This window comes from Schistocerca gregaria, chromosome 1 (assembly GCF_023897955.1).
Source record: "Schistocerca gregaria isolate iqSchGreg1 chromosome 1, iqSchGreg1.2, whole genome shotgun sequence".
Lineage (NCBI taxonomy): Eukaryota > Metazoa > Arthropoda > Insecta > Orthoptera > Acrididae > Schistocerca > Schistocerca gregaria.
Window position 1 is genome coordinate 350,064,093 of NC_064920.1, and position 257,867 is coordinate 350,321,959.

At 39.5% G+C, this 257,867-nt stretch overlaps 2 protein-coding genes and 2 non-coding genes across 5 annotated transcripts; 2 read left to right on the top strand and 2 right to left on the bottom strand.

Moving 5' to 3' along the window:
* Nucleotides 1–33,964: 33,964 nt before the first annotated feature.
* LOC126345236 (uncharacterized) lies at nucleotides 33,965–35,072 on the bottom strand. The gene has a single exon (XM_050002085.1). It carries the CDS (start codon nucleotides 34,920–34,922, stop codon nucleotides 34,020–34,022), a length of 903 nt encoding a protein of 300 aa, XP_049858042.1. The 5' UTR covers nucleotides 34,923–35,072; the 3' UTR covers nucleotides 33,965–34,019.
* A 57,999-nt stretch (nucleotides 35,073–93,071) lies between these two features.
* Nucleotides 93,072–227,093, top strand: LOC126345210 (FGGY carbohydrate kinase domain-containing protein). Of its 2 annotated transcripts, none has more exons than XM_050002083.1 (10): nucleotides 93,072–93,481; nucleotides 93,575–93,771; nucleotides 124,595–124,706; nucleotides 133,885–134,125; nucleotides 146,131–146,441; nucleotides 164,947–165,154; nucleotides 171,053–171,203; nucleotides 193,325–193,399; nucleotides 203,340–203,620; nucleotides 226,720–227,093. In XM_050002083.1, the coding sequence occupies exons 1-10, from the start codon at nucleotides 93,454–93,456 to the stop codon at nucleotides 226,808–226,810; spliced, it is 1,695 nt and encodes a 564-aa protein (XP_049858040.1). In that variant the 5' UTR covers nucleotides 93,072–93,453; the 3' UTR covers nucleotides 226,811–227,093. The 2 variants fall into 2 exon arrangements, with proteins under 2 accessions (XP_049858040.1, XP_049858041.1); XM_050002084.1 differs by having other exon boundaries at nucleotides 93,467–93,485.
* Nucleotides 183,019–183,091, bottom strand: Trnaa-ugc (transfer RNA alanine (anticodon UGC)). The gene has a single exon. It is a non-coding gene; the product is annotated as a tRNA-Ala (tRNA).
* Nucleotides 227,094–234,652: 7,559 nt separating the features above from the next.
* On the top strand, nucleotides 234,653–234,725 carry Trnal-caa (transfer RNA leucine (anticodon CAA)). The gene has a single exon. It is a non-coding gene; the product is annotated as a tRNA-Leu (tRNA).
* The last annotated feature ends 23,142 nt before the right edge of the window (nucleotides 234,726–257,867 follow it).

Below are 257,867 nucleotides of genomic sequence, written 5' to 3' on the forward strand. Positions count from 1 at the left end.
AGGAAATTAAAGACGTCGGCCGTGTGATGTGGCCGGGCACCATCTTGCATAAACCACGAGGTGTTCGCAGTGTCGTCTAAGGCAGTTTGTACCGCCACAAATTCACGAAGAATGTCCAGATAGCGTGATGCAGTAATCGTTTTGGATCTGAAAAATGGGCTAATGATTCCTTTGGAAGAAATGGCGGCCCAGACCAGTACTTTTTGAGGATGCAGGGACGATGGGACTGCAACATGGGGCTTTTCAGTTCCCCATATGCGCCAGTTCTGTTTATTGACGAAGCCGTCCAGGTAAAAATAAGCTTCGTCAGTAAACCAAATGCTGCCCACATGCATATCGCCGTCATCAATCCTGTGCACTATATTGTTAGCGAATGTCTCTCGTGCAGCAATGGTAGCGGCGCTGAGGAGTTACCGCGTTTGAATTTTGTATGGATAGAAGTGTAAACTCTGGCGCATGAGACGATGCGTGGATGTTGGCGTCATTTGGATCACAGCTGCAACACGGTGAATGGAAACCCGAGGCCGCTGTTGGATCACCTGCTGCACTAGCTGCGCGTTGCCCTCTGTGGTTGCCGTACGCGGTCGCCCTACCTTTCCAGCACGTTCATCCGTCACGTTCCCAGTCCGTTGAAATTTTTCAAACAGATCCTTTATTGTATCGCTTTTCGGTCCTTTGGTTACATTAAACCTCCGTTGAAAACTTCGTCTTGTTGCAACAACACTGTGTTCTAGGCGGTGGAATTCCAACACCAGAAAAATCCTCTGTTCTAAGGAATAAACCATGTTGTCCACAGCGCACTTGCACATTGTGAACAGCACACGCTTACAGCAGAAAGAAGACGTACAGAATGGCGCACCCACAGACTGTGTTGTCTTCTATATCTTTCACATCACTTGCAGCGTCATCTGTTGTTGAAAATTGTAACTATTGTAATTTCGAAAGTTTGTCCGCCTGAAAATGTACTGTTGTCCCAAGCATATTGCAACAAACGGTGTATTTCTATTGCTGCTCGTTTAGTTTTTATTGCCGTTTCAAATATACCAGTCGTTTTTGAAACACCCTGTACCTGTGGAGTTCCAAGAAACTGTTCCCACTGCAAGTCTTGCCCTATGCATCCTTCTACCGCCACCTATACCAGCTCTGCAATTGGCAAAACATATACCATCAAAGGGAGAGCCACATGTGAAACGACACATCATATAGCAACTGTTATGTAAACACTGTTCGGCCTTTTATGTAGGCAAGACTACCACCCAGTTATCAGTCAGGATGTATGGGCATAGACAGAGGATCTATACCGGCAACACACAGTACCCTATTGCAGACATGCTCTACAACATGACAGCCATGACCTCGGTGCCTGTCTCACCACACATGCCACATGTGTTCTTCCCCTATATAGAAACAAGATACATTAATGAACGTAGCCTTGGAATTTTCATAACATGTTGCATAGTGTTGAATGGGACAGAGACCCAAACAAAACTGTAGACTCTAAATATGAGTCATTTTTCTCTGATTATAAATACTGTTTTGATGTCACTTTCCCCCTCAAAAAAGTAAAAATCTCTCTCAAATCTAATTCATGGTTAACTGTAGGAATTAAGAAATCTGCAGGAACTCTTAGAAATCTGGGTTGGCATTCAAAGCGTAATGCAGCTTTAAAACCATATCTTAGATGCTACAGAAAAGTTATTCATGCAGCAAAAAAACTGAACAATAATTTAATTATCAGAAAAGGCAGCAATAAAACCAAATCAGTTTGGAAGGTCATAAACCATAACATTGGTAAATCCAAAGTGACAAACGATAATCTTATTACAAAAAAGGGAGGAAAAGTAGATGAAGACCCTTGATGTGTTGCCAATATGTTCAATTACTACTGCATTAACAGTGCTCAAAATCTTATCAAGAACCTGGGGAACTCAAAAGGTAGTACATTAAAAGTTCCAGCAAATGAAAAGACAATGTTTTTGTACCCAGTTACGCAGTCAGAAGTAAGAAATGCAATTAATAAGATGAAAAATAAAATGTCCTGTGGATGTGATGGTATTCCTGATAAGGTCATAAAATATAGTGCAAAGAAAATAATAATTGAATTAGTTGATATTATTAATAAATCATTAAAACTGGTGAATTCCCTTCTGCACTTAAAAAATCAATAGTAAAGCCACTTTATAAAAAAAGACTGTCCATATACCATACAAAATTATAGACCATTGTCACAACTTTCAGGTTTTGCTAAAGTAATTGAGAGGACTATGTATGAGAGACTGTTGAGTTTCCTAAAAAAATGCAAAATTCTAACCAATGCACAGAACGGATTCAGGAAAAAGAAGTCTACAGAAACGGCTGTATATCACTTCTTGGAAAAGGTTTTAACTGCAGTAGATAATGAGGACTTAAACTGTGGAATATTTTTAGATCTATCCAGGACATTTGACCTCATCAGCCATGATATTTTGCTAGAGGAACTGTAATGCTATGGAGTACATGGAAAAGCAGACGGCAGTTTCAATCATATCTGTGCAACAGATATCAAAGTGTTGAAATAATACATAATGATACAAAATATTACTCAATGTATGTGAAAGTCAACTGTGGTGTACCCCAGGCCCTCTGCTCTTCTCAGTTAATGATTTTCCTAACCATCTAACAAGAGCAGAATCAGTACTTTTCACAGATGATACAAGCCTTTTTATTAAGGGAGTTAGTGAAGCTGGCCTACAAGAAAAGGTAGCTTCAACAATGAATGATGCAGCTGAATGGTTCAAGGACAATTACTTAATTATAAATGACAAAAACACTTGGATGAACTTTAGGCACATAAGGGACAAAGTAAAAAATAACAGAAGAGTAGAGATTGGGAAATGTCTGATAGAACAAACTTCTTTTACAAAAATTTTAGGTGTATGGCTGGACAATAACTTGAGATGGGAAAAACATGTTGAACTATTGAATAAAAAACTTAGTAAATACTGTTATATATTAAGAAAACTTAAAGAAAACTGCAATTTTGAGACAGTACTACGTGCCTACTACTCTTACATTCATAGTAATCTAAGATATGGTATTATATTTTGGGGGAATACAGGTTTCGCAAAACTTGTTTTAAGCTCCAAAAGAGAGCTATTCGTATTCTGAAGGGTGTTGCCTACAGAGACCCATGTAGAGGACTCTTTAACAAGTTGAAAATTTTGACCTTCCCTAGTTCATTCATCTATGAATCAGTATGTTTCCTAAATTCAAATCAAGAATTCTCTTCTCTAAACAGTGAAGTACAAGACTATCAGACCAGAAACAGGTACGATTTCCATAGAAACATACATTCAAAATCCCTGTACCAAAATAGTGTGATGTATCTACCCAAAATAATGTTCAATGCCTTACCAAAAGAAATAAAAAGCATACAAAACTTACGTATATTTACAAAAGAATTAAAGAGATCTACTATTAGGTCAGAGTTTCTATAACGTTGATGAATTTCTTTGCTATCTAAACAGATAGTGCTCATCTTTTGATTATTCTGCATAATTCTTCATCTTTTTCCAACTTTCATGTAAACAGAAGACAAAATATGTGAAGTTTAATCAAGAAAAATATTAAAGTGTAATTAAGAAAATTTTATTCCCCTTAATAGATTTTTCTTTGTATAAACATTGTAATTTTTTTCTCATTTTTCATGTAAAAAGACGACAAAATATGTAAAGTGTAACTAACAAAATGTTATTTCCCTTAATTGTTAAAAATATAAATCATGCTCTCTCTCTCTCTCTCTTTCTTTCTTTCTTTCTATATGACAATTCCTGTATCATGTATCAGATAAAATGAATGAGAATAAATTAAATTGAATTGAGTTCCTCAGAACTCTGCAGGTCGGAACTAATGCTACAGCATATCTTTGGTTCTCGCCACCTAACTGGACTTAATTTATGTTAATTCCTTCCGTTTCAGCATTTCTTCACAGTAAATAAAAACTCCTTGCTTCATTCCATTTTAGTTTTCTACATCTTTCATTGTCTGACCTGTCTATTTTTTCTTTTTTTTCTGACCCTCTCCCACCACTGTTACATACCATTTCATCAAGTCGTAAATTCAAGGCACCACTATCTACTTTTGTAAGTAATAGAATATTCTTCAATGAGGAATATTATTTGCCCCATGGATGAGATGAAGCCCTAGCTCAATAGGATAAGAATGAGCAGAGAGCTTCATCATAACTAAATGTTGTCTTGTTTGAATTAGATGCCCCTCTCAGGCCCTCATTCATAATAAACCATTTATTGTGCTTTCCTAAGCACTTACTTTTAGTGTAACTTCTTTTTTCTTTATAGCTTTCTGTGGTGTCTTTCAAATGAGGTGAATATGTGAGTGATCAGAAACCTCATGGCAAATAAATATTTTGTCACCTTTTCAGGGCAAAAAGGATAATACATTTTCTGGCCTTCAATTACTATCTTGTTTTGTGTTTTCATTCAGTGACAAAGTTTGAGAGACTGAACTCTGAGTCAGAAACAAGAAGATTATTCACAAGATTTTAAAATACCTGTTGGAGAAGAAACCCAAAATTTCAAACATTAGACAAGAAATGCTTAAGTGACAGATAACTTCTTTACTTTTTGTAAGTGTTTTGTAGGTAAATCATATGCTGAAATAAAAGTACAGGGTGTTCATAAATGAATATCGGGGTTTTAACACTTTATAATAGTTATTACATTAAACTTACAGTTATAAATGATATGTCAAATGAAAGAGCAACTCAAACAGTTTTACCAAGAATCTTATAAATGTTCAATGTGAGCACCATTTGTCACAAGGCACACATCTAGTCTATAACTGAGTTCTTTCCAAACATTGATAAGTGTGTCTTCAGTGATTGTAACAACAGCTGCTTCAATCAAGCTTCTTAATTCAGGGAGGTCTGCTGGTAGCAGAGGCATGTACACACAACCCTTGATGAAGCCCCAAAGGACAAAATCGCATTGCGTTAGGTTGGGTGAATGTGGAGGCTATGCAAAGCAACAAGGCCTGTCATTGGGTCCCTTGCAGCCTATCCAGTGCTTGGGATATAGACTTGATGTGTGCCATGTGACAAATGGTTCTAACATTGAACATTTATAACGTTCTTGGTAAAACTGTTTGAGTTGCTCTTTCATTTGGCATATCATTTATAACTGTAAGTTTAATGTAATAAATATTATAAAGCTTTAAAACCCTGATATTCATTTATAAACACCCTTTATTATGCTTCTGTTATCAATAAAGTTAGAGAAAAAGTATTAGATTTTTGTAGTAAGATGCTAATGTAAGCACAAGAACAGACAAGTTGAACATTTCAGATTGGCATTTCATATGATGGAGAAGCACTATTCCAGGCAAGTTGTGCTGCTTCTTTTGTGTTGATCTCTTCATGGTAAACCATTCTCATATGCTAATTCAGGAATGCTAGGCCACTAACATCTATTACAGCATGAAATACTTGGTCAACAAACGTCATGCAATGATATCAGCTTGTATTTTGGAAGCAGCATTTTTTCTGAGAGTATAAAAAGTTCAATTTATTTCTTAACAAAGTTAAATTCTTCACTGACTGTATGAAAATTATCTAACAAGTCCTTCATATCTTATGAGAATAAATACATACTTGAAACGATCAAAGCCCATCTGGGAATAAAACTCTACATCTCATGCAAACATAAAACTGATTTTGTGGTACACACAGCATCAACAAATAAATTCAGAGTAAAATACACTGAGGCGGAATCTGGCAGTGCTATTAATCAATTAAACCTATTTCTCTGGAAATGTGCCACATTCTTCCTTGACAACTAATATGTGAGAGCCCAGGACTTTCCTCTGATTTTACAGCAGAGAGAGAGAGAGAGACAGAGAGAGAGAGAGAGAGAGAGAGAGAGAGGACGGTAATAATTATATGAGAAAGAGTGGTAATACTTGAAGATAGGCAAACAGAGAATGTATTGGCTGTATGATTGTGTTACAAGCAAAAGCTGAATTATCTCATACCTCATACCACCAGTCTGATGTGACAAATAATGATAATAATAATAGTGGCAGTAGTAGTAGTAGTAGTAGTAAATCAATTCAACATTCAGGGTCAGAGATCTGTGCTATGTTGGCCATCTGCCATGTCACCCTCTGCCATATGGCGCCAATCAGATGCGATATGGGGGGGGGGGGGGGGGCACGGTGTCCACGGCACACAGCTCTCCTGGCCTCTTGTCAGCTTTCCAGACCTTGAAGCCACCACTTCTCATTTCTCATTCAAGTAGCTCCTCAATTGGAATCCTGAGACTGAGTGTAGGCCACTCCAGCCCATCTGCCCATACTGGGCAGTGAGATATGCTGACTGCTCAACTGTGGAGGCAGACAAATTCAACTGAAAGCATACGGAAAAGTGTCAGATGTACAATAAGCTTTTTGTTTCCTGTAATCATGAAAAATGTACTCTGTCAAAAATTGAGGTATGGCAACTTGTGGGAATGTACATTTGTCTCTGCTTGTCAGATCATAACTAACTCAGCCTCTCCCAAGACCCCCCACACCCCCTCACTTGCCACTTGGAAGAAGATGAAGAAATAAAGTAATTAATTAACAAACATATAATAAATGTTATCTTTTATTCATCTTTCTTCATTCCCAACAAAAATTTAAATTTAAACGTTACATACACTGAAGTGATAAAAGTAATGGGATAGGAATATGCACATATACAGATGACGGTAGCACTGCATGCACAAGATATAAAAGGGCAGGGCATTGGCGGAACTGTCATTTATTCTCAGGTGACTCACGTGAAAAAGTTTCTGAAGTGATTATGATCACATGATGGGAATTAACAAGCTTTGAAAGTAGAATGGTAGTTGGAGCTAGATGCATGGGGCACACTATTTTGGAAATCTTTAGGAAATTCCATCGTGTCAAGAGTGTGACACAAATACCAAATTTCAGGCATTACCTCTCACCATGGACAATGCACGGGCTGACAACCTTCACTTACCAATCAAGATCAGCATGGTTTTTGTAGATTTGTCTGTGCTAACAGACAAGCAACACTGCATAAAATAACCACATAAATCAATGAGAGACATATGACAAACATATTCATCAGGATGGTACAGCAAAATTTGGCATTAATGGACATGGCAGCAGATGAACAATGCTAGTGTCTTTGCTAAGGCCTGCAGCATTGACTGCAGCACCTCTCCTGGGCTCATGACCATATTGGTTGGACAAAAGACGACTGGAAAACTGTGACCTGGTCAGCTGAGTCTCCAATTTCAGTTGGTAAAGAGCTGCTGGTGGGATTCAGGTATGGCACAGACTCCATGAAGCCATGGACCCAAGTTGTCAACAACACACTGTGCTACCTGGTGGAGGCTCAACAACGGTGTGGGCTACATTTACATGGAATGGATAGGGTCCTCTGGTCCAGCTGAACTGATCATTGACTGGGAATGGTTATTTACAGCTACTTGGAGACCATTTGCAGTCATTCATGGACTTTATGTTCCCAAACAATGATAGAATTTTTATGGATGACAATGAACCATGCCACAATTGTTAATGATTGGTTTAGAAAACATGCTGAACAATTCTAATGAATGATTTGTCCACCCAGTTCACCCACACATGTCTCAATATTTCAGCATGAGACTTTCAGTGACTTGTTGCATCTACGTCACATCAGGCTGGTGCACTCCGCTGGGCAAAAGGTAGACCAATCTAATATTAGGAAGTACCCCATGACTATTGCCACCTCAGCATATGCATTACATAAAATATGAAATATAAAGGAAGTTCAGATGAACAAAATGAAGAACATGATACGATATTATGAAATGGAGAGAGTACTGAGAAAGGAATGCATAATAAATCCAAAACTAGAAATGGACCATCATTTGAGATAAACTAAATCCAACAACGTGTGCACTCACACTACATGGAACATTTTAGCACAATACTCCCCATACAAAATGTATATCACAACAAAGTTAGGCCTCCCAAATCATTTTTTATTCGACATCACATGGATTTAGCTATGGCTGTACCTCCACATTTCCACTTCACAATGACATCACCAACAGTCACCTATGGCAGCATTAGATGCGTTGAAATGTCCTCTATGGATTTATTACTCAGATGACATCCAATGACTACACCATGTTCGAAGTCACTGAGCTCTCCTGACTGACTCATTCTACTGACAACACAATACAATACTCCTTACCTGTTTTTACACAGGGGAGTCTGCCTCTCGTGGTATCTAGCGGTCATTTCCACAATACATAGCGGATTCCAGATAATTTTGATCAGAAGTGTATATGAGGAAGTATTGTTTCAGTTTCAAAGCACTTACATTTTAAACTGCAAAGTAAAAGGCCCAAAAAACTAAAATTAAACTCTAACCAAAAAGTATTGGTTAATTGATTCAGTCATATAATAAGGGTCCATAAATCCCACAATGAAGGAAAGCCTTCAGGGATGTAGAATGGGTCATGTTATAGGTTGCCTGTTTTACTGCAGACTTTGTGCCAACAGAAACCCAGCTCAGTGTGGGGTAACTGCCTCACTAAATTATCATTACTGCTGCTATAAAAAATCAACCACTGCTGCATTAAATAATCACTGTTTATTGACATTAACCAAAGTTTACAATAATGATAGGTGTCACATTTCATACATTATTTTGCATGTTGCACAGTTAAAGACATGGAACAACATAGTCCCACATCACTTTGGTCACAACATATTGATTCCTCCCACTTGACCGCCCTGCCATGAAAAACAAATTTTCTCACAGGGCTAATGAGCTATAATCGACCCCCATGAACCTTGGACCTTGCTGTTGGTAGGGAGGCTTGTGTGCCTCAGTGATATAGAGATAGCCGTACTGTAGGTTCAACACAATGAAGGGGTATCTGTTAAGAGACCCGACAAACCTGTGGTTCCTGATGAAGAACAGCAGCTTTTCAGTAGTTGCAGCAGCAACAGTCTGGATGATTGACTGATCTGGCCTAGAAACATTACCCAAAATGGCCTAACTGTGCTAGTGCAGTGAACAGCTGAAAGCGAGAGGAAACAGCTGTAATTTTTCCCAGTGGCAGGAGAAACAAGACTTCTGGTAGGGTGAATACAGGCCTATAAATAAAAAAAATCAAACAGTGGTAATGCAGTAGTAGGTTTAATAATGATTAAAAAATAGTAGTGTTGGTAGGCTACTACGACTGTATGGTTAAATGATGATGGCGTCCTCTTGGGTAAAATATTCACCCATTTAGATCTCCGGGCGGGTACTACTCAGGAGGACGTCGTTATCAGGAGAAACAAAACTGACGTTCTATGGATCAGAGCATTGAATGTCAGAGCCCTCAATCGCGCAGTAGGTTAGAAAATTTGAAAAGGGAAATGGCTAGGTTAAAGGTAGACATAGTGGGAATTAGTGAAGTTCGGTGGCAGGAGAAACAAGACTTCTGATAGGGGGAATACAGGCCTATAAATAAAAAAATCAAACAGGGGTAATGCAGGAGTAGGTTTGATAATGATTAAAAAATAGCAGTGCTGGTAAGCTACTACAAACAGCATAGTGAACACATTATTGTAGCCAAGACAGACACGAAGCCCACACCTACCACAGTACTACAAGTTTATATGCCAACTAGCTCTGCAGATGACTAAGAGATTGAAGAAATGTATGATCAGATAAAAGAAATTATTCAGATAGTGAAGGGAGATGAAAATGTAGTAGTCATGGGGGACTGGAGTTTGATAGTAGGAAAAGGAAGAGAAGGAAAAGTACTACGTGAATATGGAATGGGGGTAAGGAATAAAAGGGGAAGCTTCCTGGTAGAATTTTGCGCAGAGCGTCACTTCATAGCTAACACTTGGTTGAAGAATCATGAAAGAAGGTTGTATATGTGGAAAAGATCCAGAAACACTGGAAGATTTCAGATACATTACATAAGGTGTACAACTTTGCTCCCGCCATTTTTTCCCCAACATTTGAGGCTTTAATGAAACCATATGTATCATTCAAAGTATTTTCCATCACTGGCCACTACTTTCTCCCACCTTTCGGGCAGTGTACGAATCCCATGTCGAAAATATTGTTCGTCTTTTGAAGCAGTCTACAAACTGATCCAATTTGTGACTTCTTCATGACATCAAAAGTGTTGGTCAGCCAGGCCATGCGTCATTGACCTAAACAGATGATAGTCAGAGGAAGCAATGTCTGGAGAATACGGCGGGTGGGGTAGGACTTCCCATTTTAATGTTTCCAAGTACGTTTTGACCTCTTTTGCAACATACAAATACAGGGACCAAAAGGTTATTTACAATTTGTACATAAACTAGATGGCAGTTATAAGTTTTGAAGGGCATGAAATGGAAGCAGTGGTTGGGAAGGGAAAGAGACAGGGTTGTAGCCTATCCTCAAGGCTACTCAATCTATATGTTGAGCAAGCAGTAAAGGAAACAAAAGAAAAATTTGGAGTAGAAATTAAAATCCATGGAGAAGAAATAAAAACTCTGAGGTTTGCCGATGACATTGTAATTCTGTCAGAGACAGCAAAGGACCTGGAAGACCAGTTGAACAGAATCAACAGTGTCCTGAAAGGAGGATATAAGATGAACATCAACAAAAGCAAAACGGGGATAATGGAATGCTGTCTAATTAAATCAGGTGATGCTGAGGGAATTAGATTAGGAAATGGGACACTTAAAGTAGTTGATAACTTTTTTCTATTTAGGGAACAAAATAACTGAAGATGGTCGAAGTAGAGAGGATATAAAATATAGACTGGCAATGGCAAGAAAAGTGTTTCTGAAGAAGAGAAATTTATTAACATCAAGTATTGATCTAAGTGTCAGGAAGTATTTTCTAAAAGTATTTTTATGGAGTGCAGCCACATATGGATGTGAAACATGGATGATAAATAGTTTAGACAAGAAGAGAATAGAAACTTTCGAAATGTGGTGCTGCAGAAAAATGCTGGAGATTAGATGGGTAGATCATGTAACTAATGAGGAGGTACTGAATAGAATTGGGGAGAAGAGGAAGTGGTGGCATGACTTGATTAGAAGAAGGGATCGGTTGGTAGGACATGTTCTGAGGCATCAAGCGATCAGCAAGTTAGTATTGAAGGGCATTGTGGAGGGTAAAGCTCATAGATGGAGACCAAGAGATGAATACACTATGCAGATTCAGAAGGATGTACAGTGGGGTAGTTACTTGGAGATGAAGAAACTTGCACAGGATAGAGCAGCATGGAGAGCTGCATAAAACCAGTCTCTGGACTGAAGACCACCACATCATCAACAACAATAACAATCAAAAGAGGTTTTACTCTTCAAATCAGCAGCCTCCTAATTTTATTCATTCTTTAAATGCTTCTCTAAAACTTTAGCTATACAAATAACTTGTAATTTAGTCGACAGGTGTCTAGTGCATGCAATTTTTTTTTAATTTCATTGAATGGTTTTTGAACACGTCCAGTTGCAGTTAGTATTTCACACTTGTGCACTGCTCTGACTGTAATACAATAACCTTTTGCAGTGAAGAGCATGTGTTATCTTCTCAAATAAGATTTGGCAAATGTTTTTATAGTGCCCAATTTTCCTGTATAACTTTCACTACTTACGTATCACTCGTTGTGCCAGTATCAACAACAAAATCCAGTGCAAATTGGGTTTATAGTCACACGAAAAAAGATTTATAATAAAATGACTTCTTTTCAACAGCATGAGATTTTTGTTAATACACTTTGTGAAATGAGGTACAAACAGATACGAACTTTCCCCCCAAGCAACAGACCTCATCTTAACAGCCTGTGACTTTGAGAAGAAATATTGTTGCAAAAAGACTGTAGTCGTTGTTGATATACCATTACTGTATGTTTTCAGGATCAAATAGTGGCCTTCAGAGTTCCAGAAGAGATGCTGTAGTATGAAAGCAAAGTTTGTGAAAATACATAAAATGTAAAATGTTGTCTACAATGTTCTCAAGTGCTACTAAAAACAGACAACACCATTTCAATGCTGTTTGGATTTTTTGATGAAACTGGAGCCGATGTCAGCCACACCCCCACACCAAAAAATGGGGGGAGGGGGGAAGATATGGATTTAGAGTCTCACTTACAATGATTTCATTAGAGATAGGTGGAGCTCAGGGGGGACAGGGTTGGGGTAGGAAATTGACCATGCTGTTTCCAGAGAAATCATTCTAGTATTCATATCAACTATTAACCCTGGAGAAACAAACTCAGAGAGTGATCCAAATCCTATTTGTCTTCCATGCAAGACCTTTGGTCTAACCAAAGTGACAACTCACTCAGTGATATATATTGAAACTAATACGCTGCAAGCATTTTTGCTGCTTACACTTTTGTATTTCTTTTTGAGATAGAAAATGATATGACTATCAAAGTTTCATTATAGTACATGTTTTAAGTTGTAGCAAATTCACAATTTAGTTTCACTCTGAAGCAGAACATAGTATAGTGCTGCCCACATCTCCAGGAACACATATCATGTGGTAAGCGTATACTCTGGATTTTATTGGTCCACTGTCTTCTCAAAATATGAAGGTTGCACAGTTTTCATTATAAGAACTTGAGTTACACTACTGTGACCATTTCAGAACTAAGAAACACTTGGAATTTAATTACTATGGGTTTATGTGATTATATGCTAGCAGCAACATTGCAGCTGTTCATCATAGAAGCACTGACACTTTTGATGTGCATCATTTTTGTTTCGTGTGTTACACCTGTAGATAAGCTAGAGTTAAAATAGTTAACTGTACAAAAAAAAAAACAAGCAGGACTTGTTAAAGACCTTCTCTTCTTCTCCTGGTCCTTACAGTGGAAACACCAAAACAACTCTACCAATCAGACTCAACCACAGACCAATTTTGAACCCTGCGTGACTCAATTCAAAATTCCCCAAATCCCTCAACATGAAAACTAACTTTACATCCTTGGAGAAAACAGCAATCCACCACCTAAAAACTGGCCCCAACCTTATAATCCTATCTGCTGACAACGGCTGTATTACTGCTGTTTTGAACAATAAGGATTAGCTGGCAGAAGGACTCCACCAGCTGTCAGATTCATCCACCTACAGGCTCTGCCACAGTTATCCCATTCCAGATATCCAGCAAGTCCATCCCAGAACCTCTTCCCGGAGTCCATCTCTCTCCTCACCTCTGTCACTGCCTGCACACCTAGGTTCTACATGCTTTCTTAAGTCCATAAATCCAACCATCCAGGACACCCATTGTGGCTGGTTACTGAACCCCCCCAAGAGAATCTCTGCTCTCATAGACCAACGCCTTCAGCCTGTTACATGCTACCTACCCTCCTATATAGAAGACACACTAACATCCCTAATGTCCATGACCTTATTACTATTGAACATTACCTTTCCCAGTGCTAGACAGATTATAAACCTACAACCTTCTCCCTAATCATCATGACCAACTGCAGCCTCACTCACAATTACTTCTCCTTTGAACATATTACATATAAAAAGACCAGGGCATGGCTATGGGCACTCACATGGCGCCATCCTGTGTCAACCTATTCATGGGCCATCTAGAGAAACCCTTCCTAAACACCCATAATCCCAAACCCCTCATCTGGTTCAGATTCACTGATGACATCTACATGATCTAGATCGAGGGTGAGGGCGCCCTATCCACATTCCTCCAAAACCTCAACACCTTCTCCCCCATTCGCTTCACCTGGTCATACTCAACCCAACAAGCCATCTTCCTCAATGCTGACCTACACCTTAAAGATGGCTACATCAATACCTCTGTCCATATAAAACCTACCAACCACCCACCAGCAATAATACCTCCACTTCAACAGTCGTCGCCAGTTCCATACCAAGAAGTCCCTTTCATACAGACTAGCCAACGAGGCCACCGCATCTATAGTAACGTGCAGTCTCTCTCAAAATACAGTGAAGGTCTCACTGAGGCCTTCAGAGACCGTTATTACCCTCCCAACCTTGTACAAAAATTCCGAGGAACAGTACCACCCAGGACTGGAGCAACTGAATTACATTCTCTGCCAAGGTTTCTACTTTGTCTCATCATGCCCTGAAATGAGGAATATCCCACCCACTATCCTTCCCACAGTGGTATTCTGCCACCCACTGAACATACACAATATTCTCGACCACTCCTACACAACCCCTGCTCCCAACCAATTGCCTCATCGCTCATATTCCTGTAATAGACATAGATGTGAGACCTGTCCCATACATCCCCCTAACACCACCTACTCCAGTCCTGTCACTAACATCACCTATCCCATCAAAGGCAGGACTACATGTGAAACCAGACATGCAATCTACAAATTAAGCTGCAAACACTGTGCTGCATTCTACATGTGCATGACAACTAACAAGCTGTCTGTCCACATGAATGGCCACCGACAAACTTTGGCCAAGAAATAGCTGGACCATCCCTTTGCTAAGCATGTCGCCAACATAATGTTCATTTCAATGACTACTTCACAGCCTGTGCCATCTGGATCCTTCCCACCAACACCAGCTTTTCTGAATTGTGCTGGTGGAAACTCTCCCTGCAATACACCCTACGTACCTATAACCCTCCTGCGCTCAACCTTTGTTAGTCTTTGTCCTTACCCTGTAGCCCCTCCCCTGTTCCCATTCCAGCACTGCAACGTCCTCTATGTCACCAACACACCCTCAGTCTTCTTACCTGACTCCTTCTCACCAGTCTCCCCCACTGCCCTTCGGCTAACCTCCAGACTGCATCAAGCTGGCCTACCCTCTCTCCAACTTGTCCCTATATTCTCCCACTAGCAGCACTTTATCATCCCCCATCCCTACCCTGGTATGACTGCCCGTCCTCACTCCAGTCTCCTCCTAACCCCCCCCCAAAAAAAAAAAAAAAAAAAAAAAAAAAAAAAAAAAAAAAAAAAAAAAAAAAAAAAAAACCAATGGTGTCTCCCAACACATGCAGCTGCTATGCACTGTGGGTTCAACAGCAAGGGACTACAGTCGTGTGTGTGTGTGTGTGCTGTACAACAAATTTTAAATTCATTCACTAAAAATCTAAAACTTTATAACCATAACAGTAATTGTATGTAATTCTTTCCACAAAAGCTTCCTGTTAAGGTCCTCCATCATTTAAGGACTAAACTAACATCATGACCAAGTGTAGCACTACCTATTAACTGTGGGGCAGGCTATGCTGCATTTACCACTGGTGTGTCAGTGAATGGCCACTCGAAATTCAACTAAATTAAACACTTATTATCAAACTTGTTTCTGCATCTGGGATATGATTAGTACTGGCAAAGTTAAAAACTCAGAGTTAGATTTTTAGCATAATCCAGAAATAAGATAAATTCCTGAACCAGTGTCAGGAGAGATACAGAACATGGCAAGACTTCAGCATAGAACACTTTGATCACTTGTCCACAATGTGCAATTATAAAAGTTCTAAGATCAGGACCCCCCCCCCCCCCCAATTTTTTTAAAGGGGGAGACAATTGGACCCATTTGTACCAGGCACACAGTCATGTACCAGGAGTTCTTCCTCAAATAATAGGTTAGAAAAAAATGCCAACTATGTCCCACAGTTTCCTCTGACAGTGTTTCCTTGATACCCATACAGACAATGAAAACTAGTACATAGTTAATCTTTATTAGATCCCCATCTCCTCCCATTTTTATAGGGGATGTAACAAATTTCAAACACTGCCACAATTTCTGTAATTATAAATTATTTTTGTGGCTGAGTCAGACATGATCTGTTTCAATAATTCACAAGTTTATTTAAATAACAGGCTCATCAAATTGGCTTTATTTAATATAGGTGGCAGGTCACTAACAGCTACTGATTTCCTATCAAATTTGTTAGTCACAGACAATACTCGGAACATGTGTTATTTTTTGCAACTGCACAGCCCTGATAAAACAGCAGTAATCTCTTTGTTTGTTCAGCTAACAAATGATGATTTAAAACATACTTCACATCTATTGTACAAGACTGCACTGCATAAATTCAAGCAATTGACTTTATCTTTCTCAGCCTCGAGCATGGATGTGTGTGATGTTGAGTCATAACATGACGTCCTGTGGCTGCACAAAAAGCATTATTCAACATGGTGGCATTGCTGTCAAGGTACCTCTGAGCCACAATCCATAGGTAGCGGTCATTCACTGCAGTAGCAGCCCTTGGGCTGCCTGAGTGAGGCATGTCATCGACATTTCCTGTCTCTCTGTATCTCCTCCATGTCAGAACAACATCAATTTGGTTCACTCCGAGACACCTCGACACTTCCCTTGTTGAGAGACCTTCCTGGCACAAAGTAACAATGCAGATGCAATCAAACCACGGTATGACATCTGGGCATGATTAAACCGTGTACCTCCTTCCTGGTGGAATGACTGGAACTGATCGGCTATCGGACGCCCTCCATCTAACAGGCACTGCTCATAAAAGGTTGTTTACATCTTTGGGCAGGTTTAGAGACTTATCTGAACAGTCAAAGGGACTGTGTCTGTGATACAATATCCACAGTCAACATCTATCTTCAGGAGTTCTGGGAACTGGGGTGATGCAAAACCTTTTTTGGTGTTAGTATAATGTAGTAATTGGCCTAATATATGGAGTTTATCATTGATCACAAATCTGTCATTGATGACAATGTGACATTTGGATTTGACAGCCAACATGTGGTGAATGTTAAGTACGTGGTGGTGGTGGTGGTGGTGGTTTTTTTTTTTTTTTTTTTTTTTCCAAGACGGCATTCTTTTCAGTTGCACAAGTTTTTCTTCAATTTGGTTACAGTGGTCTGTTGTCCGGATATTGTACATGTCCGTGTTGGAAAGTAATTTTGGGGTACCCACTTCGCTGTGTTATAACTTACCTCATGATAATACTGCCCGATGTGCTGCTATATTCATTGGTGACAAGGTACGTTTTGAATTATGTTTGAATACTAGATTTTGGATTAGGCTTAGAATTTGCTTCCTAACTTTTTCTTTCTTCTTTATGCTATTAATGGCACACACATCTCATACAAGATTAATGCCTCCTTTTGCAAACAGTAGTGTCAGAACACCGAATTTTATCTTAAACAATTTGCCACCCCATAATAGCCAGTAAAAGGCTCATTGGACATTGTTGGCCAGTGAGTCTGGAATATGCACTATTCAGTCCATGTACCAAAAGTTTGTTATTGTTGCATCTATCGTCTTCACTTTTAAAGAGTAACTCCCTCTCAAAGTGAATTTTCAAAACACCTATTGTTTGGCATTCATCCCCAATTGTAGGTTATCATTCCACCTGGAATTGCATTTAGGCAGAGACTAGGTGATTTAGGCAGTTTGATACTTTTGCACCAGTTCATACTGTCAGTAACATCTTAGCCATATCCAAAGTTTAACAGTGGTTTTCTTTGTCTTAAGCTTGGCACATGTTGCTGTTGTGAAGCCCCTAAGAATGTATGTTGACTTTGTGAGGTCTTCAAGTGACAAGACAGTTACGCAGATGCCATTTATGTACTTTATGCAACACATTTTCATGTTATGGGGCATTAGACCTTGTATCTTTGATGCCATGTTGGATAAACAGGAATATTCAATACATATCAGCTTTGTGAAGTGATGCCAGAAACAGGTAACAACCAACCTGAACAACACGACAACTATAAACTGATGTTAGTGGTGAATTTTTCAAACGGGCAAAAATACAGCTTGGGCTGTCAAAACAGCAAGGTTATTTTTTTTGTTTTATATTCACTGGCTTCACCTACTAACAACAAAACTGAATATATACTAAAAACTATGACATCACAGCAGCCATTTACATTCCATTGCTGGTCAAAGCCAATGACCCTTACTGAAAATTCCTCTTGATCCTCTATGTCAACCAATAATGATACAGTGGCAATAGCACACATTTGCATTGACAGCAGACATCCTTGCCTCAGATTGACCAACAGAAGCAACTTTGCTGAAGTGTCCATTGAGTAAGATCTTGCAGCTAGCACTTCTGACAAGTCTCTGTATGAAGGTGGTCAGGCGATCTCCGTAACCCACTTTATGGAGTGTCTTTAAGGGCTCTTGGTTGATGCGACCTACATCATTTTTAAAATTGCTGAATAGTAAGTGACTTTGAATTTATTTTCTGCATCACTGCAGATGATATCTCTAATCATACATACTGGAGTTATACAGTGAGGTAACTAAAATCAAACAATACCCCCAAACATTGTGTCTGACCTTTTGCCCACCATAGTGCAGCACCTGAATGCAGGATGGAGTCATCACGTTGTTGGAAGTCCCCTGCAGAAATACTGTGCCATGCTGCCTCTATAACCATCCATAATTCCAAAATTGTTGCTGGTGGAGGATTTCATGCAGAGCTGACTGCTCAATTAATCCTGATGGGATTCTTGTTGGACAATCTGGGTGGCCAAACCATTCGCTCAAGCTTCCCAGTGTTCTTCAAACCATTTGCAAACAATTGCCGTTGCATAACCATAATCACATTGGAAAAATTTTCCATGTTAATCACTCGAGTACAAATCACCACTCAACCAATACGGCTGGCTAGAAGCTCAGTTATTGCCACCCTAATACAGCCATGATCTGTCTTCCCTCATTTAAACAGGGACTTCTCATCCTGCCCTCCTTCCTAACTTTCTACATTTTCCTCTTACCTATCCCAGAAGATAACAGTTGCAAAAGCTAGGACGACATTTGCTTGTACTTTTAAGCATACCTATAAAAATTACTAAGAACTTACATCCCATCTAATATTTTTACTGTTTTCTCAGGTAAATATTTCTTTTGATATCTTTTAACACGCTGACTGCCACAAGGCCATGTTTGGACACAGCTAAGCATTACATCTGATGCCTGCTATGGCAGAGCCTCAAGGCTGACACTGGCACATGCAAGGAGACTTCAGTATGAACTTTACTTTTTACCCAACAGATCATAAGATATGCTACAGTTTTATTAAGAATGTCACTTCCATTTAGGTCGTCCTGCATCAAACAAATTTAGAAAGCACTGCCATTGCATGGATCACTGATGTGTTTGTAAATTAGTATGAGGACAGGCATAGCTAGAGTGTAGTCTCTTCCTACATGTCATGCTCTATCTCACTTTCTGTAATTTTCAATTTAGAAAAGTAATCAACACACTTTTTATAGAAGCCATGCCAACATTTTACTTTTAACTGTATCATTCCATTAGGGGGTAAACATCTTAAAGGGGGTTAAATAGTAAACACCTCTCATACAAGCACCTAAAATTTTTATCATATTTACAGACATCTATTTCAAACTTTTTCCATAATTTTGTTATTTGTGTGTAAGCCTAATCCTTGATAATGTACATGTGTTTAATTTTATGCTGACATGTGACTTACCATTACTTAAACAGTGCTCAATGTTTGTCAGTCTGTACACAACAAATAGAGCTTGAAAAATCTTTGGACCATGGACATTCAGTCACCAACATATAAGTAAATCGAGAATTGCCTGATACCCACTATTCAAATCATGCATAAATTGCATGAAATTGCAGGATGGAGGGAATATCATGTGCCACCAAGGCACTCAATACAGGGTAGTTAACGATAACTCATTTGGCCTTGGGAGGAGGGAGGGTGGGGGGAGGGGGATGTGGATAGATGGATATGGGCTTTCAATGGATATCATCATTACAAAGTGGACGTGACGAATTTACCTTTCATTAACACACAGACAGCCACAAGGCCATCACTCGCCACGGAAGTGTGCCTGCTGGGACCACACTAGTTTAGTGGAGGATATCTTGGAATGAGCTACTGCTCTGTCAGTGGCCTCACAGCAGTCGATGCGTCAATCGCAATGTCAAGTTTAGAAACTGTGTGCTTGTTCTGTACCAATTTAGGTCTAATTTTAATTTTCTTAGTTATATTCTTGACTTTATGTGCAAGTCACATGGCTAACCAAGCAGTACATTTTGGATGTGTTATTTTTGTAGTATGAGACTGGCTATTTAGTACTCATCTGATCACGAAATCAATACTCTGAATAAAAGAATAAAATTGATACCAACAACATATTCAATGTTATTGCTATTAACAGACCTGTTAGGCAGCTGTAACAAATTTAATGCATTTCAGCAAACACCATCTTCAGTTACTGTTTTCTAGTTACTATGGCCAACAAGAGAAATATATATCTATGTATTTCCACTTGCTGAGTTCATAAATAACCATAATAATGACCGATTAGCTCTTGGTTCGATTTTTTGTTTGAGGAAAAGTTTTGCTTTTGAGATTAGCACACTTGTCAATTTCCATAAAAAATGTTCCTCAGCTGTTTGTAAGTAATGAACATATATACTGTTGCTACAAGTGAAAGATTGTTTGTTTTAATTCTTGCAGAATTTTTGAAATTGAGTCTTGAAGTGTGAACTTTAAGAAACTGCCACAAGACTGTAAATTCAGCAAATGAATAACATTTTCATCACAGAAACAACCTGACACCTTGTGAAGGCTGCCTACTGGCATTATTTAGGCATGTAGATAATGGACCCATATAAATCATGGGCTTCGCACATGTTGCAACTCTTTTACTGTTATAATTCAAAAATTGTAGAAAAATAAAATTATCTATGGCTTTAGACTCATGGTTTGGCAAGAGCTTACAGTACATATAGATGACATACTTCTGCTTGACTCCACCTGTCAAGGCAAGACTGTCAATGAGAAAGAAAAATTCAATATCCAGATCTTCCATCTGCAATTCGACCTGTTCCACATTCACATACTTTACGACTTGGTGGTCCACCCTGAAACTCATGAAAACTGAAGATGAATGTTCAACCCAAGGGAGCTTTACATATCATATGACCAATTTTCCCCCCATGAACCATGGACCTTGCCGTTGGTGGGGAGGCTTGCGTGCCTCAGCGATACAGATGGCCGTACCGTAGGTGCAACCACAACGGAGGGGTATCTGTTGAGAGGCCAGACAAACGTGTGGTTCCTGAAGAGGGGCAGCAGCCTTTTCAGTAGTTGCAGGGGCAACAGTCTGGATGAATGACTGATCTGGCCTTGCAACATTAACCAAAACGGCCTTGCTGTGCTGGTACTGCGAATGGCTGAAAGCAAGGGGAAACTACAGCCGTAATTTTTCCCGAGGACATGCAGCTTTACTGTATGATTAAATGATGATGGCATCCTCTTGGGTAAAATATTCCGGAGGTAAAATAGTCCCCCATTCGGATCTCCGGGCGGGGAATACTCAGGAGGATGTCGTTATCAGGAGAAAGAAAACTGGCGTTCTACGGATCGGAGCATGGAATGTCAGATCCCTTAATCGGGCAGGTAGGTTAGAAAATTTAAAAAGGGAAATGGATAGGTTAAAGTTAGATATAGTGGGAATTAGTGAGGTTCGGTGGCAGGAGGAACAAGACTTCTGGTCAGGTGACTACAGGGTTATAAACACAAAATCAAATAGGGGTAATGCAGGAGTAGGTTTAATAATGAATTGGAAAATAGGAATGCGGGTAAGCTACTACAAACAGCATAGTGAACGCATTATTGTGGCCAAGATAGATACGAAACCCACACCTACTACAGTAGTGCAAGTTTATATGCCAACTAGCTCTGCAGATGACGAAGAAATTGAAGAAATGTATGATGAGATAAAAGAAATTATTCAGGTAGTGAAGGGAGACGAAAATTTAATAGTAATGGGTGACTGGAATTCGAGTGTAGGAAAAGGGAGAGAAGGAAACATAGTAGGTGAATATGGATTGGGGCTAAGAAAATAAAGAGGAAGCCGCCTAGTAGAATTTTGCACAGAGCACAACTTAATCATAGCTAACACTTGGTTTAAGAATCATGAAAGAAGGTTGTATACGTGGAAGAACCTTCGAGATACTAAAAGGTATCAGATAGATTATATAATGATAAGACAGAGATTTCGGAACCAGGTTTTAAGTTGTAAGACATTTCGAGGGGCAGATGTGGACTGACCACAATCTACTGGTTATGACCTGTAGATTAAAACTGAAGGAACTGCAAAAAGGTGGGAATTTAAGGAGATGGGGCCTAGATAAACTAAAAGAACCAGAGGTTGTACAGAGTTTCAGAGAGAGCATAAGGGAACAATTGACAGGAATAGGGGAAAGAAATACAGTAGAAGAAGAATGGGTAGCTCTGAGGGATGAAGTAGTGAAGGCAGCAGAGGATTAAGTAGGTAAAAAGACGAGGGCTGATAGAAATCCTTGGGTAACAGAAGAAATATTGAATTTAATTGATGAAAGGAGAAAATATAAAAATGCAGTAAATGAAGCAGGCAAAAAGGAATACAAACGTCTAAAAAATAAGATCGACAGGAAGTGCAAAATGGCTAAACAGGGATGGCTAGAGCACAAATGTAAGAATGTAGAGGCTTATCTCACTAGGGGTAAGATAGATACTGCCTACAGGAAAACTAAAGAGACCTTTGGAGAGAAGAGAACCACATGTATGAATATCAAGAGCTCAGGTGGCAACCCAGTTCTAAGCAAAGAAGGGAAGGCAGAAAGGTGGAAGGAGTATATAGAAGGTTTATACAAGGGTGATGTACTTGAGGACAATATTATGGAAATTGAAGAGGATGTAGATGAAGACAAAATGGAAGGTAAGATACTGCGTGAAGAGTTTGACAGAGCACTGAAAGACCTGAGTCGAAACAAGGCCCCCGGAGTAGACAACATTCCATTAGAACTACTGATGGCCTTGGGAGAGCCAGTCATGACAAAACTCTACCAGCTGGTGAGCAAGATGTATGAGACAGGCGAAATACCCTCAGACTTCAAGAAGAATATAATAATTCCAATCCCAAAGAAAGCAGGTGTTGACAGATGTGAAAATTACCGAACTATCAGTTTAATAAGTCACAGCTACAAAATACTAACGCGAATTCTTTACAGACGAATGGAAAAACTGGTAGATGCGGACCTCGGGAAGGATCAGTTTGGATTCCGCCGAAATGTTGGAACACGTGAGGCAATACTGACCTTGCTACTTATCTTAGAAGAAAGATTAAGAAAAGGCAAACCTACGTTTCTAGCATTTGTAGACTTAGAGAAAGCTTTTGACAATGTTAACTGGAAAAGTCTCTTTCAAATTCTGAAGGTGGCAGAGGTAAAATATAGGGAGCTATTTACAATTTGTATAGAAACCAGATGGCAGTAATAAGAGTCGAGGGGCATGAAAGGGAAGCAGTGTTTGGGAAAGGAGTGAGACAGGGTTGTAGCCTCTCCCCGATGTTATTCAATCTTTATATTCAGCAAGCAATAAAGGAAACGAAAGAAAAATTTGGAGTAGGTATTAAAATTCATGGAGACGCAGTAAAAACTTTGAGGTTTGCCGATGACATTGTAATTCTGTCAGAGACAGCAAAGGACCTGGAAGAGCAGTTGAACGGAATGGACAGTGTCTTGAAAGGAGGATATAAGATGAACATCAACAAAAGCAAAACGAGGATAATGGAATGTAGTCAAATTAAATCGGGTGATGCTGAGGGAATTAGATTAGGAAATGAGACACTTAAAGCAGTAAAGGAGTTTTGCTATTTAGGAAGTAAAATAACTGATGATGGTCGAAGTAGAGAGGATATAAAATGTACACTGGCAATGACAAGGAAAGCGTTTCTGAAGAAGAGAAATTTGCTAACATCGAGTAAAGTGTCAGGAAGCCGTTTCTGAAAGTATTTGTATGGAGTGTAGCCATGTATGGAAGTGAAACATGGATGATAAATAGTTTAGACAAGGAGGGAATAGAATCTTTCGAAATGTGGTGCTACAGAAGAATGCTGAAGATTAGATGGGTAGATCACATAATTAATAAGGAGGTATTGAATAAAATTAGGGAGAAGAAGAGTTTGTGGCACAACTTGACTAGAAGAAGGGATCGGTTGGTAGGACATGTTCTGAGGCATCAAGGGATCACCAATTTAGCTTTGGAGGGCAGCGTGGAGGGTGAAAATTGTAGAGGGAGACCGAGAGATGAGTACACTAAGCAGGTTCAGAAGGATGTAGGTTGCAGCAGGTACTGGGAGATGAAGCAACTTGCACAGGATAGAGTAGCATGGAGAGCTGCATCAAACCAGTCTCAGGACAAAAGAAGACGACAACAACAAATGACCAATTTTGAGCAAAAAGATAATGAAGCACACTGTCAAAATTATGCGATTTCATCTTATTCGAGACTTATTCGTCAAAGGAAAAGGCAGAACTTTTAGGGTCTAGATCACAGCAATGTAATTTTCTCATGCCAGGGTCTCATTACTGGTATTTGAGGAATCTGCTCCTTTATTTTAAGAAGAAAAACGATCTCACTGCAATATTAATGGTTTGATGAAATCTTTGAATCTGAACCACAATCCTGTGGAATGGCAACTATTCACAGACTCCTCAAGGCTAGACTGAAACCTGGGTTACTTTACAACAGCAACAGTTTTCCTTTTACTCGTGTTGGTTATGCAGTTCATATGAAGGAGACCTATGCAAACATTAGAGCCCTCTTTGGTTCAATCAAATACTGTGAACACACATGGAAAGTAAGTGATAGTCTAAGTCCTTGTTCTCATAGGAATGTTACTAGGCTACACTAAGTACTCCTGGCTTTTTGTGTGGGACAGTAGGTACAGAAAAACATATTTAAGCACACTTGCCTGAAAGAAATCTTAATCCTAGCGAGGCTAAGTTTCTCATGGCCTCAAAGGATATTCTTCCATTCCCACATACAAAGCTGGAGTGTTGAAAAATCTTGTCACAGCAATGAAACAAGGACAGGCCTTTAAAAACTTAAGGGGCATATTTCCTGCATTGCCTAATGCAAAGTTTAAGGAAGGTATTTCGTTGGGCCACAAATTTGTAAACTTGTGAAGGTTCCTTTGTTTGACAGTTTTGAAGAGGAAAGGAAAGCAAGCTTGGGAAGCCTTCAAGGAAGTTATTCATGGATTTTTAGGTGACAAAATATACCATAACTATCCTCAAGTGGTGGCAGAACTCCTGCAGAAATATTGTTAACTCTTATGCAACATGTCCCTTAAAGAGGATCTGATGAAGCCACTACACAATTCTGTTGAAACCCAAATACCCATCAGGCGGGTTCTTCCATCATTTCAGGACTCTTTGAATGTAACGTTCACTTAAAAAATTCAACTAATTTTCTGTTTAGTTGACATTTGATTAAAATTGATCTTCTCTTAATCTGATAAAATATCTCCACTCTTTGTGAATCACAGGAACTACATAAGATAGTCAAATGTAATTGTGAAGTGGAAAAAAATGACAAAGTGAAGTAAACGATATTTTATTTGGCCAGAGTTACTAATGTTCGACATTTCTGAGGCTCAGATCCATTTCCAGTAACTACTGCCTGTCCACACTATTACTGCACTTTATCCCCGTTGTATCGAAAACATGCAGTGGCTTTACAGGGTGGTGACTACGGAAAACACAGCACGAGTGATTTCATGACAGTTGTGCACATAGCATCAATTGGTTCGGTGCGTACTTTTAAGATATCAAAATGGGTAAGCCAACCAAAGTGGTCTCACTCCCAGGTGAGATAGTGTAAGGGCCCCATACATGAGTAATGGACCACATGTGATGTGTATCCTGCAATCTGTCATTTGATTGAACACCCGAGTGATCTGTCAAGCAATTCCAATCTGTATTACTAATGCCACTGTGTTGAGAAGTTTTGCTATGGAAAATGAACTGCCACCTTTAGCAAAAATTTCTGAATCCCACAAATATTTGAAAAAAAGTATACATAAAGTACAACTTTTGTAACATTTGTTGGAATTGCATTATTTTACAGAATACACTGATGCCAAGTGGGTTTGCAACTTTCAGCTTGCAAAGACAAGTCCCTTTCATTAATTAGTCATAGTCCAACTGCAAGTTTTTACACTGCGTGTATAGATGTCAATAGCAGAACTACTGATTATCATAAGTCTATAAATTTTATGAGGGGGGGTAGAGATTATGTGAAATGACAAGGGATTTGAGTATAGCTGTGTAACACACCCACCCTTAACATTTCAATTTAAATGCACAACCATGCTTAATAACTAGACACAGGTCACTGCCATACACTGCTGCTTACCAGCCAGGCAGCCATACTGAAAGTGCGAATTGCATGCAGCCCACCTAATAGCTTGGGATTTCCGAGGACTCGACTGTTTGCTGCAATTTGCCCTCACATGACCTAACCGATCAGTTGCCACCCATGAGAAGGATAACTGCAATCCACTGTTTTAAATGTTAATCCCTTTTAAAATCTGAGTGATTATTCATGTCTACCTCTGTGGCTTTTGATAATGTGGAGTTCTGTGCCAGTACATTGAAAGTTAGATTGCAAGCTTATTCAGAAATGATGGGAGGTTGTTTGCTGGCACTGTATGTCTGGCCATTTCAGATTTGTGGCAAACATTCAACTATTGATATACCATGTGTTTATGGTAGTATATGTCAAAATCTACAGTCCTATTTCAAATTTGGGACTAAATATCTTGTAAGTAATCGGCAGTTAGCATTTAGCTCTGTATTTCACTACTATGAGCTAAGACTTGTTTTATTTAGTGAAATTCATGTTTGTGTAATGTCAAACTAGCAGCCATTTGGAGGCTGTTCCAATCAAGGGAATACTAAATGTTAATGGTTCCCTCCCACTACTGCACCTCCCATACAGTCCATATAGAAGCGATACAAAATGGTACAAGGTACAAAATAATCTAAGATCAATTTAATCTTAATGGAAAGAATAGTTATGAACAATTAATATCTGTCATTCGCAATTAACTGAATACTAGCTCTTTACCTAGCATCGAGCCTCACAGGCCAGCCTGTGGTCTTAAATATCTTCCCTATTAGTAACTATTACATTTTATTTTAATGAAATTTTATGACTGCTAATTTGTCAAGTTAGTCAACTTAGGACATCAATAAGAATTTACCTATGGCTGGCCAAGTGTTTGTGGACATTCCCTCCTATACAGGCCTCACAGGCTGGTGTAGTAAAGGAGCTTTTTTCAACAAGACTTCTGTCTATGCTGCATCTTACATCATTTGCCAACATTGACTCACTGTCATTCTTTCAGTGTTCAACAATCCTTGTGATAAGCACATTTATTTTGGTGCAGTTTTCCTACAATCTGAAAACATTGCAGAGAAGATAGGAGATAAGGGAACTGCCAGAGCAGTCTTCTGATTCTCAAAATGACCAGTGATTAACCCCAGTGATGATCAGGTAGATGTTACTGAAAAATCTGAACTACACAAAGGTTATGATCATAAGAACCTCATCACAATTTAGAGTAGATTCTGTTTAGCGTGACATTCTCACAATCAAATGAAATGTGGGGCTACAGCTCCTCAAGCTCAAATTTCTGGTAATCTGAAGGGGGGGGGGTGGGAGGAAGTATTGAAAGAAGACCAGAGATCTACAAGTTATCCAATTAGAACAGTGATAATGTAAAAATCTTGTTTTATGCTGTTCTTTCATGTACCCTCATTTAAGGTGTGTGTGTGTGTGTGTGTGTGTGTGTGTGTGTGTGTGTGTGTGTGTGTGTGTGTGTGTGTCCTCGCACGCCTGCCAGCAAGGAAGATCAAATAATTTACGAGGACTAGGTGGATGTAGGCATGCAAGAAACGAAGTTTCTTCATGTTCTGACCCTGACTAGTTTACAAGTGAAAAAATAATGTCCTTAAGCATCTGAGTTGATAACTCCGACCCCAGTTCTACGAAATTGTCTTGCAATCTCTTCCATGTTATTCAGAGGGTGTTGCGCTTTGAAAGTGTGTAGCAGCCCAATGTGAACATAGGTCAACTGACATTAAAACCAGTCAGATTTTAGTGGGAAATTACCTTCAGGGATGCTTACAGTCCAAGTTGGTGAACAAATTAACAGTTTGTCATATTTCAAGGTTGCTTTCCACTTCGACAATACATGGTATATACAGAATAAAGTTCTGGGCAATTTGTGACAATGCAACAAGCTACTGCCAGAAGATGAAACTATATTTGGGGAACGAGGAAGAAACCAGAGTGGTGCAACTTTGTGACAAGGTAGTGAAAATACGGTGACTCAACCTGGAAAGTCTGGACGGGACATCAGTAATTTTTCTTACATCTCTTGCTAATCAGTACTATACGAAAAAAAAGGTGAACTGCCTGCCAATTTCATTATACTTAAAGGGCATTCTCTAGATTACTTTGCTTTCAACAAAGCATGATGACAGCCTCTTATGTTCGTAAGAAATACAAAGCTGTTGCCATCTTTAGCTCTCTTCGTGACCAACCAACAGTATCATTAGAAGTGAATAAGACTGAATTTAGGACATACAATGACACTAAGGGTGGCATTGGCACCACTGATCAGATCTTAGAGAAACACGATTGACTTAAGTGTAATGAATGCCTACTTAATTTGGGAAAGCAACTAACAGGGGTAAAGAAGTCAATTACTTCATTAGTAGCACTGAATCCAGGAAGAGCAGTAAAACCACTAGCTTATAAAAATGAGAAGATGTGCATCGTGATTAGGAAATAATGACCAAAGTCAAATTTCAAGTTATAAGTGCACCAAACCTGTACACACTGAACAATCTGCTATTATCTGTACATCCCGCATAAATTTGCAAGAATAAAAGCCACCAATAACAGTATAAAAATTGTTTTTCTTAAAATCTAAACTTTAGATAAATAAAATTATTTTACAATGGAAAATCCAGGATGGAATGTAACAGAATGAGAAGGAAAGTTGCTATTCACCAATAGCAGGCACCCGGAACCACACTGTTTCAGTTGCCCGAGACTGTACACGGTGTTTAAGGTCTTATTGCTGTAGCTATATTTGTGAGTTTTTGTTGTGCCTATCTGCAACTCAGTGTGTCTGCTATATGGTGATCAGCAGCTTTCCTTCTCATAATATTGTAAAATTATTTATACCTCAAAAGTAATTCACATTGCAAGTAGTCAAAATAGTGTCAATTTATGCAACATGGACCTGAGAATCCTAACTGGGGAGCAACACTATACACATTTTCTGGTAAGCAGAGGGTTAAGACATTAGGTAAGCATCCAATCCCACCTGGCAGCTTCAACTAATGACAATATGGCAGAAACTTACTTCCAGTGGGTACAAAACTCACACACACACACACACACACACACACACACACACACACACACACACACACACACACAGAGTCAAAGAAAGAAAGACACAAGAGCATCTCACTAACAATCAGGACAACTGGGGAATTCAGGGTTTAGGGTGCGAACCACCTACATATAAAAATACGAAACACCTCACCATTCTAAGACAAATATTTAAAAATCTCAACTTATGTCACCACTACAGCCCCAAAACCAACAGGAATCTCAAATTTCCCTTGTCCTATACAGCTAAAATGACACCCATGAATTAAAAACAGCTCTCCATACCTTCTGGCAAACCACAACCACAGACTTCTCACACCTGCGTGACTCACAAACCACCACGAAACTAAAAGTAAAAAACCACATTCTCTAGATCACAATTGAAATACCATAAATCTAAAAGCTTCATGGTCACTACAGAATAAAAAAATAAAAATTACATACCAACAAAAGCCTGACAAATTAATGTAGGTTGGCACATGCACACTAAAGAAAATACCAAACAAGAGGAACCACAAAAAACCATTTCCAACAGTGCATATTACCCAGACTCAAATCCAAGTTACCACAGTGATAACCAAAGCTCAAATGAACACAATACCACACAAACTCAACACGTTCACATCCACCACCAGCTGGCACTCAACAATAACAAACCAAAACCACACCATAGTGACATACCACACCACCATTATGCATTAAATCAGACAAGTGGAATCTGATGCACCCAATGGCCCACCAGGGTTAACAAAAGAAAGTTTAGAATTACACCTTGGTAGGAACAAAATTTATCATTCCTTTCATCTGTCAAACTAAGGCATGGCACAAAAATGGAAACGGCAACAGACTGGATTATGTGTGCAACCAAATATCAACATCATCTGTAGATACTGTCCCCACTTCTGGACGAGTTATGTCATTTGGCATATCATGGCAGTTGTGAAGTTACATTTACACAATAAAACTGCAACAAATGTAATGACAGCAAATAACTATAGAAAAATCAGCTATTACCAGAGACATGCTCTCCATCACAACTGTGCCATGACAAAGGTTATTCTGAAATGGCTTGCATATGTATTAGGGCTAGTACACGGTACACACACATTTCTTGTCATGCCACTTCACAAATAGCACAGCTGAGCCTCACCTCTATTTTGGACTTTATGAAAGCCATTGGAATCGTCAAATTGCAGTTCCTACATTAATATTTTAGCTTGGTATGAGTACATTTGCCCTGCTGGATTATTTGTGCATGGCAACCTCTGAACACTGAAATACAATGAACTAGTCTATATGCAGAGGCCTTTGACAAGCTATTGTGAATGCAGGTTGCTGTAAGTCTCACAAAGTGAAATTCCACAATTTTACAGCCAAGTTTTAGCATTTTTCCCTGACAAATTTTGACATCAAGAGTAAGTTAAGACTAAGTTGACAATCTATTTGGAGCTACAGGAGGAAACATCTAAAAAAATTGCAAGCCGATGGCATTTCCTGGTGTGAGCGAAAATCCTGTGTACTAACATCTTTAGTAATTAACTGTTTTTAGATTGATGAACACCACTAATTTTATTTCAATAAAATCAAACATTTGATAAAAACACTCTTCCTTGGAGTTGCAAGACAGATTTAAAATACCTTCACTGATTTCAGAAATAACCTCAGGCCCTGTAAAAGAAGTGTGTAAGGTGGTGAATTGTGTAAACCAACACTGTAGGTAACCTACAAAATGTTTGTTCTATGTCACCTGTTTTACCCACTGTGTTATATCTTATTTTACAGGTATTGTGCGATTTCTTTTGATAACTATATGAATAGAGTAAAAATCACGAGTGATTGAATTTTCTCTCACTTTCCATTGTACTTTTTAACTACTTTTCAACTGCCAAAGAACAAATAAAATGTCTAACACCACACTCTACAACAGCTATCATGAGACAGTTTGCAACTGCTGAGGAGCACCACATCCCTGCATCATGGATAAAACAATCTGCAGCATTGTGACACACACACACAATATAAAGTAAACAATATGGAAATTTGAAAAGCAGTATTACATGCCACTGTACCATAGTGATCAATTACGGATATTAGATTAAGTTAATTCTCTCTAACTGTGTTTGAATCAAAAAGGACAGTGCCAGCCAACTAGTCTTTTAGACAAAGGGAGATTATGTAAAACAAAAACATGTATTTTGGGTGCAAACATACAAAACAGTAACTTCGCCGTACTGCTACAATACATGTTCTTACTGTTGCTACTGTGTACACACCACATCCAAGCCATATCCTTTAAGCCCTTTTAATTACTTTTATTACAATAATTACATCCCCTTACTAAGCTAGTTTTGTCTGGAATTTTTCAGATTTCAAGTACAGTTTGATTTTCTGCTACAATGGGATCAGCTTTCAAAATAACAATTGTAAAGCAGTTTGAATTCTAGACAGTGAGCAGCAGACAATTGGAACAGCTAACATCTTCCACCACATCTCATGATTAACACCCAACCTTGAAACAGGTATTTTTAAAGATAACCAGTCAAATGTACAAGAATGTAGTGTTTTAGCAGTTCTACATACTTTCATTAGGACATACAGCTTCCATACCAAACAAAACACCTAAAACCACACGAAAACATCAGAAGTATTAAAGCAGATGCACAGATCAGAAACACTACTAGCTTTCTTTCATTCATACACTGTGCCAGCATTTTATTTGATAATAGTTTTCATCACTATTTTACATTCAGGCAGAACTTTCATTACCATATTTAACTTCAGCATACGATAAGGGCAGTTTTGTACATTAAGTACTGCATGAACTTTACATAAATTGTGAAAATTTAACAGCAACTATACCAAAGTTTGACACATGAACACAAAATACAAGAAAATTCAAACACTGAATTATTTGTATTCCTTACTGTGCAATATACAGCACTACAGAACAAAAATTGTGTTATTAACTTCAAGTACCACGGTGTCCAGTATGAATTTTAAATCACGAATGTGTAAGGAATGTTACTGCAAGTTTGGTGAGATTGTCAAATATATTTACTGTGTAAACGGTGTCAAACTGGCTCTGGCATGTCAGTAATACATGGAACAAAAATAAAATTTGTAACTTAATACAGTAACAAAGCATACTGGTTAATGTTATCTTAGTTATCTGACTCACCATTTACTGCAATATTTCCAACTGTGTTATCAGTGTTTTCAGACAAAATTTATTATTTGTGTGTTTTGTTATGGAATACTGTTTCACACTTGCAGGTTTAGGTGTTGCAGAAATAGCATGCCAAGAAACATTTTGTATCCCAGATAACATTCCATTACAAATCTGTGCAAAACCTACTTGCACAAAGAAATTTACGAATATTCTTCAGTATCCCACATACTGCTGCTGCCAAGGCAAACTAATGCTAAAAACCTTAACACCTAAGTAAAATTATAAAATGAAAAATCAATGTACTATCAAGCAAGTTTATGCAATTTGAAGAGAACAGGCCTCTGTATCTTCAGAAATATTAACTGTGCAATGCAAGAATACTTAGTTGCACATTCCTTGCAAATACAAACAAGCAGCATACTAAATCTGCATTATGTCTTACAAGCCATTGCACTCAAGGAAATAAGTAATACACCATCAACTGAACTTTGAACTAATCCATGCAAGTGAATTGTTATCTTAGGTCATTTTATATTCATTTGTGATAATGTAGGTCATACTATCAGCACTTTTGCAGCACAAAATATGAATAAGTATTCCATTCTTGAATTTCTGAAGTTCATGGAATGTTTAACTGCTTATGTCAGCATCCAAACCAAACAGCTTATCAAGTAAAACGACAATGAGCTTTTTCCCCATAATCTTCACAACAACAATCACAATATTTCTGTAACCTTACCAGTTGTCTCTCCAAATTCCAAATAATTTCTAAACTGCAATACAGAAGTGACATGTCAACAGAAAATAATTTTAAGAGTGAGAAGCCACCTAAAAACATTCTTACGAAGCTGAATTCTTACCTAAATCCAATGTGATGTCCTGTGTGGTTCACTCAATAGTGGAAACTAATTTTAATTCTAGTTAATAACATGCAAAAAAAGCTTTGTACCAGCATTCACTGGTGAATTATATATACACTATCTACCATTAAAGCCTTTAACAAAAGTAAATGTGATGAAAATGAGCACAAAGACACTCCATAGACACTTAAAGATGCAAACCATATAGTAATACCAAAGGAAATTGACAGTAACGAACTGAAACAAATGCCAACCAGACCTGCATAATGCTTACAATGTCACCACAAAGGCAAACTTACACAGCACACTTGCATATCAGCACACCAGAATGCCAAATGTTCTAAAATGACCATACAAAGTCTTTTTGTAGCTATGTACCACAGTCTGCACATTTAAATTATAGCAATAAGTTTATAATGGTCTCACCTTTTCAGTGGCTCTGGGTAGGTCTGAAGACTGATGCAATTAAGGATCAGGAACCATATGATTAGCCTGTAACTTTCAGAATTCATACAGGAAAAATAATGGGAAGAGCAGTGGTTGGAAGGAATGAAGGCGAGCTTTCACATTAACCATGCTGAAAAACGATAAAAACAACGAATATCATAAAATATATATTGATACTTAACAACTGACATGTGAGATCAGGTATTATTCACAAGGCTAATGACAAAACTCGCCCAATAAATATACAAAACATACGGTTTTACAATTTATTTCCTTGCCTGATCTCAAATTTTACAATACAAAAGACTTATTCTGCAACTTCACCCGCCTCCAGCTTCTTCTTGAAAGACTCCTTCTTCTGAGCGATCCTGTTCTTCCTCTCAGCAAGGGACAGCTTGGCACGGCCCCACCTCTTCTTGGTAATAGCTGCAGCATCTTTTTCTTTCTTCTTTCGATCTGGGTTGGCACGGATATTTGCATGCGCCGTTTTATATATTCCCTCAATACTATCTGGATCAATGCCCAGCTTGATATATTGGGAAAACTGTCTCTTGTACGCCTCATCATCTTCTTCCGCCAGCTGTCGCATGTAATCTGCCACATGCAGGCCAAAGATGTGTTTTCGATGGATCTCAGCATCAAATTCCTTATCCTCGGGGCTGTAACCTGGGAATCTTTTGGTGCTGTGAGGTATATTCAAACCACCGTCCACAGCTCCCTTCATAGCACCAAACACGCGAGCTCCAGTAGTTGTGCGGATTAGCCCCACATCTAAGTAACATCGAAATGCGCCCGGCCCATCTTCCACCGCTTCAACGTTGTATTCCTCTCCAGTAACTTCTGTGCAGCCGACATAAAGTTGATCCAAACCAAGTTTCTTTAGCAATCTTCTAGCTAGAAGTAGGCCGGTGCAGTAAGCAGCTGCATAGTTGGTCAGCCCAACTTTAACTCCATACTCTGGCAATTCGTGGCTGTATGCAGAACAAAGAATCATATCACCTTCAATTCTTGAATACGCCACTTGACAGGTAATATCTCTGTTGGAAAAACGAACGATCAGGCGATATTTCGGCGTGTTGTACTTGTTCTTCACCTGAGTTGTAAGGCGAAGCCTAGCGCGGTAATCAGTCTTTCCCTCGCGACGCCTTTTAAACTTCACTTGATAACGCTTAAAGTACTGCTTATTCTTCACTACTTTCACAAATCCCATGATGAAATGATATAATGAACTGTACCTCCTTAAATTGCAGCCACGTGGAGCCAAACAGCAACAGAAATATGGAGATCCTTCCACACGCTAGGCTCCTACATCAGAAAGGAAATCTGGCGTTGCCAACTTTACGGTGTTTCAAAGATGACACTAATAGTAAAGATGAAACATCCACCAAAGATGTTTTACATGTAACATCAAGACCCATGATATGAATTTTTAGTAAACTATGAGAAATAACTTGTAAACGAAAACTTCATGGTTGATTTACTAGGTAGCATGAAATACTAATATGAAAACACTCTAGAAAGGACGCTCACAGAAATCAAACACTACATCACAGCTGTAAATTATAGTAACTTAAAAACTCTTTGGAAGTTACTTCATAAAATTACATCGCTGCTACTTGTAATTTATTTATCATTAATAACAGTTTACAATGTAGTCTTTGATTATAAAAACGGCCCCACAGCATGGCTACAGAGAAAACTGACGAGATCATTTCGAAACGACTACATAAAAAATAGATACCCAAATTTCAGAAACTCAGTGAAACTTTTGAAATTCGTTAAACACAGCTTCCGCATTTCCATTAAGGTCGATTTACTTAAGAGCAGCCGGCTATGGTCTCAGGTTCGATACCTACCTCGAGCAGTGTGAGATGTCCTTAGGTTGGTTAGGTTTAAGTAGTTCTAAGTTCCAGGGCCATTTTTCAACTTAAGTACACGGTACACACGCTAGCGTCATACCGCAGTTACATTAGTGTACTCCCAGTTTTAAATGGCACAACTTAAGAGATGTAACTTTTGGCATGCCATAAAACTTTCAATTCCATTATACTTTGTTACACCACTTTTCTTCCACCACTGGTCTCTGGTGGTTGTATTTCAAAACACGAGCATTCTGTTGCAGTCCTCGTGGAGTAATTGCCAGTGTGTTCCATTCGATTTCAGTGTGTTTCCATTTGATTACCGAAAAAGTAAAAAACAGTGGTCCGCAGGTACACTTACGCAACTTCTGGAGCTAGATTAGATTGGATTAGATTAATACTTGTTCCATAGATCATGAATACGACACTTCATAATGATGTGGAACGTGTCAGATTAATATAAGATGTCTGTACAAGATATTACATTAGAACAAAATATTGATTACACTAATGTTTAAGTTAGTTTTTCTTTTCCTTAATTTATATCTAAAAATTCAGCCATTGAGTAGAAGGAGTTGTCATCTAGAAATTCTTTTAATTTATTTTTAAATGTTGGTTGTCTATCTCTCAGGCTTTTGACGCTGTTTGGTAGGTGACCAAAGGCTTTTGTGGCAGCATAATTTATCCCCTTCTGCGCCAAAGTCAGATTTAACCCTGCATAGTGAAGATCATCCTTTCTCCTGGTATTATAGCTATGCACACTGCTATTACTTTTAAACAGGGTTGGATTATTAACAACAAATTTCATAAGTGAATATATATATACTGTGAGGTTACTGTGAGGATCTCTAGATCCTTAAATAGATGTCTGCAGTATGACTGTGGGTGGGCTCCAGCAATTATTCTGATTACATGTTTTTGAGCAATGAATACTTTTCTACAAAACGATGAATTACCCCAGAATATGATGCCATACGAAAGCAGTGAATGAAAGTAGGCATAGTAAGCTAATTTACTGAAATTCTTATCACCAAAATGTGCAATAACCCTAATAGCATACGTAGCTGAACCCAGACGTTTCAGCAGACCATCAATGTGTTGCTTCCAGTTTAACCTCTCATCAATGGACACACCTAAAATTTTTGAAAATTCTACCTTAGCTACAGACTTCTGTTCAATGTCTATATTTATTACTGGAGTTGTGCCATTTACTGTACGTAACTGTGTATACTGTGTTTTATCAAAATTTAAAAAGAGTCCGTTTGCTGAGAACCACTTAATAATGTTATGAAATATATCATTTACAATTACATCACTTAGTTCTTGGTTTTTGGATGTTATTACTATACTTGTATCATCAGCAAAAAGAACTCACTTTGCATCTTCATCAATGTGGAATGGTAAGCCATTAATGTATATCAAAAACAGTAAAGGACCTAAGACCGAACCCTGTGGGACCCCGTACTTGATTAGACCGCAGTTTGAGGAATCATCTGCTGTTTTAACATTACATAAACCACTTATTTCAACTTTCTGCAATTTTCCAGGTAAGTATGAATTAAACCATTTGTGCACTGCCCCCCACAAACCATAATGAATTAGCTTATCTAAAAGAATTCCATGATTTACACAATCAAAGGCCTTTGAGAGATCACAAAAAATACCAATGGGTGATGTCCAGTTATTCAGAGCATTTAATATTTGATCAGTGAAAGCATATATAGCATTTACTGTTGAAAAGCCTATTTGAAAACCAAACTGACATTTTGTTAGTACTTTATTTTTACAAATATGGGAGGCTACTCTTGAATACATTACTTTCTCAAAAATTTTTGATGGAGCTGCGAAAACCAATGCATAATTTCTGAAGCAGTGTGTGTGTGTGTGTGTGTGTGTGTGTGTGTGTGTGTGTGTGTGTGCGTGCGTGCGTGCGTGCGTGAAAGTCGTCTCTGCAGATGATATATACATGCCAGCTATTGGTTACTTCGCAACAGCTGACAGCGTTTTCGTCTTTGTGTGTTATTTCATTTGTAAATGTGTTTGTGGCCCCTGATTTATCCCTGCATGAATATATACACTCCTGGAAATGGAAAAAAGAACACATTGACACCGGTGTGTCAGACCCACCATACTTGCTCCGGACACTGCGAGAGGGCTGTACAAGCAATGATCACACGCACGGCACAGTGGACACACCAGGAACCGCGGTGTTGGCCGTCAAATGGCGCTAGCTGCACAGCATTTGTGCACCGCTGCCGTCAGTGTCAGCCAGTTTGCCGTGTCATACGGAGCTCCATCGCAGTCTTTAACACTGGTAGCATGCCGCGACAGCATGGACGTGAACCGTATGTGCAGTTGACGGACTTTGAGCGAGGGCGGATAGTGGGCATGCGGGAGGCCGGGTAGACGTACCGCCGAATTGCTCAACACGAGGGGCGTGAGGTCTCCACAGTACATCGATGTTGTCGCCAGTGGTCGGCGGAAGGTGCACGTGCCCGTCGACCTGGGACCGGACCGCAGCGACGCACGGATGCACGCCAAGACCGTAGGGGACCGCACCGCCACTTCCCAGCAAATTAGGGACACTGTTGCTCCTGGGGTATCGGCGAGGACCATTCGCAACCGTCTCCATGGAGCTGGGCTACGGTCCCGCACACCGTTAGGCCATCTTCCGCTCACGCCCCAACATCGTGCAGCCCGCCTCCAGTGGTGTCGTGACAGGCGTGAATGGAGGGACGAATGGAGACGTGTCGTCTTCAGCGATGAGAGTCGCTTCTGCCTTGGTGCCAATGATGGTCGTATGCGTGTTTGGCGCCGTGCAGGTGAGCGCCACAATCAGGACTGCATACGACCAAGGCACACAGGGCCAACACCCGGCATCATGGTGTGGGGAGCGATCTCCTACACTGGCCGTACACCTCTGGTGATCGTCGAGGGGACACTGAATAGTGCACGGTACATCCAAACCGTCATCGAACACATCGTTCTACCATTCCTAGACCGGCAAGGGAACTTGCTGTTCCAACAGGACAATGCACGTCCGCATGTATCCCGTGCCACCCAAGGTGCTCTAGAAGGTGTAAGTCAGCTACCCTGGCCAGCAAGACCTCCGGATCTGTCCCCCATTGAGCATGTTTGGGACTGGATGAAGCGTCGTCTCACGCGGTCTGCACGTCCAGCACGAACGCTGGTCCAACTGAGGCGCCAGGTGGAAATGGCATGGCAAGCCGTTCCACAGGACTACATCCAGCATCTCTACGATCATCTCCATGGGAGAATAGCAGCCTGCATTGCTGCGAAAGGTGGATATACACTGTACTAGTGCCGACATTGTGCATGCTCTGTTGCCTGTGTCTATGTGCCTGTGGTTCTGTCAGTGTGATCATGTGATGTATCTGACCCCAGGAATGTGTCAATAAAGTTTCCCCTTCCAGGGACAATGAATTCACGGTGTTCTTATTTCTATTTCCAGGAGTGTATTTTCGAGTAAAACGTTTAGGTTCAACTTTCAAGCGTTTAACTTTTGACACAGCTCAGCTCTAATACCATAACGTCACTGTAACATTAATGCCTACCCATATGTTTTCAGTTGACGCCTCACTGAAAGCCCTGCACCTACGTAGAATTTGTGATGTCCTGTTGAACGGCAGACTCACAGTGCCGCTACAGAAGGCCACAAGCTGTGGCGTCAAATTAGTAGACTGCGTGAACACGGCTTTAAATTTAACGAATCAGACCAGAAGTGAAGGCAACATCAACGTCAAATAGTGTAAAGTTCACATCAGAGGAATCATCAACACAGCGTTACTTCACTTAGCCTTAAGAGCCTATGGCCCTCCAGCTGAATCCAGATGTCTCATTGTAAAAGCTAAATAATTTTTCGCTTTCAGATGTTTGGACTCTGTTGGAAAAGCATTAAGTGAAGAAACTATCCAAATCATCAAGGAACATTAGCACTTTGTCACAAAAATGAACCAAAATAATACAATCTAACAAGAATCAAAACAACTAAATCCAGTACTATGACATGAGTGAACATGGCGAAAATAGATTAACTTCCGATCTTAAAGGACGACGATATGATTCCCACCCCACCAACGTCCTGTCAAAAGTTTCTTCCAGCAACTTAACATACTGTTCCATCTTGTCTCGTTTTCTGTGGATGGCCTGTGTAAATATTGTTATTTGAAATGCGCTGTAGAACGTATTGACAACTTGTTCTTACTCTTCCATTCGATCGGATGTGAATCGACCTTTAAGAAACTAGCAACAGTATACAATAGTTTATGAATGTATATAAAAAAATTCATAATAACTGTTATTGACAAAGTTCATATGGTAAATTGCTCCTAAATGTAACAATAGTAGGTATGTCGTCCAGACTATTCAAAACATCAACAGTTACTTGCTAGACAAAATGTTTGCATACAAATGCATCAAACAATATTTAGAGAGCAATGCACTGAGAATTGTTACCTTGTCTATTGTGTTTTTTTTTTCCTTTCAAAGTACCATACAAACTTAAAAAACTGTATTTTTCTGTTCCAAAAATTTGACTTTTCCGTAGTTAAAAAGATTATTTAATGAAAATTCTTCAAAGATTTATATTCTTATTTATCCACAGTGTAACAGTCTTCTCTATCCAGGTATTCTAAAGCCTAAATCACTTTTTGTTCTGAAACTACAGAAACAGTTTACATCTCATCCATTGCCACAAAATAGCTAATACTCTCCAAATTTAAGAAATTCACGACAAATATACTTAAGTTACAAAGAAAGCAGAAAAACTCAGTTATGTACCATATACAGAATATAATTCTCTCGTTTCACCATTTTAAGCCAGATTTTTCACTTTCAACAAAAGTGAGGTCACTCATAGCCGAAATTCTATTTGATAACACCCACAATCCGTTGGTCTAACTTTTCCATGTCACTAAAAATAATAATTTGGTTAGTTTTGTGACACCAATAGCGTTGACAAACTATCGATTAACACTATTCGACTGCCTCCAGTACGTTGTATTGGCAGTATTTCATGGATCTCATCGAGAGGAGCATTAATATTATAAGAAGAATAATCAAAAGCACAGGTATTAAGAGTTTCGATGAAGATATTCTTCAAAACAGCAGAAAGAGTTGTCCAGAAGAAAGTTTTTAATTCAGCCTTATGATATAATTCACACGATGTTTAATATGATCTGATAGGTCATTAATTATATATATATTCACACTTCTGAATAATTTATGTATTACTCTTAAGCGTTTCAAATCTTTGTGGGCTACGGCCTTGCTGCAGTGGATACATCAGTTCCCATCAGATCACCAAAGGTAAGTGCTGTCGGGCATGGCTGGCACTGTGATGGGTGACCATGCGCTGTTGCTGTTTCTCAGCGTGCACTCAGCCTCAAATGAGGAGCTACTCGACCGAATGGTAGCGGCTCCGGTCAAAGAAAACCATCATAACGACCGGGAGAAATGTGTGCTGACCACACGCCCCTCCTGTCCACACTCTCAGCTGAGGATAACATGGCGATTGGATGGTCCTGATGGGCCACTTGTGGCCTAAAGACAGAGTGAGAGAGAGTGAGTGAGCCTTCAAACCTTTGTAGAAGTGCTATACTGAAAACGGCAAAAGACATTAATGTACATATGCTTATCATTTCCAAACTTCTCTACAGAATACTTGTGCATCCATAACAGTGAAACAATTCGTATGTGCGAAGTGTAAGTTGCTAGTCAGACTTTCAGCTACTACCATGTGTTTTCAGTGTTACAATAATCTGTGTTTTGGGTGAGATTTTCCGATTTGAAATGGAGGGAAAAATGACCATGCAGTGACCAGTGGCGTTACATCACAACTGTAAGTTTGTGGGGAGCCTATGTACAGAAGCTCACAATGTTCTAGTTTATATGGATATTGTAGTGGATCGAAACACAGTGTCCCTATGGGTTTCCCATTTTCACCAATGCTGTACAAGTATTTAACACAACACAAGGAGTGAGTATCTTGTAACAGCAACAGACTATACATCTGCCTTCATTATTGACAGCATTTTGCTAAAAGGTATACACAAAACATGTGAAGTAATTACAGCTCAAGTCAACAAATCTGCCTCCTGGGTGCTCAGAATCATAATCGAGAAGCTACAGAACTTAAAGCTCACTTCTATATGGGTTTCTTATAATTTGAGTTAAGAGAAAACAGCAAATTTCAAGAGAATCACACAATAACTATTTCATCACTATGAGACAGAAGAAGATCAGTTTTTAAACAAGACTGGTGCTATAGATGAAGCATGGATTCGAGATTTTTAGCTGGAATAGAAGTGTAGTCCAACCAGTGGAAACACCCTGACTCTCATTGAGAAAAAACTTAAATCATAAACCTTCCACATCAAGCTGATAACGATTACAGTTCATGAGAAGAACTGAGTGATAGCAAAAGATAGTGTTTCCCAGAAAACCACTGTCACAGGTTGATACTACACAGATTTTCCATGAGATATCTTGTGACCAAAGATTCACCAAACAAGATCCAACAGCTTTGCAGCTGGAATGTTCATCCTGCATGACAATGCATGACCACATATTGTCTAATCAGTACAGAGAGGTTTGGAGAGTTATTGGTGGTAAATCCTTTCAAATTCACCCTAGAATTCTGACATGATGGGCAGACATAAATCTCAAGCAATACATGCAGCCATATGATGTGCAAGGTTGAAAGGGGCACCAAAGGCACAACAATGGAAAACTTGTACATAGTGTGAATCATAATTATTAGTAAAAACAACTCCTTTCCTTGTTCTAAATACTGAGATCTATTTTTAAAGTACATACCAAGAGCCCAAGGAATCACAACTAATATGAGTGAGGGAAGGAAAGCAGACACATCAAATTATATGTCGCTTTTGAGGAAACATGAAGGGAGGGGGGCAGGAGTGACAAATGATGTGTCGTTTATGAGCAGTGATGTTCTCGAACCAGCCCTGCTGCCATGTGTCCAACAAATTTTGACTTGTTTCCCAACTCAAGAAACCACTTGGAAGGAAACACTTCCAAATAATTGAGAAGGTTTCTGATACAGTAACCCAAGTAATCAAACGATCAACAAAGATGGCGTCCTAAATGAAGACAAAATTGTTGAAATGCTGGTTCACTGTGATTGAGAAGAGTGGAGAATACGTTGAGGGCTTGTAAAGTCATTTCTTGAAATTTAAAAAAAAATGAACCATGATTTATTGTATGGAGAATTTATGAAATGTCGCTCTTGTATAAACACAACTCTGCAAAACTTATGGACAACACAGATAAAATAATGCAACACATTAACTACTCACTTGAACTGAATGAAAGCATAGGAGCACACTAGATTGGTCTTCCAGTCACGCACAGAAAATTGACTGGAGGACAGCGTGACTATAGAGATAAATTAGGTTAGTCCCACAACATGAGGCAGTTGAAGAAATGACAAAAGACAGTGTGTATCAATCAGCTACCAATTATGGTGCACTAAGGTTGTGTTCTTCATTGCAACATGGTGCATAGAAAACATCTAGATGATTTCACATGGGTAAGAATCAACTGAAAAGTGGAAGAAGGACAAAGTACGATGGGTGTAGCCCATGAGCATAGTACTGTTCAGAGCATTGTTTCACTTGTATGGGCATTGTAGTAAACCACAGACACTGCTGCCAAGAGAATAGAAGGTGGTCAATCACAGTCAATTAAAGCAAGAGATGACTGCTACATTGTGTAACAATCAATAAGGGCTCCACATCAAACATTGGCTACAATTGCAACCATTTTAATAGAGCTGCAAGGTATGTAATGCCACATTCCACAGTTGAATGGTAACAGGATGGTAGTGGTCTCTTAGCCCAATGACCAGTTCATTGTGTCCTGTTGACACCCACACATCGGTGTTACCATTTGTGATGGTGTCAGGAGTGTAGGGTCTAGACCAACAAAGAGCTAGGTTGCATCCTAGGACGAGAGCACCTTCAATCGGAGTGGTGATTCTAGATCTACCCTCATATAACAAGAGGTGGGAACATGTATTGCATCTACAAACATTTTGAACATAATCGTTTTGGCAGTCCAGGTGCTATGGTGAAGGAGACATAATGTTGCATGGGGATACTGACCTCCAAATCCTTTAATATGGTACACACAGATGAACATTACTGTGACACTGTACATGCATCTTTTTGAAGGTGCATCCAGCACTGACTTCATAGTATGTTATGAATGACAATGCTCTACTACATCGAACAGAGCAGGTGGAGGAGCTCTTGGAATGAGAAGATATTTGGCGAATGGACAGGCCTGCCCATTCCCCAGACTTAAATTGCACTGAGCAAATGTGCTCTGCAATGTGGAAATGTGCTGAAGCATATCAACATGCATCAACAACCATCCATAGGTCACTAAGCTACAGGTGAAGGAATGAATTTCCCTATCACAATAACTCCTCACCAAGATTGTGGCATGAGAGCATGTTGCAGAGCCTGCACTGCCATCTGTGGTGATCACATACCTTATTAAGAAGCATGTCCCATGTTGTGTGAAGTTCATGGGTCCATTATGAATCACAGTGATTCCAGTGTAATTATTGCTTTTGAATGAAAGTCTCATTTCTTTTCATCTCAATACTGGCATATTTCTTTCATTCAGCTTTACTGCACTGTAGCAGTTCTATCCATATGTGTTTATTCAAGCTCTGTTGTTTGGCAGTCATCATCATGCAAAAGTTACTTTCATCCTTATGTTTTGGAGACCATTGTGAATGTGTGTACACATGCACACATACTTTTTATTGACACTTCTATACATTAATAAGTTGTGGATATAGTTTTTATGGCTTCTCAACGTAGAGGATACAGAGGCAAGCATTAAAATTTATATCTGATATTAAGTTTAGAGCTATCTGCAAATACATCTTAAAATATTTCAGAACACACAGATAAACACATTAAAATGTTATATTATCCACAAGGTGGACATTAATAAAACCGTCAAACTCAAGTGATGGATTCCTGGCTAGAAATGGAGGAAGAAAGTTCCTATGAGCATGAGTCCAGAAATGGGCAGTTTGTCCCCAATGACAATATACCGGCCCTGAACATAGTACAGACCTTCATCACATCCACATCACAATGGATGTTCAAAGTGGCCTCCATGGGATGCAATGCACACATTCACACATCACATCACAGATTGCCACATTGATAGTTGTACTTGGGCAGGTCACATGCTCGTAACTCATACTAAGATTCGTCTCAGTACCCTGGAGAACTCGGTGTTTCAAATCTGGCGTATGCACATTCAGCCACAACCCTACACCTTCGTCTGTTTGAAAGGGTCATGAACACACCAAAGCTCAAAAATGGCTTGAAATGTTGTATCTGTGAGGATAGTTGTTTTGGTATAGCCATGCTGCCTCTCAACTGTACAGAGGCACCATCTTGTCATGTTCCTGACGTGAACAGTGGACCATTTTGCTGCTTGTAGTACGCTGTGTCACTCATCATTACATGCTGAAACGCTGTAAGATTGGACAATGTTTTACCTCCTATTCATGAAGTAGCTTCATGATCACCATCCTAATCTCTGATTACTATATTCAGTTTTTACGAGCAGCATACAAGTTTCTCCTGTTTGTATAGGTCATTAATCCATTGCCCATTACCACTCATTAGCATGAGGAATCTAAAGAGATTCTCCTTAGTCACCTGCGACAGTACAGTTTTATACACAATTGTCTTACCCAAAAGAGACAAACCAACTGCAACTCAGCTTGTGCAAGTGTACAATTCAATTTTAAATAGTTGTCTGCTGTTGCCATTGCATCAAGCTGAACAATGGCTTCTGGACAGAAGCTAAACTTGTTCTACAATATTTCTATCATATGAAATCCTACTGTCTATAATTATTTAAGTTCACCAAGTTTTGTGAATTAATTATAATAAAAGTTGGATGGTTAATAAATGAAAGAAATATGATAAATGATTCCTTTCAGGTAAATTGTGGTAGACTATACCAAACGTTTTTATTTTTACCAACTATTAGTTTTTCTTCTGATCAGTCGCATAACAAAACGATTGGCCATTGACGCTGATGATATATGAAGCAGTGTACCAGCACATTCCCTAAAATTGAATTATCTGTAGTGCATGAGATACAAAGTACTATGCCACTTAACTGTTCATAAATCAGTCACTGATTTACGAATATTAAAAGTTGGGTAGTGTGATTAACATGTCTAAATTACAGCACACAATTGTATATTCAATTAGCGGCAGTCAAATGAAAATGAGGCAGGTAGGAAAAAAGAAAGTAAACAGTTTATGATTTCAAAAGTAATACTATAACTGTCAATACATTCATCCCATTGTGAGACAAGGCATGTGATGAATTCAAGGAAAAACGTTATCGGTTGTTTATGGAATCATGGTGGTACCCATGTGTGCACTTCCTTATCTGAAGCAAATCTAAGACCACAATGTCTCTCTTTTCGGCTCCAAAATTATCGAAATTGCATGAGACTGTGTAAAGGATGAGCAAGGCTTCCAAGCAAAACTTCTACTTATGTTTCCAAGGTTAAACATACCAAGTGGTTGTCAAATGGTTCAAATGGCTCTGAGCACTATGGAACTCAACGTCTTAGGTTATTAGTCCCCTAGAACTTAGAACTAGTTAAACCTAACTAACCTAGGGATATCACACACATCCATGCCCGAGGCAGGATTCGAACCTGCGTCTGGAGCGGTCTCGCGGTTCCAAAGTGCAGCGCCCAGAACCGCGCGGCTACTTCGGCTGGCCCAAGTGGTTGTCGAAGTCTGTTGCTTTTCTCTACAAAATTCGTAAGTACCCGTTGCAAGGTTACTTTTCGACTGTTACTGGGTACCAAAGGCATGAATGAATTTGATCAAGATGTGCACAACTCAAAAGAGCATTCATATTCTAGTAATAACGTGATTTAAAAAAAACATAATGTAAGAAATAAATGTGTATCGTGGATGCCATAGCTGTCAAATATCAACTTACATGATCTGCACATGTGCTGGTAAGGAGGTATGTGCAAACTCTCTTGTGATCAAATACACTTATTTAGCAATATATTATGCAGATTTAGATGTTATAGATATGTAGGTTATGCATCTTAGTTGATGGTGTATTTGGTACACAGTGAAGTACTTGTATACAGTAGACAGTGAAACTGTGTAGACTTATTGATGCTGAGAAATCAAGCCTATGACAATGTACCAGGTAGCAGAATATATTGGTAAAAGTTTTTTGAGACAGTGGCACCAAAAAATGTAACTTCTGGGTTTATAAAATGTTGAATTTATCCACGTAATGTCAATATCTCTGATTAGTTGGATTTCCTTATGACAGCAGTTTCAGACCAGACTGCAAATTCTGATGGTGTGCCTCATTCAGTAGAACTCCTCCAAACGCTTTGGAAAATAATCTGTAAAATGATGAGGCCGCCAGCTGAAGTTTATGCTCCGATAACAGTTCCTAAATGAATCATGTATCTCACCAAAACAGCTTTATGGTTTCCCAAAAGCTCCTTCTAGAAAAACAACTGGACACCCAAAAGGATTCACTGAAACGCCTGAGAAAGTGGCTATTGAAAAGAAAGCTTTACGATAAGGAATAAAGCAATAAGAAAAGAGAAAAATAAGTGAGAAGAGAACCAACAACAAGAAAACTGAGTAACATCAAAGTAAAAGAGCTTTAAGCGAAAGTGATAAGCAAAGTAATAAAGATGACATGTCATCTGATGAGCCAGAGGAGAGTTCATCACTAGACATTCGTAATTTTAGCTGGAAGTGTATGATTGGTGGCTATAGCTGGATAAAATTTTCAGATTATATATTTTTAGTAGCTAAAGTGTTTAAACCAGTAGATGGTGATAATGAATGTGAGGATTCATTCTCTTAGAAAAAATGTTGTGTGTTTCCAAAAGCAGCAGATGTAGCTTGTTTAACATATAAGTTCACTGCAATGATTTTGCCTCCTGTGTTGTCTATGGCTACTAGGTGAGTGTAAAAACATGTTATATGTGCAATCAATGCTTGTAGGCTTGATATTGAGTATAACTTATTGTATCTTAATGTTTGTAATAGTATTTAACATACGTATTAATGTGCAAATGAAGCTATTCAAACATTAACTATGTAAAAAAAAGCATACCTGTTTCACTGTGTACTTTACCTGGTACACAGTGAAACATTTGCACCATGTTTTTCAAACTGTATGTTCACATATTAATTAGTGGCCAAATTATATTTTAGAATTATATTTTTCCACGCAGGATTAGTTGAGCGGTCTCAGGCACTGCAGTCATGTACTGTGCAGCTGGTCCCAGTGGAGGTTCGAGTCCTCATTCGGGTATGGGTGTGCGTGTTTGTCCTTAGGATAATTTAGGTTAAGTAGTTTGTAAGCTTAGGGACTGATGACCTTAGCAGTTACGTCCCATACGATCTCACACACATTTGAACATTTGAGAATTATATTTTATTATATTAATAAGAGTTTTGTGACTATCTTGTATACCAAAGTCAAAGAAATGGTGGAACTGTAGGCTTATTATCTTCCCTACATGCTCCCTTTTGAATTACAATTGCTCCAACTGTCTGATATTATTCTTATACACAAACATTTTCTGAGTATCTGTGAAATTTTTGATTTCACTACCTGCCTCCTGATTTTATTATTTTTGTTGTTAGTACATCATTTTAAGACCCTGGAATGCTATCTTTTCATAGGCTATTATTTCAGTGTTTGTTTTCTTAGGATAAATTTTTACATTACTGAAGAAATCTACAAACGTCTACAGTAAAATTTCCTGGTTTTCGTAAAAAGACTGCCAGACGTCTTGACTGATATGAGGTGACCTTGCCATAGCATTAGTCCTGTTTGTTTGCTCTGGAAATTTGTTTTGTGGTCTATGCTAATGTAACAATAGCCTCAGTTTCAAGTATGATATTTGCTAAGAGTATAATTTCTCATATTTAAATCTGCAATTACTTCGGTCTCCAGAGCCTTAGATCTGTTTGTTTTTTAACTGTCATTCCATCTGGGGGGATTCATACAAAATGCATGTCATTCTTTCTTTCTTAGCTTCAAGTTTTATTTTTCATCTTACTAGCCTGCAGTCAAAATGCCTGACGTGTTAAACAGATGTCTACAAGATGATCATGGTGAGAATGACATATTATTCTTACAGTATATTTTTGATTACAGAAAACAGCCTTCCTTAAATATGAGATAACCCCGAACATTATTCCATATACCACTACTGAATGAAAATACGCAAAATACTGTAGCTAACTGATTTGTCTCTACTCAAAATTTGCGTTGATTCGAAGTGGAAATGTCACAGTCCTGAGTTTCTTAGGAGTTCAACTCTAAATTCTCTTTGATAGAGATGGAAAAAACGTATTGAAGTTACCAATCTAATATTATTTCCTCACCATATATTCAGATATCATTGCCATGATACTTCTAGATGTACAGAATGGAAGATGTAGTATCTTCTTAAAATTGAGAGTGAGATCTCTGTAAAAATAAGCTGTATAATATTTTCAAAAGATTATTTACAATATTTTCTGTTCCTGTATGTAGCTTTGGAATGATTACAATACTAATGTAAATTGAAAAAAAGTAGGAATTCTGATTGTTGTATATTAGATGAAAGGTCGTTTTCATATGCAAGACATGATGCTGGATCTATGACAGGGGCTTTGAAACTCCATAGATGATTTCTTTCCAGTCAGAAGAATTTCCCTGTTTATGTTTGGATATGACATTGTACATTGGTTTGTTATACTGTCAGTCACATGAAACTTTATTTAAGAAGATTGTGATCTGCATTGTAAAATGCCTGAATTAAGTCATACCAAATACTAACCAATTACATTCTGTTATTGGAGGCTGGTAACATTTTTTAAGAAAATGTATAAATCACTTTCTCAGTCGAGCAACTCTTCTGAAGTTCAAACTGTGCCTTATTAAGGACATTATTGTTACTCAAATGGAACACTACTCCAGAGTACCTCATTTTTTATAGAAATTTGGAAAATTATAGAAGTAGTAACAGTAGTTATTAACATCCTTCCAATCACCTTCCTTATAAATTAATTTAACAACAGTATATTTCGATCTGTCTGGGAACAAGTGCTGAGTTAGTGAAGCATTCCATATTTGAGGAAAGAGAGTACTTATTATATGGGCACAACTTATCAATACTCTGTGTGAAGCACCATGAAATGTGTATGAGTTCTTATTTATGATAGAACATACAATTTTCTCAGTTCTAATTGAAGAAGAAATGTGAGACAGCCATATGACTGTATTTTATGAGATTCCCTTTTCAACATATTTCTTTGATTTTTCTTTTCATCAACTTGTTCTGATACTTGCTGCTACATGTAAGAAATTATTGTTGAACATAGCTGTTACCTATAAATGATTATTGCTGCTACATGTAGCTGATCGTTTGCCGGCCTTACATTTTAATTAGTAATAATTTTATCCTGTTCTTTGACCTGATACCCTCTCTCTCATATCACAACATTCCATAAATATTTAAGCATGTCGACAGAATTACTGATTTCTGGCAGAATTTGTATGTCCTTAGAATTTTTAATAACTTATTTTTGTATTGTGCCACTATTGCAAGATCTGTACTTGTCCTTTTCAACAGATCCACTTCCATTTTCCTCTCACATGATACTTTGATCCACCTAGTGAGCAATGATGCTTTACACAGCTGTTTAATATCATTTCTAGTTAGTTAAATTACATGGGGTTGTCAGTGTTCTGGCAATCAGTTAGATTAAAAGTTTGTTTGCAAGCGATTTCAACCACAACAGAAAGCTGGAAAACGTTTCTTCAGAAAATCGGAAGTTGTCTCATAGGTCACAGATTTTTTTTTCAGTTTGAATCATTTTAAATTTTTGCAAGGTATAAATAACATATGACTGTATTTAATGATTGTGATTTGGATGAACCACTGAACTGGAACCATAACCAATCCTATACTGTCAGAGCTGCAGTCTGTCTAGAGCAGTCTGTTGTGTTTTCATGGACGTTATGATGGAACTGAGTCTCATGTGGAAATTTGCTTGTTGGACAACGTAAAGCAAAGGAGGCTGTATGAAGTTTCGAATGCTTAAAATTAATTTTTAATTCCTTTTGAGCTATGTATCTGTTTCGATGAGAAGACAGACATAATATGTGAAATGCCAGACTAACCCACTCCAAGTGTTGTGTTAAAAGTAATAATTAGATAGTTGGAAGCAGGAGACACTCAGCGCCACAATCCTACAAGCACAGTTTCAGAAGCTTTTAGAAAAATTCTGGTTGGAATTTACAGTAAACTTAAAGACTCACACGTGAAATTAATGTTTTTGTACTAATTTTGCTTTGTTTTTATTTGGAAACTTCATCAGGATTCTGAGAAGCGTAAATATAAAGTTTGTGTACTGCCACTGTGAAGAACTGAGTCATTATTCTCAATTGTGCCAATAACAACATCACTGATTTTATATGAAATATTATTAGTTCAAGAGTCACTTCAAATCTCCAAAGGCGCAAATAATGTTTCTATTTGTATTTCATTGTAGTACTCAAAAATACTAAAAACGTTATTAAAAACCAAAGAACATATACATTCTGACAGAAATTTGTTATTCCTAAAACAGACTTAAGTCTGTATGGAATGTTGTGAAAGAAAGAAACAAAGCAGCAGGTCACAGAACAGGATAATATCATTACTGATTTAAATTTAAGGGCTATAAATGTTACATGTAGCTGCTATGTTAGTGATCATTTACAGGTAGTAGCTATGTTTCATTGTCTGACTTCAGCAAAAGTTGATTATCACTTTACTGGGGGACAGCTCTGCAATATTATGAATATCAGCAAGGCCATACTCTACTACTTCTGTAGTACATTATGTTACTGAAAATGATGCTAAAATTTGATATAATAAATGATTAAAATAATTTGTGAAGGGTAGAATGAGGTAACTAGCACAAAGTATAACAACATTTCGTTACGAAAATTTACTCATTATAAAAAGCTTAATTTACATAACAGAATGCAAAGTGCATTTTTTAGCTATCTACTATTTACACATACAAACAATTAAAGATCTGCACATTCAAATGAATGAAAACACACCAAGAACAGTTCCTCACAGTGCCAGAAGCTGATGTTGGCAGTGGTGGAGGAAACGAAACGAGACCAGTAAGTCAACTTTCATGACTGTCATGCCAGTAGGATGTTTCCATCTGGGAATTGACTGGCAGTAACGACAGTGGGAGTAACTTTGAAATGACTGTGCAAATAGAACTAAATGTGTATTGGTTGTTCATTGTGGTACCTAGATAGATGCCCCCACCACAGTCTAATAAATTCAGTCACAACATCCCCTGGTGCTGAACAGTGGCGAAGGGGGGGGGGATATATAACATTAATACATACATTGTCACGTCGAAGAAGGTATAATTAGATGAATGACGAACAGTAACTTCATGTAACGAAGGTTTATTCAGCACTTGCACATACAAGAGCACAGAGCGAACTGCCTCCAGCCAGAACACATATGGTATATGGTATAGATACAACTACAGAACATTCCAGTACAATGATTCTTGACATTTGTGGATACTTCTAGAATGTACTCGAACCAAATATAGAAATTAAAATTTTACAGTTGAAGTGCGTTTTGAACTCACAACCCTCCATGGAACCAGTACACCATGATGTCTGTGCTACTCAGCTGCTACTGCGACAGTACTCACTCTGTAAGAGAACAGCACCTCGGTGTTACGTCCTCCTATTCTGGGAACGAGTCATCGGTCCTGCATACTCCAACTCCAGATAATTGATGTTCGCCCTGGCGGTGATCTTCTTAGAACTTCGTTTGCCGCTATGCTCTCCGTCACCTTTCCGCTTGTTACCTGTGACTGGAGCTTCGAATTTACCCTGGGTTGCAGGATCCTTGTAGGGCTTCATTCGAAGGATGTGGACGATATCTCTGATCTTTCGTCGTCTTGTGTTGGGGTCGAAATCTTCAGCTTCGGAAGTAACATCAGCCAACGGTTTTATAACATTATAAGGTTCAAAGTAGCCCCTGAGGAGCTTCTCAGAGAGACCAACCTTCCGAACAGGAGTGAAGATCCAGACGAGTTCAACATGCTGGCTGACAACAGAGCAGTGGTTCGTGTCATACCTTCGAAGATAGTTTTCTTGAGCCTGCAGCGTGCGGAGTTGAGCTAACTGCGAAGTTTCGTCAGGTCTAGTTAACACCTGGCCGATGTATTCGTCGTCCACGTCATCAGGATGTAACGGAAACACAGTGTCCATCGTCGCAGTCGTCTCACGTCCATGCACCAGGAAAAATGGCGGAAATCCTGTGGTGTCTTGATTGGCGGTGTTGTTGGCAAACGTCACGAAAGGTAGCACCTCATCCCAGTTGCTCTTCTTAACACTGACGAAGATCGATAGCATGTCGGCCAAGGTCTTATTAAGGTGTTCAGTAAACCCGTTAGTATGCAGATGGTAGGCAGTCTCCATGTGATGAGTAATGTTGCACTGACCGTTTATCTCTGTCACAAGAATTGAGTGAACAATTTTCCCTCGATACGTAATTTACGACCTCGGGGCACTATGTTTTAATACAATGTTTTCCACGATGAATTTGGCTACCTAGAATGCTTCGGTTGTTGTCACGGCTTTTGTAAAGGCATAGCGTGTCAGATAATCAGTGCAAACAATAATCCATCTATTGCCACTAGCAGACTTTGGAAATCGTCCGAGGAGTTCAATCCCAACACACTGAGAAGACATATCGGCTGGTGGAATTGGTATGAGTCAGTCAAGTGGTTTCTGAGGAACTGCTGTCTTCCTCCTCTGGCACTCTCGACAGTACGACACGTAGTGATGGACACTCCTAAATATACCTGGCCAGAAAAATCTCTTGCTGATCCTGTCGTATGTCTTAATAAACCGTAAATGTGCGTTTTCAGGTGTGTCATGGAATTTCTGTAGAACATCTAAGCGCACTGCATCACAGCTGAGATTGGTAATAATGTTAAAATGTAACTCCACTTTATTTCTTTGTCTTTAATTGATAAATACGTTTTCTATTTATTATCTGAATATAGCGAGCTAACATCCCAAAGACATTCCAGCTCACATGCGGTTCCTCTTCGTCGAAATGTCTTGGCTCATACTCGTCTAGGGGTTGAATCGCCCTCAATAAGACACTTGTGACCCTTTGGTTAAATTGTCTGGCTGATGACAAGTTTGGGAAATACAAAGTTAATATAGCAAATAATAACAGTAATAATACTATCGAGAACTAAATTAACGATTCATAAAGGATGTAGGCCATACACTTGCGATTTGGTTAGAGTAACGTTTATTCAGAAAGCAAACTAATAGCGAAATGGGTCGTATTTAGAGTTACTGTTACACTCGAGCGCATATCCATTTGAGACAGTTCGATCATTCACAATCTCACTGCGAAATACAAGTGATCTACGTGGAAAGTTAGAGTTCACATCAGGCGCACGGCTGCTCACCACTCAGAGACTTAGTCGCATGATACCACACAACGAGAAATTTTCTAAGTCGTTTCTCTTCCTAGCTGCCTAAAGACCGACAGTCCGCTTTCGCGTCTCATTCCGAATTGTACCCATTCGCGTCTGCACCAGCACTGTCTCTCTGCCCATCCCCGGCCGCATTTCCCACACGCCAAATATCCTCGATCAACTGATTAGGGCAGTTCCATTTCCTGAAGCAATGCATGTGAGTGACTACAGCTTATCAAAGCTTGACCACTTTCACATTCTAAATAAAGTAACAATAATATCCATTGTTAAATTTTTTACATAAAACCAATACAATTTCCTTCTTAACTTTGAATGTCATGGCCAGTAGCCTTGCACCAATGTGCTTTCTGATAAATAAATAAAGAACAAAAGTAACTACTATGTACTAAGCTTTACAACAAATATTCTGTTACCTAATGATTCAATAAGGTGTCATGCTATCATCTTTCAATGTGTTTTGTGTGGAGGAAATGATGACCTGATGCTTAACTGAAAACACTGATACTTCAAATTTACTACAGCTTTTAAACAAATAGAGTTACAGAGTTGATTTTTACAATGTTTGTCATTTTAATGATGTGCTTCTATATGACCAAAGCGTTCAGGTTTTAGCATTCAGGTCCTTGTTACTAAACTTGTTAATTTCACTTTAACACTAAATCCTAAACTGTTATAGAAATGATCAATATTCATGTTTTATTGGGATCACCAGGAACACTTATGGAGAATGGCAGATTAAAATTACTGTGGCTTCATTCCCTGCATTACTACATAATTAAATAGTTTCCATAAATGTTTCCCTTTATGGCCAATCTTAGATCCGCCATATTTAATACTGCTACGCCTCCTTGGCCACAAAAGGTTTCTATTGTGTTTCCCTATGACGTAGACCTTGTCTGTCTCACTCACACACGACAGCACTTAGGCTGCAATAGAGAACAGACGTCTGTGAGTTTTCCCATTCTGCAGTGAATCTGCACTTTTTGTGGCACCCAGCCCTGGACTACAGGGTTCGTTTCACAATTCTTTCGCCCATATACTAAAATGAGAGCGAAAAGCTCGTTAACTCACAATATGGAAAGATTTAAAATTCTTTTGTTTATTTTATCTGCATTTGTTATATAAACTGTGATGTGAATGACAGATAGGTAAATCGTAGGCAGGATAGGACAGAGAATGATATCAAGAACAATTGTTGAGCAGCGATATACATCGAGGGAGTGTTAAGGTGGATTCATACTTGACTGGGCGTCACCATCATGTCCGTCACATTAAAAGATACTCCTCTGTAGTTCAAATGGTGGCACTCTCACACATCATCAATGAAACGTATTCGACACGTCATGTCAAGATAGCATCATGTCATTGTTTATTGAGAAGAATGATTTGATGGGCCATGGTCTAGCCTACTTCGCCAGCACTGTTACATTAAGTAGACAGTTTGAACTAATATGAAAAAAATCCCCACTGACTAATATTGCGAAAAGATCTTAATATGCACAGGAAGACAATACTAAGTTGAATTATTTTTTTAATACACTGCATGAATACATTTAAAAAATATACGATATATATCTTGTTCAATGTGCTTCACTCATGATTTTTCCAGCGGCAAAGCGGGTACAAAAACCGGGAGTAAAATTAATGCGGCAAGGAGAAGTTCAAAATAATATTCATAATAAATTAACGACAAACAGCAGGTAGCAGAAGTATAAGTAAACATAATTCAAGTACACTAAAATGGCCCATCTAGACATACCATAGGCAAAACATCAGTTTCTGTCGAGGTGATATTGGACACCTTCTGTGTCTTTTGGAGGGAAGTTATACAAATGCGAACGCAGTGTTATCTTCAAAGTGAGTTGGCATACCTTAATATGTGATACAGTCGCGCACATAAACCGCTCTGCCCACCATAGAATTAAAGCTACTTGTTCATTATTGCTCTAAGCTTCACAGCGAAGATAAACTTAATGTAAGAGCTGTCAAATTATGTGGTTATGTTTACATTGTACTTAGAGTCATGTTACCAGACTTTCACAAGGAATAACTTGGTTTTGGACGATTACAGGGGTAAGTGAACTAATGTACAGTCTATTTCTACAGTTTTTACAGGAATAGTAAAAACTGTGCATGACTTACAAAATATAGTGACTAGGTTGAATCACATTCACCGCATCCACACAATTTAAGAGTAAAACAAAGTCTTCTGGGGTGAAATACTTGGGCATCAACTCCAGTAGGTTATTAGTAACAAAATCTTAAATAAACAAACAGTCCATAATCTCATGAAGTACACACCTGAGAACCGTTTTCTCCACAACATGCACCTCTGCTGTATGGTTAAATGATGATAGCATCCTTTTGGGTAAAATATTCTGGAAATAAAATAATCCCCCATTTGGATCTCCAGATGGCGACTGCTCAGGAGGATATCATCTTCAGGAAAACGAAACAGATAATGTACAGCTCAGAGCATGGAATGTTATTTCCCTAATTCGTTCAGGTTGGTTGGAAAATTTAAAAACGCTAACAGATAGATTAAAATTAGATATAGTGGGGATTAGTCAAATTCGATGGCAGGGTTACAACTATAAAATAAAAAAGGGGTAAACCAGGCATAAGTCTAATAATAAATAAGAAAATGGGAATGCAGGTAAGCTAATATGTATCCATTATTGTAGAAAAATACTCTCCACATTACTGCCATTGAATATGCCAACTAGCGTAAATGATGAGATTAAGAACTGTATGATGAAATAAAAGAAATGTAAACTTTCACATCCAGAAATGTCACAATTAATGAAATATTTCGCGCCATTATCCTGTTGTCGAATGGATTTCAGATTTAAACCCAACGTTTCCTCTCAAATGTTTTGGCAAATAATTGCTCTTGAGCATTCAAACCATGTGGTATCACGCCGCAACGCGTGAATACGCATAAACGGAGTTTTATTGCGGTCAGAGGCGAGCCAGCACGTGAATTGGATTCCCCCTTGGAAATGTCCCCCACAAACGAGGACGAAACGCTAAGTTTAAATGTGAATTCCTTTAGACCACAGCATAATAGTTCAGATTATCTTATTAAATATGATATAAAATAAATTATTCAGGTAGTTCAGGGAGTGAAAAACATAATTGTGAATTGAGACAGAAACTCGTTAGTTGGAAAAGGAAGAGAATAAAAAATAGTTTTTGATTATGCACCTGGTAGAATTTTGTACTGAATATAGTTTAATCATGGATAATGCTACATTTAACAATAATGAAAGAAGGCTGTAGATGTGAAAGACACATGGAGACACCAGAAGGTTTCAGACTGATTATATAATAATAAGAAAGAGATTTTGGAACCAGACCTTAAACTGTAAGACATTTCCAGGGGCAGATGTGGTAGTTGGACAAAGGGGTTTCTGGAGTGTTTTGTTAGTGTGGGTTGCATACACACATATATTCAGGAGCAAAATTCTGGGACGTTTTGTTAGTGTAGATTGCATATAATGAGAGGCATACATACATTCAGGCGCAAACTTGATTGATTTATGACCAATAGGGGATTAATTATGTCCCCCTTCCATTCTTCTGAGAAACTCTTTGATCCTGCTGACAGTCTTCCTCGGTGGACCACAAAAAGACCGCCCAATCCATCCTCTCCCCTTGTTTTATGACCCCCTTCTATCCTTCTGAGAAATTCTCTTAGCAGCCTTCCTCTCTGCAGCATTCACAGTTCAATTGCGCTACCATCCTATACCCTCCCCTTGATTTATGAAATCCATCCTTCTGAGAAATCCTCACCATTTTTCTCCCATCCCTGGCCTCCATCCCTTCCTGCATTACTTGCAGTTTAACTGCGCCATCCAGAAATCCTCTCGACAGCTCCCTTTAACCTACTGCACAGCTTTTGCAGTTTTCCTCCCTGCACCACTTAAGCTCAGTTGTGATATTGAAATCAAGACAGTTTTTCCAGTCATTACCCACCCACTTCGAGACACATATTTAAACAAGTTGATCGCTTCTTCACACAATCACACATGCTGTCCGCTGGACTACAACACTGTTGGTGTCCACTGCAGTGCTCCAAGCTAGCTGAGAGGCACGCTCTATCTGTCTGCTGGAAGCCACAGTATGCTCGGATTTGTGACACCACACCACACCATGAGGAACCACCAGAAACCTGTTGTTAAGTGCTGATCTCCTGGTATTAGTATGTTGACGGGGCAGAGACTGTCAATTAATATTGAAATTATACGATCCTTACTGAGCCCCCAGAGAGCTCCACTGCCTTTGACAGCGAATGCAATCTACATTTCTTGTGACTGTTTGGAAGCCAGGTCACCCCACAGCCATAGTCCTCTTTGTTCGTGGCAGCATCCTTTGTTGGGGAATTCCCACCTGAAGTGATTAGTTCCTGCTTGTGCATAAACCAACATCTCCAAACACGTGATAGAGGTTGTCATCCCTCATCAGACCACTGTGTTGCTATTGGCTAATGTAGGGGACAAAGGGAATGCTAGCGGAGTTGCGATATAAAACAGTCCAGTAGAACAACGCTATCAAATTAATTGTTTAGCAGATTACAGGAATCAGACTGCTTAAAACATTCACCCACACCATACGATGAGACTTTTTGATAATAAAATATATTTTCAGCGTCTGAGAATCACATGCAAACATTATACATATGAAGCAATCAATTTACACCACAAATAGAGCGTAGCACAAAATATATCCAAGGTATTTTACTCATTAGAGAACAGAGGTACCTTCCTCCACTACAACGTCTCTGGTAGACCAGTGGTTCCCAACCTGGCGGTAAGTACCCCCTAAGGGGTAAAATGTCGTTTCCTAGGGGTAAAAAAATTAATGAGAGTAAACTATTTTTAAAAGATCATTACTTCCGTCACTATTTTGTATGACTGTAATACTGATAACATATAACCAATAATAGCATTTTTTTCAAGTACAGGAGAGTTTCGACATTTCAATTCTTAGTATTATGAGTGTTCCATGCATCCAATCCTTGTAAACAAAAATAAAATTAAAAAACTGCTGTACAGCATATCGAACCTCCATCTGCTTCCACTGCCGCTGATGTCAGAACACCTGTTCAATGACCCCATACATACACTTCTACCAATTTTTAGTTGCTTACATAAGCACACATATTGTTGAAAGTGGTGTTTTATATTTGTCATTATCGGTAAAGTACAGTGTTGTGTTTAATTTTCTTTGTTGACTATTTTGCTCGTACACCTAAAAATGATTGTTGCAACAATGGAAAGCAAATTTGTGCCTTTGAATGTCAAGTTTGAGGCATTGAAACGATTTGACAAATGAGAAACAATAAAAAAAATTGCTCGTGAAAATGGTGTCGACGAAGTTACTGTTGGTGATTGGCCAAAGAACCGACTTAAATTGGAACAGTTTTCTTTAAAGAAGTGCTCTGAAGGCTCTCTCTACCTAAAAATTAGAAATAAATCCGAGTTTGAAAAAAATGAAAAAGAACGGAAACAAATGAGGTGTTGTTCATATGGTTTATTGTTATAACAAATGTTTTATTTCTTTTCCAGCATAAATTTCGATAGCTGATTTTAAATAGTTCAAAGTGGCCCTCGTTCCATTTACCTCGAAATATCGAGACTCTACTGTGCTAACGTTAATGCATGACGTTGTGGTGCAGGTTACAGCTTGTGAAACTAATGTACGAACAACATCTTCCACACGTAGATGACCCACTATACACATACTTTGTGCCATCCATCCATGAGAGAGGTGCATTGCATCACATGTTCTTAAATATCTCACAAAAATGGCTTCTTTGTGTTTTAAGTAAAAGGGGCAATCAAATGAAAACGAGACAGGTGGCGAAAACATAAGTAAACTGTTTGTCACTTCAAATATTATCTCTATGTGAGACAAGGTGGTCAATGCTTTCATACAAAAATGTTTGTGGTTTCCTATGGAAGCAAATTGCATCCAGATGTGACCTTCTTCATTTGAAGCAAATCATTGTCCATGAATGTCTTCTTTTTAGGGCTTCAAGAAAGCGGAAAACGCATAGAGAGAGATCGGGACTGTGTGAAGGATACGCAAGGGCTTTCCAGTGTATTCGAAATAACCTTAGCAACATATGGGCGGGCATTAAACTGCAACAGAATTATGCTGCCCGTCAATTAATGCACACTTACCAGTGTGCAATAATTGTGGTACCTTGTTCCAGTTAGTCAATGAGCAGTGGGTGGCCCTTGCAGTCAAAGATAAAGGTTATTATGACTTTCCCAGAGCTGGGGTGCCTGTTGTTTCGACTACACTGCTGAAGCTTGGCTGGAAAGCTCTTATACATTCTCCAGGATCCCTGTTCTCTGTCCATTCGATGTCCTTATTTTTGGTGCCCTGACGAAAGATATCCATGACCATCGATTTACTTCAAGAAAAAGAAGTACACACCTGGGTGCAATCGTTGTTCTGAAGAAACTGCAAACATTTTTCCATGAAGACAGTGACCATCCTGTCTCACAGTGGGAGAAAATCCTATTTGGGCAAACTAAGTTGACACTCGACGTGGTGGCTGGTAGGTGCGACCATAAAAGCATTTACCATTGACACTTGCCCCCTTCAGCCAATGTGCCGAGTGTCAACTCAGTTTGCGCATTTAATATTAACAGTGGGATACGTGTATTCTTGTGATTTCTTTAGAAACAATAAACAGTTTATTTATTTTTTCCATCTGGAAAGTTTTCATTTGACTACCACTTACAGTTCCTACAATACACCATAAATTACTTTCTTATTCACTTCACAACAATGAACGAACGAAGTGGCAGCACCATGCAATATTAACTATGTAGCAGCTACTACCTTTCTGGAGGGCAGTGTTCCGAAACTGGAAATGATTACTACCTTATGCATGAAGCATAATTATCTGAGAGGCAAAAACACATTTAATTGTATTTAAGCCACAAAACTAAATGACTTTTAAATGAGGATTACTGTTTTTCATATTTCGTGACTGTCATACTAATTACACAAATTAACAATAATTACATTTTTTTCAGCTCTTAGCAATAATGCATGATACAGAGTGGTGAGGCTACCGTTAGTGAAAGGAATGAATCAACGTCACCCTCACATAGTCCACCAACTACACACATTCTTAGTACTTTATACCATGAATCTATTGGGACATATACATCACGTATGTTGAAATATGTCACAAAAATACATTCTCTGAGTTGTACATAGTTCCAGCAGTAGATCAGTAACTGCTCCACTTTCACTTGGGAATAGTAACTGAACGAATTGACAGCACAGCAGAAAAGAAACTATATAATGGTTACTGTGCTATTGTAGTGTCTACTCAGATTATTATTATTATTATTATTATTATTATTATTATTATTATTATTATTATTAATAATATAGCTATTTATTATTATTATTATTATTACTATTATTATTATTATTATTATTATTATTAGTAGTAGTAGTAGTAGTAGTGGTGGTGTTGGTGGTGGTGGTGGCAGTAATAGTGGTTGCTGTTGTTTTTGTTCTAGTTGTACTTGCAGGGATCAGACACAAATCATTGACAGCCTGAAGTCTTCCAGTTTGTGAAAGTTCAGAGGCAAAGAGTCTAGCAATCAAGTGATTTACAAATAGGCATAAGTATAGTGCACACATTTTAACCTGGTTGATTTCAAATGAAGGTGTAGGATGCAGTTGAAGCAACTGTTGCTATGGAGAGGAATGGTGGAGCAGAAGTGTGTTTTGTAACAAGTAACTGTCAGTGTGGGTATTTAGCTTTCTTTTCTGAGAAGCAATTGCAGGTACCACTAGCGATGGGCTGAGACCTACTTCATCATTCTGTAAAAAAAGGTTGTTAGAAATGACTAGTACCAAGTCTTCCACTGATTCATCAGTTTGTAGTTTACTGAAACACCCACAATAATTAAATCTGATTTACCTTCTGTCTTTCAAAGTAAACAAAAATTATTTTTCATTCTAAAGTTTAGTTAACCATTAATTTTGGTCATGGTGGGGGGAGGGTGGGATTCTAACTAATATCTGATTTCATTCAGGGGTAATGCTCTCAGGAAGGTTGGAAACCACCGCACTAGACATGCTCTGATAGCACACATTGCATTAACGAAGCCACACGCCATCCCTCGTCTGCCAAAGACCTGCGGACGTACCAGACAGGACATCGCATTTTCGCACACCGGTCGGGAGTGGCCAGCACACGCATCAGCCAAGCTGGCACTTGCATGCACATAATGTCCATACCAGATGCTCAGAGGCCAAAGAAAGCGTTACCAAGGCCACCGAGCAGTCAACTGGTCCATTTACATGGGGGGAGGGGGGGGGGCAATAACCGACAAGAGCAAGGAGTCGCCATATTGAATTTTCTCAAATTTCTACATCAAAATCCGAGAATACACAGAACGCCCCTGACCATGAAGGCTGGCCAACACATACTGTGTATGCTGTATGGAGCTATGTCATATAATGTACCTAGCTGTGCATAATGATCAGACAGACCATTCTTAACAGGTAGAGTTTTTATTTGATTATATTTATCTTCTACTATAACAACATTATCTATCAGTGCACTGCTTTCCTGTACCACCTATCGGACTCTTTCAGAAAATCTAAATTGAAATCCCCACAAACAATAATTTGCTTCCCTCTGTCTGAAACATGGCCAACAAACAATCCAAGTTGTTCAAAAATAGCTGAAAATGTCCCAATTCGGGCCAATACACAGCTACAGTTATAAAAGTACCATTATTTAGTTTAAACTCAAACACACATCCCTATATGTTGCTCAACACAAAATTCTTTAGTTTCTAAATTTTTCACACTGTGGTAAATTTTAACATATAAGGCAACTCTTCTCTCTCCATAGTGTGTCTAATTATATGTGCTGAAAGCTTATATCCATCGACATTTAGCCTTTCGATATCTGTGACCATGTGATGTTCAGACAGCCATAGTACATCTATTCCACCCTCATTTTCTAAATCTTCTAAACAAACAAGAGTTCATCTTCCTTGTTTTTAGTCCTCTGATATTCTGATGCAATATAGTAGCATTAATTTTCACAAAGGTTTTATGAGAATCTTGTGACATACGAACATTATTTTTCACTGTACTTTTATGAGAATCTTGTGATATTTTCACATGTCTAGTACCTGCCTGTCTGAACTTCTCATTAAGCTTGTTTTCATTAAAACTTAAATCATTGGACACTGATCTTAACCTAAAAAAGAGGTACTCCCACGAATTTCAGTGCTCTCCCTCCCCCTTAAAGTTTCTGCTATTATTCCAGCCAATTAACCCTTCCCTTTCCTACTGAGATGCAGGTCATGCCTTGTGAAGTCCCACCTCCCAATAGCATCAACAGGAACTAAAACATATGCCCGACAAAGCAGCTGCCCGAAGCAGCTGATCTAGCTCGTATATCGATCCTCCTGGCAGAGCTGTTCAATGGGGGCCAATCACACTGCATGAAATCAGGAACCAAGCCAACATTTGCATGGTTCACGCAGATGCTATTTTTACTGGGTCATACTCAATATTGTAATCCTGATCCCTATCAATCCATCCACTATCACAACATGATCCTGCTTTGTAAATCCCTTCCACAATGATCCTACATCCGCTATCACTTGGCTTAGGCATGCACTGGGCTTGAAAGAGTTTGTGACCTGGTGCGGGTCTCCTAATTTTTCCTTCAAGTTCTGGCCCACAGCTTTTCCATGGCTACTACTTAACAACAGAACTTTCCTACTTTCTATTTTTTTTTAAACAATGGTTTCCTGGTGAAAGTTTGTTGAATATTAACATCACTTACATCTAGCTTAGTCTGTTCCTTAGTTAACTGAGGTAACAAGGCAAATTTATTGTTTGTGCCAACGATGAAACTGTCAGATATTGTTCTCTTTGTGTGGCCCTGTTCTTTGCTACTACTTCCCACCAGTCGTCGTCGTCGTCGTCGTAACCTCATCAGTTACAACCTTATAATTATCCAGTTCAACCTTAAGAGCGCTAATCTACCCTTCCTGTTCAGCTATTTTCACATACCTTGAACATACTCTGCAATACCATGGAAGAGACTGATTTACTTCCTCAATTCCCATGCCACTACATTCCCCCAATTTAACCATCTGTCACAACAGATGCATTGAACCCCAGAACTGACTTTTCTATGGAAGCTCAAACACATCTTGCTCATGGTATTTTACAATATTTTTACGAAATTTATCTAGATAATGACAGTAATACACATCACAAGAGTAAATTAAGTTATGTGGAGCACTAATATAAGTGTATACTGTTAATATAGTAACATGATACACTTAAAATAATGTTAAAGCTCAACGTTTTATAACCGAAAAATTAGGCCTATAATCATGTATGCACAGTATGGACATTATGTGGTCTGAAAAGAAGTAAAAAATAGAGGTTAAAAAGCTTTAATTTCCAGCATAGATACAGCACTACTAACTATATGTGTAAGGAAAACAACCTAAATTCTTAATTTAATACTTATGTAAACATCTTAAATTTGTATGTAAACCTATGTCTAAAGTGCATGGAAACTGGTCTTAGGTTATTGCTTTTTTTTTATTCAAGAAACACTTTGAAATGTAACGAGTGAAACTTTCAAGAGACAAAATGAAATAGGCTCTAATTAACGTCCTTACAGTGTAGTATTAACTTAATTGATTGTTACTATAGAATTATTTGCCTATCTTCAGGAGCTCAATTTTCAAGTGTGTGCAGTCTTCGCCATGGCTGACAACAGTCCTCCAAAATTGTGCTTTCAGTTAACGATTTAACAATTGCAAATTTTAGGAAAACTTGGAACAGTTAGACTGGGATGATGTGTGCAGGGAACCTGATGCTAACATAAAATTTAACCTATTTCATGATATCTTTGTGAGTATATTTGAAAACAGTTTCCCTTAGAAAACAGTATGATCCAAAAAGCCATGGCTTACTAAAGGGATGAAAGTATCATGTGAACAGAAAAAGGAACTGTATCGTATAGCGAGAAGGAGTAATGATCCTGAAACAGCCAAACACTATAAAAAGTACTGCACTATATTCACAAATGTTCTTAAAAAGTGCAGAAGCAGGTGCAGTATGTCTGACGTTAGCACCTCTGATAATAAAATTAAAACAGTTTGGAATATTGTTAAAAAGGGAAACATAGCAATGAATAGCACAGGAAGACTGTATTTCTATCATACTCAGCAAACAGTTTATTAACAAAAATTCATAAGTAGAAAATATTTTATTAGTTTTTTTTAGAGTTGTAGAGAAAATTGGATCTAGCTACTCATTAAAAAATGCACGGGTGTATATAAAAGAGCCAATATCTGCATAATTTCATGAAACTAAAATTCAAACCACCTCTTCTGCTGAAATTACGAAAATAATAAATTCACTTCAAAGTGAGAGGTCACATGGAACTGATGTCATTTCCAACAGAGTTCTAAAAGTTTGTTCTCATATGATAAGCAGGATTATCAGCTACATATGTAGTAGCTCACTTAAACTGGGAATTTTTCCAGACAGGCTGAAACATGCTACAGTAATCACCAAATTTTGGTAGTAAATATGACAGTAAATTAGCATACTATGCCTATTTTCATTCACTGCTTTTATATGGCACCATATTTTCGGATAATTCATCATTAAGGGAAAAGGATGAATTGCTCAAAAGTGTGTAATCAGAATAATTTCTGGAGCCCACCCAAGATCACCTTGTAGACATTTATTAAGGAACTCGTGATGTTCACAGTACCTTCGATATGAATAAAAAAGGGGATGGATATGACACTAACAACTATCACCCAATCTCACTTCTAATAGCTTTATCCAAAATTCTGCAAAAAGTAATGTATGCAAGAGTAGCTTCACATCCTTCTAAAAATGAAGTACTGGCAGAATGTCATTTGGCTTTCAGAAATGCTATAAATGCTTTCACTGATCAAATATTAAATGCTCTGAATAACTGAACATTACCCATAGGGATATTTTGTGATCTTTCAAAGGCTTTTGACTTTGTGAATCATGAAATTCTTCTAGATAAGCTTAAGTGTTGTGGTATGAGGGGATTGTGCACAAATGATTTAATTCATATTTAAATGGAATAATGTAGAATGTTGAAATTAACAGTACAAATAATCTTCAAAAAGCAGCAGAGTCCTCTAACTGGGGAAGTATCAAGAATGGTGGCCCACAGGGTTCAGTCTTTGGCCCCTTATTGTTGTTAATATATATTAATGAATCGTCATATTCACGAATATGCAAAGTCAGTTCTTTTTGCTGACGATACAAGTATAGTAATCACACCCAACAAACAAGTATTAGCTGAGGAAATTGTAACCAATGTCTTTCAGAAAATTATTATGTGGTACTCTGAAAAAGAACTCTCACAAAATTTTGTGAAAACACAGCAAATACAAATATGTACAGAAAATGGCATCACACCACTGAGAAATATAGTCTGTTGTTAAGGCAGAAAATATCAAAATTTGTGGTTTTGTGCATTGATAATAAATTAAATTAGAAAAGATGTATTGAGGATCTGTAGACATGGTTAGGCTCAGCTACTTATGATAATAGGGTTAGGTGTTCATTGCTTAAGACCGTGTAATCGGAATAATTGCTAGAACCCACAAAAGTTCACCCTGCAGGAACTTGGGATAGTCACTGCACCTTCAAATTGTCAAAAAGAGACAGATATTTATTTAAGGATTTTCACAGTTTCTTCGCAATACATATATTCACTTATGAAATTTGTTATTAATAACCAAATCCATTAAAAAAATAATAGCAAAGTGCATAGCTACAACATCGGGAGAAAGGACAATCTTCACTATTCTGGGTTAAATCTGACTCTGGCACAGAAATGGGTGAATTATGCTGCCAAAAAAATCTTTGGTAATTTCTCAAATAGCATGAAAAGTCTGAATGCTAGCCAACCAACATTTAAAAACAAATTAAAAGCATTTCCGAATGACAACTCTCTCTACTCAATAAGCGAATTTTTAGATATGAAGCAGTAACTGTAATTTAAAAAATATATGTTGTGTAATGAAGAAACTTATGTTAAACTGATACATTGTACATCATTACAAAATGTCGTATTGATGATATACAGAACAAGTATTGATGAAATGTAATATTAGTTCGCTATTCACCCATGCAGAGGGAGATACAGGTTAACTACACTCTTGTATTCTACATGCACTTTTTTGGAGGCCCTGCAGCAGCTCACACCTTAGCTGGAAGTGTATACTCGTTCTGACCACTGGCTACGTGCCCCAGCACCAAGCAGAGTCATCCTTGAATACCAGCCACATATTTATCATTACAATTATATTTAAAAATTATGATTGCAGTGCCAGTCTGGTGACATTTGACAATAGGCGAAGTATCGGAAATACCTCCTCATGCCGACTGTCGCTCTGGAAATATCAATTTCCCATGTAAACCTGTATTCTCGTGATATATGGACATTATTTTCCATATAAAATCTTTCATGGTCCTTACTGTTTGAGCCCATTGAAATCGGAATTTTCCCCTTTGAACTACATCAGAGTGAAGTGGGTATGTTACTATGTCGTGCACTCTATGTCAAACATTATCTCTCTATCTAGATTATCTTAATCTGCAACTCCATATTGGTAGTGTTATTATTGAGCAGATTACAGGAATGACACTTGTTGTGCATTTATTTGACATACATACATCCAGTATTATAAAAACTACTGCTTTAATGGAAATTCTTTTATTTACAAAGACTCTCAACAAGCCTATTCTCAACAGAATACCACTACAATTAATGCAAGGTCGTACCTTCACACCATGATGATTCAACATAATTCAGTTTAATTAACCCAGCAAAATGTTAAAGGATTGTCAGTTTATTCATTAATACCTTTTGTATGTAATTATTTCTAAAGTCTTGTTATTTAGCATAAACATATACCTTTTGTTTTATTGACTCAAAGATATGATAAACTTTCTCACTCAGATACCACTATTACGTAAGTAGCATATCTGATTTAGAAGTCTTATTACTGAAATATTTTCTTTTAATTTTTTATCTCCACTTAGGAGTTGCTTTCTGTTAAATGTGACCTCTTTTAATAACTTTCAAGTTTTTACCTTTTAAATTAACATGAATTCACATGACATAACACAAAGAATAACAAATACCTTTGGTTCAAAATCCTGTTAGACGTCAGACGCACTAACAAGCAATTTTTCGTATCCAAACCTACACGCTCACACTACGAAATTAGAAGACGAATTTTTAAATCTTGTTTTCTTTAGCCAGTCTTGGCTGACTTCTTTTGTCAATCATTGGTAAAATCCAGTTCCCAACAAACTTTCTGAACCCATGTGTGATCGAGTGACAAGAAAACTATGTTCTCTCGAACAGAATTAAGAAAAAAGCCTACTTCTCACTGTCATTTTAAATACTACTATTGAATGGTAATTAAAAGCTCAATCACTTCTGGCATTGACAGTAAGCAGTCATGCTACTTCAAACAAATCTTGGAAGTCACTTGTCGTGACTCTCATCAGTAGCTTTAAAATAATTACACATTGCCTCATAATGTGGTTCCAGGTCTTCTGACCTTCAATTTCTTTTTTACACTTTAAGGTAGTGTCACAAGTCTCACATAACATGCTGCATAGCAAAATATGACACAGTTCCAAGTCTATGAATCGTTAGCGGCTGCCAAACAAAACATGAATTACATCGAGAACTCCCCTCGGAAACGAATATAATCCTAAAACCAAAAAAAAACTAAAAAAGCACTAACTCTATCACCTCAAAGTCGGCCAGCAGATTCATTAACTCACTTTCGCAGAACTATAGGACCCCATAAAGACCAAATAAACTAACTTCCAAAGGAATTATCCAGTCTCAGAAATACGCAGCATACTGCACCAACTCCTACCTCAAATGGGCGACCTCCCTAATCCAAGTAGCTGCTTTTGCAGGTTAATTAATCAAATTATAACATACTATAAGCTGGGTTTTGAGTTCAAATAATCAGTAATTTCAACATGATTTCTATCAATGTATATATTTTCCTTATCACTAATACATTGATAGTTAAAATTTAACAATTGTATTTTGCATGCCATGTGCTAATGCACTTTGCAAACTAAATTGCTGTACATATTTTGCCATGATCATTTATCTTCAGCAAACGTGTTTATTAATTACGAGCTGCTTGTGCAGTTGGAATTCATTTATTTAGCAACACAATTACTCTTACTGTCTTTGCATGACACTTCAGGAATTCAAAAGTGAGTTATGTCAAGATCATCACAGAAGCTGGTAATATTCCAAGATCCATTCCATCTTTATTATATTTTTTAATAATTTCAAGCTTTATGTGGAAAAGCGTTAAGACCACAATCTGAGACAGGTACGCCGGCTGCACATGCTTTGGCATGCATGTGCAGCTTTGCTGAGGCATTTAAACATTTTGTAAGTCAGGTAATGAACTTGCATTTAGGAAATTGATTCTTTAAAGTCCATTTAAATGTTCTTTTATGTTAATAGATCAACCTGCTTATTAATGAGTTCTTAAAATATAATCAGGATTTTAAAAAAAATCGTGGGTCAATAAGATGCATGTTACTAGAGCATATTAATCAGGGCAATATCTAATAACACAGTGAGACCTTACAAGCTTCAGTGCTTTATATTAGAGTTTGGACCTTTGGTTGTTTCCCAACAAAGCTATGATAATAAGGAACTATAATACTGTTGGCTTCTGGATCTACCATCATCATGTATTTCACCTGTGACTGAAGACCTGTTTGTAATTTCATGAGGTCCTGTAACCTACAAAACCACCTAGTCCACTCCACACTGCCCCCACTACCAAAGCAGCTGCTTCCTATGTGTAATAGACATCTGACCTATCAAGTGCAACCCAAAATTTCACAACCCTATGAAGCGAGTCGAGGAAATTTCCGACTACATGGTCGCATAACCATCTGAGCCTCTGAATCAGACCTCCATCCTCCCTTCCACCCTGTACCAAAAGTCCGCAATCGGTCGTATCGATGATGGAACAGGTAATGGGCTTTGCCTTCATTTCACAAGCAAGACTAGCTGTATTTCCATGTAGCTACTAAAAGCCAGAGGCATTCTCTTCTGAACCAAAGCAACACGTATCATTAGTACTGATATGAGTACCTCCTACAATTGGCTGCCCCCAGTGCTCTTCATGGCATCTGAAAGGAACTGCTCTATATCTGGTTTGACTCCCCTCAAAATAGACACATAGAGCACACTGCACTTTTTCCGTTCCCTGTCAGCCACATCTTTGAGAAGCTCCATCATGTGCCTAACAATTTAGCTCCAAGCTACCAATAACTCCACCCTCTTTGGATGCCCTGATCTTGCAAACTGAGAAGCGTCCAGTGAAACAGGGTAAATGACTGCATCAGCGACATTAGCGTGTGAAACTTATTTGTCAGACAAAAAGGGAGACCTTTCAATCTGTCCCCTGGAATATCTTTCTCTGCCCACCACACCTTGAAACGATTTTCTACTTGATCAGATGCAAAAAGTCAGTCTAAGCACAGGCAGTAACTAGGCTGACCATAGTAGTGCACTAACTCGTGAGTTGTGCTGGACATCCTTTGTATCTCCTCTCTGGCCCCTCATAGAGATGCATATTGACTGCATAGCCAAACAATGCACTGCCTGGACCTTTGGGTGAAGGTTCACCAACTCAGCTCGCATCTGAGCACTGCATTCACAGCCTCTAACAATACTAAAGATGGTGGAAAACTCAGTACACAAACACATGATAAAGTTACGATTAAGTAACAAAAGTACCAGACAAATTTAAACTAGTTATACATTTCAACGAAGAAGCTTGTAAAATGAACATGTAAATGATTTACTTTTCTGGAGCTACTTATATATAAGTCAGCATCTGACTGAGCTCTCTACAATGGCTGATGGCTGTTCAAATCAAAACAACCGGCAGTGACGATACAGACAGCGTAAGTCTGTACTACACAGATACTAAGCACAAGATTGTGCCTTGCAAGTACACAAAAACACAAGAAATTGGACACATGATAATAACTGTGACTGACATTGGAATAATAACCAGCCCACTGTCAAGCATTTGAGATGTTAGGATATAAAGTTGTCACCCTTGTCAACCAAACAGTTTCATCAAATCCTTTGAGGAAGATTTAGTCCTCAATGAAAATTCAGAGTGCAGGGGTGTAACTATATTGTACAACAAGCAATCTGCAGTGAATGGGCAGCAGTGTGGGAGAAAATTGTGCACCTCTGGGGCACAGCATTACTGATAGCCATGTCAGTGTGGCGGATCCTACTGATGACGATGCATGCTTGATGATACAGAATGCGACAAAGTGGAATGTCAAAAAAATCCATAATGCATTTACAATAATGGGATTCACACAAGACTTCAACACAACACAATCGAGTAAGATGAAATGAGACGTCAAGGTCAAGGTTGCTCAGGGAAAAAATTTTGGCTTTGAGATTGGTGTGATGCGATCTTCTAACATCGGTTAACATATTTCCGCCCTTTTTATTTCAGATACAGCAGTGGATTTTGTGCTTTTGTGTCTGATTACTCTTAATTTCATTATTTTGCTTTGATTTCGGGACAAATTGGAGACGTTCCACGATGAAATGGATTTTTTTCATTGACCTTCTTTCGCAAGAAAGTGAAAACGATGTAGGTTTCACAGCAACTAAACAGAGTTGATGCTTATACTGTGAATCACTAACAATGTTAAGTAATGAAGCAGTTGCCATTAAACAACCTTTTTTAAGTGACAATGTAAGCCATATTGAACAAGAAAAACACTTTAGTTTCTGACATTATTTGCTGGGCAAGAAAAAAAATTGATAAACAAAGATTGTTGTACCATCTGTCAGTTATGATCCATGATGTTATTAAGGTGACTGACACCTGTATTTAAAGCTTCTACAGTGTGTCGACCATGACATAACTAAATGTATGGTAGTCCTAAAATAAAAAAATACCAAAATAAATACGAACACAAAAACCAAACAGATGAAATTCTCACAATTTACAAAACCAAAAATAAGCTAACCATATAAAAAATCTGGTATTGGAATTTCTACTTGACTTACAGAAGATCAAAAGAGGAAGTCCACAATACCACAAAAATTCCAAAATCTGCTATCCAAAATTTCACTTGACCTATATACACTCCTGGAAAAGGAAAAAAGAACACATTGACACCGGTGTGTCAGACCCACCATACTTGCTCCAGACACTGCGAGAGGGCTGTACAAGCAATGATCACCCATGGCACAGCAGACACACCAGGAACCGCGGTGTTGGCCGTCGAATGGCGCTAGCTGCACAGCATTTGTGCACCGCCGCCGTCAGTGTCAGCCAGTTTTCCGTGGCATACGGAGCTCCATCGCAGTCTTTAACACTGGTAGCATGCCGCGACAGTGTGGACGTGAACCGTATGTGCAGTTGACGGACTTTGAGCGAGGGCGTATAGTGGGCATGCGGGAGGCCGGGTGGACGTACCGCCGAATTGCTCAACATGTGGGGCGTGAGGTCTCCACAGTACATCGATGTTGTCGCCAGTGGTCGGCGGAAGGTGCACGTGCCCGTCGACCTGGGACCGGACCGCAGCGATGCACGGATGCACGCCAAGACCGTAGGATCCTATGCAGTGCCGTAGGGGACCGCACCGCCACTTCCCAGCAAATTAGGGACACTGTTGCTCCTGGGGTATCGGCGAGGACCATTCGCAACCGTCTCCATGAAGCTGGGCTACGGTCCCGCACACCGTTAGGCCGTCTTCCGCTCACGCCCCAACATCGTGCAGCCCGCCTCCAGTGGTGTCGCGACAGGCGTGAATGGAGGGACGAATGGAGACGTGTCGTCTTCAGCGATGAGAGTCGCTTCTGCCTTGGTGCCAATGATGGTCGTATGCGTGTTTGGCGCCGTGCAGGTGAGCGCCACAATCAGGACTGCATACGACCAAGGCACAGAGGGCCAACACCCGACATCATGGTGTGGGGAACGATCTCCTACACTGGCCGTACACCTCTGGTGATCGTCGAGGGGACACTGAATAGTGCACGGTACATCCAAACCGTCATCGAACCCATTGTTCTACCATTCGTAGACCGGCAAGGGAATTTGCTGTTCCAACAGGACAATGCACGTCCGCATGTTTCCCGTGCCACCCAACGTGCTCTAGAAGGTGTAAGTCAACTGCCCTGGCCAGCAAGATCTCCGGATCTGTCCCCCATTGAGCATGTTTGGGACTGGATGAAGCGTCGTCTCACGCGGTCTGCACGTCCAGCACGAACGCTGGTCCAACTGAGGCGCCAGGTGGAAATGGCATGGCAAGCCGTTCCACAGGACTACATCCAGCATCTCTACAATCGTCTTCATGGGAGAATAGCAGCCTGCATTGCTGCGAAAGGTGGATATACACTGTACTAGTGGCGACATTGTGCTTGCTCTGTTGGCTGTGTCTATGTGCCTGTGGCTCTGTCAGTGTGATCATGTGATGTATCTGACCCCAGGAATGTGTCAATAAAGTTTCCCCTTCCTGGGACAATGAATTCACGGTGTTCTTATTTCAATTTCCAGGAGTGTAGCTCAAAGGAAGTCAACATCACAAACCCACACACAGCTGCAAAACATGGTACCAGAAATTTCAGTTGACCTGCACAGCTCAAAAATCTCAGCTATACTACAGTGCCACATGCAACTCAACAAATCTGTTATCTAACACTTCACTTGATCTCTGTCGCTAAAACAAACTTGGCACTACCAAAAAACAAACACTTGTTCATATAACTAATATCAAAAACATAATGTGAACGACATGGAAAAAACAGTTACCATGATTCATACAAATCACAGTCCAGCACAATTACCAAAAATTAATAAGAACGTACATAATAGCCAATTACAATATACAAGAAGTGCACAATATACACATGAACATACATATTGTAATAAAATAAATAAAAACATCGAACACAAATACACACAGTCAAAAAAATTCATAAATATCATCCATACCTACCAGTCCCAAACTCCCAAACCACCACCCACCCATCAGTCAATACCCACAGCAATCATAATATCCAAACGTAAATGTAACTTATAAAACTAATTACTTAAACAAATTACATTACAGTTTTTAAATGGAATAAAGTGAATAAAATAATTTCTCCCAGCCCAATTCAGATTACAAGCCCAGTAAAGACAGTACAGAAAAGTCGTTTTCATGAATTTTAATAGCTGTGAGAATACTTCTAAAAACTAGAATGGAAGATGTGGGGTGCATGCAATAGCTAATTGATACAGGAATAGCTCGCCTCCCTCACTACAACTTTAATGCCCTTCAAATAAAATGAACTGTTACATGATTTTCCTCAGTGACAGCTTCTCTCTACACTCAAGAATGTTATGTAGCGCTTGCATCCCACATTTTGCATTTTAAGCTTTGCAAGTGCTGTCATAGTTATTAAAAACTCTGTAGCACAAATATTCAGCACTGTCTGTAAGGGTGTACGAATCTGGAGAGGGCTAGAAGAAATTATTTGATACTTTTTAGTCTTTTTACAAAACATGGCATAATTAAAAAATTTTTCTTTTTAAATAATTATTTTCTGCTTTTAAATCTTGTGTGTTTGAAATTTGGCACACATTTTGATGAGAGTACAACAGAAATGTCATAAATTTCAAGTTTATTTCAGTTTCTTTTCATCTGCCTCAACCAGTATATTGTTTCCTGTTGCATATATCACACGAAAAATCTGTTTCAGTAAAAATTAAAGACAATCTAGGTCTCATTGAGGCTTACCAGCGATCATTGTTACCACGAAACATTTGGGACTGGAAAATGAGAATGGGCAGATTACAGTGGTACAGAAAATACTTTACGACACAAACGAGACAATTCAATTCTGAGCTATGCTAAAAGTACCAGGTCTGTTACTGCCTGTGAAATTGATTTAAAATCATCTAAAAAATTGTTACGAACCAGGCAGACAGATAGAAAGGCAAGGTAGTCTCTCCCACACACCAGAGATGGAAGCGAGTTAATGTTACATTGTCTTCCAGTTCTGAGCTGTGTAGAAAGTTTCAGGTCTGTAGCTCATCAGGAAATTAATTTATAATCAATCGCAAAATTTGTACTGAGCAGATAGATAGACAGACAGGCAGGAAAGCACAGTACACTAAGCCACACACCAGATAATAATGTGAGATAATACTGCATTGTGCTCCAGTTCAGAGTTTCTTTGAAAGTTTCAAGTCTATACCCCATCTGGGAGTTGATGTTAAATCAATTACAAAATTCGTATTGAACAGTCATACAAGAATGCGACATAATGAAAACGCGTTACAAAAGACAACAATCGAAACAATAAAAAAAGTAATATTAGACATTCCAAAACTCCCAACCCAAAACCTGCTGCATGTTCCAGAAAAGTCGCTCCCTCTTCCCTTCCCCCCGCCTCCCCCAGGACGTATGCATTTAACAACATTAGGGCTATACATTTTCCCCAATAACCTCCAACAAACTTTGAAATGGACACTCTCTAAATCAGACTGCAAGGTGGAAGATCGCCTCTTCTGCCTCCCTAACACAGATTTAATGACCACCAATACTCCTATATTGTATTTGACAGAAAGTTTGTTAAAAATCAACAATTGGAGTTTAATACACCACAGCCCAAACAAAAGTCTGTGTAATGTGCAAGGTCATATCACTCGTTCATCAAAAAGTCTTGCCATTTGGGAAATCTGTCTGAATTTCAACCAAATTGAGTGCTTTTATATGCTTCACAATTTCCTTGTAGAAATTAATCTTTCTTCTGACTAAAATATCAAGAATAAAATTTAGGATAATTTGAAGGGATTTAGAAAAAATTCAAACACTATTTCCCTGCTCTATCAAATAACAGCAACTGGATTCGAAATCGCATGGAAAAGACAATAATTTTGGACTCTACATGAAGTGTAAACTGAAACGAGTAGCTACTCGAAACTTTCAGTGACTAAGTCACAGAAAATAAATCTTTGTCACTGATAAGTTCTGGTTAAGCTTAAAGACAGAGTTTCCAATGCTATCAGATAAAGCAGTAACAAGTTTATTACCTGTCTCCTCCACATAAATGTACAAAACGGCCTTTCCTTCTTACATGTGTAAAGAAAAGTAAATCCAGAAACAAACTTCACAGTGAAAGTAATTTGAAACTGTCTTTACCTTTTGTAGTTCCTGACTTCATAGTTATGTCACTTGCAAAGCAGGTAAATCGTCCTCAACGAATTCCAAGAAATGGTTGACCCAGTCAGTTCTGTAATGAAAACATTTAGATTAACAGAATAGTGTAAAATACTTTAATATTGCATACTAGAACTACCCATTGTGCGAAAGCATCACTGGCGTTTTTGATATGGTATAGGTGAAATGTAAAAAATTAAAAAAGGACGAGGTTTATTAAACCATTGACTTTGAATTCAGTTGCTTCCACGTCACAGTAAGTACTTTTGGTGTTACATCATTTTACATTACGTGATATTTCCCTTTGTAAATGATCATGAAATCCATGTTCCTGAAACATCAAATCTTCACGATTATCAAAGGAATGCAAATGATTGAGAAAGTAATTCCACTTTACACATGATTGTAGTATCTTCCAAGCGCTGCCTGTTTCCTGGTTACACTGAGCCTTGTTGACACCCGAGCTCAGATGGGTACACGCCGAGCCATGGGGCTTGACGCTGCATAGTGGCCCACGCACTCCATTGCCAGTACAGTTGGGCTCTACTACCCATGGTGTGGGCAACAGGATGGAGCACTCGGCCGCAGCTGGGCTCTGGAAGCTAAAGGTGGCGTAATGCACGACTCTAATTGTATATCCACATATGACATAGCTTTCAAGTTTTTCAATTAATGTTTTGTGGATAATTGTGTCAAATGCTTTAGACAAACCCAGAAATAAAGCAGGTATCAATTATCTTTTGTCTAATCTGTGAAATCTGAAGTAGTGGTGTCTGTAGATTTACCTTTTTGGAAACCATGTCGTATTGTAATCACAATTTTATGTTTCTCTAAGAATGTAATCAAGCTACAATATATAAGCGTCTATAGTCTTTTTGAGAAACTAGAGTTTAAAGATACTGACCTGTGTCTAGAGCCTGGGCTGCAAGTGCAGTACCAGAACTGATATCTCACGGAAAGAGCTGAAAAAGCATTAGGTAGCAGTGTTCAGTCAGTAGCTGCTGACTTCTAGTAGTCTACAACTCCATGTGATCTGTTGAACATCTATCAAGTTTGTAGTTTTTGTCGTCTTCATGTGTAAGTTTTGAGCTATTGTCTAAGTATGAAGATTTTCTCCTTCTTCAACTAGTAGAGTAACACCGGAAATATGATAATTCAGGAAATGAAATACACATGTTCAGAGTGTGGAAGAAGCTATGACTATAACAGGAATCAAAGGTCTGAGGAAGCACATATCACAGGCACATCTGGGCAAGTTAGTGATGTCCTCCAAAATTAAAAGCACAAAAGTGTTTCAAAATATTTGTGTAGTTTATGTAGCAAACAGTTCAACCATGAGCACAATTTAAAGTGAACACAAAAGAAACGAAAATTCATCGTAAAATAGTTCTATAATACTGAAATGTCCGTTTTGAATATTTCAATCCTTTCATAGAAATGCTATTATGACCACATGTCAATGAAACATGCTTTGTCAATCGCATCAGCAGATATCAACATTGGGAACTGTCAAGGAATTCATCTACTGGTAGGAGCAGACTGAGAGAAACATGTTGCCACTGTGGATCGAAAAGTATGGGCCATATCATGCTTTGGACAATGTCACACAAAATTTCTTTGTATGTCATCATACAGGGAAATATGTATGTAAAAGTCAGGGCATATGCCACATGAAAATGGAAGGAAGTAACACGATAGGAGGTTCTGTCCTTTTGGAATTGAAGTAATCGAAGCTGGAGATGGCGACTGCAAAGTAAAATACATGGTTGCTATTGTGGGACACCAAATTGTTATTAGATATTTAGGTTTGACAGAAGAAACACGTAAGCTGTTGACATCGCAAACAGAATTCCATTCCATGCAGTACTCAACAGTGTAATGGTTTACATTCTGAGGTCACAAGACATACAGAGGACGTCACCAGTATACAAATGTAGGTAAATGAATCTATGCTAGCGATAACCCATGAGTATTGCTCTACAATCTTATTATTTATTATTATTTTTATCACAAGATACAAGCAATAAACATCACCCACTTCTGAGAAGACTTTGTACTCATCATTATGAACAATCACCCTGTTTCTTGGGGTTCCCAAAACCAGATTTTGTAAATCAATATCCCAATACTGTTTCTAGGTGTCCATCACCCCATGTACATGGAGCTCCCAAAACCGGATTTCCTAAACCGATTTCACTACACCGCTTCTTGATGGTCACATAAACACTTCAAAATCGATTCTGGAAATCCGCTTTTAGTTGCTGTTTTTTCCCATTCAGCAATCGATTTTCGCTGCCATGTAAACACAAGCAGTTTTGAAACGTACAGGCCTTGTCAGGTTTCGCCTTGTTTTTAAAATTTTCCACTGATATATACATAGTGAGTTTTTTTACAGAGAAGGATAAATTGAAATAATAGACTGCAGCCGTTTACACCTTGTCTAATTGAAGAGAAATAGAGGTTGTGCTGACTAAATCAGAAACTGTATCAGCTGTTTTCCAGGCGCCATATTTAACTGTGCTAGCAGATCCTTATCAGACCTTAACATGCACACCACATTTACATGTGAAATATCTTAAGCGAATTTTCAGCCCAGTTAAATATGCCTCTGGAAAACAGCTGATCCAGTTATTGCATGAGTCAACGTACTCAATGTTTCTCTTCACTTAATATTACAGTTAGACAGCTTCATGCTCATCTAGTATTTCTGCTTCTCCTTCACTGCACAGTAACCGTATATTCTGAAAACAAGACATTACTTGACATCCGAAGTACTATTCAAAACCGGTTGCATTTACGTGGAGTGAAAAATCGATAAAGGAAATGAAAAACCGACAACTAGAAACGGATTTCCAGAATAGATTTTGAAGCGTTTACATGACCACCCAGAAGCGGTATTGGGAAATTGGTTCACAAAATTCGGTTTTGGGAGCACCATGTAAACGAGCTGGTAAAAAGGTTTCTGAAATTCGGTTTTCGTCTTTCGGAAGATGTGTCGCATGTAAACGTGATGAACATAAAGTCTATAAGTATGGCAGCAACTGTATTTGCATCGATTGAAATTGTGGAATTCATGGTTATAGTTTTGAGTTAATTACAGTAGTTGTGCTTGACAACATGGGACAAGGTTATCCTTGTGCTTTTCTTATTTCAAACAGGTCTGATCAAGAGGTGCTATCATTATTTTTGTTAAGAAACGAAGACTAAACTAGGAATAATACGTCATCAGGTATTTTGTCAGATTTAGCTGAGTCGTTTTATTTTGCTTGGCTTTCACAGGTGGAAGAAGCTGTGAGAAGACTATATTGCTCAAGGCACAGTGACTGGGCATGCAAGAAACATAATGAGGTGCTAAAACCAAATCAAAGACAAGCTGAAACTTATGAGATAATGAGGAGTCCGATGCAAGAAGGAGTCACTGTAACATTTGTGTACAAGTTTCTTTCATCACTGGAGCGACTGATTTGACATTCTGTTACTGCTGTATCTCCAAGAAAATTAATGTAAAACACCAGGTGCTGTGCATACTGTTATAGAACCAACAGTGTCATCAACACAAACACGCATATTGAAAGAATGAAACGACCAATAAAATACACATACTTGTGTGGTAAAAATGTGAAAGTCTAGACAGATCCATTCATGGATTAATGGGTTTTAGACGAATTACATGCCAGGCTCCTTATTCTGGCCATGGGAAAACTTACAGGCAATCTCCAGGATATTCACACATAGCACAGCTTAAGTGCAGAGGTGGTTCATGGTCACATAATTGAAGAAAGGAAAGGCTAGCTTGTACCGCTTGCCTCTGAGGTGGACGTCTCTTTCTTAATTCACAAACCTTTGCGTTATTGCAAGTGAAAATTCACTTGCATTGAATGTTATGCCTGCACACAAAAATATACATGTTCATGTGTAGATTCCAGTATTAGACGCAACATGTGCAAACATTTTCATTCTGTCTATACAAAACAAGACAGCAATTCAGTTCAGAAAATGTCAGTAACTTTAATGATGTTAATGATGATGTCCCTGAGAGTAAATTACATATTTATGAGGAAGCGGAATCAATAAGTGAGAAAGAGAGCATACTGGTTGAACTTATCAGAGAAATTACTGAGCCTTCAGATTTAAATCAGCAGAAGGAGAAAATGAAGAGAAAATTTGATGCTACAATATCTTTTGCAGGGCAACTGTAACTTCCAAAATGCCAGATGTCAAGTCTGAGAACTACATTAGCTGCTGTTGCCTCCAACACAGATCATAAAATAATTGGTCCCTCAGTGCTTCATCAAAAAGGAAACAAAGTATATAGCCTCATAGAAGGCTCTTTCTGCAAAGAAGAGAAGAAAATAGTGCACCATGTGCACTTCAAGAGACCATGTATGGCTGAAACACAAGTTTCTCTATTACAAGACTGACAACAGATATTGACTTTTATTCAATGCAAATTTAGCTTAGGTAATTTTGTTGTTGTTAACATTTCTTAGTGTTTTGCACTTCATATCATAATTATGCTGCTACTAATCTTCAGTTAGTGATATAAAAATGAATATTGTCCCTTAGTAAACTTGAAGAATATGAATTAATGCACTGCTGTTTCTTCCTTTCTTTCTTAAAAGTATTATTTTCGGCTATATTCTGGATTAAAAAAGTAAAAAGTGGCCTTACGCAGTTCTACAGCAATTTTGGGTTAGTTTCTGTTATCATCAAAAAAGACTATGGAGTACAGTAAAACTGTGTTTATATGTATTTCCAATCACATTACAGTGTGGTTCTAGGTTGTAGAGATCTGGCCTCTTTACTATCACTGATATTTATATGTCCTCCTGAAAATCAGCTCACTTCATAGAAGTTTTGCTCTCTTCCTAAGCATGCAGCTGCAGTTCAACCTCAGGCTCCAGACACATATAGCTCTGCCCCAATGAGGTATTATTCTACCCTCCTTCCTCTGTGTGCTGATCAAAAAGTTTGCTAAGGGAGTCAATAGTGTTGCCATCAACACATAGTATGGTCACCACAAACTCTTCTGACTACATTCAACATTGTTGAATATGTCTTAAGCTGTTTTATAATTATAATTTGAGGTAGTCATGGCTCAGTTTATTGTATTGGCCACTGATTATCTTATAAATTGCCTATATTTCTTCTAACACTGTTTACATGTTTTCATATTTCCTGTTTGAGTTCCTTTATTCTAGTCCTGAGCGCAGTTATTTCTTTGGCAATCGATTGCCTAAAGTGGTCCTGCTTTTACTGACAGGTTATTTTGGGGAAAATTGCTTTAAAATGATGCTTTAGTGTGTTAAGAAATCCACTGTACTTCTCATTTGTGCTTCGTGCTTCCATTGTTTTAGCCCAATCTTCTTTTCTCAGTTTTATATATATGTGAAGCCTGTTCTTTTTGACATGTACAGTTATTAGTAGATTTAGTGATTAGTACATCTGCATAATAAGCAGGAAGACTAGGTTTGAATCCTGGTCTGGCACAAATTTTCAGCCTGTGCCATGGATATAAATCAATGCCGATTGGCAGTTATCTTTAATTCCTTTGTGTCTTTCATCAGTTTTAATTTTAATATGTTCTTGTTTTGTAGACTGATGATCCTGAATTCTCTCTTACTTTGTCTTTTTTTATGTCTTTGTATGTATATATTTTCACTAACAAATAAATGTAGATGTTTTGAAATCTTTCACTGTTCAGAAACTTACCATACAAAATTGGCTAATAACATCCTGTATGGAGTTTGATTTGGCTCTTAATCTAATGCTGCTACTGACATGCTCTTTGCATTCCATACCTTGGCGACTTTTGTTATGGCTGCACTGCTAGCCAAATGCTGGTGCCTGTGCTGAGAAATGGCATTCTGACGATATGGAATACTTACCCGATTTTATGGAAACTACTAGGTGAAAAATTTTATTTTTGCACATCTCACAGTCTGATATCCTCACTCAATAAATAACTTATTTTTGTCGATATATGCTGTGCTGCATCAACATAAGGAAAACACTCCGTGAAATTTTAATGATTTTGCAGAGGTAAAAATGCATTCATGAACTTTGAAAATGTTTTATTTTAGTTCATATATTGTAAGTAATGAAATGTAGATCATACATCGAAATTATATTTAAAATTGAGAGCAGAAGAATATTTCACTATCTTGGCGAGTTATTCTGTTTTTATATATGAAGGAAGTTTCATTACAGTGCACACTTCACTGCAGAGTGAAAATTTCATTCTGTTCCATAGCACTGCAGGAAAATCCAAGCAGCATGTGTATACATGACCACAACACCCAGGGAAAGGCATAGCGGGGTGAACAGTCTTGATTGTAGCTAGATCACAGCAGGATAACCAACCTTCATCGTTGCTACTTCCTTAATTATGATACTATATTCTGACTTTTTGTACCATGCTTGGTACCTCATTATCTCATTTGCAACATTTGGTATTGCTGTAAACAAATTTACATCATGTCTAGTGCGAACACTTCAGTATTTTATTGTGACATCAGCTAATATTCCATTCCATTCCATTCCACTGATGTCTAATGTCAATGGGCCCTCATCATCTCATTTGCAACATTTGGTACTGCTGTAAACAAATTTACATCATGTCTAGTGCGAACACTTCAGTATTTTATTGTGACATCAGCTAATATTCCATTCCATTCCATTCCACTCCACTGATGTCTAATGTCAATGGGCCCCTAGATGCGAAGTGTCACAAAATTCAGATGTGATTTTAAGTGTTGTTGCAGTCACGGCGTGGTTTCTGCCACATCAGATGTGAAAAACCCCTACAACTCCTTTGTACAGTGAAAAATAGTCTACACTGCAGTCAGCTGTGGTGCAAATAATAGGGGATTTGCCTCGACGACATGAATGTTAAACAATCAGCAAATGTACATTCAATCTCGAGAGAGACTTTTTGTTAAACTGGCAACAGCTGTAAATGATTATCTGTAACGTTACTCAAAATATGCAAGAACAAAAACGACATAGGTTCTATCAGTATCCAGACCATCGCGTCTGAGCTCTAAAGAAACAACCAAAGAAACATGAGGACTGAGATCGAAATATTCCATGTTTCACCCACATGCCTTTATATTCGTTTTCTTACAAAAGTTGTTTTGGGGTATTGAAGATTTATCACAAACATGTCACCCTCAGTAGTATTCCATATAATTAAATATCAGTTAATGACAAATTAGCGGTAAAAGTCTTCAGGAGATCTTAAGATGATGATAACATTGTTTTACAACTCTAGCGTTAGGTATGGCTATGTCTTTAACGGTGGAATGTTACTGTGTTGAAGAAATTTTGACCATTTTTTCGACTATGTTTTGTATATTTATGTGACTAAAGCATGTGTTAATTTGTAACAGGATACTTTTTTAACCAAACTTCTCAATCAAACGGTTTAATCATTACCATTAAACTTTGACCTTACTGTTCAAGAACACATATCTGTTGAAGGGCTTACCTGCCAACATATATCTGAAATAGCGAAAAAGTAGGCCAATATAAAAGCTTCTTCTGTAGACAAATCTTTATCATCTATGTAAGAGTTACAAAGTTGTATTTGAAAATGTTATTAAAACTGCATAAAGAATGTTAGATGACAAGTTTATTTTAGGACATAAGAGTAACTCTATGGGATTATGGTGCCTTATTAAATACGAATTAGATAAAGGAGTTAACCAACAGGAAATTTCAAAAATGATACAGAATGACAACACTGTTCTGAACCCTGTTCAAATATATCGCTAAAACTAAACTAAACTCTACCTGAACTGGCCATGAAGGCCCAACAGTACTGACTGGCTGCCATTTCATCTTCAGCCTGCAAGCATCAGTGGATGTGGATATGGAGGGGCATGTGGATAGCGCACCACTCTCCCAGCCATATGTCAGTTTACAAGACTGCAAATATATCAAAGCTTTAATAAAGTTCTCATAAATGCAGCAAAATCATCTGTTGATATGATTGCTTTTAAAAGCAGTGTACATTTCTTTGGCCTGGAGAAGGATAGTCACGCCTTGTAGCATTTAGTAAACTCTCACTCAAAGACGTAAAAAATGTTATTTCGTCCTTATAAAACAAAAACGCTGCAGAGTGGGATCAAATATCAACTAAAGTAACTAAATATCCATATGATAAAATATCACACACTCTATCTTTGATAATCAGTCGTATGAGCAAGCCAACCTCTATCATGTACTTACCATATTTTACAGACTTTAAGATACACTTCGTTTTTCGAAAAATTGCCTCCAGAATTCATTTGCGTCTTTATCTCGAGATTAACATGAAAATGTCCAATATTTGATTTAAAATTCTCGCCAGTTTAAAAATGGCCATATATTTGATGCCATGAGAAACATTGGACTCGTGAGACCTTAACTTTTCCTGGGGAATCGAATGTTCAAATAACTTACGGGTTTGCTGCTGGGTGACGTCGTCGGACACCGCCGATATTTCGACATATCGGCGGTGTCCGACGACGTCACCCGGCAGCAAACCCATAAGTTATTTGAACATTGGACTCAATTGGCAATAGTAGTGCACCAATGCGTCATAAGTTGTGGAGATTCAGACGTTTGCTAACACTGTTTCCTTCATGTTCCACCATCACAAACCCAGAACGCTGTCTAGTCTATGATATGTCATTACAGTCTATGGTGCCAATGAACTTGAACTGAAAGTCATTTGTGTTATTAGTAATAGCACAATATTTTTGTTAGCAGCTAATTTGGTGTAGGGAAAAATGAAAGGTATTCATATGATGCGCACTATAAACAAAAAGCAATAGCATATGCAGAATAAAACGGAAACAGAGCAGCTGGACAGTATTTTGGCCCTCCACCAACAGAAAAAAACCATTAGTGATGGTGGGCTAGTAGAGAAGAACTAAAAGAAATGAGGAAGACTAAATGTGCAAATAGAGAACTGAATGAAAAAAGGCCAAAGCTAGAAGATGATGTATGAAATGACTTCACAGACACTGCCAAAAGGGCATTCGAAGTAATACAAAAATGATTCAAATACACACATGTAAGCTAGTGCTACAGCGAAACTTAACAGACATTAAGTGAGGTGTTGGTTGGTGCTACAGGTTTATGAAGCACCATGGACTTAGTATGTGAACCAAAATCAAAATATCTCAGAAAACGCCACAAGAGTATGAAGAGAAAATAACATTTTCCATCTCTTTATTATTCATTGTCGAAAGAAAATCAGTGTGGAACAAACCAAAATTATGTATGTGGACGAAACTCATCTGAAATTTGATGTACCAAGTAGCAGAACTGTTGCAATGAAAGATGCTAAAACTGTAACTATAAAAATAAGTCGACACGAAAAGTGCACTACAATGTTGTCCTTTCATGTTGTACTGACGTTAGTAAACTTATTCCAGTAACCTTTTTCAAGCGCAAAACAATGCCAATGCCACATATCCCAAGGGTTAGATGGATAAAGATGGTGTGAAATTATTGATTAACAGAGTGTGGGAGAGAAGGACAAACATACTACCATTTGACCATCAGACAAACTCCCATATGGATGGTACAGTAATAAGCATCCCTGGTGCAGTAATAAAGTATTAGGAAAAATCATGGTGGGGCGACTCAGTACATATGTAGAATAGTATCTAGGCGCCCAGCAGTGTGGTTTCAGAACTATTACATCCACAACAGATCATATTTTCACTATCAGACAGATTATTGAAAAGTGTTATGAATATAATATCTATGTCCACCAGTTGTTCATTGATTTCAAACAAGCTTATGATAGTATCAAAAGGGATCAACTCTGGAAGGCAATGCAAGACGCAAGAGTACCCAACAAACTAATAAGACTGTTCCAAATGACTCTGAGAACAGTATGTAAAGTAAAGGTTGAGGGGACTTTATCAAAGGCATTTGAAGTTAACCAAGGATTAGGACAGGATGATCTGCTCCACTATTCTGTTTAATGTCACCGTGTAGAGGATGTTGCGAAAGACACAAAAGAGCAACCCTGGTGGAACACTGTTTAATAGAGTGACATGGGATCTTGCATGTGCAGATGATATTGCTTTGTTATCCAGGAGGAAACAGGATCTGAAGAAAAGCTTGAAAAATTAGAAAGATATGGACTGGAGATAGGGCTGACAATTAATCAATCAAGGACAAAGTATATGTTAACTGCTAGGAAAAGAAATAGTGAAAGAAAAAGAAGCACGACTTTGAATGGGAAAAATTTTGAAATTTTTAAATATTTTGAGTCACTGGTAACTGAGAAAAATGATATCAGAAAAGAAATGCATGCAAGGATTACGACTGGTAACAGGACCTATTTCGCACAAATTAAATATTTAAAGCAAGACGTTTTAGTAGGAATCTGAAGCTGACAGTGTACTGTACAGTACTGAGACCTGTCGTGATGTATGGTTCGGGTACTTGCCACACAGAATGGGCGTGCAGTTTGAGGATCCATGTCAGGGTCTGTGCAGCCTCCCCTAGCAGAGGTTTGAGTCGTCCCTCGGGCATGTGTGTGTGTGTGTGTGTGTGTGTGTGTGTGTGTGTGTGTGTGTGTGTGTGTGTGTGTGTGTGTGTGTGTGTGTTGTACTTAGCCTAAGTTTAAGTAGTTTGTAAGTCTAGGGACCGATGACCTTAGCAGTTTGTTCCCTTAGGAATTCCATGCATTTGAACATTTCGGATACTTGGATAATGATGCAAAATGATGAGGAGCTGTTACAGAGATGAGAAAGAAAGATACTTAGGAAAATCTTTGGGTCAGTGAATGATAGGGGGTTTTGGAGAGTCAGAAATAATAAGGAGACCATATAATTGTACAACAAACCAGGTATCGTGACAGAAATAAAGAGTAATAGACTACGTTGGTTGGGACATGTAGAAAGAATGGTGGAGAGCAGGAAACCAAGAAAGTTTCCAAAGGAAAACTATGTGGGCGCTGTATAAGGGGCAAGCCAAGGACCAGATGGCTAGACAATGTGGGGGAGGAGTTAAGAAGAATGGGAGTTAGAAGATGGGGAGCCAAGGCAATACCAGAGAAGAGTGGGTGGAAATTGTCCAGGAGACCAAGGTCCCATATGAGCTGTAGCGCCAAGGGGTAAGTAAGTATCCCTGGCATAAAGAAACTATTGAAAGATTTGAAATTCAATAAAACACCAGGTCTGGATGGAATCCCAGTTAAATTTCACAAAGAGTGCTCTACAGCATTGGCCCCTTACCTAGCTTGCATTTATCGTGATTCTCTCGTCGAGCACAAAATTCCAAGCAACTGGGAAAAGGTGCTGGTGATTCTGCTATATAGAAAGGGTAAAAGAACGAATCTATAAAATTGCAGACCAATACCCCTCCTCTCTGTTTGGTGCAGTATCCTTGAACATATTCTCAGTTCGAATATAATAAACTGAGTAGCTTATGGCAGGGTTTCACGTTCATGAGAAACTGAGCTTGCCCTTTTCTCGCGTGATATACTGGAAGGGAAACAGGCAGATTCCATATTTCTAGATTTCTGGAAAGCATTTGCTGTTGTGCTCCATTGCAGGCTGATAACGAAGGTAAGGGCATATGAAAATAAGTTCACATATTTGTGTGGAACTCGAAGACTTCTTAAATAATAGAACCCAGTATGTTGTCCTTGAAGGCGAGTGTTCATCAGAAACAAGGGTATCGCCAGGAGTGCCCAAAGCAAGTGTGATAGGACCACTGTTGTTCTCTATCTACATAAATGATTTGGCGGACAGAGTGAGCAGCAATCTGCAGTTTGCTGATGATGCCGTTGTGTACTATAAGGTGTCAAAGCTGAGTGACTGTAAGAAGATACAAAACGATTTAGATAAAATTTCCAATTGGTGTGATGAATGGCAGCGTGCTCTAAATGTAGAAAAATGTAAGTTAATGCAGATGAATAGAAAGCTCAAAGCTGTAATGTTTTGATACAGTGTTCATATCTGGGTACAAAGTTGTAAAGTGATATGAAATGGAATGAGCATATGAGAACTGTGGTAGGGAAGGCGAATGGTCGACTTTGGTTTATTGGGAGAATTTTAGGAAAGGGACCAGATTAAGGAGGCCACATATAAGATGCCGGTGTGACCTATTCCTGAGTAATGCTTGAGTGGTCGTGATCCTTTCCAGGTCAGGTTGATGGAAGACATCGAAGCAGTTCAGAGGTGGGCTGCTATATTTATTACTGGTAGGTTCAAACAACATGGAAATGTTGCACAGATGGTTCGGGAAGACAAATGGGGATCCCTGGAGGGAAGGCAACGTTCTTTTCGAGAAACACTATTGAGAAAAATTAGTGAACTAGCATTTAAAGCCGACTGCCGAACGATTCTTCTGCCGCTAACATATGTTGCACGTAAGGACCAGGACTCATACAAAGGCATATAGACTGTCGAATTTCCTCGGCTCTGTTTGTGAGTGGAATAGGGAAGGACGTGACTAGTAGTGGTACATAGTACCCTCCGCCACGCACCATAAGGTGGCTTGCGGAACATCGATGTAGATATAGAAGGAAAGTTGCTTCATTGAAGAAGAGTTTTCTTCTTGTGCTGGGTCAGTTCAGTAGTCATTTTAAACATTCTCTGAAAGAGAAAACGAGACAGGGAAATATACAGGATGGTTCACGAAGATGTGCAACTATTTTAATGTGTTATTCTACAAGTAAAACGAAAGAAAAAAGTTCAAATAAACATAGGTCCGCAATATTCAGTTAGGGCTAATGGTGAAATGTGGAGGTCCACTGTCTTGTTCAAAATACATTAGCAGTCGCGTAGCAAGTGAAACATCTTCGAAAAGTCGGGTATTTCTTCTTGAAGGAATTGTAAGTACGTTTCTCCAATTAGACGTCCTGGGAAAATAAATGGTCCAATAAATTGTGTGTTGATTATACCACACCACACGTTTATGCTAAATCGCTGCTGTAAATCACTTTGCATTGTTGCATGTGGGTTTACTTCAGACCATATGTGCTCATTATGTAAACTGTTTATACCATCCTGAGTAAACTGTGGCTCATCAGTAAATAAAATGTATTTGTGTAGCTGCCGATTACTGTTTAGCCAGTTGCACAACTCCAAGTGAAGGGCAGGATCTCCTGGATGTAAATGATGCACTTTTTTGTGGTAAGGATACAGATAATTGTACATCAGTGTACCCCCATAGCTTAGATTGCGAAATGCCTAATCTTTGAGAGATACGTCGTGTACGTACCCGGGCTATGTTGAACAGCAGCCATAATATCTTCGTCATCGTCTTTAGGTATGGAGCGTTCGTACTGACTATGAATGCTGGTAGAGAACCTGTATTCCATAACACTCGAAATACTCTGCTAATGGTTCGTGCATTCAGAATCCTCCGAGTTGGATAACGTACGCGATATTCGTTAACTGCAACTGTAGCATTACCATCACATTTGCCATAAATAAACAACGTATCGGCGTATCCCTATGTCGTAAATTTGAAAGGCATCGATATTTTATAAATAATCTACAAACTATAACAGTTACTAAGGGGTTTCACTTAAATACACTGTTGTTATTATGTTCTTTGACTGAACAGTCCAAAAGCTAACTCGTTTCAAAGTTAGGAAACGACTGAGACAACTCACTAACAGTTGCCAAAAATGACAAACGTTTCTACATGGAAAGTAAACAAATTTACTTGTATAATAATCTTTGCTATTCTGGATGTTCTGGAAAACTACTGCAGATACACGTCTGGGACAAGTTTTATCAGATTAACCAGATCGATAGCAACAAAATAAATGGAAATTGTGCTTTACTTTAACCTCATACAGTTTTGCGATGATTCTGTATTAGCGAAGTTGCTAAAATTCAGGCAAAATCTTTTATTAGCCATGACTCCATAATGAAACATTTGTGGACCTATGTTTAAATGAACTGTTTTCTTTATTTTTACTTGTAGTATAACACATTAAAATATTTGCATATCTTCGTGAATCACCCTGAGGAGCTTGCTGTTATTCCAGAGGGACTTACTTCACAATTGGTATCTCTTGATATCTCGTGAAATAAACCATTTAATGAGTATATGAGAGAGTAATGAAAAAAATGTATGGTGGATGAAACCCAACATGAATTCACGCAGAAGAGAGCTTTAATCTAACTACAATCAAACAAGTGTGCCAGTGGATAAAACAGTCATGGTCTAGAGTGAGAGAAGCCATTATTGTTAAATCTTTCGAGAAGTGTGGCATAAGTAACACTATCTATGCTAGTGAAGACTATCTTACATGTGAGCTGCACAATGATGAAGATGAAGAGGAAGAAGAAGAAGAAAGTTCAGATGACGATTTTCAGAGATTTTAAAGAATAGTTTCATTTTCTATATTAAGAACTATTTTTAGTCTGGCAATCTAATAATAAAAGTGGTAAAAATTGTATTTAAAAAAATTGCTCAAAAATGAAGGTGTGTGTTATTGTCTGTAGTGTCTTATAGTTCGTAAAATACATTAAGTATCAAGAGGTATAACCACCACACAAAAAAGGATCAATGGAGTATACAGGAAATTAGCGTCCTATCAGTATCCTCCCAGTGTTATCCAAAATATTTGGAATTAGCTGCAGTCTATACAACAAATTTTATCATGGAATATGATATTATTTTCCAAAACCAGCTTGGGTTCCAAAAGGGGAAAAGTACAATGAATGCAATTAATGAATTCATTGAAAAAGTCATCTCGTCATGGGGCAAAGGCAATAAAGAGACAGGTATCTTCTGTGACCTTGCCAAGGCATTATGATCAGTGAATCACTTAATGCTGCTTCATAAACTAGAGAGGTATAGTATCAAACAAAATCCTTATCTGACAAACAGGAAACAAAGGATAATCATAACATCTAATACCATAAATTGTGCATCTCAGCGGGATACAATTTTGTAAGGAGTTCCTCAAGGCCCAATCTTGTTTCTCTCTTACATAAATGGTTTACATCTCAATACCAGTGCCCACCAGTCACATTTACTGATGATACTTCTCTATTTATTGAAAAATAAAACGTGAGAGAAATTATGGATGCTGTAATAAACACACTAACCAACAGGGATGCATGGTTACGTAATATTTCGAAGACCATGATTACTCAATTTAGAGCCAAACAATCCAAAATCAGTGACATCAGTACCATACATAAAAATCAAGTTACAGAAGAATCTCAGTCCATCAAACTCTTCACAATAAAGTTGGACAAAAATCTAAACTGGCAATCATATATAAGTCATTTAGTTACTAGATTAAACAGAATCTGGCTGCTTAAAAAAAGGTCAGAATAACGTGTGCTGCCCCCCCCTCCCCCTAGAATATTCTGTCGCCGTTTATTCAAGAACCTAAAATATTATCTATCCCTGCATTGCACATCTTCGAGATTATACTAATCTTTTTACACAGTAACTCTGACCTAACTGAAGAAAGGCACTTCAAACATATGTACAACCTTAGACACAAAGAAAATTTCATACTTCCAATGCGTCACTTAAAACTGTACTAACAGACATCTAAGTACATGAGAATAGAAGTCTACAATAAACTCAAGGGTAGAAATGTACTGAGCATGGAGATGGTTCATTGAAGTGATAACTATGTGATTTATGGGAAAATGATACTACTCAGCTGAGGAATTTATGAATGATCATTTAAACAGTGTGATTACTTAATACCGTAGTATTGTGTATAATATTGTACATACAAAATAATGTCTGGAAAATTTAGGCATTAAGTACTGGTAGATCATGAGAGAAACAATTTAATAATATTATTGTGTTGAACATAAATCTTTGGTGGTAAAATTAGTGTTAGAAAATTATGTAACTATGTACATTGTAAAGCAAAAATTGACATGCCTCCTACACAATACGATCTGCAAAACATACGTTATGAAGGGAATAATATGCAAATTCTGAGGGCAAGCTGGTAAGTAAAAAGTGGAGCCGGTAGTTTTTGCACCTCGCTAGTGAGTGGTAGAAGCCGAAACTACTATTTACACTTGGTTCTGCTACGATTTAAGACAACACCAAGCCAAAGGTGTCCGGGATCTGCTTTGATAGAGGGAGTGGTGGCAGCGGTAGGATTCCAGTTTAGGGTACTTACCTCCCTTGTCATAAATATTTGCTGTTTGCTTCTGAACATTTTACAATTTCAGAGAGTTTGGTTAGGCAGGAATTTTAGAGTAGTGCTTAAATGACGTTTATATTCTTCGTTTTTACAAATATTTAGCTGCTTTTCCTGCGAGTATGTTGCGATTTCCGATATCATCCACTCGCTCAAGTTTTTCATTCTTTTTTCCGTCCACTATGTTATCACTGAAACTAACCATCCTGAATTTGCTGTGTGCTTCAAACATGCAAAGCGAGAATACAAAGCTCATGTAACTCAGTTTAAAATACAAATCTGCAGCTGGTGAAACATAGCGCATTTTGATTGGTCTTTCAGTCCTAACTTTTCATTGGTCGCTTGGTTAGAGCGCAGAGTACGCGATGCGCATATTGCTAGGTTCTGTCCTAGTTCCTCGAGCGCTGCGTGCAGCGTGGTAATACGAAGTGTTGACGAATGGCTTTCTGTAAGACAGAATACCACATGTACAGGAAATCCATGACTTTAGGTTCCCTCAAAAAATGCCGTAGAATATTATATCTCGTGTTGACAAGTATAAGAGGCGCTAATTTAGTGTGAAGTTGAGTGGACGAGGAGCGCTCTATACATGGAAAGTTCCATCGTGATATTCGTTTGCTTGAATTAGTGCACGTGTTTCGCAATAGATCTCGTGACCATTGACTTCGGCGATTATTTCAAGGTTAAGAAGGCCGAAAGACTCGGTTTTGAGAGCCGCTGTTATAAGCACGATTATGCAATACGTTTACGACTGACATGGTGAAGGAGGGATACAGTAACGGAAGTAGGTCTGACGCGACATCGTAGATTTTTCAGTAGTTGATCTTTAAGTTTCGTCTAGTAACGATAAACTTGGGCTTTCGCCTCTTTTTTGCAGTCGGTACAGTGATGGGTCATGAAAATCTGTTTGTGGGCGTTGACGTGGGAACGGGAAGCGTTAGAGCTGCCCTAGTCAGCGAGCAAGGAAAACTTCTTAATGTTAGCACGAAACCTATTAAAACGTGGACACCAAAGAAAGATTTCTTTGAGCAGTCATCGGATGACATATGGTCGGTGTGTTGCCATGTTGTAAAGGTACGTCGTTATATATATCTCGACGAAAGCGATATTTGGCTCTGTAGTTTCCTAGTCCGTCGTTCGTCTTTATTTTGTGTAGCTTCACCGAATATATTACTTAAGTGGCGTGTAGGTGTTTAATTATGAAGTGTAACCGTAGGGGGTTCGTTCGAAACTGATAGGCCAAAGGAAGGCCGTCTTAGAAAAATTATCTACACTTTATTTCAGACAGTCATTTGGCAGTACCCTGTTCATTTGGCTGTGACGGTCCAAGCCGATTGCGCTTGCAGCACTTACACAATGCATCTTGCTGAGCGTAGGGGACCAGAAGTGCTTTTCATTCTTTAACTCTAGTACTGTTGTTTTCCGTATTGCATTTTCAGTATTTTCAACAGTCTCGATAAAAGCTTCCTTGTCCATCACTCCGATTTATGTTTTGCTTTAATCATCCCTTAAATTTTGTTACAAACCAGACGATCCTCAGTCGCTTGCTTTAGGTGGGTTACTGTACTCACTTTTTTCTTTCCAGAATGTGTAAATTACGATTACAACAAGCTATTTTTCAGTTTCTGAGAATTATGTTAATATTACAACTCTTTCAGATTATAGTTTGATGAATTCATTGAACCTCTGACGCAGGATTAATGTTGACAATCTCACTGTAAATAAAGCAGGTTCTTATCAATGAACAGACATATCACTGTCTTGAGACAGGTGTTTATCAATTACATCTTACGGTAATCGTACAGTAACTTTTGTTGACATATTCCTTTGAGGAAATGATAAGAGGAAGTTGGTGTTCATTGATAAATAGATAAGCATATTATCAGGTTTAGTTCCACAACATATTACATACTGGTTAAGGTAGTATTCCCCCCTCCCCCCCCCCCCCCTCCCAAGTGAACAGCAGTAAGAATATGCTTAAAAGTGGTTCTATATTATACGTTAAACATTTGGGGAGCCTCCTCTGTGTATGGGTTTTTGTTATTGTATTAGATGTATAACTAACTGGTATTGGTGAGTTGGACTAGACCATAGTGATCTCTTGGCCTGCTAATAAAATTTGTGGATAAATACATATGAAGAGTGGTCCATTGGAAGTGTGGTGCTGCAGTCCAGCATATACAAATCAAAATCACAACCTGATCCAGCAGTTCTGTTTCATGAGTATTTTTTCCTTCCTCTTGTAACACTTAATGAAGAGGTTTGAATTCAGACCAGGTGTACCCAGGGCTCTCAAACAGGGACAGATCGTCACTATTTTCCTGTAACAGCAATTCCTAGACAAACACCAGCAACCTCTGTTTGATACAGTGATAGGATATTATTCCTTTGAAATGGGGATACTGGCTTATCTTGCAGATATTTACTGTTAAACAGGGAAAGAGCCAGAGTGATAAGAACAGATGCTCTTTTGTATGGTGGTGGAAGTGGAAAGTGTGGGAGGGGAGATTCAGTCCATGTTGTCAGTCCTTACAAGATGTGCATACGGAAAGCATAGAACCAAGTCTAGGAGAGCAGTCATCACTGTCCATTATTACTCGTGACAAGGTGTGCAATAGAAGGCTAAATCTAAGCTGCCAACAGATAGTTGGTTGTGCACTATAGCTCAGAATGGGACCATGCTATGAGGTGGTGCGCACTATTAAATTCTTTAAGGATGTTATGGGGGAGGACGTAATCTGAGAAGCTGACCACGTTCATAGTCTTTCTGTTCTCTGTTATTGCCCAAGCATAAACAACAGGGTTTATTTGTCCTAAGGTGAACGAGTGACTGAAGTGGTGAGGTGTTTAAGGTACATTTGGGGGAAGTGGGATTCCTGTCAATGTGATGATGGAGATGTTTTTTCATTGTTTTGTTTAGTAAGGGCCATGGAATCGTTCTTTCAAAAAGCATACAGCTGATTTTCTTTACTACCCTTTCCATCTTCCAGCTTGGGCTCATTCTAATAGTTGTCAATGAAATTAAATCCTAATCTTCCATCCTTTATATTTTTGAGGTGAGGTTATACATCATTAGTATGTTCCATTTTTACTGATAGCACTAAGAGCACACCAATATTACCTGCAACATGTGAGAAATGACCAAAGCAGCTCATAAATCACTGATTTTGTGTTATGGGTATTAGACCTTGATCCAAGATGTAATTCTCTGCATTTTCGAACACTGGAGTCATGATCAGCAGCTATAATGATTCAGAAAGCAGTGAAAATATCAAAAAAGCTCTGCAGTCTGATCTGTTTATACTTATCCTGTGCACTTGCAGTCTACTGTACATAGAAATTGCAAAAAGAAGTAATAATAACCCTTAACGGATAAAAGGGCAATTGTCATCTCTTGTAACTCGCATAAATCTACATTAGCACATCATGCCCTGGGACCGAGGAACCACCAAATTAGTTCCTCTGATACTATGGTTTTATCAAGATCTAATCCCTTACGCTAGGGTGTACGGATAGGCCATAGAAATTCAAAAGCACAAAAACAACTGTAACATAAGAGGATGGATTGAAATTAGACAAGCTGTGTGACTCAGTCCTAAATAAAATATGACAAACCCTTTCCCACTACAAGCTCCATAACATATATCGGCACAACTCCACAATCTTAGACAGCATTCTGATGACCTTACATTCTGACTGTTGCGTGGATATGTATAAAAAGTTCAGCTTGCTGAGCTTGTTTGCGATTGTAAATGCTTTGTAAGTTGTTACAGCCTCTGATGTCTCCAGCATCACAAGACGAAATGTTAGACAGAGAATTGTGCCTTTGACAAAGGATTAATATCCATAAAACAAGTGTCAGCAATAATGCAAGTACATGCCATGAAAGCCTGCATTCAATGACCAAGCACAATAGTTGAAAATAGCTTTTCTGCTGTGGGGACTATAAGGGGTAATATTCTATATACAGTCTTGACTGTCCAGCTTTCTTAGAAGAAAACAGAATCAAAGAGATTGAAGTTATCAGACAAATATTTTGTGAAGTTGAAAATTTGTGCTTCATCAACTACTCACATTCCAATTTGACCATTTGTATGTGTGCTGAAATCAACTTGTCAGAAAAAAATTACATCTGTTGGCTCCAACAGTTGCAGCCAGTAAAAAAGTTAGCACTTGCAAAATGCACACGCAGCAGTGTAGGTACAGTTAAATCACTGATCTCCATACCACCAACAAAGATTGCAAGCAGTGGAATAAGACAGACAAGAAATTCATCTCTCTAAGCAGACGAAAAACAAAATCCCGGTTTCCACTGAAAAAGTTCAAGCCCTCAGGCCATACTGCCGTCTGTGTTAAGTGCCGAGTCAGTTCCTCAATGAAGCACAGTGACATGTATCAGTCTGCTCGAGGCAAGCACCTAAAACTTTTCAAGTATTCTTATTTTGGCAGAAATATATTATAAAACCTTTCCAATATGACATATCCTATTTTACAGAGGAACATCAAAATGTTCAGGCTACATTTGAAGGAACCTGGACATCTGTGATAAGGTAGAATTTTGAGCTTGTGACTGAAAGAAACACATTTTATATTACCTGACACTTTTGTGCTAAGGGTTTATAACATACACATGATGGACAACCTTTGTGTGGGTAGTACTAAATTAATAACTTTATCTCTGGATGAAGCACACAATACACCACTTTTCTTCCATATACAAACAGCAATGGCTATTACAGTGCACCAAGAGATAACTGTGTATTCTGCCTATGTTAGAGAGGTTTAAGTTATTGTAATTCTGTGCCCACAGCATGTGTGGGGAAATACTTTTGAGTGGATGAAAGCTGTACTATCCCTGTGTGAGCTGTGGAGCTGTACATTGATAGGAGGAAGAATGGTAAAACAGAGACAGTAAGTTGTACCAAGTACAACAATCTTCCTTGTGTTTCATTCATCTCCGTGATCATGCAAATGAATCAAAGTAACACTAAAATGACTTCATAGAGGGCATTGTTCTCTGACCAATTGATTCTCTTTAGGCAAGGTGATCCAACTGTTCAGAGCTCACAGGATGTGTGTACTACTTGCACAATATGACTGGGTACTTTCCTGGGAATGGAGTAATGGCAGATGTTGCATGACTTCAGGTTGATACAGATTGTTTCCACATCCTGTCAGCATATGATAGGACACTATACAGCATGCTATTGCAATACAGTATTGTAGTAGGTATTGTGACTGAAATTTTGATTACAGTTGCCAAAAGTAGCAAGTAATGTTGTACATATACAAGGGCTATCCAGTAGATAACAGAAATTTGGAAATAAAAAATTAACTATAGTGAAGAACCAGATTTTATCATAAACATTTTAAAGGTACAGTTTTAAGCTATTTTTCTACAATAATTGCCAAACTGAGACACTTATCATTTGGTGGCAAAAGATTTTCAATACAGTCTCTGTAGAAATCTGCTGTCTGTGATTGCAGTCACTGTTCATACTGGCACACAGTTCGGCATTGGTATTGAAGCACTGTGAAGCGAGCAATGACTTCAGTGCTGGGAAGAGTTAGTAGTTGCTCAACACCAAATGTGGGTTGTATGGTGGATGATCAAACACCTCCCATCTAGAACCCTCTAGGAGATCTCTGGCATAATTGAATGTGTGTGGACGCACATTGTCATAAAAAAACACCATTTTCTCTGACTTTTCCCCACCGTTTGTTTTGTATCACTCACCTTAACTTTGTCAGTGTTTGACACTATCTCTCTGAGTTACAGTTGTGCCACATTCAAGGAAATCATCAAAAATCATTCTGCTAGAGTCCCAAAACACACTAGCCGTGATCTCTCTTGCTAACAGTGCTTGCAAACACTCTCCCGTTTCCTGGGAGACTTTGTGTGTCCCCATTACATTGACTGCTTTTTTGTTTCACAATTGATATACTTCACCCAAGTCTCATTCACAGTTGTGATACAATCAACAGCTCTGTTACAGAATGAGATTGTCACTCTGCAGCGGAGTGTGCGCTGATATGAAACTTCCTGGCAGATTAAAACTGTGTGCCCGACCGAGACTCGAACTCGGGACCTTTGCCTTTAGCGGGCAAGTGCTCTACCATCTGAGCTACCGAAGCACGACTCACGCCCGGTACTCACAGCTTTACTTCTGCCAGTATCCGTCTCCTACCTTCCAAACTTTACAGAAGCTCTCCTGCGAAACTTGCAGAACTAGCACTCCTGAAAGAAAGGATATTGCAGAGACATGGCTTAGCCACAGCCTGGGGGATGTTTCCAGAATGAGATTTTCACTCTGCAGCGGAGTGTGCGCTGATATGAAACTTCCTGGCAGATTAAAACTGTGTGCCCGACCGAGACTCGAACTCGGGACCTTTGCCTTTCGTGGGCAAGTGCTCTACCATCTGAGCTACCGAAGCACGACACACGCCCGGTTCTCACAGCTTTACTTCTGCCAGTATCCGTCTCCTACCTTCCAAACTTTACAGAAGCTCTCCTGCGAAACTTGCAGAACTAGTACTCCTGAAAGAAAGGATATTGTGGAGACATGGCTTAGCCACAGCCTGGGGGATGTTTCCAGAATGAGATTTTCACTCTGCAGCGGAGTGTGCGCTGATATGAAACTTCCTGGCAGATTAAAACTGTGTGCCCGACCGAGACTCGAACTCGGGACCTTTGCCTTTCGCGGGCAAGTGCTCTACCATCTGAGCTACCGAAGCACGACTCACGCCCGGTACTCACAGCTTTACTTCTGCCAGTATCCGTCTCCTACCTTCCAAACTTTACAGAAGCTCTCCTGCGAAACTTGCGGAACTAGCACTCCTGAAAGAAAGGATATTGCGGAGACATGGCTTAGCCACAGCCTGGGGGATGTTTCCAGAATGAGATTTTCACTCTGCAGCGGAGTGTGCGCTGATATGAAACTTCCTGGCAGATTAAAACTGTGTGCCCGACCGAGACTCGAACTCTGTAAAGTTTGGAAGATAGGAGACGGATACTGGCAGAAGTAAAGCTCTGAGTACCGGGCATGAGTCGTGCTTCGGTAGCTCAGATGGTAGAGCACTTGCCCGCGAAAGGCAAAGGTCCCGAGTTCGAGTCTCGGTCGGGCACACAGTTTTAATCTGCCAGGAAGTTTCATGTTTCCCATGATTTGAACACACAAAAGGAGTCTTATTGTCACAACTAGATCAAAATGTACATCTGGCACATTTGCAGCTTTTCTTGGAGCTGCTATAGCTTGACATCAAGTCTGAGATAGAATGGTCCCCTGTTTGTATTTTACTCACAAAAGCAATGGATGTTGCATTTCATGGCAGCTGTTTCCTCATTTCAATGTATGGAGTAATGAGAAGCCTTCTTAGTCCCTGGAGGGATATTCTTTTGTAACAAAGATCTCCCCCCCTCCCCCCCCCCCCTCCCCAGTACAGATGTATTGTATACATTAGTGTCAAGCATATAAAATACTATTACAGGTCAATGTTTTTTTTCCCACTTGAATGTGTATGTGCAGCATATCAGCTGCATGTTTCGTGGCATTGTAGTCTAACATAATTTTGATTTTTTATCTTCTCTGTTGCTTATTTATCACTATGCATTGTTCTCAGCAGTAAACCGATCCTGGTTTTCTTTGGATTGTGGGATACTATTGTGATATCTTTCATGAAATGGAATTCTGAACTGTGAATGTCTTTGTGTGATGACTTAGGCAATCTTGTTTTTTTCTAACCTTACCCAACATCATAACCTTTATTTTGAGAAGTGCTTGTCCCAAATTATAGGATATAAAAATTTATTACATATAACATTCTGTCCTCTTAGATCATATGTCAGATCCACGACAAGGCGGAAACCTTGGTTCTTCTCATATGTTACGCCAGGTGGTTTTCCTGTGTAGATTTGTGTTTTCAGAGCATATGAACTAGCATCAGTCATACAGTATCCATGTCTTTGTCCCATACTTGACAGGTTTGCTTGGAATATACTGTTCGAATGGATAGTTGCCTCTGAAACCACCAGTTGCTTATCAACTTTTATAGTTGATCCAAAATTACGCAATTTTTTGAGTATTTCCACATATTGTTCCCATAAGTTTGTCATTTGCTCTTTGCACCTGTCGATCAGGCTCATCATCAAAGCATAACACTCAACAGATGTGGAAGAACATCTTTAGTGACATTGTACCAGAAAACATTGCTCTACCTGATTTTGGATACCATAAGCTGCTTGTTGATTCACCATACAATTTATGAACACCAGCAAACGATAATACACCGATACATGCATTTCATCTAGATCTTCCCATTTGTCATAGTATGCTCTTCAGCCCTCAACATTAGTATCTTGCAACACAATAAGGCAGAGACTTTTGTTCATAATTACTTAGAAACCAGATTTTATGTCGCTTATGCTGTACGTAGCATTTGTGATTGAACCAGGTGTTTTTTTCATTATGTCTGCACTGTATGCTCTTCAGTGAGTGCAACAAGAATGGTGCACTGTCAGAAGAGAGTGAATGTTACGGGTTTCCTGCAAAAACATTTTTGGTGCAGTACAGATAACTGGTGCATCACAGCGTGTGCTTGAAATGGCATGGCAATCAGCAATGTGCTCCATGTTTAAGTACACGGAACAGTGCGATTCTTGTGGGCAAAACATCTAAATTGCACACAGACTCACCATGAACTTCTGGCAGTATGTGGACCAAATGGTATGTTGCATCAAACAGTATAAAAATGGTGCCAACAATTTGACCAGGAAGTCCATGTCTTGCACCATGCAATTTTTATGTTTTGTGTTTTTGGCAAGCTGAAAGAACATGAATGAGGGGGGGGGGGGGCAGATTTTCCAATGATTAGGACATTCACACAGCAGTTCTCTAATGGCTCCATGACTAAGGGGATTTCTATCACCAAAGAATTAAATGGTAGATAGACTATTCTGATCATTGTTGACAGAGATTTGGTGACTAGCTAGTTGAAAAATAGTGTCATACGTCTGTGTTGCTTTGAAGTGTATTGCAGCATTCGATAAAAGTTAGTTGATCTGCCATAATAATGTACAATGTACTTTCTGAACTCCCCTTATATTAATCAGAGGCACTAACAATGGATGTGAACTACAAGAACAATATTACAGATCACATACGGTATATAATGTCTGCCATAACATAATGGTGGGACAACTGTCCATGTCACAAAGCCACAATCATGCTATAGTGGTTGGAGGAGCATCATGTCTTGGCTACCAAATCTGCCTGATCTGAACATGACTGAACACATCCGGGATGCTATCAAGTGCCAGCTCTGCTCCCATAAAGCACCAGTCCATAATTTATGGGAATTGTGTGACTTGTGGGTAGACATCTGATGCCACAAACCTCCAGAAACCTGTTAAGAACTTGTGAAATCTATGCCACACAGGGCTGCTGCTGTATGGCATCCCAAAGACCAATCAAACTACTATAAAGATGATAGTCCTAATGTTTTGGATAATCAGTCTACATTAATGGTCATATGTTAAATTAAATACTGTGTATGCATAACTATCTGGGGGCCAGTTGGACAACAAACATGAAGTGCACAAACAGGTAAAATCAAGAACCTCTCCTCAGCAAGGCTAGTTTTGTGCTTAGAAGTTATTCCCACTGGGTTAATTTGAAGAAAAGGGTTTTAGTTTATTTTTCACAGTTAACCCTACAGTTGTCCTTGTGTCAATATGACCCAACAATAAAATTCTTTTTCTGTTATTAACTTAAATGTAATTTATGATGCATGTAAATTTTATAATTGTTTCTTTCCATGTCTACTTTTTTACAGTTGAAATTGTTACAGTTATGTTCCTTGGGTCATAATGCCACAATTGCTTTTAATAGTCATTCTTGCATTACTTTCGTTGAGTTTCATGTTCCACTACATCAAAATTCATGTGCATATCAGTGTACACAACAACAGAGGTTATTGCTTGTTTTTGCAATAATAGATAGTATATTGTTGAAGATGTAAATACTGGAGAGTAAGAAATCGTTTCCACCCGACTGATTGAGGGAAGATGTTATTTATATTTTCAGTTCTTGCAGTAGATAGTGGTGTACTATTGTCATGGTGAAATACTGTATAACTGAAAGTGAACTAGAAGCAATAGGCAATGCATCTGATGATTGGGAGGATATTTCAGAAGGAAAAAACCATACTAGTGAAGACAGCATTCACCCTTTGTCAGAATCAGAAGATTGTGCTTCTGACAATGGGATTACTAGTGACAATTTGAAAAATTTAGTAGTAGTTCAGTAGAAAAATAAGAACATCAGTTGGGGTTTGATAGCATAACATTTACTTTGATGTATGTAATACTGCCACCAACAACCTATGCCTGTGGCACTTTGCACGTTTTGGGCAGCTGTTCACCTGAATAACTGCAATCCAGACTATTGACCTGTAGTAGCAAGAGATGTGATTCATCCAATCAGGAGACATTTTCCAGTGATCCGTGGTTCCCTTTTGATGCTCCTGTGTCCACTGAAATTGCAATTGACGTTGTAGGGTGAATATGTGAACAAGTAGGGACATCTGCTGCAAAGGCCCATGTTCAAAAATGTGTGCTGAACAGTATGCTCTGGAACACTTGTGCCCAACACTGTAAGTGTATACTGTTGTCAGGTCTACCACAGACCGTCTTCTTTCCTGCTGTACAGAGTGGGCAAGCCTTTGACATCCATATTCTGTTGCGATGTGTGGACGTCCAACACCTTGTTGCCTACTTGGGGTTTCATTGCCCTTAATAGGTGCTCATAAGAGTAGCACAGATGGCCGGCTTTGCAGTTTCAAAGATGCTGGTTCCCAGATGCTGGGCCATAAAAAATCTTTCTTCTTTCAAATTCACTTATGTCAGCAGGTTTCTACATTTGCAGGCTGTATTATCCGTAGAATGATACCCATGTTTGTTTGTCTGCTCTGCTTATATACTTTCCTTACCTCACCACACGGCAACAGTGTCCCCAGGTGACCAATCTCACAGTTGTCTATGATCATAATGTTTTGTCTCATCAGTGTATGTACCAACAGATTGTTTTTGCTTGTCAGAAAGTGCACGTATGTGTCTTTGTGAGAGTAAGACATAATCTGTTTGTAGCGAGGAAATACTGCCTGTACTTGAGAAAGGTTCATTTGATATCTCTCGGTACATCTCATTGTCTTTTCAGTGTTCATGAAAATAATATCTGCAGTAAAATTACATCTAAAATAAAGCTTTGTGCAGATGATTTTCTTCTGTCAGTATTATGAAAAGGGTAGGTTGCTACTTACCATATAGCAGAGATGCTGAGCCACAGACGGGCACACAAGAGAAACTTCTAAACACATAAGCTGTAAGTGCAGCTCACACAAACATGACCACTGTCTCTGGCTGCCGAGACAGACTGCTAGCATCTGCACATGATGGAAGAACCGGTCTGTGGGTGGTGGGGGTAAGGAGGAGGCTGGGGCAGGAAGGGCGAGGGACAGTATGGTACAAGTGGGGGAGGGTAATGTGCTGTTTGTGTGAACATACAGGGGAAAGGTGGAGGGAGGGTAGGACCGCTAGGTGTAGTCAGGAGAGTAGATGGAGGGTGGGATGGGGGCTGAAAATGAGAGAAGCAAAAAGACTGTGGGTGTGCTTTTGGAATAGAAGGCTGTGGAGTGGGGATAGCGAAGGGATAGGTGGGTGAAGGACAATGACTAACAAAGATTGAGGCCAGGAGGGTTACAGGAATGTAGGATAAATTGCAGGGAGAATTCCAAAGTGCACAGTTCAGAAAAACTGGTGTTGCTTGTTAGGAGTCAGATGGCACAGGTAGTGAAGCAGTCATTAAAATGAAGAATGATGTGATGGACAGCATTCTCAGCAACTGGGTGGTCCAGTTGGTTTTTGGCCACAGTTTGTCAGTGGAAATTCAAGCAGACAGACAGCTTGTTGGTAGTCACGCCCCGCGTGCAACCTATACGCCAACTACAGCCCCTGTGCTTCATTCTACGTGGGTATTACTGACTCTAATAAGTTGTCTGACCACATGAATGGCACCTATGTCAGAAGAAGGCCTTCGGGCCGAAAGCTTATGTGTTTAGCAGTATTTTTGTTGTGCCTCTAATGTGTGATGAGTAGCAATCTATCCTTTTCGATGATGTAAATAAAATAGAAAGAAACTTCCACATGGGAAAAATATATTGAAAACAAAGATTCCAAGACTTACCAAGCGGGAAAGCGCCGGTAGATAGTCACAATGAATAAAACACACACACACAGAATTTCGAGCTTTCACAACCGGCGGCTGCTTCGTCAGGAAAGCTCTTTCCTTCATCAAACAATTGTTAACCTCATTCTCATAACCTGCCAGTACACAACCAGCCCTTTGAATACATTTACACCCATATTATTCGAGATTTTATTCGAAAATTTTTTTCGAAATTTTATTTTTTCGGGAAATTTTTTTCGAAACTTTTTTCGAAAAATTTTTTCTTTCGAAACTTTTTTCGAGAATTTTTTTTCGAAATTTTCCTGAATTTCCCCACTCTTTAACGTGTTTTGGAGACAACACAACTACCTAACCTTTGCACCCATTATTGTTCACCAACCTAAGTTCAGCACAGGATCAACATAGCTCATCTCAAACCAACACTTTTTTGACTTTTTTCACACCTTTATCTCTCCCTATATAAATTTCTATTTATTTTCACTTTAACCTCATATTACCCTTTCCACCTTCTAATACCATGTCAACCTCACAACATCCCTACAACGACCCCATTAAATTTTATTTACATTCCCTCCGCAAACATGCCTTCACCCTAGCCAGATTACGCTCCCATATTTTATTTATTCAGGCTTGTCTGACATTTGGCATTACCCCCAAAGGCCTTACACTTAAAGTTCCCATCTCTGGCTGCAATCCTTCTTTCCATCAGTCCTTATACCAGTTCCAGTTCCAAACAGCACAATCCATAGCCCTCACCCGCCTAATCCTTCACCTATACATCGACTCGGCCAATGAACACACCCGTCAACTCCTATCCCAAATCAAAGTCCTCAATCTTTCCTCTCCCACATCCACACCGGCTGTTCATAGCATCCTCCTACAGGCTAACCGCAAATTAGAACAGCATGCCACCCTCCACCTCAAAAAACTATCCAATCTCCTGGTTTCCCACCTCCGGAAAGGCAATTCACTCACCCTCCACAACCTTTCCAACAAACCTCAACCTCCTCTCATTGCACACAGACCCAGTCTCTCCCATCTACTCAATCTCCCACTTCCAGCTCAACTCCCCCCAACACCTCAAAATTCTAGTCAACACAATCTGGAACCACAACACCCCAATTCAGTAGTTAACTTTTTCTCCAAACCTCTCTCCCAATCCGAAACCTCTGTCCTATCCAAAGGTCTCACCTTCAGCCCCACTCCCAGGTTCAACCAAACTGCCCTTGTCAAAGATTTACTGTCCTACACTCGTAGTCCCTGCTGGAAATATCACTTTGCCACGAAGAAAAATAATCCTGATCCCACTCCTAATGATCCAACTCCCCAAGACACTATCCAAATTGAACCCTGCCTGGAACAGTTCCGTCCTCCATCACAGCGGGACCCACCTCCTCTTCCTCAAAATCACCCTCTCCAAACATTTCAGAAATTTCTCACTTCCAGCCTTGCCTCTCAATCTTTCTTGAAAAACTTTAATTCTACTCCCAACATCACCACAGCCGAAGCCCAGGCTATCCGTGATCTGAAATCTACCCACATCCTTTCATCTTTCCTTTTCCTTCCCTCTTTCCTGACGAAGCAGCCGCCGGTTGCGAAAGCTTGAAATTCTGTGTGTGTGTTTGTGTGTTTTATTCATTGTGCCTATCTACCGGCACTTTCCCGCTTGGTAAGTCTTGGAATCTTTGTTTTTAATCTATCCTTTTCATAATATTGTTAGTTTTCCTCCTGGAGTTTCCTTTGTTTGATTTTATTATGTGCGCACAGCTACAAGAAACTGGAGGACTTTAGATGGTATCAAATATAATTTTGTAAACACAGCTGAGAAATAGTTCATAATATTTTTATAGTCAACGTGAAAAATTGAGAAGTCATACTTATTTAAAACTTATATTTATTGGAAAAATTAATAAATTCCTCATTAATACAGAAAAATCAGAAAACGGAAGCTATTAACGAGATATATAAACAACAGAATTATATTGGAAAATGCAAGCAAATTATTTGGAAGGGTGATACATGACTTTAATAATTTACAACTTGAGAATGGTATTCCACCATGTAATCTACAATATAAATTATCTGGTTTTATTCCATTGGACCTGGTGCCTGTGGCACATGTTTATGGAACATGTCATTAAATACCATACTCCTTTTTATTTTTACTAATAGAAATATCAGTGTATTGTATTATAAAATGTGAATACCAAAATAGTAATGTCAATCACAAGAAGATTTGTAAATATTCAATTAAGAAGTTTGACCACTTCTACATATGGGTGTTCAATAGTAAATTTTGTTACTAATTGAAATTTAGAGTGCTCAGAAATTTTTGTTCACTAGTCTATTGAAATTCTTCTCTGAATAATATAATATTATACTCTGCACACCACTGTGAAGTTCACAGGAGAGGGTACTTTTCATTATGCCGCTTATTAGAGCTGCTTCCAATTCCATTTGTGTATCAAGATTGGGAAGCCTGTCTGTGCATTACAATAGACCTAATCTCGTCTTTGTAATCCTTATGGGAGTGTTATGTTGGGGGTTGTAGTATATTCCTAGGTTCTTCGCATAAAACTGCTTCTTGAAACTTTGTGAGTAAGCTTTCATGGCATAATTAGTGTCTACCTTCAAGCAACAGTCTGTTCAGTTTTTCCAGCACCTCCCCAGCACTCTCCCAGGAATCAAACAAACCTGTGACCTTTCCTACTGCCTTTGTTTGTATGTGTTCAATATCCCATATCAGTGAGATCTGGTATGGGTACCACACATTTGAGAATATTCTAGGATGTGTGGTGTGAATGTTTTCTAAGCAATCTCTTTAGTAGACTAATTGCACTGTATGAGCTTATGTGGTTTACCTGCAAATTGTTGCACCCAGCTGTTTGCATAAACTGACTGAATCCCTTTGTGACTAATTGATACTGAAGTCAAAGGATATCATTTCTTCATTTTGCGGCATGCATAATTTCACATTTCTGAACATTTATAGCAAGATGCCAATCTTGGCACCACTTTGCAATGTTATCAATATGACTGAATATTTGTCCAACTACTTTCAGAATGTACTTCATTATAGGTAACTGCATTGTATTTAAAAAGGCTGAGCTTATTATTAATATCATCTGCAAAGATATTAATACAGAACATGAATGTCGAAGACACCAACAAGTTTCCTTGATGCACATTTTAAGTTGCTTCTATACCTATTGCTGACTCTCCATCCAAGCTAACATGATATATCCTTCCTTCTCATATTTTGCTTGATACTCTATTGTCACACTTCTGATGAGATTTAGTACTGAATCATGCTTCTGATAGGTATGATACTGAATCAGATGTTTTCTGAAAGTCAAGAAATACAGTGTGTACCTAAGTACCTTGTTCCATAGCTTTCAGTATGTCATGTGAGAAAAGTGCAAGTTGGATATTGCATGAATGACATTTTCGGAATCCATTCTGATTGGCATGGGGATAGCCATTCTGTTTGAGATACTTCATTATGCTTTAGGTCAGAATATTTTTGAACATTTTGCAATAAATTTATTGTAAGGATATTCTATGGTTTTTCATGGTTCTCTTTTGCTATCCTTTGCTTTTTTCCAAATACTGTGTGCACTTTTTTGTTTGGTGGATTTACAGCATGAGATTAGATTGGATGTACTTTTCATTCCAATTGATCTATAGTGAGGAGATCCTCTGGGGTGTGGAATGTGTCAGAAAAAAGAATGCACAATAAATATTTACAAAATAAGAACAGGTATGCTGATGTATCTTCCACAGATACCATAAGAAATTGCCCTTGTGGTTGCGGAATCGGTAAAAGAAAAGGGGGGTCTTGTATTAAGCATAACTAAGATTTAAAGGATAAAAAATTTGTCACTAAATATTGAGTATTCAGTACACTTAGGTGGACATAATAATTCTTAGACTATTGTGGCCACAAATCATCAAATGAAATAAAAACGAAATTAAAAAAAAATAATTACAGCACTTGTTATTTACAGCACTTGTTATTTCCAGTGATCACATTACTGCACAAAATTTGCAAAGAAATCAGATTGTATGGAATACTTAAATTATATGTTATTACTAATGATACATGCACATCAGTTGGTCTTGCTAAGAAATTCGCCAATGGAATAGAAGGAGTTGGCCTCCAATAAATCATTTAGACTCTTCTCAAACTTAACTTTATTGTTAGTTAAACTTATTATGGGTACTAGCATGTTATTGGAAATGTTTATTGCTGAATAGTGGACACCTTTTTGAACCAAAGTAAGTGACTTTAAATCTTTGTGAAAGTTATTCTTACTTCTAGTACTGATTCCCTGAACTGAGCTGTTGGTTTGAAAAAAAGATGTATATTAATGACAAATTTCACTAAGGAACAAATATACCGTGATGCAGTAGTTAGTATCCCTATTTATTTAAACAGCCTTCTGCAAGATATTCTTGAGCGCACACCACAAATAATTTGTAATGCATGTTTTTGGGGTTCAGAAAACTTTAGCTGGCTTCATGAATTACCTAAAAAAATAATCTCATATGAGATTACAGAATGAAAGTTAGCATAATATGGTAGCTTTTTTATGTCACCCACGTCTGACAATATTTTCTTAGCAAATAAAGATTTGTTAAGGCTCTTCAGCAGCCCTATGGTACGCTTCTCCCAGGTATTAATCTTCAAATTGTAGTCTCAAGAATTTAACATTGTCAACTTCTTCTGTCTGCTTGTTGTTGTATTTTAGGCATATACTGACAAGTATAGCCTAAGATAAAAACTTGGGAGACACCACATGTTATTGGTTCCTGATAGCTTAATACAGGTCTTTTTCATAGTGAGACACTTCGTTTTCTGTCAGAGATATAGGATATGAACCATTTTGCAACATTTCCTGTTGCACCATAATATTCTAATTTACTTAAAAGGTTGATTTTCACAGTTGAAAGCCTTTTTGAGATCACAAAATGTGATGGTAGGCTATAATTTATTGTCTAATGCATTAAGTAAATTCTCACTGTATGTGTAGGTAGCCTTCTCAATATTGGAGCCCTGTAGAAATCAGATTTGTGAATTGGTTAATATTTTATTTGTGGTCTGATGATTAAGAAGACAGCTTTACATTACCTTTTCTAAAATTTTTGACAATGTGGGCAAAAGTGAAATTGGATGGAAGTTTGACGGTGTTTCTTTATCTCTTTCCTTATACAAAGGTTAACTTCAGCATATTTCAACTATTCAGGATATGTTCCACTGATAAAGTAGTGGTTACACAATGTCATTAAAGTCAGAGGCATGCTTACCCCCAGAGGGCTCATGGTTCTTTTGTGAGTTTGTGTATGGCTCACATGGGGACCCGAGCTATTGCAGCGGTGTTCTGAATTATATAAACCTGGCTATCCACATGGTTTCGTGTATTGCTTGCAATTTTGTGCCTTCTGCCTGTTCTTTCATCCTTTTTGGTTTTTATGTCTTTGCCTGAGGTTTGACCTCCATATCAAAATTTCCTCTTTTTAGTGTGAGCCATTTGGGGAAGAACTCCCTCCCTAGCATCTACAGCGTGGATTCCTCTCCCCCCTTCCTTCCCCTCTCCCTTCCCCACTGTAACCCTCTTCCACCGTGCTAAGTCACCAGCACATGTAGCCAGTCATTGTGGTGGGGCTGTTATATACCTATATGGCAGAGTCCCCTGACAACACAGGGACCACACTACTGGTACCTTAGCTTTTCCCTCCCCATGTATGCCAAGGAGTAGTTACTTATCTTCTTGGAGTATTGGAACTCCCAGCAGTGGCTGCCATGGCAGACGGTCCCTTGCTGTAACAGGAGGAGGCTGTGGGGAGAGCCCCTGGTCAGAGTGGGTGGTATAAGGGCAGACTCTTGGCACGTGAAGTGTATCAAGGTGCAAAAATCTGGCCGTTCTCAAACAGCTGTCACTTTGAATGGTGAACGATCATTGAATGCTGCTTCACATGACCCGGCAACCGTCCGTTTGCTGGCTACACAATGGGAGGAGGGCCAGGCTCGCTGTCTTGGGATGAAAACTTTCCCCATTACCTCATCTGTACTAGGATGGATGGGGACACATTCCCTGCCACAAAGCCATTGTTTTTTTGTGAAAAATATTGAGGACACGTTTGGTGAAGTGGAGTCTTTTACTGAGATGTGATTGGGCTCCCTGTCGATGAAAGCTTCTCCTGCCACCCAGTCTGCAGCTCTTTGTACCTGTGATCATCTTGGCAATGTCCCAGTGTTTATTACTCCTTGCCAACCTCTGAATATATTCCAGGGAGCGATTTTTCATAGGGACCATATCCTGCAGACTGACGAGGAACTCCAGGCTAATCTGGAGTGTCGTGGCGTTCATTTTGTTCAATGTGTGCCAATGGGTCGCAAAGACAACCGCACTGATACTGGGGCCTTCATTCTGTCTTTCATGGGGGTACCCTCCCAAAGAAGATCAAACGTTATGTGCTACAGATGTGACATGAAGCTGTACGTCCCTCCACCTATGTGGTGCTTTCGTTGTTTGCGTTTTGGTCATATGTGTCCCTGCTGTACGGCAGACCCCCTGTGTGGTGACTGTGAATACACACTGCATGAGGGAAGCCCCTGTGTTCCTCCACCTGTCTGTGTCAATTGCACTGACTGCCACTCCCTTGCTCACCGGATTGCCCAGCTTACAAGAGAGAAAAGAAGATCCAAGAATACAAGGCCCTGCATCACCTGTCTTATGCTGAGGCTCGCCAAACTTATGAGAGATTCCATCCGTATCACTATCTTTAACTTTTGCCTTTGTTACTTCACCACTTCCTCCTCCTACCTATTCCTTACCCCTCCCCTACATTTCCCATGACGTCCTGTCTGTTAGGTACTCCCCCCTCCCCCCCCCCCCCCAGCTGAAGTAGTGCCCCCCTTCTTCGACACCTGACAATGATCTCTTTTGGTTCCAGATCTAGCAGACAACTGCACTGCCTCTGTGCCCTGCCCTCCTCCACCTCTGAGAGAGAAGAAACATAAATCCCAAGACAAGGCCTCCCCTGTGCCTCCGGAACAGCTATCTCCCCACTCGCAACCAGAGTCTGACATCTTATTTATGGATGTTACCTCATCCTTGTTGGTGACGACTGCTGACCAAGTGACGTGATCTGTTACTGGCTTCTTTGTGTCTAATCTGGACTCTCGTCACACAAACATCCATTGGAATTGCAACGGATACTATCGTTACCTACCGGAAATGCTATATTTTATCTCCTCCTGTTCTGCGTTCTGTTTTGTTCTTCAAGAAATGCATTTCCGTGATGACTACTCTCCAACATTTTGTCATTATCAGGCATTCTGTCATTATTTTGCCAGCCCTGGGGTAGCATCTGGTGAGGTCTGCACCTTGGTTTGTTCCGATGTCATTAGTGACTGGATCCCCCTATGTACCAATCTGGAAACAATAGTGGTTCAAGTGCAAATGACTCCGGCAGTCACCACTTGCAATGTCTACGTCCCTCCAGGTATGTCACTTCCTTACATTGCTCTGTCTACCTTAATCCAGCAACACCCACTCTCTTTTCTCTCCCTTGGGAACACCAGTGTTCACCATCCACTGTTGGAGAGTATCACTTCAATGGGTAGGGGTCTCCTGATTGACCAACTTATTACGGGCCTCGATTTGTTCTCCTCTATGGTGGTTCCCGTACCCACTTCAGTGCCGCTTTTGGCACCTTTACTGCTATTGATCTCATGATCTCCTCTCCTGCCCTTGTGGCTTCCTTACATTGGTCATCCCTTGATGATGACCTTTGTGAAAGTAACCACTTTCCAGTGATTCTATCATTCCCCTGCTGCCACCAGGCAGACGGGTCCCCACGTTGGGCATTCCGCAGGGCCAATTGGCCTTTATATATGACTGCTGCGCACTTCAACACCTGCCTCTCAAAATCCATTGATTCAGTCATGCAAGGCATCTCTACCAGTATTCTTCATACTGCTGGCTCTGTTGTCCTCCTATCCACAGGTCCCCCTTGTTATAGATCGGTCCTGTAGTGAACCAAGAATGTCGCTGTTACTGTCCAGGACTGCTGATGGGTGTTGCAGCGATTTAAGTGATGCCCTTCACAGACCAACCTGCTTGCTTTTAAGCATCGCCTTGCTAAGGCTCGTTACCTTATTACGCAAAGTAAAAAGGAATATTGGGAGTGCTATGTTTCCTCCCTGGGGACATATGCCTCTTCATTGCAGTTTTGGTACAAGCTTTCTGGGCCACCAGCGGCAGTCAGCTGTCCAGGGTGTTACCTCCAAGTTGCTCTGTGCATTGATCCAATGGTCCTTGCAGAAAACCTTGCGACACACTTTGTGAAATCGACATCCTTTTCCTATCCTGCTACCTTTCTCTGGCAGAAACACAGAGTTGAACGGACCTACCTCTGTTTCATCCCACACCATGCTGAGCCCTATAATGAACCCATCACTCAATGGGAATTCTTGCAGACTTTTACCTCTTCATGAGACACGTCCCCAGGTCCAGATTCCATCCATAACCAGGTGATCCAACACTTGGATGTTCCCCAGACGCAACATCTCCTCAGGGTCTTCAACCACATTTGGCTCACTGGTGCTTTTCCATCACAATGGTGAGACTGTATAGTTATCCGCTTACTTAATCCCAGGAAGAACCCACTGTCTCTCGACAACTACTGCCCAATTAGCCTGACAAATGTACTTTGTAAACTGCTGGAGAGGATGGTTAGCTTCAGATTATGTTGGGTACTCAAATCTCGGGGCCTTTTGTCCCTGTGTCAGTGTGGCTTCTGGGCAGTACAATCTCCAGATGACAATTTGCTTATATTGGAAACAGCCACCTGATAGGCTTTTACTCATCATCACTTTGATGTGGTCTTCTTTGACCTACAAGAGGTATACGACATGGCTTGGCGCCATCACATTTTAGTTACCCTCTATGAACGGGGCTTTCATGATCCCCTTCTGAGTCTTTATCTCACTGGCTATTCTGGGTTCGAGTTGGCACTTCACTCGGCATACCTCGCATTCAGGAGAACGGTATCCAACAGGGTTCTGTGCTAAGTGTCACACACTTCCTCATTGCCATCAATCGGCTTGTTACCTGTGTTGGGCCGGTGGTTACCCCGGCTTTGTACGTTGACAATTTTTGCATCTGGTGCAGCTTCCACTCAGTAGCATCTGCTGAGCGCCGGCGCCAAGGTGCCATCTGATGGGTCTCTACATGTGCTAACTCCCATGGCTTCCAGTTTTCCCCCTCCAAAATGCATTTCTATTGTCAACCCACAGTACACCCCTATCCAGAACTTTATTTAGGCAACCAGCTCCTCGATGTTGTAGCACAGTCCCATTTCTTGGACCTGATTTTTGATAACAAGCTGACCTGGCTGCCCCACATTCACCACCTAAAGACTACATGTGTGCAGAAGCTTAATGAGCTCTGTCTCCTGGCCCACACATTTGGCGTGTAGACCATACCAGTCTTCTCATGTTCACCATGTTGTGGTCTTGTCCAGACTAGAGTATGATAGCTCCTTCCACTTTGAAACTACTTGACCCTGTTCACCATTGTTGGGTGCTTCTGGCTATTAGTGTCTTTCACACTAGTCCCATTGATAGTCTTGTCACAGAAGAGGGGATTCCCCCTCTACACATATGACAGAGCCAACTCCTGGTTTCTTACGCAATCGCCATTCACCAATTCCCTGACCATCCTGTGTACCCTGCGCTCTTTGCCAATGGGGCATCTCCCTCCTGACACCAGCCGAGACCTAGGATTGCCAGTTGGCATAAGTCTCACTTCCCTCTGTAGGGATCTCTATCTCCACTCACTGGAATGCACCCCATGTCTTTCCTCCCATACCCATTCCCCCCCTAGATGGTGCGTAGTTCACAGATTAGGACTGATCTATTCCAGAGTCCTAAGATCTCTGTCACCTCTATGGTTTTCCAGTGTCTTGTATGTGCCATCCTTTCAGGATTAAAAGGTGCTACCATCTTTACACTGATGTTTCTAAGACAATTGATAAGGTGGGATATGCTTTCACGTCTCCTACTGACTTACAACACCATTTATTGCTGGGATCATGTAGTGTGTTCACAGCAGAACTTCTAGCCATTCACAGAACCATCCTTTTTGTTTCTCAGACCTCCCTCCACAATGGTTTAATTGGTTCAGACTCAATGAACAGCTTGCTAGCTATAAACCAACACTACTCTCGCCACCCATTGGTCTCTGCTATTCATGATATTCTCTCTGCCCTTGGCAGTGCCACCTGTTCAGTTGTCTTTCTCTGGGTTCCAAGTCACATGGGCATCATGGAGACCAATTTGGCTAGAGAAGCAGATACTTACCGCCCATTCCCTTTCACGATTCCAGGTGCAGATATGTGGATCTATGTCAAATCTCTCTTTGCCCAAAAATGGAATGGCATTTGGTGCACTGCTCCGCATAGTAAAAAACTCCGCACAATTAAGGGGTCTTTTACAGTTTGGCGCTCTCTAGGTATAGTTATTTGTGAAATGACCAAAATTGGTAAATTTGTAAACATGGACCCAGTATAAGAAACTACTGACAAAGATGTTGTTTTATGCCATCTATGCACTGGTCATGGCTCACTAATTGTTTCCTCCTACATAATGCGGTTGTGGAGCCAGACTGGCGGTATCCCACATATTGCTGGAATATCCCCTCCTTTTGGCTCTTCATGCTAAGTAAAGTCCCCTCGATTCCTTAACATTAAAATTAGCAGACGATTCACAGATGGTTGAATGGGTCCTCAATTTCCTCCTTGAAAGTGGTTTTTATTTCAGATATAAGGTTCTACATTAGTCTTGGAGCAGGGACAGGGTGGTTGTGGTTGGGACCTCTTTTCTGGTCTTCTCGGTCTGGGACCCCATGACCACTCCCCCACAGAAACACTGCCCCCTTCTTTCAGTTTTTAGATATAGTTCATCTTTTATGCCTTTTACTGTGTGTGTTTATTCTTCCTTATTTTATAATTTGACTCCCCTCAATGGTTCTGTTCACTTTTAGCGGACCGTATTTCTTCTGTGTAATTAACTTCAGAATTGCGGGACTGATGACCTCACTGTTTGGTCCCATAACCTATCACAATCAATCAATCAATCAGAGGCACATTTATAATAAACTTTGTTGATATACTATCATAGCCACTAGAACTTTTTTATTTTAACGACTTTATGGTGAACATTACTTCCGCTGGTGTTATGAGTGTCATTCCTCCTATTATTGTAGTTATTTGTCAGTATGGTTAAAAGAGGGGATAAATCGCCCACAAATTCAGTGCAGAAACTGGTAGATATTCCACTGAATTCTGAAGCTTTGTTCAGTTGTAGCAATCCTACTGTTTGTCAACACCACTGCAACTAATATCTTTGCCACCCATCTTACCAGTGGTGGAGGAATTAAACTAGGGTAATAATCCTGGATTTTCCATTGCAAGCAAACTTTTAAAAATGGAGTTCAGCATTCTGCTTTTACTTTACTTCCCTCAATTTCAGTTCTCTGTCATCTTAATTGTTCTTACAAAAAGAACTTTGGTGGCGTTAACAGCCTTTACGAAAAATAAATGCTTGTAGTTAGTATTCCAGTTCTTATCTGTATTTAATATGTGAATAATTCATCCTTTTTTCAACACAGTGCAGTGCTTTCCTAATTACTAATCACAAACTTCTCTTTTCTAAGCTGTACTTCATTTTACAAAACTTAGTGTTGAAGGCAATGTTGGTTACAGCCCAACGGTAAGAATGATTAATTTATATGTGGAATGATGGTGGAAATTAATGAAAAATTAATTTCATCTACGATGAAAGAAGGGGAAAAAAGAAAAGAAATGATGGCAAGTCAGGTGGCAATCTTTGATCAATTTTCATTTGAAAGATCTGACACACTAATGTTTAACAATTTCCTGAGAGGTATAAAGTCAATTTGCCTCTAACTCTGATGTTTTGGACTGAAACTAGAAGTGAAAGGCAGAAAAAAATCGTGGTTCAATTCTTTCATATATACCTAAACTTGCTTCGTATTTACACAAGTTGAAATATTAATATCGTTGTATTATGTAACAGCATTAACCCACCAGGTTAGCCGAGGGTGCAAGTGTGCTGCTTCCTGGACTTGGGCAGGTGCACCGGCCCTGGATCGAATCTGCCTGGCGAATTGATGATGAGGGCTGATGTGCCGGCCAGCCTGGATGTGGTTTTTAGGCGGTTTTCCACATCCCACTAGGTGAATACTGAGATGGTCCCCACATCTCGCCTCAGTTACACGACTCGCAGACATTTGAAAACTTTCGCACTATCTCATGGCTTACACTAGACACAAACAGCTGGAGTACACTAATTCCATCCCGCGCGGGGGGGGGATGGAGTTACGGGGTGGTGACAGAAAGAGCATCCGGCCACCCTCTGACACTAACATCACCAAATCCATAGTAACAAGACCAACCCCGCATTGAAATGGGGCAAAGACCCAAAGAAAATTATGAAAATGATGGTTATGTAACAGCATTAGGCTAGGCTATAGAATTTACAAAAATTGATGGAAATGTTCCACAACAAAACTTTCAGTTTTCATGCTGCTGGATTGATTTGGCTCATAAATTGCTACCTAAACAATTTTTATTTTTAGTAATGAGAACAAGTATGTTTTCTGTTGACACTGAGCGTTGAATGCCTTTGGTTAGGCAATTGATACAAAATCAAGATTGAAAGCATGTTCTGGAAAACCACTGAAAAGACACCTGTTTAATTTTTGTAAGGTACAACTTTTACATTACTTTAAGTGCTAATGAATAAGCCGCATCATCATGATGCGTAAAGTCCGGATTACACGTGGCAGATGCATTTTGCTTGCACACAAACCAAATACTAACTTTTCAATTCTGCACCAATTGTTCCTGGAACCATTCAATTTAGAATGGAGAATCTTCAATCTTTGTTAAGGAATAGAACATTCAAAAAATTGAGGGTAGGCTTGTATATTGTGCCATGAAGGGAACACACATTTAAGACCAAATGCTGCACTCAAAAATGAAGCTGATTTCTGTCAGAGTTGATGTTGGTATCATGTGACAATATTTAGAAACAGCTCTGTTTGCATATACAGCTGCAAAAGTATAGGGCCTACTGTAAATAAACATAAAAGCAACTTCGTATCAGAATGAGTAATGGCAACAGATAGTGGTTGATGTTATTAAAATTTGTGCTATTTCCCAACTAATAGATGAACATAACAAAAGAAGTGCACCCATTATGCAGCTTCACTGTCCTCTGCTTCTGATCAGTTAGCAATATCAACAGTGCATGTGCCTTCAGTTACCTCACTCTACGTGGTATCTCCTGATGTCTGGACTATGATACTGCTTATTGCATCATCTCACGTATCATTTATTGCTACTCTGAGGGGCTGAGCTACCGTTTGTCATCAGGAGAAAATTACCTTCTGGACATTGGACAGAGCATGCACTTCAACCCTACTGTACAATCATTCTCATCTCTCATTCTCTGTTCTCGTAGACAGTGCTCAGTTAGAAATGGTATACGACTTGCTCTCTCGTGACTACATAATGTCGTGGGTATATTTGTCAGACTGAGCAGTGTCTGTTAGGAAAGCAGTAGAAATTGATGTGTGGCTAGGGGCTCCCATTGGATAGACCATTCGCCTGGTGAAGTCTTTCGAGTTGACGCCACTTTATCAACTTGGGTGTTGATGGGGATGAAATGATGAGTATAAGGACAACTCAGCACCAAGTCCCTGAGTGGAGAAAATCTATGACCCAGCCGGGAGTGGAACCTGGTCCGTTAGGGATGCCATTCCGTCGTGCTGACTACTCAGCCACCATGGGCAGACAAGGCCGAGGCGATGGTGTATTAGTGCAATGTGAAACTTTACATTTCACCTCCCATACAATGCTTCAGATGCATGTGATTTGGGCACATTTCTTTGAATTGTAGTGCCACCCCTGCCTTTAGTGACTGTGGACTTCAGTTGCACACAAACGCTCTTTGTGCCCCTCACTCTGCCTGTTTCAGCTGAAGAGTGCACTATTCCCCCCGTTCATCATAATGTACTGTCTACCAAAGAGAAGAGAAAATACAAGATTCTTGACTGATTCTCATGTCTCTGGTGCCCAAGAAGAAATATGATCATCTGCATCCTGTACATAAGACAATAACGTTTGCTGTGGCTAGGACATCATCCTCTCTGGTGATAGTATACTCTCACCCTTTGTGCATTCTACATCCAGTCCTTGTGTCTGCTCCATTACAATTGCTCCCCTGGTAGTTGGGGCCCACCCTCCTCCTGTTTCCTCCACACCCGCTTCGGGAGTATTGACTCCTCACCCATCGGTGATGTCATTCCTCAACCATCAGCCAGAGAAACATCACCATCCTGTGGTGTGTGTCACCACGAAGGGGTCACTTGGGACACTCTCCTCCCAGGATTCTGCTGATTTGCAACCAGGTAACAGCCATTGGCTGAAGGAGCTTCAGATTACTGATCATAAGGTTTTGTGTTCTTTGCCTGTCCGTGAAACAAGAGCAGACAAGCTGTCACAAACTTTGAAATCATCCAAGGAGAAGAGGGACAAAATGAAGACCTCCCAGACGAAGGAAATTCTGGTGGTCCCCATGTCACTGGAACCCACATGTTCTGACTCTGTACCAGCGGCAGAGTTCCTGGTGGCCTTAATATAACCTGCTTCAGAACTGATGTGCATTGCTGCTTTTTCCTTGCAACTGGTGACAGCAGCATACTCTGGGGCATCACCTGCCTCTTTTATTCCTTCACACCCCAACAAGATACCAATAGAATGATTCTCCAATGGAACAAGTGGTTTTCTTCACCACCTGTGTATGCTACGATGTCTCATGAATTTCCACCGTTTTCTGTATTGCCATCCAGAAAACCTGGTTCCCAGCTTTGCAAACCCCTATCTTCTAATCAAGCTGACTATGACAGAGTGTTGGGTGGAGTTTGCATATAAATTTCAAACTCCGTCTACAGTAAACATGTGCTACTTGATACGACTTTGGAGGCTGTGGCTGTTCGTGTGAGGACATATTTGGGTTTTACCATTTGTAATTTGTACATCTCTTCCAATGGTGAAATGTCTCGGAATGTGTTTTCTGTACTGATTTCTCGGCTCCCTGAGCCCTTCCTCATTTTGGATGACTTCAGTTTCCAGTACCCTTTAGGGGTGGAACTATAACCATTGGTCACAGTACAGCTATGAAATCTTTGCTCTCAGATCTCAATCTCTCTCTCTTGAATGCAAGCACCCCCACACACTTCAGTGTGGCATATGGATGTCATTAGGCCATTGATCTTTCCATTTGCAATCCTGGTCTTCACTCCTCCATACACTGGAGATTCCATGATGACCTGTGCGATAGCATCACTCACCTAGGCATTGACCTATAGAGACACTTAACAATGCTGACTGGGAGGCCCTTTCCTCTGTCACCCCCTTAACACCACACCATGTGGAGATACTGATGTATATGTCCAGAACACAGTCAAAGCCATTCCATTGGCAGCAGAGTTAGCATCCATCTATTCCTCATGATTCCTCCATTTGAAGACAGTACCATGGTGCACTTCAGAAATCACCATGGCTATTAGAGATTGCAAGTGGGGTCTCCAGCGTCATAAGCAACATCTAGTGATGGAGCACCTCATTGCCTTTAAATGGTGACATGTCCAGGTCCTCCATTTCATAAAATGACAGAAACAAGAATCATGGGAAGGGTATCTTTAGCTTTGGACCACGTACCCTTCCTACAAAGGTTTGGGCAAATGTCCAATGCCTCTATGGATGCCATTCCTCCACAGGTGTACCAGGGTCTCCCTGAATGGTGTTGTCTACACTGACCCAGATACTGTCGCTGAACATTTTGATCTGCATTGTGCACAAGAGAAATATCAGCCCACATTTTGTGTCATTAAATATTGGGTGGATCAAATTCATTTACCTTTCACTACACATCACCTGGAGCCATTTAATGCCCCAAGTGAGAATTCCTCAGTTCTCTAGCTCTTTGTCTTGACATGGTTCAGGGCCAGACTGCATTCACAGCCAAATCCTCAGACATGTGTCAATGGAGTGCAGCATGATGTTCTTGCCATTAGCCATATCTGAAGTGGGGGTGAGTTTACATTTTGATGGCGATAAGGTGTGACCATCCGGGTACTGAAATTGGGTAAACACCCCATTGTGATGAACAGATATCACCCAATTAGACTGACTAATGCTCTTTGCAAGTTTCTCGAACATGTGGTGAGCTGTCATCTGTGTTAGTACCTTGAGTCTCTGGGTCTGTCTCCGGACAGTTTTGCCAAGACCACTCCCCTGCAGACAGCTTAGTCTACCTGGAGTCTGCTATCTGGTCCACTTTTGCCCTGTGTCAATATCTTATTGCTGTCTTCCTCACCTTGCAAAAAGTTTGACAGCACATGGCATTATCACTCAATTTTTGCTCAGAACTTCTTGTCACATCATATTTTCTGGGTTCAAGTTTGTGCTTCCCACAGTACCATGCATAAAAGAGAATGGGGTCCCACCAGGCTCTGTGTTGATTGTGCTCCTTTTTCTAGTTTGTATCAGTGACCTTGCTGCAGCAGTGGAGTGTACAGTGTCACCTTCCTCATGCTGACACTTTCTGCATTTACTATTGCTTCTCCACTGTGGGTGTTGCTAAACACCAATTGTAGGGTGCCATATGAAAGACACGGCCCTGGGCTGGGCTCTTATACGCGTCTTCCTGTTTTTGGCCACCAAGACAGGTCATGCGCTTCTGTTGTCGAATCAGAACTCTACCTCAACAACCATTTTTGCTTAATGTGGAGGAATCTTCCTGCTTTTTTGGACTGATTTTCAATGTCTGGTTGACATAGCTTCTCCAGCTTTGCCACAATAAGAAAATGGGCTGGTTGCACCTTAATACACTTCACTGCCACAGTAATACCACCTGGGGTGCAAATTGCTCTTCACTTTTGCAGCTTTATGCAGCTCACATCCTGTCCCATCTTGATTATGGGAGTCTAGCTTATGGTTCATTATCACATTCAGCATTGCCAATGCTGGACCCTATATACCATTGTGAGATTGGACTTGCAACAGGTGCCTTTTGGACCAGTCTTATGAATGGCCTACTCATAGGCTACTACAGATTAGCTCCCAACAACTGCTGTTCAGCTAAGTGATATACATTCATTACTCTCCTGAGTATCTGAACCACCATGTCCTTTTTCATGGCAGGGAGATTCAACTCCCTATCAGTGGCCCAGGACTCAAGCCACTGAGCTTACTACATAGAAGGTTTGAGCATCGCATTCACCAGTGACTGGGTGCTTCCGCATGATGTCACTATTAGTGGCATGAGAAGTAGTCTCATGTTCGTTTATGGCACTATTCCCCTTAAACTAACATTAATTTACAAAGACCGAAGGGCATTATAATGAGTTATGGGTTCGATAGTAGCTTGTCTGCACACTAACTTAATGTTACTACTTAGTGTGACTATGAAACTCTTATATTTTTTCGGTAATGACTAAAGTAAAACTATAGATTTGTGGCTCCCCCAGCCTCTACATTCTGTTATTCAATATTTTCTATTGGATAACTTCCAAACTGGCATCCGTCAGTCTGTTTTTATATACTGTACAATTTTCAGTTGTACTGGAAACATGGTAATCACAAAAACTTTCAATTTACTAAACAGATCTTGTGTGCCACAGTCGGCAGTAGTGTGTAGCACACTTTTCATGCAGATATAAAATAGTAAGGAAATGCTGTCACTCCAATTACTTGACACTTTACTACACAACACAATATAGAAGCTTGAGGGTTAATTGGCTCACTTTCATCAATTTTAAGAAGAGTTTGAATACCTTAATCCAACCAGGCATAGAAGCTCTCTATATGTATTCTGCTTACTGCTACTGCTGTTTAGCCCTCCGTTCCTTTGCTGATGTATTGATGCACCTCATCTGGATGAAGGTTCTGGTTTTAGCATGCACTGTGATGAACTCTTGAGAAATAGATGGAAACTTTCCAATTAAAAGTCTCACTGGGTTTATAATCACATTGGCATCTTTAAATGGGCTGCTGCCCTAAAAATTTAAAAATATCACCTCTAAACTGCTTAACAAGCTGATACCTATCTGAGCTCCTTTCCACCTTGATGCATATAGGCTAGAGGGACTGATGACCTTGTAGTGTGGTCCTGTTAAAACCATCAATCCAATCCAATTATTAAGTCAGTTCTTAACATTTGCTTCACTTGATTTGTGTATTCTTTGACTCATTCCCCAACTTTAAAGTTTTGCTTTATGAAGATATCTAAGTGAATAAAATGCCAGATGTGTTCACTAATTTAAAACTGTGTTCTGGAAGGGATATAGATGATTAATTGCATGCAATGGATTTTGTAGCTGCTCTGTATTTTATGGTCTACATCTACACGATTACTCTGCAGTTCACATTTAAGTGCTTCGCAGAGGGTTCATCGAACCACAATCATACTATTTCTCTACCATTCACTCCTGAACAGCAAGTGGGAAAAATGAATACCTTAACATTTTTACAAAGCTGAAAAATAACAGAACAGGAATAAAAATGATTAAGGACAAATATTTGTAATGACAGTGAGATTTCTATGATTGTAAAGAAATGTAGTTATTATAAATTAAAGATAGATTTAGTTAGGAATTGCAGGTTGTTTGGCTGAACAGAAGAAGCAAATATGATTACACTTTAAAATTTACAACATGTGTGCCCCACCTCCCTACACACACACACACACACACACACACACACACACACACACACACAGACAGAGAGAGAGAGAGAGAGAGAGAGAGGGAGAGGGGGGAGAGGGAGAGGGTGGAGAGAAGAGATATGCATGTGACAACTTTGCTCATCATATCTTTAAAAGAAGGAAAAGGGAGCTGCTGTTCAGAATATCCATTGGAAAATAAAAATCATAGAGCAACAAAGCAAAGATGCATAATTGTCTCTTGTCTAGTTTAAACATTCTGATGGAGATTTTGCATACTCATTTAGGCAAATGCTAGGCTGGTCCCCAAATTTTGCATCAGAGAATATGACACAAAAACAGTTAAAATAAACAAACAAACAAAACAAAATTTACAGGAGTCTCAAACAGTTGGCACTCTCCACTTCTTTCCCTTGGGTTAACTTGATGACTGTGGCACCAGGAAGGCATCCTGCCTCAGAGTTAAGTAATAAAACAGTAATTACCTAATCCTGAAAAAGCAGTCCATGTACTACATGCTGTAAATGCTATGGAAAAGAAGAAGAAGTTGCACAGGAACCCATTTCTCATATGATGAGCATACACCTAATATTTGTGTTCTACAGATTTCATTTTGTGCAGTAATTTCAATAAGTGCCATTAATTTCTGTATGAATAAGTGAAACTTGTTGTTATATTAGTTTCAATAGTATTCTTTGAAGACATTTAAGAATTGTGTCTGTTTAATGCTATAGCTTTTCCTTTTTAACATAATCTATATTTGTGTTCTAGCATCAAGAGTCTTTTGCTCCCACCATGAATGTAACTGTGAGAATTTATCACCTGTATTTTTCAGGCTGTCACACAAGACATAGAACCAGCAGCTGTTAAAGGAATTGGATTTGATGCTACATGTTCTTTAGTTGTCCTTGACAAAACAGGAAATCCACTTTCAGTAAGCCCAACAGGTATTTATTTATTTGAGAAAATTAACTGTTGAATACTGTTGTGTTAAATATCCATTCTCATGCAAAACATGAATGACCTCTCAAAATTTTGGAATTTCTTTTTTTTTCATTAAGTCAGTCATATTTTGTAGATCCTGTGGAATGAAATTCTGCATATGGAAAGGAGTCAAGAATGTGCATTTTATTTAAGTGAAATATAGTGCAATGACTTTAAGTTATAAAACAGTGTTACAGTGATAATATTAGTTATGTGTAACATAATACATTACTTTTTAAAACAAATGAGTTGTTGCAGTGATTAGACATAGGACTCATATTTGGGAGAACTGTCCAACCATCCAAATTAAGATTTCCTGTGAATTAGAGAAATCATTTAATGCGAATGCTGAACTGAATTTGAAAGGGCATGGCTGAGTTCCTTCCCCATCCTTCCTTAATCCAAGCCTATGCTCCATACCTGATGATCTCATCATAAGCAGGTTGTTAAACTTAACTCTTCTTTTTTAAAGATATCTATGAAGATGTTCTTCAATGTTGTAGGAGGTGCCATCCAGCCAAAAGTTTACAGTCATAGCCCTTTTGCATCTTGCAAAACTCTGTTACTTCTGTGGTGTCTGATAGCCTTATTGTTATTAATGTTTTTAATAGTTATTTTACACATTTATTGCTATGGTGCAGTTCTAATAATTATAATTACAATCCTTTGAAAAAGTATGTAAGATACTCAATCCTAAGGTGAGTAAACTCACTACTGTATTCAAAAATTTTACAGTTATTTTTATCATGATACCATCATTTCATTTGGTAAAAAATTGTGACAAGTAACCTAAAGCTGAGAAATTTTAAAATTTTGAGGAATCTCTCATGGCTCTGTCATCTAAAGGATCTAAAAATCTAACTTTCCATTGCTCTTTATAAATTTTTTGCATAGTTTTAATACTTTTTAAATATTAATTGCTTTTAACATTGTATAAAATTTTCAAAAATCTTTGCAGACTGTGAAGACCTTCTTTGTTTCATATTCTTCACTTCAATCCATGACTGAGCAAAATGGCACAGTAGTTAACACATTGGCCTTGCATTCGGCAGGACGACGGTTTAAACCCATGTCTGGCTTTCCTGATTTAGGTTTCCCATGATTTCCCTAAATCGCTTCAGGCAAATTCTGGGATGGTTCCTTTGAAAGGATCTGGATGATTTCTTTCCCCATCTTTTCCTAATCTGAGCTTGTGCTCCATCTCTAATGGTGTCATTGTTGATGGGATGTTAAACACTAGTCTCCTCCTCCTCCTCCTCCTCCTCCTCCTCCTCCTCCTCCTCCTCCTTTAATCCATGTGTAACCACTTTCAACTGTTGAACAGGCACTGAGGGTAGGAATAAGGTGTGGGTATCCAAGGAGGGTATTTTTTAAAATGAATAACAGGCAATGATGTACCGTAGGTAAAAGCACACTATAAGTTAGTACTCAGGGTACAAATTGCGCATCAGGGAAACATGGACATGCCACCAACAGACTGAAAGGGCCATCTCGGCTAAGTCACAGAGTGGATCAGGAAAGTGCAGCAAGAAGGTGCATTTTTCAGTTGGAGATAGTCATAGATAGAGGATCCTCTATGGATCCACCACCCTTTTCCCATCTACCAGAATCCAGTGTGATCATTCTCCCATGCTTACTTCACCAGACAACTCGTGGCTGGAAAAAGAGAAAATTTTCCAGTCCAGAGTTCACAATAAAATATCCCCAAAGCCCTTCAGGCAGGTTGCTGCATGCACATTGTGACCTACAAATTCAGTTTGCCTGTGTCTTCCAAGATATGTGATGTATGGTTCCTTCAACAGTTTTTTTGTTGAGCTGACCTTAGTGTTAGAAGAACATTGAAATTTAACAAAGAAAATGGTCTTCAGTGTGGTAGACAGTGGGTTATAGAATAAGAATGCAATTTGATGAAAACTCATGAAGAAATGAACAATAACACTAAACTTTCAGAAATTGCATTAACTTTGGCTGGTCCCGGCGGAGGTTCGAGTCCTCCCTCAGGCATGGGTGTGTGTCTTTGTCCTGAGGATAATTTAGGTTAAGTAGTGTGTAAGCTTAGGGACTGATGACCTTAGCACTTAAGTCCCATACGATTTCACACACATTTGAACATTTTTGTTTTGCATTAATTTTTTGGGAATAAAAGGAAAAAAATTGAAAGTAAGAAATGTAAGGGAAGGCTATTGATATAGCAGTAAAAAAATCACTTGTTATACCTTCCTCTGAAAAGCTATACAAGGTACTGTGAACGCTTTATAAATGCTTCTAGAAAAATAAATGAACCATAAAGGTTTTAGAACCTAAATTAGGGCACCTTTTTCTAAAACTGAGGAATTTCATATTGAAGTTCACTTTTTTAAAACCATTGAGTGTTATTGTCTGCTTTATTTTCACATTTTGTCATAAATAATTTTTTTTGTATTACTTAAGTTGTGCTATCATTTTTAGTTATATTGTTATCAACAACTAAAATTTAAATTTTTTTAGTCTTCATTCAATTAAAAGAAAATGATGATGTGGCAGTTGTAAATCTACAGAATTGATATTGAATAAATATCTGCAACCACTATTATTTTCTTTTAATTACAGTGATACAAAATTATTTTGGACTTCATCCAAAATGTTTAATTTGATAAAGCTGTAGGAGACAGTGGTTGGTTGTTTCTTTAATATAAATTCCACAAAACACCACTGGATTTTCAAATCTATTGTGAATAAAATAATTATAAAATAATAGTTTGGTATACAGGGTGATTCTGTGATGATGTTACAACCTTTCAGGGATGAATGAGAAGGGCAAATGAATGAATTTGAAGTGAGGGACACTGGTCCAGTAATTATGGTGTTGAAACTTATAGCAGAAAATTGTTCTGATATCTCTGACACCTGAATATGTGTACTAGTACTGTTGTTGCCGAGATTGTATGTTGGACAACTTTCAGAGAACAAGAGAGAAATATCCAGTAAGTAAGCATGGGCTGTAAAATTCATACCTTGAGACCTTTAAGCACTTGTTTAGTAGAAGAGATGTATTTCACAGTAGCAGAGACGGACATACACTCATAGCTCTTGGCCCCAGGGGCTTAGCATTCATTTGCTGGGTACGGACTTGGCGACCCCGGGGTTCCTGATCTGGGGACTGGTAAGCGCCGCCACTCCCCTGTCACCGTAAGCTCTGGGCATACTTCAACGACCACCGTGCGGCGCGGCGGTGGAATGTTGTGTGTCTCAGGGAGTGGGGATCTTGGCTTGGCCACCCGGATCGCGAGGATGGAATAAACCTCTATAAACAACCCCTCAATCTCAAGGTGTGCTGCGTGCCGATGAGATGCATGGCTGTTGAGGTGGAACAGTCACTAGCGGGCAACCTCTGGGGAACCTGCCGCACCTCAGTTGTATAAGGCTTACCTAAGCACGCGGGGCTCTGTCTAGGTGGACTTCTAGTTCCCTAGCTGCTCGTGGGACCGAGATGGATCCTTCGAAATCCTCTTTTCCTCCTCCCAGTGGAAAGGGTGGGCCGCTGGAAGGTTCCAACACCCAGTCTCTGAAGAGGGCTCGTGCAGTCAGTCCCCATGACTGCAGCACATCTTTGACAAGTGAAGTCTTTAGTAACAGAATGCATTCTGGTACTCAGAATGTGTTTCTCATTGTGAAATGGAAGGAGGGTAGTTTTGAGAAGGTTTTGCCCTTCTATATATAGAAGGGTCTGGAGGGCATCTGTGGCTCCTTAAAATCAGTGAAGCGTTTGTGTAATGGGACCTTGCTCATGGAAACTTCCACTTCCCAGCAAGCCACTAACCTACAAGCTGCTAAATGCCTTGGGGAGTATACCATAGACACTGAACTGCACAGCACCTTGAATTATAGCAAAGGTGTTGTGACATGCCGGGATCTAGTCGACATTCCCAAAGACGAACTGCAACGTGAGTGGGCTCCGGAAGGTATTGTTGATGTTCAACATATCATGAAGAGGGTTGATGGCAATCTTGTGAAATCCGACTCTTTTATTCTGACCTTCAGTAGCACGAAACTTCCAGAACATATTAAAGCTGGCTTCCTTCGCCTTAGTGTGCGTCCTTATTTCCCGTCGCCAATGCGCTGTTTTAAATGCCAGCGTTTTGGGCATACCACCTTAGGGTGGAAAGGTGAAGCGACTTGTGGCAACTGTGGTAAGACTGCTCATGAAGGAATTGGTTGCTCGTCTCCAGCCAGATGTATTAATTGGTCTGGGAACCACCCTGTTTGGAGTAGGGACTGCCGAATATTTTTAGAGGAACGCAAAGTCCAGGAAATAAAAACAACCAAGCGTATCCCCTACGGTGAGGCCAAGAAGATCTATAAGTCGATGCAACCTCCCACATTTGCTACTCCAAAAGTCGATGCCTCAACGCAGACCGAGGTGGTGAGTGTTGGCACTAACACCTGCAGCTGTCAGTGCACTTGCAATGCAGCCAGTGTTTCAGAGCCGGTAGCCCCTACTCGAACGGCAGACAAGGGTACAGTGGCGAACTTGGGCCAGCCCCTGTCGCCTCCAACAGCTGAGGCTGTTCCCAAGCCCAGTGCGCCAATTACCACTCCCACATCAGCTCCCCCAAAGCCCACCAAACCGCAGAAAGCTCCTGTACAGCAGCAACACCGGGTCAAATCCCGTGGTAAGCCGTCTGACCATGCGGCTGTTGTTTTACGTGAGGCTTCATCTGACTCTTCCCCAGAGTTGATGGAGTACGACGTATGTGTGGGGCAATCATCTCACCCCACACCTGCCCCTTCACCTACTGCGGTCTCCCCGCCCCGTCGGAGAGACAGGATGAAGGTGCTACCCCCAACATAGATGGCTCCCATACTTCAGTGGAACTTGCAAGGGTTCAGGACGCATGTGGAGGAACTTCGTCTCCTCTCTCAGGGTAGACCACTGTGTCTCTGTCTCCAGGAGACTTACTTCCATCCCTCATACTCCCCTGAGCTGCGAGGCTATACACTCTACAAAAAGGACGACCTGCACGGAGAGCGAGCTAGAGGAGGTGTAGGTATTTTCGTCAGGACGGACTACCACTCCTCGCCTCTCTCGCTTATGACGACTTTACAGGTTGTCGCTGTGTCTGTGCAAGTACGTCATCCACTGACTGTCTGTTCACTTTACTTGCCCCCACATGACGCACTTGATGAAGTGGCCCTCACCAACCTTCTTACACAGCTCCCCCAACCATTCATTATTTGTGGTGATTTTAATGCCCACAATGTGCTTTGGGGCTCTGCAATTACCTGCCCCAGGGGTAGAGCAATTGAGAGGCTTCTCCTGTCATCCTGTGCCTACTTGCTCATTGGAGGACAGAGTACTCATTTCTGCACAGCGACTGGGTCATTCTTGGCCATTGATCTCTCGCTTTGCTCTCCAGCTCTTGCCGCCAGTGCTCACTGGGAAGTGGTCGATGACTTGCATGGCAGTGATCATTTCCCCATCTGGATTCACCTACCAGATGGCGTGGGCCCCGAAAGGAGACCACCACAATGGGTGCTCAGTAGAGCTGACTGGACACTTTATAGCCAGTTGGCCCAATTCGAACACTGTGCGACTGTTGAGGTGTGGGTGGCTCATATTACCGAAACGGTCCACCACGCCGCTGCATCATCCATTCCACAGTCCATGGGCCCCCGGAAGTGGCCACCTGTGCCTTGGTGGAGTGCCGAATTCCGCTCTGCAATCAGGACCAGGCATGCGGCTCTGCGTCGGTTCAAGTCTCGGCCAACTGCTGAGAATCTTGCAGTATTTCGGGTGGCAAGGGCAAGGTGTCACCGCATAATTCGTGAGAGCAAGAAGAGGTCATGGCAACAGTTCCTGAACACCATTAATCGTTCCACCAAAAGTTCCATTGTGTGGGAGACCATCAGGAGAATTTCTGGCAGAGGAGGGAGGTGTCCCATAGCTGCTGTAATGGATGACGGCACTCTCCACACGGATCCGCGAGACATTGCCCAGACTATGGCAGCATATTTTGCCACAGTTGCTGCAACAACCAGTCAGGATCCAGGTTTCCAGCGCCATAGGGCCGTTGCTGAGAGATGTAGTCTGGACTTCCAGTCTACCTCTCATGAAGTTTGCAACTGCCCATTTTCTATGTGGGAGCTGGATTCTGCATTGTCTGGAGCTCGTGACACATCCCCTGGTCACGACAGGATCCATTACAGTATGCTATGGCACCTCACAATGCGCAACAAAGAAATCCTCCTCGCACTTTTTAATGCAATTTGGGCGTCGGGTCACTTTCTTGACACGTGGCGTGAGGCAGTTTTAATGCCTTTTTTAAAACCTGGGAAAGACCGCATGAGCCCAAGTAGCTACCGTAGTGTTGCCCTCACTAGTTGCATAGGGAAGACCTTGGAGCGGATGGTCAACCGCCGCCTTGTCTGGATGTTGTAATCCCGGCAACTCCTTAGTCGCTTTCAGTGTGGGTTCAGGAGGTTTCGTTCCACCTTCGATAACGTTGCCCTCCTGCAGGTGGCTATACAACAAGCTTTCCTACACCGTCATCACCTTCTAGGTGTATTTTTCGACATTGAGAAGGCCTACGATACCACTTGGAGGCGTTTCATCCTGGAGCAACTTCACGAATGGGGTTTTTGTGGTTGTCTTCCTCTTTTTATTCAGTCTTTCCTCTCGCCACGATATTTTAGATACTGAATTGGTGACGCCCTGTCTGATCGCTTTGAACAGGAGAACGGTGTCCCTCAGGGTAGTGTTTTAAGTGTCACTCTCTTTGCCATCGCTATTAACAGCATTACGTCCATAGTGAAAAGTCCTGTCCAGTGTTCTTTGTTTATGGATGATTTCTCGAGTTTTGCTCTTCTTCAAGCCTTGCAACGACAACTCGTCAGTTGGAACTTACGATCAGATGACTGGGTGCGGAAGAGTGGTTTCAAGTTTTCCACCGAGAAGTCTGTATGTGTTCTTTTTAACCGTTCTCGTTCGATTTTAACCTTTCCTGAGTTGCGGATGAGGGACACTATTCTTACTTTTAAGGACACGGTGAGGTTTCTGGGGGTCATTTTTGACTGGAAGCTCACGTGGTTACCTCATCTTCAAGACCTGAAACGGCGGTCACTTAAGGCTTTAAGTATTTTAAAATGTCTTAGCCACAGTACATGGGGAGGTGACAGGACTTGTCTGCTCCAGTTTTACAGGGCGTTTGTGTGATCTCGACTCGATTATGGGTCCACATTGTATGGGTCTGCGAGGCCTTCTTACTTAAAGATGTAAACGTTGTGCACCATGAAGGGCTTCGGTTGGCCACTGGGGCATTCCGAACTAGCCACTTCCTATGCGGTGACGGCTACTTACAGTGCGCCAGGCGTAATAAACTTTGTCCACACCATACACCCCTGCATACCCTGCTGTTGCCCAGCCTCCTCTGGCACAGTTATTTCATCACCGGCAACGTGCGACGCAGCCCTATGGGATTCGCGCACAGGATTGCCTCGCTGCGATGTCTATGGCTGGTCTTTGTGTTTTGCGTCGCGGTTGGAGCAGATCCCCACCTTGGTTCCTCCGGAGACCCAAACTTATTTTAGATTTGACTAATTTTAAGAAAGATCGCACACCAGATTTTACATTCCAATCTCTGTTTTTTAACATTTTAGATGTGCATCACGGTTTCACTGTCGTGTACACCGATGGCTCCAAACAGGAGAATTTCCTTGGCTGTTCTGTGGTGTTCCCTGATCAAGTTACCCAGATTCGCCTCCCTGCTGAATATACCGTTTTCGCAGCGGAGCTCCACATGATCCTGAAGGCACTGGAGCAGATGAATCGTGTTCGGGACGATCAATTTCTTCTCTGCTCCGATTCTCTTAGTGCCTTACAATCACTGCAGAACCTGTACCCGACTGAGGAGATGGTCCAGCTGATACATAACCAACTGTACTTGCTCCAACGGTGGGGTACAGAAGTATCCTTCTGCTGGGTGCCTGGTCATGTCGGCATATGGGGCAATGAACAGGCCGATCAGGCTGCCAAGGAGGCCTGCAGAGAGCAGGAAGTGGGCCAGTGTCCTATTCCCTTGCAGTCAGTCATCGCTGCGCTCTACAGGAAGTGCATGGAGTTGTGGGAGGACGAATGGCTGGCGGTGCCGGCCAAGAAACTGCGGTTGATAAAGTCAACCACTTGGCCGTGGCGTTCCTCCTGCCGGTTGCTCAGGCGGGAGGAGGTCGCCCTCACATGTCTTCGGATCGGGCACTGTCCTCTCACACATAGCTTTTTATTACGGCGGAAGGATCCACCGCTTTGTGATGCTTGTGGTGTGCACATCTCTGTCCGGCACATTTTAACAGACTGCATTTTATACCGTGATGCATGGGCAGAAGTACAAGTTGATGGGGATCTGCCTTCTGTTTTAGCTAATGATGAGACGTGTGTGTCTGGGGTTTTTAAGTTTTGTGATGTGTCTGGACTCTGGCCTAAAATTTTAGGCTGTAGGTTTTAGCATATTGCAGAGTGGCTGACTCCTCCCCTTTTTCCTTGTGGTCAGCCAGCCACTTCCATGTGCTACATTGTTTTAGCTTCCTCTATCATTTTCTTCCTGTGTTGTCCATGTTTTACTGCTCACGCTCTGCTTCATCCCATTGGTGTGGGTGAGCACATGTTTTTCAATGATTGTTACCCATGTATTCTGTTCCGTCTTATATTCCTGTTGTGGGATTTTTCTTGACTTCTGTCTCACTAAGTTACTGAACGGGCACTGAAGACCTTGCTGTCGTGCGCCCAAAACCCCTCTACTACTACTACTACTACTACTACTACTACTACTCCTCATAGCTCTTAAGGTATGAATTTTAGAGTACATGCTCACTAGACGTTTTTCCTTGTTTTGGTCCACCTCTGAAAGTTGCTTACCCAACAATCTTAACAATGGGAGTGTCACGTATTCTACTGTTGGAGGTATGGGAACAATTTTTGCTTATAATTTTCGAAATGAGTGCTTCTGGACCAGAATCCCTTACCTCAAATCGATACATTTACCCTTCCCCATCATCCCTGAAAATTTGTTACATCATCATGGATTCACCCTGTATATTATTGCAATAAAACTAGGGTAATATTTATCTTTGTTGATTGTGCATAGAGGAATTTTTGTTGTTTTATTCCAGGTAATAATGAACAGAATATTATTTTGTGGATGGATCATCGTGCAATTGAAGAAGCAGATTTAATAAACAGTCTGAAGAACCCAGTCTTAAATTATGTTGGTGGAAAAATTTCGTTGGAAATGGAGACACCAAAACTTCTCTGGCTCAAGAAAAATTTAAAGAGTCAGTGTTGGGATAAGGCAGGATATTTCTTTGACTTACCTGACTTCCTAACTTGGAAAGCAACAGATTCAGAATCTCGGTAATAATTCAAAAACAAAAAAACTGGAGAAAGATAAAAATAAGTAAAATTATTACACAAAATTTACCTTTTAAAAATTGGGATTTGGATTTTTTTGTCCATGTTCCTTGGATCTTGAGGAAGAACTTTCCAAAATATGAGTTATGGTGTACACTAACAAAGGGCAGTAGTGGCTAGGAAACTAATCCTTTATACTGTATCAACAGCATACAGTTATTTGAAGAATGCTTGTAAAATTTTAATTATCACCTAAAAAAATCAAACTGTGGCCCTGGAACTTGGTGGTGGTGTTAGTTCTTCAACTTAAAATGTGGTGCATTTTGCCCAATCATGAATGTGATGGCAGAGACCATGAACATAGGAGTTTGCATTTTGGCCATTCAGCAAGTATTCTACCATCAAAATTAGATCGTTGTCAAAATGTAAATGCCTGCTGTGTACTGGTTACACACTATTTTCATCAGAGGAAATAGGAGGAAGTCCTCGGGTGCTATGTCATGAGAATTTGTGGAATGGAGGCAGGGGCAGAGTGTAAGAGGAGGCAGCAGAATGTGCTGGAGTATTGTCATCACAGAGCGAGGTGGCGCAGTGGTAGCACACTGGACTCGCATTCGTGAGGATGACGGTTCAATCCCACATCCGGCCATCCTGATTTAGGTTTTCCGTGATTTCCCTAAATCACTCCAGGCAAATGTTGGGATGGTTCCTTTGAAAGGGCACGGCCGACTTCCTTCCCCAGCCTTCCCTAATTCGATGAGACTGATGACCTTGCTGTTTGGTCTCTTCCCCCAAACAACCCAACCCCAAGTATTGTCATCGACCAAAATCAGCCCCTTGAACAGCTTACTGTGATGCTTTGTCTTGATAGCCCATCATCAACATTGTCAGGAGGTTTCAGCAGGATACTCCTACTGAAATGGATAGGTTAAAGTTAGATATAGTGGGAATTAGTGAAGTTCGGTGGCAGGAGGAACAAGACTTCTGGTTAGGTGACTACAGGGTTATAAACACAAAATCAATGCAGGAGTAGGTTTAATAATGAATAAGAAAATTGGAATGCGGGTAAGCTACTACAAACAGCATAGTGAACGCATTATTGTGGCCAAGATAGATACGAGGCCCACACCTGCTACAGTAGTACAAGTTTATATGCCAACTAGCTCTGCAGATGACTTGATGAAATAAAAGAAATTATTCAGATAGTGAAGGGTGACGAAAATTTAATAGTCATGGGTGACTGGAATTTGGTAGTAGGAAAAGGGAGAGAAGGAAACGTAGTAGGTGAATATGGATTGAGGCTAAGAAATGAAAGAGGAAGCCGCCTGGTAGAATTTTGCACAGAGCACAACTTAATCATAGCTAACACTTGGTTCAACAATGATAAAAGAAGGTTGTACACATGGAAGAAGCCTGGAGATGTTGACAGGTTTCAGATAGATTATATAATGGTAAGACAGAGATTTAGGAACCAGACTTTAAATTGTAAAACATTTCCAGGGGCAGATGTGGACTCTGACCACAATCTATTGGTTATGACCTGTAGATTAAAACTGAAGGAACTGCAAAAAGGTGGGAATTTAAGGAGATGGGACCTGGATAAACTAAAAGAACCAGAGGTTGTACAGAGTTTCAGGATAGCATAAGGGAACAATTGACAGGAATGGGGGAAAGAAATACAGTGGAAGAAGAATGGGTAGCTTTGAGGGATGAAGTAGTGAGTGCAGCAGAGGATCAAGTAAAAAGACGAGGGCTAGTAGAAATCCTTGGGTAACAGAAAAACTATTGAATTTAATTGATGAAAGGAGAAAATATAAAAATGCAGTAAATGAAGCAAGCAAAAAGGAATACAAACGTCTCAAAAATGAGATCGATAGGAAGTGCAAAATGGCTATGCAGGGATGGCTAGAAGACAAATGTAAGGATGTAGAGGCTTATCTCACTAGGGGTAAGATAGATACTGCCTACAGGAAAATTAAACAAACCTTTGGAGATAAGAGAACCACTTGTATGAACATCAAGAGCTCAGATGGAAACCCAGTTCTAAGCAAAGAAGGGAAAGCAGAAAGGTGGAAGGAGTATATAGAGGGTCTATACAAGGGCGATGTACTTGAGGACAATATTATGGAAATGGAAGAGGATGTAGTTCAAGATGAAATGGGGGATACGTTTCTGTGTGAAGAGTCTGACAGAGCACTGAAAAACCTGAGTCGAAACAAGGCCCCTGGAGTAGACAACATTCCATTGGAACTACTGACGGCCTTGGGAGAGCCAGTCCTGACAAAACTCTACCATCTGGTGAGCAAGATGTATGAAACAGGCGAAATACCCTCAGACTTCAAGAAGAATATAATAATTCCAATCCCAAAGAAAGCAGGTGTTGACAGATGTGAAAATTATCGAACTATTAGTTTAATAAGTCACAGCTGCGAAATACTAATGTGAATTCTTTACAGACGAATGAAAAAACTAGTAGAAGCTGACCTCGGGGACGATCAGTTTGGATTCTGTAGAAATGTTGGAACACGTGAGGCAATACTGACCCTACGACGTATCTTAGAAGCTAGATTAAGGAAAGGCAAACCTACGTTTCTAGCATTTGTAGACTTAGAGAAAGCTTTTGACAATGTTGACTGGAATTCTCTCTTTCAAATTCTGAAGGTGGCAGGGGTAAAATACAGGGAGCGAAAGGCTATTTACAATTTGTACAGAAGCCAGATGGCAGTAATAAGAGTCGAGGGACATGAAAGGGAAGCAGTGGTTGGGAAGGGAGAGAGACAAGGTTGTAGCCTCTCCCCAATGCTATTCAATCTGTATATTGAGCAAGCAGTAAAGGAAACAAAAGAAAAATTTGGAGTAGGTATTAAAATCCATGGAGAGGAAATAAAAACTTTGAGGTTCGCCGATGACATCGTAATTCTGTCAGAGACAGCAAAGGACTTGGAAGAGCAGTTGAACGGAATGAACAGTGTCTTGAAAGGAGGATATAAGATGAACATCAACAAAAGCAAAATGAGGATAATGGAATGTAGTTGAATTAAGTCGGGTAATGCTGAGGGAATTAGATTTGGAAATGAGACACTTAAAGTATAAAGGAGTTTTGCTATTTGGGGAGCAAAATAACTGATGATGGTCGAAGTAGAGAGGATATAAAATGTAGACTGGCAATGGCAAGGAAAGCGTTTCTGAAGAAGAGAAATTTGTTAACATCGAGTATAGATTTAATTGTCAGGAAGTCACTTCTGAAAGTATTTGTATGGAGTGTAGCCATGTATGGAAGTGAAACATGGACAATAAATAGTTTGGACAAGAAGAGAATAGAAGCTTTTAAAATGTGGTGCTACAGAAGAATGCTGAAGATTGGGAGAAGAGAAGTTTGTGGCACAACGTGACCAGAAGAAGGGATCAGTTGGTAGGACATGTTCTGAGGCATCAAGGAATCACCAATTTAGTATTGGAGGGCAGTGTGGAGGGTAAAAATCGTAGAGGGAGACCAAGAGATGAATACACTAAGCAGATTCAGAAGGATGTAGGTTGCAGTAGGTACTGGGAGATGAAGAAGCTTGCACAGGATAGAGTAGAATGGACCGTTGCATCAAACCAGTCTCAGGACTGAAGACCACATCAACAGCATCTCTCGCAGTGGGATGCTCCTTATGAGAGTAATCTGTTACCAGCACACCATGGCTGTACTTAAACACAAACAGCACCACCTTGCCCAGTGAGTGGTGGCTCTTCATTTTTTCTGTCTTGGGATCAGAACTTAAGCTTTATGATTAGGTGACTGAAGAAGTCATCTCAGTTAGCCTGCCACAGTTGCAGTATTTTCACTGACTCTGACTGCCATTCGACATGCATTTTGAATGTGTGTGAGTAGTCACAGAAGCCAGTGATCTGTGATCTTTGTTGTCATGCAAGAGGTTGAAACATGATCCATAACAGATTTTCACTTTTTCCACTATTACTTGGTTGCATTAAGCTGGTGTTTGGGCATCAGGGTCTACACTTCTCTTGCAGTTCCCAGTTCTTCACACAAAGAAGTGGTCTACCATTTCAGTTTTTGTTATTCGGAGTTGTTTACTCACACTGTAAGTTGAACTGTGTACTTCTAAATATGTTACTCTCAACACATATTTAATTGGTCATGTAAATTTAAATATATGCAAAAATGTGCACTGTTATGCTGTTTCAAATGTAACAAGTATCAGTGGACTGTTATGTGTGTGGACACCACTAGTTACACAAGGTGCTTTATAACTGTTGTTTTTATTTGTGACAAACCTGTTTTCATTGTTAACGAACCTAACTGGAATGTGCTACATACTAACCACAATAATGTCAACATGGCAAGTGTGTTAGTCATAATGAACAGGACATATAACTAGTTTTTTGAAGATCATAAGATGACAGTCTTAGCTGTTGAAACTGGCTGTGTATGTGTGTTTGTGTCTGTCTATTATTGATGAAGACCTTAATGGCCAAAGGCAATAATTGAGAGAGTCTTTTTGTTATGCTTATTGGCAAGTCAGCCTCTCTGCTATATGGTGAGTAGCAACTTTCCTTCTCATAATATTGTTACATTCCATCATGGTTTTTCCATTGTTTGATTTTTGTCTGACCCAGTGCTGTTTTCCTTTGTTACTATTGTGGTGTCACTGTCAGACACCACACTTGCTAGGTGGTAGCCTTTAAATCGGCCGCAGTCCGGTAGTATACGTCGGACCCGCTTGTCGCCACTATCAGTGATTGCAGACCGAGCGCCGCCACACGGCAGGTCTAGAGAGACTTCCTAGCACTCGCCCCAGTTGTATAGCCAACTTTGCTAGCGATGGTTCACTGACTTCTACGCTCTCATTTGCCGAGATGATAGTTAGCATAGCCTTCAGCTACGTTATTTGCTACGACCTAGCAAGGCGCCGTTATCTGTTACTATTGATACTGTGAATCATGTAATGTCAAGAGTGACGTTCGTCATTAATGGATTAAAGTTAAGTATTCCACCGGCTATGTCCGTTTTTCTTAATTCTAATTTCCTTGTCATGTTCCAGACCTCACGCCAGCCTGCGTGAGCTAAAACACGTGCATTTTGGCCTCGTTTAGAAATACAGGGTTGGCTCTCCGGCCAACCACAACAACTATTTTCTTTTGCATCACTATACTCAATGTCTATCCTTCTTTCTCATCTTTCCTGTGTTTCTCTTGTCGCCTTACAAACCACACTGCATGCTCTACTTACGAGCCACACTGTATCGTCCAACTCGGCTGTGCACAGCAGACAGCTACAAGACCACACTGATTGTTGGTGCAGCATCTTATGTTCCATATTACTCCTGCTGATATAATTAATCCTGTACTTTCAGACTGGTCACTTTCCCTGTGTCATTTCTCGTATTTTTGTGTGTTAACTACCACACCTTTCCAGTGCTACATGATCTTGTATCTCAACCTACAAACCCCTCCTCACCTCCCATACTTTCTCCGTTCTATTCCAGTTCACACCCACTAATTTCACATTATCCAGTCACGTATTATTCTCTACTTTGATCCTTGTGACAACTGAGTGTGGTTTCAGTTGCCTGAGACTGCACTTTTGCACTTTGTGTGTGTGTGTGTGTGTGTGTGTGTGTGTGTGTGTGTGTGTGTGTGTTTTGTTGTTGTTGAAGGTCTTGATGGCTGAAAGCTATAATTGTGAGTGTCTTTTTGTTGTGCCTATCTGTGACTCACCATCTCTGCTATATGATGAGTAGCAACTTTCCTTCTCATAATATAATTTTATGTTTCCATGAGGGTTGTTCATCTTTTGTGCCATTAATTAAAATAGTGGTATCATGTACATAGCTATAGTAGTATATGATATTTTTGAGGAGGTGATGATTGGATTCAGGATTTTGTCTTCTAAATTACTTGCAAATATTTTAGCTAACTATCTGGAAAGGTTTGAGCACATTGCCAGGCCATGTATTTGTTTGCAGATTTTATTATTAAAATTGAAATAGTTGTGTGTAAGTGTGAATTGGAGCAGGTCCATTAGTTCCGTAATGTAAGTTGAAGGGATCTTTCTTGTGCTTTTGTAGGTTGGCATTAATTATCTGTGGTGTGGCACCTACTAGCATAGAGGAATAAAGGTTTTGTGGTTCCATCATGAACTTCTATGTTTTTGATATGTGTGAATTCTGCTGTGTGTTCTCTTGTTATTGAAGGTGTTTGCTTCTTTGAGAATTCTGAAGAGCATTTTGTTGAGTTTGAATAATGATCTGTTCTTATAGTACCTTAGAATACAGAACAGCAGACATCAGTGTCACATTTATCACAAGACTACGACAACACATACTACAGTCTACAATTCCTCCTGTCACACCACAGCCCACAAAATGGCAGTATTATGGAACTTGATCAATAGAGCTATCCAGTTACCACTTTCTGTAACAGCATTGTTTCTCCACTAGACAGTGTCATAAGTTCCTCCAAATCACACACACACACACACACACACACACACACACACACACACGTGCGCAAATGCATGAGCATGTCATACTTACAAATGTAAATCCACCTGATGATGAAGGCTGAAACCTTTGAAACACTTCATGGAGGTAAACAAACAGTGACTGGTAACAGTAAACTTGTTGTTTCATTTGACTTTAATAACAGTCATGGTAAAACCTAACCTAAAATGTTCACACGTAAATTCAGGAAACTAATTACCACATCATACTTGACTTGCTGCGGGACAGTAACATTTTGTTATGGCTCCTCTAGTAGTGTGTTATGGTAACTTGGCATGAGGATTTTATTGTGTACCAGAACTGGAGACATGTTCATGTAAACATACCAAAAATTAATTACATAGCTTTACTTTTGAAGTGATAATTAGAACTTTGACTCCATAACCCCCCCTCCCAACACAGTTAAATTAACAAGAAAGCTGCTGCTGCCTCAGTATCTGCAAGTTACACATCATTGCCTGTTTCTTATTTTTGTGTAACTGCACTGCTATTTATCAAAGACTAAAAGTTAAGTACATGCTGCAACAATAGACTATTGTTGTGTGTCATAGTGTTAGCTCTTAACAAGACAAGAAAGTTAATAAGTTTAACACACTAATGTAACAAAGGCAAGATACATATAACAGAATAGGTGTCAACTGTGAAACAGAAGAAAGTACATGGGAAAAGTTGCCATCTTTGTATAAACAAATAGTGCTATATATGATAGCAGTGCTTTGAAGTCTGTGAGATGCTTCAGAAATGAGATTTTAGTGTTATGAAGTGTCACATTATGTTAGGCTATAATGCTGCAGGATGTAAGAGGACTTGGAAAGTGATGGAGCTGCACAATGTCTTTTAATTTTAGCATAGGGTTCATGGTATGTACAGGCCAAATGTCAGTGGATTAAAGGAAGACTATGAGGTTGGTGGTTCGATGTACATGCTTAACAATATAAAAGGCATTAATGGTGAAGACACGGCCATTTTCATTGACTTTCAATATGCCCATCCTTCCTGTGTGTATCGAAGCAGGTTTTATTTTCATAAAAGTTCAACTCTACATTTGTCACAGTGTTTTCACATTTTGCATTTACCCCATTGTCATGTAAGAACTAGACAGTGTGCTAAAACTGTAACTAAGCAACCCATGAGAAGGACTGTAGTAGCTACTTTTTTGGAGGTGGAGAATGATATGATGACTCAGAAAAATTAAAGTGACGTGGTGTGCGCCACATCATGAGGAAGAAAGGCTGCATAAGTCCATGCTACTGACCACCATTTTGACACTATTACTGTGAAGAAATTATGCAAAACATTAATATGTTGACACAAAGACAAATGAACACTGTAAGAATGAAATATTGGAACTGCAAATATACTTGTAAAAGCACATCAACTGCAAAGTAGGTTACCTCATGTAATTAGCGAACAGTGACTACAGTTATCAGTAGTAAACACCCAATCATTTCTTCCCAAAAATCAGGTTAAGACATTTCTATTAGTGCTTCTACAACAATTAAATGATGTTGTGTGGGCATTTTTTCATCTGAGTTTTAGGGGTGACCTCACACCCATGCAAACTCCAAATTTTTTGTCAGGTATTCAAAGTTAATATAAGTTTGTAAGGAATAGTGTTATTTATATATACACTACTGGCTATTAAAATTGTTACACCAAGAAGAAATGCAGGTGATAAGCAGGTATTCATTGGACAAATATCTTATACTAGAACTGACATGTGATTACATTTTCACGCAATTTGGGTGCATAGACCCTGAGAAATCAGTACCCAGAACAACCACCTCTGGCCATTATAACGGCCTTTGTATGCCTGAGCATTGAGTCAAACAGAGCTTGGATGGCATGTACAGGTACAACTGCCCATGCAACTTCAACCCGATACCACAGTTCATCGAAAGTAGTGACTGGCATAGTGTGATGAGCCAGTTGTTTGGCGACCATTAACCAGACGTTTTCAGTTGGTGAGAGATCTGGAGAATGTGCTGACCAGGGCAGCAATCGAACATTTTCTGTATCCAGAAAGGCCCGTACATGACCTGCAACATGCGGTCGTGCATTATCCTGCTGAAATGTAGGGTTTCGCAGGGATCGAATGAAGGGTAGAGCCACGGGTCGTAACACATCTGAACTGTAATGTCCACTGTTCAAAGTGCCATCAGTGCAAACAAGAGGTGACCGAGACATGTAACCAATGGCACCTTATACCATCATGCTGGGTGATATGCCAGTATGGCGATGATGAATACACGCTTCCAAATTGTGTTCATCGCGATGTCGCCAAACACGGATGCAACCATCATGATGCTGTACACAGAACCTAGATTCATCCGAAAAAATGAGGTTTTGCCATTTGTGCACCCAGGTTCATAATTGAGTACACTATCACAGGCGCTGCTGTCTGTGATGCAGCGTCAAGGGTAACCGCAGCCATGGTCTCTGAGCTGATAGTCCATGCAGCTGCAAACGTCATCGAACAGTTTGTGCAGATGGTTGTTGTCTTGCAAACGTCCCCATCTGTTGACTCAAGGATCGAGACATGGCAGCACGATCCATTACAGCCATGCTGATAAGATGCCTGTTATCTCGACTGCTAGTGATACGAGGCCATTGGGATCCAGACGGCATTCCATATTCCCCTCCTGAATGCACTGATTCCATATTCTGCTAACAGTCATTGGATCTCGACCAATGCGAGCAGCAATGTCACGATACGATAAACTGCAATCGTGATAGGCTACAATCCAACCTTTATCAAAGTCGGAAACATGATGGTACGCATTTCTGCTCCTTACACGAGGCATCACAACAATGTTTCACCAGGGAACACTGGTCAACTGCTGTTTGTGTGTGAGAAATCAGTTGGAAACTTTACTCGTGTCAGAACGTTGTAGGTGTCGTCACCGACGCCAACCTTGTGTGAATGCTCTGAAAAGCTAATCATTTGCATATCACAGCATCTTCTTCCTGTCGGTTAAATTTCCAGTCTGTAGCACGTTGTCTTCATGGTGTAGCAATTTTAATGGCCGGTAGTGTAATTTTCACTGGAACAATGATAATAACTTCACAAAAGTTTCTTCATCTGTTATTTGTATAGAAGTAGCCATAGTGGCAAAAAGCAATCTCGATAGGCAGGCTCTGAAGATAAATAAATGTTTGTGATACCTTTCAAGATAATCAAAGTTTGAACATGAGATTATTCATATAAATAAGTAATTGTGTGTGGTTATATAAATTTCTCAACTCAAAATCATTCCTAATACCATTGAAAGAAATGAAAAGCAATATTCCAGATATAAGGACATGTAATGCAACTCAGGTGAAAGAAGTAAAGTCTGAATGGCTCCCAAAGTGAATCTAAGTAAGATACGAGATCTGTGAAAGTCGCATGAAGTCTGGAAAGTTGGAAGTTGGAAGTTGTTATTCCAACGTGTGCTTTGCACCCTGTAAATTTCATAACCACTTGTACTGAAATCAGGTGCTGCTGAATATTTGTTATCATTTTCATGAACCACTTATTTTTTTTTTTAAATTATTGGAAGTGTTTGGCTGGATTACTGCATTGATGATCGGGAAACTACTGACCTAGATACAGTTTGTGCTAACCCTAATGTAGCCAGGTGCTGCTCAATCCACCATTGGTGGCCAAGAGCTACTAATTAAATGTGTGGTACATACTTCAACATCTAACTATGTGGGCCAGTTTACAATATTTATATGTCATTTGGAGTGAAGTAAGAAGCTGATTTGTATGCCTCATCATGGTCATTGATATCTCAGTTGTTATTCCAAATATCATTAGTTGAAGTTCAAACAATGGAAAATCCAGGATGGCATGTAAAAATATTATGGAAAGGATAGATGCTGCTCATCATACAGCGAAGATGCTGAGTTACAGATAGGCACAAAAAAAGACTGTTTCGGCCAACAGGACCTTTACTCTCTCTCTCTCTCTCTCTCTCTCTCTCTCTCGCTCTCTCTCTCTCTCTCTCTCTCTCTCTCTCTCTCTCTCTCTCTCTCTCTCTCTCTCTCTCTCACACACACACACACACACACACACACACACACACACTCTCTCAAACGCAGCTTGGATGCACATGACCACAGTCTCTAGCAGCTGAAGAGAGAGAGAGAGAGAGAGAGAGAGAGAGTGTGTGTCATATCTATTTTTGATAAAGGCCTTGTTGGTTGGAAACTTATTTCATGACAGTCTTTTTTGCATGTCAGCATCTCCGCTATATGGTGAGTAGCAATTATGCTTTTCATAATATTGTCTTAGTTAAAGTTCATGCTTCAACCATTTGAAACTACTTGTAAATAGATAAACAAAATTAGGCTTAAAATTAGTAACTATATTGTGTATTGTATTTGAGTTTGGATGCCTTTTTTACCAGATTGTTGTGGTTGCATCTAGAAATATTCTACAATCCCTTATGTATTGCTTATTAGGCTTATTAGTGTGTGCACAGAAGAGTTTAATCACTCATTCTCCTCACGTCTATATGTGAATGAAATGGGAAGCAGCTCTAATGATAAAATGGCCAGTACCTCCTGCCAAACACTTCACAGTGGTTTTCAAAGTATAGATGGAGATGTAGAAGGATGAGATTTTTAAACTGTTTGGTTATTAGTAGCAGTTCAAGTAAAATCGTTTTTAATTTAAAATTTCGTGTTAGAGTTCTTAGGTGCTTTTTTGTTCTATGACCCAACAAATGTGTGTATAAAGCCCTGTGTAATTAAAGTATGCTGCTGCAGTATGAGGAGTAAGATGATAGATAAGGGTCAGATGCATTTGCTGGATTTGTTCAGCACATGGAAGTTTTTGATTGATTGATTGATTATTATTATTATTATTATTATTATTATTATTCTTATTATTTTACTATCCCAAGACAGTATACTGCTCTTGACAATGAAGGCACACTATGAAAGGTGACTAATAAGCCACTTTTGGTCTCATGACTCGAGCAACTGCAATATGAAGCGCAAGTGTGAAATTTCTGATTTTTCTACTAAGAAAATACAGATCTATCTTTATCCTTACAGATGTCCCATTGATCTGCATCACTGTCCACTCCTCATTGCTGGTGCTACTATTAGTCAGAGTGAAACTGATTGTATCCAGGACATACACTGTTTGCCTGAAAACCTCATATATCTGAGCCATAGATCAGAAGATAAAGTGAACAAATAGTGTGTCATACAGAGACTTAAAACTTCTTATTATGTATACATTAAAATCAGTCTGTGTTCCAAAATTCCCACCACTTTAATCTCCATTTATTGTGCATTTATTATTAATAAAGAATGCTGATTTACCTTTTAATTGAGATTCTTGCTTTGGTTTTAAGTGAAAAATGCCATAAGCTTTTGCAACGATGATACTGGTTGTGTAAAAGTAGCTAAACTTTATGCTGATGTTGTTTTACTTCTTTATAGGTTCTGTATCTAGTATATTCTGAATCATATAAATCATACAATTCTCAACATGCTCTACAGGTCACTTTGTTCACTTGTGTGTAAATGGACATATCAAGTACAGGCTGATGGAATGGGAAGTTGGAGCAGTCGGTATTTCACTGAAATTGGATTGGATGATCTAATAACTGATAACTGGAGAAAAATTGGGTCAGAAGTAAAACCACCTGGTGCTCCTAGTGGAAATGGACTGTCGCGCAGAGCAGCTGCTGATCTGGGTCTACTGCCAGGCACTGCAGTTGGTACATCCATGATTGATGCTCACGCTGGAGGTCTAGGCATGATTGGTTGTTCAGCTGATGGTGTTTCTCAAGACTTTCATACCAGATTAGGTATGTGACGCAAAATATTTCTTCTGAGGGAATTGAACAGAGTCTACTGCCTTCTGAAATACTTACTTTTAAATCATATCCACAGTTTACTGAACATTAATTACTTACAAATGTTATCTTAAATTCAAGCTAATCACTAGATTAGTTTCCATAAGAACAAGTCAACATTTTTATTTTTTAAGTTCACTAGGCTTACATTGGCAGAGCACTTGCTTGTGAAGTGCAAAGGTCCTGATTTTGAGTCTTGGTCTGGCACACAGTTTCAGCCTGCCAGGAAGTTTCATGAAAGCTGTAACTTTCATCTTTCAGTGTGATGAATTTTCTATTTTTCTTGTGTTAAAGACTAGTATTTATTGTCATATTTATATGACTTCACCTCTGTCTCTGCCTGTTGCTGTTTTTCACTTACAGTGTAGCTTTTCCTATATGGTCATGTTTCATATTACTAACATCCATATATTCAATTTATGAAGTTCATTCAGATTTAAGTAGGACTTCAGTGCCATGAACATGAGAATAGTCTGAAGTAGTGTGGTGTTGAGGGGAGATACATAGAGATTCACCTCCATTTAAACTTATACAAAAGAATCTGAAATAATGACTTCTTGACAGCTCAGTGTGGTTAGGCTTAACTAGTAGGATTGTTCACATAATTTGTAGGCTTCTTTGATATCATAATGTGTCAGCAAGGTGGATTCTATGTAAGTGATGTAGACATAAATATTTGTTTAGGCATCTGTTAGTGGCATTTGATTTAGTTTGTGGAAGAAGGAGAGAGATTTTTATGACAAATTGTAACCTCTCTCTAGACATAACTCTATCACTATAAGCCAGAGAAAAAAGAATTAAATTGAGAGCAGATAGGAAGAATTCCAGTTAAGGTTCATCCAGCAACATAGACAAAGTTGGCTCAATGATTATGACTCTAGATTTTCTAAAATTTATTAAAGCAGCTGCCATGATGATTCCTTTGATAATGACATCCCCATCACAGTCCAACCAGAGCTTGTGTTTTGTCTTTAATAACTGTATCACTGACTGGACATTAAGCTGTGATATTCAACCCATACCTTCTTATTCCACCAACAGGGAAATTTGTATAAACTCTATTTTGGGACTGAAAAAAAAATTGTTTCTCATTGATTTTCTCTTTATGAGTGAAGAATGAGATATAAAGGACACTTCTGCAAATCTGTATACAGTTGGGAAGAATGCCAAAAAATCATTTCTGACATTCTGTTCTATCATGACAATGGACTGCTATATGTGCAGCAGATTTAACCAGTGGTATATTCTATGAGTGTACCAAGGTCTGTGAATGGGGGGATTTGGGTTGTCGTTGCACAGTTTGTGTGACTGTTTCATGTGGATAATGAAACAGGTGAGAGATTATGTGACAAATGTTTGTGGCACAGCACTCAGTATCCATTACATGTTCTGGCATTACTAAAATGATTTGAATTGATACATGTGTCTGTTTGATGAGGACAAAATGTGAGTTCTGTTAGGAATTAGGAAAGATTTTCTTCAGACAGGTGGGGGAGGGTGCAGCAATTGCCCCTTACTGGGTATGTCCCTTATGAATTCTCTGGACACCTATTGAACAGTCTCTTTACAACTGTGAATTAATATGTAACTTGCACATGTGTGGGCAACAGAAAAAGGTAAGTGAGAACAAACATTCATCAGTAACAAGGCAGGTGGATAGTATTTGTGCAATTGGCAGTTGGAATGTTTTCCTTTGATGAAGGGATCAAGTAGTAGCATTGTCACATCATAACCACAGTTGAGTTCAAATTTGGAAATAGGTTTATCAGTGATGTATCACATTTAGTACTGAAAGCTTATTTATTACTAATACCAGCACACAGCCAGATTAGAGCTGGACTCCTTGGTAGAGAGTGCTGCTATTTATACAAACATTGAATAGTCCAGAATATACAAACTTTACAAAAGTAAGAAATTTCAGGAACCTTCCAGTAATTATGAATACAAAATAACAAATAATTGCTGGTGATTGGAACTGAAGACCTGCAGTATGCCAACAAGTAGTGCTAATTGTTACTTCACACTGCATGCAGCACAGCCTGTAGCATTGCTCCATCTCCTGGAGAAACTGTGACCTACTGTTTCAGAAGTTCACATTGCATCTGACTACAACCATGGATTTAGATCTTGTCAAGTATCCTCTGTATGGCAGTGCTGTCAGATCCTCACTTTTGGTGGTGTGGTCACATCCTTCTCGCTGTGATGGGCATCAGAAGTCAGCTACTCCCATCAAAGCTTCATGATCCTAGAGTGGGTCTTAAGTTTCCTTGAATGAGAATCCCCTATCATCAGTCTGCACCTCTTGACTTTAGTAGGACTTCATACAGAACACAGAGGACATCGATGATGTGTCTGTGGTTTTGTGTTCTTGATGAAGGGTCATAATCCTCAACTTCACATTTGGTGTCTGACAATAGTAACATTTTCAATAGTCTCAACTTGCAAACAGCTGTAAAAATTCATACCAGATGTCCTGAGCTATATCTTACTGGCCAGTGCTTGTGGTTATAGTGCTGTCAATCTTTTTCTTGGGCAACCACGGTCTGTATGCGAGCCAGCTTTCTTTCTCTTTTGATACTGGTGATGAGATGTTTTACACAGTCATCCTAAGTGTCTTTTTATTGAAATGGGAACAATGTACCCATTGTTATTTTAGCCGTGTGACCTTGGAGCAGAAAGAATAGTGTGAAGCCTTTAGTGTGTGTCTCACTGTGTAGTATGCAAATGTCACAACAGGCAGTATTGTATCTGAATCTGTTTTCAACATCAACATATATTGAGAGATTATCTTATTGAAGCATTCTGCGAGGCCGTTCGTCGATGGTTGGTAGGCAGCTGTCGTGCTGTGGGTGACGTCTCAATGTGAAATCACCTCTGATACTAGTCTCAATCAGGGAAATGTGTCTTATATTCAAATTTCTGTGTTTTATATGTTATACTTTCTGACATGTTCCACACCCATGAGAATAATCTCATTTTTGGGTCTGTGGAATGAAAATTGAATGTAATCTAATCTAAGTTCAAAAGATTCGCTTGATCAGAGATCATGACACAGGGTGCACCATGTTTCAAAATGAAAAGTCGAGGATGGAATGTAACAGTACTACGAAAAAGATAGTTGCTACTAACCACATAGCGGAGAAGCTGAATTGCAGATAGGTACAACAAAAAGACTGTCAGAAAGTGAGCTCTCAGCTAACAAGGCCTTTGTCGAAAATAGACAACACGAACATGCATGCACACGTGCGCACACACACACACACACACACACACACACACACACACACACACACACACACACACACACACACAGTCTCTGGCAGCTGAAGCCATACTGTGAGCAGCAGCACATGAGGGGAGAGGCAACCGGGTGGTGGGAGTAAGGAGGAGGCTGGGGTGGGGAGGGGGAGGGATAGCAGGGCATGGGTGGGGGATGGTAAAGTGCTGCCTGTGGGAGTGAGCAAGGATGATGCGTGGGAGAGGGTAGGGCAGCTAGGTGCAATTGGGAAGTTAGACAGAGGACAGTGTAAGGGGGAAGGGGGGAGGGATAGTGGAGAAGGAGAGAAGCAAAAAGACTGGATGCATTGGTGAAGCAGAGGGCTGTGTAGTGCTGGAATAGGAACAGGGAAGGGGCTAGATGGGTAAGGACAATGACAAAAGACAATTGAGGCCAGCAGGGTTATGGAAAAGTATGATATATTACAGGGAGAGTTCCCATCTGCACAGTTCAGAAAATCTGGTGTTGGTGGGAAGGATCCAGTTGGTACAGGCTGTGAAGCAGTCATTGAAATGAAGAATGTCATGTTGGCAGCATTCTCAGCAGCAGGATGTTCCAGCTGTTTCTTGGCCATGATTTATCAGTGGCAACTCAGCATCTCTACTATATGGCAAGTAGCAAGTATCCTTATCATAATGCTGTTAGGTTTCAAAATGGTGTCTTCTACAAGTAACCTTGCAGTGTCTGGACTTTCGGCAGTCAGCACATCTTTGACGACAGCATAACTTGTGAGATAGTCAGTGCAGATTATTGTCCATCAGTTCTTGCTTTTTACTTTATGACTCACTAAGGTGTCAATTACAATTTCGTGAAATAGTGCTGCTGTAGGCAGAATTGGCACCAGATGCTCAGGAGGTAACGACAGCATAACTTGTGAGATAGTCAGTGCAGATTATTGTCCATCAGTTCTTGCTTTTTACTTTATGACTCACTAAGGTGTCAATTACAATTTCGTGAAATAGTGCTGCTGTAGGCAGAATTGGCACCAGATGCTCAGGAGGTAATTGTGGTTAGTGGATCTGTCACTTGCATTCATTACAGTGGCTCACATAGTGTCCTTAACAAATGAGTAGAGACTTGGCCAATGATATATATATCATCAGGTGTATGTGCGGATGGATATGTGTGTGTGTGTGCGCGAGTGTACACCTGTCCTTTTTTTCCCCTAAGGGAAGTCTTTCCGCTCCCGGGATTGGAATGACTCCTTACCCTCTCCCTTAAAACCCACATCCTTTCATTTTTCCCTCTCCTTCCCTCTTTCCTGACGAAGCAACTGCCAGTTGCGAAAGCTTGTAATTCTGTGTGTGTGTTTGTGTGTTTCGTTCATGTGCCTGTCTGCCGGCGCTTTCCCGCTTGGTAAGTCTTGGAATCTTTGTTTTTAATATATATATATATATATATATATATATATGTGTGTGTGTGTGTGTGTGTGTGTGTGTGTGTGTTATTCTGTCAAGATTCTTAATGAATCCTAGGTAATCAGATGGTGGAACATCATGGAAAAGCATCAATATAGCTGGCTGTAGATGAGCTTGGGTGGTGAGCACTCATTTCTGCCCCATCAGATCATTGTTCATCTTTTAGAATGTTCGATTTATTAATTGGATTTCTCCTTTGGTTGGGCTTTCCATTCATCAAGACTTCTGTGTTTTTCAGCAATGCTAGATCTTCCCTCTGCTCAGCAGCAATGCCTTTCAGTGCAGCAGTGACTGAGATTTCATCCATGCAGCTGTCATCCACCAAAGGTTTCATTGAAAGGCAGTCAACATCCTTGGGTTAGCATCTGATTTTGTATAACACTATCATGTCACACTTCCAAAGCCTCAGTGCTCATCTCACCAGTCGACCTGATGGATCCTTCAAGCTAATCAGCCTGCATAGAAAATGACAGTCTGTCATAACAGTGAACAGTTTGCCAAATAAATACAGCCAGAACTTGTTGCTGATTCAAATATCTGCAAGGCACTCTTTCTCAGTTGTAGAGTGCTCTGGAAGCATAATCTGTCAAATTTTCAGCACCTTCTTGAATTTCTACTAAAACAGGATCTGTCCTATAACTGCTAGCATTTGATGTGAACTTCTGTCTTGGCACTCTTATCATACATTGCTAGGGCAAGAGATGTTAGTGCCTCCTTAACGACATGGAAACATCTTTCTTGTCTACCATTCCAGGAGAATTTGGTATATCCATGCAGTGATTCTTCTACAGAAATCCATTGTGGGTCACAGGTAGTATGAGCAAATTCTGAGAAAATTTTTCACATTACAGATGTGCTGAAGAATCTCATAATCTGTTAGTGCTCTTATTTTCTCTGGATGAGGATGGACTCGATTGCCATTAACTAGGTGCGTAAAGGCTTTGGTCAATGAAGAGGCACATTTTAGAATTCGGGTTGAGGTACGCAGCCTGAACACACATCAACTTGGTTGTCAGGTGGCTTATATGTTCTTCAAATGACTTAGAAAAAATTACACTCTCATTCACATAACTGAGACATGTTGTCCACTTAATGGATCGAAGCAGATTGTCCATCATACGCTCAAATGTGATTGGAGCATTACTGTCAGAATCACATACCTCTGAACTCACAGAGGTTGGGTGTTATGAAGGCAGGCTTTTCCTGATCAGCCTTATCAACCTGGATTTAGCTGTAGCCTGTTCACTTTTCCATAGTTGAGAAATACCTCATTCCTTTCAAACACTCTAGCATGTTAGCAATTCACAGCAATGGGAAGACACTTGTTTCGGGAGTCTGTTCAATCATCAGTAGTTGACACAGAAATGTCATGTGCCATTGTTCTTCTTCACGAGGACCACAGGGGATGACCAAGAATTCCATGAGGGTATAATGATGTCATCTTGTGTTATGTGCTCCACTTCCTCCCACATTATGTGTCATTCAACTGGTGACATCCTATATGTTCACTGACTAACTGGTAGATGCTCATAAGTATTGACATGGTTTTTCACCATTTGCTGCTTGGTCTAACTTTTCTCTACTCTGGATTTGAAGGCATCTGAAAACTGAGGAAGAATGGATAATACTTATGGACATTTTCCTATGGTCAGATCGGATCCTATTGGCAGTTCGATAGTAACTTTCTCCACTGTATCATCTATAGTAGACCATAGTTCTTAATCGATGACACTGAGCTGCCCATCCTGGACTGGTTTGGCTATTCCTGCCTTTACATATGAGTTGTGGCTGACCCAAAATTGTCCTTGACTACCTGTAATGCTTATGATCATCGGTGGTTTCTTTTGTGAGCCTGATAAGCTTTTTACAATTGACAAAAGCATCACAGTTTAACTGAGCGTCTAGATTAGTGACTAGAACTCATCACAGTAATCTTTGTTATTTGTGATTGTTGGAATAGTTTGTCAATCTGGAGCTCTGATGATCCAAACTCTTACAACTGCTTGCAATGCCTGCAAGAAGCCCCATCTGAGAATAAGATCATGACTACATTCTGTTAAAACAACAAAATTGAAGGTATGATTCCTGTCATTGGTTGTTATACTTGCAATAAATTTTCATGTTGGCTGGATGTATTTTCCTATGTGACCTACAGCACAATCACTATCATACAACAGAACATAGTCTTTTTTATCTGGTGATGTTGAGCATTTAAAATTACGGAGAAAGAACTCCGAGTCGACTAGTGTCTGGAAAGGTTCTTCAATGAGATTTCCCAACATCTTGGTAACTGTCTTCCGTGGAGGGTTTTCATTTGTGGTGGCCTCGCCTCCATGGATGATTGCCTCATGTAGTTTTCCTGAATTCAGTGGGTAGGTGGATTGCTTATACCTCTGTATGACAATGGGGAACAGATATGGCATATTGTGAAGTGATATCGTCTGCGATAAGGCGTTGGGCCTTGTACAAGAAGTCAACTTTTGATCATTTTCAGTTGAATTGTGTTTATAGGGTTCATATGGCAGCATAATAGCTATCAACCATTTGTATTTTTTCTCTGTGATAGTGTACAATGTGTCCAGGATGTCCACAGTGGAAAATTATCAGTGTGTTGTCCTTCATCCTCCAAATGACTGTTCATTTGCAGGGCATTATGCTTGGTGGTGGTGACAGTGGTACCTCCATTGGTTGGAAGCTAGGTTGTCAGTGGTTGTGGTGTAAGCCTACGTTGATAGTCCATTCTTCATGGTACATTTGACTGGCGGTAGAGAGGGTGCTAAAGATCAATACAGCTCTTCTTCTATATTATCTATTACCTCCAGATGTGTAGAGTTGACATTCTTGGATGCTATCTCTTGTGTTCTTGGTTTGACATTTCTGGCTGTCATAACCTGCTGTATCTTTTCTCTCACTACATGGTGTATGAGAGAGGCAAAGTTGAAACTGTATTCCACAACTGCCATAAGGCCCACCTTCTGGAGTCAGTCACACTTTTTTCATTCAACTCGTTTCTGTTGCATTTCCTCAATATGATGACACCACTTGCTGAATTCCTTGACTGTTGTGACATCCTTTAGCAGAAGAGCTTGGTTCATGTCTTCTGCAACTGCTTTCATCAAGTGTGAGATTTTGCCAGCGTCTGTCATATTTTCCCCAGAGGGCTCATGTGTGTGGTGAGTACGGGGCCCTGAGCTATTGGAGCCTTCCTTCTTTCCCGGGCTGCATTTCCTTCCCCTTCCCCTCCTTTCCTGTCCTTGCTCCTTCCCCTCTGCCCTCTCCTGTCCATCTCTTGGTGTCCTTGTTTATGTTGGCCCCGCCATCCCTCTGGTTATGGCTTTGCGATTTGGCTTTGTTGAGTAATTACCTCCACCTTTTATCATTCTCTGGTCCCCCTCTGGGGTTTGATCTCCATTACTAAATTTCTATTCTGTAGTTTGAGCCATTGGGGAAGAGCACCTTACTTAGTGTCTTGGCATGTTCCCTCCTAGTTCCATCCATCTTTTCCTTCACATCATTGTCTGATGCTAGGGTACATAGCCAGCACATAACCAGCCCGTGTGGTGGGGTCGCTATGTACCCTTTTGGCTGAGCCCCCTGAAAACACAGGGATCACACTTCTGCGACCTCCTCATGTAAGCCTAGGCTTGGTTGCTTGTCATCCTGGATAATTGGAACTGAGGGCAATGGCTGCTGTGCCAGACGGCCCGTGCTGTGGCTGGGTGGTGCCCATGGGGGGAGCCCCTGATCGGAGTGGGTGATATCAGGGCAGATGCTATGCAAATAAAACGCATATGGGTCCAGAACTCTGGCTGTTCTTCTATGGCCATCTCTTTGAATGGAAATGATTCTTTTAGTGCTGCTTCTTCTGCCCCTTCGGCCTTCCCTTCCATGGCTACCCCCAGGGAGGAGGGTCAGGCTTGTCAGCTTGGGGCAAAACCTTTCCCCCGCTATTTGGTTTGCACCAGGACTGATGGGGATACTTTCACTAATACCAAACCTTATTTTTTGTGGAACACATTGAAGACAAGTTTGGTGAAGTGGACTCTCTGAGCAAGATGCGGTCAGGTTCGTTGTTTATCAAAACTGCTTCAGCTGCCAAGTCTGCGACTCTTTGTGCCTGTGACCATCTTGGCACAATTCTTCTGTCCATTACCCCCCCCCCCCCCCCCCCCTCACACACACACCAGTCTTTGAACATGGTTTAAGGTGTAATTTTTCACAGGGACGTCATCCTTCAAACTGGTGAGGAACTTTGGCACAATCTAGGACAGTGGGATGTTCACTTCATTCGGCGTGTTCAGAAGGGCCCGAAGGACAATTGCATTGATATTGGTGCCTTTATCCTGGCCTTTGAAGGGGATACCCTCCCTGAGAAGGTCAAGATTATGGTTTATTGATGTGACATGAAGCTGTACATCCCACCACCTATGAGACGTTTTAAGTGTTTGCGTTTTGGACACGTCTTCCCACTGTTCGCAGACCCCTCTCTGTGGTGACTGTGGACATCCACTCCATGTGGGGAGTTCCTGTGTCCCTCCTCCTGTGTGTGTTAATTGTCGTGGCAATCATTCTCCACATTCACCGGATTGCCCAGCTTATAAGAAGGAAAAGAAGGTACAGGAGTATAAGTCCCTTGATCGTCTAATGTACACTGAGGCTTGTAAGAAGAATGCACATCTTCATCCTGTGACAGTGATGTCTAGCTATGATTTAGTTACATCTTCACCCCTTCCTCCCCATTCCTTACCTCAATCCCCTCCCCCCTCTCCCATGCGGTTCCCATGCCCTTCTGTGCGGGTGCCGCTCCCCCTCCCAGCTGGAGAAGTGTTCAGTGTCTGCTGGTCAAGAGTGCCCCTCCCAGGACCACCCCCCCCCCCCCCACCCCCCTTCTGGCACCTTCAAGGCCAATGGTGTGTTGCCACACGACGACCACGAGAACCACGGTCTGTGGGCCCCCAGGTCGCTCACTCTCTTTCTGTTCCAGATGTTGCTGCATCTGGCTCCCTTTTGCAGCACAGCCCTCCTCGATCTCAAATACAAAAGAACGGCGGCATGACTGGATTTAGCCTGTTCACCCCGCATTTGAATCATCATTCTGTGGTTATCCAATGGAAATGTAATGGATATTACCGTCACATTCCAGAGTTGAAATCCGTTATTTTGTTTTACTCTGCAGCTTGTGTGGTTCTACAGGAATCTCATTTTACTGATGATCACTCACAGACCCTCTGTGGATTTCGAGCTTACTGTCGAAATCGGGTTGGCCTCCTGCGGGCCTCTGGTGGCATTTGTACATTGGTCTGTATGGGCGTTGCTAGCACATGGATTCCTCTTCAAACTACATTGGAAGTGGTTGCTGTTAGGGTCCACCTGGACTCTGGGGTCACAGTTTGCAATCTTTATCTCCCTCCTGACAGGACTCTTACACCTGCTGCCTTAACTGCCCTTCTTCAGCAACTTCCTCCTCCCTTCCTCCTTCTCAGGGATTTTAATGGTCATCGTCCCTTGTGGGGCAGTGCATTTCCATCTAGTCGGGGTCTCCTCATGGACCAGTTTCTTGCAGACCATGACTTGTGCCTTCTTAATGATGGCTCCCCTACCCATTTCAGTGCCAGTCATGGTACTTTTTCTGCCATCGATCTTTCTCTTTCTTATCCCTCCGTCCTCCCTTTATTACACTGATCACCAGACGACGACCTACATGATAGTGACCACTTCCCATTGATTCTCTCACTCCCTGATGGGCAGGTTACCTCATTGGCCTTTCCAATGTGCCAATTGGCCTCTGTATACTGCACAGGTTGTTTTTTCTTTCTCTTTGTTGGGTTGTATTGATGATGTCCTATGTGACGTGTCTGATGCGATTGTTTGTGCTGTTAGGCTTTAGGCTTGCAGTGCCAAGCTCATCTGGGCCATTTCGCCATTGGCAAGTCCCATGGTGGAGTACGCCATTGCTATTGCCATCCACGATTGCTGTTGAGCTTTGCAGTACCTTAAGAAGCACCCATCCACTGCCAAACTTACTACCTGTAAACCTCTTTGCGCCAAAGCTCTTTATTTAATCAAAAGGAACAAACAGGTGTGTTGGGAACTCTTTGTTTCTTCCCTCAGTTCTACTGTCCCTATGTCATGGGTATGGACTACACTATGCTCTCTCCAAGGTTGCCATTGGCAGTCTACCCTCCTGGGCCTTGCCCTCTAGGATGGCCTTTGCATGGACCCATTGATTCTTGTGGATCATCATGCGACTAATTTTGCCACAACATTGTCATCAACCTCCTATCTGACTGCTTTTCTTCACCAGAAACAGCAGGCTGAAGCTTTCGCCTTACATTTTACCCCTTGTCAGTCAGAATCTTACAATGAACCTTTTACTGAATGTAAACTTCTTTCCGCACTTTCTTCTTCTCATGATACAGCCCCTGGCCCAGACCCCATTCATAACCAATTGCTTCAACATCTCAGTGCTCCACAATGACAACATCTTCTCCAGGTGCTTAACTGTATTTGGCTGCAGGGTGACTTCTCTTTTCAATCCTACTGTCTCGCTTGGACTATGGTTGTCAAGTTTATGGTTCGGCTGCTCCTTCCACACTGTGCCTCCTGGATCCGGTCCACCACTATGGTATCCATTTGTCCCCGGTGCCTTCCCTACTAACCCTGTTGATACTCTCCTGGTTGAAGCAGGGATCCCCACCCCTTTTCTGTTCGGTGGTCCCAGCTTCTGGTTTCTTATGCAATCATTGTCTGTTCCTCTCCCACTCATCCTTCCTAGTCTATCCTGTACCCAGGCCAAGGATGTCACCCAATGTCAGGCGAGTAATGGGGCCCCTTAGGGATATGGCAGCAAGAGAGGGGAAGAAAACCAATGTGCACTCCGTGTGCATACCAGGGGGAGTCATTCCAGATGTGGAAAGGGTCCTTCCGATTGCCATGAAGGGTACAGGTGCACCCATCTGCAGGTGGTCGCTCATGTCGGCACCAATGATGTGTGTCGCTATGGATTGGAGGAAATCCTCTCTGGCTTCCGGCGGCTATCTGATTTGGTGAAGACTGCCAGTCTCACTAGCGGGATGAAAGCAGAGCTCACCATCTGCAGCATCGTCGACAGGACTGACTGCGGACCTTTGGTACAGAGCCGAGTGGAGGGTCTGAATCAGAGGCTGAGACGGTTCTGTGACCATGTGGGCTGCAGATTCCTCGACTTGCGCCATAGGGTGGTGGGGTTTCGGGTTCCGCTGGATAGGTCAGGAGTCCACTACACGCAGCAAGCGGCTACAGGGGTAGCAGGGGCTGTGAGACATGGACTGGGTGGTTTTTTAGGTTAGATGGCCTCGGGCAAGTACAGAAAGCGCAACATCCTCAAAGGGTGCGGGGCAAAGTCAGGACATGCAGGGACCAAGCATCAATCGGTATTGTAATTGTAAACTGTCGAAGCTGCATTGGTAAAGTACCAGAACTTCAAGCGCTGATAGAAGGCACCGAAGCTGAAATCATTATAGGTACAGAAAGTTGGCTGAAGCCAGAGATAAATTCAGCCGAAATTTTTACAAAGGCGCAGACGGTGTTTAGAAAGTATAGATTGCATGCAACTGGTGGTGGCGTGTTTGTCGCTGTTAGTAGTAGATTATCCTGTAGTGAAGTAGAAGTGGATAGTTCCTGCGAAATATTATGGGTGGAGGTTACACTCGACAACCGAGCTAGGTTAATAATTGGCTCCTTTTACCGACCTCCCGACTCAGCAGCATTAGTGGCAGAACAGCTGCGAGAAAATTTGGAATACATTTCACATAAATTTTCTCAGCATATTATAGTCTTAGGTGGAGATTTCAATTTACCAGATATAGACTGGGATACTCAGATGTTTAGGACGGGTGGTAGGGTGGTAGGGACAGAGCATCGAGTGACATTATACTGAGTGTACTATCCGAAAATTACCTCGAGCAATTAAACAGAGAACCGACTCGTGGAGATAACAGCTTGGACCTACTCATAACAAACAGACCCGAACTTTTCAACTCTGTAAGTGCAGAACAGGGAATCAGTGATCATAAAGCCGTTGCAGCAACCCTGAATATGGAAGTTAATAGGAACATAAAAAAAAAAGGAGGAAGGTTTATCTGTTTAGCAAGAGTAATAGAAGGCAGATTTCAGACTACCTAACAGATCAAAACGAAAATTTCTGTTCTGACACTGACAATGTTGAGTGTTTATGGAAAAAGTTTAAGGCAATTGTAAAATGCGTTTTAGACAGGTATGTGCCGAGTAAAACTGTGAGGGATGGGAAAAACCCACCGTGGTTCAACAACAAAGTTAGGAAACTACTGCGGAAGCAAGGAGAGCTCCACTCCAAGTTTAAACACGTCGAAAATCTCTCAGACAAACAGAACCTAAACGATGTCAAAGTTAGCATAAGGAGGGCTATGCGTGAAGCGTTCAGTGAATTTGAAAGTAAAATTCTATGTACCGACTTGACAGAAAATCCTAGGAAGTTCTGGTCTTACGTTAAATCAGTAAGTGGCTCGAAACAGCATATCGAGACACTCCGGGATGATGATGGCTTTGAAACAGAGGATGACACGCGTAAAGCTGAAATACTAAACACCTTTTTCCAAAGCTGTTTCACAGAGGAAGACCGCACTGCAGTCCCTTCTCTAAATCCTTGCACAAATGAAAAAATGGCTGACATCGAAATAAGTGTCCAAGGAATAGAAAAGCAACTGAAATCACTCAACAGAGGAAAGTCCACTGGACCTGGCGGAATACCAATTCGATTCTACACAGAGTATGCGAAAGAACTTGCCCCCCTTTTAACAGCCGTCTACTGCAAGTCTCTAGAGGAACGGAAGGTTCCAAATGATTGGAAAAGAGCACAGGTAGTCCCAGTCTTCAAAAAGGGTCGTCGAGCAGATGCGCAAAACTATAGACCTATATCTCTGACATCGATCTGTTGTAGAATTTTAGAACATGTTTTTTGCTCGAGTATCATGTCATTTTTGGAAACCCAGAATCTACTCTGTAGGAATCAACATGGATTCCGGAAACAGCGATTGTGTGAGATCCAACTTGCTTTATTTGTTCATGAGACCCAGAAATTATTAGATACAGGCTCCCAGGTAGATGCTATTTTCCTAGACATCCAGAAGGCGTTTGATACAGTTCCGCACTGTCGCCTGATAAACAAAGTAAGAGCCTATGGAATATCAGACCAGCTGTGTGGCTGGTTTGAAGAGTTTTTAGCAAACAGAACACAGCATGTTGTTATCAATGGAGAGACGTCTACAGACGTTAAGGTAACCTCTGGTGTGCCACAGGGGAGTGTTATGGGACCATTGCTTTTCACAATATATATAAATGACCTAGTAGGTAGTGTCGGAAGTTCCATGCGGCTTTTCGCGGATGATGCTGTAGTATACAGAGAAGTTGCAGCATTAGAAAATTGTAGCGAAATGCAGGAAGATGTGCAGCGGATAGGCACTTGGTGTAGGGAGTGGCAACTGACCCTTAACATAGACAAATGTAATGTATTGCGAATACATAGAAAGAAGGATCCTTTATTGTATGATTATATGATAGCGGAACAACCACTGGTAGCAGTTACTTCTGTTAAATATCTGGGAGTATGCGAGCAGAACGATTTGAAATGGAATGATCATATAAAATTAATTGTTGGTAAGGCGGGTACCAGGTTGAGATTCATTGGGAGAGACCTTAGAAAATGTAGTCCATAAACAAAGGAGGTGGCTTACAAAACACTCGTTCGACCTATACTTGAGTATTGCTCATCAGTGTGGGATCCGTACCACATCGGGTTGACAGAGGAGATAGAGAAGATCCAAAGAAAAGCGGCGCGTTTCGTCACAGGGTTATTTGGGAAAAGAGTGATAGCGTTATGGAGATGTTTAGCAAACTCAAGTGGCAGACTCTGCAAGAGAGGCGCTCTGCATCGTGGTGTAGCTTGCTCGCCAGGTTTCGAGTGGGTGCGGTTCTGGATGAGGTATCGAATATACAGCTTCCCCCTACTTATACCTCTCGTGGAGATAACGAATGTAAAATTAGAGAGATTCAAGCGCGCACGGAGGCTTTCAGACAGTTGTTCTTCCAGCGAACCATACGCAACTGGAACAGAAAAGGGAGGTAATGACAGTGGCACGTAAAGGGCCCTCCGCGACACACCGTTGGGTGGCTTACGGAATATGAATGTAGATGTAGATGTAGATTCCAGCCCTTGGGCGGGTTTACCAGTTGGGCTCCACCTTGCATCTCTTCGCCGTGATTTTCAGCTTCCTTCTTTGTCCTGTCTCCCACATTTCCTCCTCAAACCCCTTCTCACTTGCCCCCCCCCCCCCCCTTTTCCTGTAACCCCTCCTGTGGTGAATTTGCTGCTTCATATCAAATCCTACTTTGCACAATCATGGGCCAACTCTTGGGAGGCTACCTCCCTGTCTAATAAACTTCATGCGATTAAGGTGACACTTGTCCCGTGGCATTCTTCCTTCTGCCTCTCTTGAAAGGACTCGACCACCCTGTGTCATCTCCGCATCAGCCATACCAGGCTGACCCATGGTAATGAGCCACCCCCACTTTGTGGTTGTGGGTCCTTCCACTCAGTAGCCTACATTTTAGTGGAATGCCCCCTTCTTTTGGCTCTGCGTACTAAGTACGGACTTCCCTGCGCTTTACCTTTAATATTGGCATATGATTCCCTTATGGTTGAACTGGTTCTCAGTTTCCTCTGTGAAAGTGGTTTTTATTTTCAGTTCCAAGGTTTAAAATCTCCCTCTGGAATAGGGGCAGGGCGATGAGGGTTGGGGTGTCTCCCACTGTAAGCTGTGTTTGGAGATTCCCGACTCCCCTCCCTGGCCAAGACCCTCTTTAGTTTCCCTTTTATTCTGTTTTTATCGCTTTTTAAATTTGTTTAGTCTCCTTTTACAGTATGCACTTTTACATTCTAGCATTTGAACACTTTTGAATGGCAGGTGGTCTTGCCTGTACTGCATCAGAGTTGGGACATTTTCTGCCTATAGCGTAGCCTTGGGGCTGCCCACTAGCTGACTTCCCTCCTTTTGTTTTCACCATTGACAACATGACTGCACTTTTACATTTTTTAGCCTTTTACCTTTTGTCGTCATGACTCTTCTGAGATGTCAATCCATCCGAATGGATCACCCTTGAAACAAGGGGCTGATGACCTTGCTGTTTAGTCCCTTCAAACCCAGTCAACCAACCAATCATCTGTCTTATTCAGATTCATATAGCGGAATAGTTACAAAACATTCTGTATGTAGAATTGTGTTGTTTCTCCATGATCTTTGGTCCTGTTCTTCAGTTGTTCTTCCATTAAGCAGGATTACTGGTGACTGTTGCCAAATGTTCTCTTCAGTTTGGCCTAGAGTTTATCTCAGCTGTTGAGCTTCTCTTCATTGCTCTCAAGCCACTGTGCTGGACTGTGCTGTTAAGTGAAACTACACATTTACCAAACACATCATATCATGCCACCTATTGTATTTGGGGACTCAGTTAAATGCTTTCAGCCATTTTGTCAGGTTCTGACTGGTGTCTCCAGTAAACACTTATCGAAGCCTGATGTACAGCTGACTTGTTGCTGTTTTGGAATTCATTTGTTTTTTGAATATACAAACGTTGGGAATGATGTGCTGTCTCTGTAGGCCATGGCTTTTTTGCTACCTAATTGGAGCCAAAGTGATGTAGGTATTTTGAAGTTTCTGGCAACTCCACTAAACAGTGTCATGCCGTAATTGCAACCAAGTCAAAATCTGAAAGGAAGGTCATCAGTGAAGTACAACAGTGGGCACTGAAAGTGTAGTAACACGAGTCACGTTTCCGTCGCACTTCACCTAGTGTAGACTGGGAACTGTCTGCTAGGCATGCCCGATGTGAACTGGCTAGGCACGCCCCGTGCTGCTTCCACCAGCAGAGGGCATGGCCGAATTCTCACGTGCCCTCTGGTGGGCGGAACTTTACTTGCGGCAACTACTGTCCGTCATGCGCCGTGCCGATGTGCACCTCCCACGATCTTTCTGGTGGCTACTGCAGAAAGGACAGTTGTTATGTACACCATCATACAGTCAGAATAGAACTGAACTCTTGAATGGAGAGTGCTTCTAGTTAAACATAGAATATTCCAGAGTATACAAACATTACAAGCTTAGGAAATTTGGAAAATCTTGCGGAAGTGAAGAATAATAAATAATTGCTGGTGGCTGGGTTTGAACTGGTGACCTGCAGAATGCCTGCCAGTGATGTTAACCATTATGCCACACTGCATGAAGCACAACTTGCAGCACTATGTATAAAAATGTGAAAGATCCTCATATATGATGTTGGTAACACCAGAGTGGACAGCAAATAATAAAATTCTATTTATTGTGCATATACAGTGTAGCATGAAGAATACATATTAAATAACTACATTTTTGGAGGTAAATTGGATGGGAAATCTGGTACACAGACATTCCATCTCAGGCAGCAACAGTGCCTCTAACCCAGCAGAGCAGTGAGTTTGAACAGAGCTTATCTGACATATACAGTTGTGTCATTCCATGCTGCTTCTGTGCTATGCCAGAGTTAATCAGTCATAGCAGCTGGTGATTGGTGGTATGCCAGGCTCTTGGCAACTCATTGCCATATGTTTTCAGTGGGTGGGAGACCTGGACAATGTGTTGAGCAGGGCAACAGTCAAACATCATCTGTACTGAGGTATGACAGGACAACTTGAGCAACATGTGGTCTTGTGTTATCTTGTTGAAAGGTAACATCATGGAGACATTGAAGATAGGATACAGCCACTGACCTTGACATATCAGAAATTTAACAGCTGTTGTCCAAATTACTGGTTATGTGAGCAAGGTGCTAGCCCCACATGATACAGACAAATAAACCTGGCATCATTCATTCTCTTCATAGACTCCATTCACAGATTAGTGCAATAAGTAGAATTGGGGCTCATGTGAAAATGTGATATCATGCCCCATGTATCCGGTGCTGTCATTGGAATCACCAGTGTCTGCCAGACTCTCTCTGTTGCTGTGTCAGTGGATAGTGCAACAATGGTCACCAGTCCATGCAGGTAGTCTATAGTTCTCCAGACATTGTTGCTCTGCCTGTTTCAGTTCATGTCTTGCTGCAGTCTGGCCCCTTCTCTGACTGAAGGTATATGACATGACTATTATTCTGTATGATTGAGTTAGTAAATAATGTGTCTGTCCTCTTGGGTGCTAGTTGCATGGGGCTGCTGAGATCCTGTGTGCCATTAATTATAACCTCCCAGAAACCATAAATTCCATATTTGCACGACAGTCATGGGATCCCAACCAACATGTGCAGCAATATCATAGAATGATAAACCCCATTCTCAATTGGTCACAGTCCTGCCACTTTCAGACATTTTCTTTTCTTACTCAAGTCATAACATCATTATCTCACAAACAACTAACATTCAAATGCAAGTTCTGAATGAGAAATCCACTGAATCATCTGTCCTTATACACAGAATGTAGATGGTATTACTCCTACTGACTTTCTCAGGTTGCACTGAAATGATAATCATTTGCAATACAAACATGTCGTTCAGTTCATGCTACTTTGATATTTGTTGCATGCTACTTTCATGGTGTTGCACTTTTAACTATGAATAATCTATTAATATTTTTCAGTAATCCTGTTCTCTGCATGATTGTGAGGATAGATATTGAAACATCTCTCCTACATGTAAAAATTGACCATTTTCTCTTTCATGTAGGTCTGATTTGTGGTACTTCAACTTGCCATATGGCTGTCAGCAAATTACCTTACTTTGTTCCTGGTGTTTGGGGTCCATATTTCAGTGCCATGGTGCCTGGACTGTGGTTGAATGAAGGGGGACAGAGTGCCACTGGAAAACTTATTGATCACATTATTGATACACACCCAGCCACAGACGCTATCAAAGAGAAAATTGGAGACACACTGTGAGTGTCATTTTTTTACCATTAATAATTTGATGTAATTTGCATATGCTGTCTTTAGAATATGTCATTTAATCTTCAAAATAAATACAGACTAATACTCAAAAATGTTGTTGATTCGGATGAGGAAAGAGTCTGTTGCTGAATGTGCACAGCAGGAATTGCAAACAATTACTATAAACTCTGAATTTTTTCAATAGTTAATGTTCCTGATATCCTGAAAAATGTTATTTACTTGTTCATGAACATTTGAACACAAAAATATATTGTAGGACACCAGGAAAGTATTTCCTATTTGATATTATTGTCATATTCTGATACATGTCAGGGGGAAGTTAAATTACAGTGGAGATGCAATTACCTGGCCTAATTGTTGTTTTAGGTCATTCAAATAATGAAAAAATTATATAATAAAACATATGAAGAAAAGAGATTTTTGTAATATTAACTCTAGAAAGATAACCTACCTCACCCGTATGTGGTTATCTTTTACGTATGTTGTCATCTTTCTAGCGTTAATCCTTGGTGTTAGGTGTTTATTCAAAACAATAAAAAACAAATTAAACTTATTAAAATCAACACAAATCAATGTTTATTGAAAGACTGAAGACATATTTTTGGATATACATATATATTTTCTTAAAATTAATAAGATACTTCAACCTTAATCATGAAATACCTGACAAAAACCATGCAAGACAGTCACTGGAGTTTAAATTTTTAAAATATTTTTATCACACTCTGTTTTTGAATCATGTGACAGCTATTTTCAGGGTTTGAGATGCTTCTGCATGAGATGGTCTGCATCATTTTATGCATTTGTTTTTTCTTCTGTTTCACCTTTTTGCACTTCTTGCTGTTTGTTTGCCTGCAGTATGTTTTCTACAATTACTGTTACAAGTGAGCTGCACTTTCATATCATTGGCATTAAATTCCTAATATATTAGTATGTTTGTCATTAGATCATTTATATCCTCCAAAACTGAATCATCCATATCGGTTATTGAGTTTTTGTTTCTGTTTTAGTATTCTGCTCGAGCATTGATCAGAGTCTTCCATTTAATCAAATCCCATGCATCTCAATCGTGTAACAATACTCCTTCAAATTCATTAGCTTCAAAAATGGCAAAAGGACTTCTACACTATCTTCAACAACAGATAACATTCTACATAAAAGTTGTTGTTTATTACATTATTGTAGTGTTTAAATAACACTTTGATCTATGACAAATTGGAGGCAAAATTTTACGGAAAACATTCTGTATCCCAACAGTTCAGCAGTTGGTTTATTGTCCAGTGAAAGTAAGACCTCTCCTTCTTTAAGCAATTTTGTTTTATTTATTATTATTATTTTCTTTTTTGCTTCATGGATAAAAGTGTTGTCATACCAATCAATGAATGTTTGTGTTCATCCATGAGCTTTTGTGGATTTTGTAAATTTAAGGCACCCTGATATTTTTGAGGCATGTGCTATTTTTCATGTTACGGAGATAAGCGAAGGCATTTAATGGGTCTGAGCAGCATTTGAGCAAACTAATTTTATTACTCACTGTTTATACATTTTACATCATGATCTCACTCACCAAGAAGCTAACAGTTTTGATGGTAATGATTTCCAGTTTAATCCGATTTCATCAGCATTGTAAAGGAAGTCCAAGTCGTAGTTACTTTTGTCTAATTTTGTTATTAAACCACCTTTAAAAGAATGTTCTGCATCTGCATCAGCTGACATTTTTTCACATTGTATTTCTAATTCGTGAATTCCATGATTAGATTTCAGTCTGTAAACTATCTGTTACTTGCACTATTTTTATTGCACTGTAGTGCCTTTTCACAGAGCAAAGGACCAGATATCAGTTGCCCAGTAGATTGTTTCTGTAAAAACGAACAACAGAAAGCTTCTTCCAAAAGTTCTCTTATCACAGAAGTACCTACACCATAACTTATTGGCTACCTTACGACCAGTTTGTCCTATTATATCTTTGAGTGATAACACCTCTCTCTTGTGCTTTGACATTCCTAAACACAGACATGACATAGCACAGTAATGTAGTGATTGGCAACCATCTTAAACAGTAATGAAACACACACATCTAACTCAAACAATAATCACAAAGATTCCAAGACTTACCAAGCGGGAAAACGCCGGCAGACAGGCACAAGAACAAAACACACAAACACACACACAGAATTACTAGCTTTCACAACCGATGGTTGCTTCTTCAGGAAGGAGAGGGAAAGACGAAAGGATGTGGGTTTTAAGGGAGAGGGTAAGGAGTCATTCCAATCCCGGGAGCGGAAAGACTTCCCTTAGGGGGAAAAAAAGGACAGGTGTACACTCGCGCACACATAGGTGAGACAGAGGTTGCACCGGCAGGTAATCCAGTGCAATTTGCCCATATGTACATGGACAATATTACAAAGATATTTGCTCATTGATGATGATCTGGATAATTGTGAATCCTTATAACTGAGGTATGGGTAATTAAGTCTGTGCTGTACTATTTAAACTGTTCAATGATCATTCAAAATTATGAAGCACATAAGCTGTGTAAATTTTGTATATACATGGTGAGGCAAAAACAGCTGACACATTTCAAGGCTAAATAAATTACAATCAAAGTATGTGACAATTTCCATTTTATTCTCATGTGAGAGGACATGAAATACCATTTTAGCTACAGTAATTACTTCTTTTAAAAAAATAATGTTCCTCAACTGTATGCCGTTGTTGTATACACAATGATAAAGGCACTCACAAAAGTTGTCTGTCACTTGGCTGATCATTTCCATTGGAAGGGCAGCCAGTTCCTGTGTTTTGACACTGCTGTCCGAAAGTCAAAGTGCAGCAATGTGTTGGTGTGCCAGGCACCATGGAGACTGTTGTATACCAGGTGTAGAAGTATGAAACTGGAATTTCCCTATAGATGTTGCTAGTCATCAGTGTAGGGCTCATGAGAGTGTCTGCAGCACCATCTGCTTCCTGTAATGGCTGATGACAAATGTCAATACACAGTAACCTAAGTTCCTTACATTGGTTTATGTTTGAAACCTGTAAACATGTCAAGGTTTGTGCCTACGAACTATGATTTGCAGACAGCATTTTTTTTCTGTTATCATTTGAAGAAAACGTTTGTCGAAGCTTTCCCAAACATGCTCCTGAAAAACACAATCTTTTGAGTAGTTCAAAAAATTCAAAAGTGGTGATTTTGACATTTCACATGAGAAACGACGAGCATGGGAAACGACCAAAAAAGTCATATTGCAGGCCTTATTGGATGAAGATGATACTCAAACTTAACAGGAACTCTTAGAACAATTGAAAGAGACGCAGAAAGCCATTTCTCTTCAATTGAAAGCTATGGTAAAGATGCAGAAAGTGGGAAAATGGGTTCTGCATGGACTGAACGAAAGACAGCAACTAAATCAAAAAACCATTTGTGAAATGCTGCTTACCAGATACAAAAGAAAGTCATTTACCCATTGAATACTGATAGGTGATGAAAAATGGATATATTTTCAGGATTCTAAGCATTGTAAGTCATGGGTTAATCCAGGCAAACCATCAACATCCATTGCAAGACCAAATATCTTTGGAAAGAAGATAATGATCTGTGTTTGGTGGGATCAGAAGTGTGTTATCTATTATGAGCTGCTAAAACCTGGTGAAACTGTTAACACTGATTACTATCAACAGCAAATGATTGATTTAAATAGAGCATTACATGAAAAATAACTGGAATATGTAAAAAAGGCAACACGAAGTCATATTGCTCCATGATAACACCCCATTTAGAGGTAGCAAAACAGGTCAGGGAAACGATTGAAGTGTTCAGTTGAGAAATACTAGGGCATGCAGCTTGTTCTTCTTCTTCTTATTATTATTATCATCATTATCATTATCATTATTATCTGTTTGCTTCACTGGGACACGCTTTCGCTTAACCATGCTTCAGTTTGTATGAAAATGTACGAAAATGGCTCACTGATTGGTTCGCTTCAAAACAAGAACTGTTTTTTTGGCATGACATTCATAACCTGCTGAAGAGGTGGGAGAAATGTAGAAATAGCAATGGAGATTATTTTGAATAAAATATTGCTTATCAGTTTCAAACGACAGACATGTAATTATTGCAGCGAAATTCCAGTTTCATGTTTCTACACCTGGTAGACACTCTTACTGCTGCTACATGCTCGGTGATTCTGGTGGTCTGAGGTCACCCAGATTGTTTTTGGTTCAGTACATATCCAGTATTGCAAAAGTTGAACCTTAGCAATATCATGTTTCAAACAGGTATAGTGTCTTGTCGACAAAGTCGAAAATGCACTCAAAAATCTGTCTTTGTAGCAGTCAGAGACCATTGTCTTTTATAATTTCAACAATTGAAGTATGGTGCTTGCCATTTCAGCTCATGTTGGTGAGTGAATCTGGCATATTACTTTCTCTCCAGTGCTTGCCCCCTCTCTATTTCACTATTCCTCACCACCGTATTGCATGTGTCCACCAAACAATTACATTATGAAATTGTGTCATGAATGCCTTCATCAGCCTGTATGCAATAACAGCACTCGTGTAATTTAAGTTAAATTTACAAAGACGTAATTACAGTAACTAAAATTTCATGTAATTTAAGATGAGAATGAAATAAAACTTCTTGTAGTCTTCGTTTTGAATTTATTTAGCCTTGAAATGGGTCAGTTATTTTTGCCACCCACTGTATTTATCAGCATTTAAGCAGATACAATTATGAGATCCACAGAGTCAGTTTTCCCTTTCCCAAAGTATTTTTAAAGGATATACTCTTGATCTTTGATTGTTGTTAGCAATATGTAATATTATTTTTTTCATATATTTTCAATTTGGAATAAGATTGCTTCTTTTCTGTGTTTCTTATTTCATTTTAATTATGTAAGTATATAATAGCATCATGCTGAATCCTTTAACTGTATTGATTTATTAATAATAATAATAATAATAATAATAATGTTGCAGTTTTGCTGGTCCTAAGTATATAATAATGATAATGATAATAATAATAATAATAATAATAATAATATATTATTATTATTATTATTATTATTAGTAGTAGTAGTAGTAGTAGTAGTAGTAGTAGTAGCAAACTTGTTACCTGTACTACCCGACACACAACATTTTACTAAGAATAGTTTCTGTCTACTGCTTCCACCTGGGTGAATATGTTAATGAATCAGTTGAACAAACATCGCAAGAGAGAATGAGAGCTATTATTATTATTATTATTATTATTATTATTATTATTAATCAGTAGTAACAGTAATATTAGTAATGATGTTGATGATAGTGGCGGTAGTTAATGTTCCGTCAGTGTAATGACTGTGCACTAACTCAGTTCAGTAAGTACAGGGAAGGAAGTTAGTAATCAATTGTTCAAGCAACTGTTTCAGCAGTCTCCTGAAGTGCTTTAGATACGCTTATGAAAACCTAAATCTGGAGGACCAGATATGGGTTTGAAACTTCTTACTCTTGAAATGGTTATAGTGTTAGCAAATGCATCACAGCTGTTGGCCCTGTGGTGGGTGATAATGGTGTTATATTAAAATATAAAATAAGACAGTACCATGTGAATAAGTTAATGGATTAGCTGAACTTGTATGTGTTTTACTTGAGTATGCCAGCATTTTAACAACCACCTTCTTCAAGTGGATGTGTTATTCAGTATGTGTAAGTGGATCTATTTATACTTCTGTTTGGTGATAGGAAGTCTATGCTTTATGCTGATGACAGAAAATGGAAAAAAAAAAATTGGAACAATATCTGTCAGCAGTCTGTATCTTGTAGCTCATTGTGGTAATACTTTGTAGAGCATTTAAGTGACTTTTCTTCCGTAGTCATCAGCAATTGCTTAACTGTGTTGTTTCTAGGCATGTACAAGAATATTTAAACAATCTGCTGGAGAAAATGGCCCAGAAGCAAGAACTGAAATCAGTAGCTATGCTAACATGCAATGTGCACATGTGGCCTGATTTTCATGGTAATCGCTCTCCTTTGGCAGACCCGTCTCTTCAAGGAATGGTTAGTATTTCACTTTTAGTTGGTTTAGTATTGTCACACAGATGGCTCCTCTGAAAACTTTAATATGAATAATTTTGCATTATTGCCTTAGTGAATTCAAATTGTTCTGAAGTCATGATTATAGACCATTAAATCCATACTGCAGTACCATACCCTCACATGAGGCAGCCGTGATGTTCGCATTATTGGCTGTTCCTTGAACTCAGATTGATTAAACTACAGTTTTCAATTGAATATAAGAGTTTGATTTGATTTCATTTCATTCTCCTGTGTCACAACACCTTCACATTATGTGAGACAGTTATTGAATATAATGTGAATTGACAAAAGTGATCTTGCAAATGATCGGAACTAGGCAATCTGACCAAAATTTGGCAGATGATGGCATCCACAGATGTCATTCCAAAACTGGTAGAATTTATTTTACTCAGTCAACAATTTATGCAAATGTAGATGGACAACTTGTAATGTATTCTTTGCACTGAAAAGAATGACAATAAAGGCTCCCACCTAACATTGTCTCATTACACTTGCTCAAATTTTGTTGTGATGTAAATCAGAGGTTTCCTTTAAAAGATCACACAGGTGTGCTGGAATGAGATGGTTGCAACTCATACCCACACACAAATAATAATGTAATTGTAAAAACTAAATAAAATGAGTTAACTGTCAGTACAGTTACACTTTTCCTACTAGTTTAAAACAGGCAATCATTTAGCCAAACAAATGAGGAAGACTAAAACAGTATCTACATAACTCTATTTCATCCCCCCCCCCTTCCCCTCCCTTGTATTAGAGTTTAATAGCCTACCATCATTCAAGTCACATACGTAGTACTGCTATGGGCACCCGCAAGGGACCATCCTATGCTAACCTTTTCACGGGCCATCTAGAGGAATCCTTCCTATAAAAAAAAAAAAAAAAAAAACCAGAATCCAAACCTCTCACCTGGTTCAGATTCATTGATGACGTCTTTGGTGTCTGGATTGAAGGTGAGGACACCCTATTCACATTCCTCCAGAACCTCAAAAACTTCTCCCCCATTTGCTTCACCTGGTCCTACTCAACCCAACAGGCCGCCTTCCGAGATGTTGACCTCCACCTCAGAGATGGCTACATCAGTACCTCCATCCATATCAAACCTACTAACCACCAGCAATACCTCCACTTCGACAGCTGCCACCCATTCGATACCAAGAAGTCCCTTCTGCGCAGCCTAGCCACCCTCGATCGTCACATCTGCAGTGATGAACAGTCCTTTTCTAAGTATACCGAGGATCTCACTGAAGCCTTCACTGACCGTAGTTATCCTCCCATCCATGTACAAAAACAAATCTCCTGTGCCTTATCTTTCTAGTCTCCCACCACCTCCCAAAGTCCCACAGTCCGGCCACACAGGAGCATTCCCCTCATAACTCTGTACCATCCAGGACTGGAGCAACTGAATTACATTCTCTGTCAGGGTTTCGATTACGTCTCATTATGCCCTAAAATGAGAAATGTCCTATCCACTACCCTTCCCACCCCTCCTACCATGGTATTTAGCCATCCACTGAACCTGCATAATATACTTGTCCATCCTTACACAACCCCTGCTCCCAATCCCTTACCTCATGGCTCATACCCCTGTAATAGACCTAGATGCAAGACCTGTCCCATACATCCTCCTACCACCACCTACTCCAGTCTGGTCACTAACATCACCTATCCCATCAAATGCAGGGTTACCTGTGAAACCAGTCATGTGATTTTCAAGCTAAGCTGCAACCACTGTGCTGCATTCTATGTAGGCATGACAACCGACAAGCTGTCTGTCCACATGAATGGCCACCAACAAACTGTGGTCAAAAAACAAGTGGACCACCCTGTTGCTGAACACACTGCTAAACATGATACCCCTCATCTCAATGATTGCTTCACAGCCTGTGCCATATGGATCCTTTCCCCCAACACCAGCTTTTGGGAATTACACTGGTGGGAACTTTCCCTGCAATACATCCTACGTTCCCATAACCCTCCTGGCCTCAACCTTCGTTAGTCACTGTCCTCACCCATCCAGCTCGCTCCCTGTTCCAATTCCAGCACTACACAGCCGTCATTTCATCGCCACACCCAGTCTTTTAATTTTGTTTTATTTTTATTTCTCTTCTTTCCGCTACTTACCCTCTCCCCCCTTCCGTCTAAACTGCAACACTTCACTGTCCACCACTCCCACCATACTATCCCTCCCCCTCCCCACCCCAGCCTCCTCCTTACCCCCACCCAGTCGCCACTCCCATCATGCAGTGGTGCTGCTGCTCGTAGTGTAGTTTCAGCTCTCTGAGACTGCAGGGGTGTGTGCAAGTTGTGTGTGTGTGTGTGTGTGTGTGTGTGTGTGTGTGTGTGTGTGTGTGTGTGTGTGTGTGTATTGCTGACAAAGGCCTTAATGGCCAAAAGCTATGAGTGTGTGAATCTTTTTATTGTGCCTCTTGCAACTCAGCATCTCTGCTACATGGTGAGTAGCAACTTTCCTTCTCTGGTATTTTTATATTCCATCCTGGATTGCCTCTTGCAACTCAGCATCTCTGCTACATGGTGAGTAGCAACTTTCCTTCTCTGGTATTTTTATATTCCATCCTGGATTTTCCATTGTTTGACTTATGGCAGAGTGCGTAGGGAGATGACATAGAGAAGAATTTTTGATTTAAGCGAAACACAGGCCTTGTCGTGATGGACAGGAAATAATGAGGTTTCACAGTATCTTGAATTTGATGGACTTGACAGTGAACCTGTAACTGGGTGAGATATTAGAGCCATTCCTCTTCTTTTTCACCGAAGTGTTGAAATGGTGGAAAGTTGTTCAGTGGCACATGTTGGATCAGTCGGTTAGTCGGGTGGGCAGCTGACTGAGCTTGTGCAGCAAGCAATTGCTATACAATAGACAGCGTTGGCTCTGAAACTGAAAAATTTGATTTAGTTCCAGAGCAGCAGCAGTCCATGGCTGAGGCACAGGGGGATTGGGTGGAGGTGGTGGGGGTAGCCATTCAAACGCTAACAAATTATAGCCAAATGTGAAAAGATAAATAGAAAAGCAATGTACGAAGCCCCTGAAAAGAGAAACAGATTAATTCTGCAGCTCCCCTCCTGTAATACACACAACAACAAGAACAAATGAGCAAATAGAATTTCTGTAACGACAGTTCCCTTGCTGCAGCAACATAGACCACACGAAAAGCAAACAAAACATGTTGCTCAGACTTGTTGCCACTTGTTGTGGCTCTGCCCACCTGTAATGTTTTGTGGTTCCTGGCTGGATGTGGAGAGGGTGGTATGATAGGTGGGTGGCCAGTTTCCTCCCACTACAATGCAAAATTCACGCATGGTTAGAATCCACTTTATCACAGGAACCAACTGAGTACTTAACTTCAATGATGTCCAGTCTGAAGTTTGGTGGTTAACAGTACTAATACTTGAATCTTGAATGTGTCCATATCACAGCTATACACAATGACTAACTTTCCCTCAGAGCTAGCTAAGGTGTGAGGTGATGACTACCATTGTGGAAGACTAAAGCACAGTGCGACATATTGAGGTGCAATGTTAGTTGAGTCCCAAAGCGACATACTGAGGTACTGAAGTGGAGAGTCTGAGTGATTGAGCTTGCTCAGTTGTCAGCAGCAGCCTTTATGCATGCAAGCCAGGGTGAGTTATCGGCACTTAGACTGTGGGTTTGTCTTGGTCTTCTCTTGTCATAGGTGCACCTAGTTCAGCACCTGCTATACAATGTTTCCTAGTGCCAATTGGTGTGCTGTCAAAGGCATATGCCAGCACAACAAATAATCAAAGTATTTTCAAAAACAGCTGTGTTTTAAAAGTACAGTCTTCCTCCCAAGAGCAGAATCATTTCCCTTTCACACACAGCAGTGCCATGTAATGGCAATTTTGTGTTATGTGATATTGATGTGCCGTGTATTACATTTATTTCACCATGAATGAGAGCATTCAAGTTTGTTTAACTAGTTTAATTATTTATCAGTTGATGGAAATGGCCACTATAGACTACTTCTGTAACGTACACTAGTGGCCAATTACCACTAATGCTAATCTATTCATACTGATACTCATGGTAACTCCTTTTAGATTAATTTAGTATATACATTAACAGAAAAGTAGCAGCTTCGATTAAAGACAGTGTTCATCCTCTTACAATATTCAGCTGCATTTTCAACTAATAATTCAAAGTATATGTGTATGCAGCTTCACACAGTATATTGTCAACTCTCATTATACTGGAGAAATGAAAGCTTAGTTAATGCAAGCATTGGTGTTAACCAAAACTTGCATCCCAGAGTACAAATATTATGTTAAATTATAGTAGAAGTATCTTTAGCATTAATTTTGAGTATCAAAATCTGTCAAATTTCTTACTCTATGTCTGCCTGCAGTCTGTTATAGACATTTGCAACAATGGAGAGAAGTCTTCGGAAGTAAGAATGATTTCAGGTGTGCTGCAGGGGAGTGTCATCGGACCGTTGCTATTCGCAATATACATAAATGACCTTGTGGATGACATTGGAAGTTCACTGAGGCTTTTTGCAGATGATGCTGTGGTGTATCGAGAGGTTGCAACAATGGAAAATTGTACTGAAATGCAGGAGGATCTGCAGCGAATTGACGCATGGTGCACGGAATGGCAATTGAATCTCAATGTAGACAAGTGTAATGTGATGTGAATACATAGAAAGATAGGTCCCTTATCATTTAGCTACAAAATAGACGGTCAGCAACTGGAATCAGTTAATTCCATAAATTATCTGGGCGTACGCGTTAGGAGTGATTTCAAATGGAATGATCATATAAAGTTGATAGTCGGTAAAGCAGGTGCCAGACTGAGATTCATTGGAAGAATCCTAAGGAAATGCAATCCCAAAACAAAGGAAGTAGGTTACAGTACGCTTGTTCGCCCACTGCTTGAATACTGCTCAGCAGTGTGGGATCCGCACCTGGTAGGGTTGATAGAAGAGATAGAGAAGATCCAACGGAGAGCAGCGCGCTTCGTTACAGGATCATTTAGTAATCGCGAAAGCATTACAGAGATGATAAATAAGCTCCAGTGGAAGACTCGGCAGGAGAGACGCTCAGTAGCTCGGTACGAGCTTTTGTTAAAGTTTCGAGAACATACCTTCACCGAAGAGTCAAGCAGTATATTGCTCCCTCCTACGTATATCTCGCGAAGAGACCATGAGGATAAAATCAGAGAGATTAGAGCCCACACAGAAGCATACCGACAATCCTTCTTTCCACGTACAATACGAGACTGGAATAGAAGGGAGAACCGACAGAGGTACTCAGGGTACCCTCTGCCACACACCGTCAGGTGGCTTGCGGAGTATGGATGTAGATGTAGATGTAGATGTAGAGTATAAAATTCCATTCTGAAGCATAAATGTGGATGCCTAGCCTGTGTGGAAATTATTTTTACCTCTAACATTATGGTTGTGAATTTCACATTTCATCCGAAATTCACTTTTGTCGTTAACTGAAAATATCATTATGGAGTAAATGGTGTGGCACTTGAGTGTGAGAATCCCAAGTTCTCTGATAAAACTTTTGCAAGATGTTCAGTTAAATAATATTGTTACTGCATGCTTCTATAGAATGAATATTATTTTGACATTAGCTGTGTTGCTGTAGAGTGATATGCAATAGGACAGTATTGGGTGAAAATATTCAAAGTATTATACCACTCCTGTTTACAAGACAAAAAAATGAGAGAAATTTTTAAGTGCAAAACAGGCAGAACAAAGCTTTCTAGTTAACTTAACCTCGTATTGGTGTCATGTCATTTTATTAGCCATGTGAACGTCTTGGAATTTCATACTCAGACTTTCATGTAATGTGTGTGTCTATTGATATCTGTTTCTGGAAGCTGCAGGTTATTTATCTGGAACTGCATGTTGTAGGTTGTTGTAAGATTAAAAGTTAAACTGCTTACTGTGTATCAGTTGTAAGCCTGTTCCATTATTTGGCCTTTTATTGATGTGCTTGTATTACCTGCAAACATGACAGTCTTTCTAAAATTTTCTGGTTTGCTGATTGAGAACAGGAGTGGGTCATATATCAAATGTGCTGTGAATTTAGTTTGATTCCTGTGATTTTATTTCTCTGGCAGCAATTTATTATCTACACAGTCAAGGCCAGATTCAGAAAATTCCAACAGTTTGAGACATTATGTATCACTTTATCTTACGGAGAAGCCTTTGCACAGCCTAAACTGCAACAGTTGTTGGAGTGGTTTAATGTTCCATTATAAACTACGTTCTCAAGTTGTCTTGAGAAGACTAGAAGAAGGCTGACTGTTTCCTCTTTGAAGTAACCTGATTTGCTCTTACACTTATAAGTATATGTTACGTACTACTGTTCACATAACACTATGTGACAAGCTGAGCACAAGATCTTTTGAGAAATAATAGGTCCTGGGATAACAGATTGACAAAATAGACTTTCTACAATTAAAAAAAAAAGCATGTATTGATGGCAATGTAAGTGATTTTTTTATCTTGAAAATCACTCTGTGTTGCACAGAACCCTAATTGCTTTTTATTTTTGAATATTTTTAAAGGATAAATACTATGTATGCTTAGTTACAGGACACGCACATGTGAGGTACGGACACACTAAAGCAGCACACATTATTCACATTTGGTCATAATTCAGATCTTGTGAATTGTGGGACAGAAATGCTGGCCATTACTTATTTTTAGGAGGCAAAATGTGTAGCACTGCTGATAGACATGTACAGTATAAACACATATACGCAGACACACCTTCTAGCTTTCATAACTGGTACAGGATTATTGTGGTTAAAATTTTTCTACTTGAGACAGCCCCCATGAAAATAAGTGATTGTAGGACAATGAAACTTTTCGGAAACGTGGAAGAGAAATAATGAATAAATCATGGAAAGAAACACATTTTAATTTCCACATGAGAGGGCAACATTTCTTAGTTGCATAGCTTGTTTACATTACAGATTACAAACATTGCTCAGTGTGATGACCATCAGTATCCATCACAGCCTGGAGCTCTACAAGAGAGAACATTTCACAATTGTTCACAGCATTTTTTGAACATTGGACCATGGAATGTTCAGCTGTCATGACACAGGTTGTGCCCTGTTTGAAGATCACACATTGTGTCCAGCATACTCAGCCATAGCAATAGTGACTTCTTCAACAGTTTGTGGTGCAATTGGCAATTGGCATCTCCAAGGAGGAATTCAGAAATCACCAGTTAATTTGAACTTCCAGAACACGTTCTTCAACCCCGGTGGCAAAAGAGGATTTCTGTGTATTCCTCTAATGCATCGATACTTGTGAAGAGCAGCAACACTATTCCTGTTGTTTTGATGAAACAGCTTTACAGCTTAAGCCCTGCTCACCTTGTTGAGACCCATGTTGACTGCAACTGTAATGAACACTGATGCTTGTGTTTCTACCTTACGTCTCCGTAGCAAGAGGCACCTAATGACAATTCATGACACTAGCACTACTAACAACACAAATTGTGCAGAATACAATCTAAACACCATTCTTATAAAGTTGGTCACCAATACAGTAAATAGTTTTCCAGAAAGCTAGTAGTGAAAGTTTAATTATCCTGTAGAACCTTCACAAGGGAGGAGAAAGGGTTATCTTGAGTATGTCTTTCTCATCCTGGGATCTGTGTGGCCTGCCCCTCCTTTTTAGTTTTCACCAACATATCCTCCTCCCCTCTCTGGTGAAGGAGCTATTAGTTCTGAAAGTAAGCTGCAGTATCCCTTTTACTTTTATGTGTGTCAGTCAGTGGTAACTATACATTTAATCTTCTGGAGGTTTATATTGGCCAGAAATTCTGTCTCATAATTTATTAGTTTGTCATAATTTGTTATTTCCTAAATTTAATTTCCCTTTGATACATTCGAACCTTGTCAGTGTGCTTATTGAATAGATGAGTTTGTAGGATTTGGGTAACAAACTTAATGTAAATGATGTGTAATGACTATCAGCTTTACCAATTTACATACACAATATTTATCTATACACATTATATGCATGGATACAACTTAAACATCTGGCATCTCAGAACACACTGCCCAAGGTCCAGAGATACTGTTTTTGCAGCAATGTTCTCGGGGACAGAAGTTCATAGAGCTTGTGTCCCCACAGGTTTTTTAATTACTGACATTTATGCCAGTGAGATGCTCACCAGACAGATGCCTCTCTAACATTATGGCAATGAAGGCAGTTATATCGTCCAGTGTCCTGTACCGTCACCAGACAACATTCCGTTACACTCATTCAAGTTGGTGGTTTAGTTGAAACTATATTATATTTGTTTTACTGATGTTCAAGATTGATTCCTTTTGAAATAATTCCTCAGGCCATTTAAGACAGAGTACAATTCAAGGCCAGATTATTCACATTGTGCCTTGTCTTAAAACTGTTGTACCATTTTCAGTGCCTTGTCTTAAAACTATTGTACCATTTTCATTGTTTGATTTCTTATTATTGTGCACTGTGGGTAGACTATTAACCCTTTCCAATCCACTGTCGGACTGCATCTGACATTACGATTTTCTGCTCCAGCTCCAATGTTGGACAATGTCTCACACATTTCAATTATTATGCTTTCTGTCTGCTCCATTGTTGGAACTTGCTAGGTGCATGGCAGAACTTAGTATAAAGATCCAACAACTCAAAAGCCTATTATGAAAGTCAGTAGAAAACATTGTAACAGTGAGAGAGTTTATGCTATGAAAGCAGAAGTGAAATGTACTGCAATGAAGTTGTGGTAGCTTTCAGTATTAGGTACAGGGGTCATACCAATAATGGAGACAACACAGTGATATGACAATACTGCATTATTGCTCATCATCTGCCGTATTAGACATCCACGAGGTATTATGTTATAATGAACTAGCTTCTTTGGGGTTCACCCAGATTTTGCACTCAGCCACGTGTGTTCTCTGTTCACAGGAATTAGTCATGTTGGTGTCCCCATAGAGCTCCTCTCCCTGCATAGTGCAGTGCACCAGGAGGAGTGGTGCTCGGTGGATGTTGTTGAGCAGTTGGGTTTGCACAGATGCTCTTGACCAGCTGTGCTATGGCTTGCTGCCGATCAGGACCCAGCTGGAGCACTTATCAGTGTGATGAAAGTAACCAACTCCACCATAGACCCCACCATAGCTTGCTGCAAAGCAGCACATGGTTGGAATATTTCCTATCATAGACTGGCCTGCAGCACTTGTGCTGTATAGATGATTGGTGCCAAATGTTGGGGAGATCACTGTGTCAGCTGTTCTACTATTCACAGTGCAGTCTGAGGCACTTGGGATGGTACATCAATAAAAGAATCTGAAACTGCCTGTGACATGGTGTGCGGTAACTATCATTATGGTTCCCTTAGGGATATAATAGTGAGTACACCATCTGCTGACAAATGTGAAGATGTAGCAATGTAATCAACATACGTAGGTAACAAATATGTGTGTGAACTATTGAGATACCAGACCGTTATCTATCACATGATAGTAACGGCAGGTGTCCAATATCAAATCATTGTCTACAAGCTTCACATGGATGTTCTCTGGATCAAAGTGTGTTATGTTGAGTTTGTTGTTCTGGCTGGACCAGTGGCAGCTTGGGTTGTGTGCCAAGTCTCTGAAGTGAAATATGAACAATCTGTGGTTGCATTGGTGCTGTCATGCAAAAGATATAAGTGACAAAGTATTGTGGAACACTTATTCTCTGGATCAAAGTCTCTCATGTCAAGTGCATTGTTCTGGGTTGAATGGCAACAGCTTGGGTTGTGTGCTAAATCTCTGAAGCGATGTATGACTGAATTATGGTTTCACTGATGCTGTTATGCGAAAGGTATAACTGACGAAAGTACCGTGGAACACTTGTGGCATGTTTCCAAGTCTGGTAATTGTGTCCAGGTAGTGCATGGCCTGTTGCACTCCACTATACATGGCAATTGTATTTTCTAATAGTGTTTATGATGCAAGTAATGCAGTAGGCATGGTAGTCATGTTGTTGGTCATATTTAGTCTGACTTGTCCTACTGAATTGTGAACTGATATGAAATTCCAACAGTCCAGCAGTAGATTGTTTGATGGTTGGCCATTGTTTTGGTGTGCTGGACCAGGTTTTGTTTTGAGAAGCAACACCTGCAGTTATGTTCAGCTCGTGTTCAAGCTTAGGTTCACAGTTGTTATGCTGATTACAGCGATGATGCATATCACTCGTGCAATCCATGAGGTGTTGTCTCAGCGAGCTGGTGATGTGGTGTAACTGAAGAAAGATGGCTGAATTGCTACTGTGTATTATCACTATACAAAATGAAATGAGATTGTCACAGATCACTAATGTGATAACTTTCCCTATTACGTGCAGTGATCATATCAATAATGGACAGGACATGTCAATACGACAGCACTACATAATTGCTCATCAACCAACATACAAGACATCCACACAGTGCAGGGTTCTAAAATAAACTAACTTCTCTGGAGTCCAGATATTGCACACAGCTTTGTGTGCTACCTGTGCAGAGGCATTATTCACGCTGGTATCATCACAAAGTTAACATGTTCTTCCATTTGTGCATTGTATTTTGTAATTCAGTATTATCAAATCAGTCTTGCCAGGGAACTTCATTGTACGTTAGTCCACTCGCTCAATTTTTGTAAGTGTGAGATGTTTGTGACTCTGAAGAATCTAATTTTTTTAGTTTATCTGATATTTTTGGTGAGGTTGTTCAAACTAAAAATAATATCAACTATAAAAATCCTTCATTTTTAAATCTCAGTTATAAAGTTTTGGGAAACACAGTCTGTATCAAAACAAGAATAATAGAACTTAGTGTATTGTGTAGCGATCATTTTACAACAGGAAAACCCTATCTGAAAAAAAACTTGTGGATGCCATGGAGCATTTAAGTTGGAGAATTGTGACTCCTTGTTTCTTCTGGTCATTTGGCAGACAAAAATCTGTGTTCATATGTGATTATAAGTAATGAACACAGATGAAATGTTTATGTTTGGACTGATATAGTCAGTAATCAAACTACAGAGACTTACTAATTGCCAGCCAGGCTAAGAACACCAAATTACCTCATCTTTGTACTTTAACTTTTCTACATGCATTGTTGCTGAGTGTTGGTCCATCTTTGTGCAAGGGGTTACAACAATAAAACTGGCACAAAAAGTATTTTTGGAAATGTAATCTGAAATAAAGCAGACACATTTTTGCCTCTGTCAGTGGCTGTTTTCAAAATCTTTTGTAAAGATTTTCATTAACTTGGTAAGTTATTATGTTATGTGTCAGATTTATAAACATTTTCAAAGCAGATGTTATTATGGCCTCCCTGTAAATATCCAAATATTCAAGTCAGTGACTTAGTAGAGGGAGTGAGTCTGCTATGAAGAATCTGGTGTTTGCTGTTCCTGCATCAGAATACATTGTACAAATCTATATTTTATTGAAGTATCAACCATACAAGTGCAATTATTTCACAACATGCACCAATATTTGCATCACAAATGTACTATCCACAATGAAGCTGAAAATCAAAATTTAGTGTGTTTTCTATAAATCACTTAATGCAAATGACAGGAGGAGGAGGAGGAGGAGATTAGTGTTTAACTTCCCGTCGACAACGAGGTCATTAGAGATGGAGCGCAAGCTCAGCTGAGGGGAGGATGGGGAAGGAAATCGGCCGTGCCCTTTCAAAGGGACCATCCCGGCATTTGCCTGAAGCGATTTAGGGAAATCACGGAAAACCTAAATCAGGATAGCCGGAGACGGGATTGAACCGTCGTCCTCCCGAATGCAAGTCCAGTGCGCTAACCACTGCACCATCTCGCTCGGTAAATGACAGGAGGGCTCCTTTGAAAGGGCAGAACTGATCTCCTTCCCCATCCCCATACTTCTGTTGTCCTCCAACTCTTCAAAACTCATATTTTCAGCTCAGACAAAATAATAACTGCCAATGTTGTTTGATACATCATATTTCTTTTCTCTTGGAGGAACACATTGTTGTTGCTGTTAATGGACTTGTCAGGTTTTACATATGATGAGTGTTGAGATATAAAACATCATTCCAAATAAATTTTGCCTTGATGATATTAATTAAAAATGTGTTTCAGAAAGAACATACTAGATGGAGCATTTATTCAGTTACATAAATTGTAATGAAATAGTATTTTGTTGTATAGTTGAGTGTTAGTCCAGTGGGGCTTGTGGTTAGAAAATAACACAACAGTTTTCTGGTGGTAGGAGCATGTCAGATGTTGAAGCAGATGTGAATAGATTCTTGTTTAGCACGTAACATTTTGATTGAATGTTGCCTCTCCTTTGTCCTGCATGTAGATGACTTAAGGATAAAGCATTTGTTTGTTCCCTTATTAACAATTAATTGCCTGCATATTTGCTTTTGTGCTTTGGGCTTTTGTTTGTGAGTAATTGTTAAGAAATATTTGTTGGCATTGTTGCTACACATTGGGTAACCTATTTATTGCCTACCAGGGTGTCAAGATATTGGCAGCAAGGACGTCAGCAGTGGAAGTGTAACTTCAGAATATAGCAGCTAATACCTTTTGAACATCTAGTCCAGTCACCTTACTGCATTTCATGTGGTGTAAGCATGTCAGTGAATTGTATGTATTTGCTCATCTTCATGTAATAAACCATAGAACTTCATTTATGAAAGACTAAGTATTTAAGTAGAGGAGCTTTGGTTATTGGCCTGAATCATGCAGATAGTGCACAATTTTGTCACACTCATTAAAGCACTCTTGTTCTACAGATAGAATTCTTTGTTAAGCATTGCTTTGCATAACAAAATGAAACAGTTCAGACCTGCAGCAGTAGCTCTTAGCTCCTTTTATGATGTGCTGCTGCAATAAATCAGTAACAGGTTTCCATTTACCTAGATTATTATGTCTGAAAAGTGTCTTAGCATATGACTGTCTAAAATATTGCTAACATCAAGTGAGATTGTAGGGGTGATTCATACTGCAATCAATATTTAACTATTAAATCTGTGGAATATATGCATCCTGCTGTTGCAGTCAGGCAAAGATATTGTCATATCTGGGTTTTTAGCATCAGGACCTTCTGTACTCATCAGTTGACTTACTTGAAGTCTTGTATCCAAAATATTGTGGATAATGTGGATAAAAACCTCGGAAGAAAATGTCATATCTTAAGACTGTTTTTAATTTTTGTTGGAATGTGATAACTGATGTAATCTACAATTAGATGACAAAAATGTGCACTTGAATGGCTTCTGTGATTGTAATGGTGTGCTTTTTATTATTATAATTGAATTTGCATAACAAATTAGATATATGTCTTTGCAAATGTGTTCTCTTTTATGTGGCTGTTCATAGACTTCTGGAATGAAACTCATTGCTAACTGTTGTTTGACATCCTTCCACAGTAACAAAAGTATCGACCAATACGTTTATTTGCACACAATTTCTGTCACAAAGTATGATTTTACTAGCCATTATTTAACCTTAAATGAACTCATTCATAAAGTAATTAGAGGAGCAATAGTGTTATATGGAATCAGTATCCATTATTGTAAGATTTGTGTAAATGGTTTTTATGGACCTCACATAACAATCTTGAGAAAATAATTCAACTTGGTGCTTTTGTAGTAATTAACTTCCACAGGTAAATGAGATTTTTCACATGAGATAGCTAATACAGCTTTGAGAACTATGCCAGTTCCAGCTATTGATTTTGCACTTTCTTTCTCCATTCCTTGATGCCTGTGAACAAACAATGGACAGACTGTGAAGAAAAGAGATTCTGAGAATTGGAATGTACTTCTCCTGACACTTTAAGGATGCTGAATTTAAAAGAGACAACATTATGCATGACTTGCCTTGAACTGGATAATGTATTTTTAATAGTATTATTTGGTAATTATTGCATCATGCAAGTACATGATCCTTGATGTTCTATTGCTGCTTCTAACACATGTATATTGATGCTCTACGATATAAAGTCTCTGTTGTACAGCTGGGAGAATGTTGCATATTGATTGGTTAATTAAGCTGCCTATTTTAGAAACACTGCTGCTCATTTTCAGGGATAGTTTGCTTGTGGTTCTTCCCCATATCTGATTTATATTTCTCATTGATTTTCAACAGTGCTGATTAATTTGAGTCAGTGGTAATCTAATGTCATAATCAGCGTATCAGGAGACTGATGTGAGCACAATGCCTGATAAGTGTATTTTTTAGCGCATATTCAAAAAAAGTTTTCTCTCTCACACACACACACACACACACACACACATACACACACACACACACGTGGATGAACACATACATATGAGCAAATTAGTTATACACATCTGACTAGTAGCCTGCCCTGTAGCACTCATTTTGCCATTATGGTGGTTAGGGGGCTTCTGGTGTTGACTCTGTGAGACAGCAAAAGCATTGGACAATTTCTCAGATTTGTTCAAAAAAGACTGACCTTTACATAGATAGAGTATTTCTCAAATGATTCTAACACAATTTTGGAACAATAAAGTGATGTCTTGTTTTGGTGGTGGTGCTACAGATATTCAAACAGGTACAGATGGGTGGACAATAGGCTACTGTATCAGTCACTAGTGGGAGACAATGGCATCCACAGCAGAGTCCCCATTCGATCTCATGTAAATGATTGTTACCTGAGTCTATTTCCACTACCTACCAGAATTGTACCTTGTTGGTAAGTAGTATGCATCACCTCATGTAGTTTTTGAAGTACTTGTACCCTGCTGTTGGCATGTTCAATGTGTACAATGACTCATCAATTCAGGTGAATTTTTGAATTCTTTGGAGTCCAACTTCAGTGCTCCTATACCAATGCCTTTCTTTCTTTCTTTCTTTCTTTCTTTCTTTCTTTCTTTCTTTTTTTTTCTTTTTTTTTTTTTTAAACCTGTGAGATGCAGTGAGAAGAGTTGCTCATGTTGAGTCATGGAGTAATTATTTCATAGCAAGCAGGTGATTTTGGATGGTATCGGTGCTTAACTGTTACTGTTACACAATGTTGCTGTATCAATGAAAATAATTAATTTTTGAAGCCACAATATAATATTTATAGTTAAGAAAAATGTGCTTAGCAAGTGGCAGGAGGAGGAAACACACATAAAAGATACGAAAATTCTCAAGCTTTTGGAGCCAGTGATACCTTATTCTGGCAGAAAGGTTGAAGGGAAAGGAAGAGGGATGAAGGAAAGTGACTGACGAGGTTTAGGAAATGGTGAGAACTGTGGAAAAGTCTCCAGAACCCTGAATTAGGGGAGACTTACTGGATAGGATGAGAAGGAAGAGTCTTTCCTACCCATCCTGCTCAGTAAATCTCCCATGACCCAGGATTCTGTGGACTTTTCTGTAACTGTGACCAGAAACTTGTGCAATTCCATTTACTTTAGGTGTGTTATCTCCTGCTGCTGCTGCTTGGTGCCTAGATTTCTTTTATCTATGGATGTTTCATTATTCATTGTTGGATTGATTTGTGATTTCTTGCACTGTGGCCTCTTTGTCAGCTGTCACAATTCACTAAAGTCTACAGTACTCTGTCAACAACACATTGTTGACCATGGCAGTTGTCTTTAGTGCCATTGGCTTGCCCTGAACTAATATCTCGCAGAAGCGTATGAAAAGCCTAGGTCACGCGTGACGTTCAAGAATTTCAAATGCATTGGGCATGCACAATCTGATCATAATCAAATGAGCTCAAATTTTGTATCTTACCCTTTCATCTTCAACTTTAACGTTGTTGACCAGTACAAGGTCTGATGGCATCCCATTCACATGACGTGGTGCATTATTCCTTGAACCAAGTGATAGGATCTCTCTAATGCAGCCATAAGGGCACTTCTGTGTTTGTCATTTCTATTCTGTCCTTTGTTTTAATGTCTTTTGTTTTCTTTGATATAAATGGTTCATCTGTATTAGTATTTAAACGCATTATGTGTTATAAAGCCAATATTCAGTGATGTATATAATCAGAGCACAACTGCAGTTATGCTAGTGCCAGGTAGTAGAGATTAGCCAGGATGTTACATCAATGATATTCCTTATTGGGATGGTTGCTTAGCAAACAAGCCTTCTCCAGAAGTGGAAAGAATGTTCTTTCTCTTTTGAAAAGAGAAGGAAATCACTTTGTGTAAGTAGGTTGCTTAAATTTCTGAAATCAGGATTCCTGAATTTATTTAACTGTTCAGCCTGCAATAATGATGGTGTGATGGTACAAGATCGTATGTGTGACTGCCTTTGGACACCCCCTAGAGTCATTTGAAAATGTTGAAAAGTTGGACCAGGATGGTTCCTTGAATAAATCTTTGACATATAGAAAGTGGAGGAAAGAAATCAATTTCCCAGTAAATATGAAAATCACTTTAAAGTTTCAAGAACGACATGGAATTCTGTTAATAAATGCTCAATAATGGTGGTTCCAGCAGGCCAAAATTGATATCAGTGTTGCAAATGATGACCAAAAATACTTCTACTCACAAGAATTATTGTTGAAGAGGCTGCATTCTGCCCAGATGCCCCACAATAATGTTCAGCCAGCAAATAAGAACAGACCAAGTAATGTGTCCAAAAGAGCAATATTCACATTATTCATTAAAAGTGAACTCATGACCACAATCAGATTTGAAGCAGGTAAGATACAATAACTGCTGATTGGTATGATGAGGGTTTTTTTTCCTTTCAAAAGAATGCAGAACAAGCAGGCAATTGACAAGTCTGTATATAATCTTGTTCCATCACTGTGATATGGACCTTCACAAAGTAGACGAAACTTCAGGGGACAAAGACACCTATGCCAGCATTACAACTTCAATCTTATCATATGTTCATTCTTTTTCTTCTTCAAAGCAGAAGAAGCCACGTTGGGTACTGTTTGCAATAGTCAGAAGTCTCTCTCTCTCTCTCTCTCTCTCTCTCTCTCTCTCTCTCTCTCTCTCTCTCTCTCTCTCACACACACACACACACACACACACACACACACACCCTCACCCTCACCCTCACCCTCACCCTCACCCTCCCTCTCCCTAGAAATGTTCCTAAACAACCTTACCAAGGATACATATAATTTAGTTTTCTCTAAGTGATTTGAAGTTGCTATAATAGAAGGCAGAAGTGCATGTTTGGCAAAACAGGAATTTGAATTTACTTTCCTGAGATTTTCATGGTGACTGTTGTATAGAGAGATGGTATGTACATATTATACATAGGAGTAAAAATTTGTTGATTTGTCAAAAATGTTTCTCACTTTCTAATGCGAAGAGGAAGTAGATCATGCCAGAATTGATAGAGAACTCAGTAAGATGATCAGCCATACACTGAACAGATGAAATTATAGTTGGTGAGATTCACAATAATGAAATTTTAAAATCATCCATGTACACTTTCCAAGGTAATTCAAGTGAAAGTGGTGCTCACAGTAAATTTGCTACTGTGAACACTATGTTGATGACAGCAATAAAGTGAGTTTTATAAGTAAATTTTATGCATTACTTTGTATTATGTTTTCTTGCTCTTATTGCCAAATAGCAGTTACTTTACTGGAAGAAAGGTAACTGGCAAATTTTCCTAGGTGTTTTCAGGTATCCCAGTTTCATGTCCAACATATTTTCTTAATCTAAATCATACCTAATCTTATCTCACTTGTAGTCTCTCCACAGTTATATTTCTGCAGCTGATTGCTTGTCCCCACTGTTAATCTTCTACACAAATTTCTAGTTAATAATTTCCATAGTTTAGTCCACACTACCCCATGCAACTAATTATCTCTTGTTATAATTTTTCTGTACAACTACTGCGATCTCACAACTTTTGTGATCCCTTTGTAGTCAAAGATAATATTCCTTTAATTTAGTACCAACCAGTTTTATCATTTTAGCCCATCTTTAGTTTCTTTACTGTATCAATTAACTTTAGAAACTACACCTAGTTACTTCAGTCCCAATTCTCACCCTCTCCTTTTACTCCTAATCATATTGGTACCCTACTGCACTCAGTAGATCAATGTGACTTATCTTTATTTGTTCTGTTATGAAGTTTTCATAATTTCTGTTTCAGTGTTACAGTACGTGGATTTAAGGCAAGTTATCTCAAGTCATTCACTAATTTGTGTTATTTATATGCTTTCTCCTAGTTACAAATGGCAGAAAGATGCAGCAGTGAGAGTCAGAAGATTGTTCAGAAGTCAAACATCTAAAACAATTTGGTAGGCTCATGTCTGTATAGCATTTTAATTGTGTGTGTCAATTGAAAGGTGCATAAAACAGAGAGGTTTTGAAACAATAACACACTTATAACAGCAAGACACAATCAGAAAGCACCCACAAACTGGGTAAATGAACTGTTGAAAGTGGTATTATTTCAGAAATAGTTGAGTTATCTAATAGTAGTACACTACACACGAATGTCTGCATATTTTGCATGTTTCATGACCACTGACAGTAGATGCAGGTTCTATTACTAACAGTGCATAATATTTTAATATTTCTACATATGTCTAATTTTGATGCAGATTTATTCTGAACCTTGACTCATACTATGTTTAGGATTTGCTTGTCAGAATATTGTGCTCTGTGTTTGCCAGATCAGTGATTTATATGCTGTTCTGTGTATTAGAAAGTTACCCTTGAATGAAATTATGTTTAATTTCTGTTGTAGAGTAAGAGAGTACTAGGTGGACATGACTTGCACGTGTGTTAGTGCATGCGTACGTGTTTTCAGGAAGAGATAAAAATTATAATAAATTGTTTACTCATCCTCACTCAGAACCAGTAGTTGTCATTTAACTGTTTAAATCATACTAATAACACACTTTTAAACAATGTTCTATTTAACAGACAGAACTCATCTTTAAGATGATGTGATCTGTCTGTTCCTTACCTCTGCTTTGGTTTTGAAGTATGCCATGTGTATAATAATATGAATTAGGTAACTTGTCAGGTAAATAAAAAATGCTAAGTAGTTCAAGATGGAGTACACAAGTATCTCCTAATTAATGAGAAAATGTCCAAGTTATACAGAAGATCCTACAGCTGTAAGCAGAAATTGATGTATGTTGTAATAGTTTGAGAAAGAATGTCCTGTCATTATATCATTGGAAACCTGTTCTTCAGAAGTATAGTCTGATAAAATTTGCTGAGTGTGTAATGCACAAAATTTTAAATGTAGGATAAATAACAAATGTTCTTGTTGGAATTCAAATAATGGTAGGAGTAAAGGTAACATCTCACTGAATGGTCTAGTGCTGAATCAACTGTAGTCACATGAATAAAACTGAGAATGTTTCTAGCTTTCAGATGAATCTACATTTACATGATTACTCTACTATTCACAATAAAATGCCTGGCAGAGGGTTCAGTGAACCATCTTCAAGCTGTCTCTCTACTGCTCCACTCTTGAATGGTGCAGGGGAAAAACGAGCACTTAAATTTCTCTGTGGGAGCCCTGATTTCTCTTATTTTATCGTTATGATCATTTTCCCCCATGTAGTTGGGTGTCAGCAGAATGTTTTTGTAATCCGAGGAGAAAACTGGTGATTGAAATTTCATGAGAAGATCCCGCTGCAATGAAACATGCCTTTGTTTTAATAATTGCCACTCCAATTCACATATCATGTCTGTGGCACTACCTCCAATATTTTGTGATAATACAAAACAAGCTGCCCTTCTTTGTACTTTTTTGATGTCATCTGTCAGTCTCACTTGAAGCAGATCCCACATTGCACAGCACTACTCCATAATAGGGTGGACAAGTGTGGTTTTAGCAGTCTCTTTAGTAGACGTGGTGCACCTTCTAAGTGTTCTGCTAATGAATCGCAGATTGTCTGTGTGATCGTTCCAAGTTAGGTTATTTGTAATTATAATCCCTAAGTATTTAGTTGAGTTTAAAGCCTTTAGATTTTTGTGACTTATCGCATAATTGAAATTTTGTGGATTTCTTTTAGTACTCATGTGAATACTTTCACACTTCTCTTTATTTAGGGAAAATTGTCACTTTTCGCACTGTACAGATATCATATCTAAATCATTTTGCAATTTGCTTTGGACATCTGATGACTTTACAAGAAGGTAAATGACAGCAACATCTGCAATCAATCGAAGATAGCTAATCAGATTATCTCCTATGTCATTAATATAGATCAGGAACAATAGAGGGCCTATAACATTACCTTTGGGAATGCTGAATATTACTTCTGTTTTACTTGATGACTTTCCGTCTATTACTATTAACTGTGACCTTTCTGACAGGAAACCACAAATCCAGTTGCACAACTGAGGTGATATTCCATAGGAACGCAATTTGCTTTGAAGACACTTGTGAGGGATAATGTCAAAAGCCTTCTGGAAATTTAAAAATATGGAATCAATTTGCCATCCCCTGTCAATGGCACTCATTACTTCATGGGTATAAAGAACTAGTTGTGTTTCACAAGAACAGTATTTTTTGAATTCATGCTAACTGTGTGTCAATATATTTTCTTCTTCATAATGTTCAAATACAGTATATGTTCCAAAACTGTACTGATAAATCGATGTTAGTGATATGGGCATGTAGTTCAGTGGATTACTCCTACTTCCCTTTTTGGTTATTGGTGTGATTTGAGCAATTTTCCATTCTTTAGGTACAGATCTTTATGTGCACAAGGGATTGTATATAACTGCTAAATACAGAGCTATTATATCAGTGTTCTCTGAAAGGAGTCCAACTGGTATACAATCTGGACTAGAGGTCTTGCCTTTATTAAGTGATTGAAGCTGCTATTCTGTCTCTGTCATAGGAATAATCCTTGCAACACATTCCTCAATCCTGTAATTCTTCTTTCTCAATCTCAATTAGCTCCTGTCCTACTCCCACCTCCACCCCTGCCTTGCAATCGTAAGTTCCCTCATTGTGCACTCACGTCCTAGTCTCCACAGTCTCCTCCTTCCTGTTTTCTGCCTCTTCATCCTGATTAACTCCATATGCCCGTGCTCAGAATGAGCTTATCAATGCCACATTCATATACTGTGCACTTACTACATCTCATTCCCAGCCATCAGCCGACCTTTCCCAAACCTCCCACCTGCTTTCTGCCTCCTTTCCCCCTTATCACCTCTTATCGAAGTTTAACTGATGTCCCATTTCAGTGTATTGAGGTTTTACATTATAGGTGTGTGTGTGTGTGTGTGTGTGTGTGTGTGTGTGTGTTTCTATAGCTGTGAAGTAGGATTCATCCAAAAGATAGTAATGTCCTCAGTCTTGTTTATGTAAATATCAATGATTCAATTCCCTACACATACATATTAGTCAAGGAATCATATACTGGGCCGCCAGTAGCAACACAAACTGTACAGCAAGATGATAAAGACCACATTACTTGACTCACTATTAACAAGCTGTTAAGGATCCATAAGACAAGGAGTCAGTACATTTCAAAGACTGGATCAGTACTTTAGAACTGTTAACATTAAAATTTTGTATACAGTTCCCTTAACAGAAGTGCTGTATTTTCCTAGAATCTCCCACCAAATTTAAATCTTTCATTTACTTTCTTTGCTACTGTTTTTAAGAGTTTGTGTATATCTCTTATTGCTTTGTGGTATTACACCTTAGCACTTAAACAGTGTGACAAATTCTAGAAGCTTACCACTAACTCTGAATGCATGCATAATTGGTTTTTTTCCTTTGATTTTCATTAATTTATAACAGATTGACTATGCCATTTCATGTTAAATGTTAATAAGCATTATGGCATTATTTGTTTATTGCATGCTGTATTGTGCACACTTTGTATTTACGGATGTAATTAAAATATACACAATTTTTGAGTGGACTAAATATTTTTTCTTAACAGAAAGCAAGTTCTCTTTTACTTATTTTTAAATGTAAACGATTTTTTTTGCAGTTTTAAATGGTAGTTTTGAATACTGTTAAAGAGTTGGAGCCAGTGTTTGTGAACCAATTGCATGAAACTATTTTAGTCATCAGATCTTTCCTTAATGAAAATTTACTGTTTTCTAGTAATGGCCTTTTACTCTGTTTCTTTGTCTAATTACCATGTATTTCTTTTTATGATTAGATATCAGGCCTCACTCTGTCTGTGGATGAAGAAAATCTGGCTACACTGTATCTTGCAACAATTCAAGCTCTGTCGGTAAGTTACCAGCAATTCATCAGTCAACTGAATGTTTTCAGTGGCTTTTGTAGTTTGTATATAAGTTATGGAAGATTTGTCACTGAAACTAACTAAGTATGGCAGCGAAAAAATTAATCTGCACTTGATATTTTTATCAAAAAATATTATCTGTTCTTGTACCACATTAGAAACAACTGAAGTGAGGTAAAAAATAATTGGAAAATAAGACTCTCTTCATACAATCACAAATTTGAATTTGTTAATTGCTGATGCAGTTCAGTATTTCACATTATCATATTTTAGTGGATTTAGAATCTTTATTCTGTATAATAGATGAACAGATATGCAGTTAGAAGGATTGTACTGTATAGAATGCCTTTGCTTTAGATTGACACTACAAACAGATAATGTGTATTACTATTTTGAAAACTGGTTGTATTCCAGTATACTTTAAATAAATATTAGACCTTATAATATCATTTCACTGGAAAAACTTAAATGCGTATTGCATGGCACATCATGTAGTTATGTGGTTCATGTATATAGGGAGCATACTTGAACCTCTACTTCAAAAGTATTGCTTTACTTGAAACTTTATGGGTACAATCCACCTGTAAGATTAAATTATAGTTTCCTCTTTTTCATCATTTGTGTCTATATAAATGTTGCACTGTTGTTATATATTTTTTACAGTTTTTGAAACTGTACTGTCAGTTTTAAGTTTTTGTCACATTCTGTCCATGAACATTACTATTATTAATACACAGAAAATATTGAAAGCACTTTCTTTAAAGAGTGAGAAATAATACAGAGGCATGAGAAAACTATCCTCAAAAATATAAAGCAAGAAGTTTATTGGTGACACAAACCTTAATGAAGACCTTCATGATTTTAAGAAAAGTATACATATTAAGATATTTGTGCCTATCATTGATCAATTAAAGAAAAGCTCATAGAAAGTAATGTAGCTACCTCATATGGTGGTACTCATTGATTTTGAAAAGGAGTTACATCGAATGAACATAAAATGTCTTTGGCATAACTGAGGTTATATCTATATCTGAAAGACATTGAAAACATCAAATGATACCCATATTATTGTGATGAACAAATGATCACAAATGAAGATGTGCATTGGTGTGATGTGCATTGGTGTAGCAGCATCTTAACCACACTTTCAAAATATGTCACTAAAATTCTTCACATGTTTGGAAACTTTTCATTTGTGCCAAATGGAGTTAAATTGCTAGAAAGAGTACATCACTTCTCTCCTCCGCCTCCTCCTCTTCCTCTTCCTCTTCACGCCAGTGATCGACCTGTCTCTCAGTCTTCATCTAGGTTTCTTGCCAGCTATTGCCATTTCATGAGCCTGTCTCAGTATCCTACTAAACCTATTCTTTTAACACCCAAATACTAGCTTGATCTCATATTTTCAATGGTCTTTTGCATGAGATTCTCTTTCGCTATTTCTGTCACCTTCTTATTCATTACTCTATCCACTCTAGTAAGTCCTACTCTACTTCTATGAACTTTCATCTCACAAGCGTGCATCCTGCACATGTGCCATTTCTTCATTTCCAACATTTATCATGCTTGTGTGAGCACTGGAACACAATGTGCTCAGTATAATACTCGCTTAGTTTTTGGAGGTACACTCTTGCTCCTGACTAGGCTTCTTACAATATCCAAAACTCCATGGGCTTGCCTTTCACTAATTTGCTGATGGATGAGTTTGACAAATTAATGGTTTCAGCTTCTTAGTCTGGATGTCAGTCACATGCACAACAGGATAAGGAAATAGAACTAAACAGATTCCAAGTCCAGCAGAGAACAATTGAATATAATTTAATAGAGAAGACGGGAGTAGAAATTCAAATTCATTTTATAAATTTGTTGTTTTGTATTAGGTCTTCTTTATGGAAACAAAATAATAGGTAGGGACTAAAAAGTGCAAAAACCATTTTAAGGGAGCAGAAATGAAATTTCTTATATGAATGCTTAGATGTACAGTGTGAAATGGAGAAGAACAGATGAGCTTAAATTTTACAGTATCGGGAAAAAAGGAAACAGAAGAAGCTGAAGAGTTTATAACACTGATAAGGAAAAATAATAAAAATAACAAAAGGAGATAAATGTTTCAGTGGAGTTGTGGAAGAAGAAAAAGAAAGGGACAGAAAGATGACTGGAGTATTATGTTTTGTCAACATCAGTGCAATTAGAGATGAAGCACTAGTTCAACTAGACACAGATGGAGCAAGAAATCAGCCATTGCCTTATGAAGGAAACCATCAGAGCATTTATCTAAAGTGTTATAGGATTTTTTTTAAACTTACGATGTCTGGAGAGCATTACTACTATTTTGAATTGTAAAACTGAATGGGAGAACACAACAGCCAAGGTCAGTTTTGTCAGGTCGCAATTGAGACAGTTTTAATTAGTAATACTCCACTGTACTCATTTGTTGTGAGTTACTAAGTGGCTTGAAAAAACTTCTAATGTGGTCAGGAAACATGATCCCTGATGTGTGAAGTGTACCGTTGTAATACAATGAGTTTGTTTTGTTTTTATTGCTTTTCACTGAACTCCTGTATCGGACACACTTTTATTTCAATAAATACATTCATATCAATCATAAATGTTAATTAAGTTCTGTTTTTATGTGTTCCCACTTTTTTGTTTTCAAGGCTGGTGTGAAAGAATAGATCAGCATTTAAAAATATAATGGAAAATGTGGTAAACCCACTGAGGAACTTAACTGATATCATATACATTAAATACAACTGTCTCCTTAATTTCACCATGATCCATTGAATATTGCCTTGAGAATTTGTCCTTTTTAATTATGTTGAGATATTCTTCAGTAAATCTTAATTTCCCCACATCTGGATTGATATTTTTCTCAAAATAGTACTGATTAAACACCTTATAGCATCCTCACAACACACGAGATGTAACTGAAAACAGATACATTGACAAAATTGGATAAAATGCCCAAAATATTGCATTGGTGGTCATACTGTGTGTGGGATTAGGACAAGTGGCTTTGTTCGTACTTCTATCAAAGAACACAGAAAATAATCATCACTCCCCATACAGCAAACTGTCCTTCCAAACAGAGACATGTAATGGAAGATGCCCTCTGTTTCATTGTCATCCTAATCTCTTTAAGTTCTGTGGTAATTATTTGACCAAAATGCAAACTTTGTTTGCAGGTAATATGGCTTTACTTATTGAAAAGCATGAAGCAGAAGAAAATTCTGATTGCATCCGTAATACACCCTACAATTTAGAAATAATTTTGTCATCTGAATATGATGACCCTGATAAATCTAAAAATCTGAATAAATGTTCAGGACCAAATATTTAAAAGGCCAAGAATTAAGAATAATTATAAAAGTAAATACATACCACAAATAGAGTCTAGTAAATTTCAGACCCTCTAATCTAAATAAGAATGTGAATATCTAGTGCCATGAACATGTACTAATGGAAAATAATCTATCGGTACTAAGGTTCAGCATATTTTTTGGCAGAAATTCAAATAATGTATTACTGAAGCTCCAGAGGCAAAACATATGCACCCAACAGAATCATATTGCCAGGTATTTCAAAACCTAAAACTTTTAACAGTTCTCTATCTCTAAACATCTATGAAATTGTACTCTTTTTACATAGTAAATCATAATTATTCAAGGAAAATAATTTTGATCACGGTGTACAATATTTTAATAAAAAATAATAACAAAATAATAATAATAATAATAATAATTTATCGATATAAAAAACCTACATTATGGACAGGTAGACAATTTAAGAAAATTCTTTATAGAACAAGCAGAAACTAGCAAAATACACAAAGCAATCACTCACATAAATACAACGGCTACACCATTGCAATTTTGTAATCTCTTCTACAACCCTTTAGATCACATAACGTCAACAGATACAAAGAAAGTAAATTGGAAAAAGAAAACACTGCATGGCAAGCACCTGTTTCATCTATCACAGCCACACATCGATCAAGACGCATCCAACACATGGCTAAGAAAAGGCAATATATACAGTGAGACAGAAGGATTCATGATTGCAATACAGGATGAAACAATAAACAGATATTAGAGCTAGCATATTATTAAAGATCCCATTACCACAACAGATAAATGCAGACTTTGCAAACAAATAGAAACGATATATCACATCACAAGTGGATGTACAATACTAGCAAATACAGATTACACCAAAAGACATGACAATGTAGCAAAAATAATACATCAACAACTTGCCATACAACATAAACTAATAAAACAACACGTTCCCACATACAAGTATGCACCACAAAATGTACTGGAGAATGATGAATACAAATTATACTGGAACAGAACCATTATAACAGATAAAACACCACCACATAACAAACCTGACATGATACTTACCAATAAAAAGAAAAAATTAACACAACTAATCGAAATATCAATACCCAATACAACAAATATACAGAAGAAAACAGGAGAAAAAATTGAAAAATACATCCAACTGGCTGAGGAAGTCAAGGACATGTGGCATCAGGATAAATTTGACATTATACTAATTATACTATCAACTACAGGAGTCATACCGCACAATATCCACCAGTACACCGACACAATACAGCTACATCCAAACGTATATATACAACTACAGAAATCTGTAATTATTGATACATGTTCAATTACTTGAAAGTTCCTAAGTGCAATGTAACATACACTCCTGGAAATTGAAATAAGAACACCGTGAATTCATTGTCCCAGGAAGGGGAAACTTTATTGACACGTTCCTGGGGTCAGATACATCACATGATTACACTGACAGAACCACAGGCACATAGACACAGGCAACAGAGCATGCACAATGTCGGCACTAGTACAGTGTATATCCACCTTTCGCAGCAATGCAGGCTGCTATTCTCCCATGGAGATGATCGTAGAGATGCTGGATGTAGTCCTGTGGAACGGCTTGCCATGCCATTTCCACCTGGCGCCTCAGTTGGACCAGCGTTCGTGCTGGACGTGCAGACCGCGTGAGACGACGCTTCATCCAGTCCCAAACATGCTCAATGGGGGACAGATCCGGAGGTCTTGCTGGCCAGGGTAGCTGACTTACACCTTCTAGAGCACCTTGGGTGGCACGGGATACATGCGGACGTGCATTGTCCTGTTGGAACAGCAAGTTCCCTTGCCGGTCTAGGAATGGTAGAACGATGGGTTCGATGACGGTTTGGATGTACCGTGCACTATTCAGTGTCCCCTCGACGATCACCAGAGGTGTACGGCCAGTGTAGGAGATCGCTCCCCACACCATGATGCCGGGTGTTGGCCCTGTGTGCCTCGGTCGTATACAGTCCTGATTGTGGCGCTCACCTGCACTGCGCCAAACACGCATAAGACAGAAGTGACTCTCATCGCTGAAGACGACACGTCTCCATTCGTCCCTCCATTCACGCCTGTCGCAACACCACTGGAGGCGGGCTACACGATGTTGGGGCGTGAGCGGAAGACGGCCTAACGGTGTGCGGGACCGTAGCCCAGCTTCATGGAGACGGTTGCGAATGGTCCTCGCCAATACCCCAGGAGCAACAGTGTCCCTAATTTGCTGGGAAGTGATGGTGCGGTCCCCTACGGCACTGCGTAGGATCCTACGGTCTTGGCGTGCATCCGTGCGTCGCTGCGGTCCAGTCCCAGGTCGACGGGCACGTGCACCTTCCGCCAACCACTGGCGACTACATCGATGTACTGTGGAGACCTCACGCCCCACGTGCTGAGCAATTCGGCGGTACGTCCACCCGGCCTCCCGCATGCCCACTATATGCCCTTGCTCAAAGTCCGTCAACTGCACATACGGTTCACGTCCACGCTGTCGCGGCATGCTACCAGTGTTAAAGACTGCGATGGAGCTCCGTATGCCACGGCAAACTGGCTGACACTGACAGCGGCGGTGCACAAATGCTGCGCAGCTAGCGCCATTCGACGGGCAACACCGCGGTTCCTGGTGTGTCCGCTGTGCCGTGCGTGTGATCATTGCTTGTACAGCCCTCTCGCAGTGTCCGGAGCAAGTATGGTTGGTCTGACACACCGGTATCAATGTGTTCTTTTTTCCATTTCCAGGAGTGTATACCGTACAGTTAAAAGGAAGTCACGCTTGATCAAGGTCTGCGTCAGTTTCCTTTTTTAACCAGACATAATGTCTGAGAAAGGAAAGAAATAATAATAGTAGTAAGAACAAACCAATACAAGAAATGTAGATAATTTCATCTTACTGTTCATGGATTAAAGTTACATGCTCAGACCCCACAGTAAATGGAAATTAAAAGAACAAACTAGAAGACAAGAACTGTTAGAATATGAACGTAGTGCACAAGTTATACTTTTATTGCAATGAACTGTGTGACATGAAACTTCCCAGAGGATTAAAACTGTGTGCCAGACAGAGACTCAAACTTGGGATCTTTGCTCTACTTACTGAGCTACCCAAACATGACTCACAGCCTGTCCCACAGCTTTACTCCCATCAGTACCTCATCTCCTATCTTCTAGCACAGAGTACTTGCCGACAAAAAGCAAAGGTCCCAAGTTTGAATCTCGGTCTGACAAACAGTTTTAATCCTCCAGGAAGTTTCATATCAGCGCACACACTGCTGCAGAGTGAAAATTAATTCTGGAATGTTGTTACATATTTTTGATGTGTCTCCTTTCATCCACATCAATGTTTTAATAAATGTATGTCATGAGGCAAATAACCAATTCATGTTAATGCACTTCATCAGGAACATAAACATGGCAATTTCCTTGCAGTTAAGAAGCTCAAAATCAATAGGTACACTTGTGACTGGATAGACACTGTAGGGAGCTATGGAAGGAACTACAATGGATTCACATTTTTGGAGATAGTTGAAGAATTGCTGGATCTAGATTTGCTTTCTTTTCTCCAACTTAAATTTTCCTCAATAAGAATGAATGAGGAAAGACAGCCACTCATAGATATATCATGAAATTGAAACACTTAGCAGTATGAAGACTTGCAAGCTTTTGAGCTACCATTCTTCCTGTAATTTATCAACATGTTATCCCCACACACAGCCACATAAATATTCAAATGCACCCACCCATAGTTGTGTTGATGATGATTGTTTATGAAAGGTTGCTCAGGTTGACAAAAGTGAGGGAAGAGGAAGTGAGTAAAGCAACTTTCCAGTAGACCACAGTTGGGCTGTGATTTCAACAGCTGAATCTTTGTTATGTCCACATAGAATGCTGTATAATAATTTGAGCACATCTGGTATGTAACACAGCTGCTTTCACCTGTGGCACTACTTATTATAGTATAGGAGATGGCTCTGACTGTTTTGCAGTTGGTGGGTGTAAAGTACAGATTTTGCTCCGTGGTCATCCACAATAGCCATAAGGGTGCTGGGAGTGAGCAGGTTAGTAAAAGGATGGAATAGGATATGGTAAGGTGTGAGTGAACAACAGGCGAGTTCTGCAGATGAGAAGAGAGTAGTATTTTAGATGGATAACCCACATCTCAGGGCAAGATGAAAGATTCCTGACCAGTACTTACTTTCGGAAGCCAAATTTTTAGTACTGCTGGTAGTTACATACGAACGTACATGGAATTATATTAGCTTTTGGACCTATTGGTTTCTTCCTCATGGAGAAAAGAGGGGTATGCTGGGGATGTTGTCAGAGATGAGGAGGACACAGCGAACAGTACAGATGGTTTAAGAGGAAGAGAAATGAAATTAATAGTGCAGTTTAGGGCTATGTGGAAAAGGAGATTTTTTGGTAGTGGTGGTGGTTTTGGGGAGACTAGTCAGAAAGAGTGTGGAAAAATGAGGAGAGTGGAGGTGAAGAATTAAAAAGCAGTAAAGAAAATAATTCAATAAGATACAATAAAAACAAAAAAAGAGAGTGGGATGCTTTGTACATTAACATAGTTTGTCCAGCAGAGTGTCAGCATTTGATTATTTTGGAAGTCAAGCAGGTGTGTCTGTGTGTTTTTGTTTTACACAAATCCTCCAGAAACAATGGATCAATTTCAACCAAACATGAAACACAAAGCACTCCTTGTCTGTAAAGAAGTACTGCAGGGGTAATACTCACCTACCCCTCATAGGAATTGATTGGGGGTCGGGGGTGGGGGGTGGGGGGGTGACACAGTAGGTGGATAGGAGAAAGGGAGAGGAGGAGATGGGCAGAATGAGAGGGGGGACAATAGATGGACAGAAAGGGGGAGTAGGAGGAGATGGTCAGAGATAGGGGGGAAGAGGAGATGGAAAGAGAGACACATACCTGAAAAAATTTCAACCAGATGTAGTACATGGTTTACTTTATAGGAAAAGAATACTATGCATGGGGTCGCAAGCTGGAAAGGAGGTAATGTGTAAAAATAACAGAAAGTGGACAATATTAGTGTCAAATCCACAGTTTCTGATTTTTCTAGGCTGATTGGTGACAACCTCAATGGCATTTCACCACTGCAAGCTAGAGTAGAAACAGTTAGAGTGTAGCATGTACAAATAATCGAAAAGAATTGACGTTAGTATCAAATCTCCAAATTTTCAGGATTGGTAGGCTGATTGATGACAGTTCTGATAACATATTGGCCCCTAGTGATGTGATAGGGATAGTGATGGTGTGAGTGTAGGATACAAAAATAATAGAAAACAGGAAATATTAGTGTCAGATCCATAGTATTCAGGGTTGTTAGGTTGGTTGATAAGAGGATTGATGATAACTGATCCATTGGGGCAAGTCTAGGGATGGATATTTGCGTTAAATTAATAGTCCATGAATTTGTGAAAGCTTTTACTTTATAATTTCGTATACATTATTTGCAATTTTGAAAAAATGCAAATAACTTAAAGTTTCTGTTACAATGTATACAGCTTTCTTTCCTTTTCTTATCTAAGATAAGACTGAGATAAATAAGAAACTAGAACACGTGTGTGTGTGTGTGTGTGTGTGTGTGTGTGCGTGCGTGCGTGCGTGCGTGCGTGCTTTTACAGCAGTCCTTACTTTGAAAGTGCCACTGACGACTATCCCCTGTCCCCTCTCTTGTTTTTGATTATCTTTTCAGTATCTCATTTCCCCATACATATTACCCTCTGCCATTTGCCACATCCTTTTAAACCCCCACTACAATATCACTGTGGATGCAGGTTTGTGTGAGATTGTGTGTGTGGAAATCAGTAGCTTAAAGGCTTGTATCTCTACAATCATACATAACAGATCAATTATTCTCTCCAGTCTCGGTTTATGTTATTGCAATAATGTTATTGCAATATTTTCCTTTAACTTCATGTTTAAAAGTTTGTTTCTAGATATCTGCCACCCCTAGGTCTTTGTTGGATATGCATAAATGACCAAATAGTGGTGTGGGAACTTACTAATGAAAAAAAGTCTTCAAAAGCAAAAGTAATTAAAGCAAAGATGGTGTCTACGTCATTACCAACAGGAATATTGTTTAGTAGCATTGCCCACAAATATCACTGCAGTTCTTTTGTATCAGTATTAAGATTGATAGATATTTTACTGAAGAGATCTACTGTATACAGTGATAATTAGTGCTCAGCCTTAGTGCAGTGACTCATATGTTAACTGGAACTTGTGTCAGATAGGTGCTAACAGCTTAGAGAAATATTGTCATAATACTTTCCTCTCCAAATGTCAGTATTTGTCCATTGGTACATTCTGCCACTTTTGTTTTTGAGTTATATTTGTAAAATTGGAATATTGTGCAATGTGACAGAAAATTTTACTAATGTTGAAAATAAAATTGTTACTGTAAGCTAATTAATTAATGTACCCTGTCTTTCACTTTATAGCAATAATTCTGATAAAAATATAAATGTGAAATTAGTCAACCACCACAAGAGATTATATAAAGACAATAAAAATGCACTTGGAATTTCATGTTGTTGCAGTATGGAACATTACACATTCTCCAGGAAATGAGACTGGCTGGTCATTCAGACATACAATCCATAGTAATCTGTGGAGGACTGAGTCGCAACAAGCTGTTTGTGCAGACACAAGCGGATGTAGCGGGCTTGCCAGTATTGCTTCCCAAGGAACCTGAGTCGGTGATGTTAGGTGCTGCTATTCTGGGGGCATGTGCTGCAGGAGTGTATCCAGAAATTACAACAGCTGCTAAAGCAATGAGTGGACCAGCAGAAGTATTGAAACCGAGAGATTTAGAGCACAGGTATGTTTCAATGAGAAAAATGTTAAAACTGTCTTTTCTCTCCCACTCTTCTCAGTACCTCTTCATTTTTTACTCTGTCCATCCAACTTATTCTTTCCATCCTCTGCCGTGTCCACATCTCAAAAGACTCCAGCCTTTCTCTGTCTGTCCTCCTCAAAGTACAAGTTTCAGTGCCATACAGAAGAACACTCCATACAAGACATTTTTTGAGTCTCTTCCTGAGTTCTCTGTCCAGACCTCTGCATAAAATTCCCCTTTTCTTATAAAATGCCTCTTTTGCCATTGCTTTCCTTATTTTAATTTCTGTGGTGCACTTCCAGTCAGTGTCTATCCTGCTTCCAAGATACTTAAAATTTTGAACCTGTTCTAATATTTCTCCATTCAGTATAATTTTTATTTTTTTTATTTCCTCCTAGTGCAAATACTTTTGTTTTCTTTGTGTCTATTTTCATTCCATAATTTTTTTTCGGTTAGCTTCAATGGTGTTCACCAAATCCTGTAATTCTTTTTCCCCTGTGGCTAGAAGGACCATGTCACCAGCAAACCTCAAACACCCTACTCTTTTTCGTCCAGTTTCTACTCCTTTGTCATCTAATGAGCACTGGTCATCACATTTTCCAAGTAGAAGTTCAAAAGGATAGGTGATAGACAGCATCCTTGTCTTACTCCTTTTCCTAGTCCGACCCAGTTTGTACTTTCTCCTCTCACTTTAATGATTAAGATATAATGAGTTTACAAATATTGTGCTTTTCCAGTCCTCTTTCTTTTCTCTATTATAGTCGCCAGCTTGTCGCAAACCACATTGTCAAATGCCTTTTCTAGATTGATGAAGCACACAAATAGGTCTCTTCCTTTTTCAATAAACCTTTCTCCCAAGATTCATAGGAGCCCTATTCCATCTCTGGTGCCTGTATTCTGCCTAAAGCCAAACTGTTCCTCGCCACTATTCTCCTCCATTACTTTTTCAAGTCTCTTATTAATTATTCTTAACATCACTTTGGCTGCATGTGAAATGAGGCTGACTGTCCTGTGTTCATTGCATTTCTTGGGTCCTTGTTTTTTCGGCAATGGAATCATTACTGTTGTCAGAAAATCCTCATTCCATTCACCACTGTCATATATTTTATTACATAACCTCAATATTTCCCTTCTTATTCCATCTTGGTTCAAGCATTTTAATATTTCTTCTGGTATCGTATCTGTATCTACCGCTTTGTCATTTTTCATTGCAGCTATGGTATATGCAGCATGTATTAAATAATTTAGTGTCCACCGTATGTATTTGGAAGTACTATATTTTCTAAACTGTATTCACATACTTAACTTATAATACTGTGGATGGCATCCAGCACTAATACAATGCCTTTATTTTCATAACTGGGGTTTTGATGAATGTTGTTAAATTCTTTCCTTTAACTCCTACAGATACTGATACATTTACTCATAAGGAAAGTCATCTTGATTGGAAAGTCATCAAAAGAAATTTTAGATGTGTATCAGAATAGTGTGGTGGGGTCACTATTGCATGTGTAAAGTGTTAGTAACTTGACTGAAGATGTTGACAGTGAACTCATGTTCTATAGATGGTATGTGAAGAACAATGTATAAAAACATAACGAGATCTTGAGAAAATTTCAATATGATAAAAGAACTGGAAATTAATGCTCTATATGTTAATAAGTGTAATACTGCACACTTCATTCTGTACCTCTTGATGCTTTCCATAAAGATCCTTCATACCCGTCAAACTGTACTTCGTACTCGCACATTTTATATTTTACTTGTGCATTGCTGTTGGCACTGACCCTAAATATTGCATATGAAAGTACACATCTGAGATTGCAACAGACCTCACACTGGAATCTTCTGCTGTTGTGGTCCATACAATCATTTGCCACAAATTTGGTAATGTTTTGACTGTGCATTTCATCATGTAGTGTCCATACCAGTCAATTTTATTCTCTTCATAAGATTTTGTGAATCCCTGTTCTGTATTTATCAGTCATACTTCACAGCAGTGTCTGAAAAGGTAATATATCTGATAAGCAGCACACTGTTTAAATACATGGCATTTTCCCCCTTACAAGATAGTATCACTGTTGGTTCCTTCACTATTGTTTGATGATATACTCCTTCTCATTTTTGAATAAAACTCCAAACTGTATAACCTGCCCCCTTATTATGAACCTAAAGCAGCAACAAATGCCATATAGTCTTTGTATATGTGTCAATCTGTAGGCAAAGTACTGCCTTGCAATGAGATGATAATTGCATGAGATCTTATGTGCAAGACTATACCTCAGCGTAATCAGACTGTTCCAGTCAGTGGCTTTGTTGTTGTTGATCAGATGGATTCCCATATGAAAACATTATTCTGACAGTTACACTAGTCCTTGAGGGCAAACACAGTCTTTTCATAAATGTGTCATAGTACATACAGTCTCTTAATACCTTGAAATAAATAGATAGGGAATATTGTACCTGGTGCAGTGTAAAACAGTAAAGTTACTTGACTACATCACACAGCAAACCTAGAGTTAGTGGATCACTGATATTGTGCTGTGTACAAAATGTTCAGACCTGTTCTGCTGCAAGTGGTCAATGGTGAATAAACTGAATACTGAACAGTTCTGTGCTCTTTCAGCCATGTCTGGCTAGCAATGAGTTCCATAGTCCCTGAGACCTTAAGATGGATTGTGCTTATTGGAAAGCACAATTCCCATAGCAATTTGAGTTGTTATTTTACAATGCCAAAACCTACCTACCTCTCTCTCTCTCTCTCTCTCTCTCTCTCTCTCTCTCTCTCTCTCTCTCTCTCTCTCTCAGCGCTGAGGCAGCTCTTATGTTGTTTCTGGTGCTAGGTTGCATAAATGAAGACAGATTTTTATGTAACACGTACTATCTACATCTACATTTACACTGTGCAATCTGCTTCACAATTTTTAGTGGAGGGTAGTTTAACCATGATCATTTTCCCCCCTCATGTGTGCATGTGGGATGTGTTGGAAGACCAACTGTATAAAGAGCCTCTCTTATTTTCCTGTCATGGTAATTTTTTGAGATATGTGTGGGAGGAAGTAATATAGTGCCTGATTCTTTGTGGAATGTACATACTAAGAATTTTAACAGTTAATGTCCCAGGGAGGAACATGCCTCCCTTGTAGCATTTGTGACTGGAATTTGATCACCCTCTACATTGTACTCTTCCACTTACTGAATCAATGGGATGCAACTTGCCCCTCTTTTCTCCTACCTAGTGATGATCAAAACTCAAGGAACAGACATTTGAGTATTTAATAAGCCTCTTCTTTAGTGAATTAATTCCATTTCCTTAAGTTTCTTCACATGAATCTTAGCCTTGCATTTCTTTTCCTGCAACAAGTTGTATATGGTCATTCCACTTTAGGTCACTGTAGATGGATACTCCTAGATACAGTTTCCAGTGATTTGTTGCAAGTAGTGTGATCAAATAGTAATGAATTTCTCAGCCTGTTTATGTGCAATAATGTTCCATTTATTTACATTGATGGTCAACTGCCAGTCCCCATACAAAATGTCAGTTGCCTGCAAGTCTTACTGCATTTTACTACAGTTTTCTAGTACTTCTGACATTATCCACCAAATCGTTCATATGTACAGTGAACAGTAAAGGCCCTGTAACACTCCCTTGTGACTGCTCCCAAAGTTACTTTCACTTCTTGTGTTACTGTCCCTTTAAGAATTATATTTTTAATTTTATCTGCCAGGGAATTTTGAAACATGACACATCCTATTAACTCATATATTACTCACTAAACAGCACAGAGCAGTATGAATGCCGTGAAGGAATCAAATAACATTGCATCAACCTGTTTGTCAGATCTATGGCCCTCTAGATTTCTTGACTGAATGGGGCAAACTGAATTAGTGATGTCTGTGGAATCCATACCGATTCTTTTAGAAGATATTTTCATTCTCCAAGTGAGGAAAGCATATTTTAGAACTACATAGCAAATATTAGTCAATTATATAGGCCTACATTTATGTGGATCTCTACAATGACAGTTCTTGAATACATGAATCACAAATTGTTTGGATCTCTTTATTGTTTCTGTAACCTACAAATCATTTCTGCTAGAAGGGGCAGCAATTTCTTTTGTATGATCTGTTCAGAACTGCAAAAATACACTGCCTGACAAAAAGGTGTTGCAGTCAAAAGACATGTTCAGTTGCCAGTGTTACTTTGTACATGTACTCGATGTCGTTGAATGTGTAAATGAGTGGAGTTGCAGTTATCTGTGGCAGATAGACCACCATCAGAGTGTGCTACAGTTTTTCATGTTGAATGTTGTTACCAGGCATGTTAGGGCACATAAAGAGGATGAACAGTGACAGATATTGAGAAATCACTGTCAAGGACATGGAGATGCTATGCACTCAAGTGAGACAGTGTTATCAGAACCTAAAATAGTTTGAAAGAGGCCTTGTTGTGGGTCTCCATTTGCTCAGTTGGTTGAATTGTGCGATATCCAGATTTTTTGGGCATTCAGATCATTCCAACGTAACAAGTGCTGGCACGAAGATCAAGAATGATACAGCAGGAGAGGGCTGTGAGACGACGTCAGCCAGTAGCACTCTGAATACAAGGACACCATGACTGGAGTGGCATCTATACAAAGAGAATAAAAGCGATGTGCCACATAGCTGTGCCCACACTAGAAGATGAGCACTAGAAGAGCTGTGACTTATGAACTCGTGTGATTAGTTTGCATGGAAATCATATCTATCAAAGGACATTGATTATTTGCATGTCGCAAATAGATTGTGACCCACCTTGTACATGCACAAATTAAGTATTGTCAGTTCAATTACTGTAATAAACTCCATTAATATGATTTGCGTGTATGTTTTCTATCTATCTGAGAAAACAGCTTTCGAGGCACCCTATATTACGTGAGTGGGCAGGATCCCACATTGGTGATCAGGATTCACATAACAATGCCGTACCTCGTCACCAGGGAATTTTCTTTTGTATTGTTGGCACCTTAATTCTCTCTTGTGTCTTCTTTGCAGGGGCATTTACTTGATTTAGTAGTCTCTTTTTTCTAATCAGAGTTTTCAGTGGGTGTTGCAGAAATTTTCTTTGCTTTTGTAATTATTTTTCCTTCTTACCTTGTTTGTTTTGTTCATTTGTCTCTTCCAACATGATCACCCTGCCTACACCACCCACTGCTCAGGCACTACATCTGCAAGCATTAGATGCACAACAGAAAATATCTAACCTGCTCTATGAGGTGCAGCAGCTACTGGCCAAGGCTGCACACCTGATAGAACAAGAATCACCAATACAGCTGCTATACCACCTTTCCGAAAGTTTTGTGAACAAGAAGAGGAAAGGCTTGAGTGGTTGAAACAGTTTGAAGCACACATACTGTAAGCTTTCCCAGCGTAAACTATTGATGAAGGTTTCTCAGGTCTCCAGCCAGGTGGTAGTGTTGATATCTGGCGACGTTTCGGGAAGTGTCATACTACCCATCTTCTGGTGAAGTGTCGATATTCGCAGAGAGCAGGCTATTTATATGCGTGGTCACCCCCCACCACTAGACCTCGTGCGGCTGCGGTGGACCAGCGGCGTGAGCGCGGTTGTGGGGATGGCGGTCGCCCCCGGCGGCCGCGTTAGTTTCTCGGTGTAAGCATTCTGTTTGTGTCCGTGGCAGAGGACATTGACAGGCACTCTCCCGACGGATTGCCACTATGGCCGGGTTCCATGCTGTGCTGAGTTGGTATGTCTCTGTTGACCAGATTCTCGTGAATCCTTATTTCTATGGATTATTTGATCATGCTTTCCCAAAAGCCAGATGCTCGGCACAGTACGTTCGTGTTTTCGAAGTTGAAGGTGTGTTCTTCATTGATGCTGTGTTCTGCTAAGGCTGATTTTTCTGTGTGGCCTAGTCGCACAAATCTGATATACGTTCTTTGCAGCGTTTAGATATGCAGCGCTGTGTTTTCCCGATGTATTGCTTTCCACATTCACATGGTATACTGTATACTCCTGGTGAGTTAAGGTTCAGCTTGTCTTTGGCAGAACCTAGGAGGTCCCTCGTCTTTGGTGGTGGTCGGAGAACAGTTTTGATCTTGTATTTTCCCAGAAGTCGTGCAATTTTGGCCGAGAGCAGACCCACGTACGAAAGGAAAGTGAGTCGTTTATCTTCTTCTTCTCCTTCATTATTTTCTTCTGGGGTTATCACTGCTTCTTTCTTCCTTTCAAGCGCCCTGTTAATCTGCGTTCTACTGTAGCCATTTTGTTGGAAGACTTCTCTCAGGTGTTGCAGCTCAGATGGTAGGCTGTTGTTGTCGCAGACGGCCCTCGCCCTATGTACCAGGGTGTCAGTACAGTTTGTCTTTGTGCTGGATGGTGGCAGCTTGTTGCATGAAGGTATAGATCCGTATGTGTCTTCTTTCTATGTACTGCATGGCCTAGTGATCCATCTGCCTTCCTCTTAATTAAAATATCAAGGAAGGGGAGGCATCCATTTTCTTCCATTTCCCTTGCAAATTTTATGTTCGGATTGATGCTGTTGAGGTGTTCAAGAAACTCATCTAGTGCCTGTTTGCCATGTCCCCACACGACAAAAGTGTCGTCGACATAGCGGAAGACAGTAACCGAATCACTTCATCCGCTATGTCGACGACACTTTTGTCGTGTGGGGACATGGCAAACAAGCACTAGATGAGTTTCTCGAACACCTCAACAGCATCCATCCAAACATAAAATTTGCAATGGAAATGGAAGAAAATGGATGCCTCCCATTCTTTGATATTTTAATTAGTCTAGTGGAGGGGAGTGACCGTGTATATAAATAGCCTACTCTCCGCGAATCTCAACACTTCGCCAGAATTTGGGTAGTATCACACTTCCCGAAACGTTGCGAGATATCAACGCTACCACCCGGCTGGAGACTGAGAAACTTTCATCAATAGTTTACACTGGGAAAACCTACATTCACATATATGACACCTCTACAGGGAGGAAATAGTCTGCAGCTTCAAACGGCTACAGAAAGAGCGCACCAGGAAAGCGAAACTTCTTAGCACACTGGCTGTCCTAAAAAGCTGCCAAGACGAGAACATCTTACCAAGGTTTGCGGTGATTCGACATCCAGTAAAATCTAAGAAGACCGACTGGATGTTACGAAGAGCGGGCATGGCCTTAGTAAGGGAGCGCATTCATTTCACTCGGAAGGAGCTTGATAGGAATGCGCACACCCTCCTCACATGCCACCTACAACTGGCAGGGACATTACCAGCCTATCTGTGGGAATGGGTCGACTGCAGCACTTACTCCAACAGTGAGGTGCAAAAACAGGGCTCTACATCTAAACAACTCGGAAAATTTGGCAGATTAGCCGGGACTCAGACAACAAAAAAGGAGATGAATGATACCAGAGCCATGGTCAATTTGACTGGAAAAGAACTGGACGCTGCCACAATCGCAGTCCTCAAAAGAGGACTGAATTTCGCCCCCTTCCCCAGAACAGTCCCGAAACGAGACATTATCAGTGGTGTGGAAGAAGTAGTACAAGTGCCTCCAAAGGAGGAAGCCGAGGAAGTAAGACGGAAAACTTGCAGAATAATCTTCAGATCTCGATTGCCTAAAAATAAAATATCTGCGGAAGTACCAGCAGCTCTCCAGTCCCTTAGAGATGACCCTGATATATCGATCCTACCAGCAGGCAAAGCGAACGCTACAGTGCTGTTAAGTACTGCCGAGTACCGACAGAAAATAAACCTTCTGCTACAAGACGAGGCCTACAAGAGGCTGAAGAAGCATCCAACCCTGACGATGAGTAGAAAGACGATAGCTCTGCTGAAGAAATCGGACTTACCAGAGCAAATGAAGAAGCGACTGTACCCCAGAGCTCCAGCGATACCACACCTCTATGGACTCCCCGAGATCCATAAGGAAGGGGTACCTCTGATGCCGATTGTGGACTCCATCAACTCTCACAGTTACGAACTTGCTAAATACCTAGCGACACTGCTCAAACCCCTTGTGGGACACTGCAGTCACAATGTGAGAAACTCAGCCGAATTCGTAAAAATACTCAGGGACATGCGACTGCAAAGGGAGGACCTACTCGTGAGCTTCGACGGGACGTCGCTTTTCACGAAAGTGCCTCTTCAAGACTCCTTGGCACTTTTAACCCAGCACTTTGAACCACAAACAGTCAGCCTCTTCGAACATGCACTAACAACCACGTACGTTCAGTGCAACATGGAATTCTTCGAGCAGATCAACGGTGTGGCGATGGGCTCCTCATTGGCTCCCGCGATTGCAAACCTCTACGTGGAACATTTTGAGGAGGTGGCACTTCAAATTGCCACAGAAACCAAAGCACTTCTTCTGCTATGTCGACAACACTTTGGTCATGTGGGGACATGGCAAACAGGCACTAGATGAGTTTCTTGAACACCTCAACGGCATCCATCCGAACATAAAATTTACAATGGAAACGGATGAAAATGGATGCCTCCCCTTCCTTGATATTTTAATTAAGAGGAAGGCAGATGGATCACTAGGCCATGCAGTACATAGAAAGAAGACACATACGGATCTATACCTTCATGCAACAACCTGCCACCATCCAGCACAAAGACAAACTGTACTGACCACCCTGGTACATAGGGGGAGGGCCGTCTGCGATGACGACAGCGTATCATCCGAGCTGCAACACCTGAGAGAAGTCTTCCAACAAAATGGCTACAGTAGAACACAGATTAACAGGGCATTTAAAAGGAAGAAAGAAGCAGTGATAACCCCAGAAGAAAATAATGAAGGAGAAGAAGAAGATAAACGACTCGCTTTCCTTTCATACGTGGGTCCACTCTCGGCCAAAATTGCACGACTTCTGGGAAAATACAAGATCAAAACTGTTCTCCGACCACCACCAAAGATGAGGGAGCTCCTAGGTTCTGCCAAAGACGCGCTGAACCTTAACTCACCAGGAGTATACAGTATACCATGTGAATGCGGAAAGCAATACATTGGGAAAACACAGCGCTGCATATCTAAACACTGCAAAGAACGTATATCAGATTTGTGCGACTAGGCCACACAGAAAAATCAGCCTTAGCAGAACACAGCATCAATGAAGAACACACCTTCAACTTCGAAAACACGAAGGTACTGTGCCGAGCATCTGGCTTTTGGGAAAGCGTGATCAAATAATCCATAGAAATAAGGATTCACGAGAATCTGGTCAACAGAGACATACCAACTCAGCACAGCATGGACCCGGCCATAGTGGCAATCCGTCAGGAGAGCGCCCGTCAATGTCCTCCGCCGCGGACACAAACAGAATGCTTACACCGAGAACCTAACACGGCCACCGGGGGCGACCGCCATCTCCACCACCTTGCGCACACCGCTGGTCCACCGCAGCCACCCGAGGTCTAGAGAAGGGGGGTGACCGCGCATATAAATAGCCTGCTCTCTGTGAATCTCGACACTTCACCAGAAGATGGGTAGTATGACACTTCCCGAAACGTCGCTAGATATCAGCACTACCACCTGGCTGGAAACCTGAGATACCTTCATCAATACCAGTCACTGTGAAACTTCCCTATCTATTATCCACATTAGGAAGTGCAGTGTTCCGATTAACTCAGAAGTTATCTCCTAACGCCACTCCAGGTGAACTTTCTTATGAACAGGTTGTAGGTTCACTCACTAACTGTTATGACCAACAAGTGATTATTTAATTGTAAAAAATATGGCCAGAACAAACTTATCTTGAGTGGGTAACACGTTTGCTAGGTATGACAAGGAAAAGCAAATTCAAATGTGCTTGTGGGGCTTTATATTCAGAAGTTTTGTTGCATGATGGGATCATGTACAATGTACCTGATGTCAAACTCAGAAAACAGATTTTACAACAATTCAGCAGGTAGTGCAAATACTAGATCAGTATAGTTCAAGTGCCCTGTCCACCGATAAATTTGATTAGGCAGCTATTTGTTGGGTTGAGTCCCTTGTTTGCAACTGGCCCATTCAGTGGCACCTTGTGCTCGCCATGCCGAATAAATAATGCTTCATGCTGCATAAGCAGTTCACTAAACAGGTGTCTACACAGACAAACAGAATTAAGTCTTGTTCTGTTGTTCATGGCACAAACGCCAAGACTGCCCCACCCCACAAGCTCAGTGTTACACTTGTGGTACAAAAGGACGTGTACAATCTGTATGTTTGCAATGGAACAAACATAAGAATTTGGCCCACTCACAAACATCTAGTCACAAGACCCATGTCACTAATGCAGTATATAAAAAGTCTGCAACAGGCATTCACAAAACTAGCAAGCATACAATTTCTTCAGTGACACGCCTGTCCAACAAACTTTCTGCTCATTTATTTCTTTGTGGGAAATGTATGAAATTTCAGTTGCATGGGCGCCTCTGTCACATTGCTAAATCATCACACATGTGAACTGTTTGGCTCCCCGTGCCTGTCTAAAACTAGCGTGAAACTGATGGCTTATAAAGGATATGACATTCCCATTCTTGGAAAATGTACATTGCCTGCCATCTGTGACTCATATATGTGAATAGTAACTTTTACAATGCTACAATCATTTGATTATGGGAACATATTCTTTTGGTTTGTTTGGCATTAACATTCAAGACAATGTGTTGTCAGTGTCTGCATTCCATACAAAAGATAGTGTCGCTATCTTGCTAAAAGAATTCCTGGTACTCTTTTCTGAAGGTTTAGGCAAGGCTAAAAATTTCAAAAATTGATTTGCACGACGCGTATTTTCAAATAATGCTCGATGAAGAATCTCAAATAGTGTGCATAGTAAATACTCATTTGGGTTTGTTTAAATATTTGCATTTGCCTTTCGGGAGTGCTTCCACACCCACCATTTTTCAGTGGTATTTGGAACAGCTAACTGCACAAGTGCCAGACTGTTTAAATTATTTGTAAGATATTGTAATAGCAAATCATACACCTGAAGAACACATTTCAAATTTATGTGCTTTGTTTTGTGTGTTATCTGATGCAGGACTAAAGTGTGAAATGGACAAGTGAGAGTTTCTTAAACCTGAGTTGCAGTATCTTGGCCATGTCATAAACAGTCAGGGTGTACATTCTCTTCAGTTGAATTTGTTAGACATTTGAGATTTTCTTGTTCCTCACAATGTCACAGAATTGCAGTCAGTATTAGGGACAATGAACTGTTATATTCAGTTCATTCTGAATGCTGCACAAATAGCAGCTCCATTGCATTGCTTGCATCAAAAGAATGACCCCTTTGTTTGGACAGATGAGTGCCAAATAGCTTTTCAAAACATTAAAGATGCATTGCTCAGTGATCGATGCTTAGTTCGCTTTGATCCTGGCAAACACTTGTATTGCAAGTTGATGCTTCCTCTTACAGAACTGATGCAATGCTTTCACACAGATTTTGTGAAAAAAAAACAGGCCTATTGATTTTGCACAAGAGTGTTGTCCAAAGGTCAGTGTAGCTATTAACAGATTGAGAAAGAGGCTTTGGCTATTGTTTGTGGTGTGAGCAAATTCCGCCACTGTTTGTATGGCAGAAAATTCTATTTAGTAATGGATCACAAGCCTTTGCAGCACTTATTTCATCCAATAAAACCAGTTTCTGTATGAACAGCCCAAAATTTGCAAAGCTGGGTTTTGTTATTGTCTCAGTACCAGTACGAGGTTATGTACTGTCCAACAGCTCAACATGGTAATGCGGCTGCACTTTCATGTCTTCCGATTGGCCCTGATACAGACTTTGATGCTTCTGCTGCATCTTGTTGTTACATCAATGCTCAGATTCTTGGTATGGACACCCAAATGGAACAGATGATGTCACAGTGTCATGCATGTGTGGAAAATCAGTCTGCTCTGCCACAAAAATTCTCTGCTTGGCCTAAGTCGCAGGCACCATGGCAACGTATGCACATAGACTTTGCAGGTACTTTATGGAACACTTGTTTGTTGATTGTGGTTGACTCATATAGCAAGTTTACTTTTGCTGTGCCAATGAACACAACAATGTCACATAGCACAATTCAGGTATTGTCCTCTATGTTTTCCTTGAAGGCTTACCTGAAATAATAGTGTAAGGCAACGGACCTCACTTCATGTCAAATGAATTTGAAACATTCTGTGAATGCAATTGCATACAGCATCGAACTAGAGCACTGTTCCATCCACAGTCAAATGGCAAACCGGAAAATTTTGTCAGAACCTTCAAGCAACAGATAGCCAAACTTCACTTCAAACATACCAGAGATCAAGCATTGCAACTGTTTCTCACCTCCTATGTTTGAATCCACAAGATCGCCAATGGAATTGCTTCACAGCTGCCACCATGAGACACCGCTCCATAAGCTCCACCCTCGTCAGCATCTGGCACTGAAGGAAGGCCACAAGTATTGCTTCGCATTGCATGATATTGTCATTTATAGGGCATGAGGCGAGATTGTCTGTCGACTTGGTGCTTGCATGTATTTTACTTCAGGTCCAGATGTCTTGCAGTGCTGACATCACAATCAAGTTCAGCATTGTCATGTGGACGATGATCTTTCAGTGTCTCTTCCTCCTTATTCATGGATCCAGGGGACAGTGTGGCTACAGCACCAGCCAGATACTGCCATCACGACACCATGAGATGAGCCCATGGAGATGTAGCCTTCGCCTCTTCAGCCTCCTCATGTCCTACCAATGGAGCTGCACCCTTGCAAACCACAGCAGTCGCTGCCTGCTTCATCTTGTTCATGGCATCAGGAGGTGGATGCATACCCTTCTGGTTGTTTTCCGGGGGACATTTCTGCCAGAGCAAAAGCCGGATGGCGGGGTACGACCTGAAGTTTGTCGTCCCCTGCAGTCACAGCTTCTGGTTCGGCACAGTTCCCATGCTCCTGCCTCCCCTACTATTTTCATGCTCCCTACATGACAACAGTCCGTTGCTTTGGGGGGAGGGGGGGGGGGCAGGAGGGGGGGGGAGGAGGAGGAATGTTCCAGCATAACGACAAATGCCAGTACAAAAACCAAGAATTATACAGCAGAGAGGGGTGTGAGATGATGTCAGCCAATAGCATGCTGTCTAGGAGGACACCATGACTGGAGTGGCATCTACACGAAGAGAATAAAAGCAACACACCGCCTAGCCATGGCAATAATAGAATGCGGGCTTGAAGATGGGCACTAGAAGAGCCATGAATTATGAGCTTGAGCTTGAGCTTGCATGGACATTGTATCTATTGAATGACATTGATTATTTGCATGTTGCCAATTGATCACAGCCCACCTTGTACATACACAAGTTAAGTATTGTCAATTCAATTACTGTAATAAACTTCATTAATATGATTTGATTGTATGTTGTCTAGCTATCTGAGAAAACAGTTTCCTGGGCAACATATATTACATGAGTGGGCAGGATTCCATACAGATATGACAGTGGCCCAATGCTGAACTGCATGGGACATGAGGACAGGTATACTCATCTTCAAGTTTCCGGTTGACCAAATTAGGCCCTCACAAGGAAGCCGTTCTGTGCATCAAGGACATTATAACTTCTTCACAACTGCACCTGCAGTCTGAGAACAAGCAATGGACTCCCTGCAACAGTCTGTGTCACCCCAGAGCATTTGTCAGAGACAGGCAGGAGCTGGATTAGATAATTACTGTCCCACATGTATGCTGCTATTAATATCACAAAAGAAACAGCTGTATTTAGAGTTTTGCCATGACTGGGAAGCATGGACTGCTACGAATGGTACTACACTGTGTTCAGTGATAAATTGTGGTTCTGCACTGCCCCAGATGACCATCTTTGGTAAGTTGAGTATGGTGGAGAACTCCTATTCTTCCAGTGTCGCGGAGAGGCACATTGGTATTACTTCTAGCATCATGGTGTGAAGAGCTATCAGGTATGACTTCAGATCATGGGTGGTAGTGACAAGAGAACTCTGATGGTTCAACACTATGTCATGGACATCATGCATCCTCGTGCATTACCTTTCAGGTGACAGTATCATGTTGTCATTTTTCAACAGAGCTGTACTTGTCCACTCACGGCACATGTCTCTATGAACTATCTGCATGATACTGATGTACTCGCATGTCCAGCAAGATCCCCAGATCTGTGCCTGACGAAACATGTGTGAGACCGGCTTGGACATAAATTTCATGCTAGTGCCAGTATCCAGGATATCGCGGACCAGTTGCAGCAGTTGTGGGCCATCTTGCCTCAAGAGCGGATACACCTGCTATATGACATCCTTCCCAAGTAAATCAGTGCATTCATCCAGGCCATGGGGTGTGCACTGTCACTATAATGAGTAGGCTTATACTGCCAAGGTCTTTGTAAACTTGATTCAGTTTTATGTGCAATGAAATAACAACTCATATTCTGTTAGCCCACAAAGCTCCATTTCATTTTCTCTTTTCCTTCTCGGTGCTTTCATTGTTTTGTCAGGTGGTGATGCCTGTTTTCTGTTGAATAGGTTGGGTTGTTTTGGGGGAAGAGACCAAACTGCGAGGTCATCGGTCTCATCGGATTAGGGAAGGACAGCGTGAGAAGTTGGCCATGCCCTTTCAAAGGAACCATCCCAGAATTTGTCTGGAGCGATTTAGGGAACTCACGGAAAACCTAAATCAGGATGGCCGGACTCGGGATTGAACCATTGTCCTCCCGAATGCGAGTCCAGAGTGCTAGCCACTGCGTTCCTGTTGAATGGTTTTTGTCGATTTTCTACTCCACAATCACTTATTTCAATATGTCCTTGGCATTTCTGGGGTTTGAAGAATTAATGATATTACTATCTTCCACAGTGAAACAGTTTTGGAAGATCAGATTCTGAATTTCAGCCTTCTCTCTCTGTTAGCTTCTAGTTTGGTATGACAGTGAGACTGGATAGATGACTGTGATCCATTTACTGAAAGAACTTTACTTCTGAATTTATTGAATGCTTCTTGCAAGCTCTCCTTATGCTCAATTTGACTTAATTTAGCTTGTTTGTTTATGAAGAGGCTTTCTTCATTTTAATCTGCAATGAAGTGCTCTATGATTCTATAACAAGTTCCTAACTCAGCCATTGAACTGCTTTAGGTATTTTCAATCCCTCACAACCTTCCTATGTATGTAGATGTCTAAAGTGTATTTTTCAGTATTCTAGAATTTTATCAATTGATACACCACAGATTAGTTCCTAAAGACAAATGTTTGCTGTTAACTTCTCACGTACTCTACAGCCTGTTTGCTCTCACACTTTCTGAACAAAAAAATCATCTTCCTTTCTTTAATGTTTCCTTTATCACATGTAGTCATTGAGACCAGGGTGTCCGAGGCTCATTTTCCAGCCAGGCTGGAGTTTTCTCTGCCCGGGGCTGGGTGTTTGTGTTCTCCTTATTATTTCATCATCATCATTTGTGTGAGTGACTAGATTGGATTGTGAAAAGAAAATGGACTGTGTAAAAATTGAGACTTTGTATGGGTGCAGATGATCACGTAGTTGAGTGCCCCACAAACCAAACATCGTCATGTAGTCATTTATGCTCTAAGAGCTGCATTATCACTGATTCCCTCAACTATGGTAACTAATTCAAATAGCTTTGGTCTGTTAGCCACTAGCAGAGATAAGAGGACAGCCTAAAACACAGTTCTTTAGTTTACTACTCAAACTAATTTTTAGGAAAATGGTTCAGAACTGTCTCCCATGAATCCCTGTCCCTAGCAGCAGTTTTAATTGTGTGTGTCTCCAGTTCTGTACCTGACAAGTTGTGATATTATCCAAATTTTCTCTGTGGTGTTGCCACTATAGGCCCTGAGGGGATTGTGTAAAAGGCATCAAACTGCCATGTTCAGTTCACCTGTGATGCTTACACTCACCTATATTATTTTACATTTGGAATCTGCAGTAACATCAGTAAAAAGTATTTAGTTTGTGTTGTAATAACATTTCTGCCACAATTGACATCTAGCCTATTCTTCTGATACATATTCCAGTCTGATGTTATGATTTCATTATACACTTCCAATTTCAGCCAGATTTCTATTATTGTACTATGTGGACATCATTACTTTTAGTACATTAATTATTACAGTTAACAAACACCATGTCAACATTTTCACTTTCTGATATATAAGGTTGACTGTTATTATCTTTGATTAACATGACTGATATTTCCTTTCTCTAATTATAGCAAATATTTCGTCATCGAGTCTAACCTAAAAACCCTCCAGCTCCAAACTGGAGGATTGATACACAGGCTGATACAGCAGATAATGACCCGTGCTTCTACCCTATATCCAAGGCTAACTGTCTTCACCATTTCAGCCAGGCTCTTAAAGTATCTGAGCATGGGTACAGAACCCTAGTGGCAAGTGTCAATTGTGTCTACATGATCTACTGCTGATGTGAATTGCACCCATTGTGTCCATAAGCCTCTGGACGAGTCTCTTGCACATATTGGATGAGGCCATGAGCAAATATACAAATTGCTTGCTGAGTTTCCTTCCCAGCCTGATTGTTGTTTTCCTTAGGCGTTCCAGTCCTGCCTAACACTCAACTTTGCATGATTATCAGCAACGGTCCCAACAGTTGGCTTTGGATATAGGGTAGAAACATGGATCATTATCTGCAGTATCATAATGCCAGCCAATACTGGCCCTGGTGTGCTGTCAACAGTGAGCAACATCTCATATCTGTTGCCTAAGTGTAAGAGGACAGGCCTGTGTCCTCTACCTACAATCATCATCTGCCAAGATACACATAAACTCACCATAGTCTGTCAGTCAGTCTCAAGTGTAAATGAACTGACCAGATCATGTGCATCAGAAGGTTTAGTGATATCAGGGTTTCCAGCAGTACCACAGTTTTCACTGCAAATACCTTCTCAAAATAATGCTTAAACATTGTTGCAGCCCAAGCAGCAGTCTGAAGTCTTGACTGTGAACAATGCAACTTCCTTCTGTTTCTGGACAGCAACCAATTCCTCTTGTGGTCTACAATACAAGCACAGTCCCTATCCATCTCCTACCATGCAGAGCTATATAATATATAAAAGAATATCCCAACACAAACAGTTGGAGACCAACCGACAAACTACCAGCAATCCCCAACTAGGAGCTTAAAGTACATGACTGTTGAGCTACAAGCAGTAAGTAATTTCAGTATTGAAGTTACAATCTACAAAGAATAAAAACATGAAATAAAAATGAGTTCTCATTTCTTTATGTGATAGTACTGGGTTATGCAGAGTGTTGTCACTCTGACATCACCTGAATTACTGTACCTTCCAGTAATGAAATATCAATAGGTCCTCTGTCACTACCATAACTTCTTCCCAAGCTACACAAGTCTAATTATCTTGACTCCCCAATTTTTGCTATCTCTGGGCCAACAGTGAACAAAACTCTGCATGCACAGCTCAATCTTGTACAAATTCACATATTTCATTAGTTATTTGTAGCCTTAATCTTTAATGATACAAAGAGCAGTCATTGGCCTCTTTCTCTCTGTCTTCTCTCTGGCTATCACTACCTACATGTACTTCTCTTAGCCTTTTTCTCTTAATGTAAGAATTGATTCAAAAATTCTCAAGATTTGACATCTGTTTCTCGCTCTGTGTGTGTGGTAACACTTCACTTGTAATTTGTTTTGGCTTTTGATATTCAGGTGCTTCTTACATCTTTCAGACCTCATTGATGCTGTTGTTGGAACACTAGGTGCTTATATTTCACAAGTAATTTCAATTAAACACACACCAGTGGTGACAAAGTTAGACAGTGTTAACCAGTGGCTATACAATTTTACTTTTTCTACAGAACTATTGATCACCTTCAAATCACTTCTTAAAATAATGCATAAACAAATCTTGAAATAGCACTAGTTCAAACATAACTATGTAAACTTTATGATATATGTGACAGTTTCCACAAATATTAAAGCTACAAGCCAATAGGGCAAATTTTTTGCTACATAAGAACCATCATAATAACCATAATGTGGCAATCTGGCTTATACATTTCTCTTCCTGTTTACATTGTAGTGTTTTTCTTAGCAGTGAGATTGATGCAGGTCAAACACTGTTCTACATTAAGATTAATGGAATATGCTACTCCATGGAAAAATAGCCTGAATGAATCTGAAATCAGAGAACACGTAGAACGGTGTACCACAATAAGTGACCAAACTTCCACATAGGTAAGGTCTCAGTAGCAAGCACCCTCTCCCCTTCTGCACCACTGAAACGTCAGTATTACACCAAGTGAAGAACTAAAACAGAATCTTTGAAGTAGAAACATAACAGCAAGTGTAACAATGACTCATTGATAACAAAGAGCACAACACCACATCTGAATGTGACTGAATGACTGGTCTGCAGGAAATAATTTTGGTATGTCCTTACATTTTATCTCATTAGATGGAATGCTTCTATGGCAATGATGTGTTTATGAAACCAGCAGATAGAAACACATTTGAGATGGCAGGCTTTCTCGGTGAATGTTGATGATAAAATCTTCTCAGGTTGACAGCTGAGTCAGTGCGTTGTTCTCCAACAATGTTTCAGCAAGTTTCTTACTTGCCATCTTCAGACAAAGATGGCAACTGAGAAACTTGCTGAAATGTCGCCAGAGAATGATGCATTGACTCGGCTGTATACCTGAGAAGATTTTATTAACAGTAGATAGAAGCATGGTTACACAATAACAATGTGTCCACAATGTGAGATGTTTGACATCTTGTCTGCCTCACTGTGACAGACTGTACATCATTTTTCACAGTGTGGGCTCAGTGCTGGTATGAATTAGTCTGAGAAGATGAGCTGGTACAATACACAATGACAAACAAAACTGAAGGACAAAACTAACCATTGCAAGATGTGTCAGTTCCATGTAATACAGCTCAATGAAACATGGACCATACTTAGAAAGAACTACTACAGTACAATGATCAGAAATGATACTTTTATTCAAAGACACTAATTACATTGAAGTCACCATGATTTATGACAGTTCCCTGGTTGTTCATAGCAAGTGTTTTCATCACGAATAGGAGTGTATGCTCTCTAACATGCTCTCATGCAGTGGTTTGGAATGCTCTCGATGCACTCAAATCAATGCTGTGAGCAATACCAAATGCCTGGTCTTCATAAAGCTTCATTCTCCTTCCAGTTTCCAGATGGATTTTCCCTGTGTGAAGTCATCCAAGTGTTGTCTCTGGACCATACTGCAATGAAGAACACAACCACTGTGCACCGTAACTGTTCACTAATTGACAAACACCGTCCTTTCCCATTCCTTTAACTGCCTCATATTGCAGGCCCAGCCCCATTTGGCACTATAGACATGGTGACCTTGCACCATGTGACATCCATCTACCCATCTTTCTTTGTGTAACTGCTCTGGCACTTTTTTGTTTCCACTGAGGTGTTAATATGTTATGGTATTTGATCAATCTCATTCTTGAACTTTGCAGCACAGTGTGCTGCAGGCCCGACTGGTGCCATTGTGGCAGATCCTGTAGTCCATAAGCCACAAGTGTCTCAGACTAAAACAAGTTTTTGAATACTGTCATTGCCCTGCTGGATGGCAAAAGGTAGTATTTAAGAATAAGTTCTGCTTCAGCATGTTCTACATTGATACCCACATGTTTGTTAGATTCTGCTGTGGTGAGTAGCATCTGGGATCCTGTATTTTTGAGCGTCATAGTGAGCTAATGCCAAGTGATGGTATTTGGGACACGTATGGGTAAAAGATATGTCTTTAACTTGACATACAAAGGGAATTATCGCCTGCAAGCCCTGCATCAGGAAGGTTTTAGAACTCCAGTTTCTGTCCTTCCTTCAGGCAACTGCATACATCATATCTTAGCAGGAAATTGTTCAGCCACATGGCGCAACAAATGTGTGAGCCTTCTTCGAAGAATCTGAGGTAGCTCTGCATCCCAAACCTGCACATTTGCAAGAGGCAGTACTCTCTGTGACTCTAGCAGCCCTTAACATATTTGTGCCTCTTAGGTGGTGCTAAAAGGAGACTATCTTGGGGGCTCTGTCTTAAGTAATGAAGTTCAGATTAGGTAAAACTAGTCTTCCCAAGCTGGGGCTTACTAAGTTCTACCAGTATTTTATAGTTGTAAGCAATGTAAAGCATTATAGTGGAACATTGTGTCATTAAGAGTTTGGTTACTAGCTTAACTGCCCAGATAACAAGTATGATAAAGGGTATTAGGCTAGCTCTGTTACAGGTAGCTCTCTTGAGTCAACTTATATATCCATAGCTAATTATGGGAATGAATTGGTGACTATCAGTTCCCTTCAAACACTAGCATTTTGAATGGGCCTTTGAGCAGTATTATAGTCTGCATGTAAATTGAAGAGCAAGCAGCATTTGCAGGTGAGGACAGTGGTGTTCCCTGGAAGAAAGGTACAAATACCATATAGGACGAGTAATAATCAGTGTTCCATCTGGCAGTGCAGTGTTGTGATAGCACTGATTGTGTACTTGTGCATTTCTTGCATTAGTTGTATCACTTATTAATTTCTGTGGTTCAAATGATGTTAAAGTATTGAGGAGGAAGTAAACACTGTGGGCCCATCTGTGCATTGTCATCACTCTTTCATAAGGCTTGCTGCAAAAGGGCCGGTATAAGCTTATACAACATCCTCTATGTGTTTCTTGCAGTATAGCTGGGTAGACAGAGTGAGCACTTACCTTCTTGCACTTCAGTTTGCAAACATACTTGAACACTCAATCAAACAAATATATAAGAGAGCAGTTCACATGAAAGGAAATTGTAAGATTAAGTAGTTCTCATGTTACAAAGTTTGTCCAAAGACTAAGGAATGGGACATTACTTACAGAAATCACAACCTTCCTTCAATCTGCTATGATTTTAAATGCTAAATGTCTTTGAGGTTATAGTGTCCATGACAGATTTATTGTGAAGGTATTGGTTGTAGCATGAAAGGGTTTCTTGCATCTTGATAGAGACGAGTTGCACCATAATGGGAGTTGGCTGGTATCTTCAGCATTAAAGACATTGTGAAGGAAGTAAGTGGTCAGCTTCAGAAGACCACAGCATTTGTGTGGATGTTCAACAGTGGTATTCCCTGCATATGTTACAGAAGATATCATCTGCCTGGAGCTGTGGTCCTCCATATCTTAATTTCTGAGATGTCTTAACTGCCAGCATTCTGGTCATACCATTTTTACATATAATGGCTATGCAATATATGGTATGCATTGATATGCTGCTTGTGAAGAAGTAACCTCATGTCCACTTTAGTGTAGTGTGTTAACTACATTGGTAAAAAAAAAAGAAAAAAAAAAGATGTTTGGTATAGTGGGTATGTGTGATTGAAAACACGAACTCTGATTCTGTGAATTCTGCACTATTTAAAGCCACTATGTACTGTGATTGGAGCCTTTAACCATCCTGGTATGGAATCAAAGGGCCTATGGATATATGCTTGGGGAATTTCCCTCCACTTATTTTCAAAGTTGGAACATCAACTATTGTTGCTGGAGGTTGGTTAACAAGTTGTCAATGAATCAAATTGCAGATAGCAGATATTTTCAATGAATGGTATGTCAGATAAATGTGAAGGTTAGGGTGACAGTAGTACTTGTCATTCCTTGAAAAATAATTGCACATTTCTCAACACATGCTGGTGGATGTTGTTCTGCTGAAACATGGCAACTAGTTTTCCTGAAAGAGGACAGTATCTTGGGTCCTAAAACTTCTTTGGTGTAGCTGTAATTGTTTGACTTTCATCATAATGTAGGAATTGGGATCCCATGTTACATAAAATAGTGCCACAAACATAAATCCAATTAGCAATGCAGGCTGTCCTATAGTGTGGGGATCATCACACATATACAGCCATCATTACAGGATAGGTTGAAATGGGACTCACCTTGAATCACTACATCACTACATTTTATGACTCAGCATTTTAGATAAATGTTCATGTATCCATTACTATCTTTGTGGTATCAGAGAATTAAAGTTGACAGAGTTGCTTACACACTGGCACGTCAGTTGTCAGCAGAGGACCATGAACCTTGACATAGGATGGTCAACCACATTTCAATGTTCCAGAGCCAAGCCAACACAGTGACTGAAATTATGGTCTGTTGCCATAATTCAGACAAGGTGGCAATCATCCTACACTGTGGTCAAATTTTTTACAGCCAAGTATATGCTCATTATCATGCACAACCCTCTTTGAATAACTAACTCGCAAATCTCCAACATACAACATAAGATGAAATCTCAGGGTAAGATCACCAACAATTTCATGAGACCTAGTCATTCTTCCTTGTTTATACTTGTTCACATGCTCACATTGTGCCCTTTGATGCTGAAGAGGTATACTGATATTTACTTTTATATTTTCACTTCATTCAACAGCAGTTCAGTAAACTAATTTGATGCTTCAGTTACATCAGGGGCCAGTGCTGCCATATGTGCACACAATATCTGTACAGCCATAATTGCTTATTACTGGTGCACTGCTCTAAAGATCCTGTAATGTTTCTTTACATTTGTGTTATTCCTTCTTGGTGTTGCAATTTTCATGAATTGTGTAACTGTATAATTAACATCATACAGGACAAACACAGACACTTAAGATATAAATAACGAAGTACCTGGTTCCTGAGTCCTCTTTCTGAATGGGGTATTTTTTTTGGAACGGCCACTGGGGATAAACTTTCACAAAATTATAAAATATATTTATAAAAGCAACAAAATTTCATCATCTGTCTTTCAAAAGTATTATCCCTTGCATGTTTTCAGTCAAATAAATGTGAACTCCCATAGCACTGAATTTTATAAGTGAGGTTTCCATATTGTAGAGCCTAAATTCTGATGTTGATAAGTTCTTATAATTTTTACTTCATAGCATACAACTTTCAGTACTGTCCTTAAATATTGCTAACACCGACAAACAATTTGATTTTACATTAAGGTGAAAGTGTTTGTCACTTTCATAATATCCTAATAACTTTCAGCAAATTAATATCGATGTGTTGATTCCATTTTGAATATACCAGTCTTATTTGATGCAACATTCTTTTTCTTTCTTTCAGATACCACCAAAGAAAGTACAAAGTGTTTCTGAAAATGTTGGAGGACCAGAGGGCATACAAAGAGGTCATGTCACTAAGATCAATGATTTAGGTTGTGTTACTTTTTTTTTACATCTGTAATCTATAAATGTGTACTGGAACCACAATTACATACAGTCTGTCTTAGAGCTAAGACAGACTGATCCTGGACCACACAAAGGGAAAACTAGCCTGCTCTTAAAATTTTGGAAAGAAGACCTTAAATGTAAAAGATTGTTTAAGAGATGAAATAATGTGATTAAATGTTATAGGGACTGAGTAAGAACATTAAATTTCTTAAAACATGTGGAAAACATAAGTACATTAAATAAAATACATATTTTTCTATAATTGTATCTTATTTGCTTTACCCTTTTTTATTTGTTCATTTTGCTGTGTGTGTTCCCTTTGTTGTGCCACTTGGTCCATATGATTATTTCTATGTTATTCCTGTGTCCAATTTTTATATTTATAATACAGAAAATAATTACACTATTGTTCGGTATGATCTTTTAAACGTATCATACATAAAATGCACAGTACACAAAAATTAAGGCAGGGCAAACCAGTCACCTACAGAAGAATCCATAGTGCCTCAGTGTACATTTTCTGAACTTTAAGAGTGCATAAGTAAGTGCTGCTAGCATTCATCTTCATGAAGTGATAGCCTCCAGAATATCTGATTTTGTTTATGTCATCAGTTTTACATCATCATCATCATCATCATCATCATCGACATCATTGTCATCATCATCATCATCATCTAATGTACTGCTATATTTGGGTTGCCATGAAGAGCTCAGTTCCTAATTTTCGTTAGTAACTAATGAACACATCACATTTTATTTATTTTTTATGGTACTGTTGCAAAGATAGCTCCAGGTATAAGAAAAATACTCTAATTTTCATTGTTATTGAATGAGCTATATTTAAACATAAATTTACTATGTCTTAATGCCAATTATTGCTTTATATTGCATAATATTCCCTGGACACCAGTGGTCAGAATTGATAAAGATTAAAAATTTATTGCATTTTATGGTTTAGTTTTTAAGATATGTAGACAGAGATCTCATTGAAATGTAGATACACTATAACCTCTGTTGCGTATATATCTGCTTCATGTTGCACAGCAGGCTTAGTGGAGGTGCACACACATTTCATTTTCATGGTTATTTCATTGCATATTTTTTTGTATTTTTCAAAATAATCAAGTGTGTGTCATTGTTGACTTTATCAAAAATTTTCTTGTTATTGAAATGGATTTTACAAGCTATGTAGCACAGTGTTTATCTGGTTGGGCTCACAGCCAGGAGAAGTGGGGTTTAGACCCATGTCTGGCCTTCTTGATTCTGATTTTCTGTGTTCTGAGATACTTCCTTTTAAAAAGGTAAAACAAATTTCCTTCCCATTCTTACTTCATGTGGACTTGTACTGCATCTCTGTATGTGTGTGGCTGTGGCCATGTAGAGGACCCAGCTTCAATTCCTGGTCCTACCAGGGAATTTTCCTTGGTGGAACAAGTGGAACCAGCTGCACTCTGGCTTGTGAGACCAACTGAGGAGTTGCTCAAAGATTTGGAAAGCTGGGAGTGGATGGAAAAACAGATGACTTGACACAGTGACCAGTTGGTGCCACGTGATCCTCAAGGACTGAGGGTTGATTACAGAGCACTTTGTTTTTTTGTTTTTTTTTTTTTTTTTTTTATGTTGCATCTAATGATACTGTAACCAACAGAAAGATTTCTGAATTGTGTTTAGTGGCAGATTTTTCTTATCTCTCTGTCTGCCATGTTCCACCACTTTAGCATGTATGTAGTATTGTTTAGCATGCAATAGACTCAAAATGCTGCATGAAAAATCTTAACTAACTGTAGCATATTTCTTTCTCAAATGTTGATTTTTATAAAATTTCAACAGTTATCTCAGTTACTCTAGGAAAACAGGTAAGAAAAGTGTTACTCAATAGAGCAGCATTGCTATGGGTATAATTTGAACTCAAGTAATCCTCTTAATTTTCAGTGCAGAGTGTCAATGTTCTGTGAGAATGTAGCACGTTGCCATATATTATGTTTAGTTGCAGAAATGATGAAAGTGCGTAGTGTACCTCTTTCTTTGTTGTTTTTGATTTGAGAGGTCATTCAAATGTCAGTCCATGTGCTGCTTGTATAGGATGAGGTACTGGGGTACCATTAACCTAAAAGATTTATGCCAACCCCACTCCCTTCCCACACTAGCTTCTAATTCCACGCAGACCTTGCCTTGCTAATCTTTTCCATCTGTCACATTTCCCAAACTCCCACAGAACCCGAAGACCTACAGCATCACATCCAAATTCAACCATTACAAGCTTGTTAAAAAACTATTTTCCTTGCTTGCTCCCTAAAATGGAAGCACTTTCCTACTACCAAACAAAAATGAACATTGAACCATGCCTCTTCCAGTTCATACCTCTGCCCAACCACCCAAACATTCCAGGGTTATGTTCCAGGAATTCCTTGCCTCCAGCATTGCATCACCTTTATATTCCTAAGGCCCTTCCAGCAGCACATCTTGGTAGAAAAAAGAACAGTCATCCACTGTCTTCAAATAGACACTGTCTTGATTATTCTCCCTGTTGAAGAAGACTCCACCACCGTGGTGAAGAATGACAGTGATTACCTGACAAAAGTTCTCTGTCAACTATCACTCTTGTACATACATAAGTCCTTCTATAGTGATCCCATCTCAGAAGCCCATCACAACCTCCATTTATAGTTCTCCTGACTTCATCTAGTTCCACGTGGCAGTTACTCATCACATAGTCACCTTCACTCTAAAATCTGCACCAGACACCTAATTAAGGAGATTACTGTGCTCTCAAGGAAAGAATTTCTGCCATAACTGATGAACAGCTCTTATCCATTGTCTTAAGTCCAACCACTTCCTTCACTGCCTCTCCTCCACCCATAACCCATTACCACTTGGCTCCCTACACGTCACTGTTGATACCATCTCGTGGTATACTAACATTCCCAAAGACAGAGCAATTCCACCATAGACCACTACCTCTCTCAACATTCCGTTGACTCTAAACTCACTACCTCCTTCCATATTCAATTTTATTCTTGCCTACTACTCCTTTGAGAGGAAGCTTTACATTTTTCTCTTTAATTTATTTATTACCACAACATGCTTTACATACCATAGTGTTATGGTGCATAGCTTAGAATGGTCTGCAATCTAGATCCTCTTGCACACCATAGTGTTTTAATTACATAATTAAATTTACAACAATATGTGACTAACAGTATATTATCCAGAAATCTTACCTTCTGATTCTCAGGAAGCAACCTGAGTCCATAGAGTTTACATAGTGGCTTCAAGTTTAAGTATTTCTGATACTTATATACAATGAATATAAATTAATAAGCTTAAATGACCATCTCTCCCCATGTTTTAATACAGAAGGAAAAGGAAGGCCATTTCCACTCATTTATTTTCCATTTTTCTTTTCTTTTCTCTGTTCTTGTACTCTGCCTTGCCTGATGCTTCTTAAGGTTATGCATGAAACACTACAGGCCACATCCCATGACCACACTTTTCTTGTTCTTGTTGCTGTTGTTCTATTATTACATTAGTTCCATAGCCATTTCATCTACTCATGCTCTTGTTCATGTTGCAGTGACCAATTCTGTAACACAGCTGCCTGGGTTTTGTGCTGTGGTGGTTCCAACTCTTTTGATGTATATTTCTAATTCCTTCAAGGAAACCTTATTTATTATCCAAAATTTGGGCCACAGCCTTTCTTCTCTCAATATTATTGAGACACTCTGATAATAGAAGAAATTCCTATCATCATCTGTTGCCACTGATTATTACACACCCATACCACATGAATAACAAGATCCTTAGTTCATTCACAAGGACACTCAAATACATTGCTAGGTCTTCACTGCATTCTCTTCATATAGCTTGAATATGGTATGTACCCAGCCAAATAGTTGGTAGTATATTTTAACTACATTTTTGGGGCAGAAGGTCTATGATAAAGCTGTCTGTTCTAGCAGGAACTGTGCTTTAATTTCTTGTTTAGCTGTCATATGATTTCCTTCACTGTTTGGATGTGTCTCTTTTTTGGAACTAAGTGGACCGCAGCTAGTGTAGTCTTGTATACCTCTGTAAAACGAAGAGTCACACTTTTCTTGCATACATAATGGAGCTTGTGCAGATTTCACCATTTGCAGCCCATGAGCCTACTGTAGCTGCCAGAATGGACTTGTGATATGTCCTGCTACTTTTTAACAAACCACTACTCTCTTACCTTTGTTACTTTAATTATGTAAAATCTGTTTTAGCAGATAATTTGGATGTGGTAGGAGAAAGTTACTCTCTCTCTTCTAATAGCAACCCAAAATATCTAACTGCCTCTTATTTTTAGCTGTTCATTTACATTTATTGTACAATTTCTGCTTCTTAGAAGCATCCATTTAAGCACTAGATAAATTGCCCTACATGTGGCCACCTGGAGTTGATTTTCTGTACAGTGATTTTGAAGAGTGTAGAAGGTGTGTGTATCACTTGTAGTGCATCATCTGCATATGCAATGGAACCTCTTGCCTTTCGCATGGTTCCTATCTATTTCAACAGCACGTCAAAGGCAGTTTTCAAAACATGGTACTGCAAGCGAAGCCACATGGGCATCAAATAATTAGTTCTTTCATAAACTGTTTTGTGGAGCAAAGTTAGATGGCTCTTCTGCCACAGCAGTAATTCCTAAACCAATTATAGAGGGCTCTTGGACATTTGGTGCACCTTAGCCGAGAGGCCATTATAACCTATCAATATGTTCCCAATATCAATCAAAATTCTCATGCTGAGCTTCACTCTTGAGATACTGTCATATTGCATACACTCAAGTTTTCCATGAAGATTTCTCATTATTTTGAAAAGCCTGCTCACCATATGACTTCACTACTGTGAGATGTGCATGCTCTCACTTCTTCAGTTTTATGACCTGGGCTTTCTTTCAAAAACCTGGAAGTGTCACTGAAATAGACATTATTATTTAATTGTGTAAGGCATGGAAAGACTATCTCACGGTGCCCGTGGAACCTTGGCTTTTATTCTCTTTGACCATGGAATCTTCCTCTGATTCAGCAAAAGAAATTACTAGAGAGGCATTTAGCTGTTTCATTGTCGTTGACAAGGATAATTTCCAATAAAACTTCTACTCATTATGGTACCATCTCCTTTCTTCCACAGTCTGCAAACCTGCATGGGATCTCATCTTTCTGCCACCAATTTATTTTGTGTCTCCTGGACATTGTAGTTAAGCTGTTCTTTTGCAAAATGTTACAGTGTTGTTTCTGTGTGTGCTTCAGTAGTTCTTCATATTTTTAATTTTGGTATCACTGTAAATTCATACTTGACTCAAGTTGTTTGGCGCTGTTCCTTTTTGGTAGAATTTTGATTTGCTCCTCGGTTTTTGCAGAGCATTAGTCCATAATGCCTTTGGACCCCTAGGACTGAGCCACTTGAGGAGATTTGCCATTATTTGCACTCCGTGAATTGCTATTGCGATTTTTTGTGCCATCTCATCAATGTCAGGTTCCCTGCAATAGTATGATGGAGGTCTACATACAGGCTTTGTAAGATTTCATATTAAGTTGGGTACTCTTCTTATTAATATCACTATGTTTACGACTGTCTCAGTCAGAATCAAGTATGTAAGGTTTTAGTCACTGACTGAAGCACCTCCCATTGCCCATGACACTATCTTGCTACAAACTTTCAGATTGGCTAGGGTTAAATACATACTTGTGAAAGCAGCAGGTCTTTTGTGGTATGTGGTGAGGTTTAGAGGTCTGCTGATAACTTGTGAGCCCAGTTCCACTATTAAATCATGCAACTGTAAACTTAATACCATCAATTTCTTTGGTGAACCAAAATGATGATTCTGTGAATCTCTGCTTTGTCGCCTCCATGACTTTGGATTTGATGAATAAAAGGTACAGCTTGTATAACTTGTTTACTTTTGGCACTCCTACAATTGAGACATGTTGGCATGGGATCTATTTTCCATCTCCTCATTTCATACATTAATCTTTCATTGTCCTCCTCAAGTTTCACTACTCTACTGACAATAAAACTATGTTCTACTCCTCATTGTGAAATTTTCTGCAGCTCTACAGCTTTTATTTCAGATGTCTTTCTAGTATTGACTAGTTCCTCATCTATAAAATACTTTAGTTCATTATATGGAGTTCTTGATGATCAGCTCTGACTGCTGCTCTGAACTATTAGATTTGTGGCTGTTCTGAATCTTGTGTGATTCTTGGTTTACTGTCACTTCGGTACGGGCATTTCAGCTGTGCCTTGAGCTCACTGGTCAGCAGAAGTTGTTGATGCATAGCTCTGACACATGATGTTCGCTTGCCTTTATTTCTTCGTTGATAGTCTTGATAGTCCTTGGTGTAGATGTTCTGCTTTGTTATACTGGCTGCAAAATGGGGGGGGGGGGGGGGGGGGGGGGTGGAAGTTCAGGAAGTTCAACATTGATTACTATAAATGAGGTAATGGGGTAGCCGACAGTTGCACAGTTGTGTTTTACAATTCTTTACTTTCACTGTTCACATCCCCCAAATATTACACAATTATATGGGCAGTTCACTATTGGCATATGTTAAGTGTCGTTAATAGGTTTGCAGGCAAACGTCAGTATACTGCTACAATAGTTTGCTGTTGAACATCTGTGAGCAGTAAAAACCTAACTACACAGTTCACAGTTCTTGCAGAATAATAAGGTATGTGTGACACTTTTTCTCAAATAAACTGAACAGACACTGTCATTGTTTTAACCCATGCCTCAACTGATTCAGACTTCCCATCTGAAAATTGGTTGCGGAATGACTGTCTCGGGACCAAAAATTGGGCCTCTATATATTCTCACAATAATAGGCACTGAAACTGTACATTGTATGATGTTTAAAATACAGAAATTACAATTAAAACCTTTGTACAGCTTTTTATATTCATATGATTACCAGCCAGCTGTACACCAGGATAAACAGCCATCACCATACTGCAGCCAATAGCAAAGTAGATTACATTTTCTCTCTGTTTTCCTCACCTCCCTGCCCAACAACCTCCTGACAGTGCACCTGTTGGCATTATAATCCCTGCACACTCTGCCAGACACGTCTTCTCCCACCTGTACACTGCCAACCCTCCCCATCCCTGGCCTTGATTCCCTGGCTCCCTCAGACCCCCAGCCCCCTGGCCTGAGGGCCCCTGGCCCTGGCCGAGGCCCACCAGACTGCTGCTTCTATCCCATGTGATAGTTGCATTCTAGCCCCAGCTGATGAAGTTGGCAGTCACGTGTGTGAGGTGTGCTTGTTTGCATGAATGAATGATGTGTGTTTATTTTTTCTGATGAAGGCTGTGACCAAAAGTGTGTGTATAAGTGTCTTTTAATTGTGCCTGGCTGCAGCTTAGAGTGTTATATTTACAGTAAGTGGCAGTCTGTCGTTTCCTACATTGCTCATATTCCTACCTGGAGTTTCCATTGTTTGTGTTTACAAGTTTTTATTTGCTTAAAGTAAAAATGGCCAATTTAAAAGAATAATAACTCAATCAAGCATCACAGTTATTTTTTCTATGAAGTTATCATTTAGAAAGTTCCAGAAAATAGGCATTGAAAAATCAAGTTATTCAGTAATATAAGCCATAATGTACAAAGTACATTGAAACAAAGTTGTGACTTTAAAGTTGGAAGATGTGTAAATGTTGAAACTTCCTGGCATATTAAAACTGTGTGCAGACCGAGACTCGAACTTGGGAAATTTGCCTTCCACAGGCAAGTGCTCTGCCAGGTTTGAAAGGTAGGAAATGAGGTACTGGTGGAAGTAAAGCTGTGAGGACGGGGCGTGAGTCGTGCTCGGGTAGCTCAGTTGGTAGAGCACTTGCCCGCAAAAGGCAAAGGTCCCGAGTTCGAGTCTCGGTCGAGCACATAGTTTTAATCTGCCAGGAAGTTTCATAACAGTGCACACTCTGCTGCAAATGAAAATCTCATTCTGTGTAAATGTTAGTAATCAAAATAATTAAGTAATTTAGTAGACATTTGCATGTTTTGGAAGCAACAGTTTTCAATTAATATTTTACAAAATGATGAATTGAGAGGTTGGTTGGGTTGTTTGGGGAAGGAGACCAGACAGCGAGATCATCGGTCTCGTTGGATTAGGAAAGGATGGGTAAGGAAGTCGGCCGTGCACTTTCAAAGGAACCATCCTGGCATTTGCCTGGAGCGATTTAGGGAAATCACGGAAAACCTAAATCAGGTTGGCCAGACGCGGGAGAATTGAGAGGAAAAGAAAAGGATATAATGAAACAAACTGTGTCTAACACTTTCCTCATTACTATAAAACATATTTTCATTATAACTTCACAAAAGTACCAATAGCAAACAGCAACAACGATTACCGTCACCTTTACATTTTCTGAAACAAATAACCATTATAAAAGTAAGTGACCTTTTCTGAAACTATGATTTGCAAAACTCCTTATTTAGTTGATGAGAAAAATGCAATATATAATTAGAATTTTGCATTAACTTTTTACTTGTTGTTTGAGACTAGGGACGTTACATTAAAAATAAGGAAAGTGCAGGATTTCTGATTAGATGAGTACATTGTTATTAACACAAAATCAAGTAGTGGTACCGCAGAAGTGGTCTACTAATAAGACCATAGTAATGCAGGTAAGCTGCTATGAACAGCATAGAGGCTGCATTATCATAGCCAAGATAGGTACACGTGATAGCACAAGAAAATAGTTATGGCTGAAATTTGAATTACCTGCCATATTATGCAGGAGCCAGTCACATTAAGGGGTTTAAAGGTCTGCTCATAAAATTAAAGAACACTTGGAATTCTGAGGGTAGTAGAAGGATGAACACCTTTTTGACACTTAGCATAGGGCCACACTCTCTAAAAATGCCAAAGAAAACTGTGTTGCATCATTTCTAGCATTGCAGACCTAGTAAAGGAAGCAAGAGCAGAAAGAAGTATATCAGTGCCGGTACCAACAGCTTAATACATTTGTAGCTCAGTGGTGTAGATGGCGATTTGTAGGCAACAAGGTTTGGCTCATATCTGACACACTGCAATTTTTTGTGTCACTCTATTAATTTAATTAATCTGTAGAAAATAGGAAATTAATAGAATGAACAATTCAAGGTTCTTATTAAGATATGTCGCTTCTTTACCACTTAATATCCTATCCAAAGGCATTCAACTTCAGTGACTGCCTGAAATCTGCAAGGGTGAGAGTATGTGAGTTGGGTGATGAATCTTTCATTTTCTGCTATCTCCTTCCAGGCAGCTAGAGTGATATTCCAAAGATGAACTCGAGTTCTTGGCATCAGGTCAGCCCAGTTTTCTTGCATTGTCCATTTCATCTCTGGCTGTACATTTTTCAGAGGACAATACTGATGCATTGGAAGATATGTTCTGCCTGTCACAATTGACATAACCCTTGGCAAACACTAATTGATAGCTTGATGGCTGCATGTTTGCTACGTAGTCCAGTTTGCCAAAACCAGTGTTGAACTGTATCCACTGGCACAGGAAATGCACTAGTTTGTTTCAAAGGATTTTGCCATAGCATATTTACAAGTTGATTATCCTGGACAGGTGCTGTTACATGCCAAAGTTACATTTCTACATAACTACTGTATTTCCAGTATCTCAATAGCAATTGATTAATTATTGCACAGAGGAATGTCCCAGCACTCTACAAGTGCAGTGATGTGATCATGAACAGCCTATTGAAGATAAGGTATGGTGCATGAATCATGAGACTAGACTGAAAATTGTGTGGTGCAGGTATTTGACCTATTTAAGCTCTTGACTCCAGCGAAATCATTCTCCGGCAGAAGTGACTTCCATTGATTTACAGCCCAAATTCTGTTGCATCTTCTGTGAGAAATTAGATGCACAGCATGAAAATGTGTGTCATATAATACACTGTAGGGCTTCACAGACAACAAAAAATTGAACCATAAGAATGTCTCTCATGGCAGTGGAGGGGAAGGAATTCACATGGATTTGAACATGACACACTTTACATATAAAGCATATATGTTATGTATTCAGCTAAAGTACCATTTATGAACTTACATCTATTCAGTTAACATGAACTTTATCTATAGACAATATACCAACAGTTTGTATTTGGAGAACAGATTTTGTGCCACCAGTGTATTCGAATTGCAGAAAAGATTTAGTGTCTTCTTGGAATGTATCTTAAACACTGACAAGATCAGTTTCATGTAATTTTTAAAGCAACATTTCCTTATCTACATGTTCCCAAGGCAAACAGACAAACATGACATGTTGCATTTCATTGACACCAATGCTGTAGTGGACTTGGCTGCAATTTCCACCAGTCAATTTTTGTGCTGTCAAATGTACAAACCCAACATTCACCACCATAGAACAAATTTAAATGCCTATTAGTTCTGCAGATGATGATGATGATTATGTAAAAGAAATTTTCACATAGTTAAAGGATATATAATGTTCTGTAATCAGTGTTGGTGATGGGAATTCAGCAGTATGAAAAGGGTGAGGAGGAAAAAACAGGAAAACATGGGCTTGGGGAAAGAAACAAAAGTGAAAGCCACTTGGTAGTATTGATTAAATTGTGCTCTGTGCTAAATGTACATTGTAAAAATCACGAAAGAAGGTTGTATACTTGAAGGAGCCAGGATCTAATGAAAGCTTTTAGATAGATCAAATAACTGTAAGATGGAGATGTTGATGCCACATTTTAAACTGAAAAACATTTCCAGGGCAGATATGGACTCTGACTTTAATTTATTGGTTAGAGTTGCAGATTAAAACTGAAGAAACTGCTGAGAGGTCGAAATTTAAGGACTGCAGAAATTGAAAGAATCTGAGATTATTGAGAGTTTCAATTGGAACATCAGGCAATAAATGAGTGAACAGAGGAAAAGAACACTATAGAAGAGGTATGGGTAGCATTGAGATATGAAATAATAAAGGCAGCAGATGATTGAATGGACAAAAGGAAAGTACCCAGTAGAAGTATTTGGATAGCACATGATGTATCAAATTTAATTGAAAGAAAGAAAAATATAAAAATTCAGCAAATGGAGCAGGCAAAAGGGAGTCCAGATATATGAAAAATGAAATCGGTAATGTGTGCATAATGCCAATGTGGAACTGGCTGGAAAGTAAATCCAAAGCTGTATAAGCATTCATGAATAGGAGAAACATGTCACATGTAAGAAAATTAAGTCATTTGGAGAAAAGAGAAGCTGCTGTATGAATATCGAGCTCAGTTGGCAAGGACTTTTTTTCCAGTTTTTGTAATCCAAAAAACTGCCTGTGGCTTAGAATGGAGTGCAAAGTAAGTGGAAGTTCGTGAAAAATGTTGGTAGGTGCCGCCACAACTAACTTCTGCCGTTGAATAAATGTAGTGCTACACAGGCATGCTTTGCAGGCACAAAGTGCCAAAACCCCTGAGTCAGTAAATAAATTGAAAAAAAGGTGGAAGACAAGCTTTTTTCTCCGGCCCGAGTTTCGACCACTGCATTTTCATACATTATCCAATGAAGTAAACAGAAATTCCATATTGTTCGTCTTTGAATGTAGCAGCATTTCAATGTACTATGAAAATCCAACTGGCAAGACTGTTTCGGGTGTTTGTCAATATGGCCAACTCTACATTCTGAATTTCTTCCTACCTGTGAGCAGAGATGGTTGCTAATAGGAACTTTTATGAATTGAGAATCACATGCAGGCCACTTACATTTATAATGGTTATTTGTCTCAGAAAATGTGAAGGTGATGGTAATCATTGTTGCTGTTTGCTATTGATACTTTTCTCTCCCTTGAATTTCAAGTCTCAAGTTTCAGTTGAATTTCAAGTCTCAAATTTCAGGTGCGGCTTAGATTCGGGAAAATTTTTTTCCTCGATTTCGAGTCTCATTTTTTAGGTGCGGCTTAGATTCGAGTAAATACGGTAAGCAAAAAGGGGAAAAATAGAAGGAATGTGTAGAAGGTATATACAAGAGAAGTGAAAATGAAGACAGTATTATACAAAGAGAAGAGGAAGCAGATGAAAATGAAAAGGCAATAATAAAAAAAAATGACAGGACACTGAATGACCCAAGCTGAAACAATCCCCCTAGAGCAGATGACGTTTCCTTATAATTACTGAGATACTTGAGAGAGCCAGGCATAAAAAATCTCATGAATTCACTGTTGTGAATATGGACAACCATGTGGTGTATAATGGAAAGACATGCATGCATCTCCGAAGGAACATTGCATCATACTTCTGAACAATAGTGCAATATTGTACGACAAAGCTTTTCCACCTGATATGCACCCTCCATCTTCATGAAGAATGTAATAATTCCAATGAAGCCAGATGCTGACAGGTGTGAATATTATCAAACCATCAATTTAATAAGTCATGGTTGAAAAATAATGCCATGTATTACTAGCAGAATGTGTAATACTATAACACAGATGTATTTTTTCCTTCAATATTTATCTTAAATATTATCTAATTTTGTACCAACAAATATATCAGTTTTTTCTGTAACTTTGAAATTTCAACTGTGAGTAAAACAAAGTATACTTTCTGTAATTAATATGCATTTTGTAATTTTATATTAATTATTATTACACTGTGCCACTGTCAGTAGGGAAATGTTTGGGAAAGTTCGGTGGTGTTATATTTGTCAGAGAGTAAACTGTGGTGGTAGGAACATCTCTGGACATTCCCTTGTAACATCAGAGTGCATGCACTCAGCACTCGGTACCAGTGACAATATGGAGAGGATGTTTGTATTTAACAAAAACAGAAATTTCTCAAAGTGAGGCCAAATCATGTTTTATAAGACAGTGGGAGCAATGTCTGTAGAGAAATGAATTAAGCTCCAAATAAAATCAAACTTTTGCCACATAATCCTCTGCAATTAATCAGTGCGTTCCTGTAAAAATTGGGCCACTGTCACAGATTCCAACACACTTATCTCAAGAGCATTGACAACATGTAATATTTTTCATATTATACTAGTGTAAAACTTTCACAAGGGATATCCAATGAATTTCATTGAAAAATGAATAAAAACACAACTCGTGAAAATCCTAGCTCCCTGATCTTGTCATTTATGTCAGTCATTGTTACCTAGACTAGTATCCTACATCTTTCCTGTTGTAAAATAATCAAGTGGTGTTCACAAATATCTAATTTGCTAATTAATGGAACATATTTCAAAAGTCGTGCAAGTTTTGTTTTGCTGCAAAATGATCTAAATTTTTCAGTAACCTCTAGAGTTGCATTCTGCCAGAAATATGGCTCAATAGTTTTGGTACACTACACATATGACCCACAAGTGGTAGGATTACTGGTAGTAGTGATAGGGATAGAAACATAAATGAATGTGTAAGAGGGAAATTGGGAGCCGACAGCTTCTCTGGTCTTTTGTTTGTTTAGTTCTTTTTTTTGCACATAATTAAAATTTCATATCTTTCAGTGTTAGTCCATTGTGTATTTTATATCCATACAGAATATAGACTGCCTTTTGTATTTAAAACAAATTAGTTGATCATGTAACTTCTTCACTTTTTTGTAACCAAAGCAATTACTTTTAATGAAAGTACAGTTTACATGCACAAACAAAAAAATATATATATATAATCGTTTGTGTTCTTTTGTTCTTAACAGAACTTTCTTTGTCGTAATGGAAGACAAGAGTTTCCTTTTATTATTGGTAAATGCAATGTTGTTCATGTACAATAGGAGCATGTTTTATGTAACTTCAATGAAGTATTTAAGAGCTGTTTGATAAATTTTTATTTTGCATTTTTTATTTTATCTTTTTGTTGAGGAGATTGCATTTCCTAGCACTATATGATAAATGTGTATTTTACTGCAATATCCCTCTGTTTCACATTAGAAATCAACAATTTTTGAATAAAACCTGAAATAAACATTGACAATTTCAGCTTTGCTATAAATACATTTTATTCTTAAGTAACAAACAGGAAAGTAACTATGTAGAACAAAAATGTTCTATAGGGACCTGAACCTTTATACGTCCTCACTCAGTTTCCAGACAGTTCACCAATTCCAATTTTTAGGGGAATGTAGTAAGACACTAATTGCATATGTAAAGAAAGTGATCATTGTGAGGTAATGTCCAATAGGTATGCAACACATCCAATGTACAGGTAATGTGTGTATGACCTTGTGCAGTCCTAAAATATAGTCTGCACATTGACCAGCACAGTGCCACAAAACGACATCAAGAAGGCACTGACCAATGCACCAATTGAAAGAGCAGGCAACACCACACCTCCAGGAAAATGGAGTTCAGCACTCATCGCTGGTTGCCCAGTTCAGTCGCAATCTTCAAGAGTATCAGCTCTGAGTGATAGGAAGATGTTACTTAGCATTTGTTCTGCAAGTAGTAATAGATAGCAAATGTAATTTCGTGTAGGTGACACAGAAATCACAGGAAGTTCAGTATTGTTTCTTCCCTTAATGGAAGTAGTTTTCTATTAATTTGAAAATGTTTTGTACAGATGATTTTGGATTTCTGCCACTGATCATCGCAACTTCTCTCCTTCCTTGTTTGTGTCTATGCTGACTCCCCCAGTAGCCAGCACATCAGACCTTAATTGACCAAAGCTACTAGGAAAACTACCATAGTCTACACTTTACTACTACAATAGTTTTACAACTCTAGGAGCACCTGAATAAGTCAGCCACTTTGCTCAACATAACAACCAAATGCACCATATGCCAATACAATTTGAATAAAAGTAATATTAAAGTAGTAGCAAAATAATTTAAATACATTAATACTGGCAGTTTAAAAATTATTGTCTGAACTTTTCATATTATGACTGATTTTATTTTCATACAGGGAGTCCCATGTCATTCAAAACAAGAAACTTTGGGAAATTGTTATACCACTGTAGGTACATGTTATTACAAAGTAATGCAGTTTTGATTCTAACATAAACTGACAAGCCAAAACATTATGACCTCTGCCCACCACGAGATTGAATGTCTCCTGCTGGTGTTGCAGGCATGCAACACAGTACAGAAAGAATGTAAGTGGAAAACAGATGAATGGGAAGTCATTATAATGAAGATACAAACCACAAATGTGGAAAGCCACCGATACAAGCAGTTTTGATAAAGGGCACTTTGTTGTGGCACTGCTGCTTGAAACGAGAATGTCTGGGAGAGCAAAGCCGGTCTCCTGTTGGCATACTACTGCTGAAAGCACCTATGGAAAGTGGTTGAAGGATGGTGAAATAACAAGTAGGCCGTATGGTATTGGATGACAACCACATGTCATCAGAAAATGTAGAGGTCAGATGATCCCATAGTGTGTAATCCAGGATAGGCAGCGATTTGTGACAAATCTGATGACAGAGAACAAGGCCGGTGCAGGCACAAGTGTTTCAGAGCACACTAATCAGACGCTGTTGTTGAAAATGGAGCTCCACATTACATGGCCCCTATGTGTTCTTGTACTAACCCAATGATTGTTGGTTATGATGACAGTGTGCACAGCATCATTGAGTTTTCACTGGGATCAATAGAAATATGTCACCTGTCAAATGAATCGCATTTCTTGTTACACCAGGTTGATGGTTTGGTCCTTACACACCGTCATCCAAGCGAATGGCTGCACGGAACATGAACCACATCACAGGTGCAGGCTGGTGAGGGTCGAATAATGCTATGGGCTAGACTGAGTTGGGATTCCATGGGATCTATGGTGGTAGTTGAAGGCATCATGACAGCAGTGCACTACGTAAAAATTATTGCAGACCACCTGCCTTGCTTCATGCTTGAAATCTCCCCCTACAGTGGTGGTGATGTCTTCTAGCAGGGCAACTGTCCAGGTTGCAAGGTCAGAATCATGCAACAGTGGTTACAGGGGAATTATAGTGAACTCACATGGATGTACTGGCCAGCAAATGTGCCTGTTCTGCACCCACTGGAACGCATACCAGGTGCCAGCTGTGTGCTTGTAAACCACCATCTCCTAATTTGTGGGAATTGCTTGACCTGTACATAGATGTGTGGTGCCACATACTTCTGGAATCCTATCAAGGGCTTGTAAAATCCATACTAAGCAAAATCTCTGTTGTACTTGTGACAAAGCAAGCTGGGATCTCTTTACTTCCTGTACTGTTTTGCCACCTGCCTCCCTAAATTCATTTTATTTTCATTTTTGTCTAATTACCATTAACATACATGAGTATAATCTGTGTTTTCATAAAAGAGTGAGGTTGGCCCTCAGTCTTAAGAAATATAGCACCAGATCTAATTTTGTGCTTATTTGGTGTATGTAATCAATTTTGTAATTTATTTTGAGCATTCCTAATTAATATATTTTGTTATAGGGTGAAATAAGTAATTGTTTCATGACTTATATTCTATTGTTGACTTATAAACAGATATAAATTCTGTACTAATTATAAACATTTGGAAGAAGAACTATTAGGATTCTTTAAGTATTTATTTGGCTCTATTTGAAAACATATTAGAAAAGCCAGCCCTTAATTAATTCCAGAATAATTATCAGCTTTGTCAAAAACATTTTTTTGCATAACTATATCTGTTAATTTCATTATTTAAACAAATAATTTGACCTAACGCTTGTGACAGAAGGAACTGTTAAAAAGGAGGAACTTTTAGTAAGTTAATTGCATGAGTTAAGTTTTAATTGCAATTTCTGTAACTTAAACATTGAACAATGTATAGTTTCAGTGCCTATTATTGTGACAATATACAAAGGACCAATTTTTGGTCACGAAACAGTCAGTCCACAGCCGATTTTCAGATGGGAAGTCTGTATCAGTTAGTGCAACAATAATGCATCAAATGAACAGTGGAATTAGTGTAACAGGACATGTGTTAAAACAATGACAGTGTCTGTTCAATTTATCTGAGAAATACTGAAGTGTGTGGTTAGGTATTTACTGCTCATACATGTTCAACAGCAAACTATTGTAGCAGTATGCTGATGTTTGCCTGCAAACTAATAATGAGGCTTATAAAAAGTCAACCAATAGTGAGCCGGCCATATAACTAGATAATTTTGGGGGTTGCAGACTGAAAGTAAAGAACTGTGAAACGCAACTGTGCAAGTGTTGGCTACATTATTTACAGTAGTCAGTGTTGAACTTCCACCCTCCATTTCTCAACCAGCATAAAAATGTAGTACATCAACACCGAGGACTATCAACGAAGAAATAAAGCAGGCAAACATCACATATGGTGCCCTGTCAGGTGAGGACTATTGTATTTGGGCACAAGAAACTAGGACTCACAAACTTTGAACAGTGAACTCAAGAACAGTGTACAGTACAGAAATTTTACTGAAGGAGGTTCAACAACCAGCCAGCGCTTGGGTCTGATGGCCAAAGTATGACAGCAGCCAATCAGTGAGCAGGTACTACAGAAGTAGCCATTGAGTACAGGAGCAGCCAATCAGCATGCAGATGGATACAGTCGACTGTGACAAACAACACACATCACTGAGAACATTACAGCCTGCAGCAGCTGAGCAGATGACAAACAAGATGACAGCTGCAGCAGCAGCAGCAGGAGACAAGTGAATAAAAATAAAGTAATTAACAGCAAAAGCCATTTTGTATTAAGTGATACATAATGAGTGACCTTAAGAAACAAGACAGCCTGATGGGGGAGAATGGACAACAGGGGAATGATGTGATTGAGAACAAAGCCGTAGAGGTTAAGATTTTAAATGAACGGAAAGACTTAATGGGGTCTGATTCAGTAGACAATAGTGTTTATAAATCAGACATGAATGTAACTTTGAATGATGGAGACGAATGTCCTGTTGTAGATGAAATGATAAAAGCGACATCTACATTGTGTTGTGATGTGAGCGAAATGGATGAAAGCAATACTGAAGTGGATGAAATCGTTAAGGCTAAGGGGGAATCTAGTAGTGAAAATCAGCAAGGGCAACAGTTTATGGCAGATGGAAAATTGAAACCAATGTTAAGGCAAACTGAGTAGTATGTGTATAAAAGAAGACATTAGTAGGGTGGAAAATGGTACAAAAAAAGACATTAATAGGGTGGAAAAGAAAACTGATAGCATTAGAACTGATATGGTTAGCTTAAAGGATGAACTGAAGAAAGAAATTAAAAAGGTGTTTAAGACAGTCATCTCTAATGTTTCAGAATTAAATAAGAAGATTGAGGTGTAAGTTAAAGATTGTGATGAAGAGATAAAGAAAGTAGTACATAATACTAATGAGAAATTAACATTAATGAGAAGTAAATATGTAGAAGAGAGAAAGAAGCTTTGTGATGACTATAATAGGAGGGTGGAGGCTTCAGAAAAACATTGTAGAGATGAAGTCAAAGCAGCCAGGAAATTTTGAGCTGAAAATAGGGTTTATCTTGAGAAACAAATCGATCAGATTAAAAATGGAGAAAAGATGGAAGAGGTACAAAATCTAAAGCATAGAGGGTCCCAAACAGTCCTTACTTTGTTAGTCGTAAGAAATTTAATAATTTTGAACCATATTGGGAAGTGCATCCACTGGATTTCATTAGGGAATTTAATGATTTGCTGCAACATGGAATGACAAAGAGAAAATGTCATTTGTGAGAGGTTTTTTTTTTTTTTTTTTTTTTTTTTTTGAAAGGGGATGCTTGTGGATGGACAGCTCAGGTACATGATAGTTGTGCTTTGTGGCATAGCTTTAAGAAAGCATTTTAAGATGAATATTGGTCCAAAGAGAAGCAGCAGAGAATTTTGAGTGAATTTTGGGGAGGGGAGAGATCTGACTCTAAGAAGGGTATTGCGAAAGTTTTCTGTCAGCTTTGGATAAACAAATTGAAATATCTGGACAAAGAGCTAGGTAGTGAATCAATAATTATGGGTTTAGAAACTAAGTTGCATCAGAAAGTTAGAGAACTGCTTGTACCTGTCCCTAGGGGAAATATTAGTGATTTTTTGAATTCTGTTGATAGAGTAGAGAGGGTGAAGCCATCAGTGGAAGATCTTAGGAGGAATTTTGATGACAACAATCAATCAGGGAGAGAATTTCAGGTAAATAGGATGAACAGGACTAATTATAGTAGAAATTCAAGGAATGGTTGGGTGGAGGATTGCCAGAAAGGGCACGGAAATGGATGGAGAAATTCAAGTTACGGAAATGGAAAAAAAAGATAGTAATTTTGGATCAAACCATTTAAACTAGGTAATGCTCAAGTTTTGGCTCGAACTAGAGCAGCCAGTGATGAAGAGCCACAGGTATATAAATGTTCTGTAATCACAGGTAAGGGTAATGTAAATTATAGTAGTAAGACAAGTGTAAATTCTAATTCTAGTGAGATGTTGAATGATGGTGTGTGTAGCAATGTGTATCCTGTAAAAAGAGAAGAGGAAGTTGTTATAACAAAATTAATTGATGGAACAGTGTGTGTTGCTGTTGCTCAGGATGACCAAAGTGTCAAGGTGGATGGTAAACTTTTAAAAGAACATAAGGAATTCAGGTGTTTTGCTCTGTGGTCTAATACTGGCAACAAGAATCAACTAATTAGCCAAGTATTTGAGGACAATGAAAGTGACAGTGGGTCTGATTCTGACAGTAGTTGTAATGATGATAGCACTGATAAATCCAGTAGCGGTGAGGATGAGGTATTTGAACTTATAATTGATAATGATGGCAATATGTTAAGCAAAGAATGAATAAAGGAGAATAATATTAGGCCTAATGAAGAGTTAGAGTTTGAGAATGGTAATGAGGAAGAGGACCATGCTATCTGTCATTTAACTGTGTCTGATGATTATTTTGGTAAGCAGGATGATATTTTTTCCAGGGGAAGGATTAATGAGGATTTATTGTATGAAGAAGATAACATAGTATGTAAAAAGGAAGTGTGTAATAACAGCTGTAATAACAGCAAGTGTACAAGGTATACATGTTAAGTGTTTACTGGACAGTGGTAGTGATTTGAATGGCATTTCACAGTCATTTTTTGAATCTATTAAGAACACATAGGTTATAGTAGTGTGCATGTTTCTGGAATAAGAATTATTTGTGCTACTGGTAAGCTATCAAAGAGTGTGAAATGAGAGGTACTATTACCTGTGGAATTGGCAGGACAACTGTTGGAGAGAAATTTCTTGGTGATTCGAAATCTCAGCATTGATGTAATATGTGGGACTAATGTCTTGCACATTAGCAAGTAGGGGATTCAACATTCTGTGTTGGATTCATTATGTAACAATAATCCTTACCCCAGCTGTCTGTCTCATTTTTAGTGTTTTCTGAGCCAGTCACACTCTTCCCCTGTCCTATCTGTGTGAATAATAAATATTCTATCTTCGACTTTCATGTGATTTTGTACAGCAGGATACTTTAGTATAAGAACATTTTAGAAAAGGTTTCTCCAGGGTTAGGTATATATATTGTATTATGTTAGTGATAAGTAATGGAATCATAAGAGGATGGAAGAATGAAATGATGAAAGAAAATTGGTGTCACGGCTAAAGAATTTCTGTAAAACAAAGAGGTAAGGCAAACAGAAAATGGAAGGTGTCAGCATATGCGGAGGAGAAGGTGCAGATTATCTAAAAACTGTAATTAATATCTGAAGTAACCAGCTCATGTGTGAAACCAGTATAATTTGGTGCAGCATCAGAGGCAACATGCAGTAAAAACCATCTTGAATACTAGGTATTAATATTAATTGTGATATAACAGAAGTGTTTGTGCTCAGTGCAGTCAATATATTGAGATAACTATCGACCTATAGAAGTGTGGCATGGTACAACCTCTTCTAACATTAATAAAATAAAACTTTAAACATAGTTGCCTAGAGCAATGTGGGTGGAATTGTAATTTTTGTAAACTAAACATCGAAAAATGTATAGTTTGAGTGCATATTATTGTGTGGATATATAAAGGCCTGATTTTTGGTCCTGAAACAGTCAGTCTATGACCGATTTTCAGACAGGAAGTCTGCATCAGTCAGTGTAACAATAATGCATCAACTAAACAGTGGAATTAGTGTAACATAAATAGGCCATATGATAAAATGATGACAGTGTCTGTTAAGTTTATCTGAGAAATAGTGAACTGTGTGGTTAGGTATTTACAGCATACTATCGTAGTAGTATGCTGATGTTTGCCTGCAAACTATTAATGAGGCTTATAAAAAGTTAACCAATAGTGAACCGGCCATATCACTGTGTAAGATTGGGGGGTGTGAACTGAAAGTAATGAACTGTGAAACACAACTGTGCAACTGTCGGCTACATTATTTACAGTAGTCAGTATTGAACTCCATCCTCCTCATTTTTCAGCCTGTATAATAATGCAGTATATCGAAACCCAGGACTATCAACAAAGAAATAAAGCAGATGAATGTCACATACTGTATGAAAAGTGAAACAAAACACTGTTAAACAAGTGGTCATGTTTTGGTTCATCGATTTAGATAGAGCTTATCATTTAATCAGTACTATAACATGTTTTTAATTTTCCTCCACGAAGCTATTACTACTTCTCTGTTATTATTAAACCAATTGTATTGTTTTTGTTAGCAATCGTTTGTTCAGATCAGTTATGTAATAATTGCTGCTCTGATAACAACTGTTTGTTCAAGTGGAGTGGCAACCAAATTCAGAAATAACTTCATTGATTCACTGTGAGATGCTCAAAATTTCATGGCTATTTTCACTGTCATCATGAGTGATTTGCACTATTTTATAACGCTTATTCAAAATTTGTCTAAGAAAAAGGGAAATAAGTTGTTTGTAGATGCTACATGTTTGTACACTTCCCGGCTAATCTTATTATTTAAAAAGCAGTTGCTTTAATCTTCTGATCTGATTAGGTTCATGTGATCATGGTCATTTGCGATTAGAGAAGGTTACAAATGGAAAAATAGGTAGAAGCTGACCTCACTCTGTGGCTTGGGATTCACAATAATTCAAAAAGTTCACTGACTATTATTAGACAAAAAAGGAGACTGTTGGAATGCACCTTTCATCTATCATATGTCAAATGTTTTGAGTTGTTCAATGTATACAATGTAAATTTGGATGAGTCCAAACTTTCTTTTATGTAGATGACCTTTTACTGCACAATAGAAGTTATATTACATGGATTAATGTTTCCCCAGTTCTTTTCTTCTGGTCTCCTTCATTCCAGTACTTCTAGCTTAAATTGGACCTTGAAACCATTATATGATTCAATATCGCCTAATTTTAGCATAGCTCATTGTGCTGTGTCACCTGTTAGATGTTCTACTACAAATCTCATTTCATTGTGGTCAGTCCAAGTGTTTGGGTGCAAAACCTTTAAGAGCTTTTAAAAATAAAACAGAATGTATGTCACCATATGGTCTAAACTTGGGAAATTTATGCTTTATGTAACTGTAAAGTCCTCACCAGAACTGTAACATAACTTATTTCTAGTTGTTTCACCATCACACTCTTTTCCTTCTTTGTAATGTGTTTATTCAAAGTTTAATGAGCTATTACTAATATGGGTTACTTCGATATTATTATTAAAATGTTCAATATTATTCAGTATCACAGGTCCTTCCACTGGTAATGTGAACGATGAAACCAAATTGTCTTTCAACATACGGTTATTCTGTCTATTTATCTTGTTTTCTATGAGCTCCTTTTCATATTTATAACTTGTGGTGTCTTGGCTCCAGTTCATTATCAATACCAATACTGTTCTCCATATTCTTGTTTGTAATTTTCTGTAAGGTAGTTTTCATTTCTAGTAGTTCCTTTTCCACAAGTCGCTATTTTTTTTAACTAACTCACCCTGCTTTGCTTTAATAGTATTATAAGTTGTAATTTGCCACTTACTTTGTAGAGATGGGTAGGACCAGATGGAAGTGGTTCCTTGAATCTGCACCACTCATAATACTGATGGATGTAAATCCAAGTGCAAGTCAGACATGCATCTTTGGACATGCATCAATTGACCAGCAAACTAGTCACATGTGGCTGGATTTGGAAATGCAGTGATGGAGTGGAAGGGAGACTGAGTGACTGGCCAGCAACGAATCTGTCTTCTTTGAGAACCTGGCACTGGCCCGAGCAGCATGTCATTGTTCATCCAGCATCCTGTGGTAGTGAGTTTGTTCAGTGCATCCTGAAATTGTGTTGTTATTACCGGCACAACTGTCTCTGAGCTGTTCATTTTTGGAACACAACCTACGACCAACTTAAGAGGCAGAAGTGCTGACACTTTCTGTAGGACCTGACCATTATTTTGCAGTGCAATGCTCAAGCACGTACAGTGCAAGCTGTTACTGATTTGTTTGACTGATGGGGCTGCTAATCTGTGTTCCGAATGATCCATCCTACCACTTTTTTGAAATGTGAAACTGAACACTTTCTCCTCCATTTTAATAAATCTGATATCTATTTTTAAAGATCTGCAATTTATTTGTTCAGTTAATTAGTCAAACTGTTGCATTAGTTTTCACGAATACTTCCATCATTAAGCGGCTGTCTGAGAGCCAAATTTGCTGAGCAAAATGTTTACAATCTATAAATAGCAAAATGTGTAATTAATACTGATAAATATCTGCAGAGGGATATTTCATATTCTATAAATTTTATTATATAAATGGTTCATGGTGTGGGTTCCTGCAGTCATGTCCTAGTTCATGAACCACGGGCAATGTATGAGTGGCCAAGTAAGTGGTCCCGACAGTCGGGATACCAGTACTTTGGAATAAGGCAGGGCATCTCGGACATATTCTGAGTCGTGGTCACCTTTGTACTCATACGGCAAAGACTACCAAATCCACCGGTTAGTCCCTCAACCGTTAGGGGTAATACCCAATGGGACTCAGGGCAAGTAAGGCTAGCAACTTGCTTTCCTGGTACTTTAAATATGATGCTGGCAACAATCAGAGCAAAATGCCTCGGACATTTAAAGGTGACGGAGTCCCACCTCTAACTGACAAACCAGGGATTCCTAAGGTACGACTTGGCAAACAAATGGTAATGAGATGGGGAGCTATTAATATCAATGGGGGCTACTCTGGGAAGAAGGTAGAGCTGGCAGAGGCTGCAAGTAAGATGGGGCTGGACGTTTTAGCTGTTAGTGACATTCAGGTAAGGGGTGAGAAAGAAGAGGAAGTGGGAGAATACAAGGTATACCCGTCAGGAGTCAAAGCAGGAATAGCACAATGGGGTGTAGGGCTTTACATCAGGAAAGAAATGGAACCCAGCGTAGTTGCAATAAGGTATGTAAACAAAAAACTGATGTGGATAGATTTGACAGTGTCTAGCAAGAAAATTAGGATTGTGTCAGTGGGAATGAAAAATTTGTGGGTGAATTTGGAGAGGATATGGAGGCCAACAGGAACGGGAAACAACTCTTGGATTTCTGTGCCAGTATGGACTTAGTAATCACAAACTCCTTTTTTAAACAACAGAACATTCACCGGTGTACTTGGGAAGGCAGGGGAACCAGATCTGTCATTGACTATATAATAACAGATCAGGAATTCAGGAAGGCTGTGAGGGACACACGTCAGGGGATTCTGTGATGACACTGATCATTATTTAATCTGCAGTGAAATTGGGATTGTGAGGCCGAAAGTGCAGGTGGTCAGGTACATATGTAGGAGGATAAGAGTGGAGAAACTTCAGGATAAGGAAATCAGGCACAAGTACATAACAGCGATCTCAGAAAGGTACCAGGTAATTGAATGTAGTCAATTACAGTCATTGGAAAAGGAATGGATAGGGTACAGGGACACAGTGCTAGAAGTGGCTAAAGAATGTCTTGGAACAGTAGTGTGTAAAAGCAGGAAAAAGCAAACAGCTTGGTGGAATGACACAGTCAAGGCAGCTTGTGAAAGGAAAAAGAAGGCGTATCAAAAATGGCTATATACTAGAACTCAGGCAGACAGAGAAAGTTATGTTGAAGAAAGAAACAAAGCCAAACAGATAATTGCAGCATCCAAGAAGAAATCTTGGGAAGACTTTGGAAACAGGTTGGAGACTATGGGTCAAGCTGCTGAAAACCATTCTGGAGTGTAATTAGCAGTCTTCGAAAGGGAGGTAAGAAGGAAATGACAAGTATTTTGAACAGGTCAGGAAAACTGCTGGTGAATCCTGTGGATGCCTTGGGCAGATGGAGGGAATATTTTGAAGAGTTGCTCAATGTAGGTGAAAATACGATCAGTAATGTTTCAGATTTCGAGGTAGAATGGGATAGGAATGACGACGGAAATAGGCTCACACTTGAGGAAGTGGAGAGAATGGTCAATAGATTGCAGTGCAATAAAGCAGCTGGGGCTCTTGAAATTAAGTTGGAACTCATCAAATACAGTGGAATGGCTACACAGGATAACTGAAATGGCCTGGGAGTCGGGACAGGTTCCATCAGACTGGACAAAAGCAGTAATCTCACCAATCTTTAAACATGGAAACAGGAAAGATTGTAACAACTACAGAGGTATCTCTTTAATCAGTGTTGTGGGTAAAATCTTCTCAGGTATTGTTGAAAGGAAAGTGCGAGTATTAGCTGAGGACCAATTGGATGAAAATCAGTGTGGGTTTAGGCCTCTTAGAGGTTGTCAGGACCAGATCTTTAGCTTACGGCAAATAATGGAGATGTCTTATCAGTGGAACAGGGAATTGTATCTATGCTTTACAGATCTAGAAAAGGCATATGACCGGGTTCCTAGGAGGAAGTTATTGTCTGTTCTACGAGATTATGGAATAGGAGGCAAACTTTTACAAGCAATTAAAGGTCTTTACATGGATAGTCAGGCAGCAGTTAGAGTTGACGAAATTGAGTTCATGGTTCAGAGTAGTTTCAGGGGTAAGACAAGGCTGCAACCTATCGCCAATGTTGTTCATATTATTTATGGATCATATGTTGAAAACAATAGACTGGCTGGGTGAGATTAAGATATGTGAACACAAAATAAGCAGTCTTGCATATGCAGATGACTTACTTGTGATGGCAGATTCGATTGAAAGTTTGCAAAGTAATATTTCAGAGCTAGATCAGAAATGTAAGGACTATGGTATGAAGATTAGCATCTCCAAAACAAAAGTAATGACAGTGGGAAAGAAATATAAACGTATTGAGTGCCAAATAGGAGGAACAAAGTTAGAACAGGTGGATGGTTTCAAGTACTTAGGATGCATATTCTCACAGGATGGCAACATAGTGAAAGAACTGGAAGCAAGGTGTAGCAAAGCTAATGCAGTGAGCGCTCAGCTTCGATCTAACTCTCTTCTGTAAGAAGGAAGTCAGTACCAAGACTAAGTTATCTGTACACCGTTCAATCTTTCGACCAATTTTGTTGTATGGGAGCAAAAGCTGGGTGGATTCAGTTTACCTTATCAACAAGGTTGAGGTTACGGATATGAAAGTAGCTAGGATGATTGCAGGTACTAGTAGATGGGAACAATGGCAGGAGGGTGTCCACAATGAGGAAATCAAAGAAAAACTGGGAATGAACTCTATAGATGTAGCAGTCAGGGCGAACAGGCTTAGATGGTGGGGTCATGTTACACGCATGGGAGAAGCAAGGTTACCCAAGAGACTCATGGTTTCAGCAGTAGAGGGTAGGAGGAGTCGGGGCAGACCAAGGAGAAGGTACCTGGATTCGGTTAAGGATGATTTTGAAGTAATAGGTTTAACATCAATGTTAGCACTGAATAGGGGATTGTGGAGGAATTTTATAAGGGGGCTATGCTCCAGACTTAACGCTGAAAGGCATAATCAGTCTTAAATGATGATGATAAATTTTCTTAGTTAACTTCTATAATAGTTGCTTGACACATTTTACATGTCAGTACAGTTGTATGTGATCCAAAGGATAGTGGTCCGTTTTCTATGTTGGCTGCTGTAACTGCTGATGGTGGTCCAGCGTGCTGCAATGTGATGTGTGATGGAGGGAGGGATCTCACTGAATGATGCCAACCATTGTTGAGGTACTTTGGGTGGTGGAAGTGGGGAGACGTATTCGCAATCACTCTTCTCGGTTTAATTTACACTTGATGTTAACTTTGAAATATATGTCGCAGTTGATAATTTATCTTCTTAGAGATAACTGAGTTTAAACAAGGTAATTATTTTCAAAGCAGTATCCTCAATACTTTGTTGTGAAGTCTTGTTTATTGCCGGCCGGAGTGGCCAAGCGGTTCTAAGCGCTAGTCTGGAACTGCGCGACGGTCACGGACGCAGGTTTGAATCCTGCGCGAGCATGGATGTGTGTGATGTCCTTAGGTTAGTTAGTTTAAGTAGTACTAAGTTGTAGGGGACTGATTCTTGTACATCGGCCTGTAAACCTCATGTTTATTACTGTGGCTAAGCCAGATTTCTTTGTATTAAATTAATACAACTAACTGTCTTTGTTAATAAATAACACTGTTATTTATCAGATGTAGCCATCATAACTTTTATGTTGCACAGTTACGGGTGACTATTATTGAACTACATGGAATAACATAGTCATAACTTGTGAACGATTTGCAGTAGAATGTGCAAACTGCAGGGTTGGCCGCAGGGCATAATGGGAATTAGCATGTGCTGGATGGGTTTGTCAGTAAGCAAATCTGGCACATTTGGGGGTCTAAGAATCCGCATTTTATGATCAGGAAGTCCCTTCACCCTCAGCAGGTGACTCTGTGGTGTGAATGTCCAGTCACAGAATAATCGGTGCAATATTCCTTGATGGCATGGTGACTACTGAAAGGTATGTGAAGGTTCTGGGAGAGGATTTCAGCCCCATTATCCAAAGTGACCCTGATTTCAACAAGATGTGGTTCATGGTAGATGGAGCTTGACCTCATCGAAGCAGGAGTGTTCGATGTCCTGGAGGTGCACTTTGGGGACCGCATTCTGGCTTTGGGGTACACAGAGCCATTGGCATGAGCCTTGATTGGTCACAATATTCTCCGGATATAAACACATATGACTCCTTTTGTGGGACTATATTAAAAACAAGATGTACAGCAATAACCCCAACCCATTGCCGAACTGAAAACAGCCATTCAGGTGGTCATCAACAGCATTGATGTTCCGACGCTTCAGCGGGTCATGCAGAATTTCACTATTCGTCTGCGTCACATCATCATCAATGATGGCAGGAATATCAAACATGTCATAACCTAAATCCAAATATCTTTAGTGATGTTTACACATTGGATAAACTGTGTGCACGCCATACTTTGTACCTAATTTACATTTTTTCCCATGTAGTTCAATAATTATCACCCTGTATTAATACTGCAACACTGTAGCACTGCACTGCTATCATAATTGCCCTAAATAGAAGCTTCAGTATTTTTTTTGTGCTTATTTAAATTGTTTGTTCTATGTAACGGTCACTATTATAAGGCTATTGCTGTACATTCTGCTTGCATCTTCTTCTTTAAATCCTTTTAATCTTAATATGTTGTCTGGTTGTAGTCTTCACCTCTGTATAAACAGTGCTCCCTATTTTGCAGTTTTGAGTGGCATCCTCACAACATGTGGGATTCTGATTGACATACTCAAAAATTTGCTACAAGACTGTTGGAGTCCTCACACTGTACATTGAGAAAACTGAGGTTCAGTGAGAAGAAATAAAAACTTAGCACTTAGCTGATGAAATTGTAATTCTGTACCAGACACCAAAGGACTTGGAAGATCCAGTCAACTGGAATAGCTAGTCTTGAAAATATAACCATCAACAACAGTAATAGAATGTAGTAGGTTAAGAAATGAGACACTAAAAGTCAGTAGATGAGTTTTGGTATTTGGCAGCTAAATAACTGAGAGTGGCTGATGTTGAGATTATATAAAACGTTGGCTGGCAATACCAAGAAAAGCGTTTCTCAGAAAGAGGAGTTTACTAACACTGAATAAAAAGTGAAGTGTTATGTAGTCTTTTCTGAAGTTATTTCACTGGAGTGTACCCTTGTGTGGAAGTGAAAGATGGATTATAAACAGTCCAGATAGGAAGAAAATAGATCCTTTTGAAATGTGGTGTTACAGAAGATTATGTGGAAGGACTGCATATTTAATGAGGTGGTACTGAATCTAATAGGGGGAAAACAAAGTTTACGACTGAACTTGACTAAAAGAAGAAATTGACTGATAAGGGAGATCAAGGCTTGACCACAGTAAAAAGGTTCAAATGGCTGTAGGCTGCTTTTGAAGAGATGAAAGAGGCTTTCACACAATAGAATAGTACGGAGGTCTGGATCAAACCAGTATTTAGATGAAACACCACAATAGCACTCTTAGAATTGAGTGACTGCATTGCAGTGTTCGCTTACTCCATGTCCATCATATCATTCCACTAAGTTCTGCACTTCACTCTGAAACACACACAAAATGCTTTGTTGGGTGGAATCAGCCAAGGTCTTCTACCTGCATTTCTCTGTAGCAGTGCTATTCCTGTGATGAGAGAACCTCTGCATACTGTGTTCAACTTTTAGGAGGGAACATTGACACTGAGAATTTAATCGCAGCACATGTGCCTGGATAGCATAATGGTACGGTGACAGCACACTAAAAGCAGACAATCCATGTTCAAATAAAATTAACCTCAAGCACTGATGGAAATCATATCTAGTCTGCTTTGATAACTGTTACGACTCCATAAAAGAATTTTCATGTACATAATTGTGTATGCATGCTGCATTACATTTGTAAAGAAACTTGATGTAAGTTTTAAAAATGTTCAATATAAAGAAAAATATTTAATAAATATAAACAGCAATTCTAACATCATAGTAAGAGATTATAATTATGATCCGTGGAACATGCAAGTGATGGGCTCTAAATTGTAATATAAGTGGATGGCATGATCCTTCATACTCTTATAAGGATAATATATAATTTAAAGAAGTAAAACACATGTTGAAAGTATTGTGAAAGGAATGATGCAATCTAAGTTAGGCATGTCCCTGTAGTGGACACAGTATTTGAGATACGACAGTGAAGTGGGGTCTATAAGTGCCTTTGATGATGGTTGAAAACAAGAAGAAGAAGAGAGCAAGTATCAAAATTTACAGTTTACATGTGGAGGTGGCACTCAAAAGTCAGTGATTTACATTAAGTATTTCGGAAGCAGACTGTAGGTCACAGCATATTTTCCTATTGGTAACTTGTCTCACAGATAACTCATTTAGAAGAATAATCTAAGGGTTGATGGGCCAAAAACAGCAACTAATATTAAATATCATTGTGTAAGGAAATCAATAAACCTGTCAAAAAGTGAACAGAATTCTGTACTTCAACATTGTAACAATCAAAAATGAAAAAAAAGTATGATGAACACTTTCTTAATTGAGCAGGAGAGGCATATAGATATTCGAACAACCTTGAAATATTTAACTGAATTTCAATGGACTGAAAAATAGCCAATTTTGTATAATCAAGTTTGAATCAACAAGTTTTAGGTCTCTTCTGAAAACGCCATAGCAAGTCCTCCTAACACACAAATCTAGAAATTTCCTTTTCTTTGAGTGCATGTACTGGAACCACTCAAACATAGAATCCACAACCTCCTCATATTTGGTTGGTCTCATGCACTTGCTAAATCAACAGCTTGTCAGACTTGAATTTATTATCAATGAGAGAGTGGACTTTGGAATCTGAAGTCTTGTGCAACCTGTGTTTTAGTCTTCTCTCCATTGTCGATCATTTGTAGAATTTGCAGCTTTTGTTTTAGTATTACATGTGCACCGTCTGTTGACCAATCCTTCTCTTTTTCTGTGGAAGTGACACGTGAGCAGCAAGTATGCAATTGGGCGGTTGTTGAGAAATTGCAGTATGGTATATTATTGAGAAAAATTACGTGAAATGCGTAACTGAAAATACCAAAGTGCACAGCACTACACATGTACATACTTATTCGATTTAGATGACAAGAGATGGAATATGTGATGGGGGTGCTAAATTTTACTTTGTAGTATCAATTATCCGAAATTTGATTTAAGCTGTAGATTTTTCAGTGTAATTTGACAGAGACTGAAGAGTTAGAATGATTTAACAGAGTTTTTGGTTTATTCAATTTCAATATAACAAGGGTCTACTGTATCAAT

Coding starts and splice junctions, on each gene's coding strand:
- LOC126345210 (XM_050002083.1), top strand. CDS start 93,454: ATGGTGAAGGAGGGATACAGTAACGGAA. Junction 93,482..93,574: donor GGAGGGATACAGTAACGGAA/GTAGGTCTGACG, acceptor TCTTTTTTGCAG/TCGGTACAGTGATGGGTCAT. Junction 146,442..164,946: donor AGACTTTCATACCAGATTAG/GTATGTGACGCA, acceptor TCTTTCATGTAG/GTCTGATTTGTGGTACTTCA.
- LOC126345236 (XM_050002085.1), bottom strand. CDS start 34,922: ATGGGATTTGTGAAAGTAGTGAAGAATAAGCAGTACTTTAAGCGTTAT.